The sequence below is a fragment of the Capra hircus genome, chromosome 2, assembly GCF_001704415.2.
Source record: "Capra hircus breed San Clemente chromosome 2, ASM170441v1, whole genome shotgun sequence".
Taxonomy (NCBI): Eukaryota; Metazoa; Chordata; class Mammalia; order Artiodactyla; family Bovidae; genus Capra; species Capra hircus.
Genome location: NC_030809.1, coordinates 17,673,968 through 17,917,760, shown reverse-complemented (window position 1 = coordinate 17,917,760; position 243,793 = coordinate 17,673,968). Strand labels below are relative to the sequence as shown.

At 40.1% G+C, this 243,793-nt stretch overlaps 1 protein-coding gene and 1 non-coding gene across 11 annotated transcripts in view; one reads left to right on the top strand and one right to left on the bottom strand.

Moving 5' to 3' along the window:
- On the bottom strand, positions 1,170 to 154,546 carry TRIP12 (thyroid hormone receptor interactor 12). 10 transcript variants are annotated; one of them, XM_018058606.1, is made up of 43 exons: positions 154,273 to 154,545; positions 106,255 to 106,401; positions 91,235 to 91,360; positions 89,736 to 90,391; positions 89,589 to 89,648; positions 74,438 to 74,543; positions 71,654 to 71,790; positions 66,257 to 66,340; positions 64,877 to 64,972; positions 50,534 to 50,682; positions 47,845 to 47,880; positions 47,667 to 47,762; positions 46,490 to 46,582; positions 46,139 to 46,300; positions 44,960 to 45,028; positions 44,702 to 44,867; positions 41,738 to 41,855; positions 41,463 to 41,622; positions 39,516 to 39,669; positions 37,271 to 37,499; positions 36,856 to 36,974; positions 34,256 to 34,463; positions 31,974 to 32,074; positions 31,581 to 31,755; positions 30,211 to 30,352; positions 28,967 to 29,158; positions 27,145 to 27,296; positions 25,505 to 25,677; positions 24,960 to 25,033; positions 24,678 to 24,877; positions 23,891 to 24,018; positions 22,540 to 22,691; positions 21,728 to 21,870; positions 20,312 to 20,468; positions 15,870 to 15,968; positions 10,670 to 10,784; positions 10,223 to 10,377; positions 9,297 to 9,461; positions 5,760 to 5,924; positions 4,633 to 4,746; positions 3,165 to 3,259; positions 2,615 to 2,718; positions 1,170 to 1,702 (listed from the first exon to the last, which is right to left on the bottom strand). In XM_018058606.1, exons 2-43 carry the CDS (start codon positions 106,350 to 106,352, stop codon positions 1,506 to 1,508), a joined length of 6,120 nt encoding a protein of 2,039 aa, XP_017914095.1. In that variant the 5' UTR covers positions 106,353 to 106,401; positions 154,273 to 154,545; the 3' UTR covers positions 1,170 to 1,505. The 10 variants fall into 10 exon arrangements, with proteins under 10 accessions (XP_017914095.1, XP_017914075.1, XP_017914055.1 ...); XM_018058586.1 differs by having other exon boundaries at positions 25,505 to 25,662; positions 89,589 to 90,391; positions 154,273 to 154,546; XM_018058566.1 differs by having other exon boundaries at positions 89,589 to 90,391.
- LOC102186538 overlaps positions 237,382 to 243,793 on the top strand; it is a 19,049-nt gene continuing 12,637 nt past the window's right edge. The window contains exon 1 of the transcript XR_001919168.1: positions 237,382 to 237,465. This is a non-coding gene — a transcript (uncharacterized LOC102186538). The remainder of the gene's footprint in view (positions 237,466 to 243,793) is intronic.

Sequence of the window (243,793 nt, the reverse complement as noted above, 5' to 3'; positions counted from 1 at the left end):
GTTTCTACATCAAATGAAGTAAGACTTTAGAACAAACAAAATTGATTTCTCAAAGTCCAATGAAAAAAAAAAGATTAGTTCATCCCTCGTTTTCAGAAAGATGAACTATGGAAATTCTCTCAAATTTTATGCAACTGGCTTAATTTTGAACCTTAGGAAGGAAGGAATCTCCTCCCACTTTTTATATTCTTCAAGTTGCTATTCTTAATTCTTTGAATTGCACAATCAGTCATGATGCAAATCATAGAGCTGTGATGATCTGCTTGCGTGGAGATGCATCTATACAACTGAGAGTTATGCATACGGCACAGAAGGTGAAGCAAACTTTATTTATTTTCAGGTAAAAACAGGAACCTGATGAATTATTGCAGATTTGAGAAATCAGCACATAAAACAACTGGACAGAGCACTGCTTACAGGTGTTCGATCTGTGTTGAGACAAAGGCTGGGATGTTTGTCGCAAGTGAGCACTGGGAGGAGGGGAAGAGGAGATTGGAACAACGCAAGACGGTGGGGAAAAAACTTAAAAACAAGAACAAAGGGGAAAAGAAAAAAAATTTGTTTTCTTACTCCAACAGGGAATGAAAACTGCTAATTTTGCTTAAAACCGTATATATCAATTCAAAATGCTCTGGCCATAGGATAATAAACACTGGCCAGCCCAAGCTGCAGAACTTTTAAACCGACACAAAAGAAACAAACAAGCTCTCCCTGCCTCCAGTACAGAGGGGGTGGTTGCAGGAATCACCATGTAATGAACAGTCCTAGTGTGTCCCTGGTGTAAGGCCAGTGATACCCCACAACTCTGTTACATCTAAACTCTTAGAAAAAGCTACCTAGTTATAAGGGTTGAATTATACTGACAACTTTAATTCCATGAATTTTAAATTGTATCTTAATTTGAGAACATGGAACAACAAAAGCCCATGGCTGACAAAGATGTACCAACTATGGATTTTGTATACAAAAAACCTGTGTGAGCGGCACAGACAGTACATGAGTCGGGGTGGGGAACTCGAGAGGGGTGGGAGGGCACGGAGCAGAAAGCACAGAGCTTGCCTGCTCAACTGTTTCTGTCAAACACAAGTGAGCCTGAATTTCTGTACAAGAGTTGTCTTTGGAGGAAGTAAAACTGCAGACTTAGCTAGATGGATACACACAGCCCAGAATTAAACTGCACAGCGACATTTATTGTTTCAGCCTGGAAAAACATCCCTTTTTTAAATTTCACACAGCAAAGCAAGTTAAAAACTTCACTCGTCAAATAAATGATAATTTAAACAAGAACTTGCTAAAGAAACCTCATCACAACAACGTTTTAGGGCCTGATCACTTTAAGTCCATGGGGCCATTAATGAAGAACCAAGTGTCTCTTTTATATTCTGCAAGCCATTTTCCTACGAGAAGGCGTAACATGTTTCCTTGACTCAGGTGACACATTTAGAAAAGAAATCATGATTGCTGTCTTTTGCTGTAACAGGCAGACACCACCCTTCCTGATGTGATCAGGAAAGATGGAACGACTGCTGCCCTTCTCTCGCAGCCATCAACAGCTTTTCCCGCATTATCTCGAGGCTTGAATAGTCCGGCAACTTAAGATAGTTCACACAGGTCATGACAGAGGGCAGGAAGTCATCTGGGTTCTCTGTTGATTCGAAGGTCTTCCGGACAATGGTCAAAGGTGGATTCAAGCTCCGGAAGCCTGATGAAGGGGGAAGGAAGAAGGACAAAGGAACGTGGTAAGTTTACAAGATGCCTGCCAGAGAGCACAGGGAAAACTCGTGTCTCAACCATGAGGAGAATCGGTCTGGAATCACAAGCATAGGTACCCTTAACTACTTCCATCAGAAAACGTCCCACACTGCTCTGCTGCACAAAATAACCACACACAGAAGGCACTTTTTCTTCCTGGGTAATGAACTCTACCCATTCAAGACACACTGAGTGTAAGGACTCTGGTACCTGCTTCAATTACCATTCAAAGTCACTATAACAATATGGCAGCAAACAGTGCTTTATGCTTTCCTTATGTTTTTTAAAGAGTGTCAACTCAACCCATATTAGGATTCATTTCTGAAAAAAAAAACAGACTTTAGAACCACTTCTCATCTCAGGGTTTATAAAATGTACAAATGCCTGAGAATCTGAATAGAGGGAAGCAGCATTACATGTACATGAACAATCCTACTTCAGTGTAAGAGTCTCTATGAACTGCCTGGCTAGTGATCTCTCTTATCTCTCAGTTCACTAAAAACTCAACATTGCAATATTATATAACTAGAAAGAAGAAAGTATTAGTTGCTCAGTTATGTCTGACTCTTTGCAACCCCATGGACTGTAGCCCACCAGGCTCCTCTATCCATGGAATTCTCTAGGCAAGAATACTGGAGTGAGTTGCCATTCCCTTATCCAGGGGATCTTCCCAACCCAGGGACTGAACCCAGGTCTCCCACATTGCAGGCAGATTCTTTACCACTTGAGTCACCAGGGAACGAAGAGGCACTTGTAAGTCAAAAAAAATCCTGCTGTTGGCACTGAAGTTTTGCATGCACACACACGCTCTCTCTCACCACCCCCCTCCACACAGCTACAAGAAATCAATAGTTGTACCCACCTCCAACAGGCAATCGTGGGCTACCTGTCACAAACTGGAGAAATAACCTCTGCTGTTCATTATCAAAACTACTGAGAATCTCAAACAAGAACTTCACAGCCCGACTACAACAGAAATAAATACATCAAAGTTATCTCATCATATTAAAATATACTTCTGACTTACAATGAGCTAGAGACTATTAAATGTAAATATGACTACATATGAATTCACTTTATAAACACACACAAATTTGTTCTGTTGTTACAGCTGGAATTCAAATGGAATGGTTACTCTGGTGATGAATGAGACTTGTCTGGGACTGTACAGGTATTTCTACTCTACTGTACATAAAATGGGTAATGGGGTGACATTGGCCCCATCTTTGCCTATCCTACCCATTTTCACAGAAACACTTGGGGCAAAAAAGCCCAAAACCCCTTTCAGTCCTCAAGTCCCAGTCTTGAGAGAAATGAAGCCAAAATATTGGAAAGCCTCCTTTAATAAGTAAACAAACTTTAAAACCTAGACCTATGTGTGTATCTGAAACCTGGCAGAGCCCAGGCCTTACCTGTCATGAGTGTAACCGTGATCTGGCCTGCAGCATTCCATCAGTGTCTTTGCATCCCAAGTGTCTGCTTTACTACCACACAGAAGCTGATCCAGCTGTGTGTTTAAACAAGGGCAACAGATTACTAAGGACACAACTGAGCGAAGTGGCACGTGTTCTGCTTTGTGGTGTGCTGATACCAAGTCCACAAGCTTCTGCCTGGTGCTCTTTATACAACGTGCTCTTCCACTATTAATCACAGATTCACTCTCCTCTGTAGCTGACAGTAACGGGTGCCCTGACCATCTGCAGGGACTAGGCTCTAGAGAAGCCTTTAATCTGAACCAAAACCTACCTAATTCTTCTCATTTCTTTAGAGGCTTTAACTTCATAATCTACCTCTGACCAGAGAGATCTTATAAATCCTGACTTTTAGAAACACAAGGGCACACAATAACGGAAGCTAACAGAAAGAATATTGAGTGGGAGACAGAAGTGGGAGAAAAAAGCTGAACCAACAGCAAACGGGGAGGTTTTCCCGCTTTGCAAAGGCACTTCTATGCCAGATGGTTGTCTAGGACTAAGACAGTCACTAGAGGACAGATACTGGAAAGAAATGCTCATGCCCTTAGGATAAAAATCTAACATCAGTATCCAATTAAACCATCTCTCACCTGGTTGACTGGCCATTTGCAGGATGACTTGTCTACTTTGAGAAAATCCATTCTGTACATGTGAAATTTGGTATCTACTACATGTCACTCAATGTCAGGTTCTTTATGTATCTTGTTCAGTGAGACAGAGTTTACCTCAATTTTATGAACGAGTCAGTCAGGTTATATATGAAAACCTGGATAAGGTCACATAGCTAAGCAGTGAGGTTGTTGTTTAGTTACTAAGTCATATTTGACTCTTTGCAGCCCCATGGACTGTAGCCTGCCAGGCTCCTCTGTCCATGGGATTTCCTAGGCGAGAATACTGGAGTGGGCTGCCATTTCCTTCTCCAGGGGATCTTCCTGACTCAGGGTTGAACTTGCATCTCCTGCACTGGCAAGCAAATCCTTTATTGCTGAGCCACCTGGGAAGTCCCAGGTAGTGGGGACCAGGATCCAATTCCAAAAGAAACCCTTGCTGTTTTCAATTCCAGGTGACACTTAGTGCCTAAAAGTGCCAGGTACACACATTTTCAGTAAGTAGCAAATCAAAGTGCACTTAAAAATAATTGAGATTAAAATGCTAAGTTGTTCAAAGATTTGCAGATTCAGCCAGAAAATGTATTATAGAAAAAAATACATCATATTGAATATTCTTCCTCACTCAGGAAATGATCTTATTTTTCCCAAACTACCTTCTTAAAGCCCAACGCTCCACAATTTTATTTGCTCATAACAACAGGGTATCTGACTAAAACAGTACAGAGATACCTCACTAAGATAATTACAGGTATGGAATTAGAGATGACCATTTCTTTTGCACACAAGCTACTCACTTCTTCTGGGTAGAAGTACTGGAGATGACTGAGTGGGAAGACTGATTCAAATCCATCTCTAAATGAATCAAACTGCCTGGAAACACCTTCGTTTAGTGCCCAAAATATAACCAGCTGCCAAAAAAAAAAAGAAAGAAAAAAAAGTCTCTTTAAAAATCTGTGACCAGAGTTCAAATTTCTTTCCTACTTAATATTTGGCAAAGTACAGTGAAATATCCTTCCTGATTACTTAAAAAAAAAAAAAAAAAATTCCAAGGTCTTTAGAATATGTTCCAGAAAACTGCGTAACAGATAGGTCAGGTCAACTTCTGATTCTGGGTCTGGCCATTAAGAAAATGTAAAAAATGCCACATGCATTTATATTTAGTGTGTTTTAAAAATTTATTTATATAATATCCCTGTGAGTTACAAATTACCTTATCAGATGAAAAACAGATGAAACTTCCCAGGAGGATGAAATGTTACTGAGAATTAAAGATAATGTTTCAAGAGTCACAATTATCACCTTTTGGAAAAGTCTGGTCTCAGAGCTGTAGGTGGCTTTCTGTCTAGAACCAAATGCTCTTTCCATTCAATGTCAGGAATAAACAAAAGAAACTTTTCCAAAAGTAGTGATGATAAAGACATATAGATTGCAATCTAAAATATAATTTGGATCAGTACAAAACTGCTTTTCCTTAATAAACAGGGTCAAGGATGGTGAGAGGGCAAACAAACATAAACATCTCTACACAGGTATGGAGAGCATCAAAGGCAATGAGGTCAAGTTAAGTGGCTTGAGAGACAACACAAGGGATGTTCCTTTTCACTGATGTTTTTCTTAAACTAAGAAAATATGATGTTATTATATGGCATTCAAGCTTGAAGGCAGAGAGTTCACAGCTATACATGAGGCACTGTGAAATATCTGACAATGTCTCAAGTGCAAGCAGAAGTTAAGGCCTGAAAAAAGGGACTTCATGTAGTCACCCCAGGCGTTGAAGGTCTCAACCCAGTCTGTGCAGCAGCTCCCAGACATGCACCTGTGCTCCCCAGATTGCCCATCCCACCCTCTCCTTCACAGCAGTCCGCCCCACCCCATGTGACCACCGCTGGCCTTCTCTCCAGGGGATGTGGCCAGTACGCACTCTTAGATACTCCTCCAAATTGTGGATGGTGACCGGTATATCCTTTCCTCCTTTCTTTAGTTCAATGTTGGGAAACCCTGGCAGAGTGAAATCCAATCCCAGATCCTCCACGGAGCAGCCGTTCATAGTCAGGGTTTCTAATGCATACTGGAGACTCTCTTTGGTCTAAAAAAAAGTGGAGGAGGGTGTTTGTCACAAATAATAATTCACTCATTTCTGTTTGTGTTTATAAAATAAAAGATAGGCTAATAAACTGCATGGGTTTCTTTAGCTCTTAGGCTGTTATTTGTTATAATCTACACAAAGTCACTGAGATCACATAGGAAATAATCATAAACACTTCAAAATCCAACTATTTTTATATAAGAAAACAAGACTGAGTGTTCCTTCAAAATAAGATGTTTGCTACCCAGTTTGACCATACTCAGATTTCACAGGTCATAACAGATAGCACCACCAACTCAGTGACATGAGTTTGAGTAAACTCTGGGAGTTGGCAATGGACAGGGAGGCCTGGCGTGCTACAGTCCATGGGGTTGCAAAGAGTTGGACACGACTGAGCAACTGAACTGAATAGTCTGCATAATGGTTGATTTAAGAGTGCAAGCTCTAAAGCCAGACAAACTTTTCACAAATTTTCAGCTAATCTTAATGAATCCAAGGGGGGGGGGGGGCGGGGGGGGGAGGAGTCACTCAGTCGTATTCAATTTTCTGGGACCCCATGTACTATTTGTTGCTTGACAGGCTCCTCTGTCTATGGAATTCTCCAGGCAAGAATACTGGAGTGCTAATTCCAATATATGTACATAGCAAATAATAAGTAATACAACACAGTTAGGAAATTGTAAATACAAATAATGTACTTTCTAGTCAAAGTAGTTAACTTGTTTTCTCTGCAAGCTCAAGTCTAAAGAACATCCAGAGATCATTCAATTACAGCAGGCCCAGCATTAACAACTCTGTATTCATACAGCAACCCTGCGATGAAAAATGGTTTTAACAAATTCCTAAGAAAAGTCAAGTCCCATTCTAAAGAGAGAAGCATGTTAATAGCAGTTTGCATTACTCATTTTTTAAAAATGCTTAAGATTTTGAAGGCCTTGTATAAAATATTATTTCTGAATCAAAGACCAACACACACAACTGCAAATTCTCTTTGAAAATAAGATGTCAGGAGAAAGAAAAAGTAGTACAGGAGAAAAAAGGTTGAGTTTCTGAATTAAAGATGCCCCTGGGTATGAAATTCCTAGCAGTTAAGACAGTCAAGATGCAGAAAAGTAATCACTTAACAACAACAAAAAAGACTAGGAAGTTCTGGTTAACAGTCACTTCTTAAAAGAGGAAACTGAAAGCCACTAAGGATTCCAGATAATTCAAAACATAGAGCTGGGGCGGGGCAGAGTTATTTAACATTAAGGTAAAATACTTTGTTAAGAATTTTTGCTTCTCTGCAAAAACACATGCCTAAGTCTCTCTCAGTTTGGGTACATCATTTCATGACACACAAGGAAGGTTTTCCATTTTTCATTTGAAATGCTTGTCAGCAAAAGGACCTAATAAAAACTCTTCATTTTAAACTTCTCTCACTGGAAAGCTCTCAACAATGCTATTATTGATAGGAATCTAGAATAGACAGTATGTCCTTGAGATGTTTAAAAGGGATTAGCCGTTTTACATATTAAATATTAAATTAAGAGCTACGCTTTAGCCCATTTTCCACATATTTTTCAAGAATTTAAATTACCAAGTGGACGCTCAGCTTAGACACCTTGTTCCATCTGTATGCTTTATAAATAACGAGGTAAGACATTTGAGAATACCACCAGTCTTCAAGTTCTGGTTGAAGTTTTCCGGAATGTGGTTCTTTTGCTATGCATCTTACACTTTTAAATTGGTAACATCAGGATAATAAACATTAGAAGAACAAATCTCAAAAGATCTGAGGAAGAGAATGCAGCAGACTACACAGGAGACAAGGATACATAAGAGAGCCTGTAAAAGCTCTAAGACCATGGCCTCCAGACCAGAGAGCCTGGGTTTTAAGTCCAGCTCTTGGGTATTTCAGCTAAGTGACCTTGGGTAGGCAACTCAAACTATCTGCCTTGGGTTTACCATGTGTAAACGTGTAAAGTAGGGATACCAAAAACATGTGCATTTCACAGTGGATTAAATGAATTAATACATGTAAGGCTCTTGGAAGAGGGTCATGAATTGTACTTTACTGGTGGGGAGAGAGGTTTGAGGAGGGGTGGTTTGTGGTGGTACAAATCTTAAGAGTTTTACCTAAGAGATGATCTTGAATAAGATTACAGTAGCTTAAATTTTACAAAGTTGGTAAGCATAAACCTAACTGGTTCTAAAAATCCTAAAACAACAGATCTTATATAGAAAAGATGGATATGGCTTCTTTAAAAATGAATTTCTCTTAATAAATGTTTACCCAAAAAGTATCATTAATAATTATCAATAAATATGGGAGATAAAATTCTTACAAATCATCTTCTTTCCTGATAAAAAGGTACCCTAAAAGCCCCATTGCAAATAAGCTCCTGTCTATCTTACTGAGAGACAAAACCTTTTACCTAGCTGCTGCTACTGCTCTCTAAGTCACTTCAGTCGTGTCCGACTCTGTGCAACCCCATAGATGGCAGCCCACCAGGCTCTGCCGTCCCTGGGATTCTCCAGGCAAGAACACTGGAGTGGGTTGTCATATCCTTCTCCAATGCATGAAACTGAAAAGTGAAAGTGAAGTCGCTCAGTCGTGTCCGACCCTCAGCGACCCCATGGACTGCAGCCCATCAGCCTCCTCCGTCCATGGGATTTTCCAGGCAAGAGTACTGGAGTGGGGTGCCATTGCTATAGAATCTTAATTCTTTATTCTTATTTTATGCAGTTTACAAAATATATGAGTTGCTTTATCACTGGTCCATGTTACTTGCCCCAATATAAAGACGTATGACTCTATGCCACTTCTCAAAAAATAAAATTTTGTCTTCTTCCAATGTCAGATACAGAACCCTATTACTCTCAGACTGAATCAAATTATTTAATTTTGTTAATATATGAAGAATATACATTAATGATATAAAGATCAGGATTATTCATGAGATCTAACAGAGAAATCTCAACAGAAATAGTGACACCACCATGACCTTTAAAAATACCTTCCTGACATTTCTCTAGAAACAAATGGGTTGTTCCTAAATTAAGCCATCTTTTCAGAAAATCAATCTGTTGTCCTGAGAAAAGCTTTATTGATTCAAATGCTTACTGAAAGAATTCAATATGACAGAGTATCTGCCCAGATACATAATGTCCACCTAAAATGTAATAAACAAGCCCTATGGTTTTAGTTAGGGGTGTATTTTATTTGCTGGTCAAGTTGCTTATTCATCATCTGCTGTTATTACAGGCCATCTTGTCCACTGTAAAATCATATGTTTCAGCTATTACAATAACAATTAAACTCTTCCAATATAAAATAATAACCAGGTCGAACAGAAATCACTTAACACAAACCCCATCTTCTAAGCCTACCTGGGATTTATCTTGTTCAAGTCTTTTCTTCTGTCTGACGATGTCTTCGAGGTGATACACTGACCTGGCTACAACTGGGTCAATGTCAAACAAATCGTGTGACGTCAGCGAAGTTTCTTGCCGGAGCATCCATTTATAAAAAGGTAAGCCCAGGGGAAGGTCCACCTAAAAGAGAAGATGCAAATGCTGTAATAGTCAAATTAAGCTTCTAGCAGTGCCTCCATTCTTTAAGTGACACTCCAATAAGTCATTTTAAAAGGTGAAGTAATCCCCGGGGCGGGGGGGTGTGAAGATGACAAATTTTAAAACTGTTTCTTATTATATAAAACTGTCCCCATTTAAACTCAATCTGGGGCCCCTGACAGTGAAAAAAAAACACTGAATACAGAAGATTTCTATTTAAACACTGACCCTAAAAAGGAAGCTTTCAATGATGGACGTATATTCTCCATAAGGACCTCAACACCAAGAGATGTTCAGAGGCAGCTTACTCTATTTTGGACCAAGTGAACATAATTCTACTTTAGTCTGTATTACTGCATATTCAGAAACAAGAATTTTAAAAGAAACAATTAGTTGTAATTAAAATGAAACTTCAAAAATAATTAACAGCTCCTTTTTTTCAACCAAGATCCCCCAGAGATCAAGCCACCCTTGACTCTCTGAACCTCTGCTACCACAGGAATGGGCCACAGACTGGCATCTGAGTATCACTTCGATGCTGGTAAGGAAATGTGGAAACCTAGGCCTGACCCATGAGCTGCTGAACCAAAACTGGATTTTCAGAGAAATTCTCCAAGCAATTCATGTGCACATTAACACTTGTGAAAGCACTCTCTTAAAGTACAGCATTAAGTGTAGGGGATTAAGAGACTGGCATAGAACAGAAGTATAAAAGAACTGAAGAAAAACAACTCTAAACTTACCAATCTGAAATCCATGATAGCCTTGGCCATTAGCTTTCCTAAGAAGCGAAACTTCATCTTAACCTTTGCGATATGAGCTGGCTTAGCTGTCCTACCAAAGGGAAGCGCAAACAGGCCTTGGAGGTTTTGAATATACTTGGTCCCTTCTTGGCTTCCTATAAAACGAGTAAATCATCAAACTTTAGGTGTCATTTCATGAAACAAGGCAAACCCGGCAATTAAGGACATTTAAGAAATTCAGTATTCTCAGGATCAGTCAGTAGATCACAGAATGAAGTCCTCTGGAGCTGGAGGGGCCTGCCTCTCATGTGATAAATGAGAAAACAAAGGTGAAAAGAAATGCCAGAGGTCCTGGCCCTCTACTGCAAGCTAAACATATACAAAGAGTTGTTATGGGCCCTTTACCTGATAATGACAAACTGACACACTCACAGATGAGATATTTACCTTTTGGATTGCTAAGAGTTACTTCCTCCCCTCTCCAGAGACCCAAGTCAGCTCTCTGCAGTTCCTGAGATACAAGTGCATAAAACTCCAGTGTAGGCCCAAGACCTGTGCCAACCTACAGAGGAACAAAAGCAGGACAAGGTAAATTTTACAATCTGTGCTGTCCCCTTTTTAAACCTGTTGACCTTTTGGCAAAGTCGATACTAATAGCGATTGTTTATCAGGATATATTCAAGCCTACCCCCCAAACTGTTGTCTTCCCTCAGTTCTGGTCACTTGGATGGAGAGCCCTTTATCACTTCCCACTCCCTGTGGTCCCAACATTTAAATTGTATGGTTTAAGTTCGTACACTGACAAGATTAGTCTCGCAGCCTCATGCCCTGGCCTCAGGGATAGATGGCAGTGTCTGGAAGGGATCCCCTTCCCTTCTCTCTTTGTGAACTGTTCCCCTGGTCCAAGAAGAGTTCACACGTCCACGCTGCAGCAGAAGCCTCTGTAGCTTCCCAGTTACTTTGCTCCTTTTTCAGAACTTACATTCTGGCTGCAAAAGGACTCACCACCTTACACTGCTGTGATCTCACTCTACGATAATGGCGTACTTCACCTGGGTTAACTTTAGTTCACCTTGTATCCTTTATAGCGCCTGGGCACATATTAGCCATTTAACAGAGGTTGCTGAATAAAACACACACACAAACACAAAGGTCTAAACCCGCATCAGCACCCACAGGGCTAACTCAGAGTGCGTTGGTGCTGCTTCAGATCCGGGGCGCCCTGGAGTCTCCCAAGAGCCGGGATACATACATGGGGGTGGCATGCCTTGGAGAGTCTGATTTGGGATGTCTGATTTACAGCTTGGGCACTGATATTTTTAAACAAGCTCCAAAGGGGGAGCACTGAGTAAAAACCCCTCCTCCATGAGAAACATGATCCTGGCAGTCATCATCAACTTTCGTGTCCTATGTGCTCACACCATAAATCAGATATGCAACTAATGACAAGTTAATACCATAGTTTATAAGCTTATTCTAACCACAGTCCTGTTAGCAAGGTTCTACTTCACTTACCGATTACTAGTAAATAATGGGCATTGTCTTACCATTACACGGTTACTTTTTTAAGGCACCCCCACTAGCTTAGATCTAGTCCACTGAGTAAGTTAAGTGTAACCTTCCAAACAGCCACCTGCTTGGACCTGGCAACGCTTCCTGCCCCAGCTCACGTTGGTCAGTACACAGTTTTAACTGCTATCAGCATTTACCTCCTGCTGCAACCAAAGCCTTGGAGCCATCCATGGCTCTTCCCCTTCTTGCACCCCATGTAACAACCCTCCATTAAACACTGGAAACCCCATCTTCGAAATCTGTGCTAAACTGGTAACCAAAGGATCTCTCATCTAGCCCAGTGCTGGAGCCTGCTAAGTGGTCTCTTGCGTCTCTACACCTCACATCCTACTTGAATAGCTCGAGAGTTATCCTTGTACAGCCCAAGTTCATGTCATTCCTCCATGCCCTCCAAAGGCTCCCCGTATCTCATTCAAACAGAAGCTCAGATTCTGAGCTTGGCCTGCATGTCCTGTGTGATCCTTTGACACCTTCTAGCTACCGTCATCCTTCAGCAGGACAAGAATTCTGCCTCAGGGCTTTTTGCTTCACTTTTGCTAAGAGAAAGTCTTTCCCCTAGATAGTACTGCTAGTGGTGGTTTAGTTTCTAATTTGTGTCTGACTCTTCTGACCCCAGGGACTGTAGCCCACAAGGTTTTTCCGTCCATGGGATTTTCCAGACAAGAATATTGGAGTGGGTTGCCATTTCCTTATCCAGGGAATCCTGGCAAAGCAGGGATCAAATCCCCATCTCCTGCACTGCAGGTGAATTCTTTATACCTCTAAGCCACCAGGGAAGTAATAGTACTGACTGTTGCTCAAGTGTCAACTTACACCATCCTACCCCCACCCGCCATCATGCTCTTATTTTGCTTTAGCTTCCTTCAGCACACATCCTAACATATATATATGCACATGAGTGAGTGAGTGAGTGAGTGTATTGGCCTTCCCAAACTAAAAGCTCTGCGACAGTAAGGACTTTGTCTCTTTTGTTCTCCACTCAATTGTCAGCTCTGGAGAAGGGTGGAAAAGGCAGCAAAGAAAAAAACTGCATTAACACCTGGCGTCCACCAGATGGTGCTTTAAAGCAATTATCTCTATCTCCTCTCAGGGTAATTACCCCAGGCTAAACAGAAAGCAGCCTATTTTCTTCATCCCAATACTGTTATTTCTAACAGTAAAACAGACTCAACTTAAAATATTAAATGACATGGGAATCACTGCATCTGCCTTCATTCTAGCAAGTCGCTGTGAGAGAAGAAGGACCAGGGCACAGCTGCTCTGACAAGTCACCCTGCACTGGGTGACCAGCAACCCTGCAGACCAACCTGACCTTTTCAGGGATCGTCATCAGTCATTCCTTTAAAAAAAAAAAGAAAAAAAAAGCAGATATTCTGGTTTTGCATGATCAGTTTTTAAAGGAATGTGGAGGTACAAAACTTGCCAATCTCAAACTGTTTCTTTGGCATGTGGATCACTTACAGCGGAAAACAATCAAGGCCCAAAAGACGAAGAAACTTTGACTCACTCTCTAACTGCCTAGAAGAATTAGACAAAGGGCCTGTCCCCAGAACAGAGCTATCACCAGTGGCATCTGCAAAGAATACAGGTCAGAGACGGCCAGGGACAGTTTAGGGGGGTGGGGCGGCGGGGGACACAGCCTTGAGAGCAGAGTCCACTCTTGGGTCCCACTGTCGCTGCCTGGCCCAGCAAATATTTGTTTACGAAACATCTGCTCCATGTGAATTGCCTTCCTCTCCTTTGAAGTCTGAAACCACTACCCCCACATCCTCTTTTGTCTTTGGGCTGAAGGTGGTATTTAAGATGAGAGCTTTGACCGTTTTGATGAGTTAAGAGTCTGTTTCAGTTTTTCCTGTAATCTGTCCCATGCCAATTTCGTAGACCAGCCAGAAGAACCTAGAAGGGTAGAGGAAAATGTCTTCCTCTCCAACAGGCAGGAAAAACATAAAGGTCTAAAAACAAACACTGAAAATCAAAAAAAGTTGGACAACTCTCTTACTTGAAACTTTGAAAGTCTTTTTCTTTCCAAAATTAAAGCTTATATACTAACATATATTAATACCATGTGCTTTTTATATTTTAGCTCATTTAATCATTTTAACAACATAAAGGGGTAGGTACATTTATTGTGCCCTTTACTGGGTTATCACTGGGGAGTTTACATAACTTGCCCAACTTCATATTGTCAGTAAGTGGCAGCACCAGACGTGCCAGTCTAGGCTCCTAACCTTTCACTGTTGGGGTGGCTGGGTCACCTGTAGCTCCAAACCCTGGGCTTGGGTGGTTTGCTGAGCCCAGAGACTGGTTTAGTTCCTCCCTGGCTTAACAGTCATCTCTATTTGATAATGGAGCCCATTTTGTTCTGACATTTTAGATCAAGTTTCTTCTAGAGCTGGTGAGAAAGACTTTCTAACAGCCATCAGCTGACTTAAACGGTTGAATTTGGCTTATAACCTGAGGTCCTGGGCACATATGAAGCCAGCACCCCTCCCAACTCCTCTTCCCCAATGAAGCCAGCTCATGGACTCTCTGTTTCCAGAATCATCAGGAGAGACTCATTAATGAAAATCATAAAATTATGACTTCTCTATCAGTAATTCAATCCTGTCCCCTGGAATAATCAGTGTGATGCTATTCTGAACTTGTTTAGGACTCATGTAAGATGCAATCTGAAGAGAGGCATTAAGGATGAGAGAGAAAGGACACTCATGCCTGGTGAGAGGAAAATATGGAGTTAAAAAAGTAGACAAAGCATGTTTAAATAACCAAGCAGACCAAGCTGACTAGAGCAAAGAGCTTACAGTTTTATAAATAAGAAATCTGGGTTTGTAAACACATAAGTACTGTATCTCTTCAGCCTGGCAGATTACAGTCTGTGGGGTTGCAGAGAGTTGGACATGACTGAGTGACTGAGTCAGCTAGCAATCAGTATAATGGAACATTATATGTTATGTTCATGAGTTTTGGAAATCTAAAGGCTTAAGTTTTGTCCTAAGGAAAAAAAAATTAAGGGAAAGAGGAAGGAAAGCATCCCCAGGAGACTCAATACTTCTGGGTCAAAGTAGACAAAAAAATCATTATTTCTGTCAAAATCTGATTATTTCTGTCAAAATCAGTGAGCCTCTGGTGCACTGGCCTGGCTATTTAAAAACATCTCAAAAGAAACAAAAGACAGAAGATTAGAAAGAAAAGTTGTCTTTTTTCATTGATGACATGACTGTCTCCAACGTGGATCAGTTAACTACAGCTCACGCCTACTGCCTGCTTTGTACAGCCTGTAAACTAAGAACGAGTTTACAATATTAAAAATTCTTGAATAATATCTCATAATGTGTAAAAATTACATGACTTCAAATTTCAGTGACTGCAAATAAAGTTTTACTGACACACGGCCACACTCGTTTCGTGTCTGTATTGTGCAGGGCCGTGTTCAGGCTACCAAGGCAGAGCTGAGGTGTTCTGATGAAGATCCAAGGGCCCACAAATTCTGAAATATTTATTTTCTTGCTCTTTATAGAAAAGGTGCCCAAGCCCTGTTATCTACAACCCTCCCAAATGATCAATTTAGAAATTTCTAGAACCAATAATTAAGTTTATCAAGGTCATGGGAAACAAAGTCAAGGTGAATAAAGGCTGGGGACTGACTGTAAAATGGTCGAAAAGAACTTTTTGTGGTGATAGGATTTTATCCTTTATCTTGATGTGGCAGTGGTCATAGACTGCATACATCTGTCAATTTTCAGAACTGTGTAACACTGATAAAAGTGTGAATTTATTATATATGAGTTGTAGCTCAGTAAACAGTAATTGGAAGATTTTTAAAGTTATATTTAAAACCTTTCACTTTATCAACCTAAACAAACACTTGCTTTTATGCCAGGAAAAAAAACTCTTGTCTTTCATTATACAATGTAACCTCAAAAAATGGAAAACTTGGAACAAATCACTGAAGGGAAAACAGACTAAATCTCAGGTTCTGAGATAAATTTCTCAATCGTCTTTTAGAATTTCACAGGACCAAGAAACTCCAGTGCCATCTTGTCACAAGCACAAGTCAACAGGCTCCTAAGCTCACCTCATTTTCATACTGGATTTCTAACATGGCCCGTGAGCTGCCAAGATCCTGCATCACAGACTCCGCTTGTTTCAGCAGCTCCTCTCTGTTCACAGTACGCTGCAAAAGCAAGTACAAATGTGAGGAGATTTTAATAAACACGTGGCATTTCTCTCAGGGTGGGGGAAGGAATCAATTCAATTATTAAAAATTATTTCTTAAAAACACATACCTCAAAATGTTTAAGATACAGCTGCAGTGCTACAAACATAAAACAACATCTTGCTATTGTGAAGAAAAGCTGAGTGTAATTACTATCTTGAGCTCATGGGATATTCAGAAAATTCAAGATGGTAAAGGAAGGATCTCTGTAACCTTCTCAAACATCAGTGGAGTTCAGGGCTGTGGCTCCACAAAGTCTCGCTGGGTACATTTACAGATGATGGAGAAGTAACTGTGCAGGTGACAGGTGAGCTGCTGACCGACTGGCTCTGACCTGCAGAGATCCTACAAGCACTACTGCAAAGATCTACTGAGGAGATTCATGGCACCAAGAAAGGCACTGATAGATTCCCAAGTTCTATCATTGCTTTGTGTTTCAGAATAAATGATGCGAATAAAGACAGGATTAAGAAAAATGTTTTGTTTCACTTCTCATTCCTCCCACTCCCCCCTCTTTCATGCTGTTACTAATGGCTTTCATGAGACTTCTGGAGAGAGAAGCTTTTATTATGAAGACAGACTTGAATAAGACTCCTCAGCAAGAAGGACACAGATGAACACAGAAGTCCTGAGAAAAGGCAGTGCAGTGTGGGAAGTTCAGGAAAGGTCTTCCATGGAAACAGCCCAGGGCTGTGTGGTTTAGAGCTATTAATGTGAGGCCAGGATTAGAAGCACAAAAAAATGAAGTCAGCAACACAAGGCTGGCTTAGAGACATGAACTACATCAGGGATGTGATGTATCTATTCTAATTGAACTGATTCACCAAGGGAATGATGTGGATTTGATTAATTCTACCTATAGCATAAAGCCATCAGTTATAAAATGGAGACAGAGTTCATAATTTAGAAAGAAAAGTACGTCTCAATTAAAGAACACAAGATTCTACCTTCGCACAAGAGTTATGGAGACTAAAAGAGAAAAACAATCACAAAAATCATTATAAAAACTGAGGATGGGAGAGGACTTTTACTGGAGTAAAGAAGAATCTCAAGAGATTCTAAGAGATTGACAGGAAAATATGGAGAACACATTTGGATAAGAAGAAAACCAAAGACTAAGGTAGGTCCATGAATCAAGCTCCATGTTAGATCCATGAATCAAGGCAAACTGGAAATGGTCAAACAGGAGATGGCAAGAGTGAACATCAACATTTTAGGCATTGGCGAACTAACATGGACTGGAACGGCTAAATTTAACTCAGAAGACCATTACATCTATGACTGTGGGCAAGAATCCCTTAGAAGAAATGGAGTAGCCATCATGGTCAACAAAAGAGTGAGAAATGCAGTACTTGGTTGCAATCTCAAAAACAACAGAATGATCTCTGTTCATTTCCAAGGCAAACCATTCAATATCACAGTAATTCAAGTCTATGCCCCAACCAATAATGCTGAGGAAGCTGAAGTTGAATGGTTCTATGAAGATCTACAAGACCTTCTAGAACTAACAACCAAAAAAGATGTCCTTTTCATTATAGGGAACTGAAATGCAAAAGTAGGAAGTCAAGAGATACCTGGAGTAACAGGCAAATCTGGCCTTGGAGTACAAAACGAAGCAGGGCAAAGGCTAACAGTGTTTTCCCAAGAGAACACACTGGTCATAGCAAACATCCTCTTCCAGCAACACAGGAGAAGACTCTACATGTGTACATCACCAGATGGTCAATACCAAAATCAGACTGATTACATTCTTTGCAGCCAAAGACAGAGAAGCTCCATACAGTCAGCAAAAACAAGACTGGGAACTGACTGTGGCTAAGATCATGAACTCCGTATTACCAAATTTAGACTTAAATTGAAGAAGGTAGGGAAAACCACTAGACCATTCAGGTATGACCTAAATCAAATCTCTTACGATTATACAGCAGAAGTGACAAATAGATTCAAGGGATTAGATCTGACAGACGGAGTGCCTAAAGAACTATGGTCAGAGGCTCATGGCATTGTATAGGAGGCAGTGATCAAGACCATCCACAAGAAAACGAAATGCCAAAAAGGCAAAATGGCTGTCTGAGGAGGCCTTACAAATAGCTGAGAAAAGAAAAGCTGTGAAAAGCAAAGGAGAAAAGGAAAGACATACCCATTTGAATGCAGAGTTCCAAAGAATAGCAGGGAGAGATAAGAAAGCCTTCCTCAGTGATCAACGCAAAGAAATATAGGAAAACAATAGAATGGGAAAGACTAGAGATCTCTTCAAGAAAATCAGAGATACAAAGGGAACAGTTCATGCAAAGATGGGCACAATAAAGGACAGAAATGTTATGGACCTAATAGAAGCAGAAGATATTAAGAAGAGGTGGCAAGAATACACAGAAGAACTATGCAAAAAAGATCTTCATGATCCAGATAACCACGATGGTGTGATCAGTCACCTAGAGCCAGACATCCTAGAATGCGAAGTCAAGTGGGCCTTAGGAAGGCATCACTGTGAACAAAGCTAGTGGAGGCAATGGAATTCCAGGTGAGCTATTCCAAATTCTAAAAGATGATGGTGTGAAAGTGCTGCACTCAATATGCCAGCAAATCTGGAAAACTCAGCAGTGGCCATGGGACTGGAAAAGGTCAGTTTTCATTCCAATCCCAAAGAAAGGCAATGCCAAAGAATGTTCAAATACCGCACAACTTCACTCATCTCACATGCTAGCAAAGTAATGCTCAAAATTCTTCAAGACAGCCTTCAACAGTACATGAACTGTGAGCTTCCAGATGTTCAAGCTGGACTTAGAAAAGGCAGAGGAACCAGAGATCAAATTGACAACACCTGTTGGATCACTGGCAAAGCAAGAGAGTTCCAGAAAAACATCTGCTGCTACTGCTAAGTCACTTCAGTCGTGTCCAACTCTGTGTGACCCCATAGACGCAGCCCACCAGGCTCCACCGTCCTTGGGATTCTCCAGGCAAGAACACTGGAGTGGGTTGCCATTTCCTTCTCCAATGCATGAAAGTGAAAAGTGAAAGTGAAGTCGCTCAGTTGTGTGCGACTCTTCACGACCCCATGGACTGCAGCCTACCAGGCTCCTCCGTCCATGGGATTTTCCAGGCAAGAGTACTACTTCTGCTTTATTGACTACACCAAAGCCTTTGACTGTGTAGATCACAACAAACTGTGGAAAACCCTTCAAGAGATGGGAATACCAGACCACCTGACCTGCCTCATGAGAAATTTGTATGCCAGTCAAGAAGCAACAGTTAGAACTGGACATGGAACAACAGACTGGTTCCAAATCGAGAAAAGAGTACATCAAGGCTGTATATTGTTACCCTGCTTATTCAACTGTATGCAGAGTACATCATAAGACATGCTGGGCTGAATGAAGCACAAGCTGGACTCAAGATTGCCGGGAGAAATATCAATAACCTCAAATATGCTGATGATACCACCCTTATGGCAGAAGTGACGAAGAACTAAAGAGCCTCTTAATGAAAGTGAAAGAGGAGAGTGAAAAAGCTGGCTTAAAGCTCAACATTCAGGGAACTAAGATGATGGCATCCGGACTCATCACTTCATGGCACATATATATGGAAACAGTGACAAACTTCATTTTTGGGGGCTCCAAAATCACTGCAGGTGGTAACTGCAGCCATGAAATTAAAAGACACTTGCTCCTTGAAAGAAAATTATGACCAAACTAGACAGCATATTTAAAAGCAGAGAGAGACATTACTTTGCCAACAAAGGTCTGACTAGTCAAAGCTATGGTTTTTTCCAGTAGTCATGCATGGATGTGAGAGCTGGACTATACAGAAAGTCGAGTGCCGAAGAATTGATGCTTTAGAACTGTGGTGTTAGAGAAGACTCTTGAGAATCCCTTGGACTGCAAGGAGATCCAACCAGTCCATCCTAAAAGAAATCAGTTCTGAATATTTACTGGAAAGACTGATGCTGAAGCTGAAACTCCAATACTTTGGCCACCTTATGCGAAGAACTGACTCACTGGAAAAGATCCTGATGCTGCGAAAGACTGAAGGCAGGAGGGGAAGGGGACGACAGAGGATGAGATGGTTGGATGGCATCACTGACTCGATGGACATGAGTTTGAGTAAGCTCTGGGAACTGGTGACATGACAGGGAAGCCTGGCTTGCTGCAGTCCATTGTGCTGCAAATAGTCGAACATGACTGAGCAACTGAACTCAAGTCTCTAAACCAACAGGGAGAATTAGATGCATCACACGTGTAGTTTTCCCACTATTTTAAAAGCTCAGTATGGCTTAACTTTAAATACTTATGGGAGAAACTTACTTTTTTCCTGTCCAATCTAGGTGCAACTCTGCTATCTTGAGAATCAGACTGGTTGATCTCTGGGTTGGTATCAAGTAATCTTTGCATTGCTCGGTCCCGATCAAATGCAGTTACATAGAAAAGCATTTGCCGGGTATCAAAAGGGAAGAAAAATGGGCTGTAAAAAGATGCGGTATAAATTTATTAACTGAATTAGAATCAGAACTCACTTAAAAATCCTATCTCAGAAACAACTTTTGATATGATACAGATTAATAATTAAAATGTAATCAATAAAAGTGGTCTACTCAAACTAATTTTGAATAATTTTCATAATTCTTGCCTGAACTAAGTGATTTAGTAATAATACATTGAGCAGCCATTCACTATGAAATCTGAAATTCAACCACAAAGATCAAGTCCATCCAAGATAATCTTAAATCTACCCAACAATCTCTTAGTAAATATGTATAACATGATTAGGGAAGACTAAATTTTAAAATATAATCACCACTTCACCAGGTTACCAGCCCACCCCATTCCACCATACACACACAAGTAATGGTTTTACTAAACTTATGATTTTCCTCTTAGTTTCTGCATTTGTCAAGTCACTCAAAACTGCCAAAAGGCAGCTGGTGGTTTTTAAAAAAATGAACGCTACTGAAACACAGGCCTTGCTACTGATACACGATTTTGGAAGATCTTGACACAGAGCTGCCAAGAGCATTTCTTAGGGCTTCCCTGGTGGCTCAGAGGGTAAAGCGTCTGCCTGCAATTCAGGAGACCTGGGTTTGATCCCTGGGTCAGGAAGATCCCCTGGAGAAGGAAATGGTAACCTACTCCAGTACTCTTGCCTGGAAAATCCCATGGACAGAGAAGCCTGGTAGACTACAGTCCATGGGATTGCAAAGAGTCAGACATGACTGAGCGACTTCACTTAAACATTCAGTATCCATCACTGAGCGACTTCACTTAAACCTTCAGTATCCATCATGTCCAATAAGGAAATTCAGGCAAGGATGTGGAGAGTGTGACTAGAAAACTCAATTTTCTTTCATTTTAATTCATCTAAATGTAAATACAGCCACATGTGGCTGTGGTTACTGTATTCACCAGTGTAGTCCTATTGTCTCTGAGAATGTAGGTCTGGACCCAAAGAGGCTTGGAGAATCAACCAACTCCACCTTTGTTTTGCAATTTTATGATGGAAGACAGTCTAATCTCTTCGGTCAAATATCCTTCTGTTCTTTCCTATTTCACATATGAAGACACTATCAAGTAGACCCAGGACTGGCCCCAGTTCACCCTGTCTGGCCACTAAAGTGACACCATTAAATAGGCTCACCGAAGACTATGCTTTTGTAACAAATTATGTGGAGACCAACACAAATGGTAACACTCTCAAGCCCACCAGGACAGAAGTGATTGTCTTACCAGGTTTTTCCTAGTTCAGTGAGCCATGTAGGGATGTTTCCTGTCATGATTACTAAAGGATCTTGAAGCTGCCTATTTGCTTTTGCTGTCAACTTACTGTTAATAAATTCACTAGTTGGAATAATCTCCTTGCACATTGCATTCTGGAAAAAAAAAAAGAGTCTATTATGCAGTAAAACATGAAGATTACGTTTCTGATCGTCTCCTTTATCCCCAAATACATACAGTGTGCTTAGGTATCCCCTGCTGGCTTCTAACATACAGCTTCTCATTGGTATGTCCCAACCCAAACAACAATTTTTACAATATTGCATAGCTGAAACATCCCAACCCCCACAGGCCACTGGCGCTAGCTCAGCCATGGACACACCAGCTGATGTTTCAAGCAAGGCCAACTCCCCTTCATTCTTCCCTCCATTATTTTTACGTTTTGAAGACAGCATTCAACTTTTGCCTGACCTCATATACATCTTGAATAAATGGACTTTAAGCTAAACGTACCTAAAGATTTAATTACAATAAATTAATGTTCAATTTTTACTTTTTGCTTGATTTGACAAATTATAGCTAGAGAATAATTTATGAGTCTGACAAGAAAACTAATCCAAGAACATGGGGTGGGAGCAGGGAGGGAGAAGCTCCCACTGACAAGTACACTGCAAGTCAATGGGCTGGGATTCCCGCTCTTTGGCTGAATCACTGTTTTTCTTTCTAGTACAACAGGAAATTGATCAACCACTAGACGGAAACTAAGAGATAACGTGTTATGACAATACAACAGGAAAACTTCAAAAGGAGACAGCATTACTCACATCATACAAGTAATACCAATATCTACTGACGGCGTGTAAAACTCTTAAAAGAAGAATCACATCTAATGACGGGTCTTCAAAAGTTATATTTTCGGGTGCTGTGGGTATGAGGTAAACTTCTAAAGGATTTGATACGGACGGGCACACTCCATCTAGAGGGCAAGAATTCAAAGTTAAGTGCTGATCAAAGTTAGAAAGTTGTAGCTAATGGAGCCAGCATCATCTCATGGTGCCTAAAACAGCGACCACAAGTGATTAAGGTTTAACGCTCAGTATCTTATTAGTAAGTACTGATAGCTTAAACATTTCTTCCTCCTTATCTTAGAGATAAATCATCCAGGCTTAGGGAAATTCCACTTTTCCTCTCATACAAATACACTGTAGAGGAGAAAAACTGACTCCTTTGCATTTCCTCTTTACACTAGAAAAACAGTTAAGAAGAAAATGGCCACAGAGGAGTAAAGACAAAATATTTATATTCAGTTATAGGTATTTCCTGCATTTTTTAATATCCAGTTTTAAATGACCATATAAAACAGTGTGACAGTTTCAAGTAGGAGCTGAGATTCCTTTGCTGTTAGATCTCACAAAGTAATAGCAATTAAAAAAAAAAGATTGAGCTGTTATCACTTACTTTTACCAAGCCAAGAAATTAAAAAGTACAACATGATCACTGCATAAAAGGGCAATTTTTTAATATTGAAAGCACAGAGATAAATATCTCAAAATAAAGACCTTCTTATGTTGAAAAAAACTTAGTTCTATGAAAAACAAAACCGCTATGATCACTTATTTCTGTGGACCAGGGAAATTTCAACATCACCAGTGACTGGAAACCCCTGATAGGGAGTGGTCCCCTAGGAAAGCGGCCTATCAGTAAGGCATGGTTACCATCATATTAAAAAAGGGCGGGAAATGAGCAAAATCAGACTGGAAGGAAATATTACAAAGGAAGGTAAGTCAACTGGGAGATGTCAACTACTTTCGGTAATCATTTTATAATCTGGCAAAACTTTCTATTCCTTATATTAACTGTTAGATCTTACTATTATAACGAGTAACAATAAAAGCTAAGGGACACCCTGCCAATGACTAGTCTCTTCTTTAGTGAATATGTTCTACTAATGAAATTTGCTTTTGATTTCATGAAAAAGTTTTTCCCAATATTCTCTGAAGATAAGGTTTCATACGGTTCAATTTAAAGCAACCAAGTGTTTGTAGTAATTTATATCTTTATAAATTATACGTAAAGCTTCTACTACTAGATATAAAACACTGTTAAAACCTTGAGGGCAGGAAGTCTACTGCCCCATGGCCAGTGGCAGTCCACTGCCCTGTCGGCATTGCTCACCATTCCACAGCTCATCATGCTTTTTTGCATTTCTAGGGGAAGTTTTTGTTGGAGCTGTCTGGGCTCTTCCTCTTTTACCACCAACACAATCTTTATTACTTTCTTCGTCCTCTCGCACAGGTTTGTACCTAAAGTAACAGAGTACGAAAACCAAAAGTAGGTTTTAAAACTGCAAGTTATTCTCCAAGGCCAAAGTGCAAGCCACTGATTACACAGTTACCAGAACAATTCTCTGGTATCTAGCCACAGTCTCCCTAGTTGTGGATTTGGACAAATGTCAGTGGGACTGCTTCCTAGAAAAGACCCCCTGAGACCACCATCCTAGGAGGGGCCAACTCCAAGGGCTGGTTCTGGGAAGAATTACTCTCTTTCAATGAGTACGCAGATATTCATCAGCAATGTAGGAAATTACACCCAAATGCCTCTAAGGGATAACAGGTGCCAAACTTCCTACTACCTACAGGAATATCATCGTATGTTCTTTTTTGACTTATTTAAAGGCTTGAAGCTACTATTAAAGTAGAGACAAGTTATGATTATTTATTGCCCAAACACATTTTCATGTAAATTTAATGAGGAAGCTAACACACACACACACACACACACACACACACAAACACTCAAAGATGGAATGCGCACACACACACACGATGGAATGCTGAAAGTGGCTTTTAATAACAAACTACAGAATTTAGAGTCCATTCTCTCCTTATGCAAGCCAGCCAGTAATAGGAATTCCAAAACACATGAACACTGTTGATGAAAAACCAGTCATTTTCAGACTTGCCATATTGTATGAGTTTTCGTCCAAATGCCAGCTCTTCCTAGAGGATTGCTCTCATCATCCGTGGACTCCCGTTCATCTTCAGCCTGTATACTGAACTGCCGTACTGCCTGATACACAGTCATGTTATACGGTAGCAAATGCTCTCCGATGTAAAACTGTAGCCTGTGTCTCACATTTCCAGAATTTAAGAACTGAGCGGCCTAAACAGAGCAAAAACAAAATCCATTTAAGCTATCGGCCCTGAACTCTACACATTAAAACATGGTGGGAATAGCACCCTACCAGAGATTCGTCTATTTCCTCATCAGAGCCATCGTCGTCACTGTCTTCGTCATCTTCTCTTACTCTTCCATACCCTAAGGACCCAAGAAGTCTGTTAAATTCCTGGCAATTTTGGGTGGCAAAGAAAAACCTATATATACACTTGTTAAACTAACATACTCCTAGAAAAACATGTATATTACGTTTTGATCTAATCATTCTTGGAAAAACATGTATATTACACTTTGATCTACAAAGCAGAAAGATCTAAGAAAACTGTCAGGTACAAAATGTCACTTCTATTACATTACATTACAAACTGTCATTTCTATTACACCAGCATAAATTAACCCATCACCCACCCAGTCATCCAAGTGAGCAGTCAACCCCTAAAAAAATTTAACGTTTCTAAATACTACATATAAAATAAGTAATGAGCACCCAAGTTCTTGATGCTAGGTTTTGACAAACACAGCAATGAATAGGGAGATAATGTATATATCCCTTAATGTTAATTTCATCCCAAATGTACACATAAACACACAAGATACATATATAGAAAGTACCTCTAACTACAAGGTATCTCTCAATAGCCTGCACCAAAGCCAGGGGGTCAATCTTGACAGGTCCACCTTTCCACTGCTTCACATTTGCACAGTCTGGATGTCTTTGTAACTGGCACTTTAACTGATGTGTGTTGAAAAATTTTAAAGCCTGTGATCCTCTGTTGAGAGAGAAGCTCAAGATAATTTGTGAAAAAGAGTTATTCTATTATTTTCAAAATCAGCATACATTAATTAAAATAAAAGCATGATAATACAAACTCTGCATTTTCCTGAGGCACAAAGTAACTATGTAAATAGTACAGCCAGCAATTCCAAGTTATTGGAAAAGACTTATCATAGAAGAGGATATGTACACATGCATATGAGAACATTCAATCAACATTTCATCTCTGTCCCACAATGAATCTATGTGAGCAGAAATACCTCACCACTGAGAAGGAATTATTTCCCCAAGATAAAAATTCCTGAACCATTTGGGCATGCTCATTTCTGCAATATTTTGCCATTACCTACTAAGTCCTCTTTATTTAAAAACAAACAATAAACCCTCATTTTTTGCTTTTGACGATTTCAGCTACAAAATTACTTTAAAAACTAACCTTTACATTTTACTTTGCTACAGTCTTTTGAGTGAAGCAGTTTGACAGCTACATCAGTCTAGACCTGGTAATGATATTTAATTACTCATTTCTGAAAAGGTCTGGCAAGAGTAAAATACAGAGGAGTTTAAAACGCAGCTAAGAGGTTTGATAAGGCATGCAAATAGGGGTATTGGAAAGAATATTCCATTATACTGATACATACATATGCAAACATACATACTTTACACAAATTCAGATAAAAATGAAAAACATTATGGTTTTCTCATGTATGTATTAGAAAGTACCCCTTTAGTTCATAAAAATCTTCCAGGGCAGTTTAATAATCAAAATTAAATACCACTCTATACATTAAGTTTCAAAGCAGGAAAAAACCTAGACAACACTGATCACTTCATTATTCAATATTGCATACCGTTTTAATTCAGTCAAAACTTTAAATATCTTTATGACACACCAGACTATATTTTTTAAAACCAAACTAATTTTTTAAAACTTTTTCAGGCTGCTAGCCATAATATTCCAGGAAGCTTGTAACATTCTGTAAAAACACATCAAGGAATTTAATGTATTCTTTCTATACTTGAGTCCTGTAAAGCTACTACATTATGGGAAAAAATAAACATTTATTCGTCAAAACCCATTAAAACGCAAAGTTATAACCACTTGGATCACATATGAAATCACACTATTACACAGAATGTAATCATTTTGTCATCTGTAACTACAAACTTCTTGGAGAAAAGCTTTATACATTAAAGTACATCAATTTAAGGAAACTAAGCCTAAATTTAAGGAAAACTAAGCCTATTGTAACTTGCCAACACAAGTTGGCTTCATATTTTCAAAACATATTTAAGATAGAGGGTATGATTTTAGGAATAAAAGTTATTTGATTCACATATTAGAATATTTAATCTCCTCAGTCCTTATAATGAGTGTTCTTTAAGCAGACCAAGATGTCACGAGACCTCCTGCCACTTTACCTCAACAAAAGTATAAAATCCAGTGGCAAGAGCACACCTAGGCAAGGATCCTTACCTGCCTCCTGTCCCATTTCCACTGGGAAAGTCATGCACTTTGACTGGAAATTGTTCCATCTGGCTGAGGCAGTTGTTCATTTTGTGAACTAATGCCAACAAAGGTGCATTACCCACTGGTTCTACTCGTTCAATGGGCTCTTCTCCAGGAAGCTAAAGTTATAAATAAACCAACAGGTTAAGCAAGGCCTCATGAAATGGAACCACTCAATAATACTTAATAGGCAGTTTTATAAAAGACTTACTCTATTGTATTTTTTTGTGATGGATTTAGCTGGAACAATGCTTCCAAATAAATTATTTCAATAAACACACTTTTCATATAGGCACACAATCCCGTATTCACAATTCCTAAGTCCAAAAGGCTTGAAAACACTACTCATTTGGTGGCAAAATCTGACCCAGACAGATACATGGCTGTTTGAAGTCTTTATTTACCTTTATTTAGTAGGAATATTCATATGTTTTGTTGCAAAAATACTTAATGTATATGGAGTACTATTCAGAATCGACTGGGGATTATCAGATAATAAGTGGTGTATGTACTGTATGGCAAAACTCATGAAACCCATCCAGCCCCAAGGAATTTCCGGTAAGTGATTACAGACTGTACATAATTTTAGCATGGTATAAAACTATATCCAGTATTAACTATACAGCTAATGAGTCACGAATAATTATCAATTCTACTTTAGGTCGTGGAACAAGTTAAAATAATGCAAGCAACGCCTGCAAACAATGACCAGACACGGTGAGTTTCACTCACACACAAGTGAGCTGTCCTTAGCCCTATTACACAGTCGATCCAGAGAATCGCCTTCTGTTAAGCCATTATGAACAAGTAGAATGGTGTTAAGTTACCAGTGTCCAGGTTACTCTTTTGCTTTCACTCACTGAGAGTGAAGAAAGTGAAGCTGCTCTGTGGCTTCTGGTCTTATGATCCACATTATAAATGGTGATCAACCATTCCTCAATGAAATTGTTAGTTCTGTGTCTTACATACAAAATAGAAATGTTTACATATACTTTATCTTACGCCTATAGATGATGTCTACCATATTTCTATTAAAAAATATACTGAAAACTGCAATATGCTCAAAAACAGATATTGAGAATCAAATACATTCACAACTGTTAGTCGTGTTAGTTGCTCAGATGTGTCCTATGCTTTGTGACCCCATGGACTGTAGCCCGTCAGGCTCCTCCATCCATGGGATTTTTCAGGACAAGAATACTGGAGTGGGTTGGCATATCCTTCTCCAGGGGATCTTCCTGACCCAGGGATCGAACCTGGGTCCTTCCACATTGCAGGCAGACTCTACCATCTGAGCTATCAGGAAGTGAAAGTGAAAGTTGCTCAGTCGTGTCTGACTCTTTGAGACCGCATGGAATATACAGTCCATGGAATTCTCCAGGCCAGAAAATGAGTGGATTGCCCTTTCCTTCTCCAGGGGATATTCCCAACCCAGGGATCAAACCTGGGTCTCCCACATTGCAGGTGGATTCTTTACCATCTGAGCCACCAGGGAAGCCCAAGCTACCAGGGAGGCCCAAACAATTAATGGTCTGTCTTACACAAAAACACAGAATCAAGATACATCAATCACAGCATAGGCACTTGCTTCACCATTTTGTTGTGTTACTGTTTACCTAACGCATAAAAGACCAAGGAATCCATATGTGTATAATATCCAAGTTAAAACCTTTACCTCAGTATCTTGACCAAGAAATATTAGAAATTACTCCTGGGATGAAAATACTTGCTTGAGTAAAAAATTACTCTCAAAATAAAGACACACAGGCATGATTATTAGGTAACTTACCGGAGAAGAAAAAAATACATGAAGGAATCTCTTTAATCTGATCTCTCTGCTTACAGCGTCCTTTTCACTTTTAGATGTCAAATAAAGCAACAGCTGCTTCACAAATCCACTGTGTTGGATTTCAAATGATGAAACATCGGACTCTGAGACTATGCTACGGATTTCTACAAGGCACTCAGCTCCACCATCCACCTGAAAGAGATGAAAACAGTATTCACTGATTTAGAGAGTCCTTAATAAGTACACAATTCTTATTTCCACCAAAGCAACCTGATACTTAAACACCTTTAAAAAAGAAATCAGGGCCAAGTGGTACATACTTGGTAGATCCTTGAAAAACAATATCTTACAAACACACACATTCACAAAATGTTATTATTTCATGACAGAAAACCAGTGTCCATTCTGACATTAAAAAAAAAAAACAACAAAACTTCACATTTAACCAGTGTAGTTGTATTAAAGAAAAAAAAAAAAAGACAAAGGATGAGAAAGCAAATTGGAGGAACAGAGATATAATACCAAAATGAAAAGACAGAACAAGAGTTTAAGGTGTGGCTTTACAGTACATTTGAAGACTTAATGAAATAAGACAACTTCTTAGAAAACATATGCTACTCACAGAGATCAAAGTACATCAAAAATGGAAAAAGGATCAGATGAAACACAAAAGGTTTATGACACCTCTACCCTTTCTGAGCACTCTTAGGGCACAGGTAAAGAGCGGTGAAGGAGGGGCTTCTCCTTCACTTAGGAAACTGCTCGGTTATAGAGTTCATAGGCATTAGAACTGGTTTTTTTTTTTTTGGTCTTCATGTAGTGACAAGAAACATATTTTAAGTATTAACTGTGCATGTCTCTAAGTATATCTTAGCCCATTTTCAAACTGAAACTTAAGTGGTCTAATGTGGAATCTGGATTTACTAGTCTGTAAACATAGGCTAGTACCTGTAGCTGGAGACACCTGATAGGAGAGATGTGCCTGAGGGACACTTTATTTGTTAAGAGATCTGGAAGGTGAGGGAGAGAAATGCCAAAGACCAGATGTCTAGCACACTTAATGATACGATGAGGAAGCACGGAAGTCAAGAGACAAGTTAAAGAAACGTCAGCGCCAAAGGAGCAGGTCTGGTTAGAAAAGTTGCTCTAAGACAAATAAATCCAGGGAAATCTAGGGTCACCAAGGCAAGGAGGAGCCAGATGGAAGAGTCCAGAGAAGCAGCTAGGTGCACTGGCTGCGGTACCTGGAGGTTGAGTTGTTCGGTCGCAGCACAAAGTCTCTGAAGGACATTCAATGCAGGGTTGCTTCCATCCATGTTCTCAGAACTGAAGTAACGCTCTACAAATTTATGTGCCTGCTCTTTAATCCAACCTTTGATTTTTTCTCTGCAAGAAGGAAAAAGATATTAAAAACTCAGTGTACATAGAAAAGTTTTCAATTATAACTTCTGGTCAAAGGCAGATAGCTGCTACATTTAAAATTCTTTTTTGGCCTATGTTTATAGACTAGTAAATCTAGATTCTACATTCACTTAAGTTTCAGTTTGAAAATGGGCTTATACCTAGAGAAATGCACAGTTAATACTTAAAATACATTTCATGTCACTACATGAAGACCAAAAAAAAAAAAAACAAACCCAGTTCTAACATCTATGGACACTACAACCTAACAGTTTCTAAGTGTTAACCTGAAAGCAATTTTCCAAGACTGTTTTCTAAGGTATAGACATATCTGCACTGTCCCTTATATTCCTATAGACCAGAAACATGTACCTATTTGGTGCATAATAAGCTATGACAACTGAGACCTCACTGTTCAAATAACAAATTCTAGTAACTTCAGAAATATATTTGCTTATTTCTACTACCTGAAATTGAGAACCACTCACCAAACCAAACAAAAAGAGCTTGTTTTCCCAATGGAATTTGCTTTTTAAAAATTCCTTATTTGCAGAGGAAGTAATCCCTGTTGGTATGTTACACCCAGGAGAAGGAAATGGCAATCCACTCCAGTACTACTGCCTGGAAAATCTCATGGACAGAGGAGCCTGGTAGGCTGCAGTCTATGGGGTCGCAAAGAGTCGGACACGACTGAGCGACTTCACTTCACTTCACTATCTTACACCCAGAGTCAAACAAAACAATCCTTGAGGATTTTAAAGGAATAATTTTTTTAAAGCCATAAATTGGTGTGAATGGTTTAACCGACAGTTTTACATTTCCTAAAAAGGGCTCTGCTCTAAGATCCTTATGTTCCACTGTGAAGTGCAGAAGAGGGCTATTATAAAAGAGCATGTGTACGTTCAGAAAATACGTCAGCTTTCCCTTTTCCAGAACAAAACTAAGGAACAAATTCAAAGGGAAATCTATTTGCTTGGTTTTGAACATACACAACTCCCAACTAGACATGTTGAAATTGTAAAATATGAGAAAAAGTCAGACATCGGGCTCAAGAACTGAGAATCTGCTCCATCCTGGAGCTATGCAACCTCTGAGCAAAAATTAAAGGCCTGTGTCCATGTTTCAATCTCTATGTAATAGGTACACTGACTAGAATAACATGAAGCTTTTCTTAATCTAGAAACAGAAGTAACACAGAATCCCCCCACCTCACCTATTATTGGAGATGGTGTCCTTTGAGGCGGCCCTGGCAAGACCACTAACTCCTGCAGTTCGTGCTGGTTCAATGTTGTTGCTATTAGACTGTGCGCTTAACCTTCCCCACGTTTTTGGATTCAAGCTTGCCAGGAAAGAAGACTTAGGTGACTGAGTAGTGGTGGGGCTTTTAGCTATGGAGAGAACAATACTTAAATCATTTTAGTGTAAATGATGAAAACCAACAGAATTTTAAGACTTCCGCTCAAAAGATTAATTAGCTACAAGAACTAAGAGCACTGGGAATTCAGCAAACTCAGGCATGATTCAAAGCTGTCAGCAAAAATAAATCATGTGTCTTTAGCCGCTAGTTCCTTTCCCTTCACCTCCCCATGGTTTCATCACAAATTACCTTGATTGTCTACTTTGTCATCATCTCTTGGAGGTGAATATTTTGGCCTTCTTGATCCTCGTTTTGGCAGTCGTTTTCTCTTTAGAACATCACTTAATCGACTATCACATGGGAAAACATGAGGTAAGTTTAGCAATTATCATCATCTAATATCATCACTCACTTAAAAGCAAGCCAAAATGGCAGAAACAATGTGTTATAAACTACTGTTGTAACAGTATTTTCCATTTAGTGATTATTTAATGCCAACTCTGCACCAACGTTCTACAAGTGTACAGACACAGAAATTGATTACTTCAGAAAATACCTAACTATATAAATACCTTGACTACTGAATTACTAAAAGAAAACCAAATAGAGTATCTCATTAATCCTTGTTAAACTCCACTGTTAAATGCAGTACATAAATAAAGTATATAAAACAAATATACAAAGCAAAGAACGAACCATGCAATCTTAAATCAGAAAAAGAATGTTAAACCTGAGTACCTTTTTTCTTCTCTAATCTAAATGACAGTAAGTAAAATAATAATCACAGCACATTAAGGTTAACATTATCAAAATACTTTCCAATATTACCCAAAGTAATTTCATGGTGTGCAAAGATAATAATATCCAAAATGAATGCATTTATAACTACTTTTATAAAAAATTCAGTTATCTGGAAACAAATGTAGTAGAGTGCTAGTGTAAACAACCTATTTGAATTAGAATATATAAAATACAACACATGGCTTTGTGCACTATTTTCACTATATTTAACAACTTTAGAAATAGTTTATACTATCATTCACAGAATAACGAAACTACATAAGATGAAAATGATAAAAAAAGTTATGGTTCAGTTAAATTATAATCCAAGTAAGAAAAATCTGGAAAAAAAATTTAAAGTCTTCCAACATCTGACACGTCTATTGAAAACACTTAATAGAGTGATCAATATACTTGACAATTAGGACAAGTGAACTTTTGAAGAATAAACTTAATTCCATTTACAAATTTTTATGAACTTCTCATTTAAAACCATATTAGAAGAGAAATCAATCACTTAGAGCTCTGAAAGTCTCTCTCTGAAAGTATATCTGTTTCCTTAGAAGCACTGACTGTCAGAACCTATAATCAAGTCTAGTTCCTTCATTTAAAGTAGCTCAGGAGCATTGCATCTCTGTGAGCTGCATCATATTTCACTAAGCACTTGTGCTAGAGCTCAGGCACCATGCCTATGCTAGAGAGTAAAACCCTGCAAAGACCTCAGGTTGCCACAGCAGCTGGGGGAGAGAGCTGGGCTGGTGAGGAAAGAGAGAGGTGGGCAAGGCTGGGAGAGAAAAATGGCAAGACACTTCAACTAGACAACACGGAAGGTGGAAGGTCCCTGGTAATACCTCCAGGTCCCAAAACCCCGGACTGTGCCCATTACATGGTACCACTTAAACCCAGCAGCTTCCTAAGATAACACTGTACCAGGAGTCACAGAACTCTCAAAACTCATATATACATCAGGGTGGACAACTGCCACCAGGGGGCACCAAGAGCAGCTAGGATTCTGAGCTTTGCAGTTCATAAGATTAAATTTTTGGACCCCAGTTATTAAATATACACTTTAGCAAGATCGACTTTTTAGCTTCCATCAAAGGAACAAAAACACTTTTAAGAGTGTGATTTGTTTCAGTACAAAATGGTAACCGACATGAGGGCTGGTAACGTTCTCAGCAACAGAGTGCAACAAATGAATTAAAAAAGAGGTTCAAGCAGAGAATTTTCTTAGAATTCTCATTAGCTTTTATTAACAGCAAAAGTTCCGATATGCCAGTAAAAGAAAGATGGGAAATCAGGTTCTTTTCTTATATTCTAAAAGTTCCAATTTTTAATATTTTCACTATATCAATATCTAGATGTCTCAAAGTTGGTAATAATGATGCAACATAATATAGTAAATAATCATTATGATTATGGTATCAGAAATGAGGCTCAAATCCTTCATCGTTATAGTAAGTTCAAGACATTAGGCCACTTAGCTTCTCTGAGCTTTAGTGCCCTTAGAGGTCAATGTAAATACTATGTCTCTACTGTGGTTTCTAAACATGGCTCAATACAGCAGGTTTTCAGTAAGTGTTCAATTTTCTTCCCATTCTCATTAAATACTTAGCAAAACATACATGAAAAAATGGAAAATGTATACTCTCTATAGTGCCCTACACACTTCACTTCCATGGGAGCGACTCAGAGACCAGGGCAGAATTCCAAGCAAAGAGCACAAGAGTCACTGCAAGACTCTGACTTACCCTTGAGGGCTCAGGTCTAGAGAATCGTCTCTGCTGTGCTGCAAGCTGGGGGACCCCAGGTCAGCCGAGGCATTGGTGGCGGCCGTGGCTGTTCCACTGTTGACCAATGGCGTGGACCCCAAGGATCCGGACCCATTTGTACATGCCTTTGGTGGACTCGTCAACAATGACTCAGATTCTGCTAAGTGTTTTACTTGATGCATTACACCTTTATAGAACAGAGGTTAGAGTGTGTGTTAATCAGGACTACCTCCCCACCATTACAAGATCCCTAAACATTGATGCTGATTCACAAGGAATGAATAAAAAGTACACCAAAACAGGAAAATAATTGAGGTGCCAGAGTCTTCAACCTGACTCCAAAAAATAGAAGGAAGTAAATTCAAATTTAAATAAAGATACTTATATTGAGGATGAGATGGTTAGACAGCATCACCAACTCAATGAACATGAATCTGAGCAAACTCTGGGAGACGGTGAAGGAAACTCACTGGAACCTGGTATGTTCCAGTCCATGGGGCGCAGAGTCAAACGCGACTTAGCGACTGAACACACGTCTCTTCTGAGGCCTTCCAATATACTCAAAATGTTAAATGGGGTCACATATAAAGTCCTACCAGAAATTTAAAGTACCCACTGTAAGAATCAAAAACAATTACAAAACTTCAGTGCACCTGTGGCTGGATAGCCAAAAGATAAGAAAAGGACCTACAATTATTAACTTCAAATGCTACAAGGAGACAAGATCGCAATAACACTACTGCCAATAAACAAAACACCAGCTATTGAAGGATGGAGATTTTCACATCCCTGCAAGTGTACGAGGAGACGGAACAATAACCCATTAAGGCAGAGATTTATATTTGGGGTTCGATTGTGGGAGGAAGCACATGGGGCTGGAGAGGGGTGGGGAGGGAGACAGAATACAAAGGTGTGTGTTCACATGTTCACAACATTCACATTTTTCTGGTGAAGAGTCCACAACTTTCCATCAGATTATTTATATTAAAAAAAAAAAAAAGATTTTTGAGTGAATTCAAACTTCAGGCATTCATTCCACAAGTATTATTTGCAACCGTCATATGCCCAGACTGTGAGCAAGGCACTAAGAATATGGCCATGGCTAAGAAAAATGTATTCAGGGCACTTACTAACTAATGAGAAAGATATAACAAGAAATTAAAAATACAGAGTGAACTGCTTATGAGAAATAAAATACAGTGCTGCCGGAGCATACCATAGGGAGATCTAACAATTCAGGAGGCAGGGTAGATGTTTACGAACAAGTGATCTTTAAATGGAACCTCAAAGAACAGTGAGACAAGCCACATGCAAAGGGGGAGAACCAATCTAGATATCTCCATATACCTCACCATGTATATGCTATACAAATACTTGGGGGTGGGAAATTCAATCTGATGGCATAGTTGATTGATAGGATCAAAAGTTTTTTAAAACATCACTGAAAAAAAAAGACCGACTCTCATATTCTCATATACATATTCATATACCAATTCTCAAATCATAAAGCAACTAAAAGCAAATGACAACAAACATAAAATACCTAAAACAAAATAAAAATGCAAGATAACCTAAGGCTAAAAATAAGAATATACACCAAGTGTTTATGTAAGCACAGAACAGGTACATAAATCTGGTTTGTTAACCATAGTTATTGCCTCTGGGACACGAAGAAAGCTTGCCTTCTATTTCATATAAACATGTAGTGTTGGATTTTTTGAAAACCCATTATTATTTGAACAGAGCTAAAAATAAACAGTGAGAACTTCTTCCCATTTGACTCAATATTATTTTTACACTAGTGTGTCTATTTTATTCTCAAGATGTAAAGAGAAATGAATCCCACATAAGAAAAAGTGATTATGAGCATAAAGAACTGGGATTGAAGACAAAGTATTACATGCCAGGAGAACACCATTATTTTCTGCATCCTCACAAGACCTAAGTAACCTGATAGACCACAAGACCCATAAAGAGATTTCTGTTGATGAGAAAGAACTTCTTTTATTATCTTTGCAGGTTTAAAAAAGGATAAACACCCTGAATGAGTGAATTTCATCTTTCAGGTTTTCAAGAAGAGAATGCTAAAATACCATGTCCCCAAGGCTGATTTCGAAACTGAAATTCCTCAAATTAGAGGACCAGACAAATTGCATTCTGAAGATTATTCCAAGTCTTAAAATATTTCATTATCTACACAATGAAGTAAAAAATAATCCCATATACAGCTGTACTGATCTATTAACAGGATTCCTTGGGAGAGAAAGTGACCTCTGACTTTTTCAAAGAATCTTTAGGGCAACTGTATGCTACCAGCATAAAAAGAAAAGTTAGAAATTGCTTCTAGGCCATAAACACTCAAATCACTGAAACTTAGTAAATGTTCATCAATTAACAAGTGAATCTCATATAATTGTAACACAAGGTTTTAAAAAGATGCATGATACATACTTAAGCTGGAAGCATGTAAATTATATAAAAGTAACAATTTTTGTTTCACAGATTATAACTATAATTCTACTAAAATAATATTCAGACTAAAAGATTAACCATCAATTAATTATCATGAACGGAATTACCTTCTCTTCTGAAGTAAACACTAAAAATATCAGGTAACTTCTGCATTAAGATCTCTGCCATCTGAAGGGCTCCAACTACTATCTTCAGGTCTTGGCTTGATAGCATGGAAGCAATATGACTAAAAAAAGAAAGAATTTGTATATAAAACATCTGCCTGAATCTGGTAATTACTGCTGGCCACACAACTTTAAATTTGAGAGCAAAATATTTTAGTTTTGAAACCTGTGCACTAAAATAAGAATTTTTCTTAAATGCTCAACTTTTCCATTTATCTATTTTTTATTGAAGGTGTCTGTGAATACAGAAAGACAACTAAGGGCCAGATACTCCAGATTAACTGTTTCGTGCATTTTATACTATAACATGGCTTTAAAATTTTCTGAAGTTAACTGCAGAGACTTGGGTTTCACACACCTTGAAACAGCATGGTTTTTCAGGACATCTTTTAGAAGTTCGGCATCCGCGAAATAAATTATCCTAAGAATTGCTCTAAGGCACTTATGTCTGACCGCAGGTCCTGCTGAGGAACTATACACTTCATAAAGAACACCAAATAATGTCTTAATAAAAGACTTAGCCAGTTCCGGATCCTCTTTCATAAGCTGTGCTCGAGCATCATCCTTCTTTAACTCTGAATATCCACCTGCAATAAAAAATGTAAAATCTTAAAGGCTTCAGAAATACAATAAAGCGAGCTAACATAAAATTGAAGTGGATGTACAATGCTATAAAGGAAATTAACTTATCTAATGCAATCAACTGGGGTCTATAAAGATGCCCCAAACAACATTAAGACAAATTTAAAAATTAAAAAAATTTTAAAAACCACTGACTATTTCCAGCTAGCTGCAAAACACAAGGTAGCACGACACTGTACCTCTTATTTTCACTAGTACCTGTTTCACAAAATGTTGGGGACATTTGAGTACTAACCAGTTAAAACTACTGGTAAGAAATAAATGCAGCTGAAGAAATGAATATTGAGTATGCAGAAGTAGCTCAGCTGGTAAAGAATCCACCTGCAATGCAGGAGACCCAGGTTCAATTCCTGCGTCAGGAAGATTCCCTGGAGAAGGGATAGGCTACCCACCCCAGTATTCTTGGGCTTCCCTGGTGGTTCAGGCAGTAAAAATTCAGCCTGCAATGTGGGAAACCTGGGTTTGATCCCTGAAAGAGGACACGGCAACCCACTCCAGTATTCTTGCCTGGAGGATCCCCATGGACAGAGGAGACTGGCAGGCTATAGTCCATGGAGTTGCAAGAGTCGGACACGACTAAGTGACTAAGCACATTATACATACAGCAAGAAGCTGGAAAAAGATGACCTGTCACTGGGCTTAAAGGGAGTAAAATGTAGGAGAAAGGTAACAGATGAAAAGCTCTAGAACAGGGGTTGGCAACGTATGGTTCAAAGGCCTAACCTACCTCACTACTTATTTTTGTAAATAAATTTTACTGAAACACAACCACTTACATTTGTTTACATACTGTGCATGGCTGTGTAGGGGCTACAAGAGCAGAGCGGAATACAGACTGCCTGGCCTGCTTAAAAGTATGCTGACCCTTATATTCTGGGCTAGAACTACAAAAGCACTGAACCAAAAGCCCTCCAGAAGGAGACAAATGGCAAAAACTAGAGGGTAAAAAAAATTCTCATGAATTAAGAGAATTTTGATGCGAAAGTATAAAACATAAGATTAGAAAGAACTGATCTGATGGGGTGTGACTGGATCTAAATGTAGAATAGGAATAAAAAGATCAGATTTTAAAAACTGCCTGGGCTGAAGAGAACTAATTAGTGACTGCTAAGGTGGGGGGTGGGGAGGGCGAATGGGTTGGAGGGAAGAAAGAAACAAGTGAGGAAGATTAAGGGGTACAAACTTCCAGTTGAAGAATAAATGAGTCACAAGTATGAAATGTACAACATGGGGAATACAGTCAATAACTATGTAATACCTTTGGTGACATCATAAGTAGACTGATGGTGGTGACTATTTTGAAATGCATGAAGTACTGAACTCACTATGTTGTGTAACAAGAACTAACACAGTGTTGTAAGTCCATTATACCAAACTCAACATAGTATTACTGGGGGTGGGGTGGGGGACTGGATGAAGGCAGTCAGAAGGTCACAAGATAGACAAATACTAGGGATGTAATGCACAGCATGACAAAAATAATTAACACTGCTGATATTACATGAGAAAGCTAAGAATTTCTTACCACCCAAATTATCTTTTTTCTCTTTCTTTAATTTGTATCTGTATGAGAAGATGGATTTCACTCTAACCAACTAATGTGGTAATCGTTTCAGGATCTATGTGAGTCAAACCATTATGTGGTATGTCTTAAATTTACACATTGCTGTATCAACTATATCTCAATAAAACTGAAAGTGGGGAAAAACACACAGGACAATTCTGACCAGAGTCCAGGACACTGCAAATCACAAAAGTAGGAAAATCTTGGGGGAAGATACCAGTCAAGTCATGCTGGCTCATTTACCAATTAAAGCACATGATAAAACCAAAAAAAAAACCTATTTACTACCATGCAACTACCTCAATTTAAGAAAAACACTCAATAAAACAATTATATGTTACTGCAAACACTACTCACTAGACAACATGGTACTACTTTTGACTCAAAAGGTACTTACTAGTGTTAGTATTGGCTAAGGGGTTAGGTTTTCTCTGAATGGCACGTGCTGTTCCCGTGTCCTCATTGATTTGCTGCATAGAATTAAAATCAATAGTATAAACTCGTCCCAGAGTGGACAAGCTTATCTCATCCTCACCGACCTGATGGGCTGCCTGAGAGCAAAGAGAGAGAAACCTTGAATATAAACATGGAGAAATTTATTAACTCAAGACACAGTGGGGACCTCCATAAATGCTAACTTACATATTTGTTTCATCAGGTTTCAGACAGTAAGTAACAGAATGTGGAAGTTTTAATAGTGTGGATGTGACAAAACTTACTCAATCAATAAACCATTTTAAATTAAATACATATATACACCCCCAGAACCATTAGGTCCCCTGAGACAAATACAGGTAAAATCCAGTCATGCAGGATCGCTGACATGGAGAAGATACTATGTGTGTTAAAAAGGCCTTAAAGACATTGCTGACAGGAAAAAAAAATCAGTTATCCTTTGGTATAACTTTTGGTACCTAATTCTTAGACTAAAATATATTTACATCATGGATTCCTAGCAGCCCATCAAGATCCTTCTTTAAACAAAATGATCCTACAAAATTATTCTTAGGTCATCAAAAAAGACATTTACACTGAAATGATGCCCTAAGATCGAAAGGGACACAACCGGAAATAGAAAAAACAATCCCAAGGGGTAGCAAGCATTACACAGTATGTATCTCAAATGAGACAACGTAGTTAACACTGGATTTAGACAGCCTCAAGAAGTGACAAAATATACATTTTTATGGAATTCCTTGGTTGAATGTAAGTCAGGATTCTCAGAAAATACCAGAGAGTAAACTAACAGGGAAAATCCAATTACTGGGAAAATGCTAAAAAGAATGCTCAGCATTAGAGACCACAACCAGCTTATAAAGTAAGGCTAACAATTACAGAAGACTATTCACCTCTGACTTTCTCAGAACAGCTGGTCCTGAGTTTAGATACTGTCATAAGAATTTGATTTTATAACATAAATTAGTGGTTCCAAAGTTTTCCAAACATTCATTTTTAGAAACTAGTGGAAGATACCTTAAAGAAAAAAAGTCTATGTGTAAATGTCCTAAAACATTCTAATTACACAGGCTGAAAATTAGAAAATATATTAATACTTGAGTATCTTATAGATGAAAACATTAGTAAATGATGCATGGCATCTCAAATAATGCAGTGACTAATGCTTCCTAAATAATAAGGGCAACCATTTTCCTGAACTGAGAAATTTCTGAAATATTTCAATGCAAATTTAATATGGAAGTATGGAAATAAGAATAAAATCACACATAAAACCTTCACAGAAAAATCACTGTAAATATCGTGGTATATTTCTTTCCTTTACTATTATTCTTTTGCTGAGTTTCCATGAGTCACATAATTTTGTTTTCATTTATAGCCTATCACGTCGAAAGTAATTAAAATTTATCCCAGTAAGGTCTGTACTACATATAAGCTTAGGTGTATACCACAATTTACTTATTCACCTAGAGCTAGATATTTAAATTCTTTCCATATTTTTGCTCTTTTAAAAAATACTGAAAAGCAGCTACTTGTATGTAATCTTTGCTTTTGAGAGATTTCTTCTGGATAGGAGACTGAAGGAACTTTGTGAGACATGTAGCCTAACTCCTCCTGTGTTTCCTTTCAGAAACGAGGAAACCATGGAACAAAGAACTTAAATTACTTGCTCCAAGTCAATCAGGTAGTGAGTAGCAGAAGCAGGACTAGAACACCATGTTTTCTGACCTGAACAGAAATGAGGACCTTGTTCTCAGGAGACAAAATGAGAGAATCGTGAGTTAATTTCACGCTAAGCACATTTACATCCAAATGCCCCCTCCCGACTCCAGCCCTACACCCATGCTCCATCAAAAGAAGACATATTTAAACGGTACGAGGAAACTACTACCTCAATGATCCGGCTGTCTATCCTGTTATAGGGGTGCCAGAGGCCCCGGTCATCCCGCCACTGCCATATGGCCCCATCCGTGTTCTGTGCATTGCCCTTCTTCAGCATGGTATCAACTGCAAAAATGCCTTCCTTTGGTAAACATGGCATAAGTTCACTGAAAACAAAAGGTGCAATAATTTTAATAAGTACCTTTCTAAGCGGTCAGTAAATACCAGGTCTCTAAAGCAAAATGCCCTCCAGTTATTATTAACTATTGGCCCAGTCTTTACCAAATCAGAGATGTCAGTTCATACAGTTCTTGAGGACTTCGCGGAACAAGATCAATCTGCTCCTGACAACTTCCATTGGAGGCACCACACAGGAGAAAGTGAAGCGTTTCTGCAATGTCTGTAAAGCCAACAATGAAAAGCCAAAGCCTATGAAACTACTTGTATTGCTGTATTTAAAAGGCAATCATTCCCAAGGGGAAAAACAAAAGTATTTTCCTATTCAGCCATACCATTCAAGATAAGGTGAAAATAATTTGTAATTAAAACCTTAAAAAAAACTATGAAGATTTAAACAATTTCTTTTTGAGGACTTAAGTTCACTGCAGAGACTTTAGGAATCTTGTATTACTTTCCTTAAGGAGTACAGAGTTTGCAGAACAAGTGCTCTAAACATATTTTATCCTTGATTCACATATATCTGTGTATTTTCTTCAATTCAAATATAATATACTGAAATCATGTGGCCAATAGAATAAAACACAGCAATTAAAAGCATCTGAATCTTGCCATTTTGTCATCAGGAAAACCTTTACTTAAATGACAGTAAGCATGCCAACTACCTTTAAAAATCAAGAAAATATCCTCTACCACAAACTTCCATTCCCAGATCTCAGTTTATGGAAGAACTGGGGTGAGAACTTGTCTAATGCACTGACACAGCGAGTGGAAGATGTTCCCAGTTGCCAAGGTTTTGATCATTCTAATAACCAGGACCTAAAGACAAGGCTGTATCTCTGTTGGTTGTGGCATATGGTTCTATATGCATATACAAAACATGTATAAATATTTCACTGAAATGTCCTGCCAGTAATCAGTATATTCTACTGTCAAGAAAGTACTCGTCATTAATTCCAGCAGAAGTTGCTCAGTTGTGTCCGACTCTTTGTGACTCCATGGACTATAGCCTACCAGGCTCCTCCATCCATGGGATTTTCCAGGCAAGAGTACTGGAGTGGGGTGCCATTTCTTTCTCCAGGGGATCTTTCCAACCCAGGGATTGAAGCTGGGTCTCCCACATTGCAGGCAGATGCTTTACCTTCTGAGCCACCAGGGAAGCTCCAATTTGGTCAGAGGAGTTATGAACAGTTAAATCTCTGCCTCATAGAAATGTCATAAGTAGTGATTAAATCTTTAAAAAATTTTGAAAAATTCATGTTGCCAACTTTCTTAAGAAACAGGAATATATGGCAATGGTGTGATAGTAACTTAAAAAACAAAGATCAGAGACTGAAAAAATAATAGAAAGAACCAGATAGGTCCATGTTTCCTTTGTGTTACTGAGGGAGAGAGAATGTAAGTCTAGTGGCCTCTATGTGACGAATATGTGGCAAACTTCCTAAAATATGCAAACGAGGTAACATTCATATTAAAGAATAAAATTCCAGAACATTAAAAACAAAACTTAGATAGTAATTTCCCAAACCAGGATATAGGAAAAATGCTGGGCCATATGGTAACAAGAGATAATCTATGTGCAATCTTTGGGAAACCAAAATTCAAGGGACTTCTAGGAATTTTAATTAAGAAAGTACATTATGACTACTCAAAAAAAAAAGAGTTAAATCTTTCCAAAACTTATCTTGGCAGAGAGGACTTTGCTCAGGGCATAAGCAAAACCGTGTTCTCTAGAATACTAAGTTTAGGAATGACAAAATGCTTTATCTCTTCAATAAATCACCTCAGCAACACTATTTTTCTACAAAGAACTGTGCCATGAGCTAAAATTCACAACTAATGTGACTAAATTTAAACCTGAGTTCCCCATCCTCCCTCCTCAACAAGAAAAGTACTATTATACCACTTAATAATCTACCTGAGGCAGAGGGACAAAGACTGCTTTGTCAGTGAATGGCATCACTGACTCCCAAGATAATATTCTCAGAAAGCAAAATTATGCATATACAACTATGGCAACCCACTCCAGTGTTCTTCCCTGGAGAATCCCAGGGACGGGGGAGCCTGCTGGGCTTCCGTCTATGGGGTTGCACAGAGTCGGACATGACTGAAGTAACTTAGCAGCAGCACAGTTATGAGTTTCATACAGAAGTGATCAATGCTCTACAAGCAATAATCAAAATATACAGATGTTCTCTGAACCCCACAGTCTTCTGACATTAACTTGTGAAATCTAAAGTAAAGACAGTAATGGGCAACTGCAACAGCAGTGTGTGTGTGTGTACACATGTGCGCACTCAGTCACTCAGTTGTGTCTGACTCTTTGCGACACCATGGACTGTATAGCCCACTAGGTTCCTCTGTCCATAGGATTTCATAGGCAAGAATACTGGAGTGGGTTACCATTTCTTACTCCAGGGGATCTTCCTGACCCAGGAACAGAACCACATCTGCACTGGCAAGCAGATTCTTTACCACTGAGCCACTGGGAAGCCCACTAGAGACTGTAATAGCAGTGGTGATAAAATGTTAATATTCTGCACATGGTAAGGTTGAGAAGGGCTTAGAAATATTAAAGCAGCAAAGATCAAAGTCATTCATCTGTGTAAATAAGTTCCAACACTTTGAGGGAGAAGAATTCTGGAATTATAAAAGGCTAGAAAATCTAACATGGGCAAAAGGACTACCTATAAGCAGAAGAGAAGCAGTTATTGGTAACATAAACTCAGAATTCTCCTAATGGAGCATCATTGCTGTTTAGTCACTAAGTCGTGTCTGACTCTTGTGACCCCAGGAAGCATCATTACTTAACTGATTGTATAGGAAGCAAGGACCTTAGTCCTTCAATAGTAAAGTTTTAATACACTATATACTTTAAAAACTGTATGAGGAAAGCATTACTATATTGTCACACCCAGATTTGTTACACAGTAACATTTTTCTTCCTTTACTATCCAGTGCTTACATATTAGTGATTTCTACTTGCTTATGTTGACTCTACTTATCAACAGAGGATAACCACACACACAATTTTTCTTGTTTAAAACAGAGTAATAAAATAGCACTTACTTTGCTTCATAAGTTGAACTGCTAAAGTTGGACAATTGGAACACATCAGAGAAAACATGCGAACCACCATTATAAACATCCCAGAACTTAAAATTGGTGGAGTTACTACCAATAGTTGTTGAACATTTGTTAGCAGATCTTTGGAAGCAACCTGCTGGAGTAAATTCTGCAGAAACACAAGGAAAAAAAAAAAAACTGTTACATCCTCAGTTAGCAGTTTAACAAGTTCATGAGAATATCAACAGACTAAATGCTTACCTCCTCATGCTGGAAGTTGTCCACTAGACGTGCAAAACAAAGGCAAGTGCTTTCTACTGACTTTTTGTCCTGTTGGTTTTTTTTTTTAAATAAAGGAAAATAAAGTTTGTTAATATAAAACATTTTCACTGTCCTATATCACTGCCTTATGTTCTTCCTAACCCCAAATTCTTCAAAGATGTGAGCTTTGAAAATGCTGTGAACCTAAGCAAGCAATAAGTCATGATTTTAATGCAAAGGAAAATCATACTGATAAAATCTGTACCTCCTATAAGACCTCAACAAATAAAAAGCAAGTTATATCAAAAAAGAACAACTTTTGCGCTTCTACAATTTCAATACCTAAACAAAAACTATAATAAAAATAAACATCCTATCATTTTAAACAGCCTTACAAGTAGAAACTTTTAAAAACATTCTTGTGACGCCCTTTATTGTGATCTTTTGCTTTACTGCAGTGGTTGGAACCAAATCCACAGTATCTCTGAGGTATGCCTGTATGTTTTATGTATCTAATTTTCTCTGAGATGCTTTTAAGCATATTTTATAAAGATGACTTAAAAGCCAGATCTCTTAAAATCTCTTTAGCAATAACAACACTTTGAAACATTACAAGAAAATTCTATTTCTCTACAACCTTCAAACTTGGATCATCTGTCCTGCAACAGAGGCTACATGAGCTCTGCTTATCATATTGCACACCAGGCCCACTGATGCCTTCTCCTCTATAGCTGCTCCTGTTCTTTGCCAGTCCCAGACAGCTGCAATCTAGATTTCTTATTTCATTTTTATGTGGAACATACATAGTCTCATCCCTTCTCTGATCTTGATCCATACCCTTCTCTGGTCTTGTCTGCCTAACTCAACAGCTTTCAGGAAAGGGTGATCTTTACAAAAGGAAATTCTCATCGTATTACATAGGAAACACTCAAGTGTCTGCTGAAATAATAAATTCACCCCTAAAGTCAAAATAGTTGATACCTTGTCATTTGGGTAAATCCATTGAAATTTCATAAAGTAAACTAATATGGTCCATGACTAGTTAACAGGAAAAGACAAAGATCAGAACATTTCCAATTTACATACCCAGTTGGAAGATTTAAGACTCCAGGCGAAACTGGCATTTAAAAAAATTTAATAAAAATGTTTTATGCCACATAAGATAGGTTTGTATTTTACCTGGTGGGTTAGCCTTTGGGTAAGCAATGGGAGGGAATCTGCCACAAAATGAAATTCATCTGGCGTGATACTCTGGCAGCAATTGGCTGCAATTGCTAGTGCATTTCTTTGGGCATTTATGCTGAAGAACTCTAGATACAGCAAGCAGTCTGCCAAACCACCCTAAAATATAGGAAAACTGTTAAAAGCAAAGAAGTACTCTTATCAGCAATTATAAAAAAAGAAAAAAGTCTAGCACATCACTTTGGAAACAGCATGGTAACCTTACAGAGGTTGCGACCTAGGAGCTAATACAAATGTGGGTCTAAAATTCAACATTAAAGGAAATAGTCCTTTGCTAACAATACTTACCGCCTGGAGAATGGCTTTACTGTGTCTACGTGATAACATCTCCAAGGCCGTCAAGGCCTGTTCGGCCACATCAATACACTGAATAACTTGCAGCTGGGAACATATAAATAAGGAACAAGGTTATCGTTCAAGTGCTCTACTTGCTACTCATCTTCTATGGGAATAAACATCTCTAATTTTCATCAATCTATACTGCCTCTATGCTTCCCTGGTGGCACAGTGGTAAAGAATCTGCCTGCCAACACAAAAGGTGACAGGTATGATCCCTCGGTCAGGAAGATTCCTGGAGAAGGGAATGGCAACCCACTCCAGTATTCTTGCCTGGGGAATCTCATGGACAGAGGAGTCTGGCAGGCTACAGTTTATGGGGTCGCAAAGAGTCGGACCTGATTTAGCAACTAAACAATAAATATTGCCTCTAACCTGAAACCCATCACAGGAAACCAATGACTTATGCATGTAAGCTGTAACATACTGGCGATATAGCTTCCTTCCAACGACTTTATAAATATGTTTTACAAAAAGAATAAACTAAATTCAATTATATAACTTTAAATCTTCAGATTTAAAATAAACGGGTTGGTTTATGGAACAAATTTGAAAAATCAAGTTTTACAGTTATCAGCATATTTCAAAGTTTTCAGATAATGCAAATTTTATTGTGCATTAAAAAGAAAAAGGTCCTTAAAACAGACCAAAAACAACCTACCACAGACCATATGAAAAAATTTCCTTTCTCCACTGCCTCACTTTATGACCTTGAGCAAGGCATTTTGTCTGGCTCAGCCTCCTCAGCTGTAAAATGAGGGTATAAATAGCTATCAACCTCACTGGGATGTTTTCTAGAAACAATGAAATCATTTTAAATCAAGTGCTTTAAGTTCTTCGCTGAAAGATTTTCACACTAGTGCAATAACTGCCATTATTAAAAATTTTAACACTGGGGTGATACAAGAAAACACTTTATTAGCATCAGTTTTAAACTACAACTCTGTTAAACACAAAACATTTTTCTCGAATCTTGGCTAAAAAATATACTTTAGTTAGATAATGGATGCTAAAATGTGTCTTTTAATGTGGCCTTACAATCTGATATATAACTTTAGAATTCAGTAGTCAGGAGGTCCATTGATTCCTCTATGCTTGCTTTCGAACAGCTGGGCAAAAGTAGGATTACCTTTTCTAAAAAGACAGGAATTGCATCTACTACCACAGCCGATGATCGAGGAAGTGCTTCCATCATGTATGTTAAGGCTCGACAAGCATGGTTCATCTAGAAAAGAAGCCATGTTCACTCAATTAAAAAAAATAAAGTAAGTTTGGAGTGAGTCTTTTAAAATATGGCATATACTTACAATATCAAAATTATGCTCCATCTGCAGCAATGTTATCTGTTTAAAAAAATTTAAAAGTATTAGAAGCTATATTCTTAAAATCCTAGAAGTATGTCTTCTAGTTCAACTGAAATGGAACAGTATGACTCACGAACATTACCATAAAAAAAATAACCTCAAGTTAAAACCTAGCATGCATACACAAGAAATGCTTATGCTTAGGATGGCATGACCCGCACACTGAAGCTCTGACAAGGGATCACCTCATGATTCGGGTCAAAACCAAAGCATTCACAATGCTTACAACCAACCCTCCCAGTACCACTGTTTCCCGTTTCAGAAGCCCACGAAAACGTCACTGAGGATTTATCTGTCAGCAAGTACTTCGTACACAAATAAATGGACCAGAAGCCCACAGAAATCTGTTAAATTAACTATCAGTACAGATTCAGTATCATAGCTTCAACTCTTATAGATGAGCTTCTCTAAAAGTTGAGCTAAGCACCACTTAATTCAGCTGTAAAATACACAGCAGTATAGAACTGGAACACAATATTGATCACATGAAAAACGCATTAGGCACTAATTAAAACTCAATATAATTATTTCACAAACACATGAATTAGTCCAAACATCTGATCTGATCTTAGTTTTTCTTGTGGAAAAGACCTTAAGCAGTTTCCAACTGCGTTTTTCAAAAGAGGGCAAGCAAAACCACTACAGATACACACTCCATATTCTTTAAGCAGTAAAAGCTACCAAAGAAACTTCCTACTTGGGGAAGCAATCATTGCAGTTCAATGGAAAAGTTTAAATGTGTCAAATTTAAGCTGTAAAGTACCAATTAAATATATGATTATAATAACAGACATCGAATATTCTAACATAATATTCATTTAATATGAATTCTTCTCAGCTCTGAATTATGCTAGGTAATTATATCTATACATGAAAGGTCTTGATAACTATTTCCATTAAATATACTACATAAACCCACAAACACATGCGAGCATGCACACTGTCTCATATCACCTGTAAATCAGTCACAAGAAACATCTACTCTAAATTCAAAGGAATTGTTATGTTAACAGATAAAACAGTTAAGTTCTCCAATTCTTTAAGGGGGAATGACCCTTGTAAGACCACATTTGAGAACTGCTGGAAATAGATTCTTCACCAAAATGACTGTTTATGGTCATACAAGTGTATGGTGATTGATGGATCTATATTTGTAATATTCAACTGTTATAAAAGACAAATCTGGACAACTCACTACTAATAGCATGAGCTGACTGGCACAGGTCCACTAAGTACTCAAATCTAATCAATAACCAGCAAATTAAGAAAACCAGATTGTGTTAATGTTTCAGGCCAAATTTAACAGCTTCTTTATTTAACTAAAAGCTGCAGTTTAAAAGAGATAGTATTGCTACATGGTAACCTAGTTCTTTATTACTGTTTACTTTTAAATGAACAAAAACAAACAAGGAAGTTAATTTAGGTCATAAAAGACCGCTATTAAAGAAATCAATAACTTGAGCATGCATATAAACATAGGTGAACGTCAGAATACAAAGGATAATATCACTTTCATGAAATGTTTTAAAATATTAATATGCAAGCCTGTGGGATGGCACAGGTAGGCTTGAGAGGCAGCTTCTGTTAGCAGGAGGTCTGCATGGGATGAGAGACTGCTCCATCCTTCACTACTCTCTGCTAGAGCAGAGCCAGCCAACAAGTGAGAACAAGCAGAATGAAGACTGTATCATCCTGTATTTGACTGGCTCTCCACTTAGCTCTCTCCGTAATCTGATAATGTGATCAAATGAGACAATCTGACACCCCAATCCTGGTTCCATTTTTGTCAACTTTACAAGATGTGTAAACAAAGACTTAAATGACATTTAACTTGCAATGTAATATATGCTATGAATATATTCATGTCTATGTTAATCTTGTCATGATTTTATTCAGACAATTTTAATCTTATATTATAATCAATTTCTTTAATCCTGCATTGTGAATATTACCAAGCCACTACTTAAAAGACGTATCATGCTCAAGGGCCTACACACTTACTAATGGCAATTTCTCTTTTTGTTTTCACATTAAAAAGCTTAAGGGATTAAGATGTTAAAAATTCTAAACTCATCACTGTGTTGAAAATCATTAGATTTTTTTAACTCGTTTTTCTATTGCTGAGTACTGTTGTTTTGTTTCTCCTATTTCTATTTAACATAATCCCCTTTTTTAAGCTGGAGAATCCATTTGGTCTTCCGGCTGGATTGCATGGCCATGCACACAACTATCAAGCAGGAAGTACTGACTGCCTACAACGACAACCCACAAGTGAGCTGTTTTGTTACTGTCCCATGAATCACCAGTTTAAAAGAAAAAAAGCATGAATTTTGTCATAGGTAGTCAAGTTACCACCTAAATGGGATAACCACTTAAAACGGAAAACCACATGGGTCATTTAAGTATCAAAGATAAGGTAACTATTCACCAAGAGATGGTTTAGAAATTTTAGTCATTCATCACTACGTCATGCACAATCTCTATAGGCCTGAAATAAAAGGATAAGTAAGCCACACTCTACTCTTAGTTCTATTATATTCTAAAGTTCCTAATGACAATGATCATGCTTTTATAAAAATAAGAGCAGCATTCAGGGCATGAGTGGGATGAAATGAGGGGAAAATTCTCCTACCAAAGCTGGAACCACACTCTTGACAGGAAACCCTCCCAGCGTCTCCTCATTCCCCATGACCAGTAATTGACACATCTCAATAACGGCCTGGAGCTGCTGGCTTTCATCGCTTGCTTGTAATCCTTGCAGAAGCTGCTGAGCCTTAGAACCTGCAGAGAAATAAAATCAATACTTTTAAACCTTTAAGAAAATTATTACTAGGTATTAAGTGTGACTTTACACAGTCAGCTGGCTACTTTTCTTCCTTGGATCCCAACTACAGAGGGATTTTACTCTGCCTTAGAGCAATGTCACAGTTGTTTACATTCTCCTCTTTTACTTTTTATCTTTTTTAATGAGAGATGTTGATTGGTTTTAACAGATGCAACAAAAAGTAATATCCCTATTCCTAGGACTAACAAGGACTGACTACATTTAACATGTGTGTACTTAGTTGCTCAGTTGTATGCAACTTTTTGCAACCCCATGGACTGCAGTCTGCCAGGGTCTTCTCTCCATGGGCATTCTCCAGGCAAGAATACTGGAGTGGGTTGCCATGCCCTCTTCCAGGGGATCTTTCCAACCCAGGAATCGAACCCACGTCTCCCACACTGCAGGCAGACTCTTTACCGACTGAGCCACCAGGGAAGCCCAGGAATACTGGAGCGGGTAGCCTATCCCTTCTCCAGGGGATCTTCTTAACCCAGGAATTGAACAGGGGTTTCTTGTATTGCAGGCAGATTTTTTTATCAGCTGAGCTACCTGCTTTTTAAAAATATGTATTATCTAGTGAGCAAAAAGTCTTCTGCCAGAATAAAAACCTGGTAAACAATGATGCCCAGGCATCAAAGGAAATGTTATATATCTCTAAACACCTCCATCAGAACAAATGGAATCCAAGTAACAGTGAAAGCATAGAAATAAAGACAAACAGAACAATAATGCATGCAACAAAAGGGAATGCCAAGAATGATTTCCCAAAACATCAAAAGACGGGACTTTTCACCTCCTCTCACTTCATGTGCATATGTTGCTATCACAGTGCTTCAGAGAACTTCGACTTTCAAGGTTTAATTCCATCCTCAAAACATTTGAAAAATGCTAAGACTCAACTACCACAATAATTAAGTTATCAATAAACTAAGTCAAAAATAAAGTCTACAAATGTGTTTCAAATCTTCCTGGACACCCTCCTTCTTGTAACTATTAACTCCATTAAAACTTACAAATGTAAACTTGATGTTATTCAAACCCTATCATTCTCAAGACATTTTCCAATTGCTCCTTGTATATTGGATTTTTCCCCACTTAGTACTGAAATGAAAAAATCCACTTACTACTGAAATGCTTAGAAATGATACACATTAGGAAACTGTCAATGAATGTAGAATTCACATGAACAGCAATTTTTTTTTTTTTCAATTAAACACAAATGATCTTCTTGGAGGGCAAACACCTTTCAAAGGGATGCACAATAATCCTCATCTGTTTTCTCTATTATTTAAGGCTGTGGCTAATGAACTGCAGAATATCACTAACTCCTTTCATCATCATAAGAGTCTACCCAGAAATATACTACAAGAAATTCCAGTTCAAAGGGACAGCATCTTTAAAATTCTTCAAACTAAATAATATCAGTTCCACTTAGGGCAGGCTTATCATTTTTGTATTGAAATAATGTGAGAGAAAAAAAAAAAAGAAGGGAAAATAACTGTGAAAACAAAAGAATTCTTAGCTGCTTCTGGATTTGTTTTTAAAGAATGAAATCATTCAAAGTATACCCTAAAAACCACAACCTAAAATAGGAAAAATTAACACAAGCAATGGTAAGTCTTGTAAACACTGAGGCTGGAAGTTCTAAGCATATGGATCATTTCAGCATGATCAAAGTAATCATTAAAAAAAAAATTTTCATAACGCCACTGGTCTTTTGGGATGGTCATAAAAATACCTTATTCCAAACTGAAAGCAACAACAGAAAATGAATGCCATTATTTCCCTTTGCTATATGAAGAGAAATAACCTCAAACAGATCAGTCAATTTGGGTTCTAAGGATTATTTTATACAAAATTACTGAGAATCCCTCCCCAGTCCCCCAAGCACTCTTGTGTATGAGGATTATATCTACTGTTATTTATAAAATGTGTTGGGAACTAAAAGAGAAAAAATTTTAAGTACCTGATTAATTCATTACATATTAATATAAACAACCTTTTTGTGGAAAAGGCCATATTTTTCCGAAACAATAAAAATGTAGTAGCACTATTTTGCTGTTGTTGCAAATCATTTAAACGTCAAGCTTAATAAAAGAGCTGTCCAGTCACTTTCACCTCTGCTCTCAACCTATGATACAAGGTTATCTGAGATAAGTCACGAAAATTATTTAAAAGACATGTACCTATTTAACATTATAGAATAATATGACTGCCACTCATTTGGTGTCTCTGCCTTGATTCTTATTAAGGTACCAGCAGTTTTAAACCCACCATAGCTTCTACACTTTTAGTTCCAACAAGAGAAAAGGAAAAACCTTACTAATTACCATCAACCTTGGCCTTATGAATTCAATGTAAGGATCTCAGGCATGACCGAGGAACTCACAAACCACACTTTGGAAAAAACCACACTATCAAAGGTTGCCGAGAGGAGCAACCCACGTCCAAGGAGCACTGGCTGCATGGGTGCAGGAGGGCCGAGAGGAGCTACTCCACGTTTAAGGTCAGGAGGGGCGGCCAGTGAGAAGATACCCGTCGTCCAAGGTAAGGAACAGCGGCTGAGCTTTGCTGGAGCAGCCGTGAAGAGATACCCCACGCCAAGGTAAGAGAAACCCAAGTAAGATGGTAGGTGTTGCGAGAGGGCATCAGAGGGCAGACACACTGAAACCATAATCACAGAAAACTAGTCAATCTACTCACACTAGGACCACAGCCTTGTCTAACTCAATGAAACTAAGCCACACCCTGTGGGGCTACCCGAGACAGTCGGGTCACGGTGGAGAGATCTGACAAAATGTGGTCCACTGGAGAAGGGAACGGCAAACCACTTCAGTATTCTTGCCTAGAGAACCCCATGAACAATATGAAAAAGCAAAATGACAGGATACTGAAAGAGGAACTCCCCAGGTCGGTAGGTGCCCAATATGATACCGGAGATCAGTGGAAAAATAACTCCAGAAAGAACGAAGGGATGGAGCCAAAGCAAAAACAACACCCAGTTGTGGATGTGACTGGTGATAGAAGCAAGGTCCGATGATGTAAAGAGCAATACTGCATAGAAACCTGGAACGTCAGGTCCATGAATCAAGGCAAATTGGAAGTGGTCCAACAGGAAATGGCAAGAGTGAACGTCAACATTCTAGCAATCAGTGAACTAAAGTGGAATGGAATGGGTGAATTTAACTCAGATGACCATTATATCTACTACTGTGGGCAGGAATCCCTTAGAAGAAATGGAGTAGCCATCATGGTCAACAAAGAGTCCAAAATGCAGTACTTGGATATAAACAAAAACGACAGAATGATCTCTGTTCGTTTCCAAGGCAAACCATACAATATCACAGTAATGCAAGTCTATGCCCCAACCAGTTACAGTGAGGAAACTCAAGTTGAACAATTCTATGAAGACCTACAAGACCTTTTAGAACTAACACCCAAAAAAGATCTCTTTTTCATTAAAGGGGACTGGAATGGAAAAGTAGGAAGTCAAGAAACACCTGGAGTAACAAGCAAATTTGGCCTCGGAGTATCAGAATGAAGCAGAGCAAAGGCTAATAGAGTTTTGCCAACAGAACACACTGGTCATGGCAAACACCTCTTCCAACAACACAAGAGAAGACTCTACACATGGACATCACCAGATGGTCAACACCAAAACCAGACTGATTATATTCTTTGTAGCCAAAGTACAGTCAGCAAAAACAAGACCGGGAGCCAACTGTGGCTCAGATCATGAACTCCTTAGTGCCAAATTCAGGCTTAAATTGAAGAAAGTAGGGAAAATCACTAGACCATTCAGGTATGATCTGAATCAAATCCCTTATGATTATACAGTGGAAGTGAGAAACAGATTTAAGGGACTAGATCTGATAGAGTGACTGATGAACTATGGAATGAGGTTCATGACACTGTACCGGAGACAGGGATCAAGACCATCCCCATGGAAAAGAAATGCAAAAAAGCAAAATGGTTGTCTGGGTGGCCCTTGCAAATAGCTGAGAAAAGAAAAGAAGCAAAAAGCAAAGGAGAAAAGGAAAGATATAAGCATCTGAATGCAGAGTTCCAAAGAATAGCAAGGAGAGGTAAGAAAGCCTTCCTCAGTCATCAATGCAAAGAAATAGAGGAAAACAACAGAATGGGAAAGACTAGAGATCTCTTCAAGAAAATTAGAGATATCAAGGGAGCATTTCATGCAAAGATAGGCTCAATAAAGGACAGAAATGGTATGGATCTAACAAAAGCAGAAGATATTAAGAAGTGGCAAGAATACACAGAACTATGCGAAAAAGAGCTTCACGAATCATGATGGTGTGATCACTCACCTAGGGCCAGACATCCTGGAATGTGAAGTCAAGTGGCCCTTAGAAAGTATCACTACGAACAAAGCTAGTGGAGGTGATGGAATTCCAGTTGAGCTATTTCAAATCCTGAAAGATGATGCTGTGAAAGTGCTGCACTCAATATGTCGGCAAATTTGGAAAACTCAGCAGTGGCCACAGGACTGGAAAAGGTCAGTTTTCATTCCAATCCCAAAGAAAGGCAATGCCAAAGAATGCTCAAACTACTGCACAATTGCACTCATCTCACACGCTAGTAAAGTAATGCTCAAAATTCTCAAAGCCAGGCTTCAGCAATACGTGAACCGTGAACTTCCAGATGTCCCAGCTGGTTTTAGAAAAGGCAGAGGAAACAGAGATCAAGTTGCCAACGTCCGATGGATCACTGAAAAAGCTACAGAGTTCCAGAAAAACATCTATTTTTGCTTTATTGATTATGCCAAAGCCTTTGACTGTGTGGATCACAATAAACTGAGGAAAATTCTGAAAGAGATGGGAATAACAGATCACTTGACCTGCCTCTTGAAAAACCTATATGCAGGTCAGGAAGCAACAGTTAGAACAGGACATGGAACAACAGACTGGTTCCAAATAGGAAAAGGAGTACATCAAGGCTGTATACTGTCACCCTGCTTATTTAACTTATATGCAGAGTACATCATAAGAAACACTGGGCTGGAAGAAGCACAAGGTGGAATCAAGATTGCCAGGAGAAATATCAGTAACCTCAGATATGCATATGATACCACTTTTATGGCAGAAAGTGAAGAGGAACTAAAAAGCCTCTTGATGAAAGTGAAAGAGGAGAGTGAAAAGGTTGGCTTAAAGCTCAACATTCAGAAAACGAAGATCATGGCATCTGGTCCCATCACTTCATGGGAAACAGATGGGAAAACAGTGTCAGACTCCAAAATCACTGCAGACAGTCACTGCAGCCACGAAATTAAAAGATGCTTACTCCTTGGAAGGAAACTTATGACCAACCTAGATAGTATACTGAAAAGCAGAGATATTACTTTGCCAACAAAGGTCCATCTAGTCAAGGCTATGGTTTTTCCAGTGGTCATGTATGGATCTGAGAGTTGGACTATAAAGAAAGCTGAGCATGGAAGAATTGATGCTTTTGAACTGTGGTGTTGGAGAAGACTCTTGAGAGTCCCTTGGACTGCAAGGAGATCCAACCAGTCCATTCTGAAGGAGATCAGTCCTGGGTGTTCATTGGTAGTACTGATGCTGAAGCTGAAACTCCAGTACTTTGGCCACCTGATGTGAAGAGATGACTCACTGGAAAAGACCCTGATGCTGGGAGGGATTGGGGGCAGAAGGAGAAGGGGATGACAGAGGATGAGATGGCTGGATGGCATCACCGACTTGATGGACATGAGTCTGAGTGAACTCTGGGAATTGGTGATGGACAGGGAGGCCTGGTGTGCTCAATTCATGGGGTTGCAAAGAGTCGGACACGACTGGGTGACTGAACTGAACTGATCAAAGATTATGGGTCAGAAGGCAAACATTTTTTTATAAAGAGCCAAGACAGTAAATGTTTTGGGCTTTACAAGCCACAGGGTTGCTGCTGCCACTACTCGATCCTGGCATTGTGGCATGAAAACAGATACAGGCAATAAGTTCAAATTTGAATTTCATTTAATTGTCATGTAACAAAATATACTTCTTTAAAACTTTTTCAGCCATTTAAAAATCATTTTTAGTTCATAGGCTATATCAAAACAAGCAGGAGGCTGATGTGTCCCATGGGCACGAGTTCACTGACTACTGACAGTGAAGAAAGAGAAGTCCCAGCATTTCAGGGAGTCACAGGAGGTTGGTGTGTTTAAGTGTGAATTGGCCCCACTGGACATCTGCTAAGTTCTGAGGCTGTGAAGAGGTCCATGGATTGAGTCAGAGGTTCTGCTAAGACAATGCAAACACCTGCAGTCTCAGGGTACTCAGAGGACAAAGTCCCCACAGAGGGAGGAGGCCTGACTCAAACACACACAGCCAGTGCCCCTCATTCTCAAGACATCTGCAACATTTTCAAACTCCATAATGAATATAAAGTCTAAGTAGATGGAGATCTGCAAGGTTCTCAACAGCACAAACCCTGGGAGAGGGATTTTCTTGGCAGTTCAGTGGATAGGACTCAGCTTTCAGTGTCGAGGGTGTGGGTTCAGTCCCTGGTAGGGAAACTAAGATCCCACAAGGTGCATGGCATGGAAAATTCAAAACAGAAAACAGGAACGACCCCCTGCCCACCCCCCCGCACCCCCGCGCCCCCCCCCACCCCCGCCGCCGCTGCAAAAACCCCTGGGAGGCTCATGACAAACAGGGATAAGCCAGAGGTGAAATGAGCCATATATGAAACAAGCTATAGCCCTGACTGGAGCAAAGTGGTCAGCTTCTGACAGTGTTTAACACTGAAGAAGAGGAAACACTAATAGAAAATACCACTTGGGATCTCTTCAGTTCACATAATCAATTACCAGATATGTCTGAGGAGTATGTGACTAACAATCAAAAGGTGGGAAGAGACAATAGAAGCAGGCTAACACCACCAGAAACTATAAACTAGGTATTCTGTAACTATGATTGTGTTAGACACTCAGTCATGTCTAACACTTTGCAACCCCATGGACTGTAGCCCACCAGGCTCCTCTGTCCATGGAATTTTAGAGGCAAGAATATTGGGGTGGATTGTCATTCTCTTCTCCAGGGGATCCTCCCAACCCAGGGATCAAATCTGGGACTCCTGCATTGCAGGCAGATACTTTACTGAGTCACCAGGGAAAGCTCCATAACTATAACTAATAAATTGCAAATGTAAGCAATAGAGGAAGTGATAGTTAAAGAGCTTGGGATCAACAGGCATGCACTGCTATCTTTAAAAGATAACCAAAGAAGTCCTACTATACATATACAGCACAGGGAACTCTGCTTAATGACATGTGGCGGCCTGGATAGGAGGGGAGCTTAGGAGAGAACGGATATATGTATATATATGGATGGTTGAGTCGCTTCGGTGTCCACCTGAAACTATCACAAACAGTCAATTGGCTATACTCCAATACAAAATAAATAAAACAGATTGCAAGGATAAACAAAGATGGACAAAATGGAATGTAATGAATTTCAAAGAGAACTGGAATCTATTTTTAAAAATCAAATAACTGCCTAGAACTGGAAAACACACCTGATATCTAAAATTCATTGATGAATTTAACCAAAGATGGAAGAAGAAAACAGAAAAAAGAATTAGTGAATTTGAAATGTGGTCAAGAGAAAGTTTTCAAACTAGGCATAAGAAAAAATTCTGGGAAAAACAAAAACAGAGCTAGAGAGACCCAGAAGTGCAAAGTCTGAACGTGTACAATCCTGATGCTCCCAGAGAAAATGAAGGAGAACACTTGAATAGACAATGAGATAAAAGAAACAATATGTGAAGAGATAATGGCCAACAATTTTCCAAAACTGATGAAAGGTATCAACTCACAGATTCAAAGGTTCAGTGAAACTCAAGCAAATTGAAAATGAAAGAAAATGTCACATGGGCCTAATATAGTCAAACTATTAAAAATTAATACAAAGTAAGTCTTAAAAGAAGCCAGGGGAGAAAAGAATTGCCTTGAAAAGGTTATAGTAGGATTTTTAAACAGAAACTATGGAAACCAGAAGAGACATTACAAAGGGCTAACATGAGATTTTTACACCTGGGGAAATGATCTTTTGAAACTTAAGGCAAATCAAGAATTTCTCAAACAAAAGCAGAGAGAAATCACTATTAGCATTTATACCGATGTAAGAAAAGTTCTTTAGGCCGAAGGGAAACAATCTAGATAGCAGAAAGGAACTGCAGGAAAGAAGTTAGAGTACTGGAAATGGTACATATATGCGGGCAAAAATAAATGAAGATGGATGTTTTAAAACAAAAGCTGCCCCACTGTCTTTCTAACACATGTATAAGCAAAACAAAACAACAACATAAAGGATGGCAAGGGAAAAACTAAAACTGCTGCGAAGTGCTTACACTGTTTGGGATATGATAACATTATTACTATCAAGTAGGCGATGTATAATAGCCCAAAGACATGTATTATAATCTCCGAAAGAGGCTGATTTATTTACATCTGCCAAAATGTTGTATGCCTAGACCCTTTATACCACAGTCCCCTTTCTAGAAATCTAGCCTAAAGATAAAAGGAAAAAATAGGAAAGCTGTATTTCACTGTAATACAACCAAGACTGGAAGTCACCCAAATGTGCAACACGGGACTGGCTAAGAAACCGTACATCCACACACTGCAGCATTATGACAGCTTTACAAAAGGCATGGGGGACCCTCCCCTCCCTCTCTTCCCACCCCCTTCTCTCTGTGCATGAGGAGGACAGCATCTATGAACAGTGACCACCAAGATTTACTGTCAAAAGGAAGGCAAAGCAAAGTTTACTACTCTTATCTAAGAAAGGCAGTGTGTATGAAGTAGACATATGGATTTGTTTTTGTTTTCTTAAGTAAACAGCAAAAGGACAGGCCATAAAATTACAAAGGTTATTTGTGTGCGAGGAGGAAACAGGCTAAAGGGATAGTAAAAGATGTTAAGACTTTTAAAAATTTATAGATCTAACTTCAGGAACCGTGTAAGTAACATGAATTATAAAAGCCAGATAACATTTTAAAGTCAATACCTAAAAATCATAAGGAAAATAAAGCAAAGGAGCCAAACCCACCTGGCACCATGAACATTAATTATTTCAAATGACTCTAAAATACAAAAAGCTGACCATAAAGTGAGATATAACCCAAGAACAAAAAAAAGAACTACTGCAAAATTAAAACTTTCTCAGTTTGACTATTTCTATTGTAAAGCTGAATTCTGTACTGTAGGATTATCCTAAATAAATGAAAGTGACATTCACTCAGCCATGTCCATCTCTCTGTGACCCCAGGGGCTGTAGCCTGCTGGGCTCCTCTGTCCATGGAATTCTCCAGGCAAGAATACTACAGAGAGTAGCCATTCCCTTCTCCAGGGACCAAAGGCAGGTCTCCAACACGGCAGGCACATTCTTTACCATCTGAGCCACCAGGGAAGCCCTAATAAATAAATAACTATTCCTCGGAACTGAAACTTTTGGTATGAAATACCCGATAAATAAAACCCCTGAAGACCTGAATTTGAATTAGCATTATCAGTATGAACTTATTATTTTTATCTTAAAAGATTAAGTATAATCAGTTCCTAAGTTTGTCCGTTAAATGAGTCTAATAACAATGATCAATCCAGTAGCAAATACACCTACAGCCGAGACTGTGGGATCTAAATACCATTTCCTATAAAGGAAACCAGGGCTCTCTGAGGCAATGCCTGATGTCAAGCATGGGGTTGGAGTTATTGAGCTTGACTCACCAGAAAGCAAAGAGGGCTTCAAAAACTACTGAGATCACACCAAAAAGATCAAAGAGTGGAAAATTTAATCATTAATGAAAATCGGTGAAATGTCTAAAACACATTTCAACCTGCTTGACAGTGACACTTAATAACAACAGCACTCTGAATGGGAAACTGGTAAATAAAGGGTAGGAGATATTTTTCCTATGCCAACTGTTCTCCTGGGTAACCAAATAGAAGGGAGAGATCGTCTTTCTATGGGCTTCCCAGGTGGCTTTGATAGTAAAAAATCTGCCTGCAATGTGGGAGACCTGAGTCTCTCTCTTTGGTGTCACCTCTGGGTCGGGAAGATCCCCTAAAAAAGGAAATGACTACCTACTCCAGCAGTCTTGCCTGGAAAAGTCCTTGGACAGAGGAGCCTGACGGGCTACAGTCGACAGGGCTGCAAAGAATAGGGACATGACCCAGTATATATTTCAACAAAATTACTTATTTTACTCCTAATAAATGGAGACTGATCATTAGATATGAAATACTTTCATTTATAATCCCTGTTATCTAGGAACCAAGTTTTGATGGCTTAGGAGGTGATCTGACTTTGTATGCTTCCTAAATATGAGAAAACACTACCACTTGGGCAGTGTCTTTCCCCATCAGAGGAGGAAAATAAAGAATCAAACTTGAACCTGAAAAAGTCTCTAGACCCAACTATCAGTTCACAAGAAACTTACTTTATTTATTCATTTACTTTTGCTTTTCCATTTGAGACAATGGAAATCTGACTGACTGGCATCTATTAAGACAGAATTACTGAAGAAAAAAAAAAAAAAGAAGGAATTACTGGTTTCCTTTTCAGATATAACAATAGTAATCTGGATGTATGTGCCTATGTGTATGTGTGTTTTAAGAGGCATTATCTTGGTTTATATGTGAGTACATCATGAAAAACGCTGGGCTGGAAGAAGCACAAGCTGGAATCAAGATTGCCAGGAGAAATATCAGTAACCTTGATATGCAGATGATACCACTCTTACGGCAGAAAGTGAAGAGGAACTAAAAAGCCTCTTGATGAAAGTGAAAGAGGAGAGTGAAAAGGTTGGCTTAAAGCTCAACATTCAGAAAATGAAGATCATGGCATCTGGTCCCATCACTTCATGGGAAATAGATGGGGAAATAGTGGAAACAGTGTCAGACTTTCTTTTCTGGGCTCCAAAATCACTGCAGATGGTGACTGCAGCCATGAAATCAAAAGACTCTTACTCCTTGGAAGGAAAGTTATGACCAAACTAGATAGCATATTCAAAAGCAGAGATATTACTTTGCCAACAAAGGTCCATCTAGTCAAGGCTATGGTTTTTCCAGTGGTCATGTATGGATCTGAGAGTTGGACTATAAAGACAGCTGAACGCCAAAGAATCGATGCTTTTTAACTGTGGTGTTGGAGAAGACTCTTGAGACTCCCTTGGACTGCAAGGAGATCCAACCAGTCCACCCTAAAGGAGATCAGTCCTGGGTGTTCACTGGAAGGACTGATGCTGAGGCTGAAACTCCAATACTCTGGCCACCTGATGAAAAGGGCTGACTCATTGGAAAAGACCCTGATGCTGGGAAAGATTGAGGGCAGGAGGAGAAGGGGACGACAGAGGGTGAGATGGCTGGATGGCAGCACCGACCTGATGGACATGAGTTTGAGTGAACTCTGGGAGTTGGTGATGGACAGGGAGGCCTGGTGTGCTGCGATTCATGGGGTCGCAAAGAGTCAGACACCACTGATCGACTGAACTGAACCGATCTTGAGCTACATGATGAAATGTTTATAGATAAAATTATAGAATGTCTAGGATTCATTTCAAATTAATGCAAGAGGAGAGGATGTTGGTGAGTGTAAAGACAGACTGGCCACGAAGCAGGCACTGCTGAAGCTGAGTCATGGGCATGGGTGTGTGTGACTGTTTTCTACTCTGATTCTAGTATATAGTTTACATTAATTCCACATGCAATAGTCAAGCATTAATATGGAGTTCTGATGTTTAATGATAATATGCTTAGGTAGCCCTACAACAATTTTTCTTTCCAGAAAAAAAAATTTCCCCCAAAATAAATGAAATCAAAGTTATATATATAAAAAAAAGCACACACATTAACTTATGGCAAAGTATAGATCTTAATATAATCAGAACACTGTCTAAAAATGTTAATATCCTTACTTTTATAGTTAGAAAATTCAAATATATCCAGGTGAATAAGTTAAAAAAAAATAGTCTTGGGAATGGGGCGAACAATTAAAGGTATAAATAAAACAATGGTTGTGTGGACTGATGATTGTTGATGGGCTTATGGAACTTATTATGCTACTAATACTTTCAACTTTCATGTGTTTGATCTTTTTCATAATAAAGATAAATTCTGATTATCCTTAGGCTAAACCCCACATTTGCTGCTGACCTGCAAAGGTCTAACATGACCCGCCAAGTACCTTTACCTCTCAGATTTCATCTTCTACCACTTTCCTTTCACCTTCCTATTCCCCTCCCGCAGTCTAATGAGCAGACTAGACTTATTTCCACCTCTGGCCATGCACTCCTTCTTCCTTCACATCCTCTGCAGAGCTGGTTTTCTCACTTCATTTTATTCAACACAAAATCTCCACACCTCAGAGAAGGTTTCTCTAACCAGCCTATCACCACACCAGCAATCTTCCATTGTCTGCATTGATTTCCTTCACTGCAGTGACACTACCTGAAATTTTACTATGTAATGATTGTCTTCTTTACTGCAAGGGTCACACTCTAACAGGGAAGCTTCCATGTGGGAAACAACTCCACTTATCATCCTATTCATGACTCTGAACAATCCCAGTGCCTCACAAATGGCACTGAACAAAAAAATCAATATTCCAGGGTCCTCAAGAACTCTGCCGGAGAGTGTTATTTGAGAGATGAGTAACAGGGCAGCAAAAACAAAAGAAAATAAAAACAAAAATACGAACTGCTTCTTAAAACCCTCAGGTATTTGGTTGGTCAAAAAGTTCAAGTTTTTCTGTAAGATTAAGTTAAGATGCAAGTACATTAGAAATCTAGCCTTCTATTCATATTAAGTCAACAACTTAAAAAAAGAGATGTGCAACAATCAACAAAGATTTACAGTATATACTGTGTGAGCGTATGCTTAGTCGCTCAGTTGTGTCTGACTCTTTGCGACCCCATGGACTGTAGGCTGCCAGGCTTCTCAGTCCATGGGGATTTTCCAGGCAAGAATACTGGAGTGGGTTGTCATGCCCTCCTTCAGGGGATCTGCCCAACCCAAGAATCAAACACAGGTCTGTCACATTGCAAGCGGATTTCTAACCTGTCTGAGCCACCAGGGAAACTCACTACAGTCAATATCTTGTAGTAACCAATAGAAAATTATCTGAAAAAAAAATGTGTATATGTATAATTCAATCACCTTTGCTGTGTACCTGAAACATAAGTCAACTATACTTCAATAACATATATATATAATGAAAAAAAAAAGACTCAAGCACACATATATGAACACATATACACACATTGCATTATTTAAAAAAATATTTTATTGGAAATTATACGAATATGTATTTTTAAGTTCAAAGCTAATAAGCTTCGGTACCCTTTAGAAGTTTTAGAAATTAAGACCGAAGTCTGCAAATAGCCTACTGACTCTATGGAAACATTACAGATAAGTAAAAAAGAATGTATATGTGTATGTAAAAAAGAATGTATGTATAACTGAGTCAATTTGCTGTACATCAGAAATTAACACAATACTGTAAATCAATTATACTTCAATTTTTTAAAATGTTTAAATGTAAATTTTTTAGTGCTTAAGGAAGCTAAAGGTAGTATTCTACACCAAATGGAATTTAATGGAATTTGTAATTATGCAAAATCATACTCTTAGTTACAAACTAAGACTTAAAGAGTCACTCTTATGTCTACCATATATGATAAGATTTCTGGGTTTAGTTACTGGTAATTCTGCTGAGAAATCTCTCCTCTTGGGCTCACTGTATAATCAACTGCCTACTGGGTTAAACTTTATTATACCATAAAAAACACAAGACATGAATCTATGCAAATCATACAATCAGATGTTACAATAACCAAAGTAATCACCTGGGAGTCTTTACTCCTCTACAGCTCAAAAAAAGTGTCTTGCTGTTAACTTGGGATGGTTTTCCAGTGGCTCCAATTTAGTAATCAAACATAAAAGGACAGAAGAAAATCTTGAAGAGTTGCTATTATTTAAGGTAAGAATATCCACAAGCTCTATTTTTTAAAATAGGTTAAAGTTCATGAAAAGTTCCTAAGTGAAAACTCTCCTATATGAATAGATAAACAGTTTAAGAATAGCACTCAACTAATAAGAGTTTTGAGGAGAGGACAAATTTAAAAGTATTCACTTACTAGCTCCGCTTCCAATTGTTCTATGGAAAAGCTGTGACATCCGAGGACCAAGAGGACCAAACAGGTGAGGGGGAAGACCCCTGGCCTCTAACAGAGCTAAGGAAAAGAGCAGAGCAGGAGAAACAGTTGAGTTGTCAATACAACTTACCTCATTTAGAAGCTTCCAACAACTGATTCATCATATAATTCATTTAAACAATTCTACTTTCAATTTTAAACTTTAAGAGAAGCTACATGATATATTATCATATGTGAAATGGATCGCCAGTCCTGGTTCAATGCATGAGACAGGGTGCTCAGGCCTGGTGCACTGGAATGACCCTGAGGGATGGGATGGGGAGGGAGGCAAGAAGGGAGTTCAGGATGGGGAACACATGTATACCCATGGCTGATTCATGTCAATGTATGGCAAAAAGCACTACAATATTGTGAAGTAATTAACCTCCAATAAAAATAAAATTTTAAAAAAAAGAGAAGCTACAAGAAACTTTTCAAAACCACATTTATATATACTAATGCAATTACTATAAGTTACAACACCCGTATGTGTCAACTCCAGAGCATCTTAAAGTTTTATGCAGATATTAAACATTAGTGCCAGCAGGGACCATGTAAATAGTTCAAGAAAAACCTAAAGAAAACATTTATTTTGAAGAAGTAATATGTTCAGCAAATTTGCTCTATTTTTACTCTATTACCTAATCAGATATGATCATGAGATTCTCTAAAAACACAGGAAAAATCATTTTTATCAGTTTCCAAAAGTGAGAAAAACTGTTCATGAGAGTTTCAGTCAAAAAAGACTATCTGAAACTCATTCATTAATGTTTCTTGTAAGCCTCACACTGGGGATTGACTGGATAAACAACTGAAGACAATAAAAAACCCATGCACTTGTAAACAACGGATACATAATACGAAGCTGCTTTTTAAAAAGCACTTCCAACATTATAATGCCTATAATTTACGTATACACTCTACATTCATGTTGAAACAGCTGATCAAGAACTCAAAAGAATATAGCAAAAGAGCATCCTACCAGATGTGCTGTTGTTAGGTACCAGAGAATAATATATGAAGCGACCCCTTGTCAGTATCATCCTTAACTGATTAATAGCTGCATATATAACCATAATGGAAAAAAAAATTAACAACATAAAATATACTACGTAAGATTTTATCTATCTAAACAGCAAAGATGAAGAAACAAATGGGTCATCTTCCAATTCCAAATCAGTATATCAAGAGCTTTTTTTGGAGATATGGGTGGGCACTGCTAGATTATAGTTATACGAGCTTATTCAAATTAATTTCAACAAAGAACAGAGTGACAGGCAGCCCATGACCGTCGCTTCGTATAAGCTTGATAATGGTCTTTACCTTGTAACCGTCCCATCTCGGAGTCATCAGATTCGCTCTCCCCAGAGGTGGTCATGCCCACAGCCCCTGCAACAGAACTAGAGGCTGGGGGCGGGGAGGGAGTGGAGAAGGTGAGGGTTAGGAGAAGAATATTTAAAACTCATTATGTCTGGTTTATCTTTAAAAAGAAAAAGCAGAGTTTTACAGACAATAATATATTAAAGGCAAACGTGCACAATGCACACCAGCTGTTCTTCTAGACTTCATCATGTAGCTTTTATGGAAAAAAGATGGCTTGACGACAACAGAAACAAACATAACATTCAAGCCTTGCATTTCACTCATTTATGATTTTCACAGTTTCCTCCTGTCTTTGAAATTGCTCCTCAATTCAGTCTTATTCTGAGCTCCTCTATGAAAAGTCCATAAATATAACTCTGCTAAAGCCACTGTGATATTTAATAAACAGGAAAATAATCACAAACGTAACACAGGGAAAATGTTCCACAGGGATGTGTGCCTTCTTCAGTCTGCTCTATTTCTGGGCTAGTCTTGAAACAATCATTTGCCATGTTTTCTTCCACTTCAAGAGTATGCAAAAATTATGCTCTTATTTTCAGGGCAAAACACTAAAGATACACATTACAACTAACAGAAGACCACAAAACATTTAAATATAAGTACAAAAGAGAAAGCAACCAATACGTAAAAACAGAGGAAAGAAGAAGTCAGATTCAGAAGGATTCTACTACCCAAAATGCTAACCTCATCAATACTTCAGCCTAAGTAAGCAGTGGTTGATTCTATTACAAATCTGACCAAGAGATGAAAATATATTCCTGTAAAACTAGCACTTTTACTGCCCCTTCCTCTCAGTGTCTGTCGAGTCCCAAAGCACTTTCTGTACAAACCATTCATCTACGTATGACCACATCATCCACAATACTTTACTACGTCCATGTGACAGACCAACGACAGAACACAAGCAAGACGAATAATTCTGTCATTATTAAAAGAGGCACATAGATCACCTATGTGAATATAACAAATTTTCCTGAAGAAAGAGATGCTAATATACCAGCCACCAACTCCGCGTTTTCATAATACTTTTTTTCACTCCTCATTTAAGTATCCTATCATTTCACCAGAATTTTTTTTAAGCTTGTAAAAAAAAAAAAGAAAAAAGTATGGTTTAGAACAGGAGTCAGCACACTGTGGTCCACAGGCCACATCCAGTCTAGCACATCACTATGTAAATAAAATTTCATTACACTATACCCAAACTCATTAATTTACCTATTAACTGTGGCTACTTTTGTGCTACAACCACAGAGTAGTTCCAACAGAGCTTATATAAAGCTTAAAACATCCATTATCTGGCCCTTTACAGAAAATGCTGGCAACCCCCTGGTTCAGAGTTACAGGCTAAGAAGAAATGGTAATATTAAAGAGTATCAGAGTTTAGTAAACTTCGTATCTGTTGAAAACAAAAAAAATAAAACAAAACCGGAAATAACCATGACTATACTTTGTAATGCTGCCTAAAGGTACTAATTAAATGTTAACTCCATGGAGAATGTGTCCATATGTTTCCTCCCAACCAACCAGAGGTATTACAAGAGGAAACCTAGGCTTTGTGTGTACTTGCTCAAGATCAGAAAACTAACAACGGATATGAGATCTAAACCCAGGAAGTCTGACTTTACAAGCTGTACTCTTATTAACTACACACTATCAGCACCTTCAATATATTCTTCAGTACTAATTTTTAATTTATGTACACTGGCTCTTTCACATTATACAGAAACCATATTAATCAATTCTGCTGCTGCTAAGTCACTTCAGTCGTGTCTGACTCTGTGTGACCCCACAGACAGCAGCCCACCAGGCTTCCCTGTCCCTGGGATTCTCCAGGCAAGAACACTGGAATGGGTTGCCATTTCCTTCTCCAATGCATGAAATGAAAAGTGAAGGTGAAGCTGCTCAGTCGTGCTGACTCTTAGCGACCCCAGGGACTGCAGCCTACCAGGCTCCTCTATCCATGGGATTTTCCAGGCAAGAGTACTGAAGTGGGGTGCCACTGCCTTCTCCGACCAATTCTGCTATTGGGTCCCAATTATTATTAACTTAGCAAAGTGGCTCTTAAACTTGCCTTGAAACTTTTACAAACTGTGGAAATCAAATACAAAGTTGTGATAGACAAAACTGCTGTTATGTATTCTCTTCCCCTAAAAAAGCATACTCTGGAACCACATATTTTTAAAGAAAAAACGTAAAAGTTCACTTAAGGTAATGCTGGAGGGTTTTATAAGAGAGTCTACTGGTTTTACTTTAAACCGTTCTACAGATTTACAACTTATGATTTTAAAGGTTTAAGTTACTTCTTAAAAGAGTATTCTAAGAATTTACATAATGAATAATAAATACCTCAAACTGCCCTGCTACAAAGACCTAAAGCAAGACATAAAACTTGTAAAAGCACAGAATTAAAAGAGCTGTTAAGATTATTTAGTGCAGTCCCAACATTCAGGGAGACACAGATCCTCCACAACTTGAAGCAGCAGGGATATTCTCATTTTTAATTGAGATGAGTGCCTATTTGGACAGAAATCACTGAACCCAAAGCAAAAGATCCTTTCGAGCTGCCATACCTTTGATGTATGTGTTATGCTTAGTCACTCAGTCGTGTCCAACTCTTTGTGACCCCACAGACTAGAGTCCGCCAGGTTCCTCTGACCATGGGGATTCTCCAGGCAAGAATACTGGAGTGGATTGCTATGCCCTCCTCCAGGGGATCTTCCTAACCCAGGGATCAAACCCAGGTCACCCACTTTGCAGGTGGATTTTTTTAACCACCTGAGCCCTCAGGGAAGCCCAAGAATACTGGTGTGACTAGCCTATCCCTTTTCTCCTGAGGATCTTTCCAACCTAGGAATAGAACCAGGGTCTCCTGCATTGCAGGCGGGTTCTTTACCAGATGAGCTAGCCATACCTTTGAAAGCAAATATTAATAAGCATTTGCCTACTGTAGCTCCCTTTTTGTAAGTTTTACAAAATTAGATAAACCAAACTAGCTTATCCTATGAGTGGCTGTTTGTAGTCATGCAAGTAAGGAAATGTATTCCATTCCTAGGAGTCAATGACACAGCAATTCAATGAACACATCAAATGTTGGGCAATACACACAAAATCCATCCCCAGACATAATGCATTAATAAAAACAAGGTAATCAAGCAGAAAAAAATCCAATCTCAGATTTTAAGAGATGTCAATCTATTCTTTTAAATTGGTATCTTGCCCATCCAGTCTCTGCAAATCACCACAGTATCATATAAGGCAGTTTCCAATATACAGTTAAAGCTGACAGAATTCACTTTTACTTCACAGGAATGGCTAAGGGTTTACCAGATACCCAAGTACAGGAGGCAACAAGAATACATTCTTAGTGTCATGAAAACTTTTGAGCACGGCCAAAAGAATGGTTGTTCAGAATATAATTACACATTATACAGGTGCAGGCTAAAAGATGCTCTAAACTAACACCATCAATTAATATTCAACACACAAAAAAAGTGTGTTACAATTTTCTTTAAATTCCAATTTTATATACTGAAAACCTAAAGCACATTATACTGAAGAACTTAATACAGAGCTTGTAAGAAGTTTGCCTCTTCCTCTAGAACTACCTGAGTGAACTGGCAGAGAAAGCCCCACAGTATACAACGCAGCCTCCAAAATGTAATCAAGCTAGTGCTTTCTAACATCAGCGAACAGACCATATGTATCTCTGACATAAACTTGGACAATACCGAGATTACACTGTGATTTCAAATATGGAGGCAGGCCTTTAAGGAGGGCAATCTTATGAATCTAATCCCTTAAAGCCTTCATCCTCTTAGGTGAATATACCAGGGAACACAATTTTACACACCACCCCTTCATTCTGGCCTCCAATTACACTCATATGAATTAAACCAACTAGTAACCGTAGGGAAGCAGAACAACACAGCTGTTGTTTCAACTGTGCACTTCAAGAGTCACACATCCAGGCCTATAATCCCAGCAAGCTTAACCATTCTGCATTTCAATTTTCCTCATTTATAAATGAGGATAACAGTGCTCACACCTCAGCAGGTTGCTCCAAATATTAAATAAGAATACATGTAAAATGCTTAATAGTGTGTATGCAATGGGGTGTAGGCTGTGTAAATGTTAGCTATTATAATTATCATAATGAGTCCACTTTAAACACACTCTCAGCAGCTCCATCTCAAACAGTCATCCACACAGGAATTGCTCCACTTCCATATTCAGACTTGAAGCATCAGCTGTGTTACGTAGAGCTTCAACGAGCTGCACGTGCGATACACTTTATTTTTCCAAAACTCTACCACTTAACCCTTCAGAAAAACTATTCTAGGAGAAAGGCACTACCAGATGAGATGCTGTTAAGTTCACCATGTAGTTTATTATACAAAACCAGGAAAGACTGGTTGGTAAAGATGTTAAGCTGGACAGAAAGCAGAGACAAAAGGCAAAAAAGATGGACAGTAGTGGGCAAACCAGAACCTTCCCGTCAAACCAGGACATATGATCGACTGTAGGCAATAAAGAAAACTGGCACATATTCTGATATTAAATAATAATACATGAAAGAACTTCATTCAAAAGAAAGAGTATATATGCCTACACCTAAAGTTACACATATTATCTAGATTTAAGGGACTTATAACCATATGTTCATAATGCTGAATTCTAATATTTTTGTATCTGTTTTAATATTAGTGACAAATGCTTATAACAAACTACTTCTTAAACCTGTTAGCCACAATCGAACACTGAAGTCTTAGCCTGCTTTATGTATTGGTAATGGATACATACTTGGTGTGGGTGACTTAATTTTTGCTGTGCTAAGATATCAAGAATAAAAAATCCATAAAAATAGGAATAATATTATTCTTAAAGCTGCTAGGTTCAAACCAAATATTTATTTTTTACAGACTGTAACATTCTAAATTAAAATCTGCACATGTATGAAGCAATTTAAACTATATCCGTACATTTTTATTATGAATTTAATTTTTTCAAGCAAATCAGCAGGCAACTATTAAATGTACTGATCAATATTTAAGAAGCTTAAGCAGAAAGGGAGTTTCTGCTTCTTAAAAGCCCTTTGAACTTAATTAGTACAAATTTGGATTTGGAAAAAAAAATTATACAAAAAAACAAAAGAATACAAGTAATTAAAAACCAAATCTATAAAACGAAAGAAAACAACAAGTCTGATGCTTATTAACACCTTAAGATGTAGTTGTCGCCTCTCTTCCATTATACCTGGTATACCTAAATAGTAATTTATCTCCAAATAAAGCTGCAAGATATATAAACACATTTTAGGCGTAAGAAGTGCCCATCTACCTGCTGCTCCTTGGGGAGTCTCATCTGTTCGTGCAGCTGAAGAGTTCACCGTCTCCTGGTTGCCTTCAGGGTCGGCCATCTTCTCCTGTCGACGAGCTTCAGCTGCTCCTCTTTTGCCCAGGCCAGAGCCTCGCCGACTACGACAGAAAAATGCCATCATAGGCAGCGCTCCCAGTGACCAGGAGCAATGTCCACACAGCACAAAGCTCCAATGCATGGAACACAAAGCGAGTCTCTTCTTTTTACATAAAAATTGTTGCAGAAAATCACTATGGGTAACAACCAAGACTTTGTATATTTAAAACTCTCCGAAGCTATATCACGTAGACAATACAAGCTTTTGTGAGGCTATGAGCTGTTGTCATCCTTTCAGACAGAAGTGATCTTTAAACACTTCAACTAAATGGAAAAGTGATTCCTTTAGCAGAAACAATTCATTCAAAATAGATCTCTAATTCTTGGGTAAATAGTGGATCAATACATGGAGTTTCAGACTTGTAGCTGAAAATGGGGGACGGGTAAGAAGAGAGAAGACAACAGGCAAAATTCCCATCACTTAAGTCCCAGATGACTTACATCATCAAAAAAGTTACTATCCTCATCATGGACAATAGCTTCTCCTTTAAAATAAAGAACTAAATATTGAATATTTATAAACAAATACAGATTAAATCTGGGAACACACCTGCTGCACATTGAGGCATCACTATAAGATGTGGAAAAAAGAATTATTAGTCATTTATCATCAAGCAAGCTACATTTCATTGACACTTTTTCTATTTTAATAAATGAAATCAGTAAGCAAATCATGCACAGACAAATGACTTCCAAAATTATTACAACTTAATACTGTTTAAACAGCAGCTCCCCCAAATGACCTTGGAAGTGCAAAAACCTACTACTAAAGAAGTATTTTAGACTAAAGTCAAGCTACAGTGAATAATGCTGCTTGGTAAAGAACAAGGAGGAAGTAGGCATAAGTGCCCTGGAAATGAAGGCTCTGAATTATCAGAGTTGTAGAGGAGTTTATTCTTCCAATTAGTTTAAAAAAAAAAAAAAGTATGTCCCTAAACAGGGATTTACTCAGCCAGTCTTTCCTTTAGGGAAAGACAAAAAAACCTCATTCCAAACCCAAATTACCAAGCTACAAATTACTGCTATTCAAATTAAGTCACTTATTTAACATTTATTTTACATCAATCATGTGACACGCTCTGTGCTGAACATTTGGTTGCTGCCCTCAAGTGTGTTAGTCTACAGAGCGATGAAACTGCAGCTGTGAGAGGCTATGAAAATACTACATTTAAGAAGAATTTCAGCAAATTCAGAAAAGCCTGAGATGAAGAACGCTGCAGACAGGTGGGTAGACAGCTTGTGTGCAGCATGTAAGTAAATAACTCCTAGTGCATTAAGACAGTGCTCCTGAGGAGAAGCAAAGAAGGCTGCAGAGAAAGACAGGACACTAGATTACCTGACTCCATCAACAGTTCATACTTAATTTTCAACCACAGTGAATTCAGTTTATATCTAAGATTATAAACCTTGGGTAAACTGGATTCAAAGTTTGGTCCAAAATAGGGCAAAAGCCCTGAAAAACCAAGAAATCATCTCAGAGGTCCTCATAAAAGTACTGCCAACAAAATTCAAAGGCAAACAGGTGTACTAACTCCAGATATTTAAACAATATTTTAAACAATCCTGATAGAACCAGAAAATAAGTGGAAAAGCAGAGCTTAAAGGGCTTAGAGTCCTTTCCTTATGACTTATTATTAGGCAACAAGTCCTTCTGTTTCCTTGTGTTATTACTGTACCTGCAGTCAAAGGTATAAAGTTGATTACCTTAGAGAAAAACCAAAGAAGCACTAAACCTTTCCACTGACCTGAGATGGGAAAAGCAAACTAAAAATAACCCACGCCATCACTGGTTTTTGGCACATTTAGGAGAGAGAAGAAACTATATACAAAAGGAGCAAATTACACACAAAGGAGGGAGAAGTCCCATAAGGTTGTGATAATTAGCAGCACAACACCAGAACTGACCAAGCCTGAAAATCTGACATGAAACTGGAGTGACAAGGTTTTTTAACTTCAACCTAAGATTCTCAATCAGTGAACGAAAGTATGGGAAATAATATACTATATCGTATGTCAAAGGTAGACGACTTTCTGAAAATGGGCTCAAAGTGGGAAAAATGGAGATGTGAAAGAACACAAACAAAACCCACATTTTCCCCTGAGGATGGGTGTTGTAAGGCAAAATAAAAATGAAGTACATCTCTCGCCCTCACCCATTAAACTCAATAACTCATGCCAATACTTTTAGAAACTAATTAGGCAATATTACAGCCATTACAACAGGCATCCCTTTTGATCCACTAATCACACAACTGGGAAATTTAGCTACCTTTAAAAATAACCCAAATCTGCATAAAGATGCTCATTAGAGAGCTCTCTGGCAGACAGGAACTCTGAAAACAACCAAATGTCCAACTGCTGGCAGTAACTCTGGGCAAATAATGTAAAACAAGAGGAAAAGGTAGAAGACAAAGGTGTTGCCCCCAAAAAGGCATGATTAAAGCTTAGCAAAAAAGGAAAAAAAGTTAAGTTAAATATTGGGGAAGAATTCACAGAAATAATAGTTCTATTTAGAATCAATTTCTTTGCTCGATTTTCAAAAAGAAAACTTTCATGCAATTTTTTAAAACACTCGTAAAATGAAGGTCTTTGGGGAAAGCTGGACCCAGGCACTGAACTGATCTCACACCGACAGGCCCAAATCATTACCTGGCACTAGCGCAGGAGCCCGTGGTCTTCTGGCGTGTGCTCCGCCTCAGACTGGGGAGCTCGGCAGGTGGGGATTCGCTGCGCTTCTTGGTAGATTTTCGTAAACCTACAAATGTGAAACGCAAGAGGGACGTGTTTAAAGGAGTTATCTTAAATTTAAAATGACAAAATTCTTCCGGCCGCCCTCTATGGGCTCCGCAGCAGCTTCTAGGTCTGCTCGCAGAGTCGGCCTTCACTGCACTGGCCACACCAGGGAGGTTCCTACAGTGCCTGGCACGGCTGTCCAAGGAGACGTCTTCTCTCTCTGGCCTAACCTTGACTCGAGCTTTCCGACACCATGAGTGATGGTCCCTCATCCCTCGAATCCTCCTCTGCTTTTCTCTACTAACTAAAGCAAAGAGATTTTTTTAATTTTTGTATATACTATATATTTCAAGACTTTCCGTATTTCATTTAGCACTTTATTGCTACATTATCTTTGCAGTACCCCATGGCACCTAGTTTCTATAACACTCATCAATAAGACCAGAAAAGAACAAAATGTTTTCTTTCATCACCCCGTCTGCAAGGAATACACATTTGAACTGAAGCCTACCAGAATGTCCAATTTAGACAATACTATACAATTAGGGGGAGATAGTTAAACAAGCACAACACTTCACATGATAATCTGGAATCTCACATCTTTATAGGATAACAGATTCTAAAAAGGTATAGCAACTAAGTAAAGTTTATTGTTATCTTATGAACGACGGGGAAGCCACCAGAGCATTTTCAACTGCCGCCTCCTCAAACTATGTTGTTACCCTACGCCCATACATGACATGACAACATCCTGGGTGGTATGCTCTACCTAAACACAGAACCCCAGCAGTGAAAGATCTCTGAAGTCAACAGACCGTATTTCATTAGAACTTCGGGGTCATCTTGAACAGATGTTGACTTTCTCAGAGACCAACTGTACAATAACAATTCTCCAGATCACCTGTTTCTTCTCAAGTTATAATTTTTTTTTCACTGAAATCTGAAAGATGGACATGGTCTGCAGACAGATTATGAGGGAATGATTGCTCAGTTGCTCAGTCATTTCTGACTTTTTGCCACCCCATGGACTGTAGCTTGCCAGGCTCCTCTGTCCATGGGATGAGTATCCCGCAAAAATACTGGAGTTAGTCGCCATTCCCTCCTCCAGGGGATCTTCCTGACCTAAGGACTGAACTCGGCTCTCCTGTGGCTCTTGCCTTGGTCGGCAGATTCTTCACCACTAAGCCACCTGGGAAGTCCTGCACAGCTAATGGAGTAAGCTTCGTATGTTCAGCTAATAATGTCACCATTTTTTAACATTTAAAAAATTTAGAAATTAAGTATTTCAGAAAATATTACACTTATCTCTCTAACCGAAATAGGCAATGAAGTTGGAACAGACAAAACACTGTTCAATTTAGAGAGAAAAAATCATCAGTGCACATTACATTAAAACTGCAATTAAAAAAAAATAAGGTACTTTCACTTATCAATTCAGCTCAGCCACTCAGTCAAGTCTGACTCTCTGCAAGCCCATGGACTGTAGCACGCCACGCTTCCCTGTCCTTCACCAACTCCCAGAGCTTACTCAAACACATGTCCATTGAGTCAGTGATGCCATACAACCATCTCATCCTCTATCATCCCCTTCTCCTGCCTTCAATCCTTCCCAACATCAGGGTCTTTTCCAATGAGTCAATTCTTTGCATTAGGTGACCAAAGTATTGGAGCTGCAGCATCAATCTTTCCAATGAATAATATTTAGGACTGATTTCCTTTAGGATTAACTGGCTTAATCTCCCTGCTGTCCAAGGGACTCTCAAGAGTCTTCTCCAACATCACAGTTCAAAGCATCAACTGTTTGGCACTCAGCTTCCTTACAGTCCAACTCTCACTCACATTCATAACATTACTACTGGAGAAACTATAGCTATGACTAAATGGACCTCTGTAGGCAAAGTAACGTCTTGGCTTTTGAATATGCTGTCTGGGTTTGTCATAGCTTTTTTGCCAAGGAGCAAGCATCTTTTAATTTCATGGCTGCAGTCATAATCTGCAGTGATTTTGGAGCCAAGAAAATAAAGTCTGTCACTATTTCCATTGTTTCCCCATCTATGTGCCATTTTCCACTTTTTGCCACTTTCACTTATAAAGCTTTTTAAAAACCTGTAAATTATTGTCACTGCAAATGGTGATTACAGCCATGAAATTAAAAGATGCTTGCTCCTTGGAAGGAAAGTTATGACCAACCTAGATAGCATATTAAAAAGCAGAGACATTACTTTGCCAACAAAGGTCCGTCTAGTCAAGGCTATGGTTTTTCGACTAGTCATGCATGGATGTGAGAGTTTGACTATAAAGAAAGCTGAGCGCCGAAGAATTGATGCTTTTGAACTGTGGGGTGTTGGAGAAGACTCTTAAAGTCCCTTGGACTGCAAGGAGATCCAACCAGTCCATCCTAAAGGAGATCAGTCCTGGGTGTTCACTGGAAGGACTGATGTTGAAGCTGAAACTCCAGTACTTTGGCCACCTGATGCGAAGAACTGACTCATCTGAAACGACTCTGATGCTGGTAAAGATTGAGGGCAGGAGGAGAAGGGGATGACAGAGGATGAGATGGTTGGATGGCATCACCGATTCAATAGACATGGGTTTGGGTGGACTCTGGGAGTTGGTGATGGACAGGGAGGCCTGGTGTGCTGCGGTTCATGGGGTCGCAAAGAGTCGGACAGGACTGAGCCACTGAACTGAAAATGACTCAATTCATATAATACCTAAATGTCTTTATATATACTATGATATATAGTAATGGACACTAGCACAAATTTTCACAACTATTCTGTGACATTCAATATTTAACAACATTATGGCCTACTGCTTTACTACTAATTTATGGTGATAGCATACTTTTGGACACTTTCACTACTCATGCCCTATTTTAGACTTCTGTGTTTAAACTCTCTTTTAAACTTCATTCAAAGGTAATTTCCATATGATAAAATGTACTCATTTTAAATGCAGTTCGATGAGTTTGACGAATATATTCACTGGTGTAACCAACATCGCAATTGAGATATCAAAAGTTTCTATCACTTTAAAAAATTCCCTTATGATCCCTGCAATACATTCCCCATCCCCTCGCCCCCGCCCCCACACACCTCAGATATCTGGCAATCACTGGTCTTCTGTTCTGTCGCTATTGCCTGCTTTGGAGTTTCTCACAAATGGAATCATATGCTTTGGATGACCTCATGCTGTTGTGCATATTGGTCCATCCTTTTTACAGCTAACTGGTATTCCTTTTCTATGGCCGTGTCACAATGTCTATCCATTCTTGCTGTTAAAGTTTAAAAGAACTGTACTAAGTTACACAGAAGTAGGGCAAAGAAAAGTCAAAACAAGAGTGAACAGAAAAATATTTATCTGATGTCATAATATCATAATGTAAAACGACTCTCAGGCTAATTGACATGACTCCATCCAGCCTGATAAACTGAGAGAGAGAACCTCAAATATTCTGCTCTCTAAACTTTGTTACAGAACTATATAAATTCCTCCAAAAGTCTAAAATGTGTTTAGAACATAGAAAGGTCATAAATTCTGGAGAAAAAGAAGCTGAAACTTCAGGTACAGCTTAACTTCTTTTGGCCATTCAGCAAACTGACAATGTTAAGCTATGGAGATTTGCAAAAGCACTTTCAGATACAAAGTTATTATAATAATCGTTTTTCATACACAAAAATATTAACTGACTCGCTTAAAAGTGCATAATTCAACACCATTCTAAGCTTATTTTTGAAGCAGAACTGAGTACTACATCTTCAGTATACTTGTGACAAGATGTTAAAATTTTGCTTTACTGGTTCACTTATAAAACTCAAAAACTCTCGGTATAAAAAGAGTATGTTTGTAGAAAACAAGGTGAAAAGACAACCCTCAGAATGGGAGAAAATAATAGCAAAGGCAACAACTGGTAAAGAATTAATTTCCAAAATACACAAGAATCTTATACAACTCAATACCAGAAAAGCAAACAACCCAATCAAAAAGTGGGAAAGGGACTGGAAGCGACATTTCTCCAAAGACGACATACAGATGGCTAACAAGCACATGAAAAGATGCTCAACATCATTCATCATGAGAGAAAGGCAAATCAAAACTACAGTGAGGTATCACCTCATACCAGTCAGAATGGCCATCATAAAGTCTACAAGTAGTAAGTGCTGGACAGGGTGTGAAGAAAAGGGAACAGACTTGCATTGCTGGTGGGAACGTAAACTGATACAGCCACTATGGAAGACGGTATGGATACTCGTTAAAAAGCTAGGAATAAAACCAACATATAGCCCAGCAATCCCACTCCTAGACATATACCCTGAGGAAATCCAAAGTGAAAAAGACACATGTACCCCAATGTTCAAGCAGCCTAGATGTCCATCAACAGATGAATGGATAAAGCAGCTATGGTACATACATACAATGGAATACTACTCAGCCATAAAAAGGAACACATCTGAATCTGTTCCAATGAGGTGGACAAAAACTAGAACCCATTATACAGAGTCAATTAAGTCAGAAAAAGAAATATAAACATTGTATTCTGACACATATATATGGAATCTGAAGAGATGGCACTGATGAATTTATTTTCAGGGAAGCAATGGAGAAACAGTTACAGAGACAAACCTATGGATGTGGTGGGAGGAGGAGGGAGAAGGGGAGATATATGGAGAGAGTACAAAGAAATTTACAATACCATGTGTAAAACAGATAGCCAATGGGAATTTGCTGTATGACTCGGGAATTCAAACAGGGGCTCTGCAACAGGCTGAAGGGTGGGGAGGGAGGTCCAGGAGGGAGGGGACATGGGTGTACCTATGGCTGATTCTTGATGTATGACAGAAAACCACAAAATTCTGTAAAGCAATTATCCTTCAATTAAAAAAAAAAAGAGTATGTTTGTAGAACAAAAGTGTTTCCGATCATTCTACTGGTCAAATATGGAGGATTTTCATAAAGGAGGAAACATGGAAAGGTGTAAGCCAACAACCTACTGTTGTTGTGTGTACAACACATACAACATACACCTCTCTGTCCCAGGCTCTGTAATGCAGCAAAACTGCACCTTATCTTTATTTTTACAATGCCACTTTAAGCAGCAACCAGAATTATTATGGGTCAGATTAATATATTCTTACCCACAAAGTCTTTGTATAATAAAGTCAGGTATAAATCTTGTATCAAAGCTCTTGACCTTTGAACAATTCATGGTCCACTTATACTCGGATACTGTTCAATAAATTTTAAATAACTATAGGATAAAACAGTTTGCAGTTATTTGAATCCAAGGAATGTGGAGGAACTGTGGATAAGAACAGCCAACTATGAGTTACATGCAGACTAACCTCCTTATTGTTCAAGGATCATCTACGTATTGGTATAACGAACCCTGCCTGCACTTGTTCCTACAATATATTCCTATCATCTTTTTTCCTCTGGATAATGGTTAAGCTAGCAGTATTTTTTTAATAATTGATTTGTTTTCTAAAAGATAGACGTCTCTTTTTTTTTTCCTTTTTCAAAGAAGTATTCGTAACCAAAACTGACTTATACAAAGTCCAAAATAGTCTTTTTTTCTGAAGTATGACATTTTGAAAGTGTGACATTCAATGGTTTTTCCAGTAGTCATGTATGGATTTGAGAGTTGGACTATAAGGAAAGCTGAGTGCCAAAAAATTGATGCTTTTGAACTGCAGTGTTGGAGAAGACTCTTGAGAGTCCCTTGGACTGCAAGGATATCCAACCAGTCCATTCTGAAGGAGATCTGAATATTCACTGGAGTCCTGAATATTCACTGGAAGGACTGAGACTGAAGCTGAAACTCCAGTACTTTGGCCCCCTGATGTGAAGAACTGACTCACTGTAAAAGACTCTGATGCTGGGAAAGACTGAAGGTGGGAGGAGAAGGGGACGACAGAGGATGAGATGGCTGGATGGCATCACTGACGCAACGGACATGAGTTTAATTGACTCCAGGGGTTGTGATGGACAGGGAAGCCTGGCATGCTGCAGTCCATGGGGTCGCAAAGAGTTGGACATGACTGAGTGACTGAACTGAACTGATGTTCAAGTACATACATTGCTATCAGTGGCTACTTTTCTAAAAGAAATTCATAAAAATTGACCACATAATAAGGGATCATAGATGTTCATTTAAAAATCACTCAGAAACAATAAAAGATAAGTTGTGCAGATGAATGACAGTGAGCTAAAATCCAAGTGGAATTTTCTAAGCCAAATTTTTATCTCCTAGTCAATGCATAGCAATTGCAGGCACTGATTTGACACCATAAATTAAAACTTAGAAATGTGCAAGGATACTCATCTAACCACTGTAATAAATAGAAACTGGAAAAGCACTAAATGTTAAATAGGAAATGGTTAAATAAACATCAGTACAGTAATAAAAAGTGCAGCAACACAATGTTAGCTAATGAGGATGTGAACAAATTGGCATTTTTACACTGCCAGTGAGAATATAGGGATTCCCTGGTAGCTTAGACGGTAAAGAATCTGTCTGCAATGTGGGAGACCTGGGTTCAATCCCTGGGTTGGGAAGATCCTCTGAAGGAGGGCATGGCAACCAACTCCAGTATTCTTGCCTGGAGAATCCTCATGGACAGAAGAGCCTGGCAGGCTACAGGCCATTGGGTTGCAAAGAGTCGGACATTACTGAGCGATTAAGCACAGCACACAGTGAGAATATAAACTCATATTTCTGGGAGGAGTTCAAAGTATATATTAATATTTAAATGAAAAATAACCAGTGACCTAACAAGAAAATAATGCATTACTGAGCTACAATCAATTTTTAAGTTTACAACAACAATGTAAATGGGCTAAGAGGTACATCCATATGCTATTAAAATGATATAACTTATAGCTTATTTTTTAAAAGGAAAAATGTCAGTTAAAATCAGTTAGGCAGATAAAGCACTCTGGTTTCTTCATTCCTAAACACGGATAAACTACGACACTGTGTCATCATGATAATGAAATTTAATGTAAGTCAACTGTCTAGTATGAAGCCAGTTTGTAACAGGCACTCAAAAAGCAACACCCACTGTCATGTGGAGTGAGCTTCTACTCTTGATAAAAATACATGCATATACATAGAAAATGTCTGCCTTCTAGGTAAAGACAAAGACTTGACCACACATGCATTTGCTTCTGTCCTCTAGTGAAACTCTACTAAAATAGCTTTAAAAGGATCTGAGGCATAAATTCACCAGGGTGGGAAGAATGGCAGAGACAACTATCACAACACAAGACAATTTCAGAAGATGAAAAAGCAGTAATTCCAGTGCTAAATACACGGGAAAGACAAGAAGACTAAAGGTAGAAAACGGAGATAAACTACCAATTAGACTGACACTCAGAATCCCACAAAGGTCCAGGAGTTGATGGTACCAAATACCTCTGGGACAACTGCAGAGTTTAAACTGAGGACTGGTTCACAGGCTGTTTATGAGCAGTCAGAGTCTAGATCCCCTCCCCCACTTGTACAGCTGTGTAAATGTCACTCTCCTGAGGCAGGTATGCCTAAGACCTTTATTCTTCAGAAGTGCAAAATACAGAAATTCTAGGTTAAAGTACACAGCTGCGAACAGGTGCACCAAATCAAAAATGAGAAAGGGGAGGTGATCAAGAATATATAGACCAACTGGATGACATATGGCCTCTTTCCTAGGCATCTTCTCTCACTAAGCCCCAGAATTCTGGCAGTTAGGTTTTCACTTCCAAGCAGGAGTCTGAAAGAATCTTCCCTGTGGAATTTTACCAAAGAAAAAGGATCTGAAAATGATGATCACCCAATTAGTTCATTAGATAGTGAATCTCAGTCAAATCTTCTCTATGTGCTCAGAGCTTACAGGTTACATACTTGGTTTCCCTACTCTTGTTAATGAGGAGACAGCCAGTAATTACCAGAATTTTAATAAAGTTTCTAGTATGAAGTCAAAAGCAAAGTAAACCTACCTCACAAAAAAGTACATAAGAGGTTTCTGCAAGAAAAGAAAACTTATTCTGAATGGGAGACAGAGACATAGACAGAAAGACATGTATCTATTTAAAAAAAAAAAAAGACAATGTTCAGAGCAGGACTGTTTTCAACAGCCAAGACACAGAAGCAACCGGAATGCCTGTCAATAAATGACAAGAGCAGGGAAATGTGATGCGTACACACACACACACACACACACACACACTACTGTTACTCAGCCATAAAAAAGAATGAACTAATGTCATCTGAAGGTATATAGATGAACCCAGAGAATATGATGCTTAGTGACATAAGTCAGACAGAAAAGGACAAATATAATATGCTATCACATATACGCAGGATGTAAAAAAATAACAAAAACGAATGTATATACAAAAAAGAAACAGACTCACAGAAACAGAAAACAAAGTTGTGGTTACCAAAAGTGCCTGTGTGCTCACTCAGTTGTGTCTGACTCTTTGCGACCCACAGCCCACCAGGCTCCTCTGTCCATGGCATTTTCCAGACAAGAATACTGGAGTGGGTTGCCATTTCCTTCTCCAGGGCATCTTCCCAAACCAGGGATTGAACCCACATCTCCTGCACTGGCAGCTGGATTCTTTACCACTGCACCACCTGGGAAGCCTAAAGGGAGGACAGGGTGTGTGGGGGCGGCAAATTACAGACTAGCAGTATGGAACTAGCAGCTATAAACTACTAACTATAAAACAGATAAGCAACAAAGATTTACTATATAGTGTGGGAAACAATATCCAATATCTTATAATAACCAATAATGCAATAAAATAAAAAGGGCAGCCATCCAGAGGTCTCATTACTTCAGGAAAATGAAACAAAATCATGTAGACAGCTTGAGAACAGATGTAGACAATCAGTAATCACTCTGGAGTTGACTGATGGGGTCAAGAAAGGGTAAAGAACAAAATAATTATTAAATTCAGTAAAAACAAACCTGACCAAGAAAGAAAAGTTCCTACAGACTCAAGTGTTAGCTGAGCAACGATCGTGAGTGGGGAAATGGAAAGCATGTACTGCATGCGTTTGGTGGGTGAAGTGGCAGGGTAAATTTCCCAGAAAGGGCACACACTAGTGCTCAAAGTGAAAAAATTCCAACAGATAAAGACCAGTGAGCACGTAATTAATACATACCCAAATAAACACAAAATGATCAGCTGCGTGGAAGGGCAGTGTGACAGAAAGACTACTACTTTTAATAATAAATTTTATATAGCTTGACTTTAAACTGAAAATAAGTACTGATTAATATGAAGGACAAAAATGTTAGCAAGATACACACAGGAAGAGAGAGTCCCTAGGGATGGGATTAAGTGATTTTTTTTTCTTCTTTGTTATGTTTTGGTATTTTTCTGGATTTTTCATTTTTAGTAACAAACATTTTACTATCATAAGTATCAAAGTATTACAGAATACAGAGGCATGAATACGAAAGAGCATTTTTCATTTGATTTATATGTAAGTTTAGTAAAGAGCAATTTGGCTGATTAATCCTCATTCTGACTTGGTACATAAAAATACATACCAGGGTTGTTTAAAATTCAGAGTATAAAAGAATGCAAGCCTAAAAGAGGCCAATAATGTTTGCTTCCATTTAAAAGTCCTTTTTTTAATATCTGGCAACTATTTTTTTTAATTTATTTTTTAAAGCCTCAAAAATGTTAAGAAAACACTGTTGGTAATATGTGGTTACATTTTAGAACTATTAGAACTACTAAATTACTTCAACACTTGCCTTATAATATATAAAACTCTTAATACTCAATTCTTTTTCCTTTAATCTTCTCACTCATTACCTCACCAGGCTAAAAGATAATTCATTTTTCTTCAAACTCAGCAGGTATGGCCCTATAAGACGCAACGAGATAAAACCAAGAGTTTACTTTTATCAATAAATTCTTCTGTCCTGCTCAACTCATTCTTCTTTCTTCTCTCCATGCTAGAGACCCAAAGTACCCTGTTTCAGACTGATGGAAAGAGTCCTAATCTTAGCACAATTACCTTCCCAGAATTTGACATCTGCCTGGTTCTTGTCTAGTTCTAATAATGGCTACAGGCTGCATGCAAGTCACAGAAGAGTATGAAATTCAAGATGAAAATAAGCTAGTAACTATGTCTATGTTACTAATAATGTGCACATGATGGCCACTTTAAGTAATGAAGAGGAAACTAGAGCTACAAACAGATATTGCACTCAAAATATAACTTTAAATTTTTCTATAAATACATTCCATAATTAATCCCAGATTTGATCACAAACTGTTCCTTACAGCAAAGTCTATGCTATCCATCACCTTCTACTATTAAGACAGTATATACTTTGAACTAGTCAAATTACTGAAAAATTAGCCTAAAGAAAAGGTAGGCAGATTAAGCAGCATATTATAAGAATATCTTTACAAAGTATTTGTATCATTACACTGCCCCACTGGTTTTACATTTATGCTACAAAATACGTAAGACTGCTAAGGTTAAACAAGTCACAGCAAGAAAAGTTTCCTCATGCAGATTAAAAACTGTCATACAACACCTTCCCTCCTCGGGTATTCTCAAGACTTCTATCAGTTAACACAAGGTGACCTCTGTTCCAGGGCCATTCTGATTAGCTGTAGCTGACAAGCCACAGGCTTCCAGAAGCCCATCACAAAGTAGCTGCTTCTCTAGTTTTCCTGCCTGCCCTAGTTTCTCCCCAAACACTTGTTCAACAGTTGCCGAAGCAGCATAGCAGAAAAGCTCTTCCTGCCTAAGTGATCTGACTAAACACATCATTTCCAAAGTGAGTTCCACGGCCCACTGTTGTCTTCCAAAGTAACAGGTGGTCAAATATTTATAAAATAATGGGTTAAGGAGACGTTACCTTAAGAATTCTTGCAGCTTTCAAGATGTGAAAGCATATCCTGAATCTCCCTGAGTAATATTTGGCCATGGCAAATGGTTTTACACAAAAGCATCAGGTAAATACTGCTATTCCTACAACCTGGAAACAATTTGCTTTACCAGGAAGCTTTACTGAAGCCAACCAAATCTTAGAATAAGCCTATACCTGAGGAAACATATCACCTTCAAATTAACAGGTTCACTGATTCTTAAAAGTTGAAGAAAATCAATAATGTACCAAATCTGGAATGTCTTCTAACTCACAAAATATCCACTCCATTTTTTAGTTAACTTACAGAAATTTTTCACCAGAGCTGCTCATCCACTGAATGACTTTAACCACTGGAGCTAATTCTGCCTCCAGATTAATATTAAATTTAAAAAAAAATCAAATTCCCGATGCACACAAATGCCCTTCAAATCTATCACAACAATTCAAAATTCACCATTGCATATTTATATGGCACTTTAATTTCACAAAGTTGTTTCCGCCTACATTCTTTCATTTATGGTTCATCAGAATGAATATTATCATTCTGAGAAGACTAGGGATTAGGTAGCTATCATAATCGCAGTTCAATGATTTGACAATGCCACAAAACTATTTTTTGGTCTTCCAAATCTAAACGTAGCCACACCTTCAATTAATCAATAGCTAGGATGTGTATCAATCCTACAATTCTCAGAACAATGTTCTTGAATGCTTTAAGTCACTCAGTTTCAGTTATACACCCTAAATTTAGTGACGCATTCCTACGTACTATAAGCGCTGTGCTATGTCTCTTCACATATAAATTCATTCATCAAATAACTATTGTGCCTATTTTATAATGAAAAGCTTACCAACTTTCTCAGACACCAGATGATAAAATGGCAGAACTAGGATTCAAATCTAGGATTTTTAGCTCCATATTAAGAGCTCTCTCTCCTCAAAATACCATTACTTGAAATCCAGGGATTCCTCTAAGATACCTCATCTTGCCTCTATATTCTTAAATAAAATTATCAAGTACTGCCAATCCTCCTGCAGTACTCTCTTGAAGCAACCCATTTAATCATGTTAAAACTCCCCCTGCCCCGATGACTGCAGGAAGCCTGTCTATATTGAGCTCATCCAATCTATCAGTTCTCCGCACCCTAATCTCACCCTAAACTACCTTGTGGAATCACATGACCTGGGTTTGACTCTTGGCTCTATCACTTGGTAGTTCTGTGACCCTGGACAGGTAACTTGATCGAACTGACCCTGAATCTCCTTGTCTGTAAGCGGGGACTATTACTACATGTCACACAGCACAGGTAAATGAGATGATCCATGTTGTTTACGTACCATACGCGTAAACTGGTGTCTGAGAAAGTTGGTAACCTTTTCATTGTAAAATAGGCACAATAGTTATTTGATGAATGAATACATATGTGAAGAGACATAGCACAGTGCTTCTAGTACGTTAAGTACTATAAAGTTGTCAGGCCCTAGGAAGCACTTTAAATATTTGCTCTTATTTCATCTTGAAATATTTTTCACTTAATACTTGTAAAGAAGTAAACACGCAGTTAATGCTATAATATGAATCTCTGGGTCAACCAGTATTATTCATCCCTAAAGATGAATCAATACTAGTAAAGACGGATCAAATAAAAGTTCACCTCCTCTGGGAAATCCTACTTGGATCATTAACATCTCTTAATGATCCAAACAGGTTGCAAGAGCAAACACAAAGAACAATGGGTGAAAAATAAGTGACACAGCAAACGAAATAAAGGTTTCATAGGCATACATACCCCTATCTTCAAATCCTAACTCTTGTCACTTAGGAGATATGTTACTCTGGCAAGTTATTTCACCTCCCTGGAACACATTTCCTTAGTAACTATTAACAAGCACCGATTTTTCTGAAAATTAAATGAGATTGCATTTGTAAAATACTAGGCACTTTTAAATGTGAAACAAATGCTGGTTCCCGTCTCTTGTTTCAACAGCTTAGGCTATAATTAGAGCTTAGAAGCAGGATAGTGGCAATAAAAATGGGAAAGTGATATCAGTGACCACAAAACACACATAGATTTTGTGAATATAAGAAAAAAAATTACAAAGTGAGTTTTAAACACTACTCCGTCAGATGTGATCATGTGCAGTGAGTACAGCAGCATATCCGGGCTTGGTTTCATCATGGCACAGTGGCAGCATCAACACCTTGGGGCTTTCTGTTTGAGAGCAACCGCACAACCAAGGGAATCTGGCTGGTTAGTCACTGACAGAAGGGACTTCCTTTGTAGTCCAGTGACTGAGAATCTGCCTGCCAATGCAGAAGACATGGGCTGGATCCTTGGTCCAGGAGGATCCCACATGCCTCCGAGAGCAACTAAGCCCCTGCACCAAACTACTGCGCCCACACGCCCTAGAGCCTGTGCCCTGCAACAAAAGAAGCCACTGCAGTGACAAGACCACACACCACAACTGAAGAGTAGCCCCCCAACCTGCTGCAACTAGAGACAACCTGTGCACAGCAATGAGGATCCACTGCAGATAAAAGTAAGTAAAAAATAATAATAAAAAAAAGCAGACACAAGAAGAGGTATAAAGGTGGAGATAACTTCAATTCTCAAGAAAGCCTTGTCAGGACCAGTGGACAAACTGCTGTCCCTTTTTATTGAACCTTTTATTTCCTTCTGACTTTAAGATATAGATTCTAATCTTCACCCAATATTTAAATTCAAATTCAAATAGTTCAGTGGTAAAGAATCTGCCTGCAAATGCAGGAGACAAGGGTTCAATCCCTACTGCAGAAGATTCCCTGGAGGAGGAAACCCAGTGCAGTATTCTTGGCTGGAGAATCCCAAAGATAGAGAAGCTTGGCTGGTTACTGTCCATGGGGTTGCAGAGTGGGACACAATTTGAGCAACTAAGCATGCATGCACACACTGCATATTTAAAATACCAAACAGAACAGTTTCTATGACCTAAGAGTCAAACAGGTTACCTTCAAATAACCCTATGAGACAGATTAAACATAAAATTTTATAATAGTCTACTAATATTCTGGCCAAAGTTTCACTAATACTGAATCAACTGGATTAATAGTTTATTGACTGCAGGATTCAACTATACAGAGCTAACAGCATGGATTCAACACTAGGTTAGGCTGATTCAATATGACTGATACTTTGACCACAACAGAAGTAGACACAGTATAAAATCTTCTAATAGCCAAAAAATGGTCTACACATATGAAAACATGGATCTGAAATTTTCCAAAAGGGCTCAAAAGGAAAAATGGTGGTCAAAAACAAGCTTCCAGGTTCAATATTACAAAAATGAAATGCTTTAAAAATCATAGATAAGTGCTGTATTATTCTCTGTATTTGTGCCTTTTAGATTTCTCAAAATAGGGGGAAAAAAAAAGGCACTTCAGCATTATAGTAATCGTAATTGAAGAGGGTCCCCATCATTTCTAATCAGTTTTAATAAAATGAACATCTGGCTTCCTGAAGTTGATCTTTTCTTTAAAAAAAAAAAAAAAAAAAAGAGGAAGAAAAGTGCCTCAAGATACCTTTCTCTTATCTAGTTTCTTTGCTTGGATGTATTATTGTCAAACATTATTAGTTTTTTCTACTCTACTATACTGTTCAAGAAGGCAAAATTCTCCCCCGTTTACCTAGGAGCCATAGCCCAGTGCCTTGTAACACTGAGGTATTCATTTTTAAACTAAACTCCTTTAAGGCCATAAAATATTACGTATGAATGAGGTTTAAAACTAAGGTACATTTATATTCTAATAATGTAGCTCAGAGTTTCCACACATCAACAATGTACAATACCAAAAAGGAATGTTTGATCTCCAATTGAGGTCATAACCACCTCATAACAAGGAGTTATGTTTCTGGTTAAAGGAGAAAAACTAACTTGCTGCCCTACTCTGACATTAGAAAATAAGCAGCAAACACTGCAAAGATAAAGATACAGACACTAAAATATGACAATTTACTAATAAGGTGGTAGCATTCCTTATCCATCTCCATAAAACCAAATGTGGTAAATCAACTATTAGACACTGTTAAGTACAGATACAGGTACAGTAATAAATCTAAAACTGCCTTGGATGCGCCCAACTTGAAAACCTGACAAACCAAAGGAAATTTTCTTTAATTAAAAAACCTTTCCAGTAAACTTACTTGCTAATTTGGCCTGTAATCCGGAAGGTCCAGGTTTGGATGCCTCTGACTTAGAAGACCCTGGAAGAGACAGTTTTGTTTTAGGAAGGCTAACTTTAGGGCTGAAGCGAGCAGCCCAATCGAATTTTGAAGAGCCACCAGTTTTACTCTGTTCCTTTTCCCTGCTGCTTCTTCTGGGGCTGGGACTGGATGCTGAGCGGGAACGCCTGGCCTTGTTCTGGTCTTTTCCTTGTTTCACCCTGGCACCTGGTGGAACAGCAGAAGAGGCCGAGGCAACGGCAGAGGACGAGGAGGAGGTCGAGGCAGCGGACGACGAGTCGGTGATGGTGCTACACCCAGCTTTGGCTGAGGCGGCCGATTTTGAAGCCAGCTTGCTAGGTTTTGCAGATCTCTCTTCGGCACCAGTGGCTTCAGACACAGAAGCACTCTTTATACAAGAACTCTCTGTCCTCTTTCTTTTCTGACTCCGTGAACCAGCAGCGGCCCCACTCTTTCTGGTATGAGCCTTGCTCGTGGATGGAGATGGTGCAGATTTCAGTTGTGGCTCCTGGTCTAAGTGTCTCTTCTTTGACTTACTATGTGGCTTACTCGTTTCCGAGGGAGATTCAGTATGCTGAAGTGCTTTGGGTTTTTTGGCAGAGCTAGGAGAATTGGTCCTGTTGTAGTCTGGACTAGCACTGCGTTTCACTCCTCGAGAATTGTCTTTCTTAGGCACCTGCCCCGTTTTCTGCTTTTCTGAAGTATTGGCTCTGTCTGGATCCTCTGGTTGTGGGACTATGACAACAGATGACGAACTGCAGCTTCTAAGAGGTTAGATAAGAAAAGAGTTAGTATCAGCCCGTCATCATAAAACCTGTCCTAATACACTTACATTAATTTCTCAAGTCCATGGAAATAAGATTTTTTTAAGTGCTAACGTATTCCTGGTAAGTCCCGTAACTAAACAAACACAGGCTTGCAAATGGTTCAACATTGCAAAAAAATAAAGGGAGGGGCGGACAGGGAGATACTTTAGAGGGTAAAATATTAAAAGGTCAGGTTCATTCTTTAGCCCAAAGATGACTGACACCAATACTCCTAATCACAACACGAAAATTAGGATTACCAAAAAAAAGGATGCTTTTTCGGTAGTTCAGAACCAGTTTAAACTAAAATCTTGATACTGTTTACAAGTGCAACTTCTTTGTAACAGCTTAAAGTAAATAAGCATTAACATACACATTTATAAAATGAAGGTTAAAAAGTTTTTTACTGTGGTATCAAATATTTACAGTTATATTCTTTTCTAAAGACTCCTATCAGTTAGATCTTAAATCACTGACAATTAAAAAAAAAAAAACAAGAAAAATGGATTTTAAAATGGCACTGCAGATGCCTGTAATGGTTTGTCAAGCAAAAGGAGAAACTCAGGCAAAGGGAGAAACCTGCAGGTCTCTGATCAAGGAGAATAAAAGCACTGCCTAGGGGATGTTGCATTGACATCACTGCAGAGGTGATACACCGTTCCTCCTAAAAGTTACATCCACAGAATGACGAAAACACATATCACAACATTTTGGCATCATCTGGTATGTTTTAATATTAGGCAATGATTCAAATGCAAATAACTCTGCCTTGAAAAATGGATAAGCAATGTGAAGTTTTACCTTTTAGAAAGGTGTCCCCTTGACAGTTCAGAAGTAGTATTAGACTGCACTTTGGGTGCCTTAGAATTAGATTTTCTACTCTCAGGAGGGCTATATCCCTTATGTTTTGCCTGCCCTAAATGTGACCTGTCAGCGGAAAACCAAAACAGAAATCTATCAGGAAAAGGAGATGCAAATACAACACTGAAAGTGAAATATTTTTTCATCCAAAAAAAAAAAAAAAAAAGCCTCCCAATTCATTATTGATCCTATCCTTTTCCCAAATATTTCTATAATCAATTATTCTATCAAATAATCTGGCCAAAGAAATTACCTTTTAGAACCAATCCCCTCAATACACAAGAGTTAAGATTTTTTATAACCAGTTGCTTAATATCGTATAGCAATATTACAGTTGCTTAAGCAATAATGAATTTTCAGCAATTAAGATACTCAAATATGTCCAATTTTTGCAAAACACAAATCTAGGCTTTAGATCTAAACACTCCTTTAATAGACAATGTAACTATAATAGCTTAAAGGGTTTACAGAAAATGCAATTTGTGATCCCTACAATGATACTGATCACCGATTTGTACATTGTAATTCAGGTTCGCACAATAAATGCAGAAGTGGACAGAGTCAATTCTCAAACTGATTTTACACAGAAAATCATTAAAAGCACTAAAAACAGTTAACAAGCTTACATGAAATCAATGGTGATATTTACTATGAATTTAAAGCACTAACTAGTATAAAGTACACCAAAACCAAGTCCTAGATAAAGAGATCAAGAATTTGCCACAAAATATTCCAAACACATTCATAACAATTGTACCATTGATACATGGTTGGATTATATTTATAGTAATTCAAATCCTGATGCTGCACTGTTTTAAGAGCAAGTAGGAGGGATATGAAGAAACTTTTCAGTTGTTAAGATTTTTTAACCTCTGGCAAAGGTCACATGAGATTTACACAAGCAAAAGAAGCATGCATGAATATATACCCTTGAAAAGCTGGTGTTTCAGAAGAGAAATATTAAGGTTAATAGATTCAACTTATGTAATTCATGGCCAACATCCACCCTTCATGTAAATAACATAAAAAAGCATATTCTAATGAGAGCAACAAAGTTTCATTAATACTAAAGCTGTTTATTTTGTTTAAAAATTTTTTTTCAAGTCTTTCATTTTGAACATGATCTCAAAGGAATTAGAAATAAGTCACCGAACACCTCATATGACAACTCCATCTAAATGTACCAGGATGCCATACAGTTTTCAATGTATCATGTATGTTCCATCATCTCTTCAAAGAGTTGATCTAAGGTTTCTAGTTTCAATGTCTTTGTTTTCTTTCATTTTTGAAGAAGAACTCAATACTGGATTCTTGAAAGAAGACACGACATTAGCTTCTCAGTGAATATTTCTCAGGTTCATACTATTATTTTCTTTTTTAAGGTTCTAATCCATAACATAATAGTATTCTCTAAACATTTAACTGGATCAACTACTAAAAAACTACAGTAACCTATAGGCTTTCATGTATCTTAGTCTCCGAGGATTTTTCCTTCCAGGGTATATGTTATATTTTCTGAGTGTATCCAAGCTGAACCTTGTAGAATTTTATATATTGCAATTTAGTCTTTATTTTTCCTATATATTCTTACACTGATATTTTGCTTTCTCCCATGAGTTTCTTATCATAGTTTCCAAAAGCTGCTTTTGTTTTTGTTTCATTTCTAGTTTCAGATATGAGAGTTCTAATAGTTTAGCCACCTGATGTGAAGAATCAACTCAATGGAAAAGACCCTGAGGCTGGCAAAGATTGAGGGAAGGAGGAGGATGAGATGATTGGATGGCATCACCAACTCAATGGACACCAGTTTGAGCAAACTCCAGGAAATAGTGAAAGACAGGGAAGCCTGGCTTGCTCAGTTTATGGGGTCCCAAACAAACAGTTATGACTTAGCAACTGAACAATTCTTTTTTAAAGGAGTAAGATTGAGCAAATTCTCAAATCACTTCATAGTTACTTTTTAGAAAGGAAAGTAAAATATTGTTTTCAGGTATACAATTTACTATCCATGGAATACAATTTACTATCCATGGAATAATATTTATAAATTATGTCATTCGGGTTCTCTACATTCTCATTTTTTTTTAAAGTTTGCTGTAATCTTTTAAATGAATCACAATTTCTAATTAATTTCATAGTAAAATTTAAATATTCCTTGAAAATTTTAAAATCACGTTAAAAGAAAATCTTACCAGTTCAAAGCTTGACAACTTTGTGATAATGTTCAAGTAGTTAAGTATTTAAATGTCAATCCCAGAAAGAAAAAAAAAAAAGACATAATATATTTCTAAGTATCAGTAAGTCTCACACAGTAGAGGTAGCAGTCTTCCTTTCCTCCACCCAAATAAATCATTCTCTGTTTTTAAAACATGTTGAAACTTATAGCCACCCAAACCCACTCCTGCAGTTTTCACGTCCTTATTCATCACCTTCAAGGAACTAAAGAACATAGCAGGTAGTCTCAATGTGAATGAAAGAGGAAGGGGAGAGAAGGGAGGGGAGGAGAAAAAGAAAGAAAATGATGTCCAATCATTCAAGAAAGTGAGGCTCACAAAACTGGCTTCAATCCCATACTGATCTGATTGGATTAATAACTTTCCTAAAATTATTTTAGGTGTGATATTCTCACTGAAGCCTGGTGAAACAAATATTTTTAAATATTACAAAATAATGATCTTTATGTCCTCCTGACCATTCTTTGGTGGTGGTGGTTCAGCTGCTCGATTGTGTCCCGATTCTTGCGACCCCATGAATTGTAGCCTACCAGATTCCTCTGTCCATGAGCTTTCCCAGGCAAGAATACTGGAGTGGGCTGCCATTTCCTATCCTCCAGACTCCGGGATCAAACCCTCATCTCCTGCACTGCAGGCAGATTCTTTACCGCTGAGCCACTAGGGAAGACCCTCTGACTATTGTTCAGCACGGTCTAATATATTTTCTGTAAAAGGTAGTAAATACTTCCAGTTTTGTGGTGGTACTACGTGTCACAGAAGCAGGTATAAATAACACATAAACAAATGGGCACAGCTATGTTCTAACCAAATTTTTATTTACAAAAGCAGGCAGCAGGCTGGATCTGGCCAGTGGCTTACCACAAGAGGAGTAGGCAACCAGATGGTTACCGTAAGTAACACTGTGTGCCCTCCCAAAGTGGGACTCTATTTTATTATGCCCATTTATAAACTGTTAATGCTCAGACATTGTAAAGAAATCTCCACAAAATTATAACGCCCCATTAGAACAGCCAATGAGAATATAACAGCATTCAGTGCTAAAGGAGTCTCGATGCCTGTTAGCTCATTTTACCAACTCCCTCATTTATCAAACTTTATGTTTAATATTAATTTTTATTGAAAAGCATGATCTCTTTAAGATCTGTAAAATTTATACCTACTATAAATCAAATTTTCAAGATAGTAAAATTCAGGACAAACTGTTAAGTAGCACTAGAATGAGTCCATTTAGTGAATTAGAATCCAAGATAGTTGGGTGGATGGGTGTGGGGACTGAAGCTTCTCAACCTATGGATGTTACTGGGGAAAAAAAAAACCCTCATACTCTGCAATATCACCCACGAAAACTAACTAATAGTGAAAATATGATTAGAAACACAGCATTCAAATCTATGTTATTATTTTGCAGTTATAGTCCTAACAAAAATATCATCAATTTAAAGATTAAACCTCCACTAACATTTGCACCAATAATCACAGATGGTCCACTCATTAGAGTCTTATTTTTGTACTTTCTCTTTTAAGGTATTTTCTTTTAGGACCACTTTGACAAAATTAAAAATATAATTCTGGGGAAGACTTCCTTTTTCTCATTTTCCTTCTTTATAAATATAGGAGAGTAAATAAATGGTTTTGAGCTTCCTGAGAGTGTTAAACAGTGCAAAGTGTAGTGGTTCTGGAAACCACTGAACTAGCTATTTCTTGCACTAAATGATTTCTTTAACCCATTTCTGCACCATTTTCATGTATTTTATAAGAGGGACATATATTTCCAAATCTTACTCTTTTAATTGAAATGTCTGTCCCAACTGCAGTGCATATATTAACACTACAGAAAAAACTGCCTCTGAACCAACACGATTTCCACAGGATATTGACATCATTTCCAAGTGGATGTGGGCCAATTCAGGTTAAAGAAATCTGTGCTGCAAAAGAGCATGCTATTATCAGCTCTTGGTTGTGTGCTTTCAAGATTAACTTGAAACCAAGTTTCAAATGCCTCGTGGTGACTTTCAGGACAAACTCTAGTGATTGTCTCTTCTAGAAACTTTACTTTTACTATGCTTTAGTAAAATCTTTGGTATCCTGAAAGATTAGAAACCAACTCTGGTTCAGAAGACATCTAAAAGAGGCCAAAACCTGGTAGCAAAGAGCACATTCCTAATCTAATCGGAGGCAAAATGAGGAAAGTGGCTCACTACAAGCAGCTAGTTAATTCCTTGTATTACAGGTCTCAGATTCTGTTTGAAATTATTATCTGTGCCAGCATATGTGTTATCAAACAGAAATGATTTGGTATATAATTACACCTCCAAATGTATGTATGTCCATACAGATACACAGACATTTTTATGCCTTTACGTTTTACATGCACACTTATAACATTTTTATTTTCTATAAATTAAATGCATGCTTATAATGCTATAAAATGCATGTTATAAATAAGCCTCTGATTTTCAATAATCAAGATGGAAAGTTCATTCAAAACACTTAAACTCAACTAACGTCTCCTGTAAAATGTACTAGTTTCTATTTCAGTCACAAAACAGAAGTTAAGTAGTCTGACCAATGTTCCTATGTTGAGTTACGGCAAAATGCTGGCTCCAAAAATTCTCTAATATAGAACTCCTTATTTATCTTACAAAACAGTGTCTTTAAAAAAGAAAAGAAAAAAAAATAGTGGTTCCTCCTCTAGGGAGTATTTTCAAACCATTTTGGGGAAAAGTGGTGCTATTGGCATTTTTAGCAGTTAAGCACCAGAGGTAGAAGATATCATGACCTAAGGGAAAAATGGGCTTATAATTAATTTCTCAGCTTAGATTTGTTTTGCATGGTCCTCCACATACTTAGGAATTCCCTGATGGCTTAGACGGTAAAGCGTCTGCCTACAATGCAGGAGACCCGGGTTCAATTCCTGGGTTGGGAAGATCCCCTGGAGAAGGAAACGGCAACCCACTCCAGTATTCTTGCCTGGAAAATCCCATGGATGTATAGGCTACAGTCCATGGGGTCACAAAGAGTCTGACACGACTGAGCAACTTTACTTACTACATACTTAAAGCTTTCCAAGAATGAATGGGAATCAACAAGATTGTATTTTCTTTTTTTGCAGCTTTATCAAAAGCCATGCATCAGTTTGGAAAAGTTTATAATAAAAATGATGCTTACAGTGCTTAAGTCTGTTGTTGCAGTTGTCACATTCAACAAATAAAAATACAGATGCAAGCATATGAATATAGTGTCATCTTGCATCAAGTACCCAAGCATTTACTTACTGAGATAATACTTTGTTATCAACTGTTTTCCTTCTACTTGTTTATTGTTACCTTTGTAAAAGGCTCATACATTATATCAATGTTTCTAAACTGTGCAGGCAAGCATTTTATATACTTCCTAATTCAAGATAGTAGAGGGGCATCAAAGTAAAGATACTTACATTATACTATACACACTATACAGTGGGATTGACTGCTTTGATCTCCTTGCAGTCCAAGGGACTCTCAAGAGCTTCTCCAACACAACCAAACCAGTCAATCCTAAAGGAAATCAACCCTGATATTCACTGGAAGGGCTGATGCTGATGCTCCAGTACTTTGGCCACCTTATGTGAAGAGCCAACTCATTAGAAAAGACCCTGACGTTGGGATAGATTGCAGGAGGAGAAGGGGACAACAGAGGATGAGATGGTTGGATGGCATCACCGACTCAATGGACATGAATTAGGTAAACTCCAGGAGTTGGTGATGGGCAGGGACGCCTGGCATGTTGCAGTTCATGGGGTTGCAAAGTGTCGGACACAACTGCATGTGCTAAGTTGCTTCAGTCACGTCTGACTCTTTGCAACCCCATGGACTGCAGTCTGCCGGGCTCCTCTGTCCCTGGGATTTTCCAGGTGAGAATACTGCAGAGGGTTTGCCACGCCTTGCTCTAGTCTTTCACATATGATGTTATAACTTGCTGTTCAATTACTGAAGAAACATTTGTATATATTTTTTTAGTCGCACTGATAACTCTTCTAGGAAAAGCGTTCTTCTCTTGTAGGAAAGCATTCTGAGACTGAGAAAGCATTTGCCAAAAGTGGTGAGGGACATCAGATTCCTTCAATACTGAGGGACAGGAGAATCAGAGTAAACCATCAGTGAAGATATGAAATAATCCACGGCAGCTGATGGCTTATAGGCTTCCAGTATGCTTAAGAAGTGACAGCTGGGAAAAATTTCGCACCTGATGGTTAAAGGCAAATAATCTATAATGCCAGGAAAATTGCACAGTATATAAAATATTTCTCTACTGGTCCAAGAAAAAACAGGATACTATTAAGAATCCAATGTGCATAACCTCTACCTAGAAAAAAGTAGCCTCTGTTCCTCTTGAGGCCATGACAACCACGCTGAACACAACACTGTCAGTCTTGCCTCCCAGCCCAAGGCCTGAGGGGATACACCACCCTTCTCAGCATTACCAAAGCAGCCCAAGACCTGGGAGAGTGTGTGCGCATGCGCTTCTGCTGGTGAAACTCAAAGTGAATAATTACGCTGTAGATTCGCCCTCACTGAGAGGAGTACGTGACAAGTTACCTGGCCAACTCTAGTATAAACTGCCTGAAGTGTTTTCAATTTAATCATAAGAAACAATAAAGTCGTTTTCACATCACACCATGTCTCCCTTCTCCCAAAGATGAAGAAGCTTCCATCTGACTGAGCAAAGGTCAGGACTAAAAAAGATGGAAGGAACATCAAAAAACGAATATTTAAAAAGGCATCCATACTGGTTAATCAGGTAGAAGAAATGAAGAGAACACACAACTATATGGGCATGCTGCACTGAGGAGAACTGAGGGAAATAAATGGTCTGGTGTAGATGTTTAACAGCTCTGATAGCTACCAGGTGCTGTTTACAAATATTCCACTTTCTTTCCAGGCAGACGGTAGGATAATACCTGCCAAACCACCTGGAAGTTACATGCTGCCGTGTAACTTGCTCTGGTCAAGGGAACATGAGTGGAAACGGATCACTTGAGGGAAGCCTTGGACAGCCAGAAAGCAATTCAGCACTTTCTCTTGTCACCAGAGCAGTGATACTCAAATACCTGAAGTGCGGACATGGAGCAGGGCCTGCAGGCAACCCAGGAGGAACAAATCTAATGGCTAGATGACATGCTAATATTTAGGAGCTGTCTGTTACCGCAGCATAATCCCTGTAGCATACCAGTTTAAACTGGGCTCTATTTCAACTCTGCCGTCACTCCAATCACCTTTTCACGACCATGTCCATAAAAGAAGTGACACTTCTGCACCTACAAATGCCAAGGAAATAAATCCCCTTATCTCAGCACTAGTATTTGTTGAACACCTACTACTCGGGAACAAAGCAACAAGAGAAACAAACAAGAACTAAAATCTACTCAGGAAGTAACTAATGACTCTACTTTTGAAGTAAAGACAAACATGGCTGAGGTGTACCCCATGTTTTACAAGCGCTTCCTCAGCCTTCAAAGCCCACGTCCATGAGGCCATTATTAGAAATATCTCTCTGACTTCAATAACCACCTACATGCCAATTCCCCTTACTGAGCTGGAAACTGCTTGTGACAAAGGCTATTCTACTCTCATTTTTATAATTGCTATCTAGCATGTTGCATGATGTTCTACAAATGGATGAATACCATCTTACGCTGTTTATACTGCCAAGAACACTAAGGCAGGACTTGTTAAAACTCTAAAGCCAAAAAAGAAAAAGAGGCTTTATTAAAATAAGGCATGCATATCTCCACAATCAAAAGAGTTAGAGAATCAAGCCTAGAGAAGATTCAGCACAGATCTGAAAAACTAAGGAACGGAAACTAGTCAGAACTTTAATCACATATACGCTAATACATTTGCTTTTCTCTGTCCATCTTCTTCCATAAATAAGGCAGGAGACATACAGCTGGCAACTTCAGATTCACACCTACCCTTTGCAACCAGAAAGGCAAACACTTCCAATTTTTCCCAGCTTGGATCATGTGACCTCCCTAGTACCATCCCTGAACTCAGAATAAATGACTGTAGATTCTCCCAGCTTTGGCAAAAGGCAATGGGTAGATCCTTGGAAATAAAGCTATGACAAACATAGACAGGGTATTAAAAAGCAGGGACGTTACTTTGCCAAGGTCTGTATAGTCAAAGCTATGCTTTTTCCAGTAGTCATGGATGGATGTGAGAATTGGGCCATAAACAAGGCTGAGCAACAAAGAATTGATGTTTTTGAACTGTGGTGCTGGAGAAGACTCTTGAGAGTCCCTTGGACTGCAAGGAGATCAAACCAATCAATCCTAAATCAGTCCTGAATATTCATTGCAAGGACTGATGCTAAAGCTGAAGCTCCAATACTTTGGCCACCTGGTGTGAAGAACTGACTCATTTGAAAAGACCCTGATGCTGAGAAAGACTGAAAGTGGAAGAAGGGGACGACAGAGAATGAGATGGTCAGAAAGCATTCCAACTCAATGAACATTAATCTGAGCAAACTCCAGGAGATAGTGCAGGACAGAGGAGTGGCATGCTGCAGTCTGAAGAGTTGAACACGACTGACTTAGTGACTGAAAAACAACAATGGGGGACCTGAGGCAGAGTAAAATCACCGTGGAAAAGATTAACTATCATGCAAAACACATGGGTGAAGAACTGAAGGCTATCATTACACAAGAGAAAGCGTTAAGTGACTCAACCATGTCCAATTCTTTGTGACCCTCATGGACTATAGCCCGCCAGGCTCCTCTGTCCATGGAATTCTCCAGGCAAGAACACTGGAGTGGGGAGCCATTCCCTTCTCCAGCAGATCTTCCCGACCTAGGGATGGAAACTGGGTGTCCCACAGAGCAGGCAGATTCTTTACCATCACAGCCACCAGAGAAGCCCTAATCTCAGATGAATAAATTAAAAGGTCAGTTCTCCTGTATCGCGGGGTTCAAAGGGACATAAACAAAATAGGAAAACATTAGTACATTTACATCAAGAAGTACTCTCACTCAGCTCTCACTCCTTAAACCTATTTTTCTAGGGTTTAACATCTCATTACTGTAGAAACACCAATAAAATGAAATTAATGCAATCTTTCCATATCAAATTAGCAGGAAAATGGAAATGGAAATAACACAAACAGAACAATGAGAAAATGCACTTTTTTTTCCTGATGGTGATAAGTAAATTGGAGGGCAAAAGATTTATGTGAAATAAGTTGACTATAAAAAACTCACTCTGATGAAGCAATTTCATTCCTTGGAACATATTCCTTGAGAGATACCAAAATTGCAAACATCTAAGCACAAGCAAAAACTTTTCCCACTGCAACCATCTATCCAAAAAATGAAAATTAACAGTGGAAAATACTGCACATTGATTCAGCAAATCATGTGACCATTTGTAAACAACTGCCAAAAACCATAATGATAAGAGGAAATGTTCATGTTGGGATATTGAGTGGAAAAAATAGTAGGATCTAAAAGTATTTACAATGTAATCAGCTACATGCTAAATGGTGCTTTAAAGACAGATACGGAATTCCCTAGAGGTCCAGTGGTTAAGACTCCTCGCTTCTATTGCAGGGGGCACAGATTCAGTAACTGATCAGGGAACTAAGATTTCCCTCACCAAAATAAAGACAGATAAAAGTCAAAACAGACTTAATCTCTGGATGATATTTATTTACTTTTTTGTGTTTTTCTGTATCCCAACCCTTTGAAATAATTTTTTAAGCAAAATATTAATACAAATCTGTATCTTCTATAAAGTTAACCCTGGCTTTGAAAACCCTCTGCTTTGCAATATTAACAGAAAACAATAACCTCTAGATCTCATAATATATTACTCAGTAATCAATAACTAGTAAAACTCTGCAGACAAATTTTGTAATGGGAGTGCGAAGGTGGAGTGGGTTGGATTCAGGCATTTCTTCACATCATTAAAAAAAAAAAACACTGACAGAACTGAGAAGAAAATTTTATTCTGGGAGAAAGCAAAGGAAGAAAAGAAACAAAGAGCTGATATACCTGACTACCTAAATTTAAAAGCTACCATAAATTAGTACTAGAACAAGTAATAAAAAATAGTAGCCTATCTCTGTAGGTTGAGTCCCTTTTCATAAAGGGTTCTAATAAAAGAACAAACATCCTCAAAATTAAAAGAGAAAAGGGACACTAAGACAACTCACAAAATATATAAAAATGGCCACTATGTGGGGAAGACCTTCAACTCTATGGTAACCACAGAAACAGTAACTTTAACCAAAGGAATCCCTTTTCCCCACAAACTTCTACTAAAAATGGTGTGCTGTTTGACCAGGATTTGAAGAACTAGGCAGTCTCACAACGTGTTACTAGGAGTATAAATTGGTTTAATCAAAACAAGAAAAAACCAAAGTGATTTAATCTTTCTGAAAGACAATTTAGCATTCTGTTTAAAAAGTCTTCAGGGACTTCCCTGGAGGTCCAGTGGTTAAGACTCTTTCAATGCAGGGGACATGGACTCAATCCCTGGTAGGAGAACTAAGATCTCAAATGTCATGCAGCACCAAAAATAAAAGTCTTCAAAATAATTCATATCCTTGGATCCTATGAACCTACTGAAGGAATCTGACTCAATAAAATCAGAATCATACTCAAATGTGATAGGCATGGAAGTAATATATTTTACAGAAAAAAAATGAGGGATAATTCAAATCATGGAGTAGAAATAGGAACCATCATTATCTCTGGGTAAAAAGATTAAATTTATCTTAATTCTTTAATTCTCCCGAAGCATCCAATTTTCTGTTCTCATCATGCTGTGTTTTTATAACAAAGTCAAACAAACCTTCATTACAGCAACCTTAACTGAGGTTGCTATAAAACTGAACTCAATCCTACCACTGACATTTGAGAAAAACAAAAAAAATGCTAATGAAAATGCTAATTAATGGCCAAAATGGAGGGATAGCCTGTAAATACCTGTGCTAGCAGTGGGAAGGCTAGGTAATATCTCTCAGAGCAAGCCCACACACAAGTAGAAGAGATGAAGGATTTCCTGAAGAAGAAAGAGAACACACAGAGAGGAACAGATCAATGGTAGCCCAACAAATTAGGGAAGAAGGGGGAGGAGAAAAACAACAGAAGAGGGGGAAGATATCTACTTTCATTAGGAAGAGAGATGAAGAATGGGTGAAAAACAACAGAGGGAATAATCAAGAGAAAATAAATATATCCCAAAGATCCAAGTTTCTTTTACCTTATGGATGAACTAAACCTTTTCTTCTTTAGGCAAAAAAAGGTAAGTGACCTTGATTTGGGAAAAAGACAAAGTGGTCACAGAAAGGAAGCTACACAAAAAAGGACACATTCACCCAAGTCAGGAAGGAAACAGAGCAAATCAAAAATGAATGAAGTAAGAAATTCTAGGGGGGAAAAAACTTAAATTCTGAACTCAAAGAGTTGAATAACCTTCAGTTGTAAGTACTTCACGCCCTCCTCTAAGTCTTTCATCATCTGGATCAAGTGGTTTGTCCAATAAGAACAGTTGGCATAAAGAAGGGAATCGGACAGGAGAGTGAAGTAGTCCGGAATCAAGCCCTGTCTCTACACAGCAGCTGTGTCAAGCTGAGCAAGCATTTATAAAACAGGGACTTGGTATTCGCTAGCACACCATTTCTGTGAGTCTCAGAGTGAAAGAACATGTAGATCTGCTGGAGTAGATGCTGTTATTATTGCCACTGTTTCAATCACTGGACCACTGTGAATACACCCACAAGACCAAAGCCACCGTGTTTTGGAAACGAAAGTCACAATAGTAGTAGTATTTTACTTAGGAAAGCTAGGCAACAGGAATCAGGTTAAAAGAATGGAAAATACAGTTACAACTGCTCTCTCCCAATTAATGCCAATCCTCTCACTCCCCAACATCCCTGGAGAGGTTTCTCAGAAGTTACATAACTGGTACTACAGCACACTCCATTGGGGCTTCACAAGTCAGTCTGGGGTTTGAGGTCCCTTCCAGTCCTGACAATCTAGCACAAACAAAAGTATCAACCTTGCTAAAATGGCAAAATGAGATTCAGATGTGCAAACATACTCTCATTTGCTTTATTAGCCAAAATGATTTGACTTTTTGGCGGAAGTTCCAAATTCCTACGTACCGATCATACTTATACTTCTCCCCATAAAAACAGGAAACACCTAAGCAATCAATATTACTAAGTGAAGTCACTCAGCCGTATCCGACTCTTAGTGACCGCATGGACTGTACCCTACCACGCTCCTCTGTCCATGGGATTTTCCAGGCAAGAGTACTGGAGTGGGTTGCCATTTCCTTCTCCAGGGGATCTTTCCAATACAGGGATCGAACCTGGGTCTCCCGCATTGTGGGCAGACGCTTTACCGTCTGAGCCACCGGGGAAGTCCCAATATTACTAAATTATGGTATTAACCACACTAGACATGAAGACTTTAAAAGTCATGTTTTCACATGATTTTTAAAGACAGGAAACAACACATATGATACTAGACTTTTGCATACTATTTTTGCCAGGAAATATTTCTTGAAGACATAAAAGTTGAAATCATGACAGATGAAATGAGGCTGCATTACTGAAAGGGAGGAAGGATTCAAGTTTTACAAAAACTCTTAATTACACCTTGCTTTATGTATTTTGGCATGTTTCTGCCATTCCAAAGAAACTTAAATTTCATTATTTTCCATCAATTGAGCAGTTATCATTGACTGGCTTCAAGCACATAAACTTTAGGGAAAGATCCATTCTACACATCTAATTGAATTCAATCTTGAGCACAACTTCACTATTAAAGCCAATGCATCTTAATCAACTAGAATTTACTATGTCTATTTGTTTTCCACTCACATTTTTCAATACATAATACAAGAGAATATTTAAGTAATTTTCCCTATTACTGACGTGCAAGAAAGATAATGGTGCTGAAACATCACTGGATTTACAAGTAATATACTGTGTGACAGTGCAAAATGTTTGTCAATCATATCAAGAGTCTAAGCATAACCTGAGGATTAGTATGTACAAAACTCCATTTGAAAAGTACAAGTAACTTATATGTTTATGCATGCACATCTAGAATGGCTCAGCGGGTAAAGAATCCGTCTGCGATGCAGGAGACACAGGAGATGTAGGTTCGATCCCTAGGGTGGGGAAGATCCCCCTGGAGAAGGAAATGGCAACCACTCCAGTATTCTCGCCTGGGAAATATCACGAACAGAGGAGCCTGGGGAGCTATGACACAAATGAACCACTAAGCACACGCACGTGCACGCACATGGAGGAATGGGTCAAGGCTAGCAGTGATTCTAAGTGGGCTGTGAAAATAGGACTTTTTCTTTATGCTTCCCTGTATTTTCCAAGTTCTCTAAAATATGTAACATTTTTGTAATGGGGGTTGATATTTTCTAATCAGCAGCATAAACAAAGTATGCCACTTTATTTACATTTAGATTTACACTTAAATGTAAATGTAAAAAAGCAAAAAATTTAGAACAAAACTCTGTACTAAGCATTGTTCTAAAAGTTTAACATACTGTAATACTGAAATTAACTAATAACCCTGTAAAATAAGTATCCTCACTGCATGGACTAAAAAAAAAACAAAACTGAGGTTTTCTGAAGGATATATAACAAAGGACACACAGCTATTTCACAAGAGACAAAAATTACACACAAACTGTCCTAGCCCAATGTCCAAATGCTCAACCACTAAAATAGCCTGACATGAGCAAGATGTACTTTGATTTCTTCTTTATATTTGACATTTACCTTTTATAAATATACAGAATATTTATAAATTATATATAAATTTTATATATATTTTACTAGGCAATATACTGGAGAAGGAAATAGCAACTCACTCCAGCATTATTGCCTGGGAAATTCCATGGATTCTGGTGGGCTACAGTCATGGGGTCACTAACAGTTGGACATGACTTAGTGACTAAACAAGACAATATATACATGATTATGCCTCAAAATGCTGCATAAGGTAACCTTATTAGAGTTTAGCTACAATCTACTTTAATCTATGATGCACTGGAAAAGTAGGTCCAAGCAAATCTGAGTATGTTATGCATAAAATGAGAGTACTTAGCTAAATGAGACATGGAATTCAACATGCAGCAGAATGTATCTGATTCTTCATATTACCTCCTACACAACGACTCCAACTAAAAAAGACCCAACTCAACATCAAACACTGAGAATGGATATGCTAACAGACAACCTCACCAGCCTGTCAGCATCCATGTGTTGTCAAAAAACAAGATGGGGAAAAAACTCAAAAGCTAGGTAACAAAACTCAAGATCTTAAAACAAATGAAGGTTCCTTTCAAATAAGGTAAATAAACCAAGTCACAACACACATGAAGGAAGGGATCACAAAATGGTTGAAAGGTATGTTGTAGCCTGTGTATAAGACAGTGACGAGAAACAAGAGGCCAACAAAGCATGATGTGCCACATGGTAACAAAACAGAGATTCAAGTTTTGATAATGACTGAGAACTATTTCTTGAGCCTGCGGGTGGGGGTGGGGACGATTAAATAATCACTCTGAATTCCAGTTTTGTGCTACCTAGCTCAAAAATTGGAAAAGAAATTCCCATTTACAGTGAACCATTTAAGCTCTGGTCCACATAGTGAGGTTTTAAAAAAACTTTCTTTAATACCAGTTTCTTTTCAAATTACCATTAAATACATACCTTCCTCCTATCGAGTCGTCTTGTGGTTGGGCCCCGGCAGTGTTCCTCTGTGAACGTCGCAGTGACCCCCCTGGATTGTTATTAGGCCGGTTGGACATTGGCACCTCTCTCTTGAAGGGACATACCCTTTCTAGACACTACCATTCACTAAAAGGGAAAAAAAGAGAGAAAAAAAAAATGTCAACTATATATGATACAACACCAAAAATGAAGGAACCGTAAAAGAGGAAACTCTATATATACAGTTTGATCAGACAGCCTTCACCAACGCTGCACTGTCTTAAACTCTGAAGTCCGGTCGATTAAGGTGTCATAAAGTGTTGCTCAGTCATGTCCGATTCTTTGTGACCCCATGGACTATAGCCCACAGGCTCCTCTGCCCATGGGGATTTTCCAGGCAAGAATATTGGAGTGGGTTGCCAGTTCCTTCCCCAGGGGATCTTTCCAACCCAGGGATCGAATCCAGGTCTCTCCACATTGCAGAGTCTTTACCATCTGAGCCACCAGGGAAGCCCCATAAACTGTCAGGACTACATCAAATTCAAAGCATTAACTCCAGAACCCACCAGCTAAAATCTACTTGTATTTCTCATGGAATGGCCAAGAAACTCCCAATTCAAAAAAAAAAAGTAGAAATCTTTGTTTCCACATTTCTAGTCAAAGAAAGGGGCATTGCATCTGAAGTCATAACACCTTGGCTGAAGTCGTGTCACAGAACAGGACACGACTAAAGGAGTCTGCCTTTGTACAATCCACAACCTCTAGCCTCAGATTCCCCAGCCACAGAATAGAAACAATATACGCCATGGGTACTTCACAGTACTGCTGTGGCCAAATGAAACCACGAATACAAAGGAAATGGCAAAGCTGTAATATCTTAATGGAGAAACCAGGAAAAAGCAGTTCAAGTACAGTAAACTAAGAAATGGCCCCAGATCACCTGGATTTCAACATCAGCTGTGCTGGGTCTGACTCCAGACAAGAAACTCGCCCTCTAGATTTGTTTACCTCTTCTGTAAAATCAGTTATCATCTACCTCAGGGAGACGTTAGCAATAAGAAATCTGTGAACATAGTTTGTAAGTGTAATAACAATTTAGTTCAAAACAGAGTTCTTAATTTCTTTGAACTTTTTATCTTTCTATAAGAAACTAATACACAGGGAAAAAAGCTGATACTCAAAGAAAATAAGTTTAGCTGATAAAATAGGTCAAAGTTACTAGAGAGAGATAAAAAACTGCAATTTCTATAAGTCAAATCTGACACTATTTTTAAGTCTCCAGTCAAATTCCAAGTATAGTTCTTCAGTTATCTTCTATTTATTGGGGAGGGAACAGAAGGACTAATCATATGACATTACAAGAGTTGTGCCAAAAGGAATATAAATTAATCAAAACTCCATCTATTCCTGGATTTTAAGAGATTTCCATCCACTGTAACAGCAAAGTGGGTTTTCTTTTGAGTCACATACTGACCCAATTCAGTAGAAAAGGGCTATTTCTATCACACATTACCACACCACCAATTAATATACTAAATAAACTTTGGTCAGAAGGTTCAAATTACTAATAGAATTACTCTCACTTTTATAAAGAAAAAAAGAGAAAATACTATGCAAACATTAAAAAAGAAAGAGCAAAGTTCAATTTACATGAACTGATGGAAAGGTCGCTCCCAGATATGCTACAGGAAAAACAGTATAATTTCCATCTATGTGTACATATAAATAAATAAGCTGGGTGACAATATACACCCTTGACGTACTCCTTTTCCTATTTGGAACCAGTCTGTTATTCCATGTCGAGGTCTAACTGTTGATTCCTGACCTGCATACAGATTTCTCAAGATGCAGGTTAGGTGGTCTGGTATTCCCATCTCTTTCAGAATTTTCCACAGTTTATTGTGATTCACAGTCAAAGGCTTTGGCATAGTCAATAAAGCAGAAGTAGATGTTTTTCTGGAACTCTCTTGCTTTGTCCATGATCCAGCGGATGTTGGCAATTTGATCTCTGGTTCCTCTGCCTTTTCTAAAACCAGCTTGAACATCAGGAAGTTCACAGTTCATGTATTGCTGAAGCCTGGCTTGGAGAATTTTGAGCATTACTTTACTAGCATGTGAGATGAGTCCAACTGTGCGGTAGTTTGAGCATTCTTGGGCACTGCCTTTCTTTGGGATTGGAATGAATTGACCTCTTCCAGTCCCGTGGCCACTGCTGAGTTTTCCACATTTGCTGGCATATTGAGTGCAGCACTTTCACAGCATCATGTTTCAGGATTTGAAACAGCTCAACTGGAATTCCATCACCTCCACTAGCTTTGTTCATAGTGATGTTTTCTAAGGCCCACTTGACTTCATATTCCAAGATGTTCTGGCTCTAGATTAGTGATCACATCATCATGATTATCTGGGTCGTGAAGATCTTTTTTGTACAGTTCTTCTGTGTATTCTTGCCACCTCTTCTTAGTATCTTCTGCTTCTGTTAGGTCCAGACCATTTCTGTCCTTTATCGAGCCCATCTTTGCATGAAATGTTCCCTTGGTATCTCTAATTTTCTTGAAGAGATCTCTAGTCTTTCCCATTCTGTTGTTTTCCTCTATTTCTTTGCATTGATCGCTGAGGAAGGCTTTCTTATCTCTTCTTGCTATTCTTTGGAACTCTGCATTCAGATGCTTATAGCTTTCCTTTTCTCCTTTGCTTTTTGCTTCTCTTCTTTTCACAGCTATTTGTAAAGCCTGCCCAGACAGCCATTTTGCTTTTTTGCATTTCTTTTCAATGGGGATGGTCTTGATCCCTGTCTCCTGTACAATGTCACGAACCTCATTCCATAGTTCTTCAGGCACTCTATCTATCAGATCTAGGCCCTTAAATCTGTTTCTCACTTCCACTGTATAATCATAAGGGATTTGATTGAGGTCATACCTGAATGGTCTAGTGGTTTTCCCTTTCTTCAATTTGAGTCTGAATTTGGTAATAAGGAGTTCATGATCTGAGCCACAGTCAGCTCCTGGTCTTGTTTTTGTTGACTGTATAGAGCTTCTCCATCTTTGGCTGCAAAGAATATAATCAATCTGATTTCAGTGTTGACCATCTGGTGATGTCCATGTGTAGAATCTTCTCTTGTGTTGTTGGAAGAGGGTGATTGCTATGACCAGTGCATTTTCTTGGCAAAACTCTATTAGTCTTTGCCCTGCTTCATTCCACATTCCAAGGCCAAATCCGCCTGTCACTCCAGGTGTTTCTTGATTTCCTACTTTAGCTTTCCAGTCCCCTAGAATGAAAAGGACATCTTTTTTTGGTGTTAGTTCTAAAAGGTCTTGTAGGTCTTCATAAAACCGTTCAACTTCAGCTTCTTCAGTATTACTGGTTGGGGCATAGACTTGCATTACTGTGATATTGAATGCTTTGCCTTGGAGACCAACAGAGATCATTCTGTCGTTTTTGAGATTGCATCCAAGTACTGCATTTCGGACTCTTTTGTTGACCATGATGGCTACTCCATTTCTTCTGAGGGATTCTTGCCCGCAGTAGTAGATATCATGGTCATCTGAGTTAAATTCACCCATTCCAGTCCATTTTAGTTCGCTGATTCCTAGAATGCCGACGTTCACCCTTGCCATCTCGTTTGACCACTTCCAATTTGCCTTGATTCATGGACCTGACATTCCAAGTTCCTATGCAATATTGCTCTTTACAGCATCGGATCTCGCTTCTATCACCAGTCACATCCACAACTGGGTGTTGTTTTTGCTTTTGCTCCATCCCTTCATTCTTTCTGGAGTTATTTCTCCACTGATCTCCAGTAGCATATTGGGCACCTAATGACCTGGGGAGTTCCTCTTTTGGTATCTTATCATTTCGCCTTTTCATACTGTTCATGGGGTTCTCAAGGCAAGAATACTGAAGTGGCTTGCCATTCCCTTCTCCAGTGGACCACATTCTGGCAGAGACTGAAGAGGAACTGAAAAGCCTCTTGATGAAAGTGAAAGCGGAAAGTGAAAAAGTTGGCTTAAAGCTCAACATTCAGAAAACGAAGATCATGGCATCTGGTCCCATCACTTCATGGGAAATAGATGGGGAAACAGTGGAAACAGTGTCAGACTTTATTTTGGGGGGCTCCAAAATCACTGCAGATGGTAACTGCAGCCAAGATGCTTACTCCTTGGAAGAAAAGTTATGACCAACCTAGACAGCGTATTCAAAAGCAGAGACATTACTTTGCCAACAAAGGTCCGTCTAGTCAAGGCCATGGTTTTTCCAGTAGTCATGTATGGATGTGAAAGTTGGACTGTGAAGAAGGCTGAGTGCTGAAGAATTGATGCTTTCGAACTGTGGTGTTGGAGAAGACTCTTGAGAGTCCCTTGGACTGCAAGGAGATCCAACCAGTCCATTCTGAAGGAGATCAACCCTGGGATTTCTTTGGAAGGAATGATGCTACAGCTGAAACTCCAGTATTTTGGCCACCTCATGGGAAGAGTTGACTCATTGGAAAAGACTCTGATGCTGGGAGGGATTGGGGGCAGGAGGAGAAGGGGACGACAGAGGATGAGATGGCTGGATGGCATCACAGACTCGATGAACGTGAGTCTGAGTGAACTCCGGGAGATGGTGATGAACAGGGAGGCCTGGCGTGCTGCAATTCATGGGGTCGCAAAGAGTTGGACACGACTGAGCGACTGAACTGAACTGCAGATATAAATTTAGAAGGTTTGCATATGTATATTTATGTATTATTTACACATTAAAAATTGGTGGAAATAAATGCATAAAACAGACATTGTTAATTTAACCCCTCCTCTCCAGCCTCATCACCAGTTTCACTTTCCATGGTTTCAGTTACCTACCTGATCAGCCATGGTAGAAAAATATTGAATTAAAAATTAGTATTCAATTATAATTTTCAAATTAAACTTTTCAATTACAATTTTCAAAGTAAAGTTTTCAATTTCAAATAGCTGGTGAAACCACATGCCATCCGTGTCTGTCCCACTCAAAATGTGAATCATCCCTCTATCTGCTGCGTCCACTATATATATGCTCCCCACCCATTAGTATAAGAAAAGCACAGTAGATGTACAGAACTCAGCACTACCTACAGCTTTAGGAATCTACTAAAGATCCTGAAATGTATCCCCCTGAAGATGGTACTGACTGACTCAGAAAGAGGACTGGGTCTGAGATGAAAGGAATAATTTTTGTTACCTATGTTTTGAAAGCAATAAGGTAGGTCATTTGATTACAAACGTTGGGCTCTTGTGTCAAACTGCCTCTGACTGAGTTCAGATCTTAACTCTAGTATCAACAAAATGTATGACCTTGTATGGCTTCCCTGGTGGCTCAGATAGTAAAGAATCTGCTGCAATGCAGGAGACTGCCTGCAATGCAGAAGACCTAGGTTTGATCCCTGAGTCCAGAAGATCCCTTAGAGAAGAAAATGGCAACCCATTCCAGTATTTTTGCTGGGACAATCCCATGGACAGAGGAGCCTGGCAGGCTGCATGCAGTCCATGGGGTCACAAGAGTAGGACACAAATTAGCAACTAAACCACCACCACCAAGAACTAAATAAAAGACCCATCCTATTTCAGAATTCATCCAGGAAGTTTTACCACTTCAAATGCCATCTCCATGCCATCTTGCCTGGACCCCCAACAGTGTGGACACAAGAAAACAGCATGATACTGTTTCTTGCACTTTGAAAAGCAAAGAAAACTGTTACTAAAGAGGTTTAGGAGATCTTACCTGCCTACTTTTGGCTATTAAATGCCTACTGTATGTCATGGCGCGTTAACTGATTCAAATGAATACAGAAGTCATACTGGTCAATTTAACCTATAGTTAGTAAAGTAACCTTAATAATGCTCCCAAAACCTTCAGAGTTTGTCAATCAGCACCAGGCGATTCACAGATAATTCTTGAAATTTAAGAGAGGAAAAGTGGCAAGTAAGAAGACATTTATCAAAGTGCTATCTACTTTTAAAGCATAAACTACTCTTTAAGTAAGGAGGCCAGGCTCTGTAAAACTTTGGAGTTTGAATTGCCCAAAAGTAAATATAAGAGTAACATATAATACACACAAATCTTCCCCTCTGCCAGCTATCAACAAATTCAGAGACAGAACAGACCCCTGGGGGTGATCAAGTTCAACGCTTTACATTACAGACAATTCCAGATGAAGAAAGTTCAAGTCATCTGATGAGGAACTAGTCCTCTGAACCCTGATATGCAGGCAACCTATCCCCTCTATAGAGTTCACTACGACCTGAAATTCTCAAAACTTAACACTTTGGCTCCAGACATGAGCCCAAAAATCAGCATGCAATAATTTCCTTCTTGCTATGTGAGTATTCTGTGCTGTCTTCACCAATTAGTATACCTACCACATTTTATTAATTAAATTTTAAAACATAAAGTTAGAGTTACACTAATTAAAAAAAAACTACATTGCTGAAAATTGTTTTGACAAACTGAAATGAAAACGAACTCAAAGATTCCATCTTAATAGGCATCTCATATGGAGAAGCTAGAAAGTTCAAGGTTTAAGTCCAGTCTACTAATAACTCTTTCAAGTACTGAAATACATGAGTCTTCTAACCATGGATTATATGCCTTCACTTCAGTGGAAATAATCACCAACATTTTCTACATGAAACCTTTGACATTAATTCCTAAAGCCCTGAAATCAAAGAGATGGCATATATGACTTTGATTTCAATAGAAAAAGCATAAAAACACTGATATGTTCAAGATTGAAAGCAAACTCATAGAACAGATAGATGGTTACCAGAAGCAGGCTATAGGGTGTGGGCCAAATGGGTAAAGAAGTCAAAAGGCACAAACTTCCAGCTGTCAAGGAAGTTTTATTATTATAGGAATTTAATATACAGCATGATGATTAAGTTAATATTACTGTACTGTATGTTTGAAAGTTGCTAAGAAAGTAGATTTTGGAAAAAATTCTGTATATGTGATTGATGTTAACTATACTTTGTAATCATTCTACAATATATACAAATATCAAATCATTATGCTGTGTATCGGAAACTAATACGATGATGGATGCCAATTATACCTCAATTAAAAAAAAAAAAAACTTGCCCTGCAAACAAACTCATAACTTTGTTCACATCTCTAAGCATCAACAATTTTACCCACAGTATTGATTAAATGGCATATGAATTTTATGTAAAAATGTATTTACCTCTCAGGCAAACAATTTCTTCAGGAAAAAAAGAACTGTATTATTAATCTACATTTTAAAATTCATTCTCAAAGTTTCATAACAAGGACATTCTTTCAATAAAACTTCAACTGTAAACATTCTGGAAATTAAGTTTCCTTTAATTTCACAATTCAAAATCATAGAAGATAGGTTAAGGCTAGGGGAAAAAATTAACTCAAGTTATATAGTTAACTTGGTATATAGAATATATGGTACTTCTTCCTAGTCAAATGGCCAAAAGAGGAAGGAAAATAAAAGTTAGCATTTGTGCAAAATTTTTATCACATGAAGGAAGCTGGACAGACTGGGGAATATATCTCCAATTTAGTGACCAAGAGCAGTCATGTACAGCCCCAAACCAAGCTAGTAAGTTTACCTACGTAACCACTATCACCTATTTGACAGGCAACTCTTAAACACTGAAGAAAAGTTCTATTATTTTCACAGTAAAGATAATACTTTTCTAAAAATCTAATATCCCACAAAGTATTTGTAGAAAGTTTTCAGCTTTCAGAACTGACACTTAAAGGGAATTTTATTTATCCAACGTGTTTCCCCTCCCCACTCCCCAATTTCTTATGCTTTCATTTAGATATGGTCCTCCAAAGAGACTTCGTTTGGCTTCAGATTATAAAACTGGGGTTTAACAGCAACAGTAATTAATACAATTTCCACAGCACTTTATTCATTCGTTTATCCTAATAAAATTTAAATGTGCCAATGAGTCTTATTAACCGTGCTATTATTATTCCTACTTTATAAATAAGGAAACTGCAGCATTACAAAATTAAGTTGCCTGCATTCAACAAGTATTAGCATCTGGACATGCAGGCTGCAAGGAACAACATCCAGAATTGTGGAGGTAAACAACTGCAAACACCAGATCAAAAAGGATATGACTCACTACTATCTTAGGAGAAAGAACAGTAAGTTAAACATACCAAGAGCAGTATTAAACAACTCTACAGTAAAATGGAAAGGAAGCCACCCTAGCTTTTAATAGAAATCACTATGGCTTAAGTAGGAAAAACAGCATCAAACACAACTATCTTTAAAATGGGAATGAATATCCTTTAAGCTTCCTTAAAAGCAAGGGATTGAGAGGTGCTGAGATACAGAAGTAAATAAAACAATCCATGCTCACAAACAGCTTATTACTGCTCTATATCCCCCTTACTCAACTATCCTACAGAAAGGCCGAGGCTCAGATCCTACCTCTGCGACTTAATAACAATAGGACATACAATACCTGACCTTCATCTCTGTTTCCTTCTCCGTTAAACTATAGAGATAATACTATTAGCTTAGGGTTTAGGAAAAGAACAATTATAAGGCTCTTGGAACAGCGCCTGACACATACAGCAGCCATTTAATGGTTGCCTAAAAGTACAATAAATGACTGGTGAATCTGGGGGAAAAGGAGGGGATTCACGAAGTCCAACATCTTGAATAAGAGAAGAATTAAAAAGAAAAAAAGAAAAGAATTAGGAAAAAAAGAAAAGCAGAGAAGGAAAAATAACGCCTGAAATTCTATAAAACCATTTAGAACTGTTTATATTTCACTCTGATTCAGGAAGGAGGTAATAAAAAAAATAATAATACATATAGCATAGTACAGTTACAAGTCAAATGTCAAACTCTTAGTAGTTTTATCTGAGAACAGTGCAATGTGGCTTATGAATCTTTAATGAACTAAACATTTGTTTAGCAAGCTAAACATTGGTTTCCATTAGGGAAGACAGAAATGTATTTTCTTTCTTTCAGTTAATCAGAAATGTTCTGTAAGAAATAAGAGCCATTGACTACAGGGAAAGGAGTATGTTATCTGCAAATGGGGTCTGTTAAGCATTTAATTCAATTTAGGGGCATTTGAAACCATTCCGATGTCATGCTGAAATACTGTGCAACACGTAAAAATAGTATTTCCAAATTATATTTTTTGTAACTCTAGGAAGTAACATTTACTGATAAAAATACAGATTTGAAAGTGAACACTGAAGTACAAATGATTATGGGTAATGTTTATTTTGTGTTTACCATGTCTCAAGGAAAGTACCTCTCCAGTTAATTTTCACAACCCTACAAAACTGGTACAGACTGGAAATAAATTTCTTTCAGAGAAACTGTGGCACATAGTACACTGTAATCAATGTAAGGCTACAGAGCTAACAGGTAACAAGGCCAACAAACAAGGCTAGCAAACATGGGTTTGATCTAAACTCCAGGCTCCTCATGACTATACTGTGTGCCTGAATAAAAGCAGAAAAATATTTTACATTTATACCTTTTCTAAAAAATCAAAATATTAAGAGAACATGACATTCCAAGCTAGGGGAACACCTACAGACTCCTAATCCTTACATTTCTATGAGATAACCAGTTTAATGGAACAAACCTTAAATGAATAATTATCATGAAACATGCTAAATGCTATGAGAAGCAGTATCAAGATAATATTGGAAACAAAAAGGGTAACTTAAATTTGCCCTCAGCAGGCTGTAAAGGTCCAATTTAAAAGGTTAGAGCTTAACAATGAAATATGAGAGAGAGAAATTAAGGAAACAATTCCATTTGCCATCATATCAAAAAGAATCAAGTACAAAGAATGAACTCTACCTAAGGAGACTTCCCCAGGTGGTGCTAGTGGTCAAGAACCTGCCTGCCAATGCAGGTTAGACCTAAGACTCGTCAGTCAGGAAGATTCTCTGGAGAAGGGAATGGCAATCCACTCCAGTATTCTTGCCTGGAGAATCCCATGGACAAAGGAGCCTGGCAGGCTACAGTTCATGGGATTGCATAAAGCTGGACACAGCTGAAGCAACTTAGCACAGCATGGCACTACAAGGAGACAAAAGAGGGCTTCCCCAACGGTTCAGCGGTAAAGAATCCACCTGCCCATGCAGGAGACAGGTTTGATCCCTGGGTGGGGAAGATCCCCTGGAAAAGAAAAAGACAACCCAGTCCAGTATTCTTGCCAGAAAAATCCCATGCACAGAGGAGCCTAGTAGACTACAGTCCATGGGGTCGCAAACAGTCAGACATGACTTAGTAACTAACCAACAACAACAGGCGGTAAAAGACCTGTACTCTGAAAACTCTTAAGATGCTGATGAAAGAAATAAAGACAACACAAACAGATGGAAAGATATATTATGTTCTGGGATTGGAAGAAATTGATTTTGTTAAAATGACCATACTACCCAAGGCAATCCACATATTCAATGCAATTCCTATCAAATTATGAAGGGCACTTTTCACAGAACCAAAAAAAATTTGTTTTAAATTTGTATGGAATCACTAAAGATCCAAAAAGTCAAAGCAATCTTGGGCAAGAGAGCTGGCAGTGCCAGGCTCCTTGATTTAAGACTACACTACAAAGCTAGTCATCAAAACAGTCTGGTATTGGCACAAAAACAGACATATATATCAATGAGACAGGACAGAAAGGCCAGAAATAAATCCATGCACCTATGGTCAATTAAGCAATGACAGAGGAGGTAAGAATATACAATGGAGAAAAGATAACCGCTTCAATAAGGGATGCTGCAAACATGATGCCCACATGTAAAGGACTGAAATTAAGAGCATTCTCTTAATACCATATACAAAAATAGACTCAAAATGGATTAAAGACTGGAACCTGAGACCAGATACTATAGTACTCCTAGAGGAAAATATAGAAATGTAGAACATTCTGTGACATAAATTGTAGCAAAACTCTTTTGGATCCATTTCCTAGAGTAATTGAGTTGCAAAGAGTCTGACATGATTGAGTGACTGAACAACCTAGAGTAATGGGAACAAAAGCGAAAAGAATTAACAGGACCTGGTTAAACTTAAAAAGTTTTTGCACAGCAAAGGTAACCATAAACAAAAAGAAAACCTACAGACTAGGAGAAAATATTTGCAAACAATGAGACTGACAAGGAATTAATTCCCAAAATATGCAAATAGCTCATGTGGTTTAATATGAGAAGACCTATACAGACATTTCTCCAAAGACATGCAAGTGGCCAAAAGGCACATGAAAAGACGTTCAATGCTGCTAATTTAGAGAACTGCAAATCACAACTACACTGAGGTATGACCTCAGACCAGTCAGAATGGCCATCACTGACAAGTCTACAGATAATAAACGCCAGAGAGGGAGGGTGTGGAGAAAAAGGAATCCTCCTACCCTGCTGGTGGGAATGCAAAATGGCACAGCTACCATGGAGAACAGTATGGAGGTTCTTTAAATTAAAAACAAGCGTTATCATATGATCTTGCAATCCCAATCCTAGACATCTATCCAGAGAAAATTGTAATTCAAAAAGATACATATTCCAATAGTTATAGTAGCACTATTTACAACATCTAAGACATAGAAGCAATCTAAATGTCCATGGATAAGGAAGACGTGACCAAAAAAAAAAAAAAAAAAAAGAGGTAGCACTTATCAATAAAATGGAGTATTACTCAGCCAGAAAAAAGAATGAAGTGATACTACTCACAGCACCATGAATGGATATAGAGATTATGAGATTAAGTAAATCAGACTGAAAAAGATAAGCATCATCTGATATAACTCATATATGGGATCTAAAAAATGATACAAATGAACCTATTTGCAAAACAAATAAACTCACAAACATAGAAAAAAACTTAAAAGTTCCTAATGGGAACAGCAGGAGAGTGGCAGGGGAGGACAGATTAGCAATCTGGGATTATCCAATATACATTACAATACATAAAATAGATTAACAACAAGGACCTAGTCTACAGAACAAGGAACTATATTCACTATCTTGTAATAACCTACAATGGAAAAGAATCTGAAAAAATATACAAGCATGTACAATGGAATCCCTGTCAGTTCAGTTCAATTCAGTCACGCAGTCGTATCCAACTCTTTTCGACCCCATGAACCGCAGCATGCCAGGCCTCCCTGTCCATCACCAACTCCCGGAAATTACCCAAACTCACGTCCATTGAGTCAGTGATGCCATCCAGCCATCTCATACTCTGTCATCCCCTTCTCCTCCTGCCCCTAATCCTTCCCAGCATCAGAGTCTTTTCCAATGAGTAAACTCTTTGCATGAGGTGGCCAAAGTACTGGAGTTTCATTTTCAACATCAGTCCTTCCAATGAACACCCAGGACTGATCTCCTTTAGAATGGACTGGTTGGATCTCCTTGCAGTCCAAGGGACTCTCAAGAGTCTTCTCCAATATCACAGTTCAAAAGCATCAATTCTTCAGTGCCCAGCTTTCCTCACAGTCCAACTCTCACATCCATATATGACCACTGGAAAAACCACAGAATCACTTTACTGTACTGAAATTAACGCAACACTGCAAATTAACTACACTTCAATTTTTAAAACGGTTAAAAGAAAAAAAAAGGGTGGAACTGTGAGGAAACGCACTGAGGAATAAGAGAATAAGATACAATGTAAGGGATGCTAGGTAAGTTCATCCCTGGGGCTGAAACATGAAGTATAGAAGAACACGGACCTAGAAATAAGTCTGAACTGTATCATGAAGTGCCTAAAGATAAAAACTTGGGATTTAAGGCCTACAGATAAGCAGATCAACTATTAAGTCACCAAACAGACTTAAGGATGGATGTTGTTTAGTCACTAAGTCATGTCTGACTCTTCTGCAACCCCATGGACTGAAGCCCACCAAGCTGTCTGTCCAACTGAGCCGCCAGGGAAGCTTGAAGGATGGATAAGGGTCCAATAACAACGGAGGCTGAAATGAAGAGATGGGAATCAAGAAACATTCAGACAATACAATCTATACAATGAAGAAAAAAGTCTAGAATTATGTTTATCAAACTTCAGCAGACTTTGCATTAAAATGTCACTCCAGTTTCTGGTGCTAAGGGTTAAGGAAAGTTTTTTAAAACGTATAAAGAATTTTGGTAACTGTTTATCTTTTCAATGCCATATGACAAAAACTAACAGGCTCACTTTGGAATTACTAAATTTTTCTAAAAGAACATTAACTTTGCTATTTCCTATTAATTCAGGTTTCAGACAATAAATTTGTATGTTGGAACTCCCCTGACGGTCCAGTGGTTAAGACTGTGGTTCCAATGCAGGGGTGCAGGTTCCAAACCTGGTTGGGAAACTAAGATCCAACACACAACTAAGTCCACAACTAGAGGGTACGGTGCTGCAACAAAAGATCCCGCATGATGCGACGGAGATCCTGTGTGCCAATATTGGGACCTGACACAGCCAAGTCTTGAGCATATTTATATACGTAAAGAAAATGAATGAAAGAAAAGGACTAGGAAGAAGGTACAGTTTACTAACAAGATCATACAGGAGGAAAAGAAGAATTAAGAGCACATGTCTTAGATCAGAAGAAAAGCATATCAATCTCCAAGACAAGAAATGACAAATGGCAGCAAGGATGTACATGCCTAGCTTAACAAAACCTGGATTTTAAAGTATGAGACCAATAAGGGAGAATGGAGATTTCAAAGAGTTCCCTAACACAGAACAGGGAAAGGAGCTGACTATGGGAACAGAGGACTGCCCAGCGGCATGAAGAACCTACCAAGACTGGAAATCACAAACTTAAGTGCCAGTCCACACTTGATGTAATTTTCTCATTTATGTAGGAGGAAACTCTCATTCAGAGTGAACTGCTCCAGAGCAACATCTATTCAGAGATGGACCAGAACAGCTGAATCCAGCTCTCCAGAATAACGGGACAAGGTACACGTTCAATGATGCCATTCTACTTCTAAACATGAATTTAACCACTCTGTATGTACTAATCTGTCGACAGTCAATCAATTAACAGAGATGGAAAGAGGTCAAAACTGACCCTCCAGAGTCCAAACAGTAATTTCTATAGTATGCCTTCATTTACAAACAAATCACAAACTAAAGAGCCTGCAGCCAACACTTGATCTTCTAAGCATTACCCAACACTGAACAACGGAATTCAACACTGGGCACACATACTGATGCCAGCACCCACATTTTATGACTGCAATAGGCCTTGAGACTCTACCTTATTGCCATCTGGCAAAAGTCAATGAGATTAATTTTGGCATTATTTTCACAAAGAGTGCTGTTTTTTTGGTATTAAGCCACACACTTCATGCTGTAGCTCTCTTAGAAAGGTCCTGTTTCTTGTTCAGTGGAAATTAAGATTCACAACTATCTCTATTAACAGACTGCTGCTGCTCAGTCACCCAGTCGTGTCGACGCCATGGACTGCACCACGCCAGGCCTCCCTGTCCCTCCCCATCTCCCAGAGTTGCCCAAGTTCATGTTGACTGCATCGGTGATGCTGTCCAGCCATCTCATCCTCTGACGCCCTCTTCTCCTTCAGCCCTCCATCTTTCCCAGCATCAGGGACTTTTCCAATGAGTCATCTGTTTGCATCAGCAGGTGATAAGTCCTTCCAGTGAATATTCAGGGTTGATCTCCCTTAAGATTGACTGGTTTGATCTCCTTGCTGTCCAAGGGACTTTCAGGAGTCTTCTCCAGCACCACAGTTGGAAGGCCATCAATTCTTTGGCATTTTGCCTTCTTTACGGCCCATCTCTCAAAACCATATGTGACCACTGGGAAGGAAGACCAGAGCCTTGACTATATGGACCTCTGTCAGCAGAGTAATGTCTCTGTTTTTCAACAGAGAAAATTAACATATTAATTACACAACAGCTACAGATACTCCAGCCTAAGCACACTTGATTCAAAAGATTTTGTTTTAATTTAACCAAGATATTATCACAAGAATAGAAATAGGAGATAGCAGGGAAATGGCTCCTTTCTTTACTTCCTCCCTGAAACCAAGAAAAACTAGCATCTGTTTAAAAAACTGAGAAGAAACGCATGTAAGAATTAAAGATTTAAAAAATAAAAAAAATTAAAAATAAATAAATAAAAAATAAAAACTGAGAAAAAATCTTCACTTATAATGAAACTAGAGAAAAGTTGGCTACACCCTAAATCAGAGAAGAAAACTTGCCAGATACAATAAAATCTGTACCAAAAAAAGGGAAGAGATAAAGACTACGGAGCATTAAAAAAAAAAAGGGGGGGGGGTTAAGAAAATAAGCTTAGAAGAAGTTCCTATCAATGACCCTTTCTTTGAAAAAAACTATAAACTGTGAACCAAGGGCAACAAAAGATCAAAATACCTCCTGCTAGGGGCCAGGTTCCCATGCCAGATTGTCAAGGAAAGTGCTGTTAAGTAGCTAAGCTGTGTCCAACCATTTGCAATCCCATAGCTTTCAGCATGCCAGGCTTCCCGGTCCTTCACTGTCTCCTGGAGTTTGCTCAAATACATGTCCATTCAGTTGGTGATGCCACACAACCATCTCATCCTCTGCCATCCCCTTCTCCTCCTGCCCTCAATCTTTCCCAGTAACAGGATCTTTACCAATGAGTCAGCTCTTCACATCAGGTGGCCAAAGTACTGGAGCTTTAGCTCCAGCGTCAGTCCTTCCAATGACGAGTCAGGGTTGATTTCCTTTAGAATTGACTGGTTTGATCTCCTTGCAGTCCAAGAGACTCTCAAGAGTCGTCTCCAGCAACAGTTTGAAAGCATCAGTTCTTCAACACTCAGCCTTCTTTATGGTCCAACTTTCATCTCTGTACATGACTACTGGAAAAATCATAGCTTTGACTATATGGACCTTTGCAGGGATGTCTCTGCTTTTGAATACTCTGTCTAAATTTGTCATAGCTTTCTTTTCCCAACGAGCAAGCAAGCATCTTTTACTTTCATGGCTGTAGTCACTGTCTGCAATGATTCTGGAGCCCAAAAAAATAAAATTTGTCACTGTTTCCATTGTTTCTCCATCTATTTGCCATGAAGTGATGGGATCGGATACCATGATCTTAGTTTTTTGAATGTTGAGTTTCAAGTCAGCTTTTTCATTCTCCTCTTTCACCCTCATCAAGAGGCTCTTTAGTTCCTCTTCCCTTTCTGCCATTTGAGTGATATCATCTGCATATCTGAGATAATCGGTATTTCTCCCGGTAATCTTAATTTCAGCCTGTGCTTCAGCCAGCCCAGTATTTAGCATGATGTACTCTGCACAGAAGTTAAATAAGCACGGTGACAATATACAGTCCTGACGTGCTCCTTTCCCAATCTGGAACCAGTCCATTGTTCCATGTCCAGTTCTAACTGTTGCTTCTTGACCTGCAAACAGGTTTATTGGGAGAAAAGTAAGGTGGTCTGGTACTCCCGTCTCTTAAGGAACTTTCAACCATTTGTTGTGATCCACATAGTTGAAGGTTTATAGCATAGTCAACGAAGCAGAAGTAGATGTTTTTCTGGAATCCCCTCGCTTTTCCTATACTCCAACGAATGTTGGCAATTTGACCTCTGGTTCCTTTGCCTTTTCTAAAACCAGCTTGTACATCAGGAAGTTCTCAGTTCACGTACTGCTGAAGCCTAGCTTGAAGGATTTTGAACATTACCTTCTAGCATGCAAAATGAGCACAACTTTAAGGCAGTTTGAAAATTCTGTGGCAGGTGAGAATCGAGGTGAGACAACTAAAAAAGGAGGCAGGCAGGCATTTGTATTTAACAGGGCCCTGATTAACCAAGACAAAAAACAGCCCAGAACCGGAGGAGAGAAGCAGGTAAGAGAAAGATTAAAAGGAAGATCAGCTGGGCAAACAATCACTAAGCCACCAAGAAAAAGGTAACACAATGACTTTCTACGAAGATGATCTGCCCTGCTCAAAGGCAGAAAATAACCAAAAGCAAAACTGAGAATTAACTAACAGGCAGAGGAAGCAATTCAAAATGGTGAAAAGATATTCTGAAAACATTTGAAGGCCACAAAAAGGGAGAACATGGTTAAGAGAAGAAACAGAAAAAAAATACTATTGAACAATTGTAAAAAAAATTATAATAGGGAAGAAGACAATTTTAAAAGAGTTTTAACTCTGCCACAGTTAGAAGGAAAATACTGTTTACACTAAAAATGGAACTCTATTGTCAAGGTTTTGTTAAGCAAAAAAGCCGGTACAGAATACTGGGCACAGAATATATCAACATATGTATTCCTATATATGTAATAATCATTGACTTAAAATTATCAATAGAGAATACAAAAATAGAGAATAAAAAAATTATTTAAATCAGACACTTTTTTAGAATGGGACCCTTTAAAGCCTTTTGCATTTTGAATCATTTGCTGTTTCCCTATACAAAAAATTATTTAAAAATCTATGTGTATTGCAAGTTTAGCTCTATAGTGGGTGTTAGTGGGTAAAAGTAACCAGAAATAATACCTCAAAAAATTAAACATTTTTAGAGCGTTCTTTTCTCACCTTAATTTTCTTTTTAAATTATGTGATCTCATTATTAAAAACTGGAGCAACACTCTGCTTATTTCACAGGTTTCTAGATCCCAGGCACATGTTCATCTTTAAAAAAAATTGTAATTTTGTAATATAAATCCTGTTTCCAAGAAAACGGACTTTTTAACTGCCTAAAACACAGACTACAGAGAATGACATACTACCCCAGAGCTTGTATCTATCCCTGGCACCGTTCAACATCATAATACAATCACCAATCAACTCATCACTGTGCAGCCCAGCCCAGCTACTTCTAAGACACAGAGCAACTCAGTCCCTAATATAAATCCTATCTTAATGCATATAGTTTGTATAACCTTTCAGACTACTAATTACATTTTATAGATTTTTTTCATCTTTGTAAAAGTCTCAAGATTAGAGTCAGCAACTTCTAGCCCATACGCCAAAGATGGCTCATAGGTCCAGTTTTAACAAGTCCCAATTCTGTTGGCTACCATAATTAGCCAGTCAGTGGGGGTTGAAGGTCAGCTTACACTGGCATTTTTAGTACATCCTCTTAAAGATGTTCCTCTCTACCTAGCCAGGATGAACAGACAAAAGGGAAAGGTTATTGAGCTGGTAGTTTCTAAAATCTGATTCAGCTCTAATTTTAAAACCTAACCCAATATTTATTCTCACTTTTCCTAAATGGAACACTTCTTAAATTGCTCCTTATAAAGACTTAGGAACACTACTCTTAGATACAGTGATTATCAAAAGGGAAGAACTATTGAGGGAGGGAGGAGAGAATTATTTATAAATGCCTCTCCACCAAGGGACAGAGAGATGCCTGCTGGGTAAGAACCACCGTTACTGGAAATAAAATACAGGGGAGCCTACACATTACACCAAGGTGCTCCCTATGGACAAAAACAATTTTATGTTTGGCAGATGACCTTTAGAGCATAGGGACATACATAATAAGGCAATACTTTCAGAGTATTTTCTTTAATACATATTCTTGTTAGTGCTGTGTACTCCACAATAATGATGAAATCACAGAGGTTCATTTCTTTAACATAGTATGAGGAAGTTTCCCTGCCTTGCAACAAACATTATTTCAACACTGTGATAATCACAGATTAGTACAAACTCCTGGAAACAACAGGTATGTACCCTGTCATAAATAGTATTAAATCTGGAGAATTTTCAGGAATAAATATGACTAAGTTTCTGGTAAGGCTCAGGAGAAAGAAGGCAATGACATGTAATTCAAAGTTAGGGAGAAAATACACAGTCCATTACTTTAACACAAGGTGAACAATGTACAGTGCCAAATGTGTGCTTAAGATCATGTATGTCATACGGATTGCACCTAAATTCAGAAACAGTCTCAGAAAATATTTTTTAAAGGTTTATAAAAAACAAAACATAGAATGACATACTCAAGTACTCCCTTCAATAGCTCAGTTACTGGAGGTTGTAGTATTGCCCAGAATGTCATACTCTAATGACCAGTGTCTCACATTTCTACAAATAGTAGCATTTTCACCAAAAATAAATATGTGCTAATGACTGTTTCTATATTGAGCCAGAACATATACAAACCTATAGCCAGGACAAATACAAAAGTTGTTATTCCTAAGACTGAGTTTTTAATACAGATTGCAGGGCCCTATCAGATTAACTATTATTCAAAAGCCTGTACACTCTTCTAATTACCTGCTAGGTTTAAGAGCAGGGAGTTACACTTGTTTTGCTATCATTACATATCACCTAACCCTATGCAATCTTTACATGACTCCCATAGCCCATAATTAAAAACTGCCACTCATGTCCTTAGAATTCACAATTCCACTCCCATGAACCTTCCAGGAAGCCAGCCTAAAGAGACACTTGCACAGGTCTGCAAGAATATATGTAATCAAACTTCCCTGGTGGTACAATGGTCAAGAATCCACCTGCTAGTGCAAGGACATGGGTTTGGTCCCTGATCCCAGAAGATTCCACATGCCACAGGGCAACAAAGCCCGTGTGCCACAACTACTGAAGCCCGTGTGGCCCAGAGCCCACGCTCTGCAACAAGAGAAGTCACCGCATGAGAAGCCCATGCACCACAACAAAGAGCAGCCCTTGCTCACCGCAACTAGAGAATGCCTAAGCGCACCAACGAAGACCAAGTGCAAGCAAAAAAATAATTAAAAAAGGAAAAGAATATACGTAACCAAAATGCCCACTGCAGTATGTCATAGAGGGAAAAAACTGAAGACTGAAATATTCTTAGTAGAGAAATGGTTAAATAAGCATGTTATAGCAATTCTGTGGTATGCTACATGTCTTTAAAAACAGACACAGATTTGTAAATATTACACTGATATACGGAGAGCAGAACACTTAACTGCTTCAACAGATACTTGGAAGCCTATCCGGCAGGCATCAACAGGCATCATCTTTGCCTTGAAGAAGCCTGCACTCAACTGGGAAGACACAAAATAATAAAGCTTTTTGGACACTGTGGTAAGTGATATGAAAGATGGAAGAGAAGAAACACAGGAGTACAGAGAATAAGGAAGGGGAAAGAAAAAAGCTACTTGAGGTTGACTCATCAGCTAATACCTCTCTAAAGAGATATTTTAAGCTGAGACCTGAAGGAAGGGGAAAAATTGTATGTATTTGTCTGAATATGCATAGGAAAAAAAGGTCCTGAAAAAATATACCTAAATGTCTACAGCAAAGAAAGAGGAACTCGTGTTAAGTGCCTAGGTTTTCAGTCCGTTCAAAACCTGGCTCCACCAGAAACCTGTTACTTGGAGAAATCTCTTAACTTAGCAAAGCCTTAGTTTCCTCATCTATAAAAGGTTAATATAAGTTATGAAAATCAACTGAAACACAGAAAATATAGTAAACATATTACAAGGGGAAAAAAGGAAGAGAGGATCTACATATTAAGTTTTAAGAAAAATATCAACAAAATAAGAATGGAAAATATAGGCATTTTTGGATACTTACAAATATTAAGGACCTATCTTTTTTATTATACTACCATGGTATTAGTGTATATCTTTTAAAAAAGTCAACTTTTAGAGAAGCAGTATGAAATATTTACAGATCAAATAAAAACTAGAATTTGCTTCAAAATAACTGGGGTAGGGATAAAAGCATGAATGAAAAAGAGTGGCCACGAGTTGATGATGTTGTAGCTGGATCCTGGGTACACTGAGGTTCTTTATACAATTCTATTTTTGTGTATGTTTGGAATATCCCATAATAAAAGCCTTTTATAAAAAGAATAAGCACTCAATTCTCTGCTGTGATCTTTGGAAAGAGGAAACTGTTGCTTTTGTTTGCTTTCAAAGAGTCATCACCACTTGCTTTTTTAAAAAATATGCCCACAGAGATTTCACCTTTGTCAGAAATGAGAAAAATTAAGCTTCTAGATATAGAGCAAATCATCCTTGATCTAAATGCACCAATCTACATTTCATTAATTCATCCTCTAAATTCCTTGTCTCCCAATTCTAACACTGTATAAGATTATGAAAGAAAACATTGTTCCTTTCAGAAGATATAAGAGAAAAACCCTATCACCCACCCACTGGAGAAGAGGCCACAGTGACCCTATGCATCTTCCAATGGTTCTGTTTTCAGAGCTCTTGAGTGTAGAATTCCCTCCTCATACAAGAAGTCCCCAGTCAGGTGGGATGCAGCCACTTAATGAACTTAGAGGAGGCAGGATCAATTCAACACTTCGCCTAACTCTGTGCAGTAGTGCTAAACAGGCATTATGCCACTCCATCACAGCCCAAGAAAAACATCTCCACTTAATATTGTAGGGTTAGTCACTCAGTCATGTCCAGCTCTTGGCGACCCCATGGACTGTGCAGCCTGTGTCAGGGTCCTCTGTCCATGGGGTTCTCCAGGCAAGACTACTACAGTGGGCTGCCATTCCCTTCTCCAGGGGATCGTTCCAATCCAAGGATTAAATCCAGGTCTCCCACGTTGAAGGTCGATTCTTTACCACCTGAACCACCAGGGAAGCCCAAGAAGTAAAGTGAAGTCGCTCAGTCGTGTCCGACTCTTTGCAACACCATGGACTGTACCCCACCAGGCTCCTCAGTCCATGGGAATCTCCAGGCAAGAATACTGGAGTGGGTTGTGGATATACTGTTTTAGTTTCTAAACTAACCAAAATCTAGAATCATACCTCTATTAAAAATAATAAATACAAATGAAAGCAACAAATTAAAAAATAAAATGGTAAAAATGCAATCTCTAGTTAAGATTATCAAAGTGGATTTCTAAAACATTTCAACTACAAGAGACAGAACTAAACACAAGGACATAAAAGAAGATAGAAAAAAATCATACAAAATTAGATAAAAGAACGCTGGTGTAGCTATTTTGGTATCAAAAAATGTGACTTTACAAATTTTTTTTTAAGACATTACTTGGAGGTAAAAGGGGTACCTTCATAATGATAAAACGTTCAATTCATGAAGATACCAATTTAGTTTTTTTTTAAACTTTAAAACAAAAAATTTTTAAATATACTAATCCAGAGCGAATTTTAAAGCACCTTTCTCTGTAGCTAACATCAACAAGACAACCAAAAAACAAATCACTAAGGACACAAATAACCTGAACAACACTGTTATCAGTAGAATTAACAGACAACTGCAAATACATATTCTTTTCAAACATACTTAAAATACTGACAAAAACTATTCATATTCTGGACCTCATTACAGCAAATCAACAAGTTCAAAAGAACTTAGATCATATACAGCATATTCTTTCACCACAATGAATAGAAATCAGCAAATCAACTACATTTCAATAAAAAGTTAAAAAAAGAATGATACACAAAGGCAGACTATAAATAATCGGGAATCAAAATAAATAGAATGTAATTAATATTCAAATGTATTTTAGAAATAAAGAATCAAATCAAGATAAAGAGGTTGTCATGCCAAGAAAAAATAAAACAAAAAAGGTAACCATAAAAATCCCACTGCTGGAAACTAAGCACACTTCTACAGTGACTATCTAAATACTTTAAACGGACAAACAGCAATTCAACTCAAGAGTTCACTATCCACCAGCAAGGTTGTGATTTACTGTCTCCTAATTCATTATCTGTACCTGCCCCCACAAAGTTAATCTAAAATCTTGTCTATTCAAGTTTTATGAAATACGCTTGCCTTAAATTTCTCAAAATGCACACTACAACTCTGAAGAGTTCCATGGCACTTTGCAAAACTAAGACATTTCATTACACGCTACTACAAGTACAATTTGGAAGGAAACTTATGACCAGCCTAGATAGCATATTAAAAAGCAGAGACATTACTTTGCCAACTAAGGTCCGTCTAGTAAAGGCTATGGTTTTTCCTGTGGTCATGTATGGTTGTGAGAGTTGGACTGTAAAGAAAGCTGAGCGCCAAAGAAATGATGCTTTTGAACTGTGGTGTTGGAGAAGACTCTTGAGAGTCCCTTGGACTGCAAGGAGATCCAACCAGTCCATTCTAAAGGAGATCAGTCCTAGGTGTTCTTTGGAATGACTGATGTTGAAACTGAAACTCCAATACTTTGGCCACCTCATGGGAAGAGTTGACTCATTGGAAAAGACTCTGATGCTGGGAGGGATTGGGGGCAGGAAGAGAAGGGGGATGACAGAGGATGAGATGGCTAGATGGCATCACTGACTTGATGGACATCAGTTTGAGTAAACTCCGGGGTCTGGTGATGGACAGGGAGGCCTGGCATGCTGCGATTCATGGGGTCGTAAAGAGTCGGACACAACTGAGCAACTGAACTGAACTGAACAAGTACAATTAAGCGTTTGCAGTCTTGTTTTCTCTATGAAATTTCCTATGGATGAAACAACGGTTATACTAAACAAGTATTTATACTTAAGTAGTTGCATCATACTGAAATGAAAATTTAGCATGAAAACAAACTACTTGTATAGACAACCATTTGTAATATGCTGCATGTAACCATCTGCCTCTTTCTATCCACTGTATCCCATAGAGCCTATGGAAGCTGGCACATTGTTAACAAGTCCCCACAGCCCACAACACAGGTGAACTAGGGTTCAGTTCAGTCGCTCAATCGTGTCTGACTCTTTGCGACCCCATGAATCACAGCACGCCAGGCCTCCCTGTTCATCACCATCTCCCAGAGTTCACTCAGACTCACATCCATCGAGTCGGTGATGCCATCCAGCCATCTCATCCTCGGTCGTCCCCTTCTCCTCCTGCCCCCAATCCCTCCCAGCATCAGAGTCTTTTCCAATGAGTCAACTCTTCCCATGAGGTGGCCAAAATACTGGAGTTTCAGCTATAGCATCATTCCTTCCAAAGAAATCCCAGGGTTGATCTCCTTCAGAATGGACTGGTTGGATCTCGTTGCAGTCCAAGAGACTCTCAAGAGTCTTCTCCAACACCACAGTTCAAAAGCATCAATTCTTCGGCGCTCAGCCTTCTTCACAGTCCAACTCTCACATCCATACATGACCACTTGAAAAACCATAGCCTTTACTAGATGGACCTTAGTTGGCAAAGTAATGCCTCTGCTTTTGAATATGCTATCTAGGTTGGTCATAACTTTTCTTCCAAGGAGTAAGCGTCTTTTAATTTCATGGCTGCAGTTACCATCTGCAGTGATTTTGGAGCCCAAAAAAATAAAGTCTGACACTGTTTCTGACAAATGACCTATGACAGACCAATGAAAGTCATCCCCCAAGACTCTTTGGGTACCAAGACTGTTAAGGATAAAGTCTGGCATCAAAATGGCTATGTTTAACACAGTCACATTGGGAAACTGTCTTGAGAGAGAGAGATAAATAGACAAATCACAGTAAAGACAACAAGTATCTGAATTGTTGGCTTCATTTCTCTGTTCCTAAGACCCAGCTACCTGATTTTATCCTTAAAGATTTCATTAGACACGCATAGCCAATCGATCTCAAATGTAACCAAAGTCTGCATTTGTTTTTTACATCCTACTTTACCTCTTTATGCTTCAAAATCTGTGGCACTGCTGCTCTTTAAAACCAGACTCATTTGTGAAGATTCAGTATTTCCTTCAATAACAAAGGCAAAACTATTAAGTCTTTGTACACTGCTGTTTCATACAAATCCTGTGTTCTTCTGACATGTGTCTCTCTAATTCTAACCACGCAGAATTACAGAAAGAAAAAATTTACTCATATTTAACAGAGGCTCAAACAAAATTCATCTAAGCTCAAGAATCTAAGTTGAAAATCAGATTAGCAATCTCCTGACTTGCAGGCCAATTATCTAATACAATGTCCTTTAAAAGGATAAATCATACCCACCAAACCCAGTTTATAACTTTCCATTTGAAGTATGTTATATAAATGTTTAAAAATCAACATTAAGTGACAACATAAATATCCTTAAAATAAGGTCCCATTATAAAATCTGTACCGAACAGCATAACCGAATACATGAAAATCACTCATAAAATTTAGTAACTTCTTTCTCCATCCTATCTTAAACTTTAAAGAAATGAAGATGAAGCTTGTATTAGACAAAAGAAGGAGCTGAACAAAACCACAGCCACCAAATTTCTATGCCCAGTCATGTCTTACTCACAAATGACAGAAAAATAACCAAAATAATCCAGAGGGAGAAATAGCAAGTGCTGCCACACCTCCAGAATGTAAAACAGGAGCCTTAAGTTTCTTCTGAGAAAAAAAAAAAATCACAAACACCAACAGTAAACCAGAAGTGCCAAAGATGTCCTGAAGATTTTACCCTGTGCTAAGACCTCAGCCTGCCCTGGCCCTCTTTATATAAAGATGACTCAGAGGTGAGCAGATTGGAGACTTCGCTAGGATGCATGCAAGATTTAAAGAGACTCTGAGAAGCTCAGAAAAATGGAAGACCAACATAAACAAGACAAAAATTTTCAAAAACCAGAAGCACTATCGTAACAAATTAAATAAATGCTTTAAAACTATGATCCACAAAAACAACAACAGAAAAAAAAAAACTTAAAAAAAAATACAACAATAATTTTAAGCAGAAACTGTAAGTCAAAATGGCCAAAAGGGATGAGTGAGCCCTCTTAAGAGGAGAAAGCCAAATAACAAATAGTTTCCACTGGTAGGCCTACAGTACCACACAGCGGAGCAAGAGACTGACTAAGATGTTTTTTAAATAATAGGAAGACAGCACATCACAATGGAATGGTCAATTCTAAAACACAGAATCCAACAAATAAGAGGGTTTGTTTTGGAGTGATCAAAGTTTCTTCAGTTAGATAGTTGGGGATACTTCTACAACTCCAAATAGCCAACATGTTTTGCACTTTAAATGGGTGAACTGCCTGGCATATGAATTTTCTCTCAATAAAGCTATTTTTTAAAACCCACTTTGCTCTGAAAATATATCCTGCCTTCCAAAGTATTGTATAGAAAGGAAACCCTTCAATCTGTTGCTTTTAAACCTTCGAATATGCCAACCAAGTATGATATGCCAGACTCTTTCCCCGCAAGTATTAGGAAGTACTACAAACCAACTGACTTTTTAAAGATAATCATCATCTGTGAAGAATGAAATGACTCCTAAATATAGCGGACTGCATTTCTAAGGAAGGTACTAAAGCCTCACTGAAAACCTGATTTCCTTATGACTTACACCACATCGTCCTATTCTGTAAACTAATGACATTTTCTCTACTCCAGGAGCTGGTGATGGACAGGGAGACCTGGCATGCTGCAGTCCATGGGGTTGTAAAGAGATGGACACAACCGAGTGACTGAACTGAACTACTTCACAGTCCATTAAACATAAAAATAAGATGAAAACCAGAAGTATTTAACATAAGAATTAACAAACATTTTAACTGTTAAATTCCACAGTACTTAATGTTGAATGAATTTAAGCAATATGATTTTTTTCTAAAGCAAACAACAATAAACCCAACATGGATATAACGTCTCTTGCTGTTGTTCAGTCGATGTCATATCTGACTCTTGGCGACCCCTTGAACTGCAGTGTGCCAGGCTTTCCCGTCCTTCACTATCTCCAGGAGTTTGCTCAAACTCATGTCTGACGAGTCAGCAATGCTATCCAACTATCTCATCCTCTACCACCCCCTTCTCCTGTCCTCAAATCTTTCTAGGCATCAGGGTCTTTGCCGATGAAATCCAGCTGGCTCTTCACATCAGGTGGTCAAAGTACTGGAGCTTCACTTACTTGTTCCCCAAGAAGTTCTTCTAGGATTCACAAAGCCCTGTGATTCAAAACAAAGTACTGGTTTACCTTTTAAATAAGGTAGTTACCTTTTTTAACTAAACCTGAAGATTGAGGAGGAGATATTCAAGACAGTTACGGGGACTGGAAAAAAGTGTATTTATTCTATCAACATATGTTCATGTTCTAACTACACAAAGGGTACTGATGTGCCTTATAAGTCAGGAATACTGCTGGAAGAAAACCTTAAAATAAGATGTGACTAACCACCAACTTAAAATGAATGCTGCTGCTCTTAGCGACCCCATGGAGTGCAGCCTACCAGGTTCCTCCATCCATGGGATTTTCCAGGCAAAAGTACTGGTGTGGGTTGCCATTGCCTTCTCCAAAATGAATGCTAGCAACCAATTCTTTCGGCACTTTCATTAAACAGGTTTGCTGCATTTTAAGTCAACCCACTTTAAAAAGGAAAGAATGCCTGCTGGGGAGAAAGCAGATAATTTTAAGGTTAAAGGGGGTTGGGAGACGGGGGATAAAAAGGTTAACTCCAGGGACATTTAATGTCCTGAGACTACAATTCATTATCAAGAATAATTTCTTTTTATTCCTCTATACCATTTTTCAAAAACATGTCTGCTCCTGAAGTTTACAAACTATCTGAGATATACCCTACACTTCCAAAAATGCAAGGAGAGGAATCATATGAACACAAGTCAGTTTACAATCTTCCATTAAGGAAAAAATCTCATTTGTATAGCACTTCATAGCAGTGACTTTACATAAATGCTCTCACTTTTAAGCCTTTACATCAGTGACACCTGTTTTGGGGAAGGGTGGCAATGAGAGGACATCCAGGCCTCATCTTGTTACCTTTTAAGTGGGACTGCCAGGTCTTACTCAGCTATTTAACAAATATTTATTGATTACCCTACTTCAAAGGTTTTAGGCACTGGGGAAAAAGGGTCCGTAAGACAGTCTCTCCTCTCTCAGAATTTATATTCTACTAGGGAAGGCAGCTGCTGTTGTTTAGTCCCTAAGTTATGTCCAACTCAATGACCCCATGGACTCTAGCCCACCAGGCTCCTCCGTCCATGGAACTTTCCAGGCAAGAATACTGGAGTGAGTTGCCATGCCCTCCTCCAGGGGATCTTCCCAATTCAGGGACTGAACTCTGCGTCTCTTGCTTGGCAGGTGGATTCTTTACCACTGAGCCACGTGATAAGACCCTAGGGAAGGCAGACAAACAGCAACTAAGGTAATACTGTGAAAAAATAAAGCAATCAGGAAAATGAAGGAGGAAACTACAATCAGGAGAAGGGAGAAGACAGTATTCCCTACCGAAACCCCATTTCTCCTTCCTGCTCGAAGAATCCTGCCTTACAAGGAGTACAAACTTCCTCATCTCCAAGGAAGTGAGCTACTCCCCTGGCTGTAGGAGATGAGTCATGGCTGGGCCAGAACCAGTGTTTTCCTCAAACTGCAAGATTAGCACTTTGAAAGCAATTTACACCAGGGGTTTATAATCAAAGAGGTTTACAAACTTGGACTGAAAAACTTATTTTCACTATCCTCTCACTGAAATTTAACATTTCTATCATGAACAGGCAACAAACCACAATATTATTGGCAGTACCTTGACTTTGCACCAAGAAAAATCAGATATTATCATATCACATTACAATTGTTGAAGATACTTCAAAATATCATTTACACTCATCACTACTTTGAACAGCTGCTAGATTATGTTATTGAAAGTGCTAATAAAGAAACATTACAACAACAAACTAATTTAACAGTTTGAGAGCTCGAGTTTCAGCTTTACAGATGGCGCTAGTGGTAAAGAATCTGCCTGCCAAGTGAAGGAGATGCAAGAGACAAAGGTTCGATCCCTGAGTTGGGAAGATTCCCTGGAGGAGGAAATGGCAGCCCACTCCAGTATTCCCACCTAGCAAATCCCACGGACAGAGGGGCCTGGCGAGCTACAGGCCATGGGACACAGAAGAGTCAGACACAACTGAGCACACAGTCACAAGCTGAACTGTGACACTCTGATATACTTGGGTTTCCTCTTATGCGTTGACTTTATGAGTTTAAAAACATTACTTTGAGGAGCCTACAGCTTCAGACTGCTAAAGCTCTTACCACAATAAAGGTTAAGAATCCTCCATCATAGAAGGTCATAACCAAAAATTCTCCTCAAAATAGAGAACAGAAAATATCAATAGCAGCATGTGTAACAGTTAAGAATCATGCGAAGTTTATTTCAGTTACACACATGTATCTTATCATGTACTGCAGTTCAAAGAATTTAAAAGCCAAGTGGTCTAAAACTACCTCTGCACAAAAATACTTTGGAGTAAAAAATTAAAAATACATTAGTATTTTGTTTTTGCCAGAGGTATGACTCAGTTCTCCCCAGTAAGAGGTATGACGAGGTATGCTAGGAAGAGTTCTGCTTTCTGAAGTAAAAAAAAAAAAGCCCTCCTCTTCTTCCTGCCTTGAATGTGAAATAGACAAGCCATGACATACTTCAAGCCATGATCGTTATCTGGTGTCCAAGAGAACCACATGCTATGAAAGGCAAAGCAGGTTCGGACAGAGCCTGGTCCGAACCACTGTACAGCTAAACCATGTTGCGTGAGGAAAATAAACCCTGATCTGTTTAAGACCCTGTTAGTCAAGTTTTCTATTACTTGCAGGTGAAATGCTCCTATCCGATAAATGACTGACTACGGATAGGGTGACAAAGTAAAGCTGCTCTGAGTGCTAACATCTGAGCCAAGACCTCATGCACGAGACAACAGCCAGGTAAGATCTAGAAGAGCGCTCCAGGCAGAATGCTGGAACAAGCAGAACCAGTCAAAGGTGAAAGACACAGGAGATGATGTCAAAGTAGTGGGCAAGAGCCAGCCCGCACAAGACCCCGCCCGCACAAGACCCCTGCCTTCCACCTCTTCCATGGAGTGCCACAACACACAGGCACACCTCACACACACAGTACATTTCCCAAGTTAATACAAAACACAAGGGAGGGAGACACCTCGTTTAAAAACTGGCTTGAGGTATAGAACTATTCCTTGAAACATAATAATAGTTCTTTTAAAAATCTAACAAAGGACTAGAAATTGGATAAATTATGTTATCACATAAATACAAAGTAATAAAGGACTAATAAGAAGTTAGGTAAATGTTCATCACACTAGCATGGGTGGGGGAAAACATAATATGGACCCATTTTTATTAAAACAAAAGCTAGAAGAAAATACAAAAATGTTTAAAGCAAGTGATAAGATATGTTTCTTAATTTTCCTTTTTCTTCATTTAGATTTTAACTATCACTCTGTACTTTATGATCAGAAATACATGCCTCCAAAATTGAAGCGTTTTTAAAGCTGCTCACCAAATGTAACGTGGCACCCTGGTGCATCCTGGAACAGAGACATCACGTGAAGACTAAGGAAGCCCACCTCAAGTATGAGCAGTAGTAATGCATCGGTACTGGTTCACTAGCCGAGTCAAACTTATCATACAAGATCTTGCAAAAAAAAGAAAAAAAAAACTGGGGAGGAGTATAGGGTAACTATCTTCACAATTTTTCTGTAAATATGAAACTTAGAAGTTTCTTTTTTAAAATGTTTAAGTACTCTTACCTAAACTCTGCAAGCGGCAAGTACAGACAGCCATTACTAACGAATGGTAAGCAAAGAGAAAGACATCTAGGAATTCAGGAAATTTAGGAATGAAATTAGGAATTTCAAGCATTTAGGGAGCGACAAAAGTTAAGGACAGCAAGTTCTGCATATGTCTGCGTGGTATACAACAGGCCCTTACTGCAGATAATACAATACTTATTTTTTTCTTTACTATTTTCAGAAACCAGAGGTTTAATCTATTTTAAAAAGGCCTTATTGATCCCCTCAACTTAAAAAAAAGGAAGTGCTGAGAACTAATATACTTTTTACAATACCTTTGAGTTGTAAGAATTTTCACTCTTAAAACCGCAGGAGGACTTCCCTAATGGTCCAATGACTGACTGAGACTCCTAGTTCCCAATGCAGGGGGCTGGGGTTTGATCCCTGATTGGGAAACTAGATTCCACATGCTGCAACTCAGAGTTTGCATGCCTCAACTAAGACCTGGTGCAGCCAAATAAATATTTTTATAAAGGGCGGCGGGGAGGTCGCACAAGTCTTCACTCTCAACTTACCCACTTAATACACAATTCTAGTAAGTAGTTTTGTAACTCAACGCATAATAAAAACTAGAAGGAGAAGGTCTAAACATAGCCAAGCCCACTGACTAGAGAGGACAGGGAAGACACTACACAAAGCAAAGCAAGTAAGTCTCTTAAAAAGCAGGGCATTTAAAATGTCCAATTGCCAACGAGAACCTTAAGACTCAGGGTAATAATATTCACCAATGACAGCCAGGAGTCAGGAATGAGACATTCTGGCGCACTCACAGCACTCTGAGAAGCACATAAACACTGGTAAAGAGCCACACTGAAAAAAGACGTGCTCACCTACTTTGTTTTGCAGTAGATTCTACATCCATTTCTTTAAATTTTTACTTATTAACAACAACAAAACCTTGACCTTGACAGTGGATAAAGGGAACATGGGATACTCCTTACTCTACTTTTACAACATTTTTATAAACCTGTGAACCTGGATCAAACGTAGAAATTACTCCTCAAAAAGCTTTTCAAAATACTTAATGTACGTTAATACCAGGTCAGGGATATTTCTTTCAAAGTTTCATTTTAACCGTTAAATTTACTCAACACCAAAATTATAACATCTTAAAAATAAAAAATTTACACAGTCAAGTGTAACTTCATATACTAAAACAATGTGAAAGTAAGTCATCATTTAGAAAAACTACTAAATAAAAGCTACTACTAAATTTCTTCCAGAAGCCAGTATCTCAGTTAAAAAATATATATAATACAGTAACTGCTTAACTATGAACCAGGCACTGCGCTTAATACTTCACTCATTAAAAACTCAAAGGAATTCTATAAATTTTGTACTGAGTTGGCCAAAAAGTTCATAATGTCTTATGGAAAAATCCAAACTCACTCTTTGGCCAACTCAGTATTTTCTATAATTTGCATGTTAACCAACTTGCCCAGGATCAAACAACTAGGAAACTGGAACCCAACCAGAAACCATCTCATTGCAGAGTCTACCAATTCTACTTCAAACAATCCTCCTGCCACAAAACCTAAAACGCTTGTCACTCAAGTAATTCCAATATATCAGACACATCCATCTTCTCTTTCTCAAACCTGTTGTTTTACCAATATAAGAAAATAAAAATGCTTCTTATGAAAAAAAGAATGATTACTAACAACAGTTAACACACTGAGCACTTACGCTGTACCAGGGGTTGTTCTAAAACTTCTACATATTAACTAATTCTAAAAACAAGCCTAAGATAGGGACCATTATTATTATTCCCATTCTACAGGTGGGACACTGAAGCCAAAATAAGGTGACAAAACAAAAGTCACACTGGTAATAGTATTAGACCAAATTTAAGTTGAATCCCAATGTCTGCTCTTAGCCACTTACCCTGAACTCCTTTTTCATTGAGACATTATCATGTTATCTTTGAAAACATACAGAGAGCATTTCAAATTCCTATGAACAAAGTAAAAAAGCAGCTAGTAATATTCTGGAGCAGAGGTTGGCAAATTACAGCCTACAGTCCAAATCTGGCCAACCACCTCATTCTGTAAAGTTTCAAAATGGCTGATTTGGCTGCTTTTTTTTTTTAATCCTTTAAGAGCTGACCTAAAAAACCAAAAATATTAACCATCTGGCCCCTTGCAAAAAAAGTTTGTTGACCCCAGCTCTGAAAGATGACACTATGTAAACCTTCCCCTAAATAGTCAAATTAACATACATTTTTTTCTTTATTATAAATAAAAATAGCAGCAGCTACTATTTATCAACTGTATACTATTTATGAACGATCCTAACAGCACCCATTTATAACCAAGTAAACTACAACTCAGAGTTGAAATGACTTGCCCAAGATCACACAGCTAGAATATGAGGACCTTGTTTAAACAGTGTCTAGCCTTGAAGTCCATAATCTTTCTATATGACACTTCCTTCAAAACATATAAATGTGCATAGCCATGGAAAAACATTTTCTGTAAAAACTGATTAAAATTACATGATAAAAATGTCAACTTTTGGCCTGGATGGGAGGGGAGTTTGGGGGTGAATAGATAAATGTATAGGTATGGATGAGTCCCTTTGCTGTCCACCTGAAACTATCATGATGTTATTTGTTAATCGGCTATACCCCAATACAAAATAAAAAGTTACCAAAAAATGCCAACTTTAAGGAGAAATAAGATGTTCATGTAAATATATGCACAGGTATTAATCTTATTTTCTACTATATTTACATTTTTGCTGTTATTCCAACTGCATAACCCAGGGATACGCAAAGCATAGTAAGAATATGGCTATCTTCCGCATGTAAAAATATGGGGCAAAGAACTCATAAAATAGAAAGCAAACTATACTTACTTAGTGCATTTAACTCTCCTCTGCCACTTCTGCAAACTGACTCCCTCTTCTGCTACGGCCTCGCCCACCCTCACACAGCCCTGTCTAAAGTGCCCAGCTCTCTGGCTCATCCACTCACCTGCCCATCTCCACCCCACCCAGCTCCCCACCTATCCCGAGAGACTCCGTTAACATTAACCTACATAAAATATTAGTGCACCAAGGAACGAATTCAATAGAAGGGAGCTGCTGGTACACTGATTCATGAAGTCTTTTTTATTATTATGCTGTTAATCTCCCACACTACTGGACTGATTTAGCTCACTATCAGACTATATTATACATATTTACAGTGAAAGCCACATCACAAAGATAATAAAGAACTGAACTCAGTGTGGGCAAGTATGGACGGATGCAGCTAAAACAACTATTCTGAGAAACTCCTTGGTAATATTTTTACTATATTCTCCTTTCCAAACAGCTAGTCACCTGATGAGGCATCTGAGTAATGTCTCAAAATTCGGCGTAAGAGTTTCTGTGATTAATCCTGTCCCTGAGTTTACCGCCCCCCTCCTAATAAAACTATAAACTCAAGGTCAAGGACCACATCTGTCCATCCTCATAATTCCAAACCTTAACCTAAGGCTTGAAATAATGACCAAAGCTGCTTATAAATACATATCATTTGCTTATTATTCACATACATTAATTGTATCTCTACTGCTAACTTCAGACTAACTTCACTGAGAACAGAGATGTTTTAAACGGTTGTTTTCTAGGTTTAAGAATATTGCTAATACAATTCAAGAAGTAACTTTGAAAGATCAATGCACACACAAAGAAAAAAGGTCAATGTAGCCGATGCTGAAACCAAGATAATTTCTTCCCTTGTATCATGATGCTAGTAATAGCCCTTAAACAGAAATAATTGCAGAAATTTTTTGAAAAATGGTTTTACTAAGTCCTGGATTTCACATTTGTTAAAAGAACTATGGATTAATCCACTCCTAACTTTAAAATTCTTTTAAGTAATATGGAAACTTCCCAAATCCTTTGTGTGTGTGAAAGTCGCTCAGTAATGTCTGACTCCTTGCGACTCCATGGACTACAAAATTCTCCAGGTCAGAATACTGGAATGGGTAGACTTTCCCTTCCCCAGGGGATCTTCCCAACCCAGGGATCGAACCCACATCTCCCGGATTGCAGGCAGATTCTTTACCAGCTGAGCCACAAGGGAAGCCCAAGAATACTGGAATGGGTAGCCTATCCCTTTCTCCAGGGGATCTTCCTGACCCAGGAATCAAACCAGGGTCTCCTGAATTTGCAGGCAGATTCTTTACCAACTGAGCTATCAGGGAAGCCCAAGAAATACCTTTAAAAGATCAATACGCACACACACAAGAAATACCTTTAAAAGATCAATACACACACACACACTCAATGCAGTGGTTGCTGAAACCAAGATATTTTCTTCCCTTGAACCTACTAGCCCAAATTCTTTACTATAGCATTAAATGTTTAAGTAAATTCAGCAGGTATCCTGAAAAAGTTTTGAGTTTCTCTAAATATAGTAAACTCAAGTTAACTGCATAATTATGAAACATCTTAATTTTTAGTAACAAATTAATATACTGATTATAAGTAAACACATGACTGAAGCAGAAGGCCCATTTCACAGAACAGAAAGAAAAGCAGCTATTCCAGCAAACATTAAGTTTCACCAAATCCTCAGCTGATGCAAGAAATATAAACTGAGTATCACCTTAAAGAGATGCTACAACGAAAATCCCATCTGATGGGCTATTATCTCCAGTAATTCATCTCAGTTGGATTTAGTTTGTGTAATGAGAAGACATCTGGAAAAAAAGATGGCATGGCCTAACATGCAGGCAGCTGAAAGTAATACTAGCTGGTTAGAAGAGGCAGCAGCAGATTACCTTACAGTGCCACACCAAAGGCTGAAATTCCCCAAGTCTTACCTCACAGCAGCAACTGAAGAGCAAAACTTGTCAAAAGGCAGGGTGAAAAGATGAACTCTGCAATTAAGTCTAGCTTTGTAACAGAAGTATTTTGAGGTCAAAAGGTAAAAATCAACACTAACATACCTAATGAGAGTTGAGAAATAACTAGCAAACAGGTCTGATCACAAAGTTAAGAATTACCCAATCTTCTCAGAAATGAGCCTAATTTTTGTTGCCATCTACTGGGAGAAGAGCCCAAATGCTGTTGGTAGAGACCAGGTCTAATATCCTTTGGAGACTAAGCTGCTCTCCCTGGGTGAGTAAAAGAAATGGAAATATGTGCTTGATTGATAAAACGAAAAAACTGGGAAGCTACAGGACTGTCTTGCAGAAAAATAGGCACTACTGCCAGTTGCAGCAATAAAATACTGACATTTTCACAAATGCTTCAACTCGAGTCCACAGAACCCCACAAATTTTGGCCTCTACAGCCTTAACAGATACTATTTTAAGTCATAAATTTGCAATAACAGCTAGCATCTCTGCTGTCCCCGCATAAGGAAAAAGATCAAATTAATTCAAACTACAGTCATCAGTCTACAAGAACATGCTAGAAACAAAAGCTGCTAAAGAAAGCTAAATATTATAGCTGCCACACCCCCAAATATTCTCTTTTGCTTTAGTTTCCCTTCAGCCACATCTAACCTCATTTTCCATTTTTGAAATCCTGTTGTATGTACTTTTGTAAAAGTATTAATAAAATGGGCAACAAATAATCTACTGTGACAGCAACCAGAGAGCAAGGGAAATATTTTACTAAAATATTTCACTTGATTAAACTAGGTAATATTAATTCCACCTTTGAAAACATAAAGTGAAAGTGAAAGTCACTCAGTCCTGTCAGACTCTTTGCAACCCCCATGGACTATACTGTCCATGGAATTCTCCAGGCCAGAATACTGGAGTGAGTAGCCTTTCCCTTCTCCAGGGGATCTTCCCAACCCAGGGATCAAACCCAGGTCTCCTGCACTGTAGGCAGATTCTTCACCAGCTGAGCCACAAGGGAAGTCCGAGAATACTAGATTAGGTACCCTATCCCTTCTCCAGCAGATCTTCCCAACTCAGGAATCGGGAACAGGGTCTCCTGCATTGTAGGTGGACTCTTTCCCAACTGAGCTATCAGGGATTTTATACGTACATACTAAAACCACAATCTACTTTGGTTTTAAACAGTTTTCTAGAGCAGTAGACACTAAAGGTTCCCCATAAATAAGACTGATTTAAATAACTCAGAAATAACTCATAAATAACTCAGAAGAAACATGTATTCTTAAACAGTACTGATTTTTTTTTTTAATCTCTGAATAAACAATAGTTGAATGTGTTAGGATTAGATGATTGCCAGCTTCCACTAAAGGAAGAATTCTGTGACTGAACAGAGGGGCAGTGGGAATCATTTAGATACCAGCTCCTGCCTACTGAACAAAACTTCTTAATCAAGTAGGGAAACTGAACAAGAAATAAGCTTTACCTCCACTGCTTCTATTGCCTCAAAACTTACCACAAAGACCCTTATATGCAGCCCTGGAAAGGAAGCAATTTCATAAACAGATAAGTAAGATCTGAAAACACTTTTAGTTTTCCTTTCAGTTCATTTACAAATTAAATATTTTTGTACATTTTTTTCATGTTGTCACTGCCTATTCATCTATCAACCACAACTTCAACATGTCTATTTGTTATACTGAATTTCTTAATCTCCCATTTCAGAACCTCAATAATCTCAGCCCAAATTTCATAAATGTGGACCCTCCCCTTCAGAGGGCCAGTTTACCTTACCATTAGATCCTTGTCAACTCCACTTTTAAGCTCCCCACCCTCCTACACCTATCAAAGTATCAGGGCCAGCTCAAGCCCCTCCTCTGTTCATAAAGTCTTCCTCGATAACTTCAATCTCTCTCTAAACTTGAGTATTCGCTATATAAAACTCACCTTTGCACTTAAAAACAAATATGTATGATGTTATATGTTGTGTTCTTTTGACATAGTCTGAACTCATCTGCAATATTAGTATATTCTGAAATAAAAGATCTCATTTTATAAATCTTGTTTCTCCTCAGCACTCTACAAGAGGGCAGACCTTATATGGAACCAGAAATGCACACGCGTTTGTTGCTGATGAAATATTTGTGCAATGGAGGCACTTCCAACAATTTATTCAGCAAGGTCAAAAAAGCATGCCCTAATTCATCTGTTTCTTAATTTAGATTCTCCTATCAAGTTTTCTAAATGCAGAACACCTGCATTTAGAATATCTACCAAATACCTCTCTATGCTAATTATACATAGTTATCAAGTCAGTTTGATTACCAACTAAAAGAAACATAACGAAACTCGGAAGACAAAAACTACATCTTAAATCCCTTTTGTAATTCCCCAGCACAGCCCTATGGTGCACAGTAAGCACCTGATAAAACATGAACTGACAAACTTTTATCTACTAATAACCATAATCCCCAAATGCTAAACCTGGGGTATCCAAGTCACTAAAACAGTCTAGAACTTTAGCAATCCCTTAAGCAGCTAATTTTAATGAGCCTAATTCTGAAAAATTTACATTCTAGGATCATACCTTCAGCTACCAAACCCTGAAAAACTAAAAATAAGCAAGTTGAGGGAATTCCTCAGCAGTTCAGTGGTCAGGACTTTGCACTTTCAATGCTGAGGGCCCAGGTTCAATCCCAGATTGGGGAACTAAGACTCTCCAAGCTGCCAATAAAATAAGCAAGTTGACAGCATGTGCATGCATCATCAGTCACTCAGTCCTGTCAGACTTTTTGCAAACCCCTGGACTGTAGCCCACCAAGCTCTTCTGTCCATGGAATTTTCCAGGCAAGAATACTGGAGTCAGCTGCCATTTCCTACTCCAGGGGATCTTCCCAACCCAGGGATCGAACCCTTATCTCCTGCACTGGCAGGTGGATTCTTTACTGTTGTGTCACCTGGGAAGCCCAAGCTAACAGTAGACTATGTCAATACTATTATTTCACAATATAGTTCTTTAATGTGTCACCACAACGAATTCTACCACCGCCATCTACCATGTACGATACATCATATGGAGACCTGTGCCAGCCTCTGTGAGGAAAGAAGAATGAAACCTCTACTCAAGAAGCCAAAGATCTCATAAAGAAAACTAGTAAGACTGTAGAAGCCATCAGTGAAACAAATGCTGCAGAAGGGAGCAGAAGAGTGAAGACTGAAAATCTTAACAGGAGCTACTGAAAGAAAGTTAAGAGTGTACGCAGCTACAGAGATACCAGGTTGGGGAAAGGTACTAATCCAAGTGGACAGACAATCAAAGCCACTGCACGAATGAAGCTCCTGGGTGTTTTCAGAGAGGAAGAGGCAGCTCCTCTGACAGCCTGCAGCCAAGAGTGCAAAACAAGATTATAAAATACTGGGGCCACAGCAGAAATTATAGCATTTTCACACATTTGCTGTTTACAAGGCAAGCACAAGCACTGAAGTTTTAAGATAAGGGAGATTGGGGAAGGCCCCTTCATATGATCTCCATGAGCCTGGTCTCTAAGGACACAAAGCAGCTTATATTACAACTCAACAGTGAACTTCAAACAGGTTATCCATACAAACTCACTTTGGGTTTTCAGGGCATCACACATGTTTACCAGTATGAGGACTTGAAGATGAGTTAATGTGACCTTAAGACCTGGTGGCTCAGAGGGTAAAGCATATGCCTACAATGCGGGAGACCTGGGTTCAATCCCTGGGTTGGGAAGATCCCCTGGAGAAGGAAATGGCACCCCACTCCAGTACTCTAGCCTGGAAAATCCCATGGACGGAGAAGCCTGGTAGGCTACAGGCCATGGGGTCACAAAGAGACAGACACGACTGAGTGACTTCACTTTCACTTTTAAGACACAACACAATGTCCATCTATTTATTCAGAACGCTGCCCATGGGTGGAATGAGTAGGAGTTGTAAAGTCAGGGTGGAACTCATTCACTGGTTATGAAGCCAACAAGCGATTAAAACACACATTAAAATGCTATAATTTCAAGTCTTGAAGGCTTGCTGATAGACACTTCAGCTTACAAATAATAAATAATTCAAAAATCCATGTATAGGTAATAACATATTTATAGAAATAAATATATACTTTCTAAAAAGAAACAGAACTAAAATGATGTGTAAAATTCAGTTCTGTACTTAAATATGCAGTCACAAAACGTAAGTCCTCAATGAAGCATTTAAATGATCAACTATTTCATGCAAATAATGAATAATTAAATAATGTGAAGTGGCTTGCCCTTATTTTTTTAATATGATTCAACTTGCAGTCTCTAAAATATATATCAAGAGATTAAAGAAAACTCCCAAAACCTTGTTAGCAAAATGGAGATCCAAAATGCTTATCAAAACAAATCAAATAGGGCATTACATTAAACCATTACAAAATATTTTCACTTTCAGAATCTTATTCTCACAACTTATTCCTTCAAGGTTAAAAGAATCTTTACTATGGGACAGGCCCCGCGCTTGCTTCTATGGATAAAAGGGCAAAGACTAACTTCAAGAAATTCATAATCTACTAAGGAATACTATTCTATACTCAAGTATCTTCAAATAGAACACCTACATACATTATAAAACTATGTTCTAGGTAGAACAGTGTAAATAAATCAGGCAGTAGTGATCAATGCAGAGATGAACCCGGGGAATAAGGGCCATGTTCCAATCCATCTTTGTAGCCTCATCTCCTGAATACGGTGCCTAGCACTGACACGGTGGCCATGACCACTTTTTTCAGATTAAGCACTTGAAGTTCACAAAGGTTGTATTATTTGCCAAGGTCACAAACACAGAAAACGTATTGCCAAAACTGAAACCCAAGTCTTCTACCTTCAAATCAGATACCCACTTGAACAGCACTGTTCCTTAATGAGAGATCAGAGCAACAGGCAGCTTTTTAACTCTAGGCACCTAGAATGACTTTTTAAATCAAGCATTAATTCCAAAACTATTAACAGCTTCTTGGCACACTCAAGACAAAATGCTGCTGCTGCTGCTGCTAAGTCACTTCAATCGTGTCCAACTCTGTGAGACCCCATAGACGGCAGACCACCAGGCTCCCCATCCCTGTAGGATTCTCCAGGCAACAACACTGCAGTGGGTTGCCATTTCCTTCTCCAATACATGAAAGTGAAAAGTCAAAGTGAAGTTGCTCAGTCATGTCTGACTCTTTGCGACCCCATGGAGTGCAGCCTACCAGGTTCCCCCATCCACAGGATTTTCCAGGCAAAAGTACTGGAGTGGGGTGCCATCGCCTTCTCCACAAGACAAAATGGGTTAAGTCTAAATAATGGACTACTCGAGTAGCTTTTTCTTCTGGCCAATCCGGTTTCCTGAATCTACAAGAATTACAAAAAAAGATCTAAAAGTCCTAGGAGAAAAACTATCTAGCAGACTTATTTCAGTCTAGAAAACAACTTCTTTTGCCCATACCCTGAAACTAGCAATAAATTGGGGATTTTATTAAAGAACTGCATTTGTAAAAATCCAGGACATTAGCCAAGTTCTACTTAAATACAAATCAAAAGACTGGCTCAATATTAGTATACAGATCTATTTACCATAAATAACAGCAAGCACCCACTGTATACAGAGAAATCTGGTAGACTGGGTAGAAACTAAACAATAATTTGCTAGGGGCTAGGGGTTTATTTCTGGAGAAGGCAATTGCAACCCACTCCAGTACTCTTGCCTGGAAAATTCCATGGATAGAGGGGCCTAGTGGCCTACTGTCTCTGGGGTCGCACAGAGTCGGACACGACTGAAGTGACTTAGCAACAGCACCAGCAGGGGTTTATTTCACAGGCTTCCCTGGTGGCTTAGACGTTAAAACATCCGCCTGGAATGTGGGAGACCCGGGGTTCAATCCCTGGGTCAGGAAGATCCCCTGGAGAAGGAAATTGGCAACCCACTCCAGTACTCTTGCCTGGAGAATCCCATGGAGGGAGGAGTCTGGTAGGCTACAGTCCATGGGGTCACAAAGAGTCAGATACAACCGAGCAACTTCACTTCACTTCACTTCAGGGGTTTATTTCATGGGAAATAGATGGGAAAACAGTGGAAACAGTGTCAGATTTTATTTTGGGGGGTTCCAAAATTACTGCAGATGGTGACTGCAGCCATGAAATTAAAAGACGCTTACTCCTTGGAAGAAAAGTGATGACCAACCTAGACAGCATATTCAAAAGCAGAGACATTACTTTGCCAACAAAGGTCCGTCTAGTCAAGGCTATGGTTTTTCCAGTAGTCACGTATGGATGTGAGAGTTGGACTGTGAAGAAGGCTGAGTGCTGAAGAATTGATGCTTTTGAACTGTGGTGTTGGAGAAGACTCTTGAGAGTCCCTTGGACTGCAAGGAGATCCAACCAGTCCATTCTGAAGGAGATCAACCCTGGGATTTCTTTGGAAGGAATGATGCTAAAGCTGAAACTCCAGTACTTTGGCCACCTCATGCGAAGAGTTGACTCGTTGGAAAAGACTGATGCTGGGAGGGGTTGGGGGCAGGCGGAGAAGGGGACGACAGAGGATGAGATGGCTGGATGGCACCACCAACTCGATGGACTTGAGTTTGAGTGAACTCCGGGAGTTGGTGATGGACAGGGAGGCCTGGCGTGCTGCGATTCATGGGGTCACAAAGAGTCAGACAGGACTGAGCTGAACTATGTCTTTAAGAAATCTCTATAGCATAGCTGTCTAAACTATACCCAGACACCTAAAAAATAAAAAAAAACCACAAATGTAAAGCTAACATTACATGTTAAGAGCTAAAAGCACCAAGATTATTTAACAACCTACAAATTATATGTCTTATATAATATTAAATAATGTTCAAAGAAATAGAGGAAAACGACAGAATGGGAAAGACTAGAGATCTCTGCAAGAAAATTAGAGCTATCAAGGCAACATTTCATGCAAAGATGGGCTCGATAAAGGACAGAAATGGTATGGACCTAACAGAAGCAGAAGATATTAAGAAGAGGTGGCAAGAATACACAGAAGAACTGTACAAAAAGGATCTTCACGACCTGGATAATCACGATGGTGTGATCACTCATCTAGAACCAGACATCTTGGAATGTGAAGTCAAGTGGGCCTTAGAAAGCATCACTACGAACAAAGCTAGTGGAGATGATGGAATTCAAGTAGAGCTATTTCAAATCCTGAAAGATGATGCTGTCAAAGTGCTGCACTCAATATGCCAGGAAATTTGGAAAACTCAGCAGTGGCCACAGGACTCGAAAAGGTCAGTTTTCATTCCAATCCCAAAAAAAGGCAATGCCAAAGAATGTTCAAACTACCACACAATTGCACTCATCTCACATGCTAGTAAAGAAATGCTCAAAATTCTCCAAGCTAGGCTTCAGCAATACATGAACCGTGAACTTCCTGATGTTCAAGCTGGTTTTAGAAAAGGCAGAGGAACCAGAGATCAAATTGCCAACATCCATTGGATCACGGAAAAAGCAAGAGAGCTCCAGAAAAACACCTATTTCTGCTTTATTGACTATGCCAAAGCCTTTGACTGTGTGGATCACAATAAACTGTGGAAAATTCTGAAAGAGATGGGAATACCAGACCACCTGACCTGCCTCTTGAGAAATCTGTATGCAGGCCAGGAAGCAACAGTTAGAACTGGACATGGAACAACAGACTGGTTCCAAATACGAAAAGGAGTACGTCAAGGCTATGTATATTGTCACCCTGCTTATTTAACTTCTATGCAGAGTACATCATGAGAAACGCTGGACTAGAAGAAACACAAGCTGGAATCAAGATTGCCGGGAGAAATATCAATAACCTCAGATATGCAGATGACACCACCCTTATGGCAGAAAGTGAAGAGGAGCTAAAAAGCCTCTTGATGAAAGTAAAAGAGGAGAGTGAAAAAGTTGGCTTAAAGCTCAACATTCAGAAAACGAAGATCATGGCATCCAGTCCCATCACTCCATGGGAAATAGATGGAGAGAAACAGTGTCAGACTTTATTTTTTTAGGCTCCAAAACCACTGCAGATGGTGACTGCAGCCATGAAATTAAAAGACGCTTACTCCTTGGAAGAAAATTTATGACCAACCTAGATAGCATATTCAAAAGCAGAGACATTACTTTGCCAACAAAGGTCCATCTAGTCAAGGCTATGGTTTCTCCTGTGGTCATATATGGATGTGAGAGTTGGACTGTGAAGAAAGCTGAGTGCTGAAGAATTGATGATTTTGAACTGTGGCGCTGGAAAAGACTCTTGAGAGTCCCTTGGACTGCAAGGAGATCCAACCAGTCCATTCTGAAGGAGATCAACCCTGGGATTTCCTTGGAAGGAATGATGCTAAAGCTGAAACTCCAGTACTTTGGCCACCTCATGCGAAGAGTTGACTCATTGGAAAAGACTCTGATGCTGGGAGGGATTGGGGGCAGGCGGAGAAGGGGACAACCGAGGATGAGATGGCTGGATGGCATTACTGACTCGATGGACTTGAGTTTGAGTGAACTCTGGGAGTTGGTGATGGACAGGGAGGCCTGGTGTGCTGCGATTCATGGGGTTGTAAAGAGTCGGACAGGACTGAGCGACTGAACTGAACTGAACTGAATATTCACGAAATTCTTACCCTTCCACCCTATCCAAGGAACTCTAATGGCACAGCAGTCAGGAAGATGTGAGAGGCTGAGTACTGAACCAGACAGCCCCCCGAGAGACTTGTTGAAGCCAAGAAACTTTCCAAGTAGGAAGACTGGCTGCATAGCTGCATCAGGTTTATGAGTACACCTTCAGGCAAAACTCAAGGACACTGAGATAATCCTTGCCCTCAGGAAGCCCATAATCCAGTCAGGGAAACAAAAGCAATGCTTGTCAACAAACCTAGCACCTTAATCCCCAAATGAAGCATATATAGATAACAAAGAAATAAAAAGGAAAGATCATCGGGTAGAAATTTTTGAGTAAGTACTTGTGAGTTGAGGTGAACCTAAAATGACTCAAAAGAACGAAAACGTCAGGCTGGCAGATCAAGAACCTGAAGATGAAAAGCAACAAGCAGGTTACTTTTTCAATTTGAGTTCATCCAATTACCTCAGCAAACATGCAAAAAATAAATGAGCAATTGGTATCAGTTTGTTCAAAAAGATTCCTACCCACATTCCCTTTAAAGAATTAAAAAACAAAAACTCTCGCAGATTCTGTAACAGAAACCAGACCAAGATTCTGAAATACTTTTTCTTAATTGTGGTGGTCGCTTAGCTGCTAAGTCGTGTCTGACTCTTGAGATCCCATGGGATTTTCCAGTCAAGAATACTGGAGTGGGTTGCCATTTCCTTCTCCATCCTTAATTGTAGTCTCTGATATTAGAAAATCAATTTCATAAAAGCCACGAACCAGAACAGGAACAAATTTTTTCCACAATAAAAACACAAAGCAATCTGCCTGAACTTTCTCTCAGCAGAATTAACAAGGTATGGTGAACAAGCATATCGCTGCAAAAAAAAGAAAAGTAACATAACAATCGGGGTCCAAATTCCACTACCAATTAAGCAGCAATTTCATATTATAAAGTACTGTAACTTCCTATCTCCAAGCCACCTTACACTGACAACTTTCCACCACTGCAACTGATGAAAGTTTTGTAATTACCTGAAAATAGATAATTTTCTAAAGCGAATAACAATTGTCTTATACTTATTTAGCAGTTTGTATTTCTTCTCAGCCATTATATCCACTGGATCTCACAATCAGCCAGTAGGAAAGAGACGGACTATCCATTCCCATTTTACACATTAAAACAAATGGAGATCAGATAGGGTCAGAGAATAACTCAAGGTCACACAGCTACTAACTGGCAGTGTTATGAATTCCTAGGCCAGCATGTGTCTTCTTCGCTAGGATGATGACCTCAGACAGGATCATACAACCACAGCCAGATAAAAATGCACTAATCTCAAAAGTTAGAATGGAAAAGTAAACATTACTTCAAATTTACTTTGCTACATGAAAGCACTGCTTTTATCCTGACCAAGCATCCTCTTCTCCACTGCAAAAAATAATTTTGTTTGGCACCTTCAGAAATTCTAACTACCAACATGTTCTAACTTTAAGAAAGTAAATGAAAAGTAAAATGCCTGTTCACAGACACAAAACAGTAAATGTCAGCTGAGCAGACTTAAAAACCGCTCAAACTCCTGAAAAACTGGGAATTAAACGGAAGCAGTGATAATCTTAATTGTTGTTCTTGTTTAGACGCTAAGTACTCTTGTGACCCCATAGACCACCTTAGCCTGTCAGGCTCCTCTGTCCATGGGATTCCCCAGGCAAGAGATACGGGAGTGGGTTGCCATTTCTTTCCTCAGGGAATCTTCTCCACCCACGGACTGAACCCAAGTCTCTGAGCCACCAGAATAATCTTAATTACGGTTCTTCAATTCTTATGGATATTGGCACATTCATCGAAAGGGTGATGTGGACAAAGCCCACAACCCTCAGCCATTTTAATGTGCTCTCTCTCTCAACTTCAAATAAATGAAATAAAAACTCCCCAAACAATTTCACAAAGATGATATAAAAGCCACACGAGTTCAGTACTTCTGAGGCTGAACGTAGAGCAGGAAGTTTCTAAAACAATTAGAAATGTGTTAGAAATGTGTTGACTCTAAAATCCACACTTAATACTGAGTTCTTTACATGCTCTATGTATGAAAAAAAAAAAAAGGCCTCAATAAAACCCTCTGCCATGTACTGTTTCTAAACCTCTGGTAATTCCACTCCATAACCCTAACTACTGTCCCTCCTACCCCACTCCCCAGTAAATGCGACAGGCTTCATATATAGGCATCTATAAACGTCTATGAACGTCGGTTTTTTACCCCACTCAATAGCTCTTTTAAGTTTCTATCCCGTATTTTTTTTGTTTTGCTTTGCTTTTTAGAGAGGAGATTATGAGCCTCAACTTGCAGGGTCTTTTTAACAAATGAAACGCCAAAAATAGCTAGATACTGGAGAGGAGTAAAAAGTTCAACAACACACCAGAGAAGGGCCTACAAAACCAAGGAAAGCCCGGGGATCGGGTGATCTGGCAGCCCAGGCAAGACCGGGGAAGGCCGACGAGGAAGGGAGACAGCAGGGGAGCAGTTAGACATCCACTGGAAACAGGCCCACTGCGCCACTAAACGCCCCCCCACCCCGCCCCCCATTCCACACACACCAACGTTCCCCCTGACACATTCTGTCCCCCCCAATTACCTGACGAAGCAATTAAACCATACCCACCACCAGATACCAGGCTTAAGCTAAACCTCCCCCCCAGACAAAGTAAAAAACAACAAAAAAAAACGGCATTATCAAAAACAAATCTGTCTTAAGGGTTTAGGAGCAGCCCCTTCCGTCCTCTCCTCGCCACACGGGGCACCCAATTCCCTCTCGTCCCCCTGTGCTCCCCGCAGGAGTTCAAATGTCTAAGCGTCCTTCGACTTCCAGCCACGATTTGCCTGTGTGTTTAAATCTTTCTTTTTTTCCCCTTCCTCCAACAAATGAAAAGATTTCGCTATTTCTGAGGATGGCGACACGGAGAAAGGACAGGATGGGGGACGCTATCACCTCCGTTATCTGCACTCCCCTCTAACTTGTTCCACAACTGGAAACCCACTCACTGTGGAGGAGGATGGAGAGAGGGTGAACTGAACGGACAGACGTTATAATAGGTTTTATGTAATCCACATATAAATAAATTAATCGCCTGACTCGCTCTGAATACTAATACGACAGAAGTGACAACCGGTCCACCTCCCTCCCCACAGGTCCTAACCCCACCCCCACCCCCAATTTCCTCGCCGATCAATGGGGAAGGATGCTCCGCTCCTCTCGGCCAAGTTTCTCGGCCTGTTTCACGCCGCTCCGCCCACCACCCCCCCCCCCGCCCTCCCCGCGTCCTCTCTCGGCGTCCCCTCTCCGTCAAGCGTCAACTTCCCAGGGGCTGAAAAAACAACTGCCCCGCGCAGACCCCCCGTCTGAGGCCTCGCCCGCCCTCAACCGTCTCCCCCCCACCGTCCGCAGGAAACCTCTTACTGCGGTCTAAAAGTCACTCCGGCCGCTCCCTCCTCTGACCCTCGCTTCCCACAACTGTTGTCACTCGAGCTGCTCCCTAGTTTCCATTTCCGGGCCGTTCCCTGGCCCTGGAGCCTCCCCTCTCCCGATTTCCGGGCCCCCCATCCCATTTCCGGGGAACCCTGGCCGTCTTTCACACCCCACCTGCACTTCCGGCCCCCCACTTTCTGTCTTCCTAGACGCCCTCCAAGCTCCAAAGCCCACTTCCGGCCCCCCCCCCACACACACACACAAGACACCCGCCGGGCTCCCCCAGACCCCGCACGCCTTTACCCCCCGGGTTCCGTGAAGGGGCCCTCCTCATGGTTGGCGGGGGGGGCCACCCAGCGCCCCGCCCCCCTCGCCCCCCCACCCCCCGGCTCCCGCCCAGCCCCGGTCTCTCTCCCTCGAGCTCCTAACCCGTCAACCCCTGGCCCGGTCCTTCCGAGGACCCGCCACCGCCGCCGCTGGGAACAGGCCCTGTGGGGGGCGGGGGGGTCCCTAATCGCGGCGATGACACAACCGGGCTTCCTGGGACTTTCTGTTCCAGCTCCTCCCCGCCGCCGCCACCCCCCCCACCTTCAACCCCTCAACGCAGCCCCCTCCCCCCAACCCAGGCCTGGCCCCGCCGCCGCTCGGAACTGCTCCCCAATTACCTAGTTGGGCCCCAAAGTCTCCGGTCCGGACTCGGTGGCGCGGCAATAACTTCCTCCTCGCTCCCCCCACCCCCCCCAAGCGGCGGCGGCGGCGGCTCCTCGGGTCCCTTCAATTATCAGCTGAGCCGCAGCACCGCTCCCGGCGTGCGCCTCCGCCCGCGCCGCCTTCTTCCCTCCCCGCCCGTTCCAACACCCTCCGGGAACTACTTTGCCCGCCGCGGCTCGGGCTGACGGTGCTCGTCCGCGGGACAGGCCCCCCGCTGCCTACTCGCGGCTCCTCACATCGCCCCTCCCCTCCCCTCCCCTCCCCTCCCACCCCGCCCCCCGCGCCGCCTCGCCACTGCCGGGCTCGACTTCCCCGAGCGGCCTGCGACCTCCTCCCGATCCCTTCGAGGGACCAGGAAGGGGAATGTGAGACTTCGCTTGGTATCCCTCCGCCGGGGTCACCGCCCCCCCACCCCCCCGCCTTCCCCACTCCCCATCAGTGGTAGCAGGAACTAATTCCCCGCCGGGTCACCCGGGACCTCAAGGTGGATATTTCACGGCGCAAGAGTTCCTGCTAACCCTTGGATGAAGGGGATAATCATCCCCAAAGCTAGAAACACCCCGCCAGCTCGAAAGTAGGGTTCGGTTTTTTTAAACCACGGCTGTGGCCCCCGTGACCCCAGGCAGGCCCCGCCCCTTCCTGGTTGTCTTAGCGACGGCGGTGGCGTCCCAAGATGGCGTCGTGGCTGCCGGAGACTCTGTTCGAAATTGTAGGACAAGGCCCAGCGCCGAGCAAAGACTATTACCAGTTACTGGTCACCCGGTTCCAGGCAAGTGCGAACCGCGGTTTCCCTTCCTACCAACTCTCCGCCCGCCCCGGCGGAGCGCGGAAGGCGAGCCGCGCTAGGCCCGAGAGCGACCGGTCGTTAGCCGGAAGCGCCGGGTTCCAGCTGCGAGCCGGGAGATTTCCCCTCGTCACCTCGGCCTCCCGTGCGGGCCCAGAGGCCCGCGTCGTCCCTTGTCCCCAACCCCTAGCCCCGCTCGTACCCAGCAAGCCTTCTTGGCCTCCTCACAACGCCGCCCGCTCCCTTCCCGCCACTCGGCGTTCCTACCCGTCGAGTTCCCTCCGCGCGAAAAAAAAAACCAGTCGTCCGCGGCTTGCGTGCAGCCTCTCCGTCAGCGTGGGAAGGAGGGAAAGAAAAGACTCAGCCAAGTGTCCCGAGGAGGAGCCGGCCAGGGAGGGGAGTAAGGGAGGATTTCTTTTCCATGGTAGGGTTTAATTACGGGAGATTTTGTACATCTTATCGCGGGCTTTTACGTATATACCAAGGCCAAGGCCACGTCAAAAAAAAAAAAAACTTGTTTCTGGGAGGAATTGAGCGTTGGATGCTTTCCCCTTACCTTTTTGGAGCCCCTTCTATCCCATTGGAAAGAGCGCGGGGCGGGGGTTGGTACAAAAATGTTTCAGCTGCTCTGCGCGTCAGCCCCACCCATAAATGACATCTGCTCTACAACAATAAGACCGCGGATTATGTTATCGCTCGAGTAACCATCGGCCTATTTTTCTGACTACTTGAACTGTTTAAGGTGGGCTTTTATGAATGATTTATTGTGCCCACGAAACTTACAAGTTGAACTGGGTCTCCACTCGGAACTCGTTTCTGATTTTCTCGCCGAGTTTACTTAACATCTGTCACCGAGATATTAGTGCACCTTGCACTTTTCCTAGATGGTATTTCTGTAAAATGAAATTTAGAATTCTGTATAACGTACTTATTTTGGTGCACGTATTGACTGTTTCATCAGTTTTTCCAAGAGCACTTCAATAAAATAAACTGACTTTTGTAGCTTCAAAAGCATCTTTTAAAAAGGAATAATGTGTATTTTACTTTTGTATCTAAGATTTCTAAATATTACATACGTAATGTCAATATTACAAACGTGATGGTTTGTCGAACTTAAATTTTTCGTTAAACACTTTATAAGAAATGTTTGCACATTGAACTGGGATTTCCTAACGGCTGAAATTTACTTGTTTTGTACATTTATTTTAGAATTGACTCTTTTCCATTTGCTTTAAGATGTATGAACCTAACAGTTCTTCACATTTAGCATGAATGGTTGAACAGTATCATATGTATTCTGACTTCATTTTCTATTCTGTCTACTTCAAGTAAGTTGGAATGTTCTGATTTTCATTTTGCAGTCATTTCCGTAACTTGTCTTTAAAACTTGTTTTTGAGTGTTTCTTTTCTTGTTATACTCAGTGTTGCAAGCCTCAACAAACTGAATACTGTTTACCTTTTTTTTTTTTTTTTTTTTTAAGAAAATTAACCATAGGAGTCCTCCTGGTATTACTTTTCCCCAAGAATGGTTCTGTTGTTGATGTTCTTCAGGCTTTTCTCCCTGGTCTAACTTGGGCATATGCCCTCCTCCAACTTCTCTCATGAAATTTTTCTTGCCCCACCCCCCAGTATTCTTTTTTTTTCTTTCTTTGTCTTTTTTTTTTAAACGCATCAAAAACTCTTTGTCTATTTCAGGGCCCATATTTTTTCTGTCTGTTGCTTGTGTATTAAATTCTTTTCAAGTTCTGATTCCTTTATATTTTTAAAGCAGACTGAGTATATTCAAGTTCTGCCAGTGAGAATTAATCTCAAATCTGATTAATTCACTCTCTTGTTAAAACTGGTTGTTAAAAATAGTAAACCCCAAAAATAGTCTTTTCAGTCAAATGTCTTGAGAATATGTTATTTTCTAACCACAATATAATTTTTCTAAGTCTCAACCCAGGAAACTAAACATCCAGTGAGAGACGATCTGACATAAATAAGTACTAAAAGACTAGAATTACTATGTGTTTTATAAAATTGACTTTTTTCTGGAGTGACATTTTAAAATTGATTCCTGTGCATTTCTCCTCTCACTTTCTTTCTGCCTTTGTTCCCCGAAATGATGTATATTATCCAAAATATGCTCCAGATTTAGATGGTTGCTTCTTTTACTGTGATTCCCTTTTTTATTCTTTTTCATTGCTTTTATTTTTGTTTGCTTTAAATCCAAATAGCTGCACATTTGACATGGATTTAAAGACAGATAGATCTCTCATTAGAGCATCATACCATTGTCGTAGTCTAAAATATATAAATATTGTATGTTACTAGTTCCTTTGTCTTCTTGCTTATACAGTGACATCAAGTACATGCTTGTAGAGACATTCCCAGTTAACAGCTTGATGCCATGATTTTTTCTTTCAAAAAAGGAACTTAGAGAATATAGCTTGAGGTTAATATAGCTTAATTCTCACATCTGATCTTTTTAGTGATGATCCAAAGGCATAGAAAAATCAGTGTCCTGCTTTCTAAATCAAAGATTTACCCAAGTATTCCTACTCTAGTTTTAGTAGTATATATTATATTGGGTTCTAATCCTTTGAAAACTAGCAGATTCATAGTTAGGGCCAGAAGGAATCTTGAATATAGTTCAGACCAGGGATATTTCACCTAGTTTCTAAGAAAGTCTTATGTTGTGTTTCTGAATGAAGATCCTTCCTTTATTTTAAATCAGCAACTTGTAATTTATTGTGGGGATGCAAAATATAAGAGGATTCCTGCCTTCAAAGAGTTTAACATTCCTTCAACAAAAATTGAGCACCTTTTATATGCCAGGTACCTTTCTAGATTCAGAGAATCATCAGTGAACCAAAGTCCCTCCTCTCCTGAAGCATATAGTCTAGTGGGAAGAATATAGGTAAGTGACTTGTTTTCTATAAACACTCTAATGCTTTAACTTTTGTTTTAAGTACAAAGGAGATTCTTGAGGAATTGCCAAGTTAATGAATAGCTCAAACATTTTAAAATCTATGAGTCCAGAGGAAGCAAAAATCACTTTAGACTGTGAGGTGTAGGAGAGCACTATGACAAGTTTTTTACTCTTGAAATTCTGTCTTACCTGTTCCTTTGAAAGAGAAGTGTTGCTTAAGGTGGTCAGAACTAGTGACTTGGATTTAATGTGACAAATACTGGAAAACTGCTAGAAACACTAACCATATGCTAAGTAGATAAGAGTTGGCAGATATGGCCTGTTGCTCATAAAAACACAGGTGGTTGCCCCAAGAACACAAGTATGTTATAGTCACTCCAGCAGATGAAAGAAGGATGAAGAATTATGAAATAGATTAGTCTTATTTTATCTACCTCATTAAATCTTAGAACTCCCAAAAAGACACCTGAAGCTAATGTCATCTGGGGGAAAAAAAAAAAAAATCTGAAAACTCACTCCCCCAAAGTGGCAAATATTTTTGACATACTTTAGAGCTGTAGCACTGATAAACTGAGAACACCTGAGGTCCCATGCCAGTCTGTGACAGGAAGCTGTCATTTCGGTGACTTCTGAAAATGGAATTAAAACTAGACTTGGTGGCAGTTGTTTGAAAGAGACTTCACAACAAAGAATTGTGCTGCTGACGCTTCTATCCACTGACCAACTTGAAAGATTTAAAATTTAGTACAGTCTAATAAAAATGTCAATCCAAACACCCTTTGGCCAAGCATATCCATATCTAGGATTTTATATCCAAAAATGTTTTCCCATGTGTACAAGGATATGTGAGCAAGAATGTCCACCAGTGCTCGCTTCGGCAGCATATATACTAAAATTGGAAGAATACAGAGAAGATTAGCCTGGCCCCTGCACAAGGATGACTTGCCAATTTGTGAAGCATTCCATATTTTTGTTTGACAGAACACAATAAAATTTTGTAAAGCAATTATCCTTCAGTAAAAAATAAATCACACCCCCCCCCAAAAAAAGAATGTACACCAAAGTAAATAATTATAAAAATATCTTTCCATAAACTACTATACAATCTTGGGCCTTCCCAGGGGGTCCAGTGGTTAAGACTCCACCCTTCTACTCAGGGGGCAGGGGTTCAATCCCTGGTCTGGGAACTAGGATCCTATATGGCACAAGGCGCTGGCAAAAATAAAAAGATGAAAAATATTATGCAGTCTTTTGAAAAAGATGTGCTGGATCTCTTATTTTTTCAGTTGACTAAATAAAATCTTCAGCAAGGAAAGCAAGGGTTAAATTTGTATGATTCCCATTTTAAAAAAGAGCACCAATAGTTTTTATTTTGTTTTGAATAAATGTTAGAGGGAAAAGCTAGAGGGATTCCCTCTCATCGATAGAGTTATGGATTGCTTTTGCTTTCTCCATTACGTATTTCTGACAGATCTGCAGTTTTCCCTCAGGAATATTTTTATAATCCGAGAAAAACAATAAAGGTTTAAAAATGAAGACACAGAGAACCCTTAACTCTTGAGAAGTTGCCCTCCTCCGTGTATTGTCTTCCTCCTGTTTCACCAGTGCCACCTTAGAGCCACCTCCCCCAGTAACCATGGGCCACATCAACAACTCTGTCACCAAGATCCTGTTGTGTTGTACTTGGGAGGGGGGTGGGTGTTGTTCACACAGTAGGAAGTAATGTTTATTCCAGAAATTCGGAGGAGGTGCAAGTTGGGTTAATGGTTGCTTGTAAAATTTTAAGGAGTTCTTACTGAAACTCCTGGTCTTATGTTTTTGCTTTCGTTTTTGCTTTCAATGTAAGTAGTAATTACTTTTGAAAAACTAAGGGACAGCCCACCCTTGCCTTGTTGGGTGTGTGATCGTACTAATGAGCTATAAAAGAGACGTGGAGGGAATTCCCTCTTGGTCCAGTGGTTAGGACTCGGTGCTTTCACTGCTGTGTCTGGATTCCATCCCTGGTGAGAGAAGTAACCTGACTGACTGAACTAACCTTCAGTGCCCTGGCTATGATTCGAGCATCAAAGCCAAAAAAAAAAAGAGAGAGAGAGAGAGATGTGGAGAATAAAGTAAGGCAAAGATGGTTTGCTGAAGAGATTTATTTGCCCCCCAGTAAAGCTTAAAGAGGGCTTCTCTGGTAGCTCAGACTGTAAAGAATCTGCCTGTAATGTGGGCGACCTGAGTTCGATCCCTGGGTTTGGAAGCTCTCCTGGAGAAGGAAATGGCAACCCACTCTAGTATTCTTGCCTGGAGAATCGCATGGACAGAGGAACCTGCTGGGCTCCAGTCCATGGAGTCCACAAAGAGTCAGACATGACTGAGTTATTAACACTTTAAAGCTTTAAGAACGAAATTTCATAAGTAAATTGAAATCATATCAAATAGACATCCAGATTACACATTTTGGGGAACTTGAATGGGACGCACTCAGCTTGATATTATGTTGGTATTTTCCCAGGGGACTCAGGCACCCCTAAATCATGCTCTGCTATAGCCGTGCCCCACTCCACATAAGAGTCACATGAGTGGAGAAGATAAAGCAGAAGCAAGTAAACAGGTCTGCCCTTACCCCTTCCTTGGCCTTAGGGGAACTTGCCGCTGATGGAACTTCACAGCCATGGTGCCTCTTCTACCCAGTGCCCACCAGCCACCACCGAAAGGTTTCTACAAAGAAAGACCTGCTGCTCTTTTTCAAGTCCAAAGTACAGCGGCACGCTTGCATTCACATGTTTTCCTCTCCCCAAGTGCTGAAGGCCAGACTCACCCCACTCTTCTTCAGGTGTCTCTCAAAGGCCCTCTTCCTCAGTCTGCAAAGATGAGCTGTTCCCTTCTTCGCTGCCTTTTAGGACTTCCCGCCCAGCCCTGCACGCTCATCCAGGAGTGTTTGGGTTTTTCCTCCCACTCCTCCTGACAGCAGCACCTGAGGTGAAAATACCCTTCCTTGCCCTGCAGGTTCAGCCAGGTGTTCATGCCTCCCACATGATTCCTCTTCTCTTCCTCATATCTGAAACACCAGAAAAATGATCCCCAGCCCAGGACACTTCAGAATGGGCCCCACTCGAGCCATGAAATCACTTTTAATCAGAAATGTAAATTCCTTTTAATTTTTTTTGAGTGGACTATGGCACTTTTCAGAGGAGAGGGAGGAAATAATACCAACAAGGTGGTTAGTTTTTTAAAAGAACAATATTCAGTACTTTATTATAACCTAGTCTTCAAATGGGCTCCTAAATCCTCACTTCAAAATTACATGAGAACTAGCCAGAGCTCCAGGATCGGCTTCTCGCGGGTAAATCGTTCATTCAGCGTCTCTGAGTGCCTACTCAACCTGGGCAGTTAATTTGGTCTCACCCTCCATTGACCAGGTTTGTCTCCTAATTATATGGGGCAGTAGAGCACTTAATTGGGAGTCACTGAGTCATGGGTCCTTTTATTCCTTCTGCTAGCCTGCAAGCCCTTGACCTGGGGCAAGACACTTAATTTGTCTCAGCCCCAGTAGCCTCACCAACATAATAAGGTTACTAGTCTAAGAGATCACTAAGGTTTATTCCATCTCTGAAATGCTGTTTCGTGTGAAAGTAGTGTTCGACCCTAGGAAAAAAAGCACTAAAAAAAATATTTTTTTTTCTTTAAATTAAGCATGCTTTGCAGATCTTTAGTGGCTCTATGACCTGTTGTAAGTTTCACCTGCCTGAGGTTTCGTGTCTTCATCTGTAAAAACGAGCAGTTCATCCCTGGGCTGCTTCACACATCATAGTGAGAACCAAAAAATGTCAAAAGCACTCCGGGCCGGGGTTTCTCAAAGAAAGGTCATGATCAAATAAGACTGGAAAATCCTGGGTTCAGCACAAATCTATTTGCTTTTCTTCTCCAAAATTTCTCAGAGGCTTTCAAGTCCTGCTGTGCAACAGGATTTCTCCGAGAGGAAACAGCAGGGTGAGCTTTTCCTACCAGCACGTGACTCCGAACCCCTTTTCCTCTGAGCGTTGCAGGATCTGAGGTTCTATGGTTGCCCTTTGTAAAAGACCCAGCAGTGGGCCTGCTATACAACACCGAAGACTGAAGAAATCTCTGTTGGGCATTTGTGTGGCCTTACCTTCTTCCAACGCCAAACCAAACTTCACTTTTCCATGAAAACAACTATTGTAACTGGTTAGTCATCTCAGAACTGTGTTACTTTATTTATTCTTACCATCATCTTATGTTTCCACAGAAATATCTATTGATGTCTTGATTGGGGTTGTAAAGCATGTGTAGGTTCCATTTGTGGTGAATGAACATCTTTGCAATGCGAAATTTTCAATCTGAAAACATAGTATTTCCTTCCTTTTGGAATTTTTTAGATATACTGAAGTTTGCTCAAAGATTTCTTACAGTGTAGAAATGTTACATGTATCTTGTTAACATTCTAGGTGTTTGACTTTTTTTGTTCTCTTGTAAGTTAAACTCCTTTTTACACTTGGATTTTCTGGGTTTTTTTGCTCCTAGTAAATTTCCTTTCATCTAGTAATCTTGCTAACTCACTTACTAATTCTGGTAATTTGTGTTTCTTTTATTTTTCTTCCAGTTTTATTGAGATATATTTGACATACAGCACTGTATAAGTTTAAGGTGTACAACATAATGATTTAACTGACATACATTAGGAAATGACTCCCACAGCAAGTTTAGAGAATATCCATCTTCTTATATTGATACAAAATAAAAGAGAAAAGATTTCTTAGGAGAACTCTTAGTATTTACTCTTTTAAAACTTATATATATATAACATACAACAGTTTTTAACAGATCTAGTTACCATCTGTCACCATACAACGATATTACATGATTATTAACTGTATTCCCCACTCTGTACATTTCATGCCTGTAGCTCATTTATTTTACAACTGGAAATTTGTACCTCTTAATTTCTCTTATGTATTCCATTCATACTCCCACCTCCTTCCCCTCTGTCAACTCTTAATACCTCCCTGCTCTCTATCGATGACTGTGTTTTGTTATATTTGATTATTTGTTTTTCAGATTCCACATATAAGGGAAATCATACGGTGTTTGTCTTTTTCTAACTTTTTTCACTTAGCATACTACTCTAAGTCCATTCATGTCACAGATGGCAATATTCCATTCTTGTATGGCTGAGTAATACTCCACTATACATATAGGCCACATCTTCTGTATCTGGTTCATCTGATGATGGACACTTAGGTTGCTTCCATATTCTAGCTATTGTGAATAATACTGCAATGAACAAAGGAGTGCATATATCTTTTCAAATTAGTGTTTTCGTTTTCTTTAGAAAAATACTCAGGAGTGGAATTGCTAGATCAAAGACACTTGCTCCTTGGAAGAAAAGCTGTGCCAAACCTAGACAGACTATTAAAAAGCAGAGACATTACTTTGCCTACAAAGGTGCATATAGTCAAAGCTATGGTTTTTCCAGTAGTCATAAGTGAATGTGAGAGTTGGACCATAAAGAAAGCTGAGCACCGAAGAACTGATGCTTTTGAACTGTGGTGTTGGAGAAGACTCTTGAGTCTCCTTGGATAGCAAGGAGATCCAACCAGTCCATCCTAAAGGAAATCAGTCCGGAATATTCTTTGGAAGGACTGATGCTAAAGCTGAAGCTCCAATCCTTTGGCCACCTGATGCGAAGAACTGACTCATTGGAAAAGACCCTGATGTTAGGAAAGATTGAAGGCCGGAGGAGAAGGGGACAACAGAGGATGAGATGGTTGGATGGCACCACTGACTCAATGGACATGAATTTAAGAAAGCTCTGGGAGTTGGTGATGGACAAGGAGGCCTGGTGTGCTGCAGTCCATGAGGTCACAAAGAGTTGGACATAACTGACCAAGTGAACTGAACTGATGGTAGTTCAGTCCTTAAGAAAACCAACCCTGAATATTCATCGGAAGGACTGTTGCTGAAGCTGAAACTCCAGTACTTAGGCCACCCAATGCAAAGAGCCAACTCACTGGGAAAAGGCCCTGATGCTGAGAAAGATTAAAGGCAAAAGAAGAAGGGAGTGGCAGAGGATAAGATGGTTGGATGGTATCACTGACTCTAGATGAATCTTCACAAACTCAGAAGACAGAAGAACCTGTCGTGCTACAGTCCATGAGGTCGCAAAGAGTTGGACTTAGCAACTGAACAACAACAAATGGTAGTTCTGTTTTTAATTTTTGAGGAACTTCCATCTGTTTTCCATAGTGGCTGCAATCATTTACATTCCCTTCAACAGTGTACGACGGTTCCCTTTTCTCCACATCCTCACCAACACTTGTTATTTGTTGTGTTTTTGATAACCATTCTGACAAGTGTGAGGTGATATCCCATTGTAGTTTTAATTTGCCTTTCCATGATGATCAGTGATGTTGAGTATGTCTACTGACCATCTACATGTCTTTGAGAAATTGTCTGTTTAGACCCTCTACCCATTTTTTACTCAGGTTACTTGTTTTTACTGTTGTTGAGTTGTATGAGTTCTTTGTATATTTTGGATATTGACCTCTAATCAGATGTAGTTTGCAAATATCTTCCCCCGTTCAGTAGGCAGCCTTTTAGTTTTATTGATAGATTCCTATGCAAATGTTTGTTTGACATAATCCTATATGTTTATTTTTGGTTTTGTTTCCCTTGCCTAAGAAGACAGATCCAAAAAATAATTACCGAGACTCATATCAAAGAATGTCCTGCCTGAAAGAATCTATAATTCTTTTCCACTTTCTGACACATTCATGTCATCTGAATAATGACATGCATCTCTTCCTTTCTGACCTTCATGTCTTCTTAATCCTTGCCTTATTGCACTGGCTAAGACTTCCACTAAAATGCTGAAGAGAAATAATACCAGGCATTCTGGTCTTGTTCTGACTTTGGAGGAAGACTTTCAATATTTCACCATAAAGTATGTTGTTTGCTGTAAGTTTTTTAAAACTCGGATAAACTGTGTTTCCTTTTATTTCAAGTTTGCCAAAAGTTTCTGTTTTGAATGGATAGTGAATTTTATTTTTAAAAAATCTTTTAGCTGTATACTAAAATTTGCTGTTTTTCTCCAAATCTGTCTTTAGATCATTATCAGTTGTTTGCTTCTTGGCCCAGGCCCCTGTGCTCAACATTCCTAAGTAATACCTATTGCTTTTCCATGCTGCTGCACCATTGTTCTTGTTCAGTAGCTGAGTGGTGTCCTACTCTTTGCAACCCCACTGAGTGCTGCGTGCCAGGCTCCTCTGTCCTTTGCTATCTCCAGGAGTTTGCACAAATTAATGTCCTTTGGGTCGGTAATGCTATCCAGACATCTCATCCTCTGCGGCCCTCTTGTCCTCCTGCCTTCAATCTTTTCTAGCATCAGTCTTTTCCAGTGAGTCAGTTCTTCACATCAGGTGGCCAATAATTGGTGCTTCAGCTTCAGCATAGTCCTTCCAATGAATATTCAGTCCTTTTGGATTGACTGGTTTGATCTCCTTGCAGTCCAAGGGACTCTCAAGAGTCTTGTCCAGCACCACAGTTCAAAAGCATCAACTCTTTGGGGCTCACCCTTCTTTATGGTCCAGTTCTCACATCCATACACGACTACTAGAAAGCCAGTAGCTAGTTTTGTTGATCTTTGTCAGCAAAGTGATGTCTCTGCTTTTTAAAATGCTGTCTAAGTTTGTCATAGCTTTTCTTCCAAGGAGCAAGTGTCTTTGCTGAATACTTGGCCCCAGTCACCCAGGGGACTTCCTATTGGTCACCCCACATCCAAATCCCATCCTCTTCTTTAAGTCTCATCTGAAATGTCCACTTGACATTTCAAATCAGTAGGGAAATGGAGAACCATTCTATAATTATCATGACAATTGGCTATCAAATTTGTCACAGAATAGAAACAGTTAACTAAATCCCTATCACACATTAAAAAATCTGTACTCCTGCACTATATATTTAAATTTTTTATATGGATTTAAAAACTTAGTGCTATGCACACAAACGTACACTATGAAAGTTCCATACAAAAATAAGACAGGATAGCGTTTTCATTTGGAGGTAGAGTCTACACAGTATTCTGAACCTGAAAGCCATAATGGAAAAGAATTGCAGATCACGTACATGTGAAATAAAATTGTTTCTTCATGAATGATACTTCAAATTAACAAATTGCCTGTGGAAAGTGTTGGCCACATATCTACCAGGCAAAGGGTTAATATACCCCTCGTCCAAAGATTTTCAACCCGACCAGTTAATAAGGAAAACAGCCTTGTGGAGAAATGGGGGCTATGGACAGTCACCTGAAGAAATACCACATGACTAATAAGCATATGAAAAGATGCTTACTAGGAACCTTACTGAGTGATCAAGGAAGTTTGAAAACCACCAGATTCAGATTTTTCCACTGGCAAAAACAAACCATCAGGTTGTCAAGGCTGTGCGAGGTGGCTTCACTGAGTGCCATCGGCTCCAGGACCGTGCCAACAGTACCAGAATGGAGCACCTTCCCCTCCAGAATCTTGCCGTCCACAGAGAGACAGGCAGACCAACCACAGAATGTGATCTGTACAGCAGAGAGATGATCTCGCTAGTGAGGGCCTTGTAGGGAATCCCGAGTAGTTGGCAGTGATCAGGGAAGACTTCAGGAGAACTAGACATGTGACGCTAGTGGTAAAGAATCTGCCTGTCAATGCACGAGACACAAGAGACTTGGCTTGGATCCCTGGGAAGGTCCCCTGGAGTAGGAAATGGCAACCCACTCCAGTGTTCTTGCCTGGAGAATCCCACAGACGGAGGAGCCTGGCGGGCTACAGTCCCCATGTGTCTCGAAGAGTTGAACACAACTGAGTGAGCACCGATGTGAGCCAAGACCAAGACAAAGAAGAGGTGGGGACAGTCCTGTGGGCCCAGGATGCAAGAGCACAGAGCCTGTCCCCAGGATGGGTGGTGCTCACGCCCTCTTGTAGGGGGTAAAGATGGCTGGGACCACTGCGAAGCAGCCAGGGAGCAGATCAGGCAGTGCCTGGTAAATCTTGAAATAAGACTTGATTCAGCCAGTCAGTGGTTTTCACATTACCTTTTAGTTTTGCAAATAAATGCACTTGGGAGGCTCCACAAGCATTTTATTCCAATCTCCTCTTTAGGAATATTTTTTTGCTAGTTTAAAGCTTGTAAAACCAAAGAAATACCTACACCCTCAAATATTTTGTATACCAAGTTTTATCACCTTAACTGTGCTTCCAAAAGCTAGATGAACATGTTTTGGTGCAGACCACAGAGGAAAGCATCTGTCACCGCTGTAAATACAGTAGAAAGTCTTACAAATTTGTCATTGTTTGGGAAGGTGGAGCTCTGACCAACTCTCTGGAGTCCTGCCCATACAAGGCAGGTATAATCAGAGCAGAGTTAGCCTGAAAATCAGGAGAGGCTAAGGAGCACCAGCTCTGCACAGAATCTTCAAACCCTGAGAGTTCATAAAAACGCATGAGCCAACTTGTGGTAGAGTTTCAACACACAGTAAGTGGTTTTCAGTGCTTTTTGTCTGAATTTGGCATTTGTGATGAGGCAAAAATTTAGTAGATAGTTGTTAATCCCATTCAACTCTGAAACAGAAGTCTTCAAAAAAATTTTTTTTGACATGGACCATTTTAAAAATCTTTATTGAATTTGTTACCGTATTGCTTCTGTTGTTATTTATGTGCTGGTGTTTTGACCATGAGGCATGTAGGATCTTAGCTCCCCCAGCAGGACTTGAACTCACATCACCTGCATTGGAAGGGGAAGTCTTAACCATTGGACCACCAGGGAGGTTCCTGAAATAAAAGTCTTAACTATTCCCACACTTCTGGATTTCCTGGATCCTTTGAATTAAAGAGCACTTATTCTAAAATCAGCCATGTGAATTTTTTTTTTAATGTGATTTCAATTCATCCATTCAACAAATATTTGAGTGCCTCCTGTCCACCAGGTGCTACCGGGCACTGTGCCAAGCACAAAGGATACAATAGAGTGCAAAAGTTCATGTTCTCAGTTCCTCGTGGAGCTAGATGCTAATCAAATAAACCTTCAAGCCAAATTAAGATGTCAACCAAACAAGATGTCAGCCCTGGTAAGTGCTGTCAAGGGGAGACACCCTCGTGCCTGAGGATGTGGCCTGGTCAGGGAGGTCATGGGAGGTGCTCTGGAGGAAGTAAAGCTTGAGCTGTGGTCATGAAGATGGGTGAATGGAAAGAGGAGGGCAGGGAGCAGGTGGCTAGGCCATGCCAGCTTCCAGCTTTGTCCTGATACGGAGAGAACCAGAAGCCCTTGATTTTGAAGAGGATGAAGTGGCATACCCTATCCCAGTGATTTCAGGGCACACCTTTTTTTTTTGCATCTTCATATCTCCAAAATCAAAGTGTAATTAGCAGTTTTTTCTTTCTGAGCTAGACATAAAATAATGATACATACAACTAGAGTTGATGAAGTATGGTGATCAGGTTTTGCATTTTTAAGAGATTACTCTGGATGTAATGTGGAGAACAGACAAGATTATCTGCATGGATCAGGGTTTTCTTTATATTACAGTAAAATGCAGAAACCTGCTCCTGCTGCTGAGTAATGGTAATTTCACTTTCACCTATACTTCACTGTCTAATTTCAAAGTTCTCCTTTTTTCAGAAGAGTTTCTTTGTTCTCATAATTATTAATCTGAAATTATCATAAGATCTACATTAAAAAACCCTTTTATTCAATAGATAAGTTTAAGTTGACAGAGAAAAATCTGTACAGAATGTCCCTTAATAAAAGTGTTTTGGGGGCTTCCCTGGTGGTACAGTGATTAAGACCCTGCACTTCCAATGCAGAGGGCATGGGTTCAATCCCTAGTCAGGGAACTAAGATCCCACTTGCCCCCACAGCCAAAAAATAAACGACAGGGAAGGGGAGTTCTGCTATGGAAAACTATGGTAACTATACTATTTAGCTGATAGGGATCCCTTGAGGATTTTTGCAGAGAAGAATTATCAAAACTGCCAACAAAACTCTTAACTCTAGTTACAGCAAAAAGAAGTCATGAGGGAGAGGGAGGAAACTTCATGGGAATGAAAGGAGGGAAGTGGGTGATCAAACTCTTGAAACTCCCATTTTCTAGATGGGGAAGAAGAAAAATGGAGATAAAACTTTTAATCTTATAACCATCTAAAGGACTTTGTAAAGTAAGATATACAAATGATTGACATGATTCCCTTCCTTTCCTTTATCCTAGTAAGCTCCTTTAGTTCCAAGATAAGTCTTTTCTGTAAAACCATTTTGTCTCTTTGTGTTTTTTTGTTTGTTTGTTTGTTTGTTTTTAAGGAAGAGATTAGCATTCAAAAGTAAAAAACTGTATACACATTCAGACCCTTTCACACTGCCCTCTGTTTCAGCGGCCACCCCCAGCTCCTCAGTGACTGGTGCTCCAAGTAAGACATTCTGAAGAGCCTAAGAGACAGTTGGGTACATTTTTAGTGCTTTAGTATTTTGCTTACTCTTTCAGATTTATTTTTCCCAACTAGTAGATTTTAAGCAGTGACTATGGGGCTTCCCTGGTGGCTCAGAGGGTAAAGCGCCTGCCCGCAATGCGGGAGACCTGGGTTTGATCCCTGGGTCAGGAAGTTCCCCTGGAGGAGGAAATGGCAACCCACTCCAGTATCCTTGCCTGGAGAATCCCATGGGTGGAAGAACCTGGTGGGCTACAGTCCATCGGGTCGCAAAGAGTCAGACACGACTGAGCAAGCTCACTTCACTTCACTTCAAAGAATCTTAAGTGAAATATAAATTACTCCTCAACATTACCTTTGAATACTGGTTTACTTTGTTTTGTTGGTTGTTTCTTGGAGGGAGGTTAGTAACACCAAGCTCACTCTTAAATTAAGACACAGCAAACACATCCTCCTCATTGTACCCACTGCAGTGTCCTATGCCTTTCACATAAGGATTGTGCGTTTGGGAGTAATTCTGCGAAAATAGTTAGGTGTGTATCTGATTTGTGGAGAAATTGGCCATACAACCCATGTAGCTATTGGTTATGGACTGAATTATGTTTTCCCCAAAAAAGATACTTTGAGGTCTTAACCCTGTTACTTCAAATGGTGACCTTATGTAGAGATTGCAGATGTTACTACTTAAGTAGGGCAGACCCCAAAGCAGTATGACCACTGTCTTTATAAAAAGATAGAAGGGAGTGTCACGACCAGGGCAGAACTGGAGTGATGCCTCAAGGAATACCGAAGGTTGTCAGCAAACCACAGAAGCCAGGAAGAAGATTCCTCTACAGGCTACATAAGGGAGCGTGGCCCTGCCAACGCTGTGGTTTCAGACTTCTAACCTCCAGAACTGCGCAACAATACATTTCTGTTATTTTAAGCCAGCCAGCTTGTAGCAATTTGTTAACAGCAGTCCTCAGAAACCAACATAGTATATTAGGATATTCATGGCCACTTACTCAACTCACCTGAAATAGGTCGGTGGAAAAATATAGTTGTATGGATCCGTCAGTAATTGCATACCTCATCTTAAGTTGCCATCTGCCACGTGTGGTCCCCCATCCCTCCCCTTGTCACAGTTAATTGGACCAAGGTGGAATCTGTCTTTGAGCCTGTGGCTCCCTTGGCTAACCAGCAGCCATGTGACTTGTGAATGGCCTGATGTGGAAAAGATTTGAACTAAGAGTCTCAAGGGGATATGATCAGTTAGCTGCAGGGAAGTGAAATAGAAAGGTAAAGAGGAAGCTTGAAAAGGCCACTCTTAACTGTAATCTACTGACCGAGAGAGGAGCAGAAAAAAAGACACCCAGAGCAGAAGAGAAAGGACCATGGAGGTGGGGGGTGGCACAGAGTAGGGGGCTTGGAGCTCAGCTTTGGTGAGTTGGCAACTTGCCTCTCTACACTCATCCTCACCTTTTAATGAAGAACTCAACTTTGGGAGTTCTCTGATGGCCTAGTGGTTAGGATTCCAGGCTTTCACTCCCGTAGCCAGGGTTCAATCCAGAAAAACAAACAAACAAACCAACTTTTAGTTGGGCTTAAAGTTGCCCAGCCAGTAGAGTACACGACCCACCATCCTGGAAAGTGAGTTGTTCAGTAGCTCAGTCACGTCCAACTCTTTGTGACCCCATGGACTGCAGTACACCAGGCTTCCCTATCCTTCACCATCTCCCAGAGCTTGCTCAAACTCACATCTATTGAGTCAGTGATGCCGTCCAACCATCTTGTCTTCTGTCGTCCCCTTCTCCTCCCACCTTCAGTCTTTCCCATCATCAGTGAGTCGGCTCTTCGCCTCAGGTGGCCAAAGTATTGGAGCTTCAGCTTCAGCTTCAGCATCAGTCCTTCCAATGAATATTCAAGGTTGATTTCCTTTAGGATTGACTGGTCTAATCTTGCAGTCCAAGGAACTCTCAAGAGTCTAGGTGTGGCCTTGAAAGTAAGTATTCAGGACTTATTGGGGGTGGGGCAGGAAGAGGGCGTGGCCTTCCCATATGGCTGCTGAGAATGAAAGCCAGGGCCAGGGAGAGGTGGACAGGGAGGTCAGCTCAGCCCCCGTCTCCCCTGGCACAGCAGCCAGGCTTCCCAGAGCGCGGGAAATAGCGCGCTCTGCCACTCCACCTTCGCCACACGGAGTCCCTTTGTCTCTCTTCCTTCTTGTGTCTCTCCTGTGCATGAAAGTGTCAGTCAGGTCCTTTGGATTCCTCCTCCCACAGAAGGCCCTCAGTCTTCATCATGAGGAAGCCTCTGGAGATAATGACAGACTTCTTGGCAGTTCAGTCTTCAGAGTCTTGAGGACCCACAAGAGGCCAGGAGGGGAGGGTCTGCAGCTCTAGGCTGGCTTCCCTCTGCAGCAGGAGTTGGTCCCGTCTCCCCTTCTTCTTCCTCCCTGTCCCTGGGCCTCCGTGTCCTGCTTGATGCTTGTCCCTGCCAGGTGCCCAGTACTAGGCCTCAAGTTCTCTTCCTCCAGAGAGAGGACCTCATGTTTTCTTTCAACCGCTGGTCCCTGTTGGGAAGCTTTTTTCCATTAGACCTCCCCACTGGCCAGACAGTCCTGTGTATTGCTCCTCCTTGGGTCAGGTGTCAAGTTGACCCTTTTGCCGCCAGCATCTGTCTTCCTTCTTACAGTAACAGACCCAGATTTTCCTCTGAACAACGCTTCCCTCCCCCTCATTGCACATGATTTGAATAGCTGGATGCCACATTGTCAATGGCCAGGTGACATGGAGAACCCAGTCCCAGCCAATTAGATGCTTAGACTGTTGAGAAAGGAGCATTCCCTTCACCTCTGCTGGGAGCTGTAATGATGTCAGCCAGGGCGATAGGGGAAGAAGCAGCCAGGAGGTAAAAGGCAGAGTAGGTCTTTGTGGTAGGGTTTGCAGCTCCTGGAGCCTGCTGGTCCCACTGCAGTATAAGCCAGTGAGGTTCTCTTTTTCCCTCTTTTCCCTCTTTTCTCAACCAGTTTGAGAGGGTTTTCCATCACCTCAAACTGAAAATGTTCTGACTGGTCCAGGTCAGATGGCCCCCTCGGTCCAGTCGGGAGTGGCTGGGGTGGCCAGCCAGGCGTCACCTGTAGAGCACAGTGTTCTAGGGGAAGGGCAGCCTCGGAGACAGGAGACTGAGTGAGACGGGCATTTTGAAGTTCAGCATCTCCAGTGTGAATAAGAGCCTGCAAGGCAAGATCAGGTGGCTATTGTTGTGAGACAAAAGTTAAATTAAAAAAAAAAAAAAAAAAAACAGTAGCTGTGAAAAGCAGGTGAGCAGATACGTGAAGCCTTCAGGAGCCCTGGCCCATTGGTAACTTAGCTGGCGCACTGTGGCTCTGTACGTGAACCTCGACCAGCTGTCTAGTGGACGGCTCCCAAGATCTAGTCATAAAAACTGCCTGAGTTTATGGGTTGAAAAGAGGCGCCCGGTGCTGAGTAGTGTGTTTGCTGAATTAAGTTCCTCCCACCCTTCTCTCTCAAAAACTACCTCTCCCAGATACTCCCCACTAGAGATCAGCTATGTTTGAGAAATCATAGCTCAATTGAAATTAAAGCAAGCAAACAAAGGAGATATTTGTGTAGAAGTTCTAGGCAAGTTTACATTTCACATTAAAACACTTGCATTTATTTAACAGTTCCATTCCAGCTGTTTTATAAATATTATTATAGTATTCCAACTAGAAAAATAGTATCACTCCTTTAAACACGATCGACTTGCTTAAAGCAAACAAATAGTATTCTTTTATTAGTACCTAAAAATCCTAGACTTTGTTACCATTTTAAGTATAAAAGAAAAATTTCTGATAAAAGCTCGCAAAACTCATCTAAGTGTTAGAAAATGGTGAGGTTAGTTAGACTGATTCAGAAGAGAAACTTTATGAAGGTTTAGGGATTTATGAGCTAGTTTGAACTAGGTCTAGACAGCTAAAGATCATTGTTTTTTTTAGAAGCAGTTATGGCAAAGCCGTAAATCCAGTGGAGGGGGAATGGTGGGAATTATTGAGATGGGGCCCAGGGGAGGCAGGAAACAGCAATGTGGTCAAGGAGAGTTTGTAAATAGTAACCAGTTTTAGTAGTTTGACATAGTAGTTAAACATACGGATTCTGTAAGCCAACTCCACCATTCTCTAGTGGGCTACAGGCAAGTTACTACCGGTTGCCTCAGTTTGTTCAACTGAAATATGGGTCTATTAATGATACCGTAGAGGCTATGAGAAACAAGCTAATCAACTTCAAGAGCCCAGGACAAGGCCTGGCACATTGTAAGTGTGCTATATATTTAGTAGTGCTCAATCATTCAGTTGTGTCTGACTCTTTGAGGCCCCATGGACTATTACCTGCCAGGTTTCTCTGTCTGTGGGGATTCTCCAGGCAAGAATAATGGACTGGGTTGCCACTTCCTACTCCAGGGATCTTTCCAACCCAGGGATCAAACCCAAGTCTCCTGCGTTGGCAGGTGGATTCTTTACCACTAGCACCACCTGGGAAGCCAGTATTTAGCAGTAGTTGTAGTAACCAGTTTGGGTTGTTTTTTTTTTTAATATTTATTTATTTGACTGTGTTGTGTCTTAGTTGTGTGTGTCAGATGCGATCTTTTGTTCTGTGTGTGGACTCAGTAGTTGGGGCTCGTGGGCTTAGTTGCTCCATGGCATGTGGGATCTTAGTTCCCCGACCAGGGATCGAACCTGCATCCCCGTCATGGCAATCTGTACTCTTAACCCCTGGACCACCAGGGAAGTCCCAGTAATGAGGTTTTTGATTGGAAGTGGAGAGATTTAGTAGTAGAACAGTACTCATTCCTTTAAATAAATAAATAATGCAAGCCCTTGCATGGATGCTAGATTTATTGAGCTACTGATGCTCAGTTATACAGTATTGCACCACTTCAGTTAAGGCTTTTAGTTTGCATTTGGCTCAAAAGTAGTTGTAACCTTAGGTTGGCCAATTTAAATACTGTGATTCCCTGTTGGATAGATGCGTAGTCTTTACACCCAAACGTTAATGCATACAAAGGAACGAGGCATTGTTAAATAAAACAACAATCGTTACTGCGCCTTAGACTCTGTGACCAATTACACATGATTAAAATTACTTCCCGAATTCATATCCACAGTACTCATTCCCCATCTAACATCTCAACTAAAATGTTACACTTTCGGCGACTTCCCTGGAGGTCCAGTGGTTGAGAATCCACCTTACAGTGCAGGGTACTCAGGTTCAATCCCTGATTAGGGAACTAAGATCCCATGTGCCACCGAGCTACTGAGCCCACGCACCACAAACAGAGAATCTGTGCACCTCAGCAAAAGACCCTGCACGACTGAAGGTCTCTCGTGCCTCAAGGAAGACCCGACATAGCCAAATAAATAAATGTTTGAAGAAGAAAATTACGCATGTGAAACAAAGGCAAAAATACTAAACCTGTGCATTTGGCATGGCGCATGCACTCTGCCTGAGCCAGCAGGGGGTTCGCAGAATCTGCAGCTGTAGAAGCTTTAGAAAAGGGTTCACAAAAGTTGTGTTCATAGATGTGTGTGCAGTGGGGGGTCTACAACAAAAAGTGTATTTTCAAACAATTTTTCTAACCTTTATTTTTGACTGATGGTTGCTTTACAATATTGGTTTGATTTCTGTGATACGCCAACAAGAGCTAACCATAGGTTCCTCTGTACAGTCTTTTAATGATTTCACTCATTACTTTTTAAGTCAGTTAAATGTATACTTAAAAAAAAAAAACTCAGTAAAGAACACATGGCATCTGACAGGACTAAAGCCTCCTTTCAGAATTGATCACCTTGTGCCTCAAAATCAGGTTCCCTTCCAGACAGACTGGGTTTAGCATTTTTCTAGGTTCAAGTCTGGCTTCTCCCTCCTTGAATTTATCCTCTTCTTTCCTTTATGTCCAGCTGGACAGTTGGAAGTGGAATCCTGTCCTTCCTCCCTTTGGACTCTGGTGTTCATCCCTGTCTCCCTCTCCACCCCCGCCATCGCTCTTTTAGACCTGGTGCGACTACTTTGTGCTTAATTTTTCAAATACTGAGGGGAAAAGGCTGTCGATCCTCATTATTCACAGACTCCACGTCTGTGAATGTGTCTGCTCCCTTGGGAAATAACCACCACCACTGCCTGCCCCCCATCAGTATATTCCGGATACTTTCCCAGTCACCCCCAGGGCTCACACAGAGCAAGGATCCATAGCGAGGTCCACCTCGATCGAGTCCACCAGCGGGTTCCCAGCTGACACCAGTCAAGGTGATGCTCTGCCTCCTTGTTTCAGTTCATTCTGTCAACAAGTGTCCTTCTCACAGTCTATTTAGTGCCATATTTTCCTCATTTGTGTGCTTTTTGTTGGTGATTTTGCCCTTTAAAATGGCCAAATATAGTGCTGGAGAGCTGTTCGGTTTTCCTAAGCACGAGAAGACTGCAGCGTGCCTCACAGAGAAAATATGAGTCAGATAAACTCCATTCAGGCCTGAGTTATAGTGCTGTTGGCTGTAAGCCCAGGGTTAATGAATCAACACCATATATTAAATAAAGTGTCTTTAAGCAAAAACACACACGAAACAAGGTTATGTATTGATCAGGGGAAAAGGGGACCAGAGGCTCTGGGTACCCACCTCTGGGGTTCCTCTAGGGCAGAGATTTGGGGACCGGAGGCCCTGGGTACCCGCCTCTGTGGTTCCTCTAGGGCAGAGATTTGGGGACCAGAGGCTCTGGGTACCCACCTCCCTGGGTACCCGCCTCTGGTTCCTCTAGGGCAGAGATTTGGGGACCAGAGGCTCTGGGTACCCGCCTCCCTGGGTACCCACCTCTGTGGTTCCTCTAGGGCAGAGATTTGGGGACCAGAGGCCCTGGGTACCCGCCTCTGGGGTTCCTCTAGGGCAGAGATTTGGGGACCAGAGGCCCTGGGTACCCACCTCTGTGGTTCCTCTAGGGCGGAGATTTGGGATCCCTCACTTAGTCTTGCAGGTGACTTGATGGTGTTCATTGGAAGGACTGATGCTGAAGCTGAAACTCCAGTATTTCGGCCACCTGATGGGAAGGGTTAACTCATTTGAAAAGACCCTGATGTTGGGAAAGGTTGAAGGCAGGAGGAGAAGGGGATGACAGAGGATGAGATGGTTGGATGGCATCATCGACTCAATGGACATGAGTTTGGGTAAACTCTGGGAGTTGGTGATGGACAGGGAGGCCTGGTGTGCTGTGGTTCATGGGGTCGCAAAGAGTCGGGCACGACTGAGCGACTGAACTGAACTGATGGAACCTAAATAACTGAGCGACAAGAACCAGCTGAGTATACACGTATACACACGCACCTGAGCTTTTCAGAATATGTGGTACCTACATTTCACCTACACACACGCACCTGAGCTTTTCAGAATATGCGGTGCTTACATTTCACCTACAAGATATTGATCTACACAATCTGGCCCCATTTCTTTTTCTTTCTTTTTTTAGTTGCAGCATGTGGGATCTAGTTCCCTGACCAGGGATCGAACCTGGGCCCCCTGCTTCAGGACCGTGGAGTCTTAGCCACTGGACTACCAGGGGAGTCCCTGGCCCCATCTCTTAATTTGGGTCCTAATACTCTTTGCCACAAGGTCTCTGTTCCAACAAAATGGGCAGATTTTTTTCTGCTCCAAATTCATTTCAGCCACTGCCCCTCCCCACTCTTTCTACCTCGTCTCCTTTGAGGGGATCTACTGGGGTTCGGTCACAAGGACAGGCACATGACCTAGCCCAGGCCAACCATTAACCCACCTGCCTCCAGGACGGGTGTGGGGAGTGACACCAGCCAGACGAATACGATCATTCCCTGGGATTTTTCACCCTCAGAGTTACTTTGCTTTGGTGGTTTAGTCACTAAGTCGTGTCCAACTTTCGTGACTCCATGGACTATAGTCTGCTGGTCTCCTCTGTCCATGGAATTCTCCAAGAATACTAGAGTGGGTTGCCATTTGCTTCTCCAGGGGATCTTCCTGACCCAGCAAATGAACCTGAGTCTCCTGCAGGGCAGGCAGATTCTTTACCAACTGAGCTACAAGGGAAGCTTTGGGAATCCTCAAACTGGGTGATATAGGCTTGGACTTCCTAGCTGCCAGGCTCCCCTCTGCATGAGGGACATGCACCTGTGGTGGAAACTCATGAGGCCAACAGCAAAGAGGAGCAGAAAACAAGAGAGAGCGAGCCACTGATCTGATGCTGTCATTTTGCACCCCTGGACCATGTCCTGCCTCAGGCCAGCCACACCAGTGTCTTTCCAGGTTACACAAGCCAGCACGATTGCCTTATTACTTAAACTACTCAGGATTGAATTTCTGTCTCTTAAGACCAGCAGTCATGAATAATACACCCAGACCTTTCTAATCTACCAGGAATGGCATTGCTCAAAGCCACACATTTCTGTCTAACTTGGATTTATTTCTCCCTAACTTGGGCTTATTTCTTTGCAAAAGTTAGTATACCTGGATTTCCTTCTGTGTATCTTCTCAAGATTGTTGTTGTCTGGAAAGGACCTACTATATAGCACAGGGAACTCAATTCAATGCTATGTGGCAGCCTGGAAGGGAGGGGTGTTAGAGGAAGAATGGATACATGTATATGTATGGCTGGGTCCCTTTGCTGTTTACCTGAAGCTATCATAACATTGTTAATCAGCTATACTCCAATATAAGATACATTTTTAAAATTATAAAAATATTTTTTAAGGCTTTTGTTATTTGAGATAAGACAGTAAAAGAGAAAACTGAGAATTGAGAAGATGAAAAGGAAATAAAACAGGAATAGAAATTTTGCAGTGCACCCCTAAGGGAAAGTAGAGGAGCAGAGGCAGGTAATCAGGACCTTAGAACTTCACTGAGCCAGGTGGGTGCAGTCATGTGTCAGCGTTCTGTTGTGTCTAAGGTGTCTGTGAGCTAAGCCCCTGCAACCTTTATAGAGGTCCAGTGTCCGTCTAGTCAAAGCTATGGTTTTTCCAGTAGTCATGTATGGATGTGAGAGTTGAACTATAGGGAAAGCTGAATGCCGAAGAATCAATGCTTTTGAGCTGTGGTTTTGGGGAAGACTCTTCAGAGTCCCTTGGACTGCAAGGAGATCCAACCAATAAATCCTAAAGGAAATCAGTCCTGAATATTCATTGGAAGGGATTGATGCTGAGGCTGAAACTCCAATACTTTGGCCACCTGATACGAAGAACTGACTCATTGGAAAAGACCCAGATGCTGGGAAAGATGGAAGGCAGGAGGAGAAGTGGATGACAGAGGATGAGATGGTTGGATGGCATCACGAACTCGATGGCCATGAGTTTGAGCAAGCTCTGGGAGTTGATGATAGACAGGGATGCCTGGTGTGCTGCAGTCCATGGGGTCGCAAAGAGTCATACCCGACTGAGCAACTGAACTGAACTGATCCTCAGGTAAGGGCTTCCCTGGTGGCTCAGTGGTTAAAAAAAAATTCTGCCTGCCAAAACAGGAGACATGGGTTTGAAGCCTGGGTTGGGAAGATCCCCTGGATTTGGAAATGGCACCCCAATCCAGTATACTTGCCTGGGAAATCCCATAAATAGAAGGAACCTGGCAAGCTACAGTCCATGTGGTCGCAAAGAGTCGGACACGATTTAGCAACTGAACAACAGCAACAGCAAATGCTCAGTTAAACATCTCTTTAACTTACCCAGTGTCACCTCTGTCTTTCAGTCTTTGCTTATGATACGCCTCCACCTGGAACACCCTTTCCTCCACATTTGCTTAGTTACCCATCCTGTTCTCAGATCTACCTTTATCTCTGCCCAGAATCCCCTTAACTGGCCTTTTTCAGGGGCTAAGTTTGAGGACAGAGCTTGAGAAATAATGGATCAAATATAAGTTACCCCCAAATTTTCCATTTTAAACATCCATGTAATCCTGGATAGTGGCAGTGAGCAGCATGGGGTCATCAAAGCAAAAATAAACATTTGAATAAGCAATAAAACACTGAAGAAACTATCTCTTGACATGGTCACCAACAAGGCAACATCCATGTCTTAGCATCTCATTGAGGTTGATGGTGGAAAGAAAATAACAAACAAGAAACAGGAAGTGGGAATTAGCCTTTATGAACATAAACTGTATTGATTCTAGGCTGTGAGAACCTAAGTCTACATTCAGCTCACACATGGCCATGAATCTAGCTCTTAGCACAATGGTGGGGATTCAGTAAATATTTTTGGATTAAGAGAGATTAGTCCTATTTGCTAGAATATTTTAGGAATAAGCACAGAACACATAAATGGCACAAAGAAAGGAATTGGCCCTCATGGTAGGAAGTCACATCATAGGAAGGGTTTCTTCAAGATGTGACTCTGGGATCTGGATTTTTAAAAAGGGGAATAGATCTTTTCAAGGGAAAGAATTCTAGGCAGAAGGGTTGCATTTTAGCAAAGTCACCGAATTGTGATACTACAGTTTGAAACTGCAAGTGATGTGTTGAAATGTGAAGTGTAGTCAGGGGTTTAGCATGAAATGATGCTGAAGGTCACTATCTCAGAGCCCTTGTATGCCACACCGAGGATTTCAGTGAAAATTTAAAAATCACATTCATACTGGCATTCCTCGTATACCCATGACTGAGACTGATCCAGGGATGCTCATCCTCTTCAACCGAGCACATGGAGCAGTGAGGGAGGGAGGGAGGGGACACCCACCTAGCCAGCCAGATCAGCCAAATCAGATCAGGGGGCTTCCCTGATAGCTCAGTGTTTAAGAATCCCTCTGCCAATGTGGGAAACTTGAGTTCGATCCCTGGATTGGGAAGATTCTCCTGGAGAAGGAAATGGCAACCCACTCCAGTATTCTTGCCTGGATAATCCCTGGACAGAGGAGCCTGTGGGGTATAGTCCATGGCATCGCAAAAGAGTCGGACACTTAGCAACTTAAACAACCACAATGAGAGGCCTTTGGCTGCCATGTTGGATGTAGCCTGATTTAAGTGTAGAGGTAGAGAGCCCTCAAGAGACTTTGTCTTGATCCTCAAGAGCACAGTGGGAAAAAAAAAAAAAAGGCACAGTGGAGCTGAAGGGAATGTCAAGGGTTGTTAAGGAAGTTGAAATTAATAGAATGTGATCGTGGAGTCAGTGTTCTGTAATGGCAGAGAGATAAGAGTCTAGAATGACCCAACTAGTGCCACCAAAACAAGGAGTGTGAGAATAGGTAGGTTTGTAAGAGAAGATAATGAGATTCAAATTTTTTATAGTTGATTGCGAGATGCTGTTGGGTTACCCAGTAAGCAACTGGTGAATTTAGCAGGACTTTGGAGATTAGAAGTGCAGATACAAATTTTGAGTCAGGAATATTTACAGCTGTGGATGAGATTACTAGGAGGGAGGGAGGGGAGAAGTCAGCTAAGGGCAGAGATTTAACCCTGAAGCACAATTCAAGGCAGAGGAATGGCCGCGTCCCCATGTTTGCATCTTCTTTCTTTGGGGAGGAGAAGTGTACATCACCGATACTAGTGGCATAAAATACACTGTTCGTTTGAGGATGGGTTAAACCTTTTTCCTTTTAAGTAAGGAAATGCATTTGCAGTGGAAATGGTCTGATAGAACAATGTTGATAAAGGCAGGGGAAATGGCTCCTCTTGGGCGATGTTGACAAGAGTGTAAATTAGAACATCCTTCCTATGGCAGAAACCATTTATTGTCCCTAGTATCTATTTTCCAAAGAAGGCAATGACAACCCACTCCAGTACTCTTGCCTGGAAAATCCCATGGACGGAGGAGCTTGGTAGGCTGCAGTCCATGGGGTCGCTAAGATTCGGACACGACTGAGTGACTTCACTTTCATGCATTGGAGAGGGAAATGGCAACCCATCCCAGTGTTCTTGCCTGGAGAATCCCAAGGACGGCAGAGCCTGGTGGGCTGCCATTTATGGGGTCACAGAGTCGGACACGACTGAAGCGACTTGGCAGCAGCAGCAGTATCTATTTTCCCCTGTTCTTAGTAAAAAATTACCTGATTTTTAGCTGAACATATGAACATGGGTGGGGGGGTGGAAGACTACATTTCTTAGTCTTCTGTGCAGCTAGATGTAGCCACATGACCAAAGTCTGGCTGGTGGGATATTGGGAGAAGTGGTAGGTGTGACTTCACAAGAGTCCTTAGAAGTTGTATCCTTTTGTGTCCCTTCCTCCTTCCTGCTACCTGAAATACAGATGCAATGCCTGGAACCTGAGCAGCCATCCTGTGCTATGTAGAAAAGTCAGTTTCTAAAGATGATGGAATACCCCAAATGGAAGATACCTGGTCCCTTGAGTCATGTACTGCCTCCTCTCTTATATGAACTGTCTGTAAGCCACCTTTGGGTGTTCTGTCACATTCAGCTAAACCTAATCCTGACCTCAGAGAAGGCAATGGCACCCCACTCCAGTACTCTTGCCTGGGAAATCCCATGGACGGAGGAGCCTGGTAGGCTGCAGTCCATGGGGTCTCGGAGAGTTGGACAGGACTGAGCAGCTTCACTTTCACTTTTCACTTTCAAGCACTGGAGAGGGAAATGGCAACCCACTCCAGTATGCTTGCCTGGAGAATCCCAGGGACGGGAGCCTGGTGGGCCGCTGTCTATGGGGTCGCACAGAGTCGGACACGACTGACGTGACTTAGCAGCAATCCTGACCTATATGCTTCCCCAAAGCAGTCTAGAAATATTTAGTCAGATACTGTATGTATGTCCTTTTCCCTGGCATCCCACTTCAGGGAATCTGTTCTCAGGAGATAATTACACAAATTTGAAATGACCCATAGAATGAAGATTCATCAGAATGTTGTTTATAATAAGCAAAAACTGGTGGTGGTATGGGGTTGGGGTGGTGCAAACCAGAAGTCTCAACACACACACACACAATCAGTCTATAGATGTATACAGAGTCTGAGAAATGTTTGAAGAATGTCTAAGAATATTCTTTACCACTAATGCCATCTGAAAAGCCCTCAAGAATACTCTTTAATGCCTGGAAATGAGATTTAAAAAAAAATTTTTTATCTTTCTCAACATGTTTTAAAATATTTGAACTGTATACTATGAGCTTTATCATTCTTACAGAAACCATAAAGCCTTTTTAGTGTTTTTAAATGTTCTCTTTTAAAAATACCATTAAGAAAGTAGTGTGAGGAGTTTTGCCAGCTTACTGTCAGGAAGAGGTGTGGCCACTGTTGCTCAAAGTTAAACAAATGACAACACACTCCAGGAAAACTGACTCAGCTTTTTGAGGTAGTCCGTGGTAGGTGGAGACATCCTAATTGGAAGGTTTTTAAACTTTCTACTGAAAAAACATCTGGAACGTAGATGATCTCCTTAATGATGAATATATTTCCATTCTTTCATTTTACTTTTATAGGTCTGAGGAGTTGAAGTGGGGAAAGGAAGTATATTGATGATGTCAGAGTAAACTTAATCATCACAATGTAAGAACTTCTTATTGTCATTGAAACTTTGGGTTTTTATAAATGGCTTCCTCCGCTACAGTAATCCTGTGTAGCTTTCCTCCCCATTCCAACCTCAAGGCATTTATTGCATTTTATGTTTTATTTCATTTCACTTTATTTCTTTTTTAAGAAAGTAATTCTATTCAGTTCAGTTCAGTCACTCAGTTGTGTCCAACTCTGCAACCCCATAGACTGCAGCACGCCAGGCTTCCGTGTCCATCACCAACTCCCAGAGCTTGTCCATCGAGTCAGTGATGCCATCCAACCATCTCATCCTCTGCCATCCCCTTCCCCTCCTGCTTTCAATCTTTCCCAGTATTACAGTCTTTTCCAAATAAGTCAATTCTTCGCATCAAGTGGCCAAAGGATTGGAGTTTCAGCTTCAGCATCAGTCCTTCCAATGAATATTCAGGACTGATTTCCTTTAGGATTTAATTTTGGTTGTGCTGGGTTTTTGTTGCTGGGCAAGCTCTTCTCTAGTTGCAGCGCGCTGGGGTGCTACTCTTCGTTGCCGGGCGAGGGCTTCTCATTGCAGTGGCTTCTCTCCTTGCAGAGCATGGTCTCCAGGGCGCTCGGGCTTCAGTAATTGCAGCACATGGGCTCAGCAGTGTGGTGCACAGGCTTAGTTGCTCCATGGGATGTGGGATCCTTCCAGACCGGGGATCAGACCCAAATCCCCTGCCTTGGCAGGCAGATTCTTATCCACTGTACCACCAGGGAAGTCCTCTTTTATTTCCTGTGTTACAAAAAGCTAACTGTATTTAAACAAAGAAATGAGATGCATTAATACACTTCACAGCAGCTAAAAGGAAATAAAATTGTAGGGCACTTTGAAGAAGGAAGGCTACTTGTAATCTATTTCCTGGTAGACCTGTTTAAGGCAGCACTTCCCAGTTCTAAAATTCGACAGCAATAAGTCACCCTCCTTTCTTTAATTTGAGAGATTGCCTGCCAGTTTGATTGGAAATAGTCCGAAGCCCAGCCAGCAAAGTGTTCAGCCCTTTTGTGAAGTTTAATATCTTTTTCTCTTTTGTGGCCATTTATTAAATAACACTGCATGAGAATTCCTCCTTCCCTTTTATCACAATTTCCCCAGCACCTGCCCTTACTTAGCATTTCAAAAAAGAAGAAAAGCAGCAGGCAGCAATGATTTAGCCCCTTTTTAAGCCCTGCTGTAAAATCAAATGTGGCTGAATTATAGTCTTAATTTTTAAATGTATTCAACATGATTAAATATGATTAAAATACTAAGCTTCACTTATCAGAAAATAGCCTGCTCATTCACAGAAAAGTGCTTTTGTGATAATTCCATAATACTAAGGATTTCTGAGCTATTAAATTGCTTGGTATCTTTAGTTCATTCTCTTTGATGTTTAAAAGAAATACATAAATGCATAATGAGTATAGGTATAAAGATATGTTTAAATACAAGTAAATTAATGTAAAGTAAATCTAAAATGTTTACTAATACAACTCTGTAAATAGAAGTTAAAATATCAATATTATTTACATAAAAATGTGTATCTTTCAAAGTATAGTTTTATGTAGTTTATATCACACATTTGATGAGTTCTGATACCTAGAAAACTTCGTGTCACTTTCAACAATATAGTCTATTGGAAAAATCTCTCACCTTTCTTTTTTTAATTTTTTAGCATTTATTTGTATTTATTTATGTATCTAGCTGCACCGTGTCTTAGCTGTGGCCTGTGAGATCTCGTTCCCTGACCAGTGACCCATGCATGAGAAGCTCAAGTTTTAGCTATGGACCACCAGAGGAGTCCCATCTCTCACCTTTCTTGATAAGCTGATGTTTCAATGTATCCAATAATTTATTCAGTAACCACTGACCGACTTCAACTTTGTGCCTTTCACCATGGGCACTTGGCAGGCTAAAAAAATAATAATAATAACTAAGACTTGGAGATGGCTTTGTAGTCTAGTGGTAGTAACAAAAGATAAACAGGGTTCAGTGGACTCCATGCCCCCTGCATAAAACTCTCCAGTAGACACAGGGGACTGTTCTGGGAGGAGGAGGAGGAAACCAGCAAGGACAGGTATCCCCCAATTTTCAAAAGTTTGCTTTTCGGAAAGATAGACATCAGTATCTGCTTTCACTAACTGAAACAAATCCAGAGTTTTTCACTTTTATGAAAAAAAAAAAAAGGGAAAAGCAAAACTAATGCAGGGCATCATTTTACAGTGGCCCTTTATAGAAGCAGCTCACACTCCGAGCAGCCAGAGTGGTGCTGCCAAGCTCCTTCCCCTGGAACCACACTCAGCATCTCAGCAGCAGTCACCATAGCTTTGAACCGTGTCTGTGAGCATCTGTGCTTGATCTCGATTTATTTTGTGTGTCCATTAACAAAGTGTGTCCCAAAGTCGTCGCTGCTTCTTCACTTTATGCCATTCCAGTTTAGGAAAGATTGCATAGGAACTCAGTACTTCCAGATTAGCAAGAGGGGTGGAGTAGCTGTAAAATAAAGATTGGTGTGCCCTTGATTGGTGTGCCCTTAGATATGGAGGTTGACAGGATCCTAGTATTTGCAAGATGGATTCAGTAACATGATGCGTGAAAATGAAAAATGAGGAAATAATGACAAGGAAGATGGTTGCTTTTCCAAGAAATGTATTTATAAAGATAGGGAAAGCATGATCAAAGGACTGTTGTAGTTATTGGAAAGGAAAGGTTTGAGCCTGTGAAGTCTAAGAGGAAAGAGCCGATGGAAAGGGAGAAGATGACAAAATGGTATAATTAACATGAACTTTGGTGTCAGAACTGAATTAGAATCTTGTTTAAAAAAAAAAAATCTTGTTGTGCAACCTCAGCCAATGAAACCACCCCATGAATCTCACTTTTCTCAACTATAACATGAAAACTCGGCATACAAATGAAGTTTCTTCACTCATTCATATAGTTATCTTTAATGGCAGGTGCTGAACATGCAGTAAAAAGAAAATACTTGTCCTTGCTTTCTGGGATGATGTAGACTGGAAGATGTAGTTGTAAAGAATATAAATCAGCAAATGTAAGGGAGATGTTTAGGAGGATTAAAAGTTTATGAAGACCCGATTATTATTTGGATTTTGGTTTTTGGAGTTTGGTTATTGTTTGGAGTAAGAGAGAAATTTGTACAGTAGACAGTTGGTGTGGACATGTGTCCTAATTGGATCAGAAACATGGGCAGGAATTCCTCCTTTTCCATGGTTGAGAGAGAATAAAATGAAATGTGTAGAGCACTTAGTGTCACAACAGGGTCAAGTCAAATTTGCTAATCATAATTGTTAATACTAGTCATAGTATTAATAATACTAGTAGTATTACTAATATTATTGTTGATTCCCATTCGGCAAACAGTGATGCCTGAAGGTCAGCAAGGTTTTTCTCTAAAGTGTACCAGATAGGAAATATTTAGGCTTTCTGGGCCATATATGGTCTCTGTTGTATACTCTTCTTTGTGTTTATGTTTTTTTGTTCTTTCCTTTTTTAAAATGTAGAAACTATTCTTAGCTCAAGGTGTGAGCATATTTGGCCTGCTGGCTGGAGTGTGCCGAGTCCTAGTAATGCCATTTCCCACACAAGAATAAGGAAGAGGGGACTAGAGGAGAAGGCACTGGTGGCATATCCAGGTAGAGATGTCCTTAGGCCACAAGATCAGGGCTGGAGATAGAGTGTGAATCATTGACACATAGATGGTAAGAAGCCAGGGAAAGAATCTTCGAGATTTAGGAGATCACCCAGAAAGACTGTGTAGCGTCTACCCAGGAAGAGGAGGAAAGGGCCACGGATGAGACTACAGGGAGCCCTGTTCTTCTCTAGAATCAGAGCCATGATCAGAGCACCAAGCAGGTTAACCAGACACTCCACAAGAGGTGAACCAATTTCAGTGCAGTGGCTTACATGCTGTCACAGGTTATGCATAGGGTCCCCTGGGAAAGCACGTGGGAAAGGCATCTAACCAGCCTGGCCTTGAAACAGGAGCTCAAAATATGACACCATAACAGTCTTGTGAGATGCCCAGGAATTAGCTGAGTATTCCAGGTGGAAGGAATAGCCAGAGCAGAGAGGAGAAGGAGACAAATACAGGTGCTGGTTTGTAGACAGATTAAGGCATACATAAGGCATAGGCTGGGACGGATAAGTAGGACAAGATCAAGAATGCCAGTGCCTTGAAAGGGATGGGGAACCCTGGAAGAGTTTTAGGCGGAGAGTTGACACAATCCCATTGATGTTTCAGAAGGAGCACCCTGGCAGCAGGTGTATGAAGGATGACTTCCAGGAGGGTGAAACAGGGGTTGGTGGGTACAGAAAACATCTGGACCTGTCCAAGAGGAAAATACTTCGGGTTCCTTCATCCACGATAGTCTGGTAAATGATTTTCAACTGGTTCTCCAAGGGAGAAAGCTCTGGTGCGTAGCAGTTGCAAGTTTCTGTGGTATAAATGTTTCCATTAGGACCACAAGTCCATCTAGTTAAGGCTATGGTTTTTCCTGTGGTCATGTATGGATGTGAGAGTTGGACTGTGAAGAAGACTGAGCGCCGAAGAATTGATGCTTTTGAACTGTGGTGTTGGAGAAGACTCTTGAGAGTCCCTTGGACTGCAAGGAGATCCAACCAGTCCATCCTAAAGGAGATCAGTCCTGGGTGTTCTTTGGAAGGAATGATGCTAAAGCTGAAACTCCAGTACTTTGGCCACCTCATGCGAAGAGTTCTCATTGGAAAAGACTCTGATGCTGGGAGGGATTGGGGGCAGGAGGAGAAGGGGACGACAGAGGATGAGATGGCTGGACGGCATCATGGACTCGATGGACGTGAGTCTGAGTGAACTCCGGGAGTTGGTGATGGACAGGGAGGCCTGGCGTGCTGCGATTCATGGGGTCGCAAAGAGTCGGACACGACTGAGCGACTGGACTGAACTGAAGGCAAATAGTGGGACTACAAAGAGGAGGTGGATTAGAGAGAGAAGTTGAATTGATATATAGTGACTGATCAAATTGGTGTGAAGAAGCATAGACTTTCCCAAGCTTTTGTGGGATTGAGATGGGAATGTCACTGAAATAAGGACAATAAAAAATAAGTAAATCTACATAGTCTCTCTGCCCCTACTGGAGTGTCAGCTTCATGAATATAGGGATTTTTAATTAATTCCTACACTGCTGTGTCCCTAGTACTAGAACAGTAAGTATGGGATGGCCCGTGGTTGACACACAGTTTTGGGGTGGGGGGAAGTTTGTTGTTGTTTGTTTTAATTTTCTTGTTTGACCACACCACAGGCTTGTGAGATCTTAGTTCCTTGACCAGGGATTGAACCTGGGCCCTCAGCAGTGAAAGCACAGACGGACTTCTAACCCCTGGACAGCCAGGGAATTCCCTTAATAAAATGTTTTGAATGAACGAATGAATAAATATTTCCCAATTAAACCACTGCAGGGATCACTGTTAACTTAAGAAGTAGCTGTGCCTATGAAGCATTGTGGAGTTGTTATCTGAAAAACTGGGTTTGTCACTTGGTAGGTGTTGAGCCAAAATACACAACCAAGCCAAAGGTCAGGAGAATGAAGGATTTATGATTACTTGCAATGAGTAAGGAGAACATGGGGGACTTTTCCCAAAGCACCATCTCCTTGAACAGCAAAGCAAGCTAAGTTTTAAGCTAAGGGTACATGCACATTCATGAAGGAGCTTGGGTGGTCAGTGGACAGAGTCCAAGCTTTAGCTGACTGAAGTCACCAGGGCTGGAAAAGGCCAACATCATCATCTCAGTTGACCTGGTTGTTGAGTGCCTCAGTTGACACAGAACGGGGAGTCTTTACCGCTGAGATATTATCTTTGCTGTTGTTACTTTTCTTACCTGATAACTTTGTTTCTGCATTGTTTTGTTCGCTTAAGATCATTCATTGCTAAGACCCTGTTTAAGGGCAAGCATTTCAGCCAGGCTTAGATCACAAAATGGCTTAGGCCCCGGTGGCTTTTGTTCTGATGAGAAAGGAAAGAATGTGCCTGGTTCTCTTTCTCCAAGACCCCCCATTCCCCCTGCTGCCCCCCATCCCCCCACCACTGCCCCTTCAACGCCCCCGCCACCCTATCTGCTTACAGAGCTAAGGTGTTATAGGTTAAAAAGAGATGGGATGCGGAGTTTGAGACAATGCACGGAGAACAGTTTGAAAATCTCCAAAAAACAGGTGACACAATGGATGGCAGCCAACAGGAGGAAGTTTTACGTTACTTTGTCTAAGGAAAAGTCACTCTTTGCACATAGCTTCTGGGAGCTGCTCTGAGCCCTAGGACTGGGGAGCTAAGGAGAGATTTGGGACAAAGTCTTGTATTAAAATCACAGCCTAAGTGAAAAATGTAGAGTTGAGTCTGCAGGTGTGTGAAGGACAGATAGGAGGTGTGGAGGTAAAGTGAGTTCCCCTGGAGGTCAGAAGTCAGAGCCTGGAAACCAGGAAAGATCTAAATTGTATAGCTTGTCAGATGATTTGCTGTCATTGTTTGGTCAACTGAGAGTCAGGTTCTTTTTCGACCCCATGCAGTGTAGTCTACCAGGCTCCTCTGTCCGTGGGATTTCCCAGGCAAGAATACTAGAGTAGGTTGCGTTTTTCTTCTCCACGGAATCTTCTTGAGTCAGCGATCGAACCCACATCTCCTGCATTGGCAGGTGGATTCTTTTACCACTGAGCCACCAGGGAAGCCCCAGCTGATCTTGCTTGATTCCAATTTAGTTTAAACAGAAAGAGTCTGGGATGCTTTGGCCAGCTGTTAAACTTGAGCTCAAGAATGGAACTTCATAAATATTGACGTGCAAACTCTTGCCCAGGCTTGCATTGTGGTCATGGATGTAACTTGGTAAAAGAACTCTTTGAATACGATGTTTCTTTTTTTTTTTTCCCCTTCAAGAGAAAATGTTTTCTCTCCCCAGGAGAACATTTGATATAAATTATTTTAATTTCTGTACCTCACATAAATATATTTAGACATTGCTTTATTTTAAATTGTATATTTGGAAGTTGATGCTATCATACCAGACAGCAGGCAAGCCAGACAAAACTTAAGGTTTAATTGAGGACTTTTTCTTGAATTATTTTATCTTCTTTTCCTTTAATAACTACTTTCCTCCCTTAAATCAGCTTCATTCCTAGCCTTCAGGGAGTTCCCCAAGACCAGGCTTTGAGATTCAAGATTGTTTATTCCAAAAGCCCATACTTTGGGTGGGGAATGGAGACAAGTTTTTGGCACAGACAATAGATTGGTTAGAATGCACAGAGCGACTGCCTCCCTATTCTCCAGTACAGGAAACCTCCCAGATTGTAGGTGGGAGTAGAGACGCAGAGAGGAGGCATGAGGAGTCAGATGCTGCCGATCCACATGAAGAGTCCTTGCCTAGTTCCTTCCAAGCTGGCTTGGGGGTGAAGGTCAAAAACCCAGCAGACTCTCCAGGTATATTGAGGCTCCAGGAGCTGACTTCCACCTTCCTCCTCCCCTGCCCTGCCAGGTGAGGCATAAGAGAATCTGCTCAGAGGTCCAGGTGCCTCCCACTGCCAGCTTGCTGCAAGAGAAGGTGATGGTGGACAGACCTCAGAGCTTCCTGGCCCCTGTGCAGGGATAAGAGGTCACCTCCTGCGTCTACCAATGAAGGAGGGGTGTGTTGCCAAAAGGGGACTGGAAGAAGACTGAAGCTACCCTTACCTGTTGCCGTGGTAACCCAATAATAGATGGGATGGGAATAGCTCCCCTGTTGCTGGCTTGTAAATAATCAGTCGCATGGAGGACTCACCTCTCCTCTGAAACTTGAACTTAGCCTCAAGCAGAGACAAGAGGGACATGCCAAAGTCACTGAGATTAGGTTCAGGAAACACATTCTCTTGGCACTGGGACAGGGAAAGATGCTTTCCTTGTTTACCTTGTTCATTTTGGCATGTGCATTTATTTTTTTAAATATAAATTTATTTGTTTTAATTGGAGGTTAGTTACTTTACAATATTGTATTGGTTTTGCCACACATCAACATGAATCCACCACAGGTATACACGTGTTCCCCATCCTGAACCCCCTTCCCTCCTCCCTCCCCGTACCATCCCTCTGGGTCGTCCCAGTGCACCAGCCCCAAGCATCCAGTATCATGCATCGAACCTGGACTGCCGATTTGTTTCATATATGATATTATACATGTTTCAGTGCCATTCTCCCAAATCATCCCACGCTCTCCCTCTCCCACAGAGTCCAAAAGACTGTTCTATACATCTGTGTCTCTTTTGCTGTCTCGCATACAGGGTTATCGTTACCATCTTTATAAATTCCATATATATGCATTAGTATACTGTATTGGTGTTTTTCTTTCTGGCTTACTTCACTCTGTATAATAGGCTCCAGTTTCATCCACCTCATTAGAACTGATTCAAGTGTATTCTTTTTAATGGCTGAGTAATACTCCATTGTGTATATGTACCACAGCCTTCCTATCCATTCATCTGCTGATGGATATCTAGATTGCTTCCATGTCCTGGCTATTATAAACAGTGCTGTGATGAACATTGGAGTACACATGTCTCTCTCAATTCTGGTTTCCTCAGTGTGTATGCTGAGCAGTTGGATTGCTGGGTCATAAGGCAGTTCTATTTGCAGTTTTTTAAGGAATCTCCACACTGTTCTCCATAGTGGCTGTACTAGTTTGCATTTCCACCAACAGTATAAGAGGGTTCCCTTTTCTCCACACCCACTCCAGCATTTATTGCTTGTAGACTTTTGGATAGCAGCCATTCTGACTGGCATGAAATGGTACCTCATTGTGGTTTTGATTTGCATTTCTCTGATAATGAGTGATGTTGAACATCTTTTCATGTGTTTGTTAGCCATCTGTATGTCCTCTTTGGAGAAATGTCTATTTAGTTCTTTGGCCCATTTTTTGATTGGGTCATTTATTTTTCTGTAATTGAGCTGCAGGAGTTGCTTGTATATTTTTGAGATTAGTTGTTTGTCAGTTGCTTCATTTGCTATTATTTTCTCCCACTCTGAAGGCTGTTTTTTCACCTTGCTTATAGTTTCCTTTGTTGTGCAGAAGCTTTTAAGTTTAATTAGATCCGATTTGTTTATTTTTGCTTTTATTTCCAATATTCTGGGAGGTGGATCATAGAGGATCCTGCTGTGATGTATGTCTGAGAGTGTTTTGCCTATGTTCTCCTCTAGGAGTTTTATAGTTTCTGGTCTTATGTTTAGATCTTTAATCCATTCTGAGTTTATTTTTGTGTATGGTGTTAGAAAGTGATCTAGTTTCACTCTTTTACAAGTGGTTGACCAGTTTTCCAGCACCACCTGTTAAAAAGATTGTTTTTAATCCATTGTATATTTTTGCCTCCTTTGTCAAGGATAAGGTGTCCATAGGTGCATGGATTTATCTCTGGGCTTTCTATCTCATTCCATTGATCTATATTTCTGTCTTTGTGCCAGTACCATACTGTCTTGATGATGACTGTGGCTTTGTAGTAGGGCCTGAAGTCAGGCAGGTTGATTCCTCCAGTTCCATTCTTCTTTCTCAAGATTGCTTTGGCTATTCGAGGTTTTTTTGTATTTCCATACAAATTGTATAATTATTTGTTCTAGCTCTGTGAAAAATACCGTTGGTAGCTTGATAGGGATTCCATTGAATCTATAGATTGCTTTGGGTAGTATACTCATTTTCACTATATTGAGTCTTCCGATCCATGAACATGGTATATTTATCCATCTATTAGTGTCCTCTTTGATTTCTTTCACCAGTGTTTTATAGTTTTCTATCTATAGGTCTTTAGTTTCTTTAGGTAGATATATTCCTAAGTATTTTATTCTTTTCATTGCAATGTGAATGGAATTGTTTCCTTAATTTCTCTTTCTATTTTCTCATTATTAGTGTATAGGAATGCAAGGGATTTCTGTGTGTTGATTTTATATCCTGCAACTTTACTATATTCATTGATTAGCTCTAGTAATTTTCTGGTGGAATCTTTAGGGTTTTCTATGTAGAGGATCATGTCATCTTCAAACAGTGAGAGTTTTACTTCTTCTTTTCCAGTTTGCATTCCTTTTCTTTCTTTTTCTGCTCTGATTGCTGTGGCCAAAACTTCCAAAACTATGTTGACTAGTAGTGGTGAAAGTGGGCACCCTTGTCTTGTTCCTGACTTTGGGGGAAATGCTTTCAATTTTTCACCATTTGGCCTGTGCATTTATTATCTACTCTAATATGAAATAATGTTCACTTACAGAAAAAGTTTTATTTCTCACCCATGAATGTTAAGGAAATGAGAGTCCTATTTACTACATTAGTATAACAATATTGAGTCTAAGTGACGAAAACTGTATATTCATCTTTGACACGGCAACACAGATAATAGTTTTATATTACTTTGTGTTCATATTCTGGCTCTTACAATTATAATCTTGAACAAGACTGTCTTCATTTTTTACACTACCCTCCTCCCATGCACAAAACAGTTGCCTGGTTCACTGCTTTGCAAATAGCAGGGACACAGTAAATATTTATTTGATTGATAAATATATTGACCTAATGAATATGTGACCATCATTACAAACCCTTTGAAGATTTAATCCAAATCACTCTGGAAGTTTAATTATATATCAGGGGCTAAGTGTTTTGCAGAGAGCAGAGAACATTGGTTAATCCAGCAAGTCATGTGCATGGAGAACAAATAAGATCTTTTACTGACTATCACGATATGATAAAATTTGTTCAGCTGATCAGTAATGTCTGACTGTTTGTGATCCCGTGGGCTATAGCACGCCAGGCTTCCCTGTCCTTCACTATCTCCCAGACTTTGCTCAAACTCATGTCCATAGAGTTGGTGATACCATCCAACCATCTCATCCTCTGTCATTCCCTTCTCCTCCTGCCCTTAATTTTTCTGAGCATTGGAGTCTTTTCCAAGGAGTCAGCTCTTCGCATCAGATGGCCAAAATATTGGAGCTTCAGCTTCAGCATCAGTCCTTCCAATGTGTACTCAGGGTTGATTTCCTTTAGGATTGACTGGTTTGATCTTGCTATCCAAGGGACTCTCAAAAGTCTTCTCCAACACCACAGTTCAAAAGCATTAATTCTTCAGCACTCAACCTTCTTTATGGTCTAACTTTCATCTCTGTACATGGCTACTGGGAAAATCATAGCTTTGACTGTACAGACCTTTGCAGCAAAGTGATGTTTCTGCTTTTATATACACTGTCTAGGTTTGTCATTGCTTTTCTTTCAAGGAGCAAGCGTCTTTTAATTTCATGGCTGCAGTCACCATCCACAGTGATTTTGGAGCCCAAGAAAATAAAATCTGTCACTGTTTCCACTTTCCCCCATCTATTTGCCATGAAGTGATGGTACAGATGCCATGATCTTCGTTTTTTGAATGTTTAGTTTTAAGCCAGCTTTTTTACTCTTCTGTTTCACCTTCATCAAGACAGTCTTTAGTTCCTCTTTCACTTTCTACCATAAGGGTGGTATCATCTGCATATCTGAGGTTATTGATATTCCTCCCGGAAATCTTGATTCCAGCTTGTGCTTCATCTAGCCCGGCATTTCACATGATGTACTATGCATAGAAATTAAATAAGCAGGGTGACAATATACAGCCTTGACCTACCCCTTCCCCAATTTGGAACCAGTCCGTTGTTCCATGTCTGGGTCTAACTGTTGCTTCTTGACCTGCATACAGGTTTCTCAGGAGGCAGGTAAGGTGGTCTGGTACTCCCATCTCTTTAAGAATCTTCCACAGTGTGTTGTGATCCACATGAAGGCTTTAGCATAGTCATCAAGCAGAAATAGATGGAATATTACTCAGCCATAAAATGGAATGAAATTGTGCCATTTGTAAAGATGTGGATGGACCTAGAAACTGTCACAATGAAGTAAGAGAAAAACAAATGTCATATATTAATGCATATATGTGGAATCTAGAAAAATCATATGCATAAACCAATTTGCAAAGCAGAAATAGAGACACAGACATAGAGGAAAAATATACCGACCCAAGGTGAGGAAAGGTGGAAGTGAGATGAACTGGGAGATTGGGATTGACATGTATACACTACTATGTATAAAATAGATATCTAATGAGAACATACTGTGTAGCACAGGAAACTCTACTAAATGCTCTGTGGTGACCCAAATGGGAAGAAAATCCAAGAAAGAGGGGAGATTCACTTCGCTGTACAGCAGAAAGCATAACTTTGTAAAGCAACTATACTCTGATAAAAATATATATATTTTAATTTTAACAAAATGAAAATGACCCATCTAATGGCAAATATTAATTTGTGGATCAGCACTGTTAGGGTTACAAATATCACTGCTTCTCTCAGTGACTATGGACATTGAAGAGTTGAGACTTTTTATCATTCCAATTAGGCAACAGGTTGACCAGATTTAGAGGCTTTCTGGTCAGATAGACCTGGATTCAAATTCCACTGAATGAGCTAGGGCAAGTTTTTCCTAAACTTCCCTGAGTCTTAGTTTATTCATCTAAAAAATGTACAGTGATACTAACCTTCTAGGGTTGTTGTAAAGACTGGTTGGAGTAAAGCCTGTAGCACCCTACATGTTACTATTTTCTCATGATCATTTTTGGAGCTGTGTTAGTCTGCTGGGGCTGCCCATAATAAAATACCACAAAATGGGTGGTTTTGACAGCAGAAATTTGTTTTCACATAGTTTTGGAAGCTAGAAGTCCAAGATCAAGGTGTTGGCAAGTCTGGTGTCTTCTGAGGCCTCTCTCCTTGGCTTGCAGACAGCCGCCCTCCACTGTGTCCTCACACGGCCCTTCCTCTGAACCTGTGCCTCTCTGGTGTCTCTTCCACTCCTGAGGAGGACATAAGTCTTATTGGATTAGGGCCCCACCCTCATGACCTCATTTAGCCTTACCTCTTCGAAGAATCTATCCCCCACTATAGTCAGAATGAGAGTTTAAGGGTTTTAACATAGGAAGTTGGGATGGGGGGGGCAAGGGGGCGCGGTGGGGGTTGGGGGGAACATTTCAACCCATAACAGATGGTAAGGAACTTTCAACAAAATATTTTCAATTTTGATATTTGTTTTGGTTTATTTTAAAATATTTTCTATTTAGTAAATATTTAATTCATAGAAACAAAAGTGTTTTTTGTTTTGTTTTGTTTTGTTTTGTTTTTACTAGTAGATAGGCACCAAGAAGGGCATAGATAGAAGTATATTCAGTAGCTGGTGCTCCTTTTACAAACGGGAAGAAGGGAAGCCAAAGGAAGAGGGAAACATTACATGGAGAGAACCAGAAAGAAGACACAGAAATAAATCTATGAGGTGGGCTTCTTACTGAGTGGTAGGGCTCTACCCAAGGATGCATTTGAAGAGAACAGCAACAGGAAACAAGAGGAAATAGAAGAAGTGGCTTCCACTGGAGAGAAAGAGGGGTGAGAGAGATTGAGAAACTGTTTTCTCTTTTTTGAAGGGTGGGTGGCTGCTGCACCACAGGATATGTGAGATCTTTCCTGACCAAGGATCAAACCTATGCCTCCTGCACTGGAAGTGCCGAGTCTTAACCACTGGACCACCAGGGAAGTCCACGAAACTGTATTTCTGATGGTGAATGTATGTGTGTGAGAGAGAAATTGTACTTCCAATGGCAAATGTTTGTCTAGTCAAGAGATACACAGTTTCTTGGCCAGTTGGGTCTGATGTCCCCTCCTTCCTAGCCAGGGAATTAGGCACGTGCAGAGCACAGCTACTTCTACCTAGACCCTGAACAACTTGGGAGAGACTTTTTTAAAAACTTTTTTTTTTTTTTTTTTTTTTTACCAGTAACTATTTTGTACTCAAAGTGAAACCATAGGCATCTTCCAACTGTAAACAGTAATTTTATAAAGAAGCAGCTTACAGGCTTAGGGGCAGATACATGCTGAAATTCGCTCAGTGAAGTGCAGCCATGGACACTTGGGCCTTCCTACCTGCTTAGTCACTTTTCCTGCCCGTATCCAGGAAGGTTTTGGCGAGGGGGTTGCAGATTGTATGATTTTTTCCAGGCATTGTTCCAGAAGATTATATTGTACTAATGCAAAAGGAAAAAAAAGAAAAGAAAAGAAAAGGCTTCACTTGCATCTGAGTTCAGAGCTTTTTTTTTCCCTTGGTTTGATCTTACTGTTCATAGAGCACTTTGAGTTCTTTGAGATTTCTAGCACACCCATCTGGCAGACGCACTTAGTATTTTGGGGTCAGGCCTCTGCAAAGTGTGTGTTAGAATTGACTGGCATGTCCTTGACTCACACAGCCTTCCTACACTTGGGAACGGTCTCACCATCTCCAGACTTAGAAAACTGTGGGTTTCATCCAGTTCTTTAACTGGAGCTGTAAGAGTGGATCTATGCATCTTCTAAACCTAGGAAACTATATCAGTATTCTTAGCCTGTCATGTTAACAGATTCCGGTAATAATTCAAAAGGTAAAGAAAATAAAAGTGTGTCTGGTAGTTTGCTAAGCACGAGTATGCTTATCAGTTCATGTTAAACTTCCCAGAGGCATGAACAACGAGAGCAGGCAAACAGAGATTATGAGCTCCACCCAAGGCCATCCGCTAGTAAGTTTTCAGCTGGAATGTCCCTGGGAACAGGACACCTGCTCGAATATGCTTGAAACTCCATCTGTGCCTTCACCTTTAAGAACTCAGTGACATCCATCTACTTTGGTATGATGTCCATATTTTATCCTCTCACTACTTGTATGACTGTTTCTCTCCCTGAATCATAAGTACTCATGTTGGATTTCTATTGGAAAAAATTTTTATCATCAGTATATATAGTTTTCTTACTTATTTTCTTTCCTTTTGCAAAATATTGTACAAGTTTTGCTTTCAAGGAATCTGCTGCGGGACTTCCCTAGTGGTCCAGTGGTTAACAATCTGCCTTCCAATGCAGGGAACCTGGGTTCAATCCCTAGTCAGGGAACTAAGATCTCATATGAGTGGGGCAACTAAGGCTGGGTGCTGTGGCTACTGAGCCCACATGCTCTGGAATCCATGCTCCACAGCTAGAAAAGCTACCTCCAGCCACAACAAAAGATTCACATGCCACAACTAAGACCCAACACAGCCAAATAAAAAAATGCATAAATATATAAAAAAAGAAAAAATCTGCCTGGTATGAGATTGTGTCTGAGGTGTAAATGGCCAAGTCAAGATACATGGTAAGGAGAAAATGATGTAATTATGAGTTCTGTAGGACCTCCAATATGATTTATTGTAGTAGAATATTTTTTATTAGAGATCAACATCCGATGGATCATGGAAAAAGCAAGAGAGTTCCAGAAAAATAACTATTTCTGCTTTATTGACTATGCCAAAGCCTTTGACTGTGTGGATCACAATAAACTGTGGAAAATTCTGAAAGAGATGGGAATACCAGACCACCTGACCTGCCTCTTGAGAAATCTGTATGCAGGCCAGGAAGCAACAGTTAGAACTGGACATGGAACAACAGACTGGTTCCAAATAGGAAAAGGAGTACATCAAGGCTGTATGTTGTCACCTTGCTTATTTAACTTCTATGCAGAGTACATGATGAGAAATGCTGGACTGGAAGAAACACGAGCTGGAATCAAGATTGCTGGGAGAAATATCAATAACCTCAGATATGCAGATGACACCACCCTTATGGCAGAGAGTGAAGAGGAGCTAAAAAGCCTCTTGATGAAAGTAAAAGAAGAGAGTGAAAAAGTTGGCTTAAAGCTCAACATTCAGAAAACAGATCATGGCATCCGGTCCCATCACTTCATGGGAAATAGATGGGGAAACAGTGGAAACAGTGTCAGACTTTATTTTTTGGGGCTCCAAAATCACTGCAGATGGTGATTGCAGCCATGAAATTAAAAGATGCTTACTCCTTGGAAGAAAAGTTATGACCAAACTAGATAGCATATTCAAAAGCAGACACATTACTTTGCCGACTAAGGTCCATCTAGTCAAGGCTATGGTTTTTCCTGTGCTCATGTATGGATGTGAGAGTTGGATTGTGAAGAAGGCTGAGTGCTGAAGAATTGATGCTTTTGAACTGTGGTGTTGGAGAAGACTCTTGAGAGTCCCTTGGACTGCAAGGAGATCCAACCAGTCCATTCTGAAGGAGATCAACCCTGGGATTTCTTTGGAAGGAATGATGCTAAAGCTGAAACTCCAGTACTTTGGCCACCTCATGCAAAGAGTTGACTCATTGGAAAAGACTTTGATGCTGGGAGGGATTGGGGGCAGGAGGAGAAGGGGACGACCGAGGATGAGATGGCTGGATGGCATCACTGACTCAATGGACGCGAGTCTGGGTGAACTCTGGGAGTTGGTGATGGACAGGGAGTCCTGGCATGCTGCGATTCATGGGGTCGCAAAGAGTCGGACATGACTGAGCGACTGAACTGAACTAATTGCTTAAATCGGGCTTCTCAGGTGGCACAGTGGTAAAGAATTCACCTGCCAATTCGGGAGACATGGGAGCTGTAGGTTTGATCCCTGGGTTGGGAAAATCCCCTGAAGAAGGAGACAGCAACCCACTCCAGTATTCCCATGGACAGAGGAACCTGGCTAGAGGCAGTTCAGAAGTTTGCAAAGAGTTGGACATGACTGAGCATGCAAGCAATGCAACAAATTGCTTCAAGTTCCATTTCTCGATCTCAAGAACCTAGAGAAGAAGCAAATCTAATAGCTACCACCTCTGTAGTGAATTTTTAAGTCTAAATAATATCTTCTAGTCAGTCATCTCTAGAATTCTGATTCTAAGATCTCAGCCAGAGAATTAGAATGATACTAAAACAGATCTAAGCATTCTTTTTTTTTTCATTATCATTCTTAGTATGGTGCTATCCCTCATTCCTGTGCCATTTTATAAAGTAAAAATAATAATATTATTATTTTTAAAGTAATGCACTTATCATAATAGTCCATCTAGATTTTATTTTGGAGTGTATTTGGAGGTAGGAGTTTAAACTTTTTTTTAGGTGGATGCCTTACCATATCAACATGCATATATACTCAGTTGCTGAGTCATGTCTGACACTTTGTGATGCTATGGACTGTTGCCCTCTGTCCATGGGATTCTCCAAGCCAGAATACTGGAGTGGGTTGCTGTGCCCATCTCCATGCGATCTTCCCAACTTAGCAATAGAAACTGTGTCCCCTGTTTCCTGCCTTGGCAGGTAGATTCTTTACCACTGAGCCAACTGTGAAGCCCTGAAATATCAACACTATTAACTAAATCAGCCTTTTCTTCCCAAGTTGAAATAATACCTTCACCATATATTAGTTTCCCATTTACATCTGATGATACTTCTGAACTTTATCCTATCAGTAAATTTATTTATTATGTAGAAATACTATACTATTTATTTATAATTGCCTTGTATTATACTCTGGCAATTATAATAAATATTGGGCTTCCCTGGTGGCTCAGACAAAAAGAATCTGCCTGCAATGCCGGAGACCTGGTTTCATTCCCTGGGTCAGGAAGATCCCCTGAAGAAGGAAATGGCAACCCACTCTAGTGTTTTTGCCTGGAGAATTCCATGGACAGAGGAGCCTGGCAGGCTACATTCCATGGGATCACAAAGAGTTGGACATGACCGAGTGACTAACACACACACGCACATAAATAAATATTACATTCTAATAGGCTTCCTGGGAAAAGACAATGGCACCCCACTCCAGTACTCTTGCCTGGAAAATCCCATGGACGGAGGAACCTGGTAGGCTGCAGTCCATGGGGTCGCTACGAGTCGGACATGGCTGAGTGACTTCACTTTCACTTTTCACTTTCATGCATTGGAGAAGGAAATGGCAACCCACTCCAGTGTTCTTGCCTGGAGAATCCCAGGGATGGCGGAGCCTGGTGGGCTGCCATCTATAGGGGGTCACACAGAGTTGGACATGACTGAAGTGACTTAGCAGTAGCAGGCTTCCCAGGTGACTCAGTGGTAAAGAATCTTCCCACAATGCAGGAGACCCAGGTTCTATCCCTGGAGAAGGAAATGGCAACCCACTCCAGTATTCTTGTCTGGAGTATCCCATGAAGAGAGGAGGTTGACGGGCTACAGTCCATGGGTCACAGAGAGTTGGACACAACTTAGTCTCTGAGCAGACATGCATACATTCTCACATATTGCGAGATATTATTCTTTTTTTCCCAAGATTTTCTTGGCAATTTTTTCACATATTTACTTTACAATATGAATTTTACAAAATTTTGTCCTCTTACCCAAATAGGAAAGTGAATTTCTGATTTGTGTTGCATTGGGTTTATGTATTTATTTGGAAAGGGTGTGTTTCTTTTTTAATGATATTGAAGTTTTTTATCTTAGAATATAAAATGTCTTTCAGTTTGTTCAGATGATGGTATTAGGACCATCAATAAAATTGAATGACATTTTTTCATTAGGTTCTATAACCTTTATGCTGGTTATTTTAGGTATTTTCCTGTTGTAAATTATTGCATGTGAGGTACATTTTTTCCATATCCATTTCTAACTAGCTTATATTATAAATGTTATATCAATTATTTATTTTAAATAAATATGTATACTTCTTATGAATTCTAGTACATTAGTAGCTATCATATCTATTAAAATAACTTCTCTTCCTTCCAGTTATTTTCTTACTTTATTGTACCCCAGTGGCTTATGGTAAAGAATCTACCTACAGTGCAGGAGACACAGGAGATGTGGTTTGATCCCTGGTTCAGGAAGATCCTTTGGAGGAGGAAATGGCAACACACTCCAGTGTTCTTACCTGGAGAATTCCATGGACATTGAGCCTAGCAGGCTAGAGTCCATAGGGTCTCAAAGAGTCAGACACGTCTGAAGCGACTGAGAACAGCACAGCTAGAAAAGTACTGGTTTTTTTGTGGGTTTTTTTTTTTTTTTTTTCTGCACTAGGTCTTCCTGGCTGTGCTGGGGGTTTGTTGCTTTGGGTGGGCTTTCTCTAGTTGAGGTGAGTGGGGGCTACTCTTTGGTTTGGTGTGTGGGCCTCTCATTCCTGTGGCTTCTCTTGTTATGGAGTACAGGCTCTAGGCTCTCAGGCTTGGTAATTGATGCCAGCAGCTACTCCAGGGCATGTGGAATCTTCCCGGACCAGGGATTGAGCCTGTGTCCTCTGCATTGGCAGGCAAGATTCTTATCCCCTGTGCCATCAGGAAGTCTCGAAAACCAAAAATGTTGTTGAATAAAAGTGGCCTTTTCCTGATTTAAATGTCGAGACTTCAGTGGACTTCCTTGGTGGCACAGTGAATAAGAATCCACCTACCTGTGCTGGATACATAGGTTCAATCCCTGGTCCAGGAAGATTCCACATGGAAGGGAGCAGTTAAATCCATTCGGCACAACTACTGAAGCCTGTGTGCGCTACAGCCCATGCTCCACAACAAGAGAAGCCACCACAGTGAGAAGCCCGTGCACCTCAATCAAGGGTAGCCCCCGTTTGCTGCAACTCTAGAGAAAGCCCCTATGTACCAACAAGGACCCAGTGCAGCCAAAAATAAATAATTAATTTTTAAAATGTCAGGGCTTCAGTATTTTACCATTCAATATGATGTTTACCTTCAGAAGGAAATGGTAACCCACTCTGGTATACTTGCCTGGAGACTCCCGTGGACAGAAGAGCCTGGCAGGCTATAGTCCATGGGGTCACAAGAGTTGGACATGACTTAGCGACTAAACCACCACCATGAGGTTGACCAGGTATATGGGTTTGTGTATATGTGAGTGTGTGTATATAAATAAATTTTATCATATTTAGGTAGTTTCATTCTATCAGTATTTCACTTAGGATTTATATTAGGAATGGCCACTGAATTTTGTCAGCAATTTGGGGCATTGATTATGCTAACACTAGGATGTTTTCTCTTTATTATTGCAATGAATTATATTGATATTAAATATCAGAATGGTAGTTTAGGAAAATATATGAGTATCTTTCCAGTGTGGGAGGCTTTCTTACTAAGCTGTGCTGTGTTTAGTTGCTCAGTCATGTCCAACTCTTTGTGACCCCATGGACTGTAGCCCTTCAGGCTCTGATGTCCATGGGGTTTCTCCAGGTCAGAATACTGGAGTGGGTAGCCTTTCACTTCTCCAGGGGATCTTCCCAACTCAGGGATCCAACCCAGGTCTCCCATATCGCAGACGGATTCTTTACTGTCTGAGCCACTAGGGAAGCCCAAGAATACTGGAGTGGGTAACCTATCCCTTCTCCAGCAGATCTTCCTGACCCAGGAATCGAACTGGGGTCTCCTGCATTGCAGGCAGATTCTTTACCAACTGAGCTACCAGGGAAGCTCACAAAAGCTAAAAGGGAAAAGATTTCAGGATATAAGTTTAGACAAAATTGTTGGGGCTTCCCTGGCAGTTTCAGCAGTTAAGACTTTGTGCTTCCATTGCAGGGGGCACAAGTTCAGTCCTTGTTTGGGGAAAGAAGATCCTACTTGCCACACAGCACAGTGGGGAAAAAGGAAAAAATGTTACATTTCTGAAATGGTATATACAGCATAAACAATGTCAGTTGACACCCTCATCAAATAAAAAATTATAACCATGAATATAAAAAGACCTTTTATGAATTGATAAGAAAAAGATAAGCCATAAGGGAAAGTAAAAACACTATATGATCAGGCAATTCATTAATTCAGCAACTTCATTTTTACTTCCTCCTGTATTTACTGACACACATCTAGATCTTAAGATAATAGCAATGAGCCAAACAGACAGAGACTCTCAGCCTCATGGACCTAGTATTCTAGTGGGGAGTCACTAGTGTTACCTCACCTACTCCTTTGTGTGATTGTGACAAAACTTTTTTCACAACCAGTCTCCTTTTGCCCAATGCAAGTTGCTTCTAATTTTTGAATCCACCTGTCAATGCAGGAGATGTGGGTTCAATCCTTTGGTCGGGAAGATCCCCTGGAGGAGGAAACAGCAATCCACTCCAGTATTCTTGCCTGGGACATCCCATCAACAAAGGAACCTAGCTGGCTATAGTCCTTGGGGTCCCAAATTTTGTACCATAATTATGAGATTACCTGTTTCTACACAGCCTTGCTAACAGAGTTCTCTTTCAGTCTTTAGGATTTTGCCAGTCTGGATAGATGAGGAACAGAAAATACATAGCTTGGCATGATTTTAATGTCCTTTTCTATTATTCTATGTGAAATTCAGCATCTTTTCATGTTTATAAGTCTTGTGAATTTTTTTCTTCCTGTGAACTTGGTTTTACATTTTTGTGTGTGTGTGTGGCTCATTTAAAAAATTATCATTTTTTGGTCATTGTTGGTCATTTCTCTATTTCTACAAACTCTTTAGGGAGATTAACCCTTTGTTGTAATATTCATTATGAATGTTTTTCCCAGTTTATCACTTTTTTTTTGGTCTTTGTTTGCCTTTTATTTTTAATCAGGTTTTTAAAAATAATTTTATTTATTTTTGGCTGTGCTGGGTCTTCCTTGCTGCACAGGCTTTTCTCTAGTTGCAGCTGTGGCAGCTACTCTGTAGTTGCTGCTCAGTAGTTGTGGTTCCCAGGCTCTAGAGCAAAGGCTCAATGGTTGTGGTGCACAGGCTTAGTTGCTTCTCAGTATGTCGGATCTTCCTGGACCAGGGATTGAACCCACGTCTCTTTCATTGGGAGGCGGATTCCTCACCACTGAGCCACCAGGGAAACCCTAAATCAGGCTTCTTGCTATTCTTTTAGTAAAATAAAATTTATCCTTTTTAGATTTCATACATTTGGTAAATGTATAACCAACACCATAATGAAGATATAAAATATTTTCACCCACCCCCAAAGTTTACCCATGTCGCTTTGCAGTCAGTCTCCTTTCCCTCCCTCATCCCCTGGTACCACTGACCTGATTTCTGTTTTGCCTCTTTCAGCATGCTCTAAATAGAATCACACAGTATATGTGGTTCTTTTTTAAATTTTGCTCCTTCCTCTTAGCATAATGCTTTTGAGATTCAACCATGTTTTTGCAGGTAAGAGCAGTTCTATTTATTGCTGATTAACATTTTTTTCATATTGATGTATTTATCTATTTACCAGTTGATAGATATTTTGTTTTTTCCAATTTGAAGGCGTTATGAACAAAGCTGCTTTAAACATTTCCATACAGGTCTTTGAAGATTTTGCCACACACAAGTTTTTTGTATTTATGTATTCAAATGTATAAATCAGTTTTCTTTTTTCAAGTGGCCACCCAATAGTTCCCAAACTCATAAATCAATCATTTAAATCTGATTTAAGAAACATTATTTTAGAATTATTTGTAATTATTTATAATTTACTTAAAGCATTTTAAATTTATTATAATTATGTATTTATCACAATATTCAATTATCACAAACATTCAATTAAACTTAGAAGTTACAAAACTATTTTTCTTTAAACCCTCAAATACAACTTGCAACCTAGTAAATTCAATTATAAACCAAGTAATTTTGTGTAAAAATTAAAAACACTCATTTTCATTGTTCTGTGATTAATGTTTAATTCACTTATACATTTAACAAGTTGTAATCCTGCAGCCATGAAATTAAAAGACTCTTACTCCTTGGAAGGAAAGTTACGACCAATCTAGATAGCATATTCAAAAGCAGAGACATTACTTTGCCAACAAAGGTCCATGTAGTCAAGGCTATGGTATTTCCAGTGGTCACGTATGGATGTGAGAGTTGGACTATGAAGAAAGCTGAGCACAGAAGAATTGATGCTATTGAACTGTGATGTTGAAGACTCTTGAGAGTCCTTTGGACTGCAAAGAGATCCAACCAGTCCATTCTGAAGGAGATCAGCCCTGGGTGTTTTTTGGAAGGACTGATGCTAAAGCTGAAACTCCAATACTTTGGCCACCTCATGCGAAGAGTTGACTCATTGGAAAAGACCCTGATGCTGGGAGGGATTGGGGGCAGGAAGAGAAGGGGACGACAGAGGATGAGATGGCTGGATGGCATCACCGACTGGATGGACATGAGTTTGAGTAGACTCGGGAGATGGTGATGGACAGGGAGGCCTGGCGTGCTGCGATTCATGGGGTCACAAAGAGTCGGACACGACTGAGCAACTGAACTAAACTGACTGAATCCCTTAAACATTTAAGCGCTTTTTACAAACTTAATCAAATTACGTTAAGATTATAAATTAAAGTCACAAAACTTATAAATCTAACACATTAAATTCTTTTAAATTTAAATACAGTGTGCCCTCTGCATATGAACCTTCAAGTTCATACGTGAGCTTTCTATGTCTAATCACGTAAGTTAGTTCATGTGTACTCATCCTCTAGAAGTGGTTGTGTTTGTGTGCTTTAATACAGTGCTGTGTAGCGTGCAGTAGTGCTGCACCTGTGAGTCCAGGGTGTCCAGAAGCAAGCATAATAGCAGTGGTAATGTAAGCTGGCTGTTGTACTGTCCTACGGTACTTCTCAAGGTATTGCACTGTAAAATTAAAATTGGTCTGTTTATTGTTTGTGTTTGTTTGTTTTCTATGCATTATTTGTGTGAAAAGAACTATAAACCTATTACAGTACAGTATTATACATTTGATTGTGTTAGGTGGTACCTAGGCTTACTTTGTTAAACTTACAAACAAGCTGGACTTACGAATGTGCTCTTGGAGAGGAATGCATTCATATGTAGCGGACTTACTATAACACTGACAAACTCGATTAAATCCTCTTTATAATTTCAATCTATATCAAGCACTTCTGAAATCTAAAGAGATAGTTACAAATCTAACAAAATTAAGCCACATGTTTATAGTGAAGTAAACTTAAAAATGTAGATAGTCAAACTCTTTTAAACATTTAAACATCTTAAAATCATTATACACTTAATACATATTCCTGAGTTTAAACATTGACTAAGTTTGCTAGTGCAAACTTAATCATTTGCATTAGCCTATGTATTTAAGTTAAAATGATATATATAGTATGTCAGGTTCTGGACAGCATTTTAAACATCTTAAGGATACACAAAGCACAGCTTCTAGTTAAAGTCCTATTATATATCTTCCCTCCCTCTGGCAACGCTGCTAAAATAACAATTACAGGGTGTTTCTAAAGCATAAACCCACAAGACAGAGAGACAGGGAATGGCGATGAAGGCAACAATTTTGCATGCTACAAAGATGACTTAGCGGTAGCTGGCTTAACAGTCCTGAAAAAGCTGAATTTTAAGCTAGTGGTAGAGAAGTCAGGAAGTAATCAGATTTGTACCCCAGAACCTCAAAGCAGGGGCAATTCAGAAACAGGGAGAAACAGGTACTTTGAAGAAAGTAAGAAAGGACCTGTGAACAGGAGTGATGGTTGATATCCCATTTAAGATGTGGTTAGAACCACCATATTCATCCTCTACTCCCAACCCCCTTTCCTCTGCACAACCAGCAACAGCTTTCCCTCACCCCTCAGGAGAGGACTGGAAGTTTGGTCTCTGGAGGGGCAGACTAAGGATTCAGTGGACTCCGGACCCCAGGTCACTGGGGACAGGAACTCAGAGCTAAAGATGGCATGGAAGTAAATCCAAATCCAAATGCTGAAATGAGAGACTCATTCTGACTTCCCAGTGGCTCATGGAAAGCTTCAGGCAGTGAGATTTATACCCTCCAGGGAGAAAGCTGGAAGATGCTTCACCAGCCAAGAAGAGATCTTACGATTTTAATAGGATCCTCCAACCAAAGAGCTTCAGCAGATCACCCAACAGTGAGATCCTCACTGGATAATCCCTGCTCAAAGCCCAGAACCTCCACGCAGCTACCTAGCACTCTACTCCTAAATAGATGTGAACGGTGAAGAGTTAATCAGGCTTTTGTGTTTGTGCTCAGTGGCTCAGTAGAGTCTGACTCTTTGTGACCCCATGGACTGTATAGCCCACCAGTGGGATTTTCCAGGCAGGAATTCTGGACTGGGTTGCCATTTCCTTCTCGGGGGGATCTTCCTGACCCAGGGATTGAACCCAAGTCTCCTGAAGCCCCAGCATTGGCTGGTGGAGCCACTGAGCCATTTGGGAAGCCCCTATCAGTATTTTGAGGAAAGCCAGAGCAAGTCAACAACAAAAACATATAGGAAATGTAATTTTGGAAAAAATGACTACAATAAACAAGAAATAAAATGCTCCTCAGTAATATCCTTGGAAGGATAAAAAAGTTATTATAGCCACAAAACAAGAGCATCACAATAAAAAAGAAACATTCGGAAAACTAAGAAGAAATTTTAGAAAAATATATATTAGGAAAAATGAAAAACTCCATGGAAGAGTTGGAAGATAAAATAGAAAAAATCTCCTAGAAAAAAAGAACCAAAAGTAAGAAGTAGACAATAGGAAAGGAAAACAAAATAATAAAAGAATTAGACCAGGATGTCCAGATCTGGAAATAAGAAATTCCAGAAGAAAGTGTACAAGAAAAAGTCTTCTAGATGTGAAGTATTCTCAGGTTCTAAGCTCTCACCAAGTACCCTGAAAAATGAATTCATAACAGGATTCATAACAGCTGTCTCAAGCAAGGTCCACTGAGGAGGCAGAAATCATCCTTATTTTATCAGAGACAATTTATTATTAAGAATTGCTAAGTAACAGAAGACAGTTAACAACATAAAGAGGGTAAAAGTAGGCAAAAACTTGTACACAGATGTTTATAGAACTTTGATTTGTAATAGCTAGAAACTGAAAACAGCTCAGGAACCTAAGCATCAAAGCAAAGTTTGGAAGAAAATGCAGACACTGTGGGAGAGCACAGTTTGAGATGGGAGGGAATGAGGATGAATCTGAGATGTTCACAGCATTCCCAAAGGGGAAGTCAAAAGGAGGCTAGTCGAAGTGACTACAGAGCCAGCCTAAGAGCCAGCACCTTATTGCTGTGATTGCCAAGCTCTTGATGTCACAGAGATAACATTCTGAGTAAAACATTAAAGACTCAGGTGTTGAATATGGGAAAGTGTTAGGAATACCTTCATCTATTTATTCTACTGACGTGTGTGTGTGTGTGTGTACATGTGTGTGCACACGCTAAGTTGCTTCAGTTGTGTCTGACTCTTTGCAACCCCATGGACTGTAGCCTGCCAGGCTCCTCTGTCCATGGGATTCCCCAGGCAAGAATACTAAGTGGGTTGTCATGCCTTTCTCCAGGGGATCTTCCTGACCCAGGGATTGAACCCGAGTCTCTTATGGATCCTGCATTGGCAGGCAGGTTCTTTACCACTAGTGCCACCTGGGAAGACCCTTAGGTATATATGAGAGTAATATAAATTTATTATATTAAAATTAATGTAATATACATATTGTATTAATATAATTCATAAAATTAATGAAGTACAGTTGACCCTTGAACAATGTGGGGGGTGGAGCATCAACCCTCCCTGCAGCTGTAAGTTCTTTTATAACTCCCCTGTCCATCCTCCCAACTGAACATTTTATACTTGTGGATTCAATCAACCACAGGTCATGTGGTACTGCAGTAAATATTTAGTGAAAACAGTTTTCCTATGTATGAACTTGTATAGTTCAAACCATGTTGGTCAAGGGTCCACTGTAATATAACTGCTGAAAATAACATAATAAAATGTATGTCTAGTAAAGAATAAAAGAGCTCTTTCAATGTAAAATAAGCGATAAAAATCAATTTGGTTTTAGTTTCCCTCACTGTGTTATTTCTTTATACATAATATATTATGCTGTGGCATTCAGTATATGGTATACTAGATCTGGTGGAATATGGCATTATTTCACATAAAAACACATTTAAAGGAAAAGAGATTCCCAACACAGTGATGGTGCTCTGGCTTCTCCTCTCAACAATCTATTGGTTCTGTCTCTAGGTGACACTGTTGTCACCTCAGGCTGGTGACATTCAACCTCATAGTGACAAAATGGTTGCTGCTACTCCAGTGATCACATCAAAGCACAGTAGCCAGTGCCCCCAAAGAGGCTGTGTTTCTCATGAATGAAAAATGTCAGCTGCCATATATAGGATGTTGGGAACTCAGGATGGAGACAAATGGATTGCCTGCTGTCAAGCCCTTAGTGACTATAGCCACCCCCAGCAGTGTACCATGAGGGGACTCAGGATGGGAAAAAACAAGATACCAACTCTAGATAGCTAGGGTGCATATCAAAGGAATGATTACAGTAAGCCCAGATTCTTGCATCTTTCCATACATAGAAAAGCACTAGTCATTAATTGAGATGTCTGGTTTTCTTTAATTATTGGTAATCTTTTAATGCTCTGACTACCTAACCAGTCCATTCTAAAGGAGATCAGCCCTGGGTGTTCTTGGAAGGAATGATGCTAAAGCTGAAACTCTACTACTTTGGCCACCTCATGCGAAGAGTTGACTCATTGGAAAAGAGTCTGATGCTGGGAGGGACTGGGGGCAGGAGGAAAAGGGAAAACAGGAGGAAAAGGGGACAACAGAGGATGAGATAACTGGATGGCATCACTGATTTGATGGACGTGAGTCTGAGTGAACTCCAGGAGTTGGTGATGGACAAGGAGGCCTGGCATGCTGTGATTAATGGGGTTGCAAGGAGTCGGACATGACTGAGCGACTGAACTGAACTGAACTGAACTGAACCTTATCTTTGTCACAAAACTATATGTCCTGTCTCCTTACCTCTTCAGAGCTATCTGAGAGGTTGCTTCCCAGACTTGAAGTCCTCAGAAAGTCTGCAAATAAAACATAATTCTCCAATTTAGTGAAATTTTTTTTTCAGTTGACATTCCTTATAAGTGATAAAATCTATCCCAGAACTTCCTGGAGATTTCTCCTGGTGTCTCACATACCTGCGCTCACACTGATCACTGGCAGGGGGAAAAACCTACCCAGAATGGTTTACACCAGGACTTCCCTGGTTTGTAAGACTCCATGCTCCCACTGCAGGGAGCCTGGGTTCGATCCCTAGTTGGGGAACTAAGATTCTGCATGACACACAGCTCAGTCTAAAAGGAAAAATAAAGGAAAAAAAAAAGAAGAATCGCTTAGACCAGTCATGTCCTACCCCCTGGATCTAGAGGTGAGGCCTGTGCTGAGCACCAGCAATGCAGAGGAGAGAGGCCATAGGATAAATCAGGATTCCTGTAGGAAGAGCAGGTGGGCAAAAAAATGCCAGGTAGCAACTGGCAATGTCTGCCACTGGTTCATAATCACATCCACTGTGTTGAGGAGTTAATTCTCCAAAGACAGCTTCATTTCTGAGTTCCTAAAGGAAGAAAGAATTTCAGTGCAGTCAGTTCTCCTTTATTAAAGATTTCAGTTTATTCCATTCTCATTTTAGCCTCAGACTCATCTTTCCCATAATTCATAATGATGCTTTTATTCCCAATATAGAAAAATTCCTACTATTCCAATTTCAATAGCTGAAAATCTTAAGTTTTGCTGTGTCTAGACAAATCGAGCCAAACAGAGGAATGCATAGTTGACGTTATAAATGTGGATCAAAGCACATCATAATTGTTTATAATTTAAATATGCATTGAAATAAAATATCTTTATAATTCATTTTTTAAAATAATGTCCTATGTTTTGGAATGCCAGTACTTTGTGAGCTTTTGAGTAATATCAAAAGGTAAAATTACTCGCAGTGTGCCCTTGCAATTCTTTGCTTCTCCATTTCTCAGTAGACTGTTCAGATAACAAAATCCTTCTTTACTAAATAGAAGATCTAATTTCATAAACTCTCTCTGACACAGTATCTCAACCCCATTCTTTAAAACCCCCTAATCATATATGATTTCCAAAACAGGGGAAAATTTGATCTCATGGAGTAACACTAGTCTGCAGGAGAAAGCAGAAATAGTCGTGTGCTAAATTACAATCATATTTCCTGGGCAGATGCTTCGAAAGATTCAGAATGCCTCATTTAGTCTGTGGTATCTGGCAAGTCACCCTAATCTTTCACAGACAGATAATTATGCTGTGGGGAAAATACTTAGAGCAAAGGATGTGCAATTCTTAATGATTATTGATGATCAGAAAAGTCAAATACCAAGTCAGAACGAAATAAAGATTTTTCGTTTTTGTTGGTCCATGCCATGCAGCTTTTGGGATCTTAGTTCACTGACAAGGGATAACCTGTTCCCCCCGCAGTAGAAGCTCAGAGTCCTAACCACTGGACAGCCAGGGAATTCCCTAAAGATCTTTGAAGAATACAATTAAGAGAGCAGAACTTAATGACGTATGATTGAGTATTGTTAGACAGTTGATGAGAGCAAAGATAAGGTTCTGGTCTGTGGGTATTTGGAACTGAGTGTTATAAATACGAAGAACTGACCAGCAAGGGAACAGGAAGGCAAAGGGAGAAAGAAAGAGGCAAAGACCCTCCTTCACAGAGCTCACTCGCTGGCCTCCTGTGTCTGGCCTCCGGCTGGGCACTTTGCACTTATCCCAGGTCATCCCTCAGAAGTTCAGTGAAGTGAGCATAGGGGGTTATCTTGGAGATGAAGAAGCTGAGGTCCCAACGGATTAAGACTTTTGCCTAATAAACATGACAGAAACCAGGCTTTAAACCCAGGAGAAGGAAATGGCAACCCACTCCAGTATTCTTGCCTGGAGAATCCCATGGACTGTAGCCTGCCAGGCTCCTCTGTCCATGGAGTTGCAAGAGTTGGACACGACTTAGCGACTAAACCACCACCACCATTCCTAATACCAGAGTCTCTTCTGTTGTCCCAGTAGCAGGAGTTTTCAGCCAGGTATAGTGATGGGAGTAGGATGGTCTCTGATCTGGGGGACTGGGATTGGGGTGTGTGTTGTCCAAATATATCCAAATGCTGAGATGCCTGCTGTGTACAACGTTTCCCAGTGCCCTCTGGAGGGCTGCCTTGTGAGTCCCTCTCCTGTTGGAAAAAGACTTAAGCTCTAGGGACCTTCACTGGGTGAATGACAGATACCTCATTGTCTTGATAATTTGTGCAGAAAAGATGTTGGGGGATTAGTGAGGAATCTTAGACCTCTCTTTTGGAAGTAAGCTCAGTTTTCAAATTTATTGAAATGATTCCCTGGAAATACATGAGAAATCTAACTATATGCTAAATTTAACCAACAATTTTAAAGAATTCTCACAGATCACCGGATTTCTATTAAGATACAAAATGATAATGAGGCTGACTGCTTGCCTCTCCTGGAGAGGGTATGAGGCAACAAAAAAGAGCTAGACTCTTTCTAGGTCAGCTTCTGCCTGGTAAGAGATGCTGGGGCAAGTTATTTTACTCATCTGAGATCCACTTCATAATAAGACAGTCACGCACTGCTCACTGGGAGATTGATGAAACCCTCATTCTAGTCAGGTCTGTTGTGGTAGTTATTCAGTTGTGTCTGACTCTTTGTGACCCTGTGGACTGTAGCCTGCGAGGCTCCACTGTCCTTGGAATTCTCCAAGCAAGAATACTGGAGTGGCTAGCCAGGTCTAAACAGTCACAAAACCCCTGGGAAGTACCTCTGTGGCTTTTCTTGCAGGCAGGATTCTTCATTAACAAAACATTCACATTTGATAAGAATATGTTCAAAACAGCATTTACAGATTTTAAGGTTTTCAAAACAGAGATAAATATATAAGAATAACTTTCTGTGTGTTCTGAGTTAAGCTAATATTGTGAGAGCTGGTACCCAAGTCATAACTACTTAGGGATCCTCTTTGGCTTCCTTCAAGCTGGATCTGTCATGTGAAATGGTTGCATTTACTACCAAGCTAATGCCCCTTCTCCCTGCACATATATTTTCCTTTAAATATTTGGAGCTGTGGTGTATATATTTTCAAGCCTTTTGACCAGTGATCGTTAACAGTGATCTATGTTATTAGTCATTTCTTCACAAATTATTTTATTGGCGACAGAGTATTCCATCATTTAAATGTGCCATGATTATTTAATTACTCCCAACTATTGGACCCTTAGGTCAGCACTGATTTTTCATTATTATAATTAGCCTATGGGCTTCCCTGATGGCTCAGATGGTAAAGAATCTGCCTGCAATGCAGAAGACCCAGATTCAATTCCTGGGTCAGAAAGATACCCTGGAGAAGGGAATGGCAACCCATTCCAGTATTCTTGCCTGGAGGATTCCATGAACAGAGGAGCCTGGCAGGCTACAGTCCATGGGGTCACAGCTGAGTGACTAACACACACACACATAATTAGACTACAACAAACTTTCCTATATAAAAAATGTCGTATACATCTCTGATAAATTGAGAGTAGAATGTCTGGGTCAAAGGGCATGGATGATTTCAAGGTTTGGGGGAGATATTATCAAGTCAATTTACACTCCTCTCAATGAGTGTTGAGGGCTCCCATTTTACCTTGTCTTCACAAGTATTGAGTTTTGTCACTTAAAAAAAGCTTAACTAATTTGAGAGACAATGTCTAGTATCTTTTTCTGTTTTAATAGGTTTTTTAAAGAATACTTATTTGTCCGCACTGGGTCTTAGTTACAGCACAGGGGATCTTCTTGCATCATGAAGGATCTTTTATTTTGGTGCACGGGCTCTGACGATCCAGTACTTCAGTCACCTGATGCGAAGAGCTGACTCATTGGAAGAGACCCTGATGCTGGGAAAAACTGAGGGCAAGAGGAGAAGGGGGTGACAGAGGATGAGACAGTTGGATGGCATCACTGACTCAATGGACATGAGTTTGAGCAAACTCAGGGAGATGGTGACGGACAGAGAAGCCTGGCATGCTGCAGGCCATGGGGTCGCAAAGTCAGACATGACTTAGCAACCGAACAACAACAACAATGGGCTTGGAGCACGTAGCTTTCCGTAGTTGTGGCACACGAGCTTAGCTGCTCTGTGGCGTGTAGGATCTTAGTTCCCTGATCAGGGATCGAACGTGTGTCTCCTGCATTGCAAGGTGGATTCTTAATCACTAGACCACCAGGGTAGTCCTTTTAACAGGCTTTAATATCTCACATAATAGAGTCTCGACAAGGCTAAGTTATGGTTCCGAGGATCAGATTTCTGTGTACTGCTCTGATATACAGAGCAGTGTAGATTTTATGTAAAGAGAGCTTTGTGACTCACAACAAGCCCTGTGTTTGCAAGTGAGGAGTGAGGAGGCTGGCTTCTGGTTCTAGTCAGTCGTGTTTCCTTAGGCAAGTGTTCTATTCTCAGGCATTTATTTTAAATACCTCAGAGGAGCCAGTTGGATGCTTGTCTGTGTTGCAAGGTAACTTGGGTCTGTGCCCTGAGGAGCCTCTCTCCTGAGGCTGTTACAGCAAGCACTTCAAATATTGCCTTCTAACTCAGTCCCTGAGGGTTTAATTAGCAGAAGGAATGTCAGAAATAATTTTTAATTGATGAAATGATTGATGTGCAAGATATGAAGCTGACAAGTAAGGCTGTAATGTGTCTTTCTGCATATTTTTGAACAACATAAGTAAGCTTAGTAATCAAATGTTTCTGGAGTCGCACCCTGTCTAGAACTCTATGTGTTCCAAAATCTTCCATTTTACCTACAATATAGTTGTTTGATCTGGCTAGAGGGGTAGCTGATTAGATTATTATAACAGGTGCACTTGCCCCAGAGAGAAACTTTGCTGTGAAGTTTCCTGTAGAATGTTAGAGTGGGCTGGGGCTGCGGGGCACTCCACTGAGCTTCCAGAAACATGTTTTGGACTCCTGTAGTGTCTGTCTTTCTTCTGTCAGAATTCAATTGTAAGATAACATCTGGTAGGTGTAGGCTGTAGGTGAAACAGGAGGAAAGGGGGCAGAGCACAACCTTTAGAGGAATGGGACGTGACAAAACTGGTTAGAACCAACTAGATCCAAGATGGCAGGTAAGTAGACTTCCAGTGGACCTTGAGCTTCATTGTAAGATCACTGTAATACATTAGCATGCTAAATGACACCCACCAGTACCGTGACGGTTCTGAGGCCAAACATAAGAGGTCAAAAGTGGGCAGTTGCCCAATTTGTGGAAATCTCTGTCCCCTCCACCCAAAATAGTAGGAATAACCCTCCTATTCATTAGAAAATTGCCCAGCCCATAAAAACTAACCATGCCATATTGTGGGGCCCCTCAGCTTCTGAGATGGCCCACACTGTCTGTGATGTGCATTTTTCTCTAAATAAAGTCACTTTTCACCTATCATTTCATCTCTGAGTTCCTTCATGTCCAGGCAAAAGCCTTAAATTCACTGGGAATGTAAGGAGGGACACCTATCATTTCTGACTTAACCTCTTTGAAGTGTTTTCCTCCTTCAGATGAGTGGCAGGAAACGAACTGAATTATTTCTGAGATCACAGCTAGTCCTACGAGTTCTAGATTATGTGCATAAGGAACACACATATATTCAAATGACCTGGCATATCCAATAGAAAGGAAATATTTGTCATAATATTTAATGTTAATTTTAGTGATACTTAATAGAAGGAAATGGAAAGGAAAATAGAAGTGCAGAGAGATTAAATAAATGGGCTAGGTCTATCTTTGTTCCAAGATTCATGCTCTTCTACTGTTAACTCCTGATACCCTTTATTATAGATTGAATTGTGCCCCTGGTGGCTCAGATGGTAAAAATATGCTTGCAATCCTGGAGACCCAGTTTTGAACCCTGGGTTGGGAAGATCTCCTGGAGAAGGGAATGGTTACCCACCCCAGTACTCTTGCCTGGGAAATCCCTGGACAGAGGAGCCTGGAGGTCTATAGTCCATGGGTTCATGAAGTGTTGGATGTGACTGAGTGACTAACACACTTTTTAAATTCTTATGTTGAAAACTGTATTTGTAGATAGGACTTGTCAAGAACTAAATAAGGTTAAATAAGGTCATAAGGATGGGGCCCTAGTCCGACAGAACCAGTGTCCTTAAAGGAAGAGGAAGAGACACCAGGGTTGCACATACTCAGAGGAAAGGCCATGTGAGGACAGTGAGAAGATGTCACCTGCAAGCCAAGGAAAGAGGCCTCGGGAGACACCAAACTTGCCAACGCCTCGATCCTGCACTTCCTGCCTCCAGAGCTGTGAGAGAATAAGTTTCTAGTGTTCATGCCACCCAGTCTGTGGTGTTTTTCTATGGTAGCCCTAGGAGACTGATAAACCCTTAACTTTATGCAGATGGGGCAGAAAGATGCTTAAGAGAATGATTTTGGTGAGCCTCATACCAGGAAAAAAAACAAAATAGGAAGGCTAAGGGATTTTCTAAAGGGAATTAGCTACCTCAGTTTTGTGAGATTACGGAGCTCTGAAACTTAAGTACATGTTTTCCCCTCAGCTCCTGTGGTAGTGGTTTAGTTGCTAAGACATGTCCAACTCTTGTGACCCCATAGACTTTAGCTTGCCAGCCTCTTTGTCCATGGGATTCTCCAGGCAAGAACACTGGAGTGGGTTGCCATTTCCTTCTCCAGGGGATCTTCCTGACCCAGGAATGGAACCCAGGTCTCCTGCGTTGTAGGCAGATTCTTTACCAACTGGGCTACGAGGGAAGATCTTGTAGAGATTAGCAATAAAATCTAAGTGAAAAGCACTCTTTAGTTCATCCCATCCCATGGGGCTTCCCTGGTAGCTCAGACGGTAAACCATCTGCCTGTGATGCCGGAGACCTGGATTTTATCCCTGGGTTGGGAAGATCCCCCGGAGAAGGAAATGGCAACCTACTCCAGTACTCTTGCCTGGAAAATTCCATGGATGGAGGAGCCTGATAGGCTACAGTCCATGGATTGCAAAGAGTTGGACACGACTGAGCAACTTCACTAGTTCATCCCATGAGTATTTTTTGAGGACCTACTTTCTAGTGGGCAGGGAGCTAGGTAAGATGGCATGAAGGATCTCTACCCTCCTGAGAGAGAGTTGTGCCATCTTTCAGAAATGAGGAGTGGTTGGGGAGATTGGAGGGAGGGGACCTCAGGAGATGTTAGGGCATTTGGAGGCAACTCTTGAAGGGGAGGAAAGCTGGCTGATGCCCAGACCCACAGGCAAGGGGAAAGGGGTGAGGAAGAATGGAAGTTGTGCAGTTCGTAGGCTGCAGGGATGGGCTTCCCAGACCAGCACCAGGAAGGGCCTCCAGAAAAGAGAGGAGAATGGATAGAGACCAGAGCAGTGGCCCAGGGAGGTGCACCAGGATCTGTGAGGAGCACCAGGAGTGCTGAATGGACAGGGTGGATGAGAGGAAACTAAACAAAGGGAGGCCTCTTAGTGAGTTTCACTTGCTTAACTATTTCTCCTTGAGTAGAAACTTGAGCTCATTTTTAACCTGACATGGTGATGCCAGTGAGGGAAGAACCCAGGCCTGGGAGGACAACCAGTTTCTCAGTACTGTCTATCTCCTTACCCATCTTTTCCCTGGGAGCCCTGGTGCAGAAGGAGTTCACTGTCATGAAATCAACACTGAATGTAAGTGCAGTCCATAACTGTGGAAAAGAGGTTGCTTCTGATAAACCAAAATGCTCACGCATTATCAGATTATCATTAACATGATAATGCATCAGTCAAATGCATTATCAGATTACCATTATCAGATCCATTACTGAGACATGTCCTGGGTAATGACACTTTGAAGCATCAGTCAAGGCATGATGGTGTTTTTCCTGGCTCTGCCCAAGTACCTGTCATTCTGCATGAGAGAAATATCCATTCCTTGTGTCTGCCTGGTAGACAGGACAGAGAGGAGGAGGAGAACCAAGCAATTACTTTGAAATTGGCTCCTGTACATAAAGAATCTGTGTTCTCAGAAACACCTACCCTTTCAGCTCTGGGTGATTTAAGCATCAATTGACTTGATAGATTTTTTTAAGATTCCTTCCAGCATTTTGGTTTTGTGCCCCTAATCTCTAAGGAAAATGTTCCCTGATGCATATACCTCACTTTTAATTTGATGCGACACCAGTTTGCAAAGTTACGGCTGATGTTGGACACACAGCCTTATGTGCCTTCCAAGATAGTGATTTTTTTTCAAAGACCCCAGACCTAAACTCGGCTGTTGGCGTTGCAATTGGTTTTAACTCATCTCACCTTCAGTCTGTTCAATCGCAGGTAATTTTTAGATGGTGGAAGATCTCTCTGAGGAGTGAGTATCGATCAGCAAAACCTGGAGAAACAAAAGAAACTCATGAAGACTTTCTAGAGAAGTCACATCTTCAGGGTAAGGAAGGGAGTGTATTATGTACTTGCCACTGTTAAGTTCTCTTCAGTTAGTGACAGAGTTTGTCAGTGAAGTAGCAAACATCTCACCATTTGAAATATGGATATGTAGCTATGTGCTTAATTGCCTATAACAGATATGATAGAATATTGGGTTCTTTAAAAATAGAAAATTGTTAACATATCCTGAAATTTCTTTTGGAAAAAAAATCTCTGAGGGATTTCCCTGACTGTCCAGTGATTAGGACTCCACACTTCCACTGCAAGGGGCATGGATTTGATTTCTGGTTGGGGAGCTAAGATTCCACATGCCAAGAAATGTGGCCCCCACAAAAAAATCGTTAATAATCTTTTTTGTATTTGGCCGAGCAGCTTGTGGTGTCTTAGTTCACCAACCAGGAATCCATCCTGTGCCTGCAAGCCATGTGGATGAAAATGCTGAGTCCTAGCCACTGGACTGCCAGGGAATCCCCATCATTAATAATCTTAAATCATGTAGTAAATATGATTTTTTCCCCTAATATTTAATTAAAATGGCTTTCCTTTAGTTAAAAATAAGTTAAAAGATTATTCCAAAACATAAGCAAATTATCAAGTCCTTAAATTCTTATGCATTTTGGCATTCATTTTAAAATCCCTACCATTTCTTTTAGTAGCCAGGTTTTCATGAGAAGCAATCTTTTTTTTTTTTTTTTTGCCATGTCACATGGCTTGCAGGATCTTAGTTCCATGACCAGGGATGTAACTCAGGCCCTAGGCAGTGGAAGCATGGAGTCCTAAACCCTGGGCCTCCAGGGAATTCCCCAAAACCAGTCTTAAGTAGCACTTGGACTAAATAGTAGAAATTGCCCTTCAATTTCTCCTTTGCTTTTTTTCTTCTCAATGTGAAAATTTCAAACATAAATGTAGACAGAATGTTTGTTAAAAAAAAAAAAAGCTCAGATGCACCCATAACCCAGTTCAACAGTACTCAAAACACAAACCTTCTGTTCCCATTGGATTATTTTAAAGTAAACCTCAGATGTTACATCATTTCTTCCTAAACTGCTTCAGTATTTGTCTCAGAAAGGACTCTCTTTAAACTCTTTAATAATTAGTTGTTAATAATAAAATCTTAAAGCTAGAAGGCATTTTAGAGATTCTCATTTTATTAGGAGTAGGTAGCAAGCAATGTTCGGAGAAGGCAACGGCAAGCCACTCCAGTACTCTTACCTAGAAAATCCCATGGATGGAGGAGCCTGGTAGGCTGCAGTCCATGGGGTCGCTACGAGTCGGACGCGCCTGAGTGACTTCACTTTCACGTTTCACTTTCACACACTGGAGAAGGAAATGGCAACCCACTCCAGTGTTCTTGCCTGGACAATCCCAGGGACGGGGGAGCCTGGTGGGCTGCCGTCTATGGGGTCGCACAGAGTCGGACACAACTGAAGCGACTTAGCAGCAGCAGCAGCAAGCAATGTTAATAATATTAACATCAAGCACTTTCATATACATACTCATTTAATTGTTATAATATTCTTGTGAAATAGTCTTATTCCTATTTCTCAAATGAGATTCAGAATGGGTATGACTTTCCCAGATCCCATAGCTAACTACTGACATTGCCAGGCCTAAGCATTAAGAATAGGAAAAAAAAAATCTTATTTTTATTTTTTATTTATTTTTATTTATTTATTTGGCTGAGCCTGGTCTTGGTTGTGGCACATGGTAGCTTTGGTTACAGCATGCGGGATCTTTTTTTTTTAAGTTGTACCGTACAAACTCTTAGTTGTGGCATGTGGGATCTCATTCCCCCACCAGGAATTGAACTCAGGACCCCCTGCATTTGGAGTGTGAAGTCTTAGTTACTGAACCACCAGGGAAGTCCCCCAAAATCTGATTTTTAAAAGGCACACTCTGGTCTAGTAATTTACTAAGGAGAAATTATCACCAATTAAAGCATATCATCAATTATTTTACTTTAAATAACTTTTATTATTTCCATTGACAATTTTAATAATGATAGAAGACTGCTTTTTATTGTTTTCTCAGAGATTCTAACAAAAAAATAAACTAATGACATATGATCAAAGTCATGGCTTTTAATATACCATCTCCATGACTATTTTGTGCTCATACATGCAGCTTTAAAAGAGATTTTATTCCATAACTTTGATTGAAAGGAACTGTCAAATAAGAAATGCAAATTTTAAAAAAGGCACATTCTAGGGAGATGTTTGATAATCAAAATTCTTAAAGATTTTCTCTCTTTTAACATTATATCATGTGAATAGGTTTGGTTGGGTTTTGCATCCTCAAACAGTTAAACATCTGGATTGATTGTCCTCAGTTTTTGGTTATGAAATTCATTATCGGCCTGCAAAGAACCATGCTGAAGACTGTCTACTTTTCACTGAACAAAAATAAGTCCATGCATGCCTTACTTATTTAATTATGGAATAGACAGGTTTCTGCAAAGATAGTTATAAAGTAAACTTCTATAAAACACATTTTGTTTCCGAGTCAGGTTCCGTTTTATTTTCTAAGCACAATAGTACCTAATCCGGAGCTATATGACTAGGGAGTGCTGAGCATCCATTGACATGGGATTTTCTGACAGCTCTCGACAGAAACCTGAAGATGGGGGGTTGGGCCAGAGAGATGGGAGGTGATTGTCTTTTTTTTTTCTTTTAAGAACTTAGCTGTTTTATTTTATTTTTATATTATTTATGGCTGCACTGGGTTTTTGTTGCTGGGCGCAGGCTTTCTCTAGTTTTGATGCACGGGCTTCTCACTGCGGTGGCTTCTATTGTTTCAGGACTTGCATGGCCTATAGGGTGCTTTTGGGCTTCACTAGTTGCAGTGAAGCTGCACAGGCTCTAGAGCACAGACTCAATAGTTGGGACACACAGGTTCAGTGGCCCCATGGCTTGTGGACTCTCAATCCACCCAGAGCATGGATCGAACCCTGTACTGGCAGGCGGATTCTTATCCACTGGACCAACAGCAGAGTTTGGGAGGTGATTGTCTTTTGACTAGAGGCGTGAGGGCCAGACCCTTACCTGTTTCTTGCATCCCCAGGCATCTCCAACACCCTTGCCCCCTCATAAAACACCAGAGTGGGGGCAACATCAGCTTCAGGACGACCACTTGTGGATTTCCTGGTCCTGGAAGAGTAAGCAATAAGGGAGTTTATGAGTCTGACTGAGGCCTCCTGCTGGCTCCATTCCCCCCTGGAGAGAGGCGAGTTGAGGAGTTCAGTTGAGGAATACACCCAAACCGGCTTTTAAAATTGCAGCCTTGTGAGCTGCAGTCTCATGCCAGGAACAGCACGGAGATAGCAAATTAAATCGGCCTGGCAAGTTCAAAGACGGCTGTGTCTCACTTTGTAGACTTCCTATAGCACTGGAATCTTGACAGGGGGGAGACTCTGAGCCTCATTGCTGTTTCCCCTCCTCCTCCCCCTCGGTTCTTAGGGAATCCCTCAGAACCCCTCAGAAAGCCCTCGGCAGCAGAAGAGGGGTGCACTGCGGCACAGAGTGGGGTCAGGGGTAAGAGCCAGGTTTGAATCTCTGCTGCCTCTGCCCAGCTGTATAACCCCTCTGTGAGCCCATTTCCTTCTCAAAGTGTGCTAAGTGGCTTCAGTCGTGTCCGAAACTTTGAACCCCGTGGACTGTAGCCCTCTGGGTTCCTCGGTCCATGGGGATTCTCCAGGCAAAAATACTGGAGCGGGTTGCCATTTCCTACTCCAGGGGATCTTCCTGACCCAGGGATCGAACCCGAGTCTCTCATGTCTCCTGCAGTGGCAGGTGGGTTCTTTACCACTAGTGCCCCCTGGGAAGCCCTTTCCTCCTCATATTAGGGGGTCAAATGCTTGCTCTATGTGTTCGCTGTGAGCATTTGATGACCTGACATTTGAAAGGTTTTTAGAATGGTACAGAATAAGCTCTTTAATCTTTGTTTGCTGTTCTTAGTAAGTACAGGATGTTTGGATTTATTTTACCCACCCCCTCTTCATCACATTTCCAAGATCCCCTCAGAGTTTTTTCTTCCAAAGGTCTTCTCCTGCTAACATCCTAAAGACCAGTGCGAAGTTTCTAGAAATCGTGGTCAATGTTGGTGTCAGCCCAGACAGAGGACCAGAACCGTGTTCTCTTGGTTTGGGTGACGTTTTCTTCTCTGGCTTCCTGGAGCACCTTGGTCTTGGTCCTCCTCCAGCCTCATTGGCATCTTCCTGGTCTCCTTGCTGGGCCCTTCTCATCTTTCCAAATCTAAATATGGGGCCGTGGGTTCAGCTCATGAGCCTCTTCTCTTGTCAGCTTGTCAGTCTGCACTTATTCCCTGAGAGGGCTAGCTCAGTTTTCTGTTTTTAATTTTTATTTATTTAACTATATCGGGTCTTAGTTGCAGCCCTTGGGATCTCTAGTTGTTGGCTTAGTTGCTCCGTGGCATGTGGGATCTTCGTTCTCCCATCAGGGATCAAACCCACATCACCTGCATTGCAGGGTGGGTTCTTCACTACTGGACCACCAGAGAATTCCTGTGGCTCCAGCTTTAAATGCAGCCCATAAGCAGAAAGTTCCAAATTGGTATCTCAAGCCTGCACCTCTCCCCGTAACTCCACACTCAGATATTTATGTAGGTGCCCCCTTGCTATCTCTACCAAGGGTATCTAGTAGGCGCTCAAAGGTAATATGTCCAAAAATACCTCCTAATCCTCCCCTTGCCAAAATATGTCCCCAGTCCTAAAGTTATCCTTGGTTCCTTTCTTTCTCCTTCGTGTTTGATCTAATCCATCAACAAAACCAGAATCCGAACTGTGTTCCTCTGTGTGGATACCCTCTCCCTGGGGTCTCTGTGGGTCCACATTTCCTCTTCTTATATGAATCCTAGTCAGATCAAATTAGAGCCCACCCATGTGACCTACTGGGCTTCCCAGTGATGCAGTTGATAAAGAATCTGCCTGCCAATGCAGGAGACGTTTGCATTGGAAAGGACTCATTGGAAAAGGGGCTGGAAGATCCCCTGGAGTAGGACATGGCAACCCACTCCAGTATTCTTGCCTGGAAAATTCCATGGACAGAGGAACCTGATGGGCTATAGTCCATGGTGTTGCAAAGAGGCGGACGTGACTGAGCACACACACACACCTGTTTAAAGGTTCATCTCCCACTACAGTCATACTCCGAGGTACCGGGGTTTAGGATTTAAATACATGGATCTGGGGGAGTTTAGGAGGGCACAATTCAGCCCATTACAAGATTGTACTGTAATCTTTATCACAGACGGTATCATTATTAAGTTAATAATTATGGTTATATTGGTCTCCTATTTCTGGTATGACAAATTACTACAAATTTAGTGGCTTAAATGATAAAAAAAATGTATTTTCTTAGGTTTCTGGACTGCTGAAGTGTCACTGGGCTAAAATCAATGTGTTGGTAGGACTGTTTTTGCGGGAGGTTCTGAGGGAGAATTCATTTCCTTGCCTTTTCCAGGTTTTAGAACTGCCCATTCCTCAGCTCAAGATCTCTTCCTTCATCTTCAAAGTCAGCAGTCTTTATTAACCTGACACTGCTTCCGGGTTCACATCTCCGTCTCTGACCCTGCACTTCCTGCCTCCCTTGTTTCCTTCTAAGAACACCTGGGCCCTCTGAGTTCATCCAGGGTTATCTCCCTTTGTTGTTCAGGTGCTAAGTCATGTCTGACTCTTTGCGACCCCATGGACTGCAGCACACCAGGCTTCCCCTTCCTTCACTATCTCCCAGAGTTTCCTCAATCTTTCCCAGCATCAGGGTCTTTTCCAGTGAGTCAGTTCCTCACATCAGGTGGGCAAAGTATTGGAGGTTCAACGTCAGCATCAGTCCTTCCAGTGAATATTCAGGACTGATCTCCTTTAGGATGGACTGGTTGGATCTCCTTGCAGTCCAAGGGACTCTCAAGAGTCTTCTCCAACACCACAGTCAGAAAGCATCAATTCTTTGGCATTCAGCCTTCTTTACGGTCCAACTCTCACATCCATACATGACTACTGGAAAAACCATAGCTTTGACCATATAGATCCTTGCCAGCAAAAGGATGTCTCTGCTTTTTAATATGCTATCTAGGTTTGTCATAGCTTTTCTTCCAAGAAGCAAGCATTTTTTAATTTCATGGCTGTCTTCCTTCATCAAGATCTTAATCACATCTCTAAAATTCCTTTTGCCATCTAAAGCCACACGTTCTGGAGATCAGGATATAGGACATCTGAAGGAGGGGAAGGGTGGTAACATGATTCTGCCTGTGTGCATGCTAAGTCACTCATCATGTCAACCCCACGGACTGTAGCTCGCCAGGCTCTTCTGTCCTTGGGATTCTCCAGGCAAGAATACTGCAATGGGTTGCCATGCCCTCCTCCAGGTGATCTTCCTGACCCAGGGACTGAACCCTGGTCTCTTAAGTCTCCTGCATTGGCAGGTGGGTTCTTTACCACTAGCGCCACCTGGGAAGCCTGTTATTCTGCCTACCATAATGATATGTGTCACAGCAACCTAAATTGTAAAATCAAAAACTTTGCTGATTTTTCCCCCAAATTTGTATTTTTTTGAAGTATCCTTTTATTGCCTTTGTTGTTATCATTATTTAAAAATTTTAATGTTTAATTAAATTTTATTTTCTGGCCTTACTGGGTCCTTGTTGTGTTCAAGCTCAGAAGTTGCCAGACACAGGCTTAGCTGCCCAGTGGTATGTGGGATTTTAGTTCCTCTTCCAAGGATTTAAGTCATGTCCCCTGCATTGGAAGGCAGATTCTTTACCGCTGGAACACCAGGGAAGTCCCCAGATTTGTATATTTAAAGGACAAAAATTATATATTTTTTATTTTAAAAGTCATCCGTACACTGCAAAGTATAGAGAGCTGTTAGCATGGCAATTAAGAGTGTTACTTAACATGGACTCCCTCTGTTCAAATTCTGGCTCCAAATTCACTAGATACATAACCCTGTAAATCTCTTTGTATCTGTTTCTAGAAATATAATAGCATCTACCTCATAGTGTCCTTATGAAGTTTAGTTGAGTGAAGTGCTTAGAATTTGCCTAGCATATGAGAAGAACTCAGTAAATTCTAGCTATTACAGGTTTCTAAAATTTTAAAAGTGAAACTTCCTCTCATCCTCCAAGTTCCATTTCCCAGGGATAACTAGTATAATAGCTTTATTTACATTTGACTTCTTTCTGCTTTGGATTTTGTGTGTAGTTGTTTACAAAAATAGAATTTGTACTTCATAAATTTGTTTTTGCACTTAGTATATTGTGAACATTTTTCTGTTAGCATACATAAAGATGTACCTTGGTCTTTTCTAAGACTGGTGTTCCAGTGTACAAATACACAATCTTCAATTGGTGGGCATTTTCAAAAGCCTTTAGGTACATTCTGGGACATATGTATCTTTGCTCAGTTACGTGAGAATGTCACTAACCTAGATTCTTAGTCATGGAATTACTCCGTCCAGAGCTATTTACATTGATAGGTATGGAATATTTTATTTGAGGAGTGAACTCTTGAAAACCTTGTGTGAATCAAAGTTAACTTGACAAAGATGATGTTTCTGTTAACCAGCTTGAGTAGCACTAAGGAGGTAGCACAAATGCCATCTGCAGCTCATTTGACCTCTATAATTATGCCAACTTTATAATTATGCTATTTTTGAGAGACTTTTAAGTTGAGTAATTTACATTATTTCAGAATTTATTCATGAAATGAGACAGCATTAATATTTTGATATCACCATATTTCAGTTTTTAGTAATTAATGCCTTACATAAGATGCCAGTCTCAGCTACACTCACAAAGTGCTTTCCCAAAAAGTGTGTATTGTATATTAAAGTACTGAATATTAATATGTCCATCTAACAGGATATAGGAATTTTCTTATACTTTTGCCATCACTACTTTAATATTGTTACTCTTTTTAATCTGTCCCAGTCTGATGGTAAAAATAGTATGTTTAATTAGCATTTTCCTGATAACTAGTAAAAATCCCATCATATTCGATTGCCATTTACCTTCTTTCTGTAATTTGCCTGTTTGTAGTCTTTGCCCATTTGTCTGTGAAGCTGGATGTTTTTCCCACCTCTGAGGACTCTAAAAATCTGAGGAAATAGCTATGCTGCTGCTGCTAAGTCGCTTCAGTCGTGTCCAACTCTGTGCGACCCCATAGACGGCAGCCCACCAGGCTCCCCCGTCCCTGGGATTCTCCAGGCAAGAACACTGGAGTGGGTTGCCATTTCCTTCTCCAATGCATGAAAGTGAAAAGTGAAAGTGAAGTCGCTCAGTTGTGTCCGACTGTTAGGGACCCCATGGACTGCAGCCCACCAGGCTCCTCCATCCATGGGATTTTCCAGGCAAAAGTACTGGAGTGGGGTGCCATTGCCTTCTCCGGGAAATAGCTATAGATTTTTTTTTTTTGCTCACTAAGCTAAATAGTGGTCATGTATGGATGTGAGAGTTGGACTGTGAAGAAGGCTGAGCGCTGAAGAATTGATGCTTTTGAACTGTGGTGTTGGAGGAGACTCTTGAGAGTCCCTTGGACTGCAAGGAGATCTAACCAGTCGATTCTGAAGGAGATCAGCCCTGGGTGTTCTTTGGAAGGAATGATGCTAAAGCTGAAACTCCAGTACTTTGGCCACCTCATGCGAAGAGTTGACTCATTGGAAAAGTCTCTGATGCTGGGAGGGATTGGGGTCAGGAGGAGAAGGGGACCACAGAGGATGAGATGGTTGGATGGCATCACTGACTCGATGGACATGAGTCTGGGTGAACTCTGGGAGTTGGTGATGGACAGGGAGGCCTGGCATGCTGCGATTCATGGGGTCGCAAAGAGTCGGACACGACTGAGCGACTGAACTGAACTGAACCGAAGCTAAATAGATAGGAACAACCAGAAAATTAGCTATCAGAAATACTTTTTAAAATTTAGTTTAGGGCAAAGGTGTGCCCACATAACCTCAGTTGAAAGGGCTGATTCATGCATGGGTTGAGGTTGAATCCCACCTAAAAATAAATTGTTTTCCAACTTATCTCCAGTTTTAAGTTGATTGCTTAGATCTTTAGTGAATTATAAGTTGTGGTTAAGTATTTAGGCCAATCCACGGAAATCCCTGTGATAAAACCAAGTGACCTCAACAACCGTATTTTCTGAACCAAATGGCAAGGGGTTTTTTAAATTTCTGCTATTGCATGTGAAAGGAAATGTAGGAGACAGGGTTTAGATGTCAAAGTGTTGAAATTCTTTAGGTATTTAGATGATTTATGGGGAGAGTGGGACAATGATTGAAATGGGGATTATAAAGGAAAATGATAACACTAATAAAAACTAATATCCTAAAATATTGGCCTGAGTTCTAGATCCTAGGAATATTGGTTCACCTTGAATCTGAAGGTGGAAAAGTACATAGTCTTTACCTTCTTCTCAAAGCTGGGCCAGCACCATTCCATGGATCCCTGATCCCTTATCTCTAGGTCCTTTCTTGAGGCCCATGTCTCCACCACTGACCTGGGACTTCATTATCTTAGTCCATTCTTCTTCTCTCTGTCTTCCCTAACCAGCTGCTCCTTGTCTTCAGTCTGAATCTCTAGAATTTCTGCAGAACTGGGATCGCGTTCCTTGGGTGAAGAGGGAGGCAGAAGGGAGCAAGAGATAGAAGCATGGGAGCCTGGCTCTGGGCTACAGAGCAGGGGAGACAGATCTAAGTAAAGCTCTCTTATTTTACCACTTTATATTACCTAACTTTCGAGATATTTTAAAAAGCACAAATAAAATGCATGTAGTAAAACAAAAGATAAATCAATTTTAAAGGTATAGGATAAAAATAAGTTCTCTTCTGGCCCCAAGTTCTCAGTTCCCATGACAACATCACTAACAGTTTCATATATACCCTTCAAGAAATAGTCTATCCACATATACAAAATATGTTAACACAAAAAGAAGAATCTTGTACATTATGTTCTATACCTTTCCCTTTAAAAGTTTTAAAATTCAGAAATATCTTAAAGCTACAAAAAAGAACAGAAGATAATATTTTAGATACCCAACTGCTACTGCTAAGTCACCTCAGTCGTGTCCGACTCTGCAACCCCCTAGAAGGCAGCCTACCAGGCTCCCCCGTCCCTGGGATTCTCCAGGCAAGAACACTGGAGTGGGTTGCCATTTCCTTCTCCAATGCACGAAAATGAAAAATCAAAGTGAAGTCGCTCAGTTGTGTCCGACCCTCAGCGACCCCATGGACTGCAGCCTACCAGGCTTCTCCATCCATGGGATTTTCTAGGCAAGAGTACTGGAGTGGGGTGCCATTGCCTTCTCCGAGATACCCAACACCACTAACAGAAGATTTTAAAATTTGTCACATTTACCTCTTTTTATTCAATTTATCAAATATGTGGGGGTAAGAGCCAACTCACTGAAAAAGGCCCTGCTGCTGGGAAAGATTGAGGGCAGAAGGAGAAAAGGGCGACAGAGGATAAGTTGGTTGGATGGCATTTCAACTCAATGGAGATGAGTTTGAGCAAACTCTGGGAGATAGTGAAGGACAGGGAAGCCTGGTGTGTGCTGCAGTTCAGCGGATTACAAAGAGTCGGACACGACTTATCAAGTGAACAAGAACGACAAAGTTACTCATACATCCTCTTCTTTCCAGTGTCTATAGCATCTGTAGTGCTGTTCTCTTTTTCATTTCTTGATAATAGTAATTTGAACTTTCTTTTTTCTTGATCAACCTTGTCAGCAGTTTATTCATTTTATTTGTTTTTTCAAGGACCTAACTTTTATGTCCGTTGATTTTCTCTATTGTTGTTTACTTTTATTGTTGATTTCTGTTCTTTCTTTTATTATTTCCTTCCTCCTACCTTTCTTAGGTCTGATTTGTTATTCTCTTCCTAGTTGCTTGAGATGAAAGCTTAAATTATTGTTTTCAGCCATTTCTCCTCTAAATTTTCCCTAAGTGCTGCTGTATCTGTATTGGGAAAGTTTTGATATGTTGCATCTTTATTCTCATTCATTGTAAAATATTTTCTAAGTTTCATTTTGATTTCTTCTTTGATCCACAGATTATTTAGAAACATCTCAAGTTCCAGGTAGTTAGGAATTTTTTAATTACATTTTTTCTTGATTTCTACCGTAATTGCATATGATCCAAAAATCTATTCTGAATGGCTGTAATTTTTTTGAATTGTTTTAACTTTGTGTTATCCTTTCTTAGGGCCCTAAGAATCTTCTCTTTATTATCACAGTTTTAATACAAATGCTGTTGAAGTGAGACCCATATTTACTTAATGTCTTTCAAAAACGTTTAAAATTTTACACATATAGTCAAATTTCTGCTCCTCACCCATTTTTGCTCTATTCCCTTCTACTAACTGTTCTGAAATTGGTATCATTTCCAAGCATGTTTTATTATACATAGTCACAAATACAAATAATACATACTACCTTTGTAAGCTTAAATTTTTACATAAGTGGTATACTGTATTTTCAACTTTATCATTGAACACTTTTTGAGATTTATCTATGTTGACAAATATATATATATCTCTCTCTCAAGTTCATTCATTTCAATGGCTTATGGTATTTTATATTGTAAACCACAGTTCACTCAATCACCTCCCCTACAGAGGAGAGTTAGGTGGTTTCCACTTTTTTGCAACAATAAATCTTCATTTACCCTAGTGCAATGTGTAAACATTTCTCTAAATCTAGCACATTGTGGTGTGTTTGTTGAGTTGTAAAATATGTGCCTCTTCAACTTTATTAGGTATTGATAGTCTGCTCTCCAATAAGTTAAATCATTTTAAATGATTTAAATATATTTCCATTGGCATTTTATGAGAGAGATGCTATTTCCCCACATTCTCACCAACATTTAATGTAACCAGAGATACATGTTAATTTTGCCAAGCTGGGTGTGCAAATTCCCTGGTTAGTTATGATGTTGAATACCCCTTCTTATATTTATTGACCAATTTCCTTCTGAGAGCTGCTAATTCATCTCCTTTGTCCATTTTTTCTGTCTGGTTGTTTGCCTTCTTTGTGTTCATTGTAGAAAATCTTTCGTGTATATTTTGAATACCAGTTCTTTGGTTTGGCTATATGTGCTACAGATATTTCACCAACTCTGGTTTATCTTTTCACCTTGTTTATGAGTTTTACCCATAAAGAAGTTTATGGTTTTAATGGAGCTCAAATTTATCAGTCTTTTAATATATGACTTGTACTTTTGTGTTTGGTTTAAGAAATCTTTTCCTACCTTGATTTCATAAGAATATACTTCTATGTTCAATTATAAATATTTGGTGACTTGTTTCTCATATTTGGTCTTTAAGTTATTTCAAGTTTGCTTTTGGTTATGATGATATGAAATATTATTATTTTTCTGTATGGCCTGTCAATATGGCCAGCACCATTTATAGGGTAGCTTATTATCCCACATTGTTTTGTAATCCCATCCTTATATGTTGCAAGTTCCAGTGTACATCTGCCATTTCCAGGGATAAATAATTCTGTTGGTCAGTTATTCATCTTACACCAACTACGCTGCTCTCATTGCAATTTTTATAGTAAGTTCTCTTACCTGTGGAGATGAATTCATCTGCCTCCCCCTTCTATTCTTTTTTTTTTAATTAATTAATGTATTTATTTTTAATTTTTTGGTTGTACTGAGCCTTTATCATTGCAAGTGGGCTTTCTCTAGTTGCAGCAAGTGGAGGCTTCGCTTCATTGCCATTCATGCACTTTTCATTGCCGTGGCTTCTCTTGTTGTGGAGCACAGCCTCTAGATGCATGGGCTTCAGCAGTTGGAGCATGTCAGCTCAGTAGTTGTGGCTCGAGGGCTCTAAAGCACGGGCTCAGAAGTTGTGGCACAGGCTTAGTTGCCCTGAGGCATACGGGATCTTCCTGGATCAGGAATGAAACCAGTGTCCCCTGCGTTGGCAGGCATACTCCCATCCACGGAGCCTTCAGAGATGTCCCAGTCTTTTTAAATTAATCAATTATTCATTTTTTTTGGCTGCGCTGGGTCTTCTTTATTGTGCAGGCTTTCTCCAGTTGCAGCGAGGAGGGGCTGCTCTCCACTTCCGGTGCGTGGGCGTCTCCTTGTGTTGGCTTCTCCTGTGGAGCACAGGCTCTAGGGCACTGGTCTGCAGCAGTTGCAGTGCGTGGGCTCAGTAGTTGCAGCTCCAGGACTCGAGAGCAAAAGCTCAGTAGTTGTGGTGCATGGGCTTCCTGGATCTTCCTGGACCAGGGCTCAAACCAATGTCTCCTGCGTTGTCAGACAGATCTTTTACCACTGAGCCAGCAGGGAAGCCCCTCATTCTATTCTTTACATGGGCTGTTCTTGATTTTTTATTCTGCCTCTGAGCTTTAAGATCAGCTGGTAAATCTATGCAGAGCTCCCTGCTGAAATTCTAATTGGATTTGGATTGACTTTCTAGGTTTTTGACAGAACTGTGATCCTTTGGTCTTCCCAACATGAGCATAGTATTTCCTTCCATTTATTTAGGTTTAATATTTTCTTCATTATGGCCTTATATATCTTTTGCTCAAATTCTTCCGAATTACCTTACAATTTTTTATAGTTAAGAATAGAATCTTTAAAAAAAGTTTAAGAAATTCTGTTTTGAGTTTTGACTGTAGAAAACATGCATGTGCTTTCCTTTAAAGTCCAAATTGTAGAACAATGTACATTCAGAAGTTTGCAAAACTTTCTGCCACTACATAGCAAGGATTCCCTTTCCTCCAGCTTTTTCTTCCCTTTTCTCCAGTTTTCTTTTTTTTTTTTTAATAATATTTTCCTCATTTTTCTTTAAACCTACCCTGTAAAGCCTCCTCAGAGTCTGTCAGACTTCTATTTACTTGCTCTAATATTTGGGCTTCCCTGGTGGCTCAGACAGTAAAGAATCCGCCTGGTATGTGGGAGACCTAGGTTTGATCCCTCAGTTGGGAAGATTCCCCTGGAGGAGGCCGTGGCAACCCATTCCAGTACTCTTGCCTGGAGAATCCCCATGGACAGGGGAGCCTGGCAGGCTACAGCCCATGGGGTTGCAAAGAGTCAGACACGACTGAGTGATGGAGCACAGTATAATATTTACTGAAGGGTTTTCAGACTTTAACTAACACTCTCCTCGGTTCAGTTCAGTTCAGTCGCTCAGTTGTGTCTGACTCTTTGTGACGCGGTGGACTGCAGCACACCAGGCCTCCCTGTCCATCACCAACTCCTGGAGTCCACCCAAATTCATGTCCGTTGAGTCGGTGATGCCATCCAACCATCTTATCCTCTGTTGTCCCCTTCTCCTCTTGCCCTCAATCTTTCCCAGCATCAGGGTCTTTTCAAATGAGTCAGCTCTTCTCATCAGCTGGCCAAAGTATTAGAGTTTCAGCTTCAACATCAGTCCTTCCAATGAACACTCAAGACTGATCTCCTTTAGGATGGACTGGTTGGATCTCCTTGCAGTCCAAGGGACTCTCAAGAGTCTTCTCCAACACTACAGTTCAAAAGCATCAATTCTTTGGTGCTCAGCTTTCTTTATAGTCCAACTCTCACATCCATACATGACTACTGGAAAAACCATAGCTTTGACTCGTCAGACCTTTGTTGGCAAAGTAATGTCTCTGCTTTTTAATATACTGTCTAGGTTGGTCACAGCTTTTCTTCCAAGGAGCAAGCATCTCTTAATTTCATGGCTGCAGTCACCATCTGCAGTGATTTTGGAGCCCCCCCAAAATAAAGTCAGCCATTGTTTCCACTGTTTCCCATCTATTTGCCATGAAGTGCTGGGACTGGATGCCATGATATTAGTTTTCTGAATGTTGAGTTTTAAGCCAACTTTTTCACTCTCCTCTTTCACTTGGGCTTAATCCAGCCCAGTGTTTCTCATGATGTACTCTGCATATAAGTTAAATAAGCAGGGTGACAATATACAGCCTTGATGTACTCCTTTTCCTATTTGGAACCAATCTGTTGTTCCGTGTCTAGTTCTAACTGTTGCTTCCTGACCTGCATACAGGTTTCTCAAGAGGCAGGTCAGGTGGTCTGGTATTCCCATCTCTCGAAGAATTTTCCACAGTTTATTGTGATCCACACAATTGAAGGCTTTGGCATAGTCAATAAAGTAGAAATAGATGGTTTTCTGGAACTCTCTTGCTTTTTCGATGATCCATCAAATGTTGAAAATTTGATCTCTGGTTCCTCTGCCTTTTCTAAAACCAGCTTGAACATCTGGAAGTTCATGGTTCACGTATTGCTGAAGCCTGGCTTGGAGAATTTTGAGCATTACATTACTAGCGTGTGAGATGAGTGCAATTGTGTGGTAGTTTGAGCATTCTTTGGCATTGCCTTTCTTTGGGATTGGAATGAAAACTGACCTTCTCGAGTCCTGTGGCCACTGCTGAGTTTTCCAAATTTGCTGGCATATTGAGTGCAGCACTTTCACAGCATACTGTCCTCAGGTTCATTCAAATTTCCACTACTTTCCAGTTTCAAATCCATTCCCATCTTCTAGGTTTCCACAACAGTTGCAAGTACCTAAATCTTTATTGTCTATGGTTGTATAATAAATTACCCCCAAACTCAATGGCTTAAAACAATGTGTGTGTGTGTGTGTGTGTGCTCGTGCGCGTGCGTGCGTGCTCAGTCGTGTCAACTCTTTATGACCCCATGGATGGTAGCCCACCAGGCTCCTCCGTCCATGGGATTTCCCAGGCAAGAATACAGGAGTGGGTTGCCATTTCCTTCTCCAGGGGATCTTCCTCACCCAGGGATCAAACCCTCTCCTTTTGTGTCTCCTGCACTGGCATCTGGATTCTTTACCACTGCACCACCTGGGAAACCCTAAAAAATAATAAACGTTTGTTAACTCAGAGAGTTGGGTCAGGAATTTGAGAGCAGCATAGCTCAGCCATTCTGCTCCAGGATCTTGCATGATGTTGTCTAAACCCTAGTCATCAGAAGGCTTGGTTGGTGCTGGAGGATCCAGTTCCACCATGGCTCACATGGGGACAGACACACACACACACACACACACACACACACACACACACACGCACACACACGGCTCTTTCAGTTTCCTTCCCCACAGACCTCTCCACGGTGCTGTAGAGTAGTGTCAGGTCATGGCCCTTGACTTCTCCGAGAGTGAGTGATCCGGGACAGCAAGACAGAAGCCCCGATGTCTTCGGTGACCCAGCCTTGGGATATTTTTGCAATTCCTCTTGGTTACCTAGGCCAGCCCTCATTCACTGTGGCTGGGAACACACAGGGGTGTGAGTCCAGGAGGAGAGACGCAGGGTCTCTCTGGAAGGCTGCCTGTCACACAATCCAACAGGAAGAAATTTTACCCTTCAAAATGGAGTTTGTTCTAACCTTGTTTTCCTTATTTTAAAAGAAGTTAAAGTTGGTGACCTGTTGGCTATAAAAAAGAAAAAAAAACACACACACAAACATGGAAAAAATTTTTTCTAAGTACCCCCATACCTGTATACTTTGAAACTACCCCGTTACATACTTAGGGGCTATATGTCATTTTATAAACTTTAACTTTTAACTTTCATAACTTTATATCTTATAGCTTTTATAACTTTAACTTAAAAGACCTTATTGGAAGAGATTTTCTTTTTTTAAAAAGTGCTTATTTATTATTTTGACTGTGTTGGGTCTTAGTGGAGGCACACAGGATCTTTGTTGCAGTGTGCAGTCTTCTCTCTAGTTGAGGCCTGTGGACCTAGTTGCCCCACAGCACGTGGGTGGGATCTTAGTTCCCTGACCAGGGATTGAACCCACAGACCTTGCATTGGAGGGAGGATTCCTAATCACTGGATAACCAGGGAAGTCCTGGTAGAGACTTTCTAAAGTACATCTGAACATGTACTTTGAGCATGCTTTACAGGCATTTTAAAATGTTTAAATATCTCCAATTATTTTAAAGAAATGTATTATACTAAAGGTTTTGTTTTACCAATAAGTAAGTGCCTCTTTTTCCTTCTTATTCTGCTGGTGAGCCAGGGGTTCTTCACAAAAGTACCCTGTGAGGATGAGTTTTTGAGGGGTTATTTTCCTCCCAAGAAAAACCTTGGACTTTAGAAGGGCTTTGAATTAGAAGCACTTGTGATTTAGAAGCAGCTAAAACCCTTAATGCCTCTAGAAAGCTGGACTGACCAGTTTTGGAGAGATACCTTATATGGCTGGCTCTTCCAGGTTACCTCAATCAGAGCTTTTACATAAACATAGCCCTCACCTTACATTCGTTTTGAAATTGGAGAGCCATCAGCCTCTAGGATCACCAGTTTGCCTGCTTATGCAAGGAGCCCGGTATTCTTGACAGCTTCATCCCACTTGCCCTGGAAGGAATGTTCCATGTTGGGAAGGAAGTGTCCCCAAATCTTGGACACTTAGTCCCCTGTAGAGAATCCATTCTGTCTATTCTGAGAGAAGTTCTCTAGAAAGGCCAGACATAGTGGTGCTTTTGGAGGCAGAAGTAAAAAATGAGCTTCAAGAAACAAAGTCCCCAGTGCTGGAACCACTGTGATCCACATGCATAAAATCCTCTGTTGTAACCCCATTTTTCTTTCTCATAAAAGGGCGGTAGCCTTCTTCCCTTGTTTCTTCCTTCCATCCATTCGTTCTAGATTATGAAAAAAATTACATTGGTAATACAGAGTTTATGATAAAAAAAAAGATTACAAAATACAGATAAGCAAAAGGAAGAAAAAAAAAAATCACCCCCTGGATTTAACCACTCATAATTCACAATTTCAAGAGAATGAAAGAAGGTGAAGAAGGAAGTTTGGTAGAGAAACAATGTATAACAACAAGAGAACAAAAATCGATCAAAATTAAGGGCTATTAAAGTGTTTCACAGCAATTTGGGGGGTGGATGGGGTAGAAAAAATGACACGGACCAGCATTTTGCCTAGTCTCGGCGACTGGGAGGATGAAGATGGGGATGACATGAAGACTAGTTAAGTCAGTTGTCTGGACTGGAATTTGGTTCATTTCATCACTGTGTTCAACCCTGAGTATACCTAAAAGATTTAGATCTCGGGGCAAAGGCAGCTGCTGGAAACAAATACTTCGTAAATACATACCACTGGCCCCAGAGACAGCTTGGTAAAAGGAGGAATGACTCAGCAACTCTAACATTGCTCTCAAGGGCAGGATGCCTCAAAGCTTGTCTTACTGATAATGATCCTAGCTTTTATGTGACTGCACATGATAACCATGTTGTTTTGTTGGTTTTTTTGAATTACAGTTCAAATTGCCTTAGTATTTGGTTCAAAAATATTAGACTATGTCTTCAATTTATGTGAAGGTAAATTTGACTTCCTTGAACGCCTCTCAGACAGTTTGCTGCTGAATATCATTTCTTATCTGGATCTGGAAGACATTGCCAGGCTTTCTCAAACATCACGCAGATTTGCAAAGGTAACAGATTATTTTGTGTCTCTGTAGAATTGTCCTGGTGCTTCCTCAAAATTGTTAAATTTTGTTTCAGGTTTTCTTATTGTTAATTATAGAAGTGTTATTTGTTATTTACATTTATTTCAGCAAGCATTTAGCATGTGTTGAATTCTTATTTATGACAGCTACTGTCCTAGGCACAGAAGCAACAGAGTTGAAAAGACATTATTCTTGCACTTAAGAAACTTACAGTCTAATAGAAAGCCATACAAGTACAAATCATTACAATGTAGTGTTAGCAATTCAACAAAGGAAGTGTGAAAAGGCACAAAGAGTACACAGTGATTTCCTCTGCCTGGTTTCACAGAAATGGGTTACTTTATCTGGGTTTTGAGGGGAAAATAGGAGTTTGTCATGTGGTCTGGCCAGCTAGGGACATTCCAGGTCAGAGGGGCATTCCAAGTCCAGGCAGAAACTGGGCAGAGGCATGGTGGCATAAGAGAAGAAGGCAGGTAGTCGTTACTCCCCATCCACTTCCATTTCTTCCAGTAAGAGCCCTTTTCTGAATTACCTGTCCTCCCACTATTGGTGATTCTCAGGCACTGTTCATTGTAGTACCTGTTTTTTGCCCCATGCCCCAAGCTCGTCAAAGCTCTCTTACTAACTCTGGATCCTCAGCAGAAGGACACAAGAATGGAAAATACAGTGGTAATTTCAACCAACATTAGGACCTTGATGCACCTATTATTAGTTCCTCTCCCTAGATCTTGGTTCCTGCCCTTTCAGCCATTCATTCTAGAGTGCTGCTGTGAACTAAACACACACATACTATCCTTCCATTATGGGGCTTCCCTGGTGGCTCAGTGGTAAAGAATCTGCCTGCAATGCAGGAGCCACAGGAGATGTAGTTTCAGCTCCTGGGTTGGGAAGATCCCCTGGAGGAAGGAATGGAAACCCATCTCCAGTATTCTTGCCTGGAGAATCCTATGGACCGAGGAGCCTGGCCGACAACAGTACATGGGGCCGCAAAGAGTAGGACATGACTGAAATGATTTAGTATGCTTTTGGGCTTAAGTTGGACTTCCATCACAGCTCAGTTGGTAGAGAATCCACCTGCAATGCAGCAGACCCGGGTTGGATTCCTGGGTTGCGAAGATTCTCTAGAGAAGGGATAGGCTACCCACTCCAGTACTCTTGGGCTTCCCTTGTGGCTCAGCTGGTAATGAATCCGCCTGCAATGTGGGAGACCTGGGTTCGATCCCGGGGTTGGGAAGATCCCCTGGAGAAGGGAAAGGCTACCCACTCCAGTATTTTGGCCTGGAGAATTCCATGGACTATATAGTCCATGGGGTCTCAAAGAGTCAGACACAACTGAGTGACTTTCATCATCATCATCATGGGCTTAAGTTAATCAGAGCTGGAGTCTGTTGTTTGCACCTCAAGAACCCTAAGTCGGTATTTAGCTGTAATGTACCAGGGCAATGTCCATTCACAAGAGAGTGTGCAATATCTCCCAAGGTGATTCAAATCATAATCTTATTATCTAAAAAGTCAACATTTTTTCCATAGTTATACAATAAAATTTCTTCGTTTTTATATATTAATTTTAAGTTGTACAGTCTGTATTACTTAGTATACCCCTTTTTAGTACAAAAACATATATACTTGATTTCCCCCCACCATAAAATTGAGGACCAGAAACAAGTATTATGAATAATCATCATACCGTATATTTTTTTCCACTTAAAAAAAGGTATTAAAGTTAAGAGTTTTGAACTTGTTGCTGCTATGAAGCTGATTATTCATATTTTTAAGGGAAAGAGGATTCTTGTTTGTTTGCTGTTTGGTTTTTTGTTTTTTAATTGATATGTAATTGACTTAAAACACTGTGTTAGCTCCAGGTGCATAGCGTGGTGACTTGCTATTTCTATACATCACAAGATGATCACCACTGAAGGAGAGTTTTAAATGAATAAAATATAGGAGTGGGAATGTATGAAAAGCTTCTCCCGGGGCCTGGGTCTGTCCTGAGAGTCAGTGGAAGGATTTGATGGAAAATAGCAGCAGCTGCAGTAGCTCGAGGAATCAATTCCTTACACGGAGCAGCTGTCTTTCCTCCGGGTTTTGCTCATTTCCACTTGCTACTCCTCTCCCTCTCAATGTCCTGCCATTATTTTAGTGCAATCTTGATAATAGCCTCCATAATTTACCCAGAGCTCTAAAGTAGGGCTTTTCTAGGTTGCTGATTTCAGCCCTCAGAATCCTTGCGGAGCAGAATTATTCCAAGATGGAACATGATCCAAGGCTGCTGCCTTTTTTTTTTTTTTCTTTCTGTGTAACATTAACCTTTCATTTCTGCCGTTAGTCTGAATATTGTGGTCATTTGCCTATTTTCCCCTTCATTTATAAACTACTTTCATTTTTGTTTTTGTCCCATCAGTTATTACATTATTTTATTAAGAAGTCTTCTATTTCAAACTTTGGGGGCATTTTTTAGTCATGGAATTGATTTATTATCCATGAACATTTCCTGAGCACTGACGACGTAGGAAAAACCCTTCTATACGTCGCAGGCAGCCACATGAGTCCATCAGTCCCTGACCCCGAGGAGCTTATCATCCTGAACTGGGGGCAGGTTTACTGGCAAATTATTCATGTCCCTGTCCCGCCCTTTCCTGTGGTCCCAGGGAGGGAGGTCTCCTTCTTCTTCCAGGTCAGTGCCACCTGCCATCTGGTGCCAAGGTCTAGCCAGAGGGATTTCAGGTTGTCACTTATCTGCTTTTTCTTTCTTTTGAAAAAAAATTTTATTTATTTCTTTTGACTGTGCTGGGTCTTCGTTCTGCACTCGGACTTTTTTCTCTAGCTGCAGTGAGCAGGGGCTACTCTCTAGTTGAGCTGGGAGGGCTTCTCTTATTGCGGAGTGAGGGCTCTAGGGTGCACGGGCTTCAGTAGTTGTGGAGTGTGGACTCAGTAGTTGTGGCTCCCAGGCTCTAGGGCACAGGCTCGATAGTTGTGGCCCACGGGCTGAGTTGCTCTGTGGCAGGTAGGATCTTCCCAAATCAGGGATGGAACCCGTGTCTCCTGCAGCAGCAGGCAGATTCTTGACTACTGAGCCACCAGGGAAGCCCTTTTTCCTCTGTGTACTTGTTGTTACGTGTATTTTTGCTTTTTATTTATAAAAATTTTAGATTTATAAAAGTGTCATAAAGATAATGCAAAAGGTTTGAATATGACCTTCACCCAGCTTCCCCTAACCTGGAACATTTATCAAAACTCGGCAGCTAATGTTGCTACAATACTATTAACGAAACCACAAACTTGATTTATATTTCATCACCGTTTCCACCAACGTCCTTTCAGTGTTTCGCAATCCAATCTGGGATACTACGTTACATTTAGTTCTTATTTCTAAATCTTTCAATTGTTTTTTCCTCTCAGTATATTGATTTTTCTCAAATCAGCCTCATCTTTCATAAAAAAAAACTCTTGACTATATTCTTATTAAAAAATTTTTTGGCTTCCAACACTGCACAGCATATGGAACTTCCCCAACCCTGGATTGAATTTATATGCCTTGATCCCTGGGTTGGTAAGATCCCCTGGAGGAGGAAATGGCAACCCACTCCAGTATTCTTGCCTGGAGAATCGCATGGACAGAGAGAAGCCTGGTGTGCTACAGTCCTTAGGGTCGCACAGAGTCGGACACGACTGAAGCAACTTAGCGCGCACAAAGTGGAAGTGCAGATTCTCAGTCACCAACCACTAGACCACATGGGAAGTCCTCTTGGCTCTATTCTTATTCAATCTCTTTCCTTCCTTGTTTGGGGAAAAAAAAAAAAAAAGGATTTACATGTCGGTTCACACTCAGCAAACTAGCATCATTCAGCGGACTGAGATTTTATAATCCCTGAGAAAATGGGAACAGTAAGGGTGTGTCCTGGTGACACAGTGTGAAGAATCCACCCTCCAATGCAGAAGATGCAAGGGATGTGAATTTGATCCCTGGATTGGGAAGATCCCCTGGAGGAAGAAATGGCAACCCACTGCAGTATTCTTGTCTGGGAAATACCATGAACAGGGGAGTCTGGAGGGACTATAGTCCACAGGGTTGCAAAGAGTCAGACATGAGTGAGTGACTGCACACACACACACACACACACAGGTGATAATATAAATTTGTTTCATATGAATGACCATTCTTTAACAGAGGTCAGCCCTTCCTACTGGGGGGAGATTTAAAATATCCCTTCTTTTATAAAACAATGGTATTAAAACATGATAATTTTAGCAAATTACCCTTACTTGGCGAATTACAAAGTGAGCAATCTTTTGGTTCTTAATTGTTGTTTTGTTTGATTTCTAAAAATTTCACTGATCTTATCCAGATTTCTGGGAATCCCTGGTCTTCTATCTGCCTACCCCTCCACTCTCATCTCCCCTCTGTCCACGCCTCCTAATATCTCTGGCCTCATTCACAGTAACCTCTCGGTTGTCACATCCAAAGGATGAGGCCTCCCACTCCCTGACCCATCTCCGCTTCCAGGATTCTCTGCTGAGTTTCTTCCTGGTGGCTTGCTCACTGATTCATTGGCTAAACCTTTCGTGCGGGCTGAAGGTGGCTTTCTAAAATACACGCTGGTCATGTCACTGCCCTGCTCAGTGACCGTTAGCGATGTCCCATCATTTTCAGAATGAGATCCACAGTCTTGGCTGGCACTTCAAGCCACTGTGTCCCAGCCCCGGTTCCCGCCCACAGCCCCGGCAAGGCAGACCGTGCGCCGTCCTGTGTGCTCAGCTCTCTGCGCCCCTAGGCCTTTCTTACATTGTTCCTTTCAGCTCAGACAGTAAAGAACCTGCCTGCAAAGCAGGAGGCCCGGCTTCAGTCCCTGGGTCGGGAAGATCCCCTGGAGAAACGAATGCCAACTCACTCCAGTATTCTTGCCTGGAGAATCCCATGGACAGAGGAGCCTGGTGGGCTACAGTCCATATGAGTCGCAGAGTCATATGACTGAGCAACTAACACTTTCTTTTGAAGGAATGTCCTCCCTCTGACACACCACTCTTAACTCCTGAATGTCCCCTCCCTTGTTTGGGTTTTGTGTTATGTCAATTTTGTTTTATTTTTGAAAAAGAAAATTGATTTGCATTACAATAACCAGGTTGACAATCGAAAAAAAAAATTATGTCTTTTAATGTGTAATAAAAAGTAAATTTCCCTCCCATTCTTGATCCTCATTCCTCTAATTCTCATCTCCAGCAACAATCATATTACCCGTGTCTTGTATGTCCTTCCAGAGAGTCTATGCACATGTAAGTGTGTGTGTGTGTGTGTGGTGTGTGAGCATATAAACATATATATATACACACTCTTTTAAAAAGCATAAAAGCATATGGTAGCACTTTATATATTGTTCTCTGTCAGTGTTTTTATCTAAAACATATTTTAGATACTCTTTCATGTCTACATATAAATCTTCCATTTAGAAAAGTGATTTAAGTTATTGTTATATGGACAAGTTGTAATTTTTAAAACTAGATCCCTAATGATAGACATTCAAGTGGTTTTCCCTCTGCTATTTATAAATAACTCCCCAGACTATGGCCAGACCAGACTCTGCAAAATTGAGTTTGCCCTGGAAGCATAAAGACACATGAGAGACACAGAGGGTGTGGGGACTCTGGTGGGCGGGAGTCCGAGCCTGGGAGAGCCCGTGGTGCTAGCCCACAGCCAAGTCTGTAAGTTTCCACTTATCCCACTTAATGCCACCAGTGATGAGGGCCATCTGGCTGCCTGGTCTTGCTCTGATTTCATGTTGACTAAGCCATGGAGCCTCCAGGGATGAGCATCTAAAGGTCTGGTGAGTTGGAAGGTTGTATTTCTCTGCGTCCTGTGTGCTAAGTCGCTTCGGTCATGTCCGACTCTGTGACCCTGTGGACTGTAGCCTACCAGGCTCCTCTGTCCTTGGGATTCTCCAGGCAGGAATACTGAAGTGGGTTGCCATTTCCTCCTCCAGGGGATCTTCCCGACCCAGGAATCGAGCCTGCATCTCCTGCATTGGCAGGTGGATTCTTAACCATCTGAGCCACCAGGGAAGCCCCTCCTCTTTATTGGAACTTGGCTCAGATGAGCATGCCCTTGAAAGGTGGATCCTGTGTCTCGGGACACCAAAACGTCACACCGAGGGCCAGCCCTGGGGTTGTGGTGGGCTCACTGAGGTGAGGCTGCCATGTGGGACCTTCCTGGGGGCTGCTGAGGTCCAGATGGGAGGTGGGTACAACCGTGACCAGCAAATGGACATATTTGTCTTGTCCGGAACTCAGGAACAGGGCCCCATGAAACCCACTGAGGAAG

Bases quoted from the DNA above. Each gene is read 5' to 3' on its own strand.
- TRIP12 (XM_018058566.1), bottom strand. From the start codon at position 106,352: ATGTCCAACCGGCCTAATAACAATCCAGGGGGGTCACTGCGACGTTCA. The intron at 10,785-15,869 runs GTGAGCTTAGGA...GTTCCTCTGTAG, and splicing joins AAATCCAGTATGAAAATGAG to GTTGGCACAGGTCTTGGGCC. The intron at 1,703-2,614 runs GTGGGTACAACT...CCCCTTCATCAG, and splicing joins CCCACGATTGCCTGTTGGAG to GCTTCCGGAGCTTGAATCCA.